Source organism: Zophobas morio, unplaced genomic scaffold, assembly GCF_036711695.1.
Source record: "Zophobas morio isolate AGI-343-1 ecotype UQ-CSIRO unplaced genomic scaffold, CSIRO_AGI_Zmor_V1 ptg000005l, whole genome shotgun sequence".
Lineage (NCBI taxonomy): Eukaryota > Metazoa > Arthropoda > Insecta > Coleoptera > Tenebrionidae > Zophobas > Zophobas morio.
Window position 1 is genome coordinate 13,473,866 of NW_026972110.1, and position 238,596 is coordinate 13,712,461.

At 34.2% G+C, this 238,596-nt stretch overlaps 12 protein-coding genes and 3 long non-coding RNA genes across 24 annotated transcripts; 7 read left to right on the forward strand and 8 right to left on the reverse strand.

Annotated features, from left to right (window-relative positions):
- Positions 1–809: 809 nt before the first annotated feature.
- LOC135145678 (uncharacterized) lies at positions 810–2,168 on the reverse strand. Its single transcript, XM_064077800.1, has 4 exons — positions 2,023–2,168; positions 1,571–1,975; positions 921–1,501; positions 810–874 (listed from the first exon to the last, which is right to left on the reverse strand). Exons 1-4 carry the CDS (start codon positions 2,166–2,168, stop codon positions 810–812), a joined length of 1,197 nt encoding a protein of 398 aa, XP_063933870.1.
- Positions 2,169–3,441: 1,273 nt separating this feature from the next.
- Positions 3,442–3,963, reverse strand: LOC135119751 (uncharacterized). The gene is made up of 2 exons (XR_010278359.1): positions 3,882–3,963; positions 3,442–3,822 (listed from the first exon to the last, which is right to left on the reverse strand). It is a non-coding gene; the product is annotated as an uncharacterized LOC135119751 (long non-coding RNA).
- Positions 3,964–7,385: 3,422 nt separating this feature from the next.
- On the reverse strand, positions 7,386–9,093 carry LOC135145680 (uncharacterized). Its single transcript, XM_064077813.1, has 2 exons — positions 7,541–9,093; positions 7,386–7,461 (listed from the first exon to the last, which is right to left on the reverse strand). The coding sequence occupies exons 1-2, from the start codon at positions 9,091–9,093 to the stop codon at positions 7,386–7,388; spliced, it is 1,629 nt and encodes a 542-aa protein (XP_063933883.1).
- Positions 9,094–17,746: 8,653 nt separating this feature from the next.
- Positions 17,747–19,316, reverse strand: LOC135119759 (uncharacterized). Its single transcript, XR_010278360.1, has 4 exons — positions 19,246–19,316; positions 18,874–19,160; positions 18,614–18,822; positions 17,747–18,548 (listed from the first exon to the last, which is right to left on the reverse strand). It is a non-coding gene; the product is annotated as an uncharacterized LOC135119759 (long non-coding RNA).
- A 25,799-nt stretch (positions 19,317–45,115) lies between these two features.
- Positions 45,116–46,540, forward strand: LOC135119767 (uncharacterized). Its single transcript, XM_064044148.1, has 2 exons — positions 45,116–45,530; positions 45,589–46,540. Exons 1-2 carry the CDS (start codon positions 45,207–45,209, stop codon positions 45,775–45,777), a joined length of 513 nt encoding a protein of 170 aa, XP_063900218.1. The 5' UTR covers positions 45,116–45,206; the 3' UTR covers positions 45,778–46,540.
- Positions 46,541–47,653: 1,113 nt separating this feature from the next.
- On the forward strand, positions 47,654–49,740 carry LOC135145707 (uncharacterized). The gene is made up of 4 exons (XM_064077844.1): positions 47,654–47,758; positions 48,193–48,316; positions 48,408–48,644; positions 48,719–49,740. The coding sequence occupies exons 1-4, from the start codon at positions 47,654–47,656 to the stop codon at positions 49,738–49,740; spliced, it is 1,488 nt and encodes a 495-aa protein (XP_063933914.1).
- A 191-nt stretch (positions 49,741–49,931) lies between these two features.
- LOC135145715 (uncharacterized protein K02A2.6-like) lies at positions 49,932–52,098 on the forward strand. The gene is made up of 2 exons (XM_064077854.1): positions 49,932–51,641; positions 51,739–52,098. Exons 1-2 carry the CDS (start codon positions 49,932–49,934, stop codon positions 52,096–52,098), a joined length of 2,070 nt encoding a protein of 689 aa, XP_063933924.1.
- Positions 52,099–57,901: 5,803 nt separating this feature from the next.
- On the reverse strand, positions 57,902–61,906 carry LOC135119777 (sodium-coupled monocarboxylate transporter 1-like). Of its 2 annotated transcripts, none has more exons than XM_064044168.1 (14): positions 61,611–61,906; positions 61,332–61,532; positions 61,113–61,272; positions 60,990–61,055; positions 60,348–60,399; positions 59,680–59,747; positions 59,470–59,624; positions 59,280–59,420; positions 59,127–59,235; positions 58,965–59,074; positions 58,731–58,914; positions 58,585–58,671; positions 58,336–58,532; positions 57,902–58,282 (listed from the first exon to the last, which is right to left on the reverse strand). In XM_064044168.1, the coding sequence occupies exons 2-14, from the start codon at positions 61,520–61,522 to the stop codon at positions 58,072–58,074; spliced, it is 1,731 nt and encodes a 576-aa protein (XP_063900238.1). In that variant the 5' UTR covers positions 61,523–61,532; positions 61,611–61,906; the 3' UTR covers positions 57,902–58,071. The 2 variants fall into 2 exon arrangements, with proteins under 2 accessions (XP_063900238.1, XP_063900228.1); XM_064044158.1 differs by having other exon boundaries at positions 57,902–58,288; positions 61,611–61,905.
- Positions 61,907–67,615: 5,709 nt separating this feature from the next.
- On the forward strand, positions 67,616–69,644 carry LOC135119787 (cytochrome P450 4V2-like). Its single transcript, XM_064044178.1, has 6 exons — positions 67,616–67,907; positions 68,040–68,426; positions 68,481–68,842; positions 68,892–68,960; positions 69,008–69,353; positions 69,403–69,644. Exons 1-6 carry the CDS (start codon positions 67,748–67,750, stop codon positions 69,561–69,563), a joined length of 1,485 nt encoding a protein of 494 aa, XP_063900248.1. The 5' UTR covers positions 67,616–67,747; the 3' UTR covers positions 69,564–69,644.
- Positions 69,645–95,638: 25,994 nt separating this feature from the next.
- Positions 95,639–117,974, forward strand: LOC135119797 (probable tubulin polyglutamylase TTLL2). Of its 3 annotated transcripts, none has more exons than XM_064044188.1 (11): positions 95,639–95,843; positions 96,016–96,140; positions 111,662–111,778; positions 111,880–111,983; positions 112,030–112,207; positions 112,259–112,535; positions 116,119–116,321; positions 116,927–117,084; positions 117,136–117,308; positions 117,359–117,429; positions 117,484–117,974. In XM_064044188.1, the coding sequence occupies exons 2-11, from the start codon at positions 96,060–96,062 to the stop codon at positions 117,775–117,777; spliced, it is 1,656 nt and encodes a 551-aa protein (XP_063900258.1). In that variant the 5' UTR covers positions 95,639–95,843; positions 96,016–96,059; the 3' UTR covers positions 117,778–117,974. The 3 variants fall into 3 exon arrangements, with proteins under 3 accessions (XP_063900258.1, XP_063900265.1, XP_063900273.1); XM_064044195.1 differs by having other exon boundaries at positions 96,040–96,140; XM_064044203.1 differs by lacking the exon at positions 95,639–95,843 and adding an exon at positions 95,862–95,987 and having other exon boundaries at positions 96,040–96,140.
- Positions 117,975–118,030: 56 nt separating this feature from the next.
- On the reverse strand, positions 118,031–159,252 carry LOC135122822 (PDZ and LIM domain protein Zasp-like). 5 transcript variants are annotated; one of them, XM_064047265.1, is made up of 16 exons: positions 159,012–159,249; positions 127,614–127,765; positions 127,374–127,530; positions 127,177–127,310; positions 126,751–126,851; positions 124,728–124,902; positions 124,402–124,488; positions 124,252–124,353; positions 124,081–124,198; positions 123,863–124,003; positions 123,615–123,777; positions 119,624–122,903; positions 118,832–119,018; positions 118,654–118,774; positions 118,482–118,597; positions 118,031–118,433 (listed from the first exon to the last, which is right to left on the reverse strand). In XM_064047265.1, the coding sequence occupies exons 1-16, from the start codon at positions 159,114–159,116 to the stop codon at positions 118,356–118,358; spliced, it is 5,217 nt and encodes a 1,738-aa protein (XP_063903335.1). In that variant the 5' UTR covers positions 159,117–159,249; the 3' UTR covers positions 118,031–118,355. The 5 variants fall into 5 exon arrangements, with proteins under 5 accessions (XP_063903335.1, XP_063903334.1, XP_063903336.1 ...); XM_064047264.1 differs by having other exon boundaries at positions 119,624–122,906; XM_064047266.1 differs by lacking the exon at positions 124,728–124,902 and adding an exon at positions 125,021–125,156 and having other exon boundaries at positions 119,624–122,906; positions 159,012–159,248.
- LOC135122823 (ctenidin-1-like) lies at positions 157,761–233,452 on the forward strand. 2 transcript variants are annotated; one of them, XM_064047269.1, is made up of 3 exons: positions 157,761–157,895; positions 233,003–233,237; positions 233,293–233,452. In XM_064047269.1, the coding sequence occupies exons 1-3, from the start codon at positions 157,875–157,877 to the stop codon at positions 233,325–233,327; spliced, it is 291 nt and encodes a 96-aa protein (XP_063903339.1). In that variant the 5' UTR covers positions 157,761–157,874; the 3' UTR covers positions 233,328–233,452. The 2 variants fall into 2 exon arrangements, with proteins under 2 accessions (XP_063903339.1, XP_063903340.1); XM_064047270.1 differs by lacking the exon at positions 157,761–157,895 and adding an exon at positions 232,796–232,811.
- On the reverse strand, positions 159,786–178,666 carry LOC135122821 (uncharacterized MFS-type transporter C09D4.1). 2 transcript variants are annotated; one of them, XM_064047262.1, is made up of 8 exons: positions 178,402–178,666; positions 173,118–173,396; positions 164,914–165,138; positions 164,393–164,531; positions 164,141–164,346; positions 163,781–163,884; positions 163,622–163,729; positions 159,786–163,534 (listed from the first exon to the last, which is right to left on the reverse strand). In XM_064047262.1, the coding sequence occupies exons 2-8, from the start codon at positions 173,379–173,381 to the stop codon at positions 163,267–163,269; spliced, it is 1,314 nt and encodes a 437-aa protein (XP_063903332.1). In that variant the 5' UTR covers positions 173,382–173,396; positions 178,402–178,666; the 3' UTR covers positions 159,786–163,266. The 2 variants fall into 2 exon arrangements, with proteins under 2 accessions (XP_063903332.1, XP_063903333.1); XM_064047263.1 differs by lacking the exon at positions 173,118–173,396.
- Positions 190,542–192,737, reverse strand: LOC135119818 (uncharacterized). Its single transcript, XR_010278380.1, has 2 exons — positions 192,572–192,737; positions 190,542–192,443 (listed from the first exon to the last, which is right to left on the reverse strand). It is a non-coding gene; the product is annotated as an uncharacterized LOC135119818 (long non-coding RNA).
- Positions 200,659–201,480, forward strand: LOC135119826 (uncharacterized). Its single transcript, XM_064044215.1, has 3 exons — positions 200,659–200,897; positions 200,949–201,028; positions 201,130–201,480. The coding sequence occupies exons 1-3, from the start codon at positions 200,750–200,752 to the stop codon at positions 201,352–201,354; spliced, it is 453 nt and encodes a 150-aa protein (XP_063900285.1). The 5' UTR covers positions 200,659–200,749; the 3' UTR covers positions 201,355–201,480.
- Positions 233,453–238,596: the final 5,144 nt, after the last annotated feature.

Here is a 238,596-nt window from a genome sequence, read left to right on the forward strand (position 1 = left end):
AAAAAAACTTTAAAGAGACAACGTTTAATATACACTTGACATAAAAATGATTGTCAGTGTCAAAATGGTTGCTAGGGTACCTTGCTTCATTGTTGTAGCGTTGTTATTATTTAAGGTGAACATAGACGGCTCGTGAATATATGGGTGGGAAAATTCGAAATTCGACTTGAGTTTTCGAAAAAATGCTAGATAAAAAAGTTGTTCCGTTTCACGAGTTCTGTTACTGGTTAAAATTAATTTACTTATTTCTGAGACACCCTGTATATAGCTGGCTTACCGAATAGATGGAGACATCACGTGTTTACACAGCGAGCGGTCAACTAGCCCATAAATGGACTATAACTAAAATCCTCCTCCGGGTTTATCGATCAAATGTTTCAATTTACTCCATTTTTGTGTTGTTGTAGTTTGGGTAAAAAAATAAAACCGAAATTGCTTTATATAAAACAAAAATACAACATAAAGCTGCCCAAAATTCCACCAAGAATTCTGGGATATAACCCTCGATAAGCTGAATCAAAAACATGGCGCTGATGGTCGCAGATCAAGATTTAAGAAATATTTGCTTTGAAACTGAACTTTTGAAAAATCACAAAAATTGACATTGTTACCCGACGATTACTTTTTCGCCACGGCCAAGAAAAACTGTTCCTTCTACGAAAACTTTATTCACAAAACTGATAATAAATGTATAAAACTTTAAAATAATATGAACGCAATGTAAAACACGGCCGTCCACGTCCGCGACTCAATGAAGAAGAAAGTACGAGGGTGGTTCCGCCAGTGGGGTGATACTCTGGGAGCGCCATCTAGCGGCCTCGCGTTACACTCCCCCTTTGGATTCCGCTCACTGCCCCCAGGAGGAATCCAAAACCTATAATAAAGTTAGCAGCAGCACGGCGCCGAGCAAGGCTTCCTACCCCGACGGCGGCGGTGCGTTCCAGGCTGGGAAGGCGTAGGCTCTATCGGATTCTGTGGCGACTCCGGGGACAGGACCTCCTCAGGTTCTTCCTCAGTGCTCTTCCTTGGACGTCCACGTCTTCTGAGGGGCACCAGCGGCGTAACTGACTCACGGGCACCTTCTTCGAAGGGGCGCAGGGCTGAAGTGGGATACTTCCCCAGGGGTTCGTCCAGTTTGTTGGGTGAGGCCACGACGTAGATGACCGGGGATACCTCCTCGATGATCACGTACGGACCATCACGTCTCGGGGCGAATTTGCTGCTATAGCGGCTGTCGGGCTTGCTCAGGGCATGTGCATCGACGAGCACACGGTCGCCCTTCTTGTAAGTGGGACCGGGCCGGCGTTTTGGGTCCGCGTAAAGTTTGGCGCGGTCCTGGTTCCTTTCGGAGGTTTCGCGCGCGCACTTTAGTGTTTCGGAAATTGTCTGCAAATACGGAGTTATTTCCGCGACAAAGTTCTCACTCGCCACCACCGCACGCAGGTCATCGTACACCTCCAGGGGTGTCCTTAATTCGCGACCAAAGCACAAGTACGCGGGGCTTTGACCGACACCTAAATGGAGAGCACTGTTCATCGCGAAGCGCACTGCGGGCAAAGCAGTACTTCACTTTGTATGCTCTTTTTCCACGATTATCGCCAGCTGTGTCTTCAAATCGCGGTTTCTTCTTTCCTCCGGGTTGGACGACGGGTGATACACAGGGGTCAGGTTCTGCTTGAACCCGAGGCAGTACGACATCTTTTGCAAGATGTCGCTCACAAACTGCGGACCATTGTGGCTCCGCGGCGTGCCATATCGCAAGATTACCTCATCCACCAAGCATTTCGCACATGCTTCGGCAGTTGCTTTCTTCAGCGCGAAAAGTTCGATCCACCTGGTGGCGGTGTCTTCGATTGCGAACACCCATCTCTCCCCCTGGTCGGTGGGTGGCAGCGGTCCGAAGAATTCCATCGCCAGAACCTCGAAGCACTGGCCCATGACCGGCGTTTTCAGCAAACCTGTAGGTTTCAGGTTGCTGCATTTGAAGCGCTGACACTCCAGGCATTGCTGAACCAGTAATACCTCGGCGACATCTTCGCGAGCGTCGTCTCTACACCTGGGTGGCCCGCCATGGGCGAGTCATGAAACTCTCTCAATATCTCGGCAACTCTTGACTGCGGCACCACCTCCTCATCCGGGGAGTAGCGGTAGAGCACTCCATCATTCATGGTGTACCCCCTGTCGGTCCATCGTGACAGATCGCCGTCGACACTTTCGAAGGCAGAAATGACGTTTGCCACGTCTGGGTCCTCCAGCTGCTCGTCACGGATACCTCGTTGAGAAGCGGTGGGTAAGTCGATGCTAACGAGACAGGCTTGTAGGGCTTCGTCGACACCTGGTGGTCGTCATAACGTATCGGCGACCACATTGCTCCTGCCTGGAATATAATCAATCGTCAAATCATAGCTTTGCAGCCAAGGAAGTGGCCGGTGACCCGCACTTTCGCGCCCTCCAAGTAGCCGCGGAACTTTTGTACCGCGTAGACAATGGCTAGAGCTTCCCTCTCAGTCGTGCTGTAGTTACGTTCTGCCTGTGTCAGGAGACGGCTCGCATATTCTACGGGCCTCTCATCCGCGCCCTCACCCTGCAACAGGCATGCACCCAACGCGTATGAACTTGCGTCGGTCTTCAACATGTAGGAAAGTGCAGGGTCGGGTTGACGTAATATGGGGGCCGTCGTGAGTTTTTATTTTAGGTCGGTGAAGGCCACTTCTTGCTCTGTGCCCCATATCCACGTAGCCTTCTTCTTTGTTAGATCTGAAAGAGGTCGCGCAACTATCGAAAACTCCGGGACGAAACGGCGAAACCAACTACATGTCTGCAGAAACGACATGACTTCTTTGGCATTTCTTGGTGTTGACATGCCGGCAATGGCGGCGACTTTTTCAGGATCCGCTGAAATGCCCTCTTTCGTGATTATGTGGCCTAGGAACTTAACCCGCTTGCATACGAACACGCACTTTTCCACATTCGCACTAAGTTTGAATTTGCGCAACCGCTGAAACACATTTTTTAGATCGCTTAAGTGTTTTTCAAAAGTACGAGGGTGGTTCCGCCAGTGGGGGTGATACTCTGGTAGCGCCATTTAGCGGCCTCCGTTACAACATTTATTTTGGCTGTTCTGGGGACGAGTTGGAATGTTTGAAGAAATGAAACCAAAAACAAATTTTCGAGATCGAAATCAGCACTAGCAGCGGATCAAGATTGTGGAAATATTTGTATAAACTAAAAGTTGTAAAGATTCCAAAAAGTGCCATATTTTACTTTGGTGATACTGGAAAAAGTAGTGGTAGTAGGACTTTTTAGCGTTGAACTTAACTCGAATTCCAGCTCCTCGACATTTTTATGAATGGTCGACTTCGGATGCATGCTTTTGTCTAAATAATTTTGAAGATTTTCGTCATTCAGTGGAAAAATTAAGGAAAATGACACTGTTTAAAATTTTAAATTAAATAATTTAATTTATAATGTTGTAATAATATGTAATTTATAAAACAAAATAACAAAATTTATGTACAAACAAAATGGATAAATCAAATATCTAGTCTAAAACAAATATATAATAATCCAATAGGTTACTCCTGTGGTAGATGTCTCCTTACTGGTGTCCGTCTGAGCCTCAAATTTCCAGAAATAATTCCTGGGAGATGCCTGGATCCGACTCCTCTGACTGTCATTATTTTCGTCAAATCTTCGGGCTTTTCGAAATTTTTGACGAAATTTCTGTATTCCCTGCAGGTGGAATCGAGTTCCTCTTCTGGGAAAGTCTCCACAGTGCGGGTTGGCGATGAACATCTCTGTAGAGCCATGGTTTGGAAATATCTGAAAAAAGAAACAAGAATTAGAAACAATTTATATAAATAAATGAAGGGTATACTTACAGTCTTGTGGTGATGAAAGTGTCTGCTATGTTAGCGCTGTAACGTCAACATTAAGACTGAAGATCGTGGGTTTGATTCGGCCTTATATACATGCTGCAGCACCCCTACCCTATTCCCCCCCCCCCTCCAACAGGTTGCCGAATAAGATCGAGGTGCTACACTTTCCACAGTTTGGGTGAAGCGTTTTAAGAAATCTTTCTTTTGGCATTGTCGTTTAAATGACAATCAAGTTTTAAAAAAATCGATTCAAATTTTTTGACAATTGAATTTTAATTTTTTAAAAATTTTGATGAACAGCGAATCTCAGATTTCTTGGCGAAGTAGAAGTAAATTTCGACGAGCTGAATCAAAAAACATTGCGTGTTCATGGTCGCGAAGCAAGATGTTTAAAATATTCGCTTTCAAATTGAAATTTGTATAAATGACCATATTTGCTTTTAGAGAATGTGTAAACAGGCCAAATTTTCTAACTAAATTCTTTTAACCCTTCCAAAATATGATGACATCATCTCAAAAATTATTAAGAGGGAGTTGCTTATAATTTTGATGGGATGGTTTTTATTTTTTTACAGTGGTTTAAAAAAATTTTATAGATAAAGGGTGTGGTAATACATTGTTGTGCTGAGCCGATTTTACGATAACACAGGTAAAATTGGAAATACCGCTGGATGTTTATGGGGTGATTACACCATACAGTAATAACATTTTTATTGTCCAGAATTGACAAATAATGTATCTATTACAGTCAAAACAACAGTCACAAACAATATAAATATAAATCAAATTTATATGTTTACTGAGAATATTTTCTAACTTTTCGCTTCTGAATTGATATTTTTAACACACGTCAAAAAGTAACATATTTTATTTTGGCGATTCTAGAAATAAGATGAATTTATGAAGAAATGAAACAAAAAACAAGTTTGGAAGTCAAAATAATAATAGTATATCTTTTGGAAACTTTGAAAAGTCAAAAATTTCATACAGCGAGTTGGAAAAACTGAAATTTGGGCAAAGCTGCCAAAAAATCCACCAAAAATTGTAGGATATTACTATCGATAAGTTGAATAAAAAATCATGGCGTTGATGGTCGCAGATTAAGATTTACGAAATATTTGCTTTCAAATTCAAGTTTTAAAAAATCACAAAATTGACATTTATTTTGGCTGTTCTGGGGACGAGTTGGAATGTTTGAAGAAATGAAACGAAAAACAAATTATCGAGATCGAAATCAGCACTAGCCGCGGATCAAGATTGTGGAAATATTCGGTATAAACTAAAAGTTGTAAAGATTCCAAAAAGTGCCATATCTTACTTTGGTGATTCTGGAAAAAGTAGTGGTAGTAGGACTTTTTAGCGTTGAACTTAAGCTCTGCTCGTTCAAACTCGAATTCCAGCTCCTCAACATTTTTTTGCATGGTCGACTTCAGATGCACGCTTTTGTCTAAAAAATTTTGAAGATTTTCGTCATTCAGTGGGAAAATTAAGGAAAATAACACAGTTTAAAATTTTAAATTAAATAATTTAATTTATTCAATTTTGACATGTAAACAAACGTTTATTTTGCTGTCAGTAGGCCACTAAAGCTTTGGTTTATCCGGTAGCACCATAAAATTTTTAAACCGCTAGCGAAATAAAATTTTTATTTTCCTGTTTTAAAACCATGGTTACCATTTCTGTAATTTCTCCAGTGTCTTGCTGCTCTTTCCATCTAAAGAACTTTTGATACACTTTCTGATCTGGTCTTTTCTGGGAGCAAGTTTTGTCGTTAGAATCTTGCATGATTTTGAAATTTTTCACATACTACACACACACACCTGATATTGTACACAAAATTCTACGCATATAAAACTTTTATTTGGTCGCTGTCAATTCTGACGTTTCTCGAGTCTGAACTTTGAATCACCAATTTTTTCACAATTTGGGACTTGGGGTTGTCAAAATTGAATAAAATTTTGTATTACACTCGCGGTTAAAATCAATGTGTAACTCGCGGTCTTAAGGCGCTCATTAAACATTCACTTTAACCGCTTGTATAATAAATAACTATTATAATGTTATAATAATATGTAATTTATAAAACAAAATAACAAGATTTATGTACAAACAAAATGGATACATGAAATATCTAGTCTAAAACGAATATATAATCCAATAGGTTACTCCTGTGGTCGATGTCTCCTTATTAGTGTCCGTTTGAGCCCCAAATTCCCAGAAATAATTCCTGGGAGATGCCTGGATCCGACTCCTCTGACTGTCATTATTTTCGTCAAATCTTCGGGCTTTTCGAAATTTTTGACGAAATTTCTGTATTCCCTGCAGGTGGAATCGAGTTCCTCTTCTGGGAAAGTCTCCTCAGTGCGGGTTGGCGATGAACATCTCTGTAGAGCCATGGTTTGGAAATATCTGAAAAAGAAAACAAGAATTAGAAACAATTTATATAAATAAATGAAGGGTATATTTACAGTCTTGTGGTGATGAAAGTGTCTGGTATGTAAGCGCTGTAACGTCAACATTAAGACTGAAGATCGTGGGTTTGTTTCGCCCTTGTATACATGCTGCAGCACCCCTACCGTATTCCCCCCCACCCCTCCAGGCTGGCGAACAAGATGTGGGTGCTACACTTTCCACAGTTTGGGTGAAGCGTTTTAGGAAATCTTTCTTTTTGTATTGTCGTTTAAATGACAATCAAGTTTTAAAAAAATTAGTTTCATATTTTTGAAAATGGAATTTTAATTTTTTCAAAAATGACGAACAGTGAATGTCAATTTTCTTGGCGAAGTAGAGGTAGCTGTCGATGAGCTGAACCAAAAAACACAGCATATTTATGGTCACGCAGCAAGATTTTGAGAATATGTATTCGTTTTCAAATTGAAATTATTAAAATGACCATATTTGCTTTTAGTGGATGTGTAAGGAGGCAAAATTTTCTAACTAAATACTTTTATACTTTCCAAAACATGATGACATCATCTCAAAAATTATTAAGTGAGAGTTGTGTTGAGTGTTGTAACTCATTGGAAAGGGCGGTCAATGGACGCGAATTCAAAATAGCCTCTAACCTCACCAACAACGTATACATTTCCTCAAAAGTCATATGATTTTCTCCAATCACTCGTTTTATATGCCCTTTTACGGATTTTATACCTGCCTCAGCGAGCCCAGCAAAGTGAGGAGCGCGGGCGGATTAAATTTCCACAATATATAATTTTGTCTAATTTTACGATGCAGATCGGGATCCATTAAAAATTTGGCTAATTCGCGTTGCACACCAACAAAGTTCATTGCGTTATCACTTATAATGCAGTTGACATTGCCTCTACGTGAAATCATACGTTTAAGCGAGGTCAGAAATGAGTCTGTGGTAAGATCGCCAACCAGTTCGATATGTATCGCCTTGGTACACAATCATACGAAGAGACCGATGTACGCTTTAACAGTTTTCTTTCCTTTCCCTCTCCCTGCTTTGAAAAATATGGGACCCCCGAAATCAATTGCTAAGTTTTAAAACGGACGCGCCGCTTTTACGCGTTCCTCTGGTAAATTACCCATTGTCTGGGTGAAGGGTTTAGGATTTATTCTAAAACAGAGCATCTAATTATATGGATCACTTTTCATACTTGACTGCGACCTGATATGGGCCAGTATTTTTGTCTGACATGAGTGAGAGGCCCGAATGACCTGCATGTAATTGACTAAGATGGGCTTCTTTGACAATGAGTTCTGCGACAAAGTGTTTAGGTAACAGAATGGAAATTTTTTTATCTTCTGATACTTGGGCGTTTCTCAATCTATCCCCCAGCCTGATTATATTGTTTTTGTCTACAAACGGGCTTATATAACTAATGGAACTGCTTGTTACGGGTTTTTTAGCCGTAAGTTGTTTAATTCCTTGCTCCTTGTCAACGATCAAACAATTTTTTGATGAAATATATCCTTCGTGTTCTAAACCTGCCGAATTATTAGACGACCATTTACTTAAAACAAAACAGCCTTTTGACAATACTGTTTTTAATTCTTCTTTAGTATCGATTAAATTTCGAACGGAATCTGACCCAAATAAAACGTCATCGAGATAAAAAGTATTCATAAAGACTGGATAAGCTAATGGAAATTTTGTTGTTTCTTCTATGCCTAATTGTTGTACACATTTTATAGCTTGATATGATGACGGAGTCAAGCCGTAAGTGACAGTTTTTAAGTTGTATGCCTGGACTGGGGCATCGGTAGTTTCGCGCCATAAAATCTTTTGATAATTTTGATCATCTGGGTGGATTAAAATGCAACGATACATTTTTGAAATATCGGCTGTCAAAACGTACTGGTGTTTCCGAAATTGAATAAGAATTATAAAAAGATCAGGTTGGAGAACCGGACCTGCTAGCAAGTTATCATTCAAGCTAAGATTATTTGAACTTTTACATGAGCCATCGAATACAACGCGGTGTCTGGTTGTTGTACTGTTGAGATTTACTAGGCAGCTGTGTGGTAAATAAAAACAGTTTTCAGGAGTGTCATCCGCTATTAGTTCCATATGACCCAAATTGTGGTATTCTCTCATGAAATTTACGTATGCCTCGTTCAAATGATTATCGCGAGCACGTTTTCTCTCAACGGACAACAAACGGCTTAAAGCAGCCTCTTTGGATTTACCCAAAATGGGCGGATGTTCTTTAAACGGTAGCCTGACCATAAAACGACCATCGGGTAACCTAGTGGTCGTATCATAAAAATGTTGTTGAGAAGGATTATTAGGGGTTACAATTGGTACCTGCTCTTCATTTACAAGACCCGAATTTTCGAGTTCCCAAAACCGGGCTATTGTTTGTTCAAGATTTACTTTATAACAGGAAGCTTCCCTTCCTGTTGATTTTCCTAATGACCCGCCAAGAATGTATCCAAAAACCGTATTTTGCAAAACGTGCTGGTTTTTTTCTAGAATAATTTTATCTGCTAACAGTAAACTCAAGAACAATTCGGCACCTATCATTAAATCTACCGGTGCAGAACAATGTAAGAATGGATCAGCCAGTTTCACACTAGAAGGAATTTGTAAATCCTTGATGTTAAAACTATTACTGGGAATTGGTTCCGTTATTTTTGGAATTACTAAACACTGAATCTTAGTGACAATTGACGTAATTTTGCTTCTGATTTCGATTTCGGTTACTTTGTTTACAGTACATCTACCGTTTATCCCTATAATTGACATGTTAATTTCTTTTAACTTTAAACCAAGTAAATCTCATAAATGTTGTGTCACAAAATGAGACTGCTACCAATATCTAAGAAAGCGCGACAATCTTGTGTTTTACCATCTGGCCCTAGGACCTGTATTAATGCTGTTGATAAAATAATGTTTGAACTAATGGCTAGGTTACATTGAGATTTATTAATTTCTAACAAGCTAGTTTCGGGGTTATCTAGTGGTTCGGCATGCAATAAAGTGTGATGTTGTTGATTGCAAATTATGCGGCGGCATCTGGCTCTCGTATATCATAAGAGAAGACATGTAGTACCGCTTTCTGGTACTGCTGGTACTAAGTTTAAAGAGTGGAGAAACTCTGGCAGACTCCCCTCTCCCTCCACAATCGGTGCGGTATGGGTTCATTCGTTTTCTAGTGCTCGAGCTTGGCACGTCGCACGTCCGCTCGTCGTCTGGGACTGAACAATGGGTCATCACAAATCCCGCAAACGTCGTCATCGCTCTTCTTCCAGCTCAGAGGACGACCGCCGAGAACTTTGGAAACGATTGCGAAGTCTCGAAGCTGAACGACATCGAAGTCCCCTGCATTCCCCAAGTTCGGGTCGCGTGCTGCGTGGCGCGGACGAACCTTCAACAAGTTCGGGTCACGAGCTGCGTGCCGTGAACGAACATCCCCACGACGACGTTGGCCGTCGCCTGCGTGGCACGGCAACGCCTGGTTCGGCTACACTCGATGCTGCAGGTGAAATAGGTTGTCATTCTAACCAATCCGTGCAGTCTGAACCTACGCACTTAAGCGATCGAGAAGCTAACCTTGACGCTGCACAGCCGGTATTCCAGGAACACGATGACGTGGCGCTCGATCCGCACGTACTGGAAATGCCCGGTGAGACCGGCCCATCAGCAGCTGCCCCGTATCAGTTTCACTCGACCTTGTCAGCCAGCTGGAAAAGAATTTGCTGTCAGGGCTTAGATCCGGCCAAAAAATCGACCCTTTTGAAAGACGTTGTCATCCCGTCTAATGACGAATTCTTAATCCCACCAAAACTGAATCCGATCGTCAGAACTATTTTGTCGGGCCCAAATCAAACCCGTGACGACTCTCGGTGCGCCGCTCAAGCGCAGTTGGGCCAGGGGCTTAGCTTCCTGGGGAAAAGCATTAATGAAATTATTACAAATCACAACACCTCCGCAAGTCAAACCAAAAAGGACCGAAAACTCCCTCGTACACCCAGCAACGGAAAAGGCACCACCATTAACACAGGTACCACACATAGCAGGTCGCCTGCGGAATTTTCATTCAGTATGGCGGTCAATTTCTACTAGCCGAACGTTGCTGGACCATATAGCGGGGTATAAAATTCCTTTTTCTCGGGAAGTTCAGCAACGCTTTATTCCCAGGCGCCAAAATTTTTCTGTCTCCGAAAAGGGAAAAATCACCCGCGCCGTCCAGCACCTGTTAGCTCAGGGCGCAGTCCGCAAATGCCTGCCGCGCAACGATCAGTTCATTTCCCCAATTTTTCTAGTCAAAAAACCGAATGGGAAATATCGTTTCATCTTAAATCTTAAGCAACTAAATACATTTGTGGCCACTTCTCATTTTCAAATGGAAGATCATCGAACAGCCGCCCGGCTAATGCAAAAGGGCTGCTACATGTCTACGATTGACCTGCAGGATGCCTATTTTCTGATAAACGTAGACACTGACCATCGAAAATATCTTCGGTTCGAACATAATGGCCAATTATATGAATTCACTTGTATGCCATTTGGTTTGGCATCAGCGCCTTAGGTTTTTACAAAACTCACACGCCCTATTGCATCCCGTTTATGCTCTCGTGGCATTTGTTGCGTGATCTACCTGGACGATTTTCTCATCTTTGGGAACTCGGGGGATGCTTGCTCTCGAAATGTCTCTGTGGTTGTCCAGGTGTTAACTTCATTGGGGTTTTTAATCAATTGGGATAAATCCCAAACTATTCCATCGCAGAGATCCAAAATCCTTGGGTTTCATCTTGGACAGCCACATCATGACAATTTCCCTTCCTCTAGAAAAGCGCAAGAAGACTCTTAATATGATTCGCGATTTTAAAAGCCGAAGCCGCTGTTCAATTAGGGCTTTTGCCCAGTTTATAGGGACACTTGTATCGGCCTGTCCGGTGATAAAGTACGGACTAATGACACTAAAGCATTCGAGCGGGATAAGTTCAAAGCGTTAAGAGATCACCATATGAATTATGACACCTACATGTCCCTTTCTTCAACCTTGCAGAATGATTTCTTATGGTGGGAATCAGCAATTCAAACCTCTCACAATGACATACGTTTTGACAATTACGACTTTGTAATTTATACTGACGCGTCTCTTACTGGCTGGGGAGCCTGTTGCGACGACGAAAAGACACATGGTTGGTGGACTGCTACTGAATCACAACATCACATAAATTATCTAGAACTTTTGGCAATTGCTTACGCATTAAAATCCTTTGCAAAGTATAAAAAGTCTTGCAGCATTTTAATCAGAACGGACAATACGACTGCCTTATCATACATAAACCGCATGGGCACTATACAATACCCAGCGCTGTCTAACCTAGCAAGAGATATTTGGGAATTTTGCGAAGAAAGAAATTTATGGCTTTTTGCTTCATATATTAACTCGGGGAAAAATACAGTAGCAGATTCGGAATCACGCAGGCTTCCCGAGGAAACCGAATATGAGTTGTCGGATGGAGCCTTCAACCAAATCACGTTACGATTTGGTGCTCCACAAATTAATTTCTTCAACACGTATTGGACACTACAGGTTGCAGATATGGAACATTTAACAGTCACCGCTCGGCGCTCGCCTTAACTCTGAATTACGACATCGGGGCTGACCCTCTCGTTAAACGATTCATGAAGGGTATTTCCCAGCTAAGACCATCTGAAAGGAAATATCGTTTCACTTGGGACCCCCAAATCGTTCTGGACTATTTGGGAAATTTCTTCACTGATAACTTGACCTTGAAACAGTTGTCCCAAAAACTTGCCACACTGTTATTATTGACAACCGGACATCGCACCCAGTCGATTCATTTAATTCGCCTCTCGAACATCAAACGGTCCTCTGATGGTATCCAAATTTTTATAACGGAGACAATCAAAACTTCGTCCTGGACTGGAACGCAACCCTGTCTTCAGCTACCCTTCTTTCAGGAAAACCCTTCTATATGTGCCGCAACCACATTACTCAATTATCTCAACGAAACTGAGGACATACGGCATTCTAGCCCAGATTACTTGTTTATTCAGACCAGAAAACCGCATAATCGAGCGTCTCGCGATACGATCAGTCGATGGATTAAAGAAATCCTCTTTGAAGCCGGCGTCGATACAGACCTGTTTACCACGCATTCCACACGCTGCTACTTCTTCTGCTTTTAGAAGGGGCGTATCTTTACAAACCATCCACCAAACGGCGGGTTGGAGTCATCGCTCCACAGTGTTTGCGCGGTTCTATAATTGTCCCTTGCATGATAATTTCGCTTTTGCTCGTTCGATTCTAGAACCAGGGACCTAATACTCCATATCAGAGGAACGCTCTCCTCTCAAATTTCTCCTTATTTAAAAAAAAAAAAAAAAAACTGAGTTAAATTTTTCTCCAGCAGTATTCCTGTCAGCTAACTTTAGCCCCGTTATGGCATAAAGACCCATTGTTCTGTTTACGTTTAGCAGTACCCAGTTTTGTAACAATATACTCTTTAAACAAATACATGTCTTCTCTTATGATATACGAGAGCCAGATGCCGCCGCATAATTAAATGATCAAAGCAACTTACCTTAAGTGAAGTTCGATCATAATTATGCAAGGCATCTGGCTCGAAGATATCATAACCCACCCCAAGACCCTAAATGTGATGGTCGTACTTATCAACATTTACCTGCTAGTTATGATTGTTACAAATTCCTTCAAAGTAATGAACCCATACCGCACCGATTGTGGAGGGAGAGGGGAGTCTGCCAGAGTTTCTCCACTCTTTAAACCTAGTGCCAGCAGTACCAGAAAGCGATACTACATGTCTTCTCTTATGATATCTTCGAGCCAGATGCCTTGCATAATTATGATCGAATTTCACTTAAGGTAAGTTCCTTTGATCATTTAATTTTACAATTCGAACTTCTACAATCTTTTGTTTCATGATTCAGCCTGAAACAATTTGTGCTTTTTTTTAAGTTTTTGATTTGCTGTTCGCGGGCTAGTGGTTCTAAATTTAAGAAATCTGCACAACTGAATATATTATGTGATTTCTTGCAAAAGAAACATGCAATAATGTGATATTTTTTAGTATTTCGGGTTACATGCACCACCCGTTTATGAGTCGGTGTATAGTTTGAGCTTTTTCCAAATGTAACTTGCTTAATATCTTTGTGAAAATGATTTTTATGAATATGGATTGAGTCCAGAGTTTGACACCGCTTTTCTAAAAATTTTAATAAATCCTCGTGGGATGGTATTTCTCCAATTTGGAGAGATTCCTCCCAAATTGAAGTTGATATGTGGTCTAGTTTAGACAATATGATATAAACAATTAAATCGCTCCACTGCTCAGTAGGACGACCGAGCGATTTTAATGTATTGATATTTATATTTATTTGATCTAACAAAATCCGCAGTGTTTTGGAGTCGTTTTTATGAACTGAAGGAATATCAAAAATGTTCTTTATACTGTTGTTAATAATTAAACGTTTATTTTCATATCGTTTTAACAATTCTACCGCGATTTTATAATTGTTGTTATCTGTTTTCAATGATTCTAACGTTCTTTTCGATTCATCTTCCAGGCATGCTTTGAGATAATGAAGTTTTTGCATATCAGTTAAACCGTCATTGGCGTGAATTAAACTTTGAAATGTGTCAAAAAAGGATGCCCATTCCCCATAATTACCGTTGAATTTAGGCAACTCAATGGTAGGAAGCTTAACGAATTGCGCATTATTGGAGGAATTGGGAAGATTAGTCGAATTGTTTAAGCTTTTGCCTATTGCATCATCGTATTTAGCAAGAGTTTCGATGATCTGTACCTGAATGTCTTGAAAACGATACTGGCATTCTTCGGACCGATCGTCGTTCGCTAGCTCGATTGATTGAGAGCCAAATTCTTCAACAAAATCTTTGAATTTTACTTTTAGTTCCTCTAACATTTGTAGGCGACACTTTAAAATGCTTAATTTTGAATGGTTCGCGAACTCGTCTATAAAGTTCTCAAGCTCCTCTAGATCACCGAGAAGCCTTAAAAAAGTTACCGCTTTATCAGGCATATTGACAACGATTGAGGAAAATGTACGAGTATCAGAAAGAATAAAGATTAACCTTATTTGTCCACGTTGTTGCCTCGACGTTTCCCGTCCTTCGAAATGTTGTAGGACGGCTAATGATGGATGATGATTGCACTCACCACACTTTCAGTGGTTAATGATTAAATGCGCCGTAATATGTTGTTTGATGAAGGCGCTGATCCGGCTCGAAGGTCCATATGTTGAGTGTTGTAGCTCAGGATGTGTTTGATTGTGTTTTTGAGTAACGGACTGTATTTTTGTATTTTGTGTTTATTGGGTGAATGTTTACACGTTACTGTCACTTGTGTTAATGACCGTTTCAGCGCGGTTGGTGATAAGAATGCTACCTGCGGTAAATGGGGAAACAACCCCGATTCTTAGTACTCAACAAGTTGCTTATAATTTTGATGGGATGGTTTTTATTTTTTTACAGTGGTTTAAAAAAATTTTATAAATAAAGGGTGTGGTAATACATTGTTCTGCTAAGCCGATTTTACGATAACGCAGGTAAAATTGGAAATCCCGCTGCATGTTTATGGTGTGATTACACTATACAGTAATAACATCTTTATTGTCCAGAATTGATAAATATATCTCTATTACAATCAAAACAATAGTCGCAAACAATATAAATATAAATCAAATTTATATGTTTACTGAGAAAATTTTCTAACTGTTCGCTTCTGACATTTTTAAAACACGTCAAAAAGTAACATATTTTATTTTGGCGATTCTAGAAATAAGACGAATTTTTGAAGAAATGAAACAAAAAACAAGTATGGAAGTCGAAATAATAATAGCATATCTTTTGGAAAATTTGAAAAGTTAAAAATTTCATACAGCGAGTTGGAAAAACTGAAATTTGGGCAAAGCTGCCAAAAAATCCACCAAAAATTGTAGGATGTTACTATCGATAAGATGAATAAAAAATCATGGCGCTGATGGTCGCAGATTAAGATTTACGAAATATTTGCTTTCTAATTCAAGGTTTGAAAAATCGCAAAAATTGACATTTATTTTGACTGTTCTGGGGATGAGTTGGAATGTTAGAAGAAATTAAACCAAAAATAAATTATCGAGATCGAAATCAACACTAGCAGCGGATCAAGATTGTGGAAATACTCGGTATAAACTAAAAGTTGTAAAAATTCCAAAAAGTGGCATATTTTACTTTGGTGATTCTGGAAAAAGTAGTGGCAGTAAGACTTTTTAGCGTTCTGCTTGTTCAAACTCGAATTCCAGCTCCTCAATATTTTTTTGAATGGTCGACTTCAGATGCGCGCTTTTGTCTAAATAATTTTGAAGATTTTCGTCATTCAGTGGGAAAATTAAGGAAAATGACACAGTTTAAAATTTTAAGTTAAATAATTTAATTTATAATGTTATAATAATATGTAATTTACAAAACAAAATAACAAAATTTATGTACAAACAAAATGGATACATGAAATATCTAGTCTAAAACGAATATATAGTCCAATAGGTTACTCCTGTGGTCGATGTCTCCTTATTAGTGTCCGTCTGAGCCTCAAATTCCCAGAAATAATTCCTGGGAGGTGCCTGGATCCGACTCCTCTTACTGTCATTATTTTCATCAAATCTTCGGGCTTTTCGAAATTTTTGACGAAATTTCTGTATTCCTTGCAGGTGGAATCGAGATCCTCTTCTGGGAAAGTCTCCTCAGTGCGGGTTGGCGATGAACATCTCTGTAGAGCCATGGTTTGGAAATATCTGAAAAAGGAAACAAGAATTAGAAACAATTTATATAAATAAATGAAGGAAATACTTACAGCCTTTTGGTGATGAAAGTGTCTGGTATGTTAGCGCTGTGACGTCAACATTAAGACTGAAGATCGTGGGTTTGTTTCGCCCTTATATATATGCTGCAACACCCCTACCCTTCCCCCCCCCCTCCTGGCTGGCGAACAAGATGGGGGTGCTACACTTTCCATAGTTTGTGGTAAAGGGTGATAGAATATCTTCCTTTTTGTATTGTTGTTTAAATGACAATCAAGTTTTAAAAATATCGGTTTGATTTTTTGGCAATGGAATTTTAATTTTTTCAAAAATGGTGAACAGCGAATGTCAAATTTCTTGGCGAATTAGAGGTAGATCTCGATGAGCTGAACCAAAAAACACAGCATATTTATGGTCACGAAGCAAGATTTTGAAAATATTCGCTTTCAAATTGAAATTTTTAAAATGACCATATTTGCTTCTAGTGAATGTGGAAAGAGGCAAAATTTTCTAACTAAATTCTTTTATCCCTTCCAAAACATGATGACATCATCTCAAAAATTATTAAGTGAGAGTTGCTTATGGTTTTGATGGAATGGTTTTTATTTTTTTACAGTGGTTTAAAATTTTTTTTTTTTCACTAGCAGCCATAATGCATGCAAATGTCGACTTATTTAGAGGTAGCAAATTCAACTTTTGCGACCACGGGTTCAAAAAGAAAAACTGAGGTTATGTACGCAATGTTTGATGTGATTATTTCTTAAAAAATGAACAAATGTGTGCTACTAACATTACTTGAGTATACGCATGGTAGTTGGTAAACGGTAGAAGATAAAATAATTTAGCGACAAGTATAAACGGTTTTCTTTGTGTTGAAGATTTAGATTAAGTTTAATTTGAAATCAAAACAAAATCATGTTGCGTCAAAAAATTGAACGTTTATTTTTTCAATTTATTGTCTTATGGTTTCTACTAGTGAAAAAAATAGTATATTAACCACGGTTGCAAAGCCACTTCTAGACCTCGCGCTTCAGAGCCCTCGACGCTGCGCGTCTCGAGTTCTAATTTGCGCTCGGTCTAGATTGCTTGGCTTTGCAACCTGGGCTAATAATATACTATAATGATAAAGTGTGTGATAGTACGAGTACATTGTTGTGCTAAGCCGATTTTACGATAACGTAGGTAAAATTGGAAATCCCGCTGGATGTTTATGGGGTGATTACTAGGGCCCTGATTTTAGGTCACAAAAAATGAGAAAAAAGACGCCTAAAATAGGCTTTAAAAAACCTCAAATTAGGTTATAAAAATGTTGAAATAGGTTCAAATAGGTTGAAACGAATCTGAAATATCCAAAATTTCAAGGCAACTAAAACAATGGGTTTTTTTAGTTTTTTATTGTTTAAGAGCTGTTCACAATATTAATTAACATAATACATATATTTAAAATTATTTAAAGATTTAAATATTTGAATATGACTGTAATAAATTTAATAATTTATTTAAGCGAAGCATTCGCATGACAAACTATATATCGCTCTAGATTTTCACATATCATTGATGTGCGATTATCTGCTAAAATATTTTTTAAGCTTGAAAACGATCTTTCTACATCAACTGATATAATTGGAGCAAATTTAAAATGTGTCCAGTCGCAATAAATGGGTTCGGGGCTCATGTCCACATCCTCGCCAGACAATAAATTATTAATTTTTTTGATAAATTTAAAGCCGAGATTCTTTTCCAAACAACTTAGTAATTTATTGAACGCGATTTTGGAAACCTCCCCTGAACCATTTTATAATGAATTGTATGTTTGCGTTGCGATTTCTACAGCCTCAGTTAGTGGCAGACCAAACGCTTCCAATTTTGTTATGTTGTCCGATAATATCTTAAAATTGGCCTTAATGTAAAGTAAGTCGTTCTTCACTTGTGGTTTATTAACATATATTTGTACCAACTCAATGCATCGTGCGCCTCCTGTGGTAAAAGTCGTGATTACCTGAAATATTTATTTAATTGACAGACATGAAACAATTTAATTCAAATCTTGTGTATGTCATCAAAATGATCTGCGTAAAATAATGCGGCCCTTATCCATGTCCCCCATCTCTTTAATACAGGCTGCGGTGGCAGTGGAATATCGGGCAAGGTCTATTTATAAAATTCAACTCGAGTTGGAGCTTTTAAAAATACTTTTTTAACATTTGAAATTAACCCGCCCACAGTTTCGTACTGGTTACGTACTGATTCACACACAAGGTGCAAACAGGGCGCCAAACATGTCACATGTTGCAGATTTTCGTAAAAAATTTTTAAATTCGTTCCGGCCTTCAGCATATACGGTGCACCATCTGTCATTAAAAGCTTGACTTTATCGTATTTGATGCCCACGGGCCACAGTACACCTAAAATATTATAATAAAATGATGTAAAATTTAAGTAGATATTATTTAAATAGGTTTAAATTTACCCAAACTTTGATTTACAAATCGTGAAATGGTAAGATTATTGTTTTTTTCTAATTTTTTTTGAACTAAGCAAAATTGGGACACTAGCCGCTTCAGAATCTAATTTTCCAATTATCATATTTGCCATATATCTGCCTACTGAATCTGTTGTTTCATCGACAGAAATCCAAATATCGTTGTCCCCAATGTAAATTTTAACTCTTTCAACGGTCTGAAAAAAAAATTAGTCCAATAATTTAAAATATACAATTTCTTCAATTACGTCTTGAAAACACTGCCCTAGGTAATTTTTTCGAAGCGTAGACTCATCCGGAATGTGTTTTCCAGTGTATTTTTGTAGGAACTCTTTTAGTTGGGGATAAGACAACTTGTTCCATGGAATGTTAGCAGCAATTAACGCGTTGCACATTTCCAAATTAAATTCCCGGTTTGCTGTCCCAGAAGTGGATTGTTGGTATAACAAACTTTGACGCAATGGTTTTTTACGTTCTTATTGTGAATGTCTCCTCGTTCATGCTGTTCCAAATGAGACTTCTTTTCACACTCAAACTTAAATATTCAACATTAAAATTAAATTATATAGTATGTTACTTAAACAATAACAAATTGATGAAAATCGTATTTACATACTTACCACTTTGCCACATGGTTTACAGAATAATCCTCTGGCATCGTTGGCAATTTGATATATATTGCATATTGTCGTCATCCACGGATTTGAGCCAGTGGTTAATTTTAACTGTGTTAGAGGTTTTTTCTTTAGGCATCACGACGTTCAAAAATGTTGCACAACAGAACACCAAACTTACACCACGACACAATTTTAACTGAATGTCAGAAATTTGGCAAATGGCACTAGCGGAAGTGCATTTACAAAAGAACTAATAAAAATGTGTTACAAACTTGTTTGTAAGATAAAATATTACAATCGCAAGGAAAGGCGTAAGACGTCTTTCAAAGGGCTACCGCACTTATTGGTGTAGTTTCCTGGAAGGGTCTGCTTTCGGCTCACCCATTGTCTGGATTTTGTGAAATTACCGCAAAGCAGCAGGTTTAGGAAGTTTTAGGTCACAAAAAGCAGTTTTAGGTCACATACTCTCATTTTAGGCAATTAGGCAATTATAAAGTAGGCTCAAATAACATTATTTTTTGCGAAACACATTTATATCTAAGATTTATGTAAATGCCTTAAAAAGGATCAAAAAGTTTGGGTCCTAGTGATTACACCATACAGTAATAACATATTTATTGTCCAGAATTGACAAATATGTATTTATTACAGTCAAAACAATAGTCACAAACAATATAATTATAAATCAAATTTATATGTTTGGTCAGAAAATTTTCTAACTGGTAGCTTCTGAATTGACATTTTTAAAACACGTCAAAAAGTAACATATTTTATTTTGGCGATTCTAGAAAAAGACGAATTTTTGAAGAAATGAAACAAAAAACAAGTTTGGAAGTCGAAATAATAATAGCATATCTTTTGGAAACTTTGAAAAGTCAAAAATTTCATACAGCGAGTTGGAAAAATTGAAATTTGGGCAAGGCTGCCAAAAAATCCACCAAAAATTGTGGGATATTACTATCGATAAGTTGAATAAAAAATTATGGCGTTGATGGTCGCATATTAAGATTTACGAAATATTTGCTTTCAAATTCAAGTTTTGAAAAATCACAAAAATTTACATTTATTTTGGTTGTTCTGAGGATGAGTTGAAATGTTAGAAGAAATTAAACCAGAAACAAATTATCGAGATCGAAATCAACACTAGCAGCGGATCAAGATTGTGAAAATATTCGGTATAAACTAAAAGTTGTAAAAATTCCAAAAAGTGCCATATTTTACTTTGGTGATTCTGGAAAAAGTAGTGGTAGTAGTACTTTTTAGCGTTGAAATTAAGCTCTGCTCATTCAAACTCGAATTCCAGCTCCTCAACATTTTTTTGAATGGTCGACTTCAGATGCATGCTTTTGTCTAAATAATTTTGAAGATTTTCGTCATTCAGTGGGAAAATTAAGGAAAATGACACAGTTTAAAATTTTAAATTATATAATTTAATTTATAATGTTATAATAATATGTAATTTATAAAACAAAATAACAAAATTTATGTACAAACAAAATGGATACATGAAATATCTAGTCTAAAACGGATATATAATCCAATAGGTTACTCCTGTGGTCGATGTCTCCTTATTAGTGTCCGTCTGAGCCTCAAATTCCCAGAAATAATTCCTGGGAGGTGCCTGGATCCGACTTCTCTGACTGTCATTATTTTCGTCAAATCTTCGTGCTTTTCGAAATTTTTGACGAAATTTCTGTATTCCCTGCAGGTGGAATCGAGTTCCTCTTCTGGGAAAGTCTCCTCAGTGCGGGTTGGCGATGAACATCTCTGTAGAGCCATGGTTTGGAAATATCTGAAAAAGGAAACAAGAATTAGAAACAATTTATATAAATAAATGAAGGGTATACTTACAGTCTTGTGGTGATGAAAGTGTCCGGTATGTTAGCGCTGTAACGTCAACATTAAGACTGAAGATGGTGGGTTCGTTTCGCCCTTATATACAGGCTGCAGCACCCCTACCCTATCCTTCCCTCCCCAAGGTTGCCGAATAAGTTCGGGGTGCTACACTTTCCACAGTTTGGGTGAAGCGTTTTAGAAAATCTTTCTTTTTGTATTGTCGTTTAAATGACAATCAAGTTTAAAAAAAATTGGTTTCATATTTTTGAAAATGGAATTTTAATTTTTTCAAAAATGACGAACAGCGAATGTCAAATTTCTTGGCGAAGTAGAGGTAGATCTGGATGAGCTGAACCAAAAAACACAGCATATTTATGGTCACGCAGCAAGATTTTGAGAATATGTAATCGTTTTCAAATTAAAATTATTAAAATCACCATATTTGCTTTTAGTGGATGTGTAAGGAGGCAAAATTTTCTAACTAAATTCTTTTATCCCTTCCAAAACATGATGACATCATCGCAAAAATTATTAAGTGAGAGTTGCTTATAATTTTGTTGGGATGGTTTTTATTTTTTTACAGTGGTTTAAAAAAATTTTATAGATAAAGGGTGTAGTAATACATTGTTGTGCTAAGCCGATTTAACGATAACGCAGGTAAAATTGGAAATCCCACTGGATGTTTATGGGGTGATTACACCATACAGTAATAACATCTTTATTGTCCAGAATTGATAAATATATATCTATTACAGTCAAAACAATAGTCACAAACAATATAAATATAAATCAAATTTATATGTTAACTGAGAAAATTTTCTAACTGTTCGCTTCTGAATTTACTTTTTTAAAACACGTCAAAATGTAACATGTTTTATTTTGGCGATTCTAGAAATAAGACGAATTTTCGAAGAAATGAAACAAAAAACAAGTTTGGAGGTCGAAGTAATAATAGCATATCTTTTGGAAACTTTGAAAAGTCAAAAATTTCATGCAGAGATTTGGAAAAACTGAAATTTGGGCAAAGCTGCCAAAAAATCCACCAAAAATTGTAGAATGTTACTATCGATAAGATGAATAAAAAATCATGGCGTTGATGGTGGCAGATTAAGATTTACGAAATATTTGCTTTCAAATTCAAGTTTTGAAAAATCGCAAAAATTGACATTTATTTTGGCTGTTCTGGGGATGATTTGGAATGTTAGAAGAATTTAAACCAAAAACAAATTATCGAGATCGAAATCAACACTAGCAGCGGATCAAGATTGTGGAAATATTCGGTATAAACTAAAAGTTGTAAAAATTCCAAAAAGTGGCATACTTTACTTTGGTGATTCTGGAAAAAGTAGTGGCAGTAAGACTTTTTAGCGTTGAACTTAAGTTCTGCTTGTCCAAACTCGAATTCCAGCTCCTCAATATTTTTTTGAATAGTCGACTTCAGATGCGCGCTTTTGTCTAAATAATTTTGAAGATTTTCGTCATTCAGTGAGAAAATTAAGGAAAATGACACAGTTTAAAATTTTAAGTTAAATAATTTAATTTATAATGTTATAATAATATGTAATTTACAAAACAAAATAACAAAATTTATGTACAAACAAAATGGATACATGAAATATCTAGTCTAAAACGAATATATAATCCAATAGGTTACTCCTGTGGTCGATATCTCCTTATTAGTGTCCGTCTGAGCCTCAAATTCCCAGAAATAATTCCTGGGAGGTGCCTGGATCCGACTCCTCTTACTGTCATTATTTTCGTCAAATCATCGGGCTTCTCGAAATTTTTGACGAAATTTCTGTATTCCCTGCAGGTGGAATCGAGTTCCTCTTCTGGGAAAGTCTCCACAGTGCGGGTTGGCGATGAACATCTCTGTAGAGCCATGGTTTGGAAATATCTGAAAAAAGAAACAAGAATTAGAAACAATTTATAAAAATAAATGAAGGGTATACTTACCGCCTTGTGGTGATGAAAGTGTCTGGTATGTTAGCGCTGTGACGTCAACATTAAGACTGAAAATCGTGGGTTTGTTTTGCCCTTACATATATATGCTGCAACACCCCTACCCTTCCCCCCCCCTCCTGGCTGGCGAACAAGATGGGGGTGCTACACTTTCCATAGTTTGTGGTAAAGGGTTATAGAATATCTTCCTTTTTGTATTGTTGTTTAAATGACAATCAAGTTTTAAAAATATCGGTTTGATTTTTTGGCAATGGAATTTTAATTTTTTCAAAAATGATGAACAGGGAATGTCAAATTTCTTTGTGAAGTAGAGGTAGATCTCGATGAGCTTAACCAAAAAACACAGCATATTTATGGTCACGAAACAAGATTTTGAAAATATTCGCTTTCAAATTGAAATTTTTAAAATGACCATATTTGCTTCTAGTGATGTGGAAAGAGGCAAAATTTTCTAACTAAATTCTTTTATCTCTTCCAAAACATGATGACATCATCTCAAAAATTATTAAGTGAGAGTTGCTTATAATTTTATTATAATTTTGATGGGATGGTTTTTATTTTTTTACAGTGGTTTAAAATAGTATATTAAAGAACGAGTTTCATAAGGCAAATATTGAGGCACGAATCCAAGTTTATAGAACGAGCGGCGAAGCCGCGAGTTATATAAAGGATGAGTGCCTCAATGGCCTTATGAACGAGTTATTTATACTATTTTTTCTACCGCACACGTTTTTTCCCAAAATTTAATTGAAATTTGCATTTTTTTTAATCTGGGGACTTTTGTCGTAGTTGGTGATGGGTCGGTCTGACACTAACCACGAAATATTTGAGGTTGGAATTTTCACAACAACAAATGTAATTCGAATCAATTCGAGTTTTTGTAATTTAAAATTGATTAAAATGTCTTGCGAAGAAGTTACGCGTCCGGAAACATGGGAAATTTTAAGTTTACATTTGCTATTAACATTCACCTGACATTTCTCGTCGTGGCTACCAATCTTACCGATCTAAATTACACCAGATCTATTAAAGAACGCCTTTCCGGTATTAACGAACTGTTGTGACGTCATTTGCGTGCGTTAATAGCTCTATTAGAGAACCAAAAAACGTGGGCGGTAGAAAAAAATTTTAATGATAAAGTGTGTGATAGTACATTGTTGTGCTCAGCCGATTTTAAGATAACTCAGGTAAAATTGGAAATCTCGCTGGATGTTTATGGGCTGATTACTAGGGCCCTGATTTTAGCTCACAAAAAATGAGAAAAAAGACGCCTAATATAGGCTTTAAAAAACTTCAAATTAGGTTATAATAATGTTGAAATAGGTTCAAGTATGTTGAAACGAATCTGAAATATCCAAAATTTCAAAGCAACTAAAACAATGTATTTTTTTAGTTTTTTATTGTTTAAGAGTTGTTCACAATATTAATTAACAAAATACATATTGTGGTATTCTCCCTTCTTCGAGGCCCCACGTTAAGGCGACAGATTTGTGGTAGCTCAGCGGTTTATTGATAATAAAAATAATACAAATCAAAGTAGAATGGGTATGGGTTCTCGAAGTGGCGGCAATTCTCGTCGGGGATGGTGGCGGCTGCTAGGACTCGAAGCGTCGTAGGGGATGACGGCGGCGATGTATGTAGCACAGGGCACCTGGACGGTGCGACCCTGGAAATGACGACGTCGGCGATGCGGCACAGGGGACCTGGACAGTGCCATCCTGGAGATGACGACGTCGGTGGGCGGCACAGGAGACCTAGACAGTGCGACCCTGGAGATGACGACGTCGGCGGTGCGGCACAGAGGACCGTAAAACAGTGCAGCCCTAGAGATGACGTTGTTGAAGCGGCGCAGGAGACCATAAAACAGTGCAGCCCTGGAGATGATGTCGTTGAAGCGGCGCAGGGGACCGTAAAACAGTGCAGCCCTGGAAATGACGTCGAACCAGCGCAGGGGACGGTAACACAGTGCAGCGCTGGTGATAATCTCGAAACGGCGCAGGGGACCGTAACACAGTGCAGCCCTGGTGATTATCTCGAAGCAGGGGACCGTAAAACAGTGCAGCCCTGGTGACAACCAGAAGGGGACTTAGACAGTGCAGCCCTTAAGGTAGAGATGGTGGAGTTCCATCTGCCTGAAAATTTTTTTTTTTTTTGGTGGAGGGGAAATGTCTACGCAGACCACCGTAATGGTTCTTGTCCTCTTCTGCGGCCTACGGTGGTACTGGGGGAATGGTTACCGTCCTAAAACCCCTCCTTCTTCTGCTCGGGTACCAGGACATTGTCCCTTACACCCATGACGCGCATCTCGGTAGACACAGCGGGGGGTGCGCTAGTGATCGCGTTGTCCCTTTTGTAGGCAGGGTTGAGATGCGTGGGAGTACCTGCATAATGACGCAGCTTCAGGTGGGGTGCGTTCCAGTGGGGGTGAGCTTGGTGGGGTTGATACCGGTGCTGCCGAGGAGAGCGCCCTCGAGAGGGTACTAGCGGAGCGCTTTGAAACCTCCGCTACAATATATTTATAATTATTTTTTGTACGACCATTGCTTTTTCGATCATTTACCGTATAGGTTTCCATAGCAGTAAGTTCAGTTTACGGGTTGCTACGACTAACAACCAAGAGGCGAACTAGTCCAGTCATTTTAGGATAAAAAAGGGATCAATCTCGGAATGAGAGATAATAAGCTGAATTTTTGTATATACCTTAATTTTGGCGTTTTAAAAGTTGTGTCAGAAGTCTCATAAAATCTCATGTCTGCGTCGTAAGTTATTCAAGGTCAAAGGTGAAGAAAAACAGTTTTTTGCGATTATCTCGGTTTCTATTGCTCCAGTGATGTTAACATCTATTATCATAATTGTAGAGTACAAAATTTGGGAAAAATTTTATTTGAAACATTTTTTCATGCGCTCAATCGTTTTTGAGATAGAGGGCAGTGAGCGCGCAGCGCTCATCCATACGTACTGTAATGCAATCAACCGTGAATATCCGTGAATACTACCTTGAATTTTGAAAAATTTGTATTATTTATCAATTAATACATTGTATTTAAACATTTTACATATTTTCAACATATTCATTGAATAATACTTACCTACTTTGTGTAATTAAAAACGCATTTAATGAAATATTTATTGTATATCTCATTTTATTTATATCTTTAAAATGTGTAAGGTTTTAAATACTTATTTTTCTATCATGATTATAACTGGAAGGTCTGGAAACAACGATTCAGGGCACCGAAGATGATGACCATGAAACAGAAATTCCCGAACGTCCAGAAGATGACGGTGAAGAAGAAGAAAATTAATACTTTTGTTTTTAAATTATTAAAGATTTCTAGATTTTCACTGCAATTCAATTTCAATCGTAAGAAATGTACAGGTACTGAACAAAGATAAAATTAAAATACATTAACTCGTTTTACTTCCTTAAAATTTACTTTGAAAAAATTAATATAACTTTTAGATATATAATAATATAACAAGTATAACATATTATATAATATATAAAAACTTACACATTTGAAAGATAAAGTACTTAATTATTTTTCTACTTAAAATCTACTTTCAATAAATTAAGATATACCTACAATAAGTATTTCATTTAAAGAGTTTTTAATTCCACAAAGTAGGTAGGAAGTATCATTATCATTAAATGAATGTATTGAAAATATGTAAAATGTTATTAAATGCAATGTATTAACTGATAAATAATACAAATTATTCAAAATTAAAGGTAGGATTCACAAATATTCACGGTTGATTGCATTACAGTAGGTATGGACGAGCGCTGCGCGCTCACTGCGCTCTACCTCAAAAACGATTGAGCGCATGAAAAAATGTTTCAAATAAAATTTGTCCCAAATTTTCTGCTCTACAATTACGATAATAAATGTTAACATCATTGGAGCAATAGAAACCGAGATAATCGCAAAAAACTGTTTTTCTTGATCTTTGACCTTGAATAACTTACGACGCAGACACGAGATTTTATGAGACTTTTGAGACAACTTTTAGAACGCTAAAATGAACGTATATACGAAAATTCAGCTTATTATCTCTCATTCCGAGGTTGATCGCTAATTTGACTGGACTAAACGGTAAGTAAATTACTTACTGTTCAGCTGAACGGTAAGTAATCATGCATTCAAGATTTTTTTTTATTTTAAATTCCATGCGTGTTCGACTTCGACATTTCCGCTTTCAGAATCACTCATGATTGATATTTTAAGCAAATAAATCACTCACTAATCGTCGCGGAAAGAAAATTAACTCGAAATCAAGCCAGATCAAATCTAAATCGACAGCGGTCAAAATGGAAACTGATTTTTAAAATTGTTGTTCATATTAATCGAAACCATAGTAACAAATTTTAAATTAAAAAACGACCTTGTTGATGTTTGATATAAATTCTTCCAGTTTATGAATTTGATAAAAAGACGCAAATCTTTTGATGGTCGTACAAAAAATAGTATAAGCATCACGAACGTTAAGGGGGTTTACTGGTCTCAGACAAATTGGAGACGTCGCTTCGCTCCGTCTCCAAACTTTTGTCTTCGACCAGTAAACACCCTTTACCGTTCTTAATACAATATACTATAAAGATTTAAATATTTGAATATGACTGTAATAAATTTAATAATTTATTTAAGCGAAGGATTCGCATGATAAAATATATATCGCTCTAGATTTTCACATATTATTGATGTGCGATTATCTGCTAAAATATTTTTTAAGCTTGAAAACGATCTTTCTACATCAACTGATGTAATTGGAGCAAATTTAAAATGTGTCCAGTCGCAATAAATGGGTTCGGGACTCATGTCCTCATCCTCGTCAGACAATAAATTATTATTTTTTTTGATAAATTTAAAGCTGAGATTCTTTTCCAAACAACTTTTTAATTTATTGAACGCGATTTTGGAAACCTCCCCTGAACCATTTTTTAATGAATTGTATGTTTGGGTTACGATATCTACAGCCTCAGTTAGTGGCAGACCAATCGCTTCCAATTTTGTTATGTTGTCCGATAATATCTTAAAATTGGCCTTAATGTAAAGTAAGTCGTTCTTCACTTGTGGTTTAAAATATATTTGTGCCAACTCAATGCATCGTGCGTCTCCTGTGGTAAAAGTCGTGATTACCTGAAATATTTATTTAATTGACAGAAATGAAACAATTTAATTCAAACCTTGTGTATGTCATCAAAATGATCTGCGTAAAATAATGCGGCACTTACCCATGTTCCCCATCCCGTTAATAGGTCGTTTAAATGACAATCAAGTTTTAAAAAATCGGTTCAATTTTTTGAAAATAGAATTTTAATTTTTTCAAAAATGACGAACAGCGAATGTCAAATTTCTTGGCGAAGTAGAGGTGGATCTCGATGAGCTGAACCAAAAAACACAGCATATTTATGTTCATGAAGCAAGATTTTGAGAATATGTATTCGTTTTCAAAATGAAATTTTTAAAATGACTATATTTGCTTTTAGTGGATGTGTAAAGAGGCAAAATTTTCTAACTAAATTCTTTTATCCCTTCCAAAACATGATGACATTATCTCAAAAATTATTAAGTGAGAGTTGCTTATAATTTTGATGGGATGATTTTTATTTTTTTACAGGGATTTAAAAAAATTTTATAGATAGAGGGTGTGGTAATACATTGTTGTACTAAGCCGATTTTACGATAACGCAATTAAAATTGGAAATCGCTGGATGTTTATGGGGTGATTACACCATACACTAACAACATCTTTATTGTCCAGAATTGACAAATATGTATCTATTACAGTCAAAACCATAGTCAGAAACAATATAATTATAATAGTTATTTATATTACATGTGGGATAGAGGCATCATTATAATTACGAGTGCAATGAGTTACCAGACGAGGGCGTTAGCCCGAGTCAAGTAAGAGCACGAGTATTATAAGGCCACTATCCCACGTGTAATATACAAGGTTTTATCTACGACTTCTTAAAAGCAGGTTTTTTTTTTGTTTCTTAATTCAAATTTAAAACATTTCCAGAAATTGCCAAATAAAAATCATAATAGTAGGTATTCACTGCCACGGTAACCAAACAATTTAGTTGTAAACAATGTGTCTTTTTTTGCAATTTTTGTCCAGTTTTATGATCCAGTGTTGAAATTATCCAAAAGATAATGAGTGATTCTGATACTCTTCCCGCAGACATAGAGGAGGCGGCGACAAGTGCAGTTTCGTCACTTATACCGGCGAAATCAAAAATGTTAGACGATCAAGCTTTTGAACGTTTTCACAAATGGTGCCTTGAGAAACACATTTCAAATGAAGCTGATGAGAAGGTATGTTGGCTTACTTTGAGTATTTGTCGAAGCGGTATAAATGTTCAAGCCTTTGGGCCTATTATTCTATGATAAGAGCGATGATATCTATGAAAAGAAATGTCGATATTAGCAAGTATGTCCAACTTGTTGCGTTTCTCAAGAGGGAGTCGGAAGGGTATAAACCCAAAAATCGAATATTTTCTCTAAAAAGGACGTGACCACGTTTCTGCAAGAAGCGGAAGATGAAAAATGGTTACTAACCAAGGTATTAAAATTTTTCTTGATATATATTCATATACTTGGAAATTAATTTTCAGGTGGTTTTGATTATGGGACTTGCGGGCGCTTGTAGGAAGGAGCAATTAACGAATTTGCTCTTTGAAAACGTGAAAGACGAAACACATGTTTTCTACGTTAGAATACCGAACACAAAAACGAAAATTTCTCCTGATTTTTTCATAACTTCGGGGAACATTAAAGGGCTTAATTTGGTGGAAGTTGTTCGAAAATACGTACACCTCCGTCCTATTCATGCCAAACACGGTAGATTTTTCCTAAGATATAGAAAAGGTAAATGCATAACACAACCTGTTGGTATAAATCCGATTGGTTGTATGCCGAAGAAGATCGCTTCTTTTTTAAACTTGCCAAATGTAGAAGGATTCACAGGACATATATTTAGACGATCATCGGCTTCACTTCTTGCGGACTCAGGAGCTGACCTTTTAACAGTGAAGCGACACGGAGGCTGGAGATCTAATACTGTAGCCGAGGGGTACATTGAAACTTCTAGTGAAAACAAAAAACGAATAGCATCAAAAAGTTTGGGAAACGAAAATGTGCAAGTAGAGCCTTCAGTTAACAGCTACAATAAGAGTATCGAAATTATTACTGCAAATACACGAGAGTTATCTTCGTCAGCCATAAACGTTTTGAATTGTAAAAATGTTGTTGTTAATATTTATAAATAATTAAATACTATTAATAAATTAAGTTTTCATAGTTGACTGTTATTATAATACTAGTTATATAATGAAACATCATTATAAAACTAGTTACATAATGAACATCATCATCATTATGTAACTGATAATGAGTTATATAAGAGTAACTTTATTAACAAGTCGTAGATAAATCAAATTTATGTTTACTGAGAAAATTTTCTAACTGTTCACTTCTGAATTGACATTTTTAAAACACGTCAAAAAGTAACATATTTTATTTCGGCGATTCTAGAAATAAGACGAATTTTTGAAAAAATGAAATAAAAAACAAGTTTGGAAGTCGAAATAATAATAGCTGCATATCTTTTGGAAACTTTGAAACCAAAAACTTCATACAGCGATTTGGAAAAACTGAAATTTGTGCAAAGCTGCCAAAAAATCCACCAAAAATTGTGGGATATTACTATCGATAAGTTGAATCAAAAAACATCGCGTTCGGTATAAACTAAAAGTTGTAAAAATTCCAAAAAGTGCCATATTTTACTTTGGTGATTCTGGAAAAAGTAGTGGTAGTAGGACTTTTTAGCGTTGAACTTAGGCTCTGCTCGTTCAAACTCGAATTCCAGCTCATCAACATTTTTTTGAATGGTCGACTTCAGATGCACGCTTTTGACTAAATAATTTTGAAGAGTTTCGTCATTCAGTGGGAAAATTAATCAAAATGATACAGTTTAAAGTTTTAAATTAAATAATTTAATTTATAAAGTATATGTAATTTATAAAACAAAATAACAAAATTTATGTACAAACAAAATGGACATATGAAATATCTAGTCTAAAACGAATATATAATCCAATAGGTTACTCCTGTGGTAGATGTCTCCTTATTGGTGTCCGTCTGAAACTCAAATTTCCAGAAATAATTCCTGGGAGGTGCCTGGATCCGACTCCTCTGACTGTCATTATTTTCGTCAAATCCTCGGGCTTTTCGAAATTTTTGACGAAATTTCTGTATTCCCTGCAGGTGGAATCGAGTTCCTCTTCAGGGAAAGTCTCCTCAGTCCGGGTTGGCGATGAACTTCTCTGTAGAGCCATGGTTTGGAAATATCTGAAAAAAGAAAGAAGAATTAGAAACAATTTCTATAAATAAATGAAGGGTATACTTACAGTCTTGTGGTGATGAAAGTGTCTTCAATGTTAGAGCTGTAACGTCAACATTAAGACTGAAGATCGTGGGTTTGATTCGCCCTTATGTACATGCTGCAGCACCCCTACCCTATTCCCCCCCCCCCACCAGGTTGCCGAATAAGATAGGGGTGCTATACTTTCCACAGTTTGGGTGAAGCGTTTCAGGAAATCTTTCTTTTTGTATTGTCGTTTAAATGACAATCAAATTTTTAAAAAATCGGTTCAATTTTTTGGCAATTGAATTTTAATTTTTTTAAAAATGATGAACAGCGAATGTCAGATTTCTTGGCGAAGTAGAGGTGAATCTCAACGGCTATCTACGTAAGGGAAGAGATTAAACACTCTTCTTCTTACGTCCCCGATCTCCGACAACTGGAAGCGACGGCGGTAACCGTTGTGACTGCGAGAGGGCCTCTGCGCCTAATTGCTTGTTATAACAACTCCAACACGCTTCAGGTTGAAGACATCGCTGACTTCGTCGCAGGCGACGGGGCCACCATCGCAGTTGGTGACTTCAACGCCAAGCACTCGGACTAGCACAGCCGCCAGAACAACGTGAACGGAAGGCGACTCCTAACCTTCGTCAAAAACACCGCGGAACTAGACGTCATCTCAACTGAAGGACCGACGTTCTACCACCGAGCCCGTGGTGCACCAGGTGATGTCCTGGACATTGCCCTCGTCAAGAACTTCCGACACGAAGTGGACGTCAACGTCGTCGACGTGCTCCACTCTGACCACCTCCCGGTGATTATGCGCATCGGGAACGAACCCAACGATCCGGTGGCTCGTTGATAAATAATCACGACCACGGACTGGACGAAATTCGCCGAACACATCAAGGGCAACTTTGGTGAATTCGTAACGAATTTCCAAGACAGCGAGCAAGTCGAAAGAGCAACTCTGGACTACGAGAATCGTATCCGTGCCTCCATCGACGCGACCTCAGTTCGACGCCCTGTGCGGCCTTTCAAACGGCCCGCGATACCACAGCGTATTGCGAAACTCATCAGGGAAAAGAACAGAGCCAGACCAACTGCACGACAAACCGGGGAACAAGCCGACCGGAGTGCAGCGAACCACCTCCAATGGGAAGTCCGGCAAGCACTGCTCAATCTTAGGAACGAGCACTGGGAACAAAGACTAGTATCCCTCAACACCGTGGACGGATCGATCTGGAAAATAGCCAAAGCGCTGAGAAGCGACAAGAGACCACTAACACCGATCCACAGCGCGAACAACGGTATCGTCTTCACAGATGAGGACAAAGCCACCGCCTTCGCTCACAGTCTGGAGAACCAATGCCAGACGAACATCGACCCTGATGCAGACGACGAGCATCTGGACCTCGTCGAAGAAACCGTCGAAGAGATTCGATGGACAGAACCCGACGAAGACGAGCTGATCCGTGAAACCCATCCCGACGAAATCCGAGAAATCATCCGACTCCTCAAGCCCAGGAAAGCCCCAGGCCCAGATGGCATCCCGAACAAAGCGTTGAAGAACCTCCTCGACGAAGTCATCGTCGCACTAGCAAGTATAATTAATGCAATGTTCAAATCCCGATTCTTTAAAGCTAGATGGAAAGAAGCCCATGTCATCTTCATCCCGAAACCCGGTAAAAATCACATTTTTCCGGAAAACCACCTCCCCATCAACCTCCTCTCGTCCGTGGGGAAAATCGTTGAGCGAGTGATTCGGAAACGACTAGCCGAAATCGTCAACGATCTTGGCGTCATCCCCGATGAACAGTTCGGCTTTCGCCCCCAACACTCCACCTCAGATCAACTCTTTCGAGTAGTAGAATTCGCCGCAAAATCAAATGAATGGAAATAATTGATTGGCGCGGTCTTTCTCGACGTTGCCAAAGCCTTCGATACCGTCTGGTATGATGGACTTGTTTACAAGCTTCATCTGGCAGGCGTGCCGCTGGCGATGCTGCAGCTCATTCAATCCTTTTTGGATGACCGCACGTTTAAAGCACGCATTGGTCACGCTTTATCTGCGGGACATCCAATTAGCGCCGGAGTCCCCCAGGGCTCGGCGCTCTCCCCGCTCCTGTACGCGGTTTTTACCGCGGACATACGCAAACCCCTTCGAACTAGCTTCGCCATCTACGCAGACGACACGGCTATCCTTGCACGCTCCAAATCGCCGCATCTCGTCACCTCCTACTTACAGGGGCCGTCGAAGCGCTGGAGGAGTGGTGCAAACGTTGGCTCATTACAGCCAATCCAGAAAAGAGCACGGCGCTTCTTATCTCGAAAAGACGTATTGGGCCAGCAGGAAATGTCACGATGTTTAACCGTGTCAATCCTTGGCGGAGCCAAGCAAAATACCTAGGTGTCATCATTGACAAAAACCTGTCTTTTATTCCTCATATTGACCACATCGTAGCCAATACGAACAGGACAAAGGGTTCGTTGTCTGCGCTAATCGGCAGGCGCAGTAAATTGTCAATCAGGAACAAGTTGTTACTGTATCGCCCAATCATTCGCCCCACCATGTCCTATGCTTCAGTGGCCTGGAGCTACCAACCGTCCAAATCACAGTTCCACCGTCTGGAAGTCATCCAGACAAAAACCCTCCGACAGGCTTTCCAAGCCCCCTGGTTCATCAGAAACGCCCAACTGCTCCGAAAGGCAAGCCTCCGGCCGCTGAAGGAGTTCCTGCACGAAATCGCCCTCCGATCCTTCAGAAAAACTGAAGAACACCCCAATCCTTAGGTGCGAGAAGCAGTCGACTAGGAGTTGGACGAAGAACCCCCCCCCTCCAGTCTCAAGCGGCCCCGTAGGGCGCTGCTTGATGACCAAATCGACAAGTAACACCACCTGCCGTCTCCACCGACCGGCCTTCCCCAGCCTGCCCCACTCCCCGACCGTATCGCCTCCAAGGTGTTGCACAACTAACTCCAGCGCATAGCGTATATTTTCTATTTCAGATCTCCACCGGCCACAGGAACCGCGAGGAAAAGCCGATGATGGGGGCCAACTCCTAGGCAATCAATAGCTCAACCGAGCTCGGTAGCGCAGCTCACGCTGTGTCTACCGAGATGCGCGTCATGGGTGTAAGGGACAATGTCCTGGTACCCGAGCAGAAGGAGGAGGGGTTTTAGGGCGGTAACCATTCCCCCAGTACCACCGTTGGTCGCAGAAGAGGCCAAGAACCATTACGGTGGTCTGCGTAGCCATTTCCCCTCCACAAAAAAAAAAATCGGTTTGATGTTTTGACAATGGAATTTTAATTTTTGCAAAAATGATGAACATGCTCGTTCAAACTCGAATTCCAGCTCCTCAACATTTTTTTGAATTTGTCGACTTCAGATGCACGCTTTTGTCTAAATAATTTTGACGATTTTCGTCATTCAGTGGGATAATTAAGGAAAATTACACAGTTTAGAATTTTATATTAAATAATTTAATTTATAATGTTATAATAATATGTAATTTATAAAACAAAATAACAAAATTTATGTACAAACAAAATGGATACATGAAATATCTAGTCTAAAACGAATAATATATAATCCAATAGGTTACTCCTGTGGTAGATGTCTCCTTACTGGTGTCCGCCTGAGCCTCAAATTCCCAGAAATAATTCCTGGGAGGTGCCTGGATCCGACTCCTCTGACTGTCATTATTTTCGTCAAATCTTCGGGCTTTTCGAAATTTTTGACGAAATTTCTGTATTCCCTGCAGGTGGAATCGGGTTCCTCTTCTGGGAAAGTCTCCTCAGCGCGGGTTGGCGATGAACATCTCTGTAGAGCCATGGTTTGGAAATATCTGAAAAAGGAAACAAGAATTAGAAACAATTTATATAAATAAATGAAGGGTATACTTACAGTCTTATGGTGATGAAAGTATCTACTATGTTAGCGCTGTAACGTCAACATTAAGACTGAAGATCGTGGGTTTGTTTCGCGCTTATATGCAGGCTGCAGCACCCCTATCCCTAACCAAAATTTGTCTAATCATCCCCACCACTAATGCGATGACGTCATTTCAAAATTGTACATAGTAAATGGGTTTTCAATTGTATAAAATAACATAGTCCTACACATGTAGTTTACAACTCCGAATCGACTTTTCACCCGAAACGTCCAGATTTTTGGAAAAAAAAAATCAAAATTATAAAACAACATTTTGAAATTTAATTTTTAATGTGCTAACCAGAATGCTTTGAAATGTTGCAGATGTTTTAAGGCTATAAAGAGCATCATAAATCTTTAGTCAAAAAATATTTACTTATCCCCTCCAAAAACTTGATTACGTCACCTCAAAAGTTTGTGGAATAAATCATATCTAAAATGTACAAAATATGATGAGTCTGTACTTGTGATCTATCACTCCATTCATATTTTTTGGATTTGCATATACAGGGTGATTCAAAAAAATAAATGAAAGCGTAAATTTATTTTACTGATTTACTCAGGAACTACAAAACCGAATGCTTCGAAATCTTGAAGATATTTTAAAATTATCATAAGCATGGTAAATTTTTGATCAAAATGTATTTGGTCGTCCCCCCAAAAAAATTTATGACGTCACCATAAAATTTTGCTGAATAAATCCTATCTAAAATGTACAAAATATGGTGAGTTTCTTCTTGTGATTTATCATTCCATTCAAATTTTTTCGATTTGCATATACAGGGTGACTCAAAAAAATTAATGAATGCGTAAATTTATTTTATTGATTTAATCAGGAACTACAAAACGGAATGCTCTGACATCTTGCAGATGTTTTAGGGTTATAAGGAGCATAATAAATGTTTAGTCAAAATATATTTGCTTATCCCCTCCAAAAACTTGATGACGTCAGCTCGAAAATTTGCCGAATAAATCATATCTAAAATGTACAAAATATGATCAGTCTGTACTTGTGATCTATCACTCCATTCATATTTTTTGGATTTGGATATACAGGGTGATTCAAAAAAATAAATGAAAGCGTAAATTTATTTTACTGATTTACTCAGGAACTACAAAACCGAATGCTTCGAAATCTTGAAGATATTTTAAAATTATCATAAGCATGGTAAATTTTTGATCAAAATGTTTTTGGTCGTCCCCCCAAAAAAATTTATGACGTCACCATAAAATTTTGCTGAATAAATCCTATCTAAAATGTACAAAATATGGTGAGTTTCTTCTTGTGATTTATCATTCCATTCAAATTTTTTCGATTTGCATATACAGGGTGACTGAAAAAAATTAATGAATGCGTCAATTTATTTTATTGATTTAATCAGGAACTACAAAACCGAATGCTTTGAAATCTTGCAAATGTTTTAAGGTTATAAAGAGCATAATAAATTTTTAGTCAAAATATATTTGGTTATCTTCTACAAAAAACTGATTACGTCAGCTCAAAAGTTTGCCGAATAAATCGTATCTAAAATGTACAAAATATGATGAGTCTGTACTTGTGATTTATTATTCCATTCATATTTTTGGATTTGCATATGCAGGGTGACTCAAAAAAATTAATGAATGCGTGAATTTATTTTATCGATTTAATCAGGAATTACAAAACCGAATGCTTTGAAATCTTGGGAATATTTTAAAGTTATTATAAGCATGGTAAACTTTTGTTCAAAATGTATTTGTTCATCCCTCCTAAAAAAATTGATGACGTCACCCTTAAATTTTGCTGAATAAATCCTATCTAAAATGCAAAAAATATGATGAGTTTGTACTTGTGATTTATCATTCCATTCATATTTTTTAGATTTTCTTAAGAGGTGGTTCAAAAAAATTAATGAAGTCAATTTATTTTATTGATTAAATTAAAGGCAACACTTATTATTAGTATTACACCCCAACCAACCCAATTTGGTAGACACAAAATTTGTTAAAGGAAAAACTCGGTTGAAACATAAGGGTAGCACGCTTATTTACATCCACTTTAACATTACAGACCTGCATTTGTTTTATGCGCTCACTTGCTACCGCGAATGTGGAATAGACATGTTTATAATCAACCAATTGTGAATTTCACCGTCAAGAATTAAAATAAAACCCAATGTTTTATATAATAAGCGGAAGTCGAAGCAATAAAACCGATGGTCGTTTTGTTTACAGTTTCTCTGTTTGACTCTCACGTATGCTGTTACTCTTGTCATCTTAAATTAAGAATGTTTATACATAAACGATTTTCAGTTGCCCCTCATATTACTAGACAGCGGATTTCTGTCGGGCTACGTCACGATTATAGGGGGGGATGTGCTGAATCGCCGGGTGATAGATAATCACCGAATTTAATCGGTACTAATTCCATAAATATAATTAACGATTTATTAATCAAACGGCTAAGTAAATGAGAACGGGAATTAACAGCAGAGTGCAACGAAACAGCGTTATTCTAATCTCAAATAAACGAAGTGCAGTCCGCAACCGCAATGAATTCGCATCCCGTACGAGCCGTACCGAGTTTGGCCTTGCCTAGCCCGACAGAAATCCGCTCTCTAGATATTACACACCGGCGCCGTATACGTGAGTAAATTGTTTCGTTATTTTATTGATTATAAGAAATCAATATTCAAAACGACCCAATTCATTTTCCCGAAAATTTGGGAATACAATAATTTTATTCTTAGTATTACACTACATCTATCCCAACTGATATACGTGTCCTTGCAAAAATGTTGATGACGTCATCACATTTTTTTTTTAATTCCCACTACAAAAATGTAATGAGAAAAAAAAACACAATAGGCATGCAGTCGTCAAGTTTCCGACAGGGAGGGAATTACTGTCTAAACTCTTTAGACCAATTTTTTTACAATGGTTTAAAAAAAAATTATAGATAAAGGGTGTGGTAATACATTGTTGTGCTAAGCCGATTTTACGAATAACTCAGGTAAAATTGGAAATCCCGCTGGATGTTTATGGGGTGATTACATCATACTGTCATATCAATATGTATCTATTACAGTCAAAACAATAGTCACAAACAATATAAATATAAATCAAATTGATATGTTTACTGGGAAAATTTTCTAACTGTTCGTTTCTGAATTGATATTTTTAAAACACGTCAAAAAGTAACATATTTTATTTTAGCGATTCTAGAAATAAGACGAATTTATGAAGAAATGAAACAAAAAAACAAGTTTGGAAGTCGAAATAATAATAGTATATGTTTTGGAAACTTTGAAAAGTCAAAAATTTCATACAGCGAGTTGGAAAAACTGAAATTTGGGCAAAGCTGCCAAAAAATCTGTTAGTTATATGAGGCACGTGGAACGAAAACACGAACAACAGTTAACACATTTATTATACAAACACAAGTAAATATACATTACAGTGAACTTACACAAGCGCGCGGACAACCGACCAGCCATTAGTTGTGACGTTCGTCTTCGTCATGGCTACGTCATCGCTGGCGCAGTCGCGCAGACTACCGCCGAACACGCACTCATTCTATGTTTCCTAACACTTTCCCTCGTGTTCAAGGGTCGCGAGTAACCGTACTTTAGTCCTCTAGCCTAGAACACTCAAAGCGCTAGCCCGCACGCACTCGACATGTTTCGCTCTCGACAGTCCTTTGGTCAGGAAATCCGTCACTTCTTCTTCAGTACACACGTGGTCCAATTTCAACACGTTGTCTCTTAGGGCCCCGCGCACAAAGTTATGACGGATGTCAATATGTTTACCACGCGCGTGGAAAACAGTGTTTTCTGTTAGTTTCAACGCACTTTTATTGTTACAACGAACAGTAACGTTAGAAAGAGTCCCGAACCCTAGCTCTTGCAAAAGTCGCTTTAGGTGCATTGCCTCTTTCACGCACTCGGATAGAGCCATGTATTCGGCCTCCGTCGAAGAGAGAGCCACAGTCCTCTTCTTCTTGACATCCCACGAGACCGGGCTACTATTCAGAAGAAACTCATATCCAGTGAAAGATTTTCTATCGTTGGGACAGTTACCCCAATCTGCATCCACGAATCCTGTTAACGGACTCAGTTTCGATCCGAAAGTCAGTCCCAATTTGGAGGTCCCCTTCAGGTAGTGGAGAACTCTTTTCGCAACTTTCCAATGTTCCTCCCCAAAACAGTTATTGAACTGACCCCCAATCGGCTTACCGCAAAAGCAATGTCCGGTCTGGTTGTTGTTGATAAATAGGTCAGCGCACCCACCAATTCTCGGTATGGAAGCTTGAGATCTTCTTCGCTTTGATTGGCTGTCTTAAAAAGCTTTGAGCCTATGTCGACGGGTGTGGCAATAGGTTTACCATCGGATATGCCAAACCTGTTCAGGATGTTGTCAATGTGATCTTTCTGAGTCATTACCACCCAACCCCCTTTCTGCTCGAATTCGACTCCCAGACAATATTTGGCGTCACCTAAATCCACGATGTCGAACTCTTTTGTGAGAGCCCTATGTATGTCGCCAATCGTGCGTTGGTGTTTTGATGCGATTAAGATGTCGTCCACGTACAACCCAATTACGACTAAATCTTCCCCTTTAACGATATGATACAAACAGGGATCTGAATCTGTCGGTCGTGCGTCCAAATTTCGCAACACCTCGTCCAATCTGCGGTTCCAACTTCTTCCTGCTTGACGTAATCCGTATAAAGCCTTCTTCAGGAGTCAGACCTTGTTCCCCTTACGGGATGTCTTTAGCATCTTGTCGGCCTTTTCTTTAACCGCACTATCGCAATCGGACTCCAGGATGTCAGCTAAAATGTCTTCGAAATTCTTGGGCAGCTCCATGTTCACCGCCTCCTCAAGTTCGCCGTTTTGGTACGCAGTAGCAACGTCGAATTGCCTGATACGCATTCCATATCGAGCCGCTAAGGAGGCTATGAACCTGATTGATGAGAAACGGGCAACCGGGGCAAATGTTTGGGTAAAGTGGACACGAGGGCGTTGGCTAAAGCCCTGTGCTACCAGGGGAGCTTTTCTTCTCGCGAGTGTCCCGTCTGATTTCAACTTATTTCGTAGGACGACTCGACTGCCGATGGTTTCTTGTCCTCGGGGACGATCGACGAGCACCCAGGTATCATTTTTCAGAACGGATGTCATTTCAGACACGACGGCGTCCCGTAATTCATCCGCGTCTGCACCGTTCAAAGCTTCCTTCATCGAAATTGCAGAAAATAACCCGACTTCGCTCCATTCGATGACATTCGATTCGGGCCTCGGCACTTGATTGAATTCCCTCCTGGGTCGTCCCCTCTCTCCAGTTCTGACGATCTTAGGGCGACCGGGTCCTCGTTGTGTCTGAGGCTGCACCTGGGGTGGTTCGTCGCCGTCGTCGTCGATCGGGATCGGTTCGTCTCGCGTCACTTCCTCGATTTCCGCATTAATCTGAGGTAGGTTTTCTAGTATTGGATCTGCGCCTAAATTCTCGTCGACTTCTTCAGGAATCTCTCGCTCCTTGCGAACAGGAAATCTGATGTCGACAAATTTCTTCGTGTCGTTCACTTCCTCGCTACATCTATCGACTTCAATTTCGCGGAGTTCGTTTGAAGAATCTTCTAAAAACTTCACGTCTCTGCTGATGATGACTTTGTGTTTCTGAAGAGACCAAATGCGATACCCTTGTGAGAGTCGTCGTATCCGAGAAAAATCCCCTCTTCTCCTCGGGGAGAAAATTTTCCGTTATCCGGTTCGCGATTCAGGTAATAGACTTTTGATCCAAATACCCCAAAGTTCGAGATGCTCATCACCTTACCGGTCCACACTTCAAATGGGGTTTTGTCATCTAGACTTTTCGTCGGCAGCCTGTTTCTAACATAGTTCGCGGTGTTAACCGCCTCTGCCCAGAATGAGTCAGGCAACCTGGCATCCAAGAGAAGACATCTTGCCGTTTCCAACAGTGTCCGGTTCTTCCTCTCCGCGACTCCATTCAGTTCCGGGTTTTAAGGAACGGTCAACCTTCTGGTGATGCCTTTGGACTGAAGGTAAGCATCGAATTCGCCGCCCGTATATTCGCCTCCGTTATCGGACTCAAGGCACTTAACTGTCCTGCCCTTTTGATTTTCCATCAGCGTGATGAAATCCTTGGTCGCATGAAGTGCACCGCTTTTGTATCTTGGGAAGCGAACTTCTGTCCATCTCGACGTGTCATCGATGAACTCGATAAAGTACCTCGCCTTGCCTAGAGATTCGGTTCGCATGGGCCCGCAAATATCAGTGTGTACCATATCCAACACCTCTGTGTTCCGATTCGACTTTTTGGGAAATGGGGTCCTTATCATCTTCCCCTGAAGGCATGTCACACATTCGAAGTTGCCACTGTTAGGTTCTAAGCGAACTCCGCGTACGACATTTTGCGAAACGGCACTCAACAAATCCTTCGCGTTCGCGTGTCCCGATCGCTTATGCAACAGCTCAAGCGATATGACGTCATTGCTGTCGATCGGTTTCGAGAATCCTACGCGAGCGTTGTGCTCGTCCTCGCTTAAAAAGTATAAATCTCCGACCCTTTTGGCAACAAGGTGTATTTTACCTTTTGAGTCCGCAGTTGTTGTCTCGTCAAGTGTCACCACAGTCTCTTTGCCGCGCACATTTGATTTGAACCGCACTAGTCCTTCGCCAGAAATGTCCGTTGTAGAGTTGTTAGCGAGATTTAAAGTTCCGCGATTACGTTCGTTAAGTTTTTCGAAACTTCGCGCGTCACAACACAAGTGCGCCGTCGCGCCACTGTCCAGGCACGATCTAGCGTCGGCGGGAAAGGTTAACTTGTCCTTCGAAGCATTTAGACAGATATTTGCGAATTTCGCCCTGTCATTTTTATTGTGGCTCCAACATTCCGCCGCTTTATGACCCTTCTTCTTACACTTAAAGCAGCGAATCTTCTTCCAGTCTCCCTGTTTTGAACCATTCGTGCCCCCCCCATCAACTCTGTCCTTGTTTCGCCGCCACTGGTTTTTTGCCATCATTACGTCAGAGGGGTTCTGTCGACCATTGCTGCCGCGCATGCTCTTCTTGCGCGCGTCACTCTCTTCTATAATTTTAATACGCAGAATCTCGGGGGTGGGGAGTTCATCCCGCGATTCAATCGCGCATCGGAACATTTCGAAATTCGCGGGCAAGCTGTATAACAACAGAATTGCTAAAAGATCGGGATTTATTGCTGTCGCCAAGCTTGTTCACTGTATCAAAAAATTCGCGCAAATGCTCGCGCACGTCGCCGTTTTCAGGCATCTTACACAAAATTAAATTTTTCAAGAGAGTGGCTTTCCTGGCTGGTCCCTTGGATTGATATATGTCTTCCAGTCTTAGCCATATCTCCCTAGACGTACCGCAGTTTTTCATCTGCTTTAACTCCGGCGGACTAATAGATAAAATAATGTCTGACCTTGCCTTAACATTGTTCTTCTCCCAGTCTGTGACGGCTGCAACATTCGAACTATCCGCCAATAACTTCGCCTTCGGCGTCTGCCCATTGACGTAATTCCAGGCGTCCCTTTTAATCAGTACCGCTTCCATCTGCAACTTCCACGTGTCGGAGTTGTCCTTCCCCAAAGCTTCGATTCTGACCGCACCTGATGCCATTTTGTTTATTAACCGCACAGATAATTTCGAGAATAGAGAAAAGAACCCGCAAGTACTCGCGCCACGTTAACACGGCACATGAAATTCGAGTGTTCGACTTAACACCACGTGTTAGTCCTCAATGGCCGACGCGCACAGCTTCCGGTTCAACGTTTCGTGGACCGACATTTCCGCACGTGTTTTGTAATTCGCTCACGTGGTTTCTCTGGGCCCATAACCTGTTAGTTATATGAGGCACGTGGAACGAAAACACGACCAGCAGTTAATGCATTTATTATACAAACACAAGTAAATATACATTACAGTGAACTTAGACACACGCGCGCGGACAACCGACCAGCCATTAGTTGTGACGTTCGTCTTCGTCATGGCTACGTCATCGCTGGCGCAGTCGCGCAGACTACCGCCGAACACGCACTCCATCAATGTTTCCTAACAAAATCCACCAAAAATTGTAGGATATTACTATCGGTAAGTTGAATAAAAAATCATGGCGTTGATGGTCGCAGATTAAGATTTACGAAATATTTGCTTTCAAATTCAAGTTTTGAAAAATCACAAAAATTGACATTTATTTTGGCTGTTCTGGGCACGAGTTCGAATGTTTGAAGAAATTAAACCAAAAACAAATTATCGAGATCGAAATTAGCACTAGCAGCGGATCAAGATTGTGGTAATATTCGGTATAAACTAAAAGTTGTAAAGATTCCAAAAAGTGCCATATTTTACTTTGGTGATTCTGGAGAAAGTAGTGGTAGTAGGACTTTTTAGCGTTGAACTTAGGCTCTGCTTGTTTAAACTCGAATTCCAGCTCCTCAACATTTTTTTGAATGGTCGACTTCAAATGCACGCTTTTGTCCAAATAATTTTGAAGATTATCGTCATTCACTGGGAAAATGAAGGAAAATGATACTGTTTACAGTTTTAAATTAAATAATTTATTTTATAATGTTATAATAATATGTAGTTTATAAAATAAAATAACAAAATTTATGTACAAACAAAATGGATACATGAAATATCTAGTCTAAAACGAATATATAATCCAATAATTTACTCCTGTGGTAGATGTCTCCTTATTAGTGTCCGTCTGAGCCTCAAATTTCCAGAAATAATTCCTGTGAGGTGTCTGGATCCCACTCCTCTGACTGTCATTATTTTCGTCACGTCTTCGGGCTTTTCGAAATTTTTGACGAAATTTCTGTATTCCCTGCAGGTGGAATCGAGTTCCTCTTCTGGGAATGTCTCCATAGTGCGGGTTGGCGATGAACATCTCTGTAGAGCCATGGCTTGGAAATATCTGAAAAAGGAAACAAGAATTAGAAACAATTTACATAAATAAAAGAAGGGTATACTTACAGTCTTGTGGTGATGAAAGTGTCTGCTATGTTAGCGCTGTAACGTCAACATTAAGACTGAAGATCGCGGGTTTGTTTCGCCCTTATACAGGGTGTCCCAGAATTCGCGCCATTCCCGTGAATGACATGTTCCCTGTCCCGAACTGTGCCGTAATTCGCAAAAAGAATTGTCCAGGCTTTAACCGTGTGAGAACTGGAAGGCGATTAAGTTGACCAATAGAGAGGCTGCTTTTATATCCGAACGTTTCTATATTCAAAGTTACCTATGCCAAGAACAAAAAATCGGGTAATACTAAAGTTGAATGAATTTTTTCCGAATCCCCCTCCGTCAACAAAAGGAAACAGAAGTGTGGTTATAAATTTAATCATTTTGACAATTGTTTGTCATAAACTGTCACGAAGTTTATCACTGACCTGAAGAGACGCTTCTGCGCCAAAGATGACTGATTAATGTACACAGAGACATCAAGGTTTACTTTAAGGCAAGTAGCATGGGACAGAAGTTATTTTTGCTGCCATTCTAGTTAAATTGTGTTTAACTGGGCTGTACATGGCATAAGAGAAGCTGTTTCATTTCATCGTAGGCAAATAATACATTTATTACTATTCTACATAGAGTAGCTACCGAAGAGCAGGTATTAGAAGTCATTTTCTTATAGCCCCGTGAATAATCGTCGGCACCTAGACCAACATGTGTTTCACCGATTGTTACATCGAGCAAGAGAAGATGGATCTTTTCAATCTAGTCGGCAATGCCGTGCTGGGGCTCCACGGAATGTACGTGTAGGTGCTGAAGAGCAAGTGTTAGAAAACATGGAAGCGGATCCTAGGAGAAGTGTCCTCTACGTAGCGCAAATGAGTGGATGCTCAAGACCGACCACTCATCGTATCCTTCAAGAGAGAAGACTGCATCCTTACCATTTTACACGAGAGTGCAGCATCTGCGACCAACCGACTACCCGCGACGAGTACATTTTGCTCAATGGTTACTGCGACAAAATGAACTAAATCCTGATTTTACACGGCGCATTCTTTTCACCGACGAATGTTCATTTTCCCGAGAAGGAATGTTTAATGCACACAATTGGCATTTCTGGGCACACGAAAATCCACATCTCACTAGGGTGAGAGCATATCAGGAGCGATTTACTATTAATCTATGGGCTGGAATCATTGGTACTACTGTGGTAAAAATTTTAATGCATCTGATAAAATTATCACTAAACTCCGTTCCTGTTTTTTTAGGTGGGGCCGTTTGTGTTACCTGATCGCCTTAATGGGGATGTATATGCTAATTTTCTACGACTAGAGCTTCCGGCATTGTTGGAAGACGTTCCTTTGAATGTACGGCGGAATATGTGGTTTCAGCACGACGGCGCTCCTCCAGATAATTCGATACTTGTACGACGAACATTGAAAAGAGTATCGTCATAGGTGGATTGGGCGTGGCAGTACTAACATCTGGCCTCCTAGATCTCCAGACCTTTCTCCTTTGGACTTTTTTTTTGGAATCAAATTAAAAATTACGTATATAGAGAACCCCTAGATATGTTAGAAGAACTGGAAGAGAGACTGCACGAAGCCTACGCTACAGTTACTCCTGAGATGTTAAATAATACACAACACAACATAATTCGACGAGCTAGAACTTGCATTGAAGTTAATGGTGGTCATTTTGAGCACATTGTTTAATAACGTTACAGTACAACGATTCCAGCCCATAGATTAATAGTATTGCTCTTGATATGCTCTCACGTTAGCGAAATGTGGATTTTCGTTTGCCCAGAAGTGCCAATTGTGCGCATTAAATATTCCTTTTCGGGAAAATCAACATTCGTCGGCGAAAAGAATGTGCCGTGAAAAATCAGGATTTAGTTCATTTTGTCGCAGTAACCATTTAGCAACATGCACTCGTCGCGCAGTCGGCTCGTCGCAGATGCTGCACTTTCGTCAATAGTAAGGATGCAGATTTTTCTTTGTAAGGATACGATGCATGATCGATCTTGAGCATCCAATCATTTGTGCCACTTGTTCTTCACCGTCTATGCGTATAATCCGTGGAGCCCCAGCACGGCTTTCCGAATAGGCTGAAAAGATCCATCTTCTTTTGCTGGATGCAACAAACGACGAAACACATGCTGGTCAAGGAGCCGATGATTGGCGAAAAGACCTGTATATTCGCGCACAGCAGTGGCTGCATAGCGTTTACATTCTCCATAAATTAACATCATTTCCAAATATTCTTTATACTAGTATGAACATCAATAACTTAGTGGTATTGGTACTGATTTGTTTATAGTTTGTATTGTTCTTAAAAAAAAATTGCAACTAAACGATTTTTGTTATAATTTTTATTCGTATCTTTTCAATCTCTAGAAAGTACTCACAACTTTAAAGAAACTGTTTTAAATCATCATGTGCAACATCAATATTATTCTTGTATAAGTCTCAGTTTTCAGTATCTCCCCCACATGATTGACACCACAGCAGATACCTATGATCTTAATACACCAGAGAAGTGGAGTCTCGTCTCTTTTTTCGTTGCTTAGATTAGGTATCAACAACAAAGCTGTTCAGTAAAAATTGATACTGTTTATTGAAAATCATAAGCACCGATTAATCAAAAGCGATATTTATGTTTTAGTACACTTAATAACGTTCTTTGAATGGACATGTGGTACTCTTTTTTAGAAATAACGATAAACTTAATATCAGGCATATGATGCATTCTGAAAATGTACTCATTTTCGTTAAAAAGAACAACACATTATTCACGGGGCTCTAAGAAAATCACTTCTAATACCTGCTCTTCGGTATCTACACTATGTAGAATAGTAATAAATGTATTATTTGCCTACGATGAAATGAAACAGCTTCTCTTATGCCATGTACAGCCCAGTTAAACACAATTTAACTAGAATGGCAGCAGAAATAACTTCTGTCCCATGCTACTTGCCTTAAAGTAAACCTTGACGTCTCTGTGTACATTAATCAGTCATCTTTGGCGCAAAAGCATCTCTTTAGGTCAGTGATGAACTTCGTGACAGTTTATGACAAACAATTGTCAAAATGATTAAATTTATAACCACACTTCTGTTTCCTTTTGTTGACGGAGGGGGATTCGGAAAAAATTCATTCAACTTTAGTATTACCCGATTTTTTGTTCTTGGCATAGGTAACTTTGAATATAGAAACGTTCGGATATAAAAGCAGCCTCTCTATTGGTCAACTTAATCGCCTTCCAGTTCTCACACGGTTAAAGCCTGGACAATTCTTTTTGCGAATTACGGCACAGTTCGGGACAGGGAACATGTCATTCACGGGAATGGCGCGAATTCTGGGACACCCTGTATACATGCTGCAGCACCCCTACCCTATTCCCCCCCACCCCACCAGGTTGCCGAATAAGATCGGGGTGCTACACTTTCCACAGTTTGGGTGAAGCGTTTTAGGAAATATTTCTTTTTGTATCGTCGTTTAAATGACAATCAAGTTTTAAAAAAATCGGTTCAATTTTTTGACAATGGAATTTTAATTTTTTCAAAAATAGTGAACAGCGAATGTCAAATTTCTTGGCGAAGTAGAGGTAGATCTCGATGAGCTGAATCAAAAAACACAGCATATTTATGGTCACGAAGCAAGATTTTGAGAATATGTATTCGTTTTCAAATTGAAATTTTTAAAATGACTGCAGTGTCCTAATGTACCGACATGTACGGCCGGGAATGCAGATTGGCATTGACAAGTGACAGGTGCAAAAATGTAGAAACACACTTGTAATAGTACGTTAATAAATACACGTTTTTCTCCGATTCAATTCGCATTTATTAACACAACATTGGTGACGAGGAAAAGGGTAAAGAAGATGAATGCCGACAAGACGGGTATCAAAACGTTCGACCCGACGGGGGAGGAATCGGAAACAGCACAGAAATGGGACCGATGGCTACGATCGTTCTAACTATTTCTGGAGGCAAGTGCGATTCAAAATGAAAAAAGAAAACGGGCGTTATTACTCCACCATGCCGGGGAAGGTGTATAAGAGGTCTGGTATACGCTTCCAGAATCGAAAACGGAGGATGAGCCGCAAGCACCACTGTATGATATCTGCAAAACAGCACTAACCGCAATTTTTCAGCCAAAAAAGAACTATACGTACGAAAGGCACGTGTTTCGGTCATTAAGCCAGAAAGAAGGCGAAACCATTATCCAGTTCGTCACCCGCTTAAAGGCGCAGAGTGCTAACTGCAACTTCAGAAACAACGCAGACGACATGATCATCGACCAACTAATCGAGAAATGCACTTCAAATGACCTGCGAAGGCAACTGCTTTAGCAGTTGTCTTCCTTTAGGAAGGCGACAGTTTAACCGTAGATCGAGCCAAGGAGCTGGGAAGAATCTTCGAAGGCTCCGAGAAACAAGCCGGGCGAATGGAAGCCGGAAGTCAAGACATCCGAAGAGTAGAAAAGAAAGTGAACACGAAGCGTCCACCCAAAGCGTTCAAATGTTACAGATGCGACGGGGAAGGTCACAGAGCGAGTGATGAGAAGTGTCCTGCAAGGAATAAAACATGCAACAAATGTGGGCTGATAGGACATCTGGGGAAATGCTGCAGAACAAAGAAGAAAACGACTGAACAAGGGAAAAGAATCCGAAACGTCGAAACTGGAGATCCAGAAGACATCGAGTATGCTTTCCAACTACAAGACGAAGACAGCGACCTAGACAGTATTCAAGTTTTAGTCGGAGGGGTCAAGGCAAGATTTTTTATCGATTCAGGTGCAACATGCAACGTAATAGACAAGAAGAGTTGGGAAAACCTGAAAGCAAGTAAGATAAAAGGCACCTGTGGGGAGCCAGACACGAAGAAATTATACTCGTATGGGAGACAATCACCATTGAAGACATTGGGTACGTTCCACACCACCGTAGAACTAGAAAATGGAAGTCAGCTAGACTCGATCAAGTTCTACGTCGTTGATGTCAAGGCTACACCAATAATCGGAAAGAGCACTGCTAGGACGTTGGGCATCCTGCGGACAGGACACCCGCTACGAAACGTCAGCAGCATAGAGGTCCCTTCCATCGAATCGCTATGCAAAAAATTTCCTAACGCTATGGGCGAAGGAATCGGGAAACTCCATGATTACTCCTTGAAAATTGCTAGTGATGAAAAAATTCAACCGTTGGCACAGACTGGCAGAAGAATACCGTTCCAGCTACGACCTTTGGTAAAGGGAAAACTGAGGGAGCTAATAGAAAGCGATATAATTGAGAAGGTCAACGAACCGGCGCGATGGGTATCACCAGTAGTTTGTACAACAAAGAAAAACGAAGAACTACGCATGTGTGTCGACATGAGGGCAGCAAACGAAGTCATAATCCAATTCCAATGATCAACGATTTGATTCTGAGCTTAAATGGAAGCAAATGGTTTTCAGAAATTGACTTAAAATCAGCTTTTCATCAAATCGAATTAGAAGAGAGTAGCAGAGAAATCACAACATTGGCTACTTGCGATGGGCTTTACCGATTCTAGAGACTATTTTTTGGCATAAACTGTGCACCCGAGATATTCCAACGCATCATGGAACAACTTGCTGAAGACCTACATGGTGTACAAATATATGTAGATGACTTCTTGGTCCATGGGAAAACCCTAGAAGATCATAATAGAAATTTACTCGAACTACTCAAACGACTTGAGAACTCTGGCATAACAGTGAACAAGGACAAGTGCAAGATAGCACAGAAGAAATTAGAATTTATGGGCCATGAGATCGGCGAAGAAGGTGTACGACCGCTAAGAAGCCGAATCGAAACAATCAAAAGCTTTCGGGCTCCGAAAATAAAAACCGAGCTAAGCAGTTTCTTGAGCTTGGTAGGATTTTGCAGTAAGTTTATACCCGAATACTCAGCGTTCACTGCTCCGCTTAGAAAACTGATTAGAAAAGACGTACAGTTCCAATGGAGAAGAGAACAAAGCAAGGCGTTTGAACGACTGAAAGGGGAACTAATGAAGAGTAAAACCCTGGGATTCTTCAATCTACGTTGTAAATCAACGATCATAGCTGATGCAAGTCCGTATGGCTTAGGTGCAGTTCTCGTCCAAATGCAGAATGGAGGGGAGAAGATCATTGAATACGCAAGTCGAGCCTTAACAGACGCAGAAAAGAAGTACAGCCAAACTGAAAAAGAGGCCCTAAGTCTAGTATGGTCATGCGAAAGATTTCGCCTGTACGTATACGGCCCTGAATTTGATATAATTACAGACCACAAGCCGTTAGAATTCATATTCTCACCCAGATCAAAGCCTTGTGCACGAGTAGAAAGATGGGTCATGAGGCTTATGGGATATAACTTCAACGTTATATACCAACCAGGCAAGAAAAATATTGCAGACCCATTGTCCAGGCTAACTGACACGAATACAAAATCAAACATCGCCGATGATGATGAACATCACGTCCGATGGGTCGCGAAGGAAGCAGTTCCATATTCAATGAGCATTGAAGAGATCCGAGAAAAATCCACGGAGATGCAAGACCTTAGAGATGCGATCCGAGAAGATAAATATCCAGTGAGACTGTGGAAATACGAACTGATCAAAACACAACTATGTATCATTGACGACGTTGTTCTTAGAGGCACAAGAATATTAATTCCGCCTTCATTACGGCAAAGAGTCTTAAAATTAGCCCATGAAGGTCATCAGGGAATCGTCAAAATGAAGCAACGACTGAGAACTAAAGTTTGGTGGTTTGGCATGGAAAAAGACGTCGAGACATTCTGCAAGCATTGCCACGGATGCCAGCTAGTGAGCGCTGCGCAACCACCAGAACCACTGACCATGACGAGACTCCCGGGAGGCCCCTGGAAAATGGTTGCAATGGACTTCCTAGAACCACTTCAAGGAGATACAAACATTTTTCTCGTTATAGACTATTATAGCCGCTTCTACGAAGCAAGAGTCATGAAATCCATCACTGCACAGAAGACCATTGAAGAATTGGAGGAAATATTTTCAAGATTTGGCCTCCCAGAGCACATCACTGCAGATAATGGAACTCAATTTACAAGCACTGAATTCCGGGACTACTGTTTGCAAAACGGCATCACGCTGAGAATAAACACCCCGAAATGGCCTCAAGCAAACGGAGAAGTCGAGAGACAAAATAAATCCTTGCTGAAAAGACTTCGAATAGCGCAAGCTTCAGGAGAAATCATCAGAGCCTTAAGACAATACTTGTTTGCGTACCACAATACACCACATTGCGTAACGGGGAGCATATCTCATGTTCGGGAGGGAGCTCCGAGATAAACTACCTAGTTACCAGAACAATTTCTTCAAGCCAATTACCGACACCGAGGTGTGAGATCAAGACTTGGAGAAGAAAGAAGCGAGCAAATCATATGCTGACGCGCACAGACGGAGCAGGCCGTCTGAAGTTCAAATCGGAGATGAAGTACTACTGAGAAGAGACGTTATTTCCGACAAACTAGAGACACCGTATCTCCCGCAACCTGGTAGAGTGACGAATAAACTGGGCAACTCCGTGACTATCGAAACACCAGATGGGCGTAAAGTACACAGAAACACACCCCGTGTGAAGCCCTACAACAAGGAACGAGAAGGAGAAAACCCAATCCAACCTTCAGTGGAAGATATCCAACAAGAACGACAAGAACCAACGGAGAGGCGTTCCGCGAGACAAAGGCAACCGCCTCCGTGGACCAAAGATTTTGTTTGCTAATTATAATTTTGTGCCTTTTCATTTTGTTAAAAAAAGGGGGGAATGATGTAGTGTCCTAATGTACCGACATGTACGGCCGGGAATGCTGATTGGCATTGACAAGTGACAGGTGCAAAAATGTAGAAACACACTTGTAATAGTACGTTAATAAATACACGTTATTCTCCGATTCAATTCGCATTTATTAACACAACAATGACCATATTTGCTTTTAGTGAATGCGTAAAGAGGCAAAGTTTTCTAAATAGATTCTTTTATCCCTTCCAAAACATGATGACATCATCTCAAAAATTATTAGGAGAGAGTTGCTTATAATTTTGATGGGGCAACGTTTTTTGACTGTCAGGGATCTCGTAAGGTTAACGTTTTCTTTACTGAGATAATAAAAGATGGCATCCTAGCAACAAACAAGTCATATTTTATCTTAGGAGCTAAAGTGTATAACTTTTACTAAAAATGTTTGAAAATTTTCCATGACTACATCGAAATAGGCTACTTTATTTTCCAACGAATTTTTGGTTAATTTTAATTGTTCAAAAGCAAAAACGAAATAGTTGCGTGATTGCGGTTGGAGAAAAAATAGTATATATTATTCGGTTCTAAAGTGTCTTTTTTTGCCTCGCAATGATTGCTTTCGCTCGGCTACGCTTCGCTCCGCCTCGCAAATGAAATCATTGCTCGTCAAAAAAAGATACACTTTAGAATCTAATAATGTAATATACTATTATCCCTTCCAAAACATGATGACATCAACTCAAAATAATTAAGTGAGAGTTGCTTATATTTTGTTGGGATGGTTTTTATTTTTTTACAGTGGTTTAAAAAAATTGTATAGATAAAGGGTGTGATAATATATTGTTGTGCTAAGCCGATTTTACGATAACGCAGGTAAAATTGGAAATCCCGCTGGATGTTTATGGGGTGATTACACCATACAGTAATAACATCTTTATTGTCCAGAATTGATAAATATGTATCTATTACAGTCAAAACAATAGCCACAAACAATATAAATATAAATCAAATTTATATGTTTACTGAGAAAATATTCTAACTGTTCGCTTCTGAATTGACTTTTTTGAAACACGTCAAAAAGTAACATGTTTTATTTTGGCGATTCTAGAAATAAGACGAATTTTTGAAGAAATGAAACAAAAAACAAATTTGGAAGTCGAAATAATAATAGCATATCTTTTGGAAACTTTGAAAAGTCAAAAATTTCATACAGCGAGTTGGAAAAATTGAAATTTGGGCAAAGCTGCCAAAAAATTCACCAAAAATTGTAGGATGTTACTATCGATAAGATGAATAAAAAATAATGGCGTTGATGGTCGCAGATTAAGATTTACGAAATATTTGCTTTCAAATTCAAGTTTTGAAAAATCGCAAAAATTTACATTTATTTTGACTGTTCGGGGGATGAGTTGGAATGTTAGAAGAAATTAAACCAAAAACAAATTATCGAGATCGAAATCAACACTAGCAGCGGATCAAGATTGTGGAAATATTCGGTATAAGCTAAAAGTTGTAAAAATTCCAAAAAGTGCCATATTTTACTTTGGTGATTCTGGAAAAAGTAGTGGCAGTAGGACTTTTTAACGTTGAACTTAAGCTCTGCTCGTTTAAACTCGAATTCCAGATCCTCAACATTTTTTGAATGGTTGACTTCAGATGCACGCTTTTGTCTAAATAATTTTGAAGGTTTTCGTCATTCAGTGGGAAAATTAAGGAAAATGACACAGTTTAAAATTTTAAATTAAATAATTTAATTTATAATGTTATAATAATATGTAATTTATGTAACAAAATAACAAAATTTATATACAAACAAAATGGATACATGAAATATCTAGTCTAAAACGAATATATAATCCAATAGGTCACTCCTGTGGTCGATGTCTCCTTATTAGTGTCCGTCTGAGCCTCAAATTCCCAGAAATAATTCCTGGGAGGTGCCTGGATCCGATTCCTCTGACTGTCATTATTTTCGTCAAATCTTCGGGCTTTTCGAAATTTTTGACGAAATTTCTGTATTCCCTGCAGGTGGAATCGGGTTCCTCTTCTGGGAAAGTCTCCTCAGCGCGGGTTGGCGATGAACATCTCTGTAGAGCCATGGTTTGGAAATATCTGAAAAAGGAAACAAGAATTAGAAACAATTTATATAAATAAATGAAGGGTATACTTACAGTCTTATGGTGATGAAAGTATCTACTATGTTAGCGCTGTAACGTCAACATTAAGACTGAAGATAGTGGGTTTGTTTCGCCCTTATATACAGGCTGCAGCACCCCTACCCTCCCCCCCCCCCCCCGCCCCACCAGGTTGCCGAATAAGATCGGGGTGCTACACTTTCCACAGTTTGGGTGATGCGTTTTAGGAAATATTTCTTTTTGTATTGTCGTTTAAATGACAAGTTTTAAAAAAATCGGTTCAATTTTTTGAAAATGGAATTTTAATTTTTTCAAAAATGACGAACAGCGAATGTCAGATTTCTTGGCGAAGTAGAGGTAAATCTCGACGAGCTGAATCAGAAAACATTGCGTGTTCATGGTCGCGAAAGCAAGATGTTTAAAATTTTCGCATTCAAATTGAAATTTGTAAAAATCACCATATTTGCTTTTGGTGATTAGAGAAAGAGGCAGGAATTTTTGACGAAATGAACCAAATACAAATTCTGGAAGTCGAAATCAACAATAGTTTCCTTCTTAATTTTTGAAAATTTTCGGAAAATGTAAAATACTTATAATTTAACTTTCGACGAAGTTGCATACAGATTCTCAAGAAATTCTGGTAATTGGGTCTTGGCTTGGCTGAACCGATGACGGTGGCGGATGAACATTTTCTAAATATTCGCTTGCATATTGACATATTAAAGAAATGTCAAAAATGACCATTTTTTATTTTATCAATTCTAGGAAAAAGATAGGATAGCGCAGATTGGTGGCGGCACATCGATCCGATGGGGCTCGAGAGCGGAGTAAACAATGAAAAAGAAATGTTAAAACTAACTAAGGTCAAAGTGACCCTGCCAAATTTATGGATTAAGCATTTGATCTTAAATTCAGATAGTATCAAGTGGTACGAGGTATCAGTATTTTGGGTTCCGGAAGAAATTGTTTCAGAAGTAATTAACTAATAACAGTTTTATTTACAAATACATACAACAAATTAAATTTACACAAGATATACCTATACATCTATAACACACTTTCAACCATATCCCCCGACACCCGCAACGTTTTGTTCTTCCTCCAAAACTTCCGTCGCAGCTTCGCCAAGAAGTCCTTCATGCTCAGGAATTTCCGCGAGCACTTGAAGAGTACATGTCCAGCCACGATGTCGCAGCAGGCCGTCTCTTCAACCCCTTTGACTCGGTACACCTTACGCAAATTTTTGGGCTCCCGGTGGTTTTCCATGAATCTCCTGTATTCCCTGCAACATGCGCAATTCGGGCCACATCGCACCGAAATCCTGACCATGCATCGGCAGGGCATGGGCGTGGAGGTCCTTGGAAGGTCCATGGCAGACGGCTATCTAGAAAGAATGAAAAAGTTTGATTATAACACAAACACAAATAAATTATATAAGTATACCTACAGTTTTATGGTGATGAAAGAGTCTGATATGTTAGCCTTCTGACGTCAACATTAAAACTAAAGATCGTGGGTTTGTTTCGCCCTTATGTACATCCTGCAGCACCCCTACCCTATTCACCCCACCTCGTCAAGCTTTTTTCTCCACACCATTTTCCGGGAGGCGCGATGCCACAGTTTCCATAGTTTGGGTAAGTTCTGGAGGTTGAAATAAATAATAGTTTCTCTTTTGATAATTTTTGAAAATTCTAGGAAAAGGTAAACAGTTTCATTGATTTGAAAAATTTTACTTTCGGTGAAGTTGCATACAAATTCTCAAAAGACTCTGGGATTTGGGTCTCGACGCTTTCGGTTTGAAAGGTTTTAATAAGTTGTACCGGGACACGTTTTTACGGGTTTTTAATTGGGAGAGCTTAATTTATAGGATGGTGTTGAGGGATTTTCAGTTTTAAAGATTCATTAAGTTTTTGTGGCGGTTGTAATCGTGGAGGAAAAGTCTGTGGACAACTGAATGGAGGAATACTGTTAGATCTGGGGTTCAGAAGGATTTATTTTAGAAATTCACGATGTACTGTTCCAAAAAAAAACAAAAAGTTGGCTTTTTTTTATATATAGCTGGATTACTGAACAGATAAAGTGATTAAGTACCAAAAGTTCTGATATATAACATAAAAACATGGCGTTGAGAGTCGCAGATCAAGATTTACGAAATATTTGCTTTCAAACTAAACTTTTGAAAAATCACAGAAATTGACATTTATTTTGGCTGTTCTGGGGATAAGTAGGAATTTTTGGAAGAAATTAAACCAAAAACAAATTATCGAGATCGAAATCAACACTAGTAGCGGATCAAGATTGTGAAAATATTCGGTATAAATAACTAAAAGTTGTAAAAATTCCAAAAAGTGCCATATTTTACTTTGGTGATTCTGGAAAAAGTAGCGGTAGTACGACTTTTTAGCTTTGAACTTAAGCTCTGCTCGTTCAAACTCGAATTCCAGCTCCTCAACATTTTTTTGCATGGTCGACTTCAGATGCACGCTATTGTACTAAATAATTTTGAAGATTTTCTTCATTCAGTGGGAAAATTAAGGAAAATGACACAGTTTAAAGTTTTAAATTAAATAATTTAATTTATAAAGTTATAATAATTTGTATTTTATAAAACAAAATAACAAAATATATGTACAAACAAAATGGATACATCAAATATCTAGTTTAAAACGGGTATATAATCCGATAGGTTACTCCTGTGATAGAGGTCTCCTTATTAGTGTCCGTCTGAGCCTCAAATTTCCAGAAATAATTCCTGGGAGGTGCCTGGATCCGACTCCTCTGACTGTCATTATTTTCGTCAAATCTTCGGGCTTTTCGAAATTTTTGACGAAATTTCTGTATTCCCTGGAGGTGGAATCGAGTTCCTCTTCTGGGAAAGACTCCAAAGTGCGGGTTGGCGATGAACATCTCTGTAGAGCCATGGTTTGGAAATATCTGAAAAAGGAAACAAGAATTAGAAACAATTTACATAAATAAATGAAGGGTATACTTACAGTCTTGTGGTGATGAAAGTGTCTGGTATGTTAGCGCTGTAACGTCAACATTAAGACTGAAAATCGTGGGTTTGTTTCGCCCTTATATACAGGCTGCAGCACCCCTACCCTATTCCCCCCCACCCCACCAGGTTGCCGAATAAGATCGGGGTGCTACACTTTCCACAGTTTGGATGAAGCGTTTTAGGAAATATTTATTTTTGTATTGTCGTTTAAATGACAATCAAGTTTTAAAAAAAACGGTTCAATTTTTTGACAATGGAATTTTAATTTTTTTAAAAATAATGAACAGCGAATGTCAGATTTCTTGGCGAAGTAGAGGTAAATCTCGACGAGCTGAATCAAAAAACATTGCGTGTTCATTGTCGCGAAGTAAGATGTTTAAAATATTCGCTATTCAAATTGAAATTTGTAAAAATGAAATTATCGCAGAAGTAATAAAGCGTTTACCATCTATTCATCCATTTGAAAATATAAATGAACGTTGTGAAGGGAACTTCCTTTAAAATGTGCTTGCGGAGCATATTTTAAAGGCAAAGGAACTTTTGTGGAAATGGTAAAATGGTGCAGGTTATAAAAAAAATTGTTTCAGACAGTCTTGTTTCAGTAATTTTTTTAATCCATTGGATACAATTTGAAATAAATAATAAAATTGTGGTGATACTTGGTGGTTTTTACATTTTAATTATGCTTTTATTTGTGGAAAACAGAATTAAATCACAATTAAAGTGTAAAGATCATTGAGTTCATCAGGAGAGTCCATAACTTTTTGGTGTCACCAGTGGAATGCAAGAATAAGCTTAAAACTAATGCAGTGCATATCAAGTAAGTTAAATTTTCGACGAAGATGTTAAGCTATTCTCTTCAGCTGAAGTAAGACTATACGTTTTTTCTGCCTTGTTTCTATTTAACGGTATCAGCAACTTTGGATCAACTTTTTTCGAGTCCTTGATTATCATGCTGATTATAAGACCACCTACAATTACAACCGTTGTTCCAATTAAAGTATACCAAAGGTACGAGACGTGATAAAAATTAAAACTTTTTCTGAAAAATGAAATTCAATAATTCATAACAACATTTTGGGGATATACCCAGAATGGTCTAATGTTGACGCGTTCAACAGTAAATGGTCCGCTTCGAGTCGGACATGTGTTAAATTAGGTGGACATGTCTCAGTTGTTAGAGGTTTTTGAATATACAACAGTTCTCCAGAACTTATTGCAGCTTGAGCTTTGAAACATAACCATGCCATAAATACTAGAGACGATATTCCACCCATTAGGGCTCCCTAGTTGTGACGACAATTATTGTTTCGTATTGATAAAGAATCATTCTTGTACCTTGTTATTTATTGATGGAAAAATAATGCCAGCTGTAAATAAGCCAAGTGACGCTCCATTTGTGATGGCTCCTACGCTCATGTAAACCTACATGCAAGGATGCAAAGAACGTAATTGCTTAAATAGAGACAAGTGGGTATAATTGCCTGTAATATGGTACCTAACTGTTGTATTAGGTACACTAAGCATACACACATGGTTCCAGAAAAGATTATAGTAAGTTGCATTATTCGGGCTGCCTTTGTTTCTGTCATAGTTTGTTTGAAGTAAAAATTGTGACAGTCTTGTACAACTACAGCTGCCATCGAGTTGAGCCCAGTTGATAAGGAACTAAAGGAAAAGTATATCCTTGTGTTACACTTTCTCCAATGCTATCTTACCTTAGACAGGCACTCAGTGTTCCTGCTATAAAAATACCAGGTAAACCAGGACACGTAGACAAAACTTTCATAACGAGAAGGAGTAGCAGCTGGTCTTTTTTTACCGGAAGCTATTGAAAAGAAGAACCGATATTTTGATTTTTAAGATTCGTGAGTCCTTACTTGTGTTTTCAGAGGATCGCATTTGTAAAATGTTGCATATAGTAAAAGACCGCTGTAACAACATAATGCGACGAAGATACCGTATCCGATGACAAAAAGGTACATTGCGCTAAAAATGTACTCTTATCATTATGGATGTGTGAAAGCTCTTACCTTTTTGCTTTTTTCAATGAAGGTAGTGCTAAATATCTTTGTAGCATAGTTTGATCAGTGCAGGTTGTTACCAGAAAGTAGACTGCAGCTCCTATAGATAGTGACCAAAGGGTGTATCTGGACGTAGGATTTAGATCTAAACTATTATTTAACTAGAAAAGAGAAGATTTTAAATGGTCGCTATATCTACCTAGGGCCTTCAATGCGTCCACTCTTCAGGTTTCTTTCTAAGACTACATGTAGTCCACCAACGTCAAATGTGCCCTTTATTACAAGCAATAACAACGAACAAAGCATTATTATGGACTGCACTGCGTCTGTCCAGACAACAGCTTTTAAACCTCCCTTAAAAAATAAAGTCGTTTGGTGTTACTATCTAGAAGTTTTTTTATTTGTATACCAGTAATGTGTACAATATGCAGACTATGCAGACCGTAGGGGTGATTAAATGTATGCTAAGTCCTGTAACTAATACAACAAAATTTTGTACAAATGCCAAGTATTGTGAAAGAAAGTTCCAATTTGTAGACCACAATCAAAATTGTAAAAACAAGTTTACAAAATTATCAGGCAAAATTATTTGCAATAGTGCAGTTTATTAACGATTTCCTTATTCTAAATGTTGTCAAATTTTGACGATCCCGGCATTTCACAGTTAAACTATTCTTGAACGTTAATCCATTTTTGAGAGGAAGAACTTTGAAATTTGTCATCAGTTAAATTATTATAATCGTGCAGTCGAAATGGGACGGGAATTTTATGTTTATTTTGTATCATATTAATAAAGTGTTATTTTTTTACAGCCTGAATTTCAACATTTATTCGCGAATTATTATTTTGTTTTTAAATGTTCCTGTTGTGCTTATCTAATATGTTTTGTGTTTTATGACCCCAAATTTGGAAAAGTGTCCTTAAATCAGAATGTGAAATAGGTAGGCCATATAGGGTCCAGTTACCTTATAATGCACAAATGTGAAAATTTCGACATAGATAACATTTTTTCATTACTAAGTTTTGTTTGAGAATTTAGAATAAATAAATTTATTATTCATAAAATTACTAACTTACCTTTATTTAAAGTAAGAGCGGATACATACATAACTAGTGCAATCCATGTTATCTAAAACATAGACAGATTTTAAGTATTATTTATTAAGGAATTTGTTTCTGGTTGAAGGGTATAAGTTGAGTTTGACTTTTCATTTTATTGTTCAAGTTTAAGGGTCAGTTACACTATAACATTCTGATAATTTTCTAACATGATTTGAACAAAAATATAAGTATGTTGTTGAAAAATTAAGTACGAGAATTTCAGTTTTGTTATCATTATTTATAACTACCAGTTCGAAAAATAAACCTTGTATTTAAAAAAAAAAATCTATAGTTGGACAATAATTTAATTGCAAAACAAATTCGGTCTAGACGGACTGAACTAGCTGCTACACTTTTACTTTGTATGTCTGATGCATAACATTTATCAATGGTTTTCAATAGAAAATATTTGTATCTACTTCTGGTGTAGCACAGGGTTCTGCTGTAGACTCCCGTACTTATTCATATTATTCATTAATGACGTTTTGAATTTCCTCCTTAAAATGTGTTTTCCAGTAAAAGGCTTTTCTGTTGAACTTTAACATTGAATTATTCATTATGCATAAATTTAATTTTAAATTCGAAAGATAAAAGGTGTATTTACACGCAAATACGTACCGTGTTAATTCCAAACAAAACAGATCCGAATATTCTGACTTTTTTGTCAAATCTTTTTTCATAGTACTACAATTTCAATTAACACAATTAAAATACATTAAAATTTCTATCAAGTAAACTTACTTCGTAGCATGAAGTTAATTTTAAATTATAAAAAACAGGCAAGTAGATGTAGTTCATTATTACTGAGGTAATTACGAGTCCAATCAGAGAGAATATATAATGAATTCCATAAAGGTAAACATCTGTGGGGATCCCCAAAATAGAAATTCCACTAACATAGCTGCAAATGCAATAGTTTCATTGTTGTTTGACAACGACGGTGATGAAGTTGAAACTCACCTTGCTATCAGCGACATTGTAATTGGAAAAAGTTGCATTTTTCTATTACCCATTAAATAATCTTCTGTACTTTTGAAACCCTTAACAGCTCCAAAATAGAACCCAATACTCAAACTTATTAATAGTATCAATATTAACATAAGATAGTCGGGCCAGTAAAACGTTTTCAATATTTTGTCAAAGTCATCCATTTGGAAATTTCTAAATAAGAAGAAAGATAGGTGTTGAAACACTTAGTAGCGAAGTACACCACCATGAAAAGTTTGTTATTAATATTACCTTTAATAAAAAACTGACAACCTTCACGGTAAGTTACTTATTTTGTATCTTGATAACAATAGAACTCGTTTAAAAAACAACTAAAATGCATGCACTTTTGTGCCAATATTATCTACGAAGTTCCAGAGGTTACAATTAGTGAATGTCTACTTTACCAGTACACTGCTTATCACTTAGCCACGAACTTAGGCTATTCCATTTATTTTCCCCCACTCCTTGTGTTAAAAAAGTAGGTTTGTTGGACTTTCCCATAACAATTATTCAAAGACCTACTAGAATTGAACTTATCAAATTCTGCTAGGAGTTCTATAAAGTGTGTTAAAAATAATAGGTTCTTCTGCATTTCTAAATATTTTTTATTAGTCAAGATGAGCTTTTGTTCGACAGTTATGATATGACCATTTTGTTCTGTTTTGCTTTTCTTTAACAAACCCTCGAAGAGTAGATTTAGCAACATTGCCAGAGTCCGTGCGATGATTTTGTCATATTTTGTGTAAAAACCTCAAGTTGGTGCCTTCACAATGAGGAGCAGCAAAGACAGCTAGAAAGCCAGCGGCAACTAGAGGAGGATTTTTGGTGGTCGCAATGGTAGTTAATTTTTCTTGGTTTTATTACTTCTTTGACAAACCTTCAAGGGATCAGTAAAGGGAATTTTGATCACCGTTGATGTATGTGTGTGTAATGAAGTGTACCTTTTTCTGGCTGAAGTCGTGTTTGCCCAAAATTAGGGAAATTCAGAAAAGGAAACGAAATTGTCACAGCTGATAAAATGAAACTGTTAGATATTTTTTATGGAGGTTAAACAGGAAATTTAAATAATAGTAATGGTCAACAAAATGGAACCTGATGTTGAGCGTTTTTGTGTTGTTTGGCAGAATGCTTTCAAATGTAAAGTGGTAAACCCCAAGGTTGGAAAACTAATCGTAAATCAAAATGCAAAATATGGAGGCCAAATCCTCCTTTCTGAGGGTGAAATCAGTTGCAAAAAGCCACCCCAGCTTTAAAAAATTGATCGAAAATTCTTTCGACAGAACTTCCCTCGCTCTTGAAGTACAAAATACAAAATAAAAGTAATCACAGCATTAAGTTTAACATCGAACCCACAATCGCATTACTCCAGAATAGCCGTGGATACAAACCGTGTTAAGAATAAAACGTTATTATACCTTGCAATTGTTTTTGTGATAACCCAAAATTCCCGCCTTCAATTGACCTTGAAAAAGTTTGAAAGGCCCGCGAAAAATTCAAAAATTCAAAATTTGGCCTTGACTTCTAACAAATCTAACAAAATGGAAACCTACTTTGTGTTTTTTATCATACAAGTGAGCATACACTGCGTGTGAGTCGAGAGCGTAAGAAATAATAGACAAAATTTTTGGAAGGGGGCTAAAATTCGCACCCCCTCTCAAGGAGGAAAAGAGCTGCGAGCATTCAAACACCCTATCGTATATTCACAGACATATTACATTTCAAATGAAACACCTTAAAAATATGAAAGAAGAGACACTCGCAAATTGACAGACATACACATATGAAAGCCGAACAAACACAAAATCCTATACATATGTTTGGAATCAATGCAAATATTTGAATATCACAAATTTAATAAAAACAAAGCAAAATCTGAATGAAAGTAACTGGATGCAAATACACAAGTTATTACGTTCGTGTGGCGTCCAATTTTAAAGTTACGGCAGTTAATAGCAGCACAACAAAAATACCCCTGGGGCGTTCTAGCATAAGCGAAGTTTGGGGCTACCGGTCGGGGCTCTTTTCCCCCCTCGACGGTGATTCTATCTATCGCAAAGCCTACCCACACAGCACATCTCCATGACGAACATGCCGTCCAAAACTACGCCGTTACGATCGCAGACCCGCAGTTGGATCTCGGCTAAGGACAGAAGCCAAGAGCGTTACAACATCGGCGACCGCCCCTGAATTTGTCCAAACCTGTACCCTTTGTGCAGGTGACGCGATAACTCTCGCCAGCTCGACTAGGAACCGCACTTCGCTTCTGCCACATTTTCTGTGTTATTTAACCTCAATTCCATTTTAAATGTTCAATTTCTTTTAACTCTGGTATTAACAACTACTGAACAAGTGTTAAAGTTTCGAAAGAGCAATAAACAACATTTAAATTCGCCATACAATCTTGTGAAATTTTAAACAACAAATAATTCTTATGTGGGATTAAAATTGGACATCAAATAATTTATACGATGGACACATTCATCAAAAAATATTTACAAAACAAAACTAGTAAAGATTTATGAAAAACAAAAGATCTGGTGTGAAATAAACTTGCGCAAATAAAAATATTATGTGAGGTTAGAACTGCAGAGCATGAAATTTACATCCAGTGAAAATTATACAACAAAGGAAAATTACTGAGGTTAAAACTATGAGATTAGAGAAATATTGGATGAGGTGAAAAATTGCGCAAAGTTTACAAAATTTACATGAGATTAATCATTGCCACACTTTATCAACGATTCAAACAAAAAGTTTACATTATTGTTAAATTATGTCATAATCCAAGTGATTGGTTACTTAAAAACAATTTACTTTGAGAGTTTAAAATACCGCGGACTGGTTACCCCAACAAAACACATAATAAATAAACACAAAAATATCCAGTCATCGTTGCGAGGAAAAAGCGTCTCGGTGATGTAAATTTTATCGTTGCGAGGAAATACCTCGATGATGTATATTTTAGCGTTGCGAGGAATAAACCTCGGTGGTGTAATCACTCATCAACCTTTAACGTTGCGAGGACATGCCTCAGTGATGAAATCATGATAACGATGATAATAATCATGATAACTGCCTAAGGGAAGAAATTATTTTAACCCCCCCGCCAGTTCGCAGTATAATGAATTTTGTTAAGTTAGCTGCCGTAAATGAACTATTAGCAATCTTGTGTACAGAATTTAGAAGTGTTATAATGTAACACTTACGCATATGCATCCAGAAACTTATTTATAATTTGTTAAACAAAGGATTATCCTGACTAAATGAATTTCATGAAATTTCCTAGAAAGTGGTTTATTTAAATACTCCTGATTGTTAAATTGTGTTAGCACTAGCTGACGATTAACTCCTAACCTAAACTGTGAATTTACAACAATAAAACAAATTTACGCCATGTAGTTCGCGTTGAACGAAAATCCACATTTTTTCCGATTAAAAGGCCGCAAGAATAAGCCGCACGGATTGGGGAAACTGGGCGCCGTCGGTTAGGTACGATTGATTGTCGTTAAACAAAGGTTTCCTCCCTTTTATTAACTCCCAAACCAGCTAATTTAAACCTAGTTACTTACAGCGTCCTTTCACTACACCGAAGCGAAACATAATGACTCACGCTTTTAACATGCCGCTCTCTCCTACCAAGCTGCCTTCTAACTAAACATGCAGGAGTAACCCCTAAGCGTTACGTGCATATTTGGTTGCTTATGTTTAACGATTTTTTTGATGATTTTTTTTTCTTTCTCAAATTCAAATTATTCAAATGTGATTTCGCACCGCTGTTAATTAATTTCAACGCGAAAATTTGATTCAAATTCGGTCACCACAAACTGAATGCGGACTCGTACACTACAAGTAGATGAGTATATTTCTGTGTAACATTCAATTCATTTTAAAATACTATTCATGACGTCATCAAACTGTTAGTGGGTATGATCAGCCAAATTTTGGTTAGCATTTAACCATCTGCGTGATATTTCTAATATACATACAAAATTTGCCAACAGTCGGCCCAACAGTTTCGGAGAATACGTGTCTAACAAAAATGGATACAGACAGGCAGACAGACAGACAGACGGAAACGGGAGACTACTTTTTTCGTATTATAGGCGTCATGAAACGTCGAGAAAACATAAAAGTGGCAATTCGTCCGATGGACTCGATTACTATACTTTTCCTTAATTTATGCTCGGGAAGAAAAAATGCAGTCAAATGTTACAACTAAATACAAATATTTGAACATCACACACCTAAACACTTAATAAAAAAGACAAATCTTAAATAAAGTACCTGGATGATAAACTGATAATACACAAGCTATGACGATTGATTGAATATGAACAAAGTCAAAATATGTATCCGAAGTCCAAAGCACACATCACAGTTACGGAATTGATAGCTGTCATCAAGGAGATCGAGCTCTTCTGGGTTTTCAGAATTTCGTTATGTTACAAGATTCACGAGCTACAACAAATATATTCCTTTGACTGATGAACTTCAACTCGTTAAAAAAGGCCTGACATGTGTTAAAGTAAGAAAAAGTCAGAAAACTGTCCGCCTAGACATTTCTTTATACAGGTGACAGCATTAAATTGTAATTTGTACTCCCGAAGTTGTGATGAATTTTTGTTACGCTACACTGTATTAAGATCTTTAAACAACAAAGAATATATTAAATTATGTGTTAATTCACGTTATTGATTAAAACACAATGAGTTCATCAAGATTACATCGTGGACCCACGAACCACCATATTACATAAAACAATGTATTTATGAAATAAACAGAGCGGGCAATATTCACTGCAATCAAAATCAAAATACTCATTTGAGAATAAATGTCCAAATTCAAGTTGTGCAAAAATAATGAGGCTTGTAAGAAAATAACACATAAAGTTAAGACAATATAAACACAAAATACCCCTGCCATTTTGATATCAATTTAATGGATGATAATTTTCGAGGTCCTTTCTTTCAAAATGGATCAACATTTAAGATTTAGTTTAAATTCCATAAATAAATTATAAATTTCGAGTGAGAAGGTACGAAGTATGAATAGAAAGAACATCCAGCCTTCGTTTAAAAACTTTGTTAAGCTTGAATATGTGAATTTTCGCCATGTATAATATATTAACATCTACATTTATTGTTGTTAGATTGTGTTAGAACGTGAAAATGACAGATAAATGAGAGACAGACAGGTATTTTACATATTTTTAAATATCAGTAGGTAATTCGGTGCTATACTACGTGCCTCCGTTCCGCTACGTGTGGATTTTTAGACCTGATTACGACTGAATCATTACTTAGAATTCAGAAATAAATAAAGACAGTAATTTATAGTCTCCTTGAGCACTGCGAGAAAAACTGGTAATTAACTGTAAAATACGTGATAGGCCCTCATGTTGAAATAACTTTATATACTTACAAATACAAATGGATTAAATATTTAAACTCGTTATTGTTGTCGTACTTTCTCGTGCAACCAGTTTCGATTGCCTATAATAATATTTCAGACCTAAATATTCATTACCGACTACTGAATGTTTGTACACGCAGTGCGGATGAATGACACCGAACGTGAATGCATAACCTTTAGATTAAGTATGTTATTACATTACCGGTTAAAGTATTTACAGATTACTTTATCTTATGCACAGCTACACTTTCATAAAGATATCAGATTTACAAAACATCGACACGTGTAGATTATTTTTATACAATTTATTTGCACATTTTCAAATAATTTATATTATATTGTCATCAACTTTAACTTGGACAGCCACCTCAAATTTTCAAAATGATCTTAAACAGATAAACAGCGATATGAAACTAGTTCACAAAAATCACGAAAGGAAAACTATTGTGTCACTTTTTTAACAAAGCTCGCTTCTAACGTCTTCCTCTTGACTTGTTTTCCAAAGTGCCACACTTGTCCCAGATGCATATTTTTTTGTTTTCGAAAGCGAGTGCTACTTTTTCATGGAATTACAAATATTACACAATAATATTCTTGTGTGCTTGATAACCCACTGACAATCACCGTAAGAATGATCCTTCTGGCTCGCGTCATCTCGACTGGCCGCTTTCCACTGTACCATAAATTTATTTATGCAAGTGTTAATTTAAAATTGGCTACACGTGGAGACATACAGTGCAAATATTTAGTTGGCTTGACCTTCAATATCAGATTTAAACTTTACCATGACCTTGTTCGAAATTCTGTACAGCCGTACCAAGAAAAAATGCATCTTGCAAATCTTATTGCAAATTTGCGATAATCGTTATCTCTTTCGTTCCACTTTTAATCTCGTTTATAAAAAACGGCTGCAGTGAGTAATTGTGTAAAGCGTTCAGTTTAAAGTGCACGGTGAAACACATCGTAATAAAAGAATGATATTATTGTTTTTAGCACTTGTGTGTGTGTTGTATTTTCTCGTGTATATTTATTACAAACATGTTTACATTTTCGAAAAACATCTTAAATGTTTTCCCTCGCCGCCAGATATTCCCATTTTGGGTCACGCTTTAGATTTTGCATTTACCGATAAAGGTACGTATTTTGGTTTGATAGATTAAACTACAATAATATTTACATCCTAACAAATCATTAATTTTTTGACTGTTTTGTCATTTAAAATTAAAAAAAGTGCCAATTAAAAAATTTCAATCAAAATCTTTTTAGGATTTTTGGATGTTTTAATGCATTACACAAGAAATTATGGAGACATAGTTCGCGTCAAAACGGGCCCTCATCGACAACTACTTCTCATTTCCAATTACAACTTTTTTCAATTTGTTCTTACTAATATGAAAATTTTAAAAAAGTCTGTGGAGTACAGATATTTTCATAATTGGTTGGGAACAGGGCTCATAACTTCAAGTGGCGCCAAATGGAAAAGACATCGCCAAATTATTACGCCGACGTTCCATTACAAAATTTTGGAGGATTTTGTTGACATTTTTGAATCAAATGCAAAAATATTGGTTAAAAAGTTCGAGTCTTGTTCAGATAGTACATCTGTGGATATTTTTGATTTAGTTAACTTATGTACTTTGGATATCATATGTGGTAAGATTAATGAAATCAAGACTAGTTAAAATATTATTGATCCTTTGTGTCCAGAAAGTGCAATGGGAACGTCAGTAAACGCACAATTAAATTCTGACTCAGAATATGTTCAGAGTGTTAAAAATATGCTGGATATTGTAATAGCACGGGTTTTCTCACCAATTAAAATGACCGACTGGACTTACTTTTTCACTGAAGACTACAGAAAGGAGAAGAAGGCCCTCAAAGTCATCCATTCATACACGTGGAATGTTATTAAACGTCGCCAAGAGTTTTTGAAATCGGAAAAAAATGAAAATCATGCAGGGTATCAAAAACGGAAGGCTTTTCTCGATCTTCTTTTAGAAGCTAATAGTAATGGCGAACAATTAACTCTTGAAGAAATTCGTGAAGAAGTCGACACGTTTATGTTTGCGGTAACTTTAAACAATTGTCAGTTAAACATAGCCAAAAATGAATTTCTAGGGTCACGACACGACGGGTACTGGAATAGCTTTTATTTTGTTTTGTCTAGCAAATAATGCTGAAGAACAGGTAAATTCAATTTCACTGTTATCACTTATCATTTGTCCCACTCATAGGCTAAAGTATTCATGGAACAAAAGCAGCTCTTTGGGGATAATTTTGAACGTCCTCCAACTTTTCAAGACTTAAAAAATATGAAATACCTCGAGATGGCAATAAAAGAATCTTTAAGACTTTATCCTCCTGCTCCCTTCTACTCCAGAGAACTGGACCATGACGTACTGTATGAAGGAACGGTTTTACCTAAAGGCCTCACTCTCACTCTATTTTCCTACGCCCTTCACAGAAACCCGAATTATTTCCCAGAACCAGAGAGATTTTTGCCGAGTCGATTTCAAAACTACGATGGTAAAATGCCTTTTGCATTTTTACCTTTTAGTGCCGGCGCCAGGAATTGTATAGGTGGGAGCAAGATTTTGTTATAAATTTGTGCTAATTTGAAAATTTTCAGGGCAAAGGTTTGCAATGGCGGAAATGAAAAGCGTTGTGTCCAGAATTTTGAGGAGTTTTGAACTTTTGCCATCGATTCCATCACATGAGTTGAAGTTGGCGTCTCAAACGATTCTCATTTCTTCTAACGGGGTTCGGATACGATTCAGAAAACGGCTATAAGTGCTTGGAAAATGTCGTGTTGTATAATTTTTTTATTATAATATTTGTACTTATAAATTAAATAAAAAATGGTAAGGCATAGTCTATTTTTCACTTTTGGTAACATACAAGGTGATTCACGGATTTGGCCACAAAGAACAACACAGTTAAACGATGTTTGTGTTTCTGTTCATTACAAAACTTCTAGTAAAGAATAAAACAAAATTCGTTTTACTGTGTCATGGTTCTGCGTCCAAAACCGTGGATTACTCTGTACACATCTTTAGTTACATAAGCTTTGTAAATATTAAGTCTACATTAAATAGTTATGGTGGAAGAGCTGCTTTACCATCCATTTTTACCAAGGAATCTAAAACTTGTATGCTTTCTTTAATCTCTGGAGGTGTTGTAGGTGTCTTTATTAAATATGCAAACAAAATTTTCATAAATTCTCCTCGAGTTTTCGCTTGATCCCATGAGTCAAAGTTGGTCATGGTTTCTCCTTTGAGTTGAGAGATGTATTTGAAGAATGTCTTAAATGCGTGTTTTTGTTCAAACGTTAACGATTTCAAATCTAAAGTATCGGTCAAGATTTCAGTAAGTTTGAAGTTCTTCCTGATTTCTTTCCTTGTTACAAACTCGAGTGACTCTAGTCTTTCAGTCAAATCGATGTAGTATTCGAAAGCGTCCTTTATATTGGCTTCCACGGCACTGTCAACAACTGCTTTCATTACAAATTCTAGAAGAAGTTTATTATTGGGGAAAATAGTAAAATCGATATGATGTAGAAGTTCGTATGATTTTTCACTTAGTAAGAAGCTTTGAACAATTGTATAGACATTCTTTTCGGCCTCGGTTTTCGGCAATGGAATTAAACTAATAACACTGTTTATATTTTGATGGAATATGTAAGCTTGGAAATTCTGGTAAAGGGTGGTAACAGTTTGTACAACAGTTGGATTGGTAGAATTTACTTTAATCGCTTCGAGAATATGTAATAGTTTATCTCTATCTGATAAATTTGCTATCTGCAGTTTTGACACAATTGTTTCAAATTCCGGAGTTGTAAAGTAGTTTCTCAGAATTTCAATAAATGTGGCATTTTCCTGAGCAGGCAATAATTGTAAAAGTGCAAAATAGGAGAAACCATATTTTTTAGTTACCAGTAAGTCTCTGTACACGTTGGCGGCACTTGATAACGGTGGATTTTGGGGCTGGGTGATTAAATAATTCAATACCGTCGTTAATTGTTGGTCCGGAGAGAGGTTTTTAAGATCAACGTTTTGCAGTAGAACGTAGATGTTATTACTGGACAAAATGTCCTTTAATATGTTGTACGAATTTACTTCCTCTTCACTTGTAGGTGTCGGCAGTGAAGAAATCATGTCAACAAACTGAATATCTGCTGTTTTTCCTCTGACTATAGGCAAATAATAAGTAACAGCATGTTGCACTTCTGGATAGAGTGAGCCTCCTGGCTGAGCTAACGTCTCGAAAAGTATTATTAATTTAGCACTCAAACTGGGAGCTGTTTTAAAACTGTCGCTTTGTGGAATTTGATAGACACTCTTACCCATTAAAAATGTTTTTAGTATGTCATAGAGCCCCTGTTCTTTGGGGTTTTGTGGGTGTGGCAATGCATCCATTAATACGGCATAGTTAAAATGTGACTGTTCTGCTTCTTTATAATGTGAATAAAATTCAAATACTTCTGTTATTGTCTCGGTATGGACAGTTTTTAAAATCGTCGTTATTATTATATCAAATACTTCTTGATCCGTCTGTTTATCAGTGATATTGATATTTTTTGCGAGTTCTTGGACTTGTGGACTTCTTAGCAGTTCTTTTAGTTCGTCATACATTTGCTTCTCCTTTGGATATGTAGGTGCTGGTACTAAATTTATCAGATTCTGTATACGGTTTATTCTGGCTTTTTCTGTTTCTTGTGGATTGGTTACTACACCAGGTTGAATTGGTACTGCTGCTTTTGGCCCAGGTAACAGATTGTTAATTCCAGGGCCTTCTGGTTGTCTCACTGTATGTAGCTGAGGTTGTTTAAAATTTGGTACATTTTGCCCTTGATAGGGAAGCATAGAGAGTGGTTTGTTATAATTTCCAATAATTGTTGCAGGTTGCAATGGTCTTTGTCCTTCAAGTGGCAGCCCTTGAAAAGGTTTTCCAAATGCTGGCGTTTTAGAAAATCCTATTGGACTTTTTGGAAAATTGTAGGGGCCCTCTGGCTGAGGTTGTGATGGCAGAGGTTTCAAATTCGGTACATAACCTCTGGGTACGCCAAAGGCAGGTTGTATTACACGTGTTGGTAAATTGTGAAGTCCCCCCGGTTGAGGTCGTGGTGTTACAACTAAATTTGGTCTATAACCGACCAGTCCTTGAGGAGATTGTCCAAACGGTATTGGGCTTGTAGCGGATTTTATATAATTAGGCAATAGAGAGGTATATTTTTTCACACTGCATACAGGACTTGATTTAGGGTTATAAGTACTTGGCGACCCATTGTAGCGTAAAGATTTAGGAGCAATTGGAACCCCATTTCCTGGTATCATTCTTGGTACCCCAATTCCTGGTATCACTCTTGGTACGGGTCTTTGTTGAATTCCTCCGGTATTTAACCCTTGCGTGGAGAATTTACGTTGAATTTCTAAATCGATCACTCTTTTGAACAACGCATCAATCATCTTCATTTCACAGCGTGCTCTTTGGCTAGGGATTGCAACAGAGTTCGGAGTGGCGTATTTCGTGCTTGGTCGAAGCTTAGGGTAGAAACCACCATTACCATTTGGCCACGAACTGAACGGTACTAAATTTGTTTTCGGTTGTGGAAAACCTTTCCTGTACCAGTTATTGGGTGCCGTTGAAAAACGTCTGTATTCACAAAATCCATTCCTTGCCGATCCAAAATGACTTCGTCCTAAATATCGCTTCCTGAGAAAGTAAAAAAGTGCATCGCTAATGTCAGCTTTCAGAGAATTTTCCGCACCAGGCGTTTCGTTAATTATCATTAACGTCGATATCAACACATCGTTTCGATTCAGAAGATTAGCATTCTTCAGATTTGCCAAAATATTTCCGACGTCCAGAGCTCCATTTGCCACCAGTACAATTAACTTGTGACGAATGGACTTGGCTTCTATTGGACAGCTGTTGCAACCTAATGGTGAGATTAGTTGTTGGAAGGCCTCCTGTGGTGGAAGTGAGTAAAGCGTACTGAGAAACCCAGACACATCTTCACAACGCTCAAATTCTAAGTTTGACGATCGGTGTGAGATGTTTTGTTCACTGGTTTGAGAAATCTAGAAAGAAAAAATAAATAAATAAATAAATCTTTCGTAATAGCGGTGTCGTATAACGGGTCAGTGTTTGTTTTGATTAAACGAGATTTGTTTAAAAAATGTCAGTGACAAATGACTTAGCATAAATTAACACTATATGCAGATTATACTGTTTTTAATATTATTTACACAACAGTGTCATAAATTTACTAATTATATTCATGAAATACTTGAGCTATTTGTTGTTATTTTGTTCCCTTTTGACGTTCTAACAATATGGTGGAAAACTAAAGACAAATAAGAGTAGAAACTTATAATAAAAATTGTTATGAAGTTGGTATAATGCTATAATAAAATTATTAAATATTTTTCATCCTTTCATAACACATTAAAATGTTGTTCTAAGTCTTACTTTAAATGTAAAGCGTGATATACTCTTCTACTTATGTGGGCATTCAATTTAAGACCCTAACAAAATTTATAGCTTCACTTACAGGCACCATACTAAACAATTATTGCTTCCTAACAATCTGATAACAGGGTTTTTTTTGGAGAGAAAGGAGTTTTTTTATCAAGGGTGGTTCAGTTTTGGCAAGTCACTATATGTGTAACACAGAAATTAGAAATTTCTAATTTTAGCAAATCAGCGGTTTTCATAGTTTTACTTTCCAAGCTTTCAGCGTTCAGTTTTATTATCTCTAGAATTTAACGTATATACGCTCATATAAGTTATGACTATGAAGTTTATCGTTAAAATTTTTCATAGCTATCAAAATGATAAGATTTAATACCGAGATGTATTTTAAAGAGTAATAAAGCAGAAATCCGCAAAGTTCATCAATGAAATATGATTTTTTTCAGTAAAGGATGATAATTATCTGCGTAACATTTTCAAATCCGAAGTGGTTCTTGATGACTGTAACAAATTACTTATCGCTATACGATTTGACGTGGAACCACTAATTTTCACCAGTGCTAATGTACTGGTATTTATTATAGCTTTAAAAGTGATGCCAACTTTAAAGTCTCTTTAAACTGATGACAGATGTCAAATACTTAATATATGCTATTATAGACATCTAAATACAATCTTTTTTGTACTATATAATAATGGTCGTATAACTGATAGTATTAGTATACTGTTACCATTTTACCCAAACAAATTATTTTTCAGAAAAATTTTTTGTGAACTGTCATTTTATTCTGTATATTTATGAGTATATTTGTGGTTTTGTTTTGATTTTGGAAAATTCAGTTACTTGTTTCACCGCCATTCCTCGATATTTTCAAATTATTTGTAAAGTTTGTCCAGAATTATAAGAATTTTATGGACTCCCAACGTTAATTGGTTTTACATCCCTGTCGTTAATTCTATTGTACAGGTAAAGAGCCTGTCAGGAGAAAGCCGATGTTTTCTGTACCTGAGTTTGTCACGCTCTTCAGCTGTACAATAAAATTGACAACAGGGCTGTAAAACGAATTAACTTTGGGAGTCCATCAAATTCTTATAATTCTAGACAAACTTTAAGTAGAATTTCAGTTTAGAAAACTTCAGAGGGTGGACACTCTCATAAAATTTTATTGTCGGATTATTTATGAGGGGTTTAAAAGGACGGGCTCTATCGGTTACCTGTTATAGTATAGATTTGAGTGGACCGAAAAATGGCCAAAGTTTGTTTGGCCACAAATTTTAAATATTCTGCCCCTGTTAACTCAATTATTTATTAAGATATTTTATTTCTGTGCAATGGATTTTTTAATCCAATTTCTACTAATGTACCTTTTCGAAAATTTAAAATTGATCTATAAATAGCGAAAACCAGATAATCTCATACTCGTCACAGTTTTAAAGCGTTGTAGTTTTTTTTTTTTTGACAAGAAAATTTAAAAAACGGAAAAACAGTCTAAGTAGGGTTTTTTACGCCCATTTCAATGGTGTGAAGTTTATTATAATCGGAGGTATACTTTCGGAAAAAACTAGGGCAGAAGTTTATATGTATTTCCCTATGTTGGAATATGCTTTATCTCACCCTTAAAATGATGAAGAGCTTATGTATATTATGGTTAGCTGGTGTCTTAACAAATTCTGTGCTAAACTCGTTTTAGATTTTAATTCCCCATTGGGTTAATCTTGTCTTTGTGGGGACGAACCAGGTCAAGTAAACGATTCGTAGAGACAAACAAAACAATATTTTTGAGTATTTGGGTTAAAAGTAATTGGAAAAAGTAATTATAAAGTGACTGAATTACTCAAAAATGTAATGCATTACAATTACTAATTACTTGGAAAGGAATTGAATTACAGTGATGAATTACTTATAACTGAATTAGCTCCAACCACTGGGTGGTAACTCGTAGAGTTGTAGATTGCAATCGGTTGCAGCTGGTAGACCGTCATTGTCAATTTAGACAATTTGTCATCTCGCCACGAATCGTTTTACACTGTAACTGATTCATTGAAAAGATTTAGATTTGGCTTATCGGGCTTTGAGAAATGGGCCGACTGATGTATGAATATGTATCGTAATTTCATAACGAAGCGAAAGAATAATCTTATTCTTTCGGGCTGAAAGTCATGAAACAGTTCGTTCCAGCAACTTCTCGCTAAGATTGGAATCATTTGGAGCGCGAACAAGAAGGACAAGTAATCAGATTTAATATCTGCCAGGAGTAAAATATACACAGAGAACTGATCAGGAACATGTTCAGTTAGGCATTAAATGTATTATCACCATAGAGACCTTGAAATGTCAAAAGTATAACATTTGTAAATTGTATTTATCTAATTCTACACGTCATATTAAAGTTTAACAACAATTCATTGATGTGTAAAAAAGACACTAAATAGTTGTTTACGTTTTAGCAAAATCTGCAAACTAATTAGACGACCTTACTAGCTTTAAAATGGGTTTCTTGAATACTTTCAATTAAACTAAAGCACTAAAAAGAACTAAAGAGGTCCAAAGAGTTCACATCAAACATTTTTTAAGATAACATATTTTTTTTGGTTGTTCCTTTTTTGTATCAATGATTTTTTTAAATCCATCCACCATGCCATTTAAATTGTTTTACTTATATGTCACAGTTTTGGCATTTCAAGATCACAGCATATCACTATGGTGACTCATTTTTATAAATTTTAAATTTCAATGCTGTACCTCCAACGATTCCAAAGTTACGAGGAGGCGGGAGAGACTGGCGTTGCGGGGGTCTACTCTATATGTATTTGTGAGTGGAAGCTAAAACCCACCTCTGATACAGTGTTGTAAAATCTAACGACAATTTTTTGGCTCCAAAAAAGATGAAAAACCATCACGCGTAGGTAATATGAGAATAAAGGTTTTAATGAAAGTACCTTCAAGCATCAAAGCGAATGATGAATAGGTACTAAAGGGTTTGGATGATTAGACTTTATGACCTAGATAGTAAACAATGTAAAGTATCCGTACCGTTTGCGTTAAAAAACATAAATAATTAAAAGCAATGCGAGAAAATATCCTCCTATATAGAAAAATATATTGCTTTTCTTGTATCATTTTCGGAATGTGTTTTTAAATTCGTTATATTTCCAAAGGCGGTGTGTGGGATGCAGTTATCAGATTATTTGAATGAAAGTATTCGTTTGTACTGCTTCGAGTCACGTTAGATTAAAACCTTGTTGTTCATTGCAATTCGTGAAATTAATTAGTGGAAATTAACGACTGGTTGTGTCTGAATTGACACTCTTTCATTATGTTGATGTGACTACTAACTGATGATGACAAATGACAAGTAATAACTTATGATGATGAGTGATGAATTAATGAGTCAGTGAACCACAGAAACATTACATTCGTCTGTATTGTTATGGTAAAAGGGTGTTATAGTTACACTGCAAAATTACTGTGGAATAAAATTCAACGAATTTAAAACACGACTGTATTTCTTCAAACACAATTTCTCATTTTGATTAAGGTGACTAATTTGATTTTCACGTTACTGTACAAAATCGTATAAAAATCAACTGCTGTTATTAATTTTTTTCACTTGAGAAATTATATTGAAATAAATAGATAGACATAGATGTTCTTTTGAAAGACGTAACCTTCGTCCTGAAAAATATAATCAATTGTGAGAATCTAATGAATAAAGTCACTTGACAGACTAGCACAGAAATACAACTACTGAAAGACACAAATTGAACAGAAGAGATATAATTGAGTTTACTAATCGCCGATTTTGTGATCTTTACTATAAACCTTTGAAAAACAGTATTTTATGTTTGCCAAAGGCGTATTTTTTAAGATTATAACATGTTTAAACTGCACTTGATGTAGTCATATCTCTACTTTTAAAAACAATAAACAGCTTTGTAAAAGTTAAATAGACCGTTACAAATATACGTGAATTCATCCAGTTTATAGTCAATAAATTTAAAAGAAGAAAAACAAATTGACGTTATCTACACTGACCTAACAATTCATTTGTTACTATTTACTATAGAATATAACTTTGTAGACTTGAACTTGTTTGGATCACACTGTTAGAAGATCACTATGTCGAATATTTAGGTCATAGATCTAGAAAGTATTTAGTGCGTAGTGGCGTCATTCAGGGGTCAGATCTCGGTCCAGTTTTGTTTATCTTTTTTTTAACGATATGTTTAGTATTTTTCACTTCGACGATTAGTTTTACAAGGAAAAAGTATAATGTACCAACTTTTCAATTATGGGTTAGATAGGCAGTTACTTGTGAAAGCACAAATCTTCTGAAAGTAGATTGAAGAAGTAGACAGTTTGTTAGAATAATGTAATTGATCTCTAGAATATGCCAACATCATATGGAACCCTTATTCTGTTTTTTTACCTAAATTAAGTTCCAATACATGTATTCAACACTTAAGCGACTCAAAGATTTTAATACAAAGAAATTAAGTCTTCATAGAAAAACTAATACATAACATTATGTAATTTGTTTTTATTTAAATTAATTCACAGTACCTAATCTAAATTGCAGTAGTTTGTTAAACTTAATTAATATGTATGCGCTTAGGGTAGGGAACCGCAACTGTCTTATTTTTGTGTTACCACATACCACACAACTCAATATTTTTCGTCATTTAGAATTAATAAAGACACGATTCATAAGCGTTTGCATACGTGCAGTCGATTTAAATATCATTTAAATTATCTTTCGGTTCCATACCACTCTAAATATAATAATCATTGATGTAAAGCAGTGTATTATACAACAATCATTTAATGATAGTCATTACTATGCGAATATGAGAATTGCGACACGAGCCATGGTCATTAAATGAGAGTTACATTAATTTTCTACAATCTACCAATCACAATAATGAAAGTCACTACTTTATTTCCAGAATGTATTAATTACAAGTTACAACTATAGATACTAAAGAAACTCGATCATAACATTAACATATTATACAAAGATATAAAGAGAAATGTCAAAAAATCTAAATTTAACTGAAAATACGAAATATTAGCCCTTTTGATAGGTAACACCAATCACATTCTGGATGATACAGTTCTACAGTTATTAAAATATAACTGAGTTGTAAATTTTTAAACACCTTCAGTTGGTGTCTTTGTTGATTTTGATGTTTGTTGAGTTTTAAGTTAGGAAGTATTTAATCAAATTCAAAATTTGATTTCCTACATTCTATTCTGTTGTGGCTTTCCATCCAATGTGATGCTTTAATGTTGTTGTGTTAATTAATACTGCACAGAACTGCGATGAAAGCAGCGTCCGGTATATAAATCGGGATTCAGAAAATAAAAAAAAATAGCAATCCCTTTTTGGAGTTTTCCAATGTACACGACACCATTTGATATATGACGCAGAACTTGTATCAATGAACCTCATTAAAGTACAGGTAGTAAATATGAAATATATCAATTAAAGTATGGGAGTAAAAATTTGTAATTCCACAAATTGATTACGTTATTATTTATAATACACCGTAACTAACCAAATTTTTACAACCGCATTATACGTTTTTTACGGTAATAAATAGTAAATTACAAATAGATTATTATTTAATCAAGCGTACAATCTGTATTGCAAAAAACCAAAAAATTTGCTAGCTTTACCGTTGTCCATCTATTCAACATTACTGGTCTCAACTTCTTTAGAATATGAAAATTGGGGAAAACTTAATAACGCTGTCTCAAAATTTTGCCAGGTAAATGCAATTTAAAATGTCCAAAATATTGACTATGTTGTGACTTCGTCCTTGAATTACAAAATCTACTGCTCTGAAATTTTGTAAACGTTTCAAGGTTAAACATCTCGTCATCTCAAAATCTGGCTACATAAATTCTAAAGTAAAATGTGTACACACCCATATTTTTTAGAACTGCTCTATTCTATAGTCTCGTCAAAAAAAGCAAAGCAATTTATTTTATTATTATTCTTTTCCCGAAATTCTGTTAATCCCTTGTTGTTTGATATACTTATTTGTTGTTCCTACTAAAACGTGAATCTTTAGCGGCATTAGTTAAAGATGCTCTTTGTTTACAAACGAGGTGGTTGGAAAAGTCAAAACCATAACACTACTGTTTTCGTTGGCATGCTATACTTTTTTAATGCATTTAATGGTTACTTGATTGAGTGCGAATAATTCGTAATTGACTGTTGAATAAAATTTACGTTAAACATATTAGAAACAGCTACAGTTCATATAAATACATACAGGGTGCCGCATCCAAGTCTGGATATAGGGAATTAACATGGGAATTGGTTTTTATTTTATAATATCTCCCAGATCACTTTAAAGCTATTATTGAGTGATGCCTTTGTGGAGGTCGAAGAGGGCTATCGGCCAGTATTTTTTTCAAATCGTTGCATCGCGCTCATTCACTGTAAAAAGGTTTTAAAAATCGTATTTTGAAATTCGCGCCCGATCCGATTTGTCGCGAAGTGCTCCGTCCCACTGTCGAAGTTCGGCGATCGCGTGTTTGAATTAATCATGCAAAATCCAAACGTCAAAGTGAAATTAGAAATTATTCTCAGAAATCAACGAACTCAAGCTGAATTATTTTATCCAGTGTGATGATTATTGTAAGTCAATTTAAACGGAATAAATGCACAAACTGAACAAAATATTTTATTAGGTTATGCTATTGCGATTAGATGAAAAAGCGAGGGCCTGCTTGTTCTTCAACGGTTAATTTAATTAGTAGGTAATTTGGGTAAATTTCACAAATTTTTTTTTCGAATCACTAAAGATTGGAAGTCAATTGATTTTACATTCGTTAAGCAGGGATGGAGTTTTGCCACCTGGAAGCATGTTCGTTACAAGAAATTTTTGAGAGAGAAATGTAGAACAATTATTCATCAACATTTTAAAGTATTTTTCTCTATTACGAATGTGTTTTGGGATTCAGAAACTTTTGTATTACTGTTTTATTTGTTTATTTTGTTAACAATAACAAAAATAAAAATAATATTTCACAAAACAAAGTTACATTTATTTTCAAAGGTGATAAAAAGTAAATAAAATCAGGTGGGCACAACGTTTTCTAGGGATCTTAGAGAGATGGGATAGAAGTTTCAAAAAGCATCATGACAAAAAATTGAAGCCTGAGGACTACTTCTCACGTATGGAGTTTTACGAAGAAACGCTTGAGAGAATCTAGGCTGATGGAGAATTTTTCAGGAACATTTGTTTTACTGACGAATGTTCATTAGGTCTTAAGGGAAGTTATAATCGTCAGAACGATCAAATTTAAGCATTACACAATTCTCACGTGGTCCATGAGTATCGTTATCAATGGCGTACAACTGTCAGTGTATGACTGGGGCTTCTAGGACATCATGTCATTGCACTTTTTTTCATCGAATCCGGAATGAATGCTCAGAAGTAGGACAATATGCTAGCTCAGCAAATACTTCCTGAGACTCGAAGGGTGCGGCATCTGCAGCAGGTCTTTTACATCCAGGACCAAATCTCCAGCCATAGAGCTCTCATAAATGTTGTCTATTTGAACCAGTATTTTCCCCCAATGTTGGAATGAAAAATTTGCACCGCCCCATTGGTCTGTGCATTCGCCGGATCTAAATTTTTTCTTTGGAGATTTCTTCACGACCATCTGTATTCAAACAATACCAGCTATACAAACAGAGAACGCTGAAACAAGCAGTCCAGCAATATTGTCTGCAGATTGCAACTCAAATGCTGATCGACACGCGTAGGAGTTTTGAAGATCGGCTTACTTACTGTACAGCTGCTGAGAGCAGTCTTTTTGAGCAATTCTTGAAAATAGTGCAATACTTCTCCAGATTCGTACAATATTTCATTACTTCATTCATCAACAATTGTTAAGTTTTGTTCTTTGTAGTTATCTAAATGCTTTATTAAAAGGTTCTCTTCAAAAGCGCCAGCTGTTTTGATGGTAAATCTTATCATCACACAATAAGAAAAGCGGGCCCTCGCATTTTCATCTAATCGCAGTAGAACATGGCATTTTAATGAGATTTTAGTAATAAAGACTCGGCCAGCACCAGCAGCATAACCTAATAAAATATTTTGTGCAGTTTGTGCATCTATTCCGTTTAAATGGACCTACAATAATCGTCATATTGGATAAAATAATTCAATTTGAGTCGTTCAGTGATTAACTGAGTGAGGCAGCGCGAGTACATTCCTAGCTTGAGGGCTCCCGGTACATGTCAAAATGCTGCCGATGGGGTTTTGAGGAAGACCAGCTGCTCGAAGTCTTCATCTCGGGCTTTTTGGATACGGTCTGAGTCTGAGTGTAGTTCCGAGATGGCTCGTTTAACGGGGTCGCGCACTATGACGAATGAATGGATCAATTTGTGCATTTATTCCGTTTAATTTGTCCTACAATAATCATCACACTGGATAAAATAATCCAGTTTGAGTTGTTCGTTGATTTCTGAGAAAAATTTCTAATTTCATTTTGACATTTGGATTTTGTATGGCTATTCCAAATACGCGATCGCCGAACTTCGACAGTGCGACGGAACATTTCGCGACAAATCGGATTGGGCGCGAATTTCAAAATACGATTTTTAAAACCTTTTTACAGTGAATGACCGCGATGCAACGATTTGAAAAAAATACTGGCCGATAGCCCTCTTCGACCTCCACAAAGGCATCACTCAATAATAGCTTTAAAGTGATCTGGGGAGATATCATAAAATAAAAACCAATTCCCATGTTAATTCCCTATATCCAGACTTGGATGCGGCACCCTGTATATGTGGGTATGGTTGTTACATCTCTATTATATGTTCTAGTTCAAATGGGAATGGTAATGTTTTAAAATGAATTAGTTCTTTAAAATCTGTTTAATTAATTAATTAATAACGATTTGAATTCGCTTCGAAAATGTCGTTACAAGGAAAATTATGTGGGCAATAATCGCAATCGCAAAAAAAAACGTAAATTAACGAATTTTATGATTCAGTGTTAATTTTTTATTGCTTACACTTAAGAGAATAAGTATGCAACAGGGTCATTTTGACAAATGTTTAATTTTATGTTTTCTGGTCTGTTTATCGTTTGCCAGTCCATTTGTGGACAATTTTATTAGAAAGATTTGAGTCGGTAAATAAATTTTTCATAATTTTTATCTTTCTGCATTTATGATTCGTTTAATTACTGTTAAAAACTAGGATTAAATCTTTTGACAGATTCTTAGGTGGTAAATTGAAAAAAATGGGACAAGTCAATTTACCACAAAATTGTAATAAAATAAAAAGCGATCACTAGATGCAGAATGGCCAATTTTATGACAAATTGTATAGTTATTCAAAAATCTTCTTCAAAAAATTTAAGCATTTTAACAACTCACAACACACCACGAATTCTCTGGGTAATATCAACGCGCATTAATTGCTTGAAATCATTATATAGGTATTTTATGAGTCATTAAAGATTCTCCTAATCAGAAAACCATTGTTAATTAAGCAGTTTATAGTCACCTAGTACGCAATTACCATCAGTGCAATGACATGTTGAAGTAACTGAATTCGAAATCATAAAAGTATTTTTTTACATTGAGATTTAGATTTAGTCACATCAATATCTAGTTTTTTATTAGATATTTATGGTTTTCTAATATTAATTAAAATACTGTCACCTTTTCTTATCTTTACTAAATAAATTGACGGTAACATTGTCAGAGCTGTATGAATCAAAATATTTTGTATATGTATAATGCATGTTAGAGCGTATTCTTCAATAAAGATTTATTTATCAAATTTTTGTCGAAACACTTCAATAATCATTATTTTTGTAAGAAGTTCTTTTCTTCTACTTCTTCTTCTTGTTCTTCTTATAACTTGTATGTAGGGTTGCTCCATTTATGTATTAACGGTTTGAAACAACCTGTGTAAATAATTCTGGACAAAACTTTTAGCAAGCATTTATTAAAAAAATTTTTGAAACGAATCCATCAATTTTCTAGATAAAACAAAAAAATTGATGTTCGGTAATTATTAAATTGTTAACTTAGTATTACTGTTAAATCGTGAAATAAATCTTATGACCCGTAATCAGTTTGTCTTTTAGTTTATTCCAGTCTGTGCCTGCAGACAATATACTTGTTCACACCATAACAATAATGATGATTGACAACACTTGAGGACTTATTATGTTTAACATACTTAATACAATTTACAGCAGATTTATAACAATATATTACCAAATTTGGAACATTTTAAACAACGTGTTTTTCTAAATATGCTAAAATTCATAAAATTTATTAACGCAAAAGTTTTTTGGTTATAAAATTACAACTGTATCTGATTTTTTCGGCAATATTTATGCATTGCTAGATTTTACCATCTTAAAATACACAAAATTTCATAATTCTTACAATTATTCGTCAAGTTCACTCTCTCCTACCTATGAGACTCATCAGCATCACTATTTTTTAATGAGATTTTAATTTTCGCAGACTATACTAAAAAAAAGATAAAAAAATAAAGATTCAACAAAAAACAAAAATAAAAATAATGAGCTGTTTTGTCCATTGTTGAAAGATGATTCCTACAATGTATATCAAACACTGTTTAAATTCAATTAGTACGTGTACACAATTATGAGGTTTACGACAAATCAAAAGTCGTTGATAAAATTAGCATTGTTTCGAAATGTTGTTTTAGATAGGCTTTGTCTGAAGGTGTCGGAAAGTACACTCAAGTTTACTATGTCAGCACAGGAATGTAAATGTTGTGTGAAATGTAGATATCCCATTCCCAAAATATAAAGATCTGAATTTATAAAGATATTAGAATAAAAATGTATGATTTTCATAAACCACATTTAACAATATACTCCTATGAATCTTTTTCAAAATTGCCGCTATAAATTTGGAACTACATATTTTAAAAACTTGAAACTAAAATGTAGCTTTAACATATATGTGTAACGTAAATCATTTGTGACTCTTATCTAATTAAAACATAAACAAGGAAAGGAAACAGTAATATATATACAACTATTTTTCAAAAGATTTGTTTATCATTTATTTAAATGACGTCCTAGAGTTTCAGGAAAATTATTTTAGATAAAATATAAAGGTATCTTTTGAGAGAAGCAGGTAGATAATTTTTAAAGCGGCGAATTTGTTGCTGGATATGAATACATTGCTCTTAATATGTACCATGTAATTAATCATTTCCCCAATTTCAAGCAAATCTGACAAGCTAGCGTTTATACAATCATAAAACTGTATCGAACTATAGATTAATTATTTCGTTTTTAGTTGCCCACCTGAATATCCAATAAGTTTGTTATTTATTTTCTAAAATAACATTTTATGGACTATAGTTTTGAGGAGAGTCTTTTAGGCATATGGGAATGTGATTAGAACTCGAAATTACTCATATTTGACACTTCGATAATTATTAATTGTGATATTCATAAAACACAGGAAAAGTGCAATTTATTATTAAACTGTAGCCGTTTTATTTCTATTTTTACTCATATTTGTGAGTAGTGATATTTCTTATATCTATTTAAATGTTTGCAATTATTAATCAGATAGAGTGTTACGTGGGATCTTGTGATTATATTCAAAAAGTTTTTCACTTTTCGTTACTTCATTTCAATTAAAAATTAACCTCAGTATTAATTCCAATTCCTTATCTGGAAAGTTAATCATATACCAATACAGACCACTGTATATTATACCAAAACAAGTTAGACGTCATTAGAGTCAGTAGTGAAACTAACCTAACAATGATCGCCCACCACCCGATAAGCGTAATTTTAGTGAAATTTTACTTCAAAAAAATTTTTTTTTTCTCAGAAGAAGCTAAATATAGACATTTACCAACAATCCAGTGTTCAAAAAGTATTTTATATACCTTTTTCTGCTACAATATGAAGTTTTTGTTTGATTGAGGGCACATTACACAGGAAAAATGGCTATTAAAAATTGGGTGTTTCACAGTTTGCAGTGGTACATAGTAATAATTAACAAAATTTTAAGTCTTTTAGGAACAAATTAGCTGTTAGTGTACTCACAGGTATAGCTTGATTTATTCTTTGATCATAGATCAGTGAATCTCATAATCATAAATAACTTACGTATATTTGAAAAACATTTCACCTAAAAAAAGTGGTAACTTACAGAATTAAATAAACACAGCACGATTAGTATTCTCACACAAAAAACTTTATGAAACATTGTGTCCAGCACCAAGTTAACTCATAACTGAAACAATATGCAATTATGATTTTCAATTTTAAGCGATTGATCGCCCACACTTCACAACGTAATTACTTATGACACCTAATTATAAGAACAACTACCAAAACTGTAACATTCGTTGAAAAATAAACAAAAAAGATTTGTTCCTGTTAGCACTAGAACTAATTTTAAAATATGTCACATCATTTGTACAGGATATCCTTGTAACAACAGTCGTACAATACCCTATATAAGGCCAGGGAGTATTTTTAAAAGGAGACGAAGCCTTAAAATTATTTTGTATATATACAGGGTGTTCCAAGGGTCCTGCGATATTTCTTTAAAAAAATACAAATGTGTCGATAACTGTTGACCACTGTGTCTCACATCATACCATAAAACATAAGATTAGTGTGTAATTCTAATCTAAATTATACCTGTCTTTTACTCTTGCGCCATTTCAGAACTAAATGAATATGATGAAGAAGTAACAGTTGTTTTGAAAAAATATTTTTGAATTTTTACAACTTTATTATAAAATCATAAGAGAAGAACTATCGTCATTTATGTAAATTTACTTGCAAAAGTCCAATGTGTCAAAAAAATTGTTCCTATTGATGCACTTATTTCAATAAAAAACTCTTAGACTGAGAAAGAACTTTTGGCATTAAAAAGATATAGGACCAAAAAAATATTCATTTTTTTTATTTGTTAACGTTTAAAGGGTCATTGTCTGCTTTTCAAGCTAAAACAACTTTGAAAGTACATGAATACAAAAACAATTTCAAATAATACATAATTATATATTAATAGAAGTGGGGTTAATTGCAATTTTTTGCCCTAAGACTACATTAGGACTTTAAATCATAGATCACGGTTACGGGGTCGATGTCTCTGATAAAGGCGATCGAGCTCTTCAAGTTTTCAACGTTATGTTATGTTACAGATTCACGGCCTGCAACACACAGCATCCTCGCGCGGGAAGGTATGTTATATTTTGACTGAAATTTCTATTTATAGAGCAAACAAATCTTCGTTGCACGGTAACATTATTTTTAAATAACAAAGAATTTACATAATGTTAACTCAAACTATTGATTAACTGAAAATGTGTTCATCAAGCTTACATTGTGGATTGAATCTCTCATAAAACAACATATGAAATAAACACAACACACATATAATAAACACAATAAGGTGGCTTTGGCAACGCTTCGCGCTGGAGAGGCATATTTTGAGAATAAATGTTCAAAACCAGATTGTTAGACAAATTACATATAAATGTACAACAAAATCAATTTAAAGTATCCCTTCCGTTTCGAGCCCACGATGATTTTAACTTAAAAGATAATAATCTTCAGAGTTCTATCTCTTCACAATGGCGCAGTGTTTGAGATTAGGAAAGGAAACAATATTTTAAATAAATTATTATTTAATGCTAATTCTTAGAGATGCGACTGTAAGTTTTGGTAGTAACTTTTTTCGCAGTTGTTTGTTTTATACTTTTTCAAATTTATCACTGACTGCATATAGAACAGGTTTTTTATTTAACAGGACACCATTCTAATTCAGTTATAATTTAGTAGTAATCATTTCATGCATTCGTACCGTAATAAATCAGCTTAAATTGGTCGAAATTTTGTTGTCAACAGTGAACTCATAACAACATCTATTATTTTGACACATACTTAGATAAATCATTTTTAGAACAAGAGATGTTTTAGTTTCAGCTGTAACTCTTATGAACACGGAACTAGTTCAATTTCTTTTGTTTTGTTTGCAGTAGTTGCAAAATATTAAATCAAATCGTGCTTGACTTAAAGGAGTCATCAAAATTTTGTAATTACTGCAGAAATCGGTTCACATTTCAAAAGAGAACCTGATTATCGACGTAAGAATGAATTAAATCCTAATCAGAAAATTTATGTCTGGTGTCAAACATTTAAAAATCAAAAGTCAAAATCAGTTGCTCTTCTTTGTTGCTTTTGTTGCATTTATAAAAATTGTAAAGGAAGAATTTTGGTGTTTGTTATTTTCACATTTTCCTATTTTTATTTTTACAATTTACTAATAATAATAAGCTACCGTACTTAATTGTTTTATGTATTCGGAGCTATCATGAATTAGCCTAAAGTGATCGAGGCTTTTGTTGGCAACAGCGAATCCATAACAATAAGTATAGTATTAATTTTGACACGTAGATAAATCATTCCTAAAATAAAACATAGTAGGTTCCGCTGTAGCAATGTTGTTATTGATTATACTTTTTTTTTTGCTTTGTTTCTATTACGGTAAGATTTGTGAAATTTAAATTATTGTGGTCCTGTTTATCGAAGTTGAAGTGTAAACTTGTAAGTTCAGTGTACTCCACCTTCATCGCAATTTTGTGAACTGAACACCTGTGATTTTTTTACTATATATTTTATTTTTTAATTTTATTACTTAAAAAAATATGTTTTGTGTGGGTGCAACCCATTCGAATAATTTCGTGTTGTGGGCGTTTGGGCCCCAACGTACTGACGTGATCGCCAACTCTGGATAGGACGAACGACTTTACGGTGCTTTTACGTTTTTGGCTGCTCCTGTTTTAATATCGGCCATAAATCGTTTTTATACAATATTCTAGAACAATTCGTCAGTTTCCGGTTCCTTTCAAACTTTTATTGAAATAAATCGGAAATTTCACATAATTTTATGCTGTCAGGCAATCTATTTTTAAAATAGATCACGGATTTATTTTTATCGTGACAATAGATTACTTTATAAGTCAATAGAAATCTCGTTAGTTTGATTCTGGGTTAAATAAATTAAGACATAAAATTGAAAATAATCCATTTCCGATTTCACGCATACAAAATTAACACAATGTGAAAGAAAGCTTTCATTGCCAACTAGTTATAGTCGGTTATAGCGGAAGACACTTCAATTTTGTGGACGCTACAAGCTGTGAAGAATTAAAATTTTGAAAAATTCAAATATTGATTAAGATTTTAAACTCATCAAGAAATAAACGGCTCCTTTCACAAGTTTTTCATGGGTAATTATTAGTTAGGACATAATTGTGTTGTCAGATTTAATAATAATTGAAAATGGATAAATTTTTCCGATACATTTTTCAATAATGAGTAAACACTAATCACATATGTTTTTATGAGTATGAGTTTTTTATTTCCCAAACGTACAACGTTTTCTTGTGTGGTCGTTTTGAATAATGTCTAAAAATTTTGTTTTCTTGACACTTCACAGTTTGTAGAATACGAAATGTTGGACGTTAACTCTGGTGAAATTAGACTCATTCGATATAGCTAAAGCAATTTCGAAAATTAACGAAGGATGATAAACATCTTCTCGACAGCATTACGTTACATTTCAAGTCACTTGAAGATTGAAGAAAGGATTAAGTCTAAAAGTCTGATTAGTTAATAATAATAATTAACTAGTTGATAAAATCTCGCAGTGGAGTATTTGAACGTATTGAAAGTTAAAGATTTCTAATAAGCATCGTCTGATTAATGTTGAGGTCGCCTACAATTCAGGTTTTTCTGATTAAGTGACACTCATTTTTCAAGTACTTACCTACTCAAATATTTTTTCGTACTCTTTGACCACGCTCGACACGTACAACAAGTGTTTTACTCTCTTTCCCTATAAAAAGAAGAATTTTATATTGTAATAATGGTTGAAACAAGGCCTAAGACGGCGACTAGTAAAGGAAGACAAGACACTAGTGACAGTGAAAATGTTAAAACAAATAGTAGAAGGAGGTGTAAAACAACAAACGCAACACTTGGTGAGTTAAATAGAAAAAAAATCAATCTCGGTGTTAATGTATCTTATTGTTGAAGCAGAAATCTTTGAGAAAAAAAAGATGAACAATTAAACGACATGGATAGTTCTCAGACTATCGCCAATATCAATGACACGATCGAAACTATTATCTTTGATCCAAAGACTAACGTAAAAGAAAAAGTGGAGTTAAGTACGCGTAAAATAAAAAGACATCAAAGAGATACAGTTTTGCAGCTTCTGAAAAAAGAATATGGCTGCCTGTTGGACGATGAAGGTCCACCATAACTGTAGAACTAATTAGTGGCCTAGAAAAATTTTGGACTTTCTAAATTAGAAAGCCAAGGAATAAATAGTTCGTTTCAGATATCAATATTGTATGATGCTGGACTACTAGAAACACTTACGACTTCTCATATTGGCTGTCAGGAATTATTCTAAGAAGATCCACGTATTTTCGAAGACAAACGACAAAATCCTTCCAATCCAGAAATTAAATCTTGTGTGTCTTTAATGTCTGAAATTTTAGAAAAGATATTATGTAACCAGATAAGCCATTCGTTTGAAAATCGTAAATTACTTGTAGGTTCTCGATTTGGATTTAGAAAAGGCTACTCAACAAAAAAGGCAATTGAGCATCTAGTAAATTTGATCACGACAAGCTTGGAAGAGGGATGAATAGCTTCGGTTTCATTTCTAGACTTATTTAAAGTCTTTGATTATGTAGCACATCCACCACTGTTACGGAAATTATGTGCATATAACTTGGGCGAAACAGGCATAAATCTCACATCATATTTAAATAATAGAATACAGTTAATAAAATTCAATAATCAAAAATCCAGTCCTCCACTTATAAAGCGAGGTGTTAGACAGGAATCAATTTTAGGTCCTCTTTAGTTCATACTCTTTGTAAATGACCTTCCCTGTATTATTCAAGCAGACACTATATTATATGTAGACAACACGACCCTTTTTAACAAAGCAACTGCTTCACAGTCAGTAGTCGTTACAACTGATCATTCACATCATTCATTGATGTTATATATACGGATTTTCTGAAGGCCTTCGATCAAATTGATCACTATGTCTTGCTTAAGAAACTTGGAACCTTTGATTTCTCTAACTCTCTTCTTGCGCTTCTGAAATCTTATCTTCTCAATAGTAGTCAACAATCTATAGTTTTTGTCTCAACATCAGGTGTCCCCCAAGGATCCAACCTTGGACCCCTTTTATTCCTAATGTTCATCAATGATATTACTGACGCGCTGGAACCCTGTAATAAATTGCTCTTCGCTGACGATTTAAAGATCTTCATGGAAATCGTGTCAATTGCTGACTGCCTCACGTTACAAAATTGTCTCAATGTTCTATCCAAGTGGTGTAGTTCTAATTGTCTTCGCCTAAATTTATCTAAATGCAGTATTGTATCCTTTACAAAAAACTCAACTTCAATATACAGGGTTAGTCACGAGAGAATTACTTCTGAAAATTATTTTTACGCAACCCAAAATACTAATACCCTGTACCACTTGATATTATCTAAATTTAAAATGAAATGCCTAATCCATGATTGCGTTGACTTTGGCAGTGTCACTTTGACGTTAATTAATTTTTAACATTTTGTTTCATCGTTGACTCGCCTCTAGAGCCCCATTGGATCGACGACATACAGTCAGATCAATCTGGGCTATACTGAAGCCGTAAGTGCTCTACCAATGTTGTTCGCCGCTAATGTACCTGTGTTAATTCGCCATCTCTGCGTCACAGAGAGCCTCTTCGAAGTGCAAATCTACAACCTCTGGACTTCTTCGGCCATCCATTTACAAAAAAGCCGTAGCATCCCGCCAAAATGCCCAACATTTTCAACAGATTAGTAGTTAAATTATTTACTTACTTGTTTGAGTTTGTGTTGTAACCTTTGAATAAAATGCCGTAAAAGGAATTTTTAGAAATAATTTTCTCGTGATTAATCGGTTGCAAAAGATCAAGAGGCACACTGACAAATTTATTAGCGGCGCCGGAGGAGATTTCCGACTGGCTGCGGTACCACCATGGACACTCGCGTAACCTCCTTTTCCACAATTGTCAAAATGAGATTGTCAAACTCAAAGCAATCATGGATTAAGCATTTCATTTTAAAATCAGTTAGTATCAAATGGTACATGGTATTCGTATTTTGGGTTGCGTAAAAATAATTTTCAGAGGTAATTCTCTCGTGACTAACCCTGTATATAGATCTATATTCAATTGAAGGAACAGTATTTCTCCGCAACTTCTATTTCAAAGATATCCTGTTTCATTCAAAATCTACGGTTTCATATATACGAGTAGAAACTATAGGAGTTTTACCGATTTGACCATTTTGAAGACCTTGTTTTGCTCATTGGTGCAACCTCACCTTGAATATGGTGCGTTGATCTGGTCCCCATCTATAGAACATATAATATGTCCATTGAAAAAGTGCATCGACGTTTTTTAAAATTTCTCACCTTCAGAATGGACGGTGCTTATCCTGTATGTGGCATCGATTACAATATTCTCTTGTATAGATTTCAATTTTCTTCTCTAGAAACTCGAAGAATGTTAATAGTCTTCCGTTTCCTATATAATTTAGCTCATGGTAAAATTGATTGCCCTTTTATCTTGGGTTTCCTTCAGTTTCATGTTCCTCGTCCTGGACTGCGTTATGCTCCGTTGTTTAGGCTCTCTTACAGACGTACCAATGTAGCAGTCAAAGCTCCAGTAGCAATTTTGATGTCCACATACAACGTTCTTTGTCAATATTGTGATTTACACCATGACTCAATAAATTCTATTTTAAGTCATGCTCATGCCGTTTTAGGTGTTATGGAAACGTGAAACGTTCTGTTGTCTCTATTATGTATACCCTGTCATTTTATTGTATTATTGTATTTTATATTGCACACATTGGTGATCAATAACGATTAAAGATTAAAGATTCACGATGGAAGGCTTTGGACTGGTTCTACAAAAATCAATTTGTATTACATTTGAAAAAATCTCTAGGGGTTGATCTAGATTCTAAATTATGTTGGAATGTCCACCTAGAAATAGTTGCATTTAAAAAAAGAATGAACAGCTTGTTTTGCTCTCTGTGAGTTACATCTCACTTCTGCACTATTAATTTGGGGGCATGCCAGCATCAAACATAGATTATTCCAATTACAACGAAGAGTGATCAGTCGGATTAACCTACAGAGAGGACTACAAAATTGCATAATATGTTGATCTTAAAATATTTATTACACTTCCATCTCTACATTAAAAAAAAACCTCGGTCACTGCTCTTGCCATAAGGAGCTCCATAATCACAACACAAAAATTAAGTCGGATTTGTGTCTTAAAAATTACGATTGAAACAAGTACAAAACGGAGTGAACTATTTTAGTATCAAATTTTATAATAAACTGCCAGCTTCGGTAAAAAATTTGGATAATATTGCTTACAAACGAATTGTTACGAAAGAAACCCATACGCCGTCCCGGTACGACGCCTATGGGTTGTAGTATGTACGGCGATGATGACTCGTCGTCGCTAAAGAAAAGCCTGGAAGCGGAACTCACGATGGGTATTCCCGAAAGATCCCGGTCGCCGAACGTCTAGAAGAAAGTATGGGTTTAAATAGAGGCCACCTTCGGGATCGATTATTATTCAGTCGAGTCGAGTCCAGCGAGTGTCGAGAAAATCCAGTTGCGGTGAAATTATTTTGTACATAATCGCTCTGTAATTCGTCGTGTAAATTCGAGTTACTAAGAAATAAACCGTTGAATTTAACCCACGCCAATTTTAAATACCCGTTCAACGTACATAACAAAATCATAAAACAGTATTTGATATCCGATTTTTTCCTGAAGCAACAGTCGGTGTTAAGAAGAGACTTCTGTGCTGATATGTTTCCTCATTTTTCCGTAGTTTGCGGTATAATCTAAATAAGAATAATCAAAATCATCTATAAAACAGTAAGCTCTCAAATTGGTTTGTAAATCCTCACGGGACATTTTTCAGGGTTTAGAAAATTTTTAGGCATTTTGGTCTCGAAGAATTTTTCCCCAAACATTTTAAAGCCATGTTTCGCCGCTTTTACAATGTTTTGAAAAAAATGTTGGTTTGTTACCACATGTAAAATAAACACAAGTACACAGGATTTTAACAAGCACGTGTCTCGTACATAATAATAATTCTTCGTCCCAAAAACCAAAATAACATTTTAAAGTTTCTTCGGAAAGTAATCTGACAAAATATTTATAAAAAAAAATGGTTGGCAATCTGAGATAGTCTCGAAATATTACGTAGGAGTACTATTGATTCTTCATCAGACATTTTCTTATTTGAATCAGGATTGACGACATCACTTTCACTCTTGTTTCATTCAGCCTGTTCATCTTTTATTTTAATACATTTATTTCCCTCGGAGCAAAAAGTGGGGTGTTATAACTTTGAAGCCTTTGTCTGGCGATATGTCTAGGTCAAAAAAAATGTGCAGGTGATCCTAATCCCACAGGCCAGTTGTGCGCTGCGGTCAGAAAGATGTGCACATAATTTTAGGGATTAATACCATAAACAGTTATTGCATGTTCTTCTAGTTTACGTAATTGTCTGTCATTAAAAAAACAGACACAGTTGTACACGTATGTATTAATAATTCAATTCATAATAATTAGTATGATATAATAATTCAAGAAACATCGGTAGAGGCTCACATTAGATATGTAATCAACAGATCTGTTCGAACTGGCAGTGTCAACGAAGAGAAATCTCGTGGAAGACCTTCAGTACATGAGGAAGTTGTTGACGACTTGAGCAGAATCCGCAAACATCTTTGACAAAAGTTTCTCAGCAGTCAGGAGTTCCTGTTGCAGCATAAAATTGAACAGTGGGCATTGACAAAAGGATTACAGAACATTTTTTAAATTAAAAAGAGAGTGAACATGTGCCTTCAACAAAATGGTGAACATTTTCAACATTTACTGTGATGTTTAACCGCAATAAATTTGTTTCTTTTTATTGTAATGAATTAGTTTTATTTTATAACAATAACAATAATAAGTTTATTGCCCAACAGTGAAGCGAACCAATTACAGAGCAATGAATGAATAACCTAATATTATCGTAGATAGTGACAAAAAAACAGGAAACCGAAACTATAAACCACATTTTCCATGAACGTTAAATAAAAGTATGTGTACTTATACATAAATGAATAACAAAACAAAAGAAATAACAAACCAACTTAAAATAATAATAATAAGAACAGTATTTGACACAAATTCAGTTTAATAGAAACAACAACTAATAGGTGTAATAATTTAATTAACTATTATTTTTAAAAAGATATGAAGCATTTAGGCAACCAGTTATACAGATGCGTGTGGTCTTTGTCATGCGTCCTTGGGCATTTAGTACAGTTCAAGTCTGAGAGGCGGCACGTTTACATGACCTACTTACTGGAACCCTATAATCATTTATAGAAACCCTGTATGTTCAAATTTCTGTAGCACTGACGTTCCCACGGTACCTGAAACATTTTTTAGAAAATTATGAACGGCTGCAATTATTTGCATTGAACCATTAAGGGAAAAACTTAGTGTTTCTAATTTAATACTACTTTCTATTATGATTTTAAAATAGCACACTATACACATTAAAGTAGCTTTTATTTCTTTTTTCCCCATCACTAATTTACCTTTTAGGATCGCTTGCGACGAACTTTCATCAGATGACATAATATACTATTAAAAATGTTTAAATTAATTATAGGCAAGATATGAGTTTAATAATAACAGTTTACTCACTTCCTTGGTAGAACTGCCAGAATTGCCAGGCGTTAAACAGGTTACAGCGGTAAATTTTGTAACTTCTTTATAAATTTCCACTCTTAATGAGTTTGAGAAAAAAAATTACCACCAGGTAATTATTATTATTATTATTATTAAAAAACACCTCCACTTTAATTTTAATGTTGCTATAGTTTCTTCAATAATTGAATAAAATAATGTTTAGTAGGAATGTTTTTTTTTTAAGAAATTAAAAAAACACAACACTTCTTTATGTAATATATTCTTTATTGCCTCAGTTTCACCAAATCATCTTCACGTAAAGTTATTGTTTAAGGTAAAAGTTGCTTCGTACCTGTGGATAAAAATCATATTTCTGCGTCACGAAAGTTAAAAAATCAGCGAAAGATTGATTATCCTTCCGCTTTGCATATTTCCATTGATGTTATTTTAGGCGGGAAACTTCCGTTAACTTCCGCTACCGTCCCTGCGCTCCCCTACGACCGTTCATGCGTCTATATAAGAGTTTCCTGCTTCCTGGTAGCAGCATGAATGAGGCGAATGTCTCCGCTGACAACGACTGCGTCTGGTTTGGCGTCACGACGCTAAGAGCTGAATTTCGTAGTCAGTGAACTCGCTCACGAGACACCGCGTGCTTCAGCCGAATTTTAATTTTCTTTATGGATTTCTTTATATTTAGGTTAAAAGTGTCTGATCGACTGTGATTTGTGCTCGACGGGGGAAAGATTAAAAAAGGTACACCATGGCATCTACTCGATTATTTCCATCCACGAAAGCCCATTCCATTCCATTCATCCACCAGTTCGCTGCACTTCACTCCATATTCACGCAAAACTTCGGTTTTGAACTAACGTCTCAGGCGCCACCACAGAAACAAATGTAGAAGGGTAGTTGTTGTTTGTTGTAGATGCAAATTTTGAGTAAATTGTAGGATCAGTTTGAGGCGGGATAATGTTTGAGGAATGCTTCGGAGATGGACCGTTCGTATTTAGGATAAACGAGAGCGGTGCAGGACCACAACTCCTAGCACAGGTAAGTTGTAAAAATTTATATGTTGACATTTCACGTAAGTGCATACACACGAACGCTAAACGGTCTAGCGTTTCGCTCCGGAATGACATTTTCCGGACATAATTTACCTGACTTGACAGAATATTATGATAACGGAACTTCCTGGTGCCACACAAATTTGTTATTTACACTCGATATAGCGACAATTCATGCTAAAACGTGATTCGCCCATAAAAGCACAAAAATACTACGAAAATAAAATTGTTTTACTACCAACAGTTACCAAAATTTCCATAGCCGGATTGGTGACACACTGGAGTAAGAACATAGCCAATGTTCAGCGTTTGTGCCATTTGTCATTATCGATTTTAGCCAACTTTTCCAACGAGATAAAAACGAAATTATCTGTGCTGAGAAATTTTAAAAGGGCGTGCCGTTTAGACTGCAGTTTCTGAATGAAATATGCTACGGTTTTAAGCATTTTCTCCAAATCTGGAGAAGGTAATAAAGCGAAATAATTATCGTTAAAAACTGGAGTTTGCTTGGGTCGTAGTTCAAAATTAGTTACGTTTAAACTGATGGTTTCACGTCAAATAAATACGTAGATGATAAATTACAATCGTTGTTAGTAACGGAAATACAAAATTCCGACCCGATGAACACTTACGCTTGGCTTCAAAAAAAAGGGGAAATGAAATTTGACCTAAAGTGAATTGAAAATTTAATTTGTCAGTTTATGTCAATTCTTATATGTTAAAAAGTATCATTTTTGACATATAAGTGGAACTTTTTTAACTTAAATTCTAAAAAGCTGTTTCAAACTATGAAAAATTAATAAAATCTGACAGAGCTGCTTATTTCAATTCTCGTTTTTTTAAGCCAACCCTAAGTGTTCATCGGGTAGGAATTTTATTTCCCTTATTGAAAGCAAGTGCAATTTATTATGAAATAGTTGGAACCTTCAAAAAATGTTAGATTTTTTTGACAAACACAATCAAAATGGTCTACGTATTTATTTGAGGTGATAACGATAATTTCCCTTTATTACCTTCTCCACATTTGGAGAAAATGCTTAAAACCGAGCTCGTATTCTGTACTCTGAACATTTTACAATTTATTTAATTTTAGTAAACGTTCTCCGTTAAGAGTATCACCAATTCTTGTCGTTATAAAACTTATATAGAATGAAATATACTGACACGCAAAAAAACCGGCCACCCTGAAATATTTCGCAAAATCGCTTTAAATATTTATTTGACACAGAATATACAATTTAGCTAAAAAAAGAGACAAATAAATACAATCACTAGTTAAAATATAAATTGTAAAGTGATTTTGCGAAATATTTCAGGGTAGCCGGTTTTTTTGCCGGTCAGTGTAATATATCTAAATAAGTTTCATCAACTGGAAAATCTGTTTTGTGGTGTTTTTAGATATATCCATCTGACGTATTTATTTTTAACTGTAGAAATACTAAGATTTTGAGATATTAAGTGTTAGAACTTAATTCACACAGACTTAGTTTTTTGTCAACAATTCGAAGAGATATTTTTGCTTCCCGAGAGGAAGATCTTTCATGGCCCCTAGAGTACGAAACAATAGGTTTTCCGTTTCCGTCTGTCTGTTTGCATCGACTTTTTTGACAGATTATCTCCGAAACTACTGGATCATTTTATTAAATTTTATGTGTAGCTTGCGAATGTCGTGCAACCGGAACCAGAATTTGACTAATTTTCGTCACCAACACCGTGATGACGTCACCTCAAAGTGTTGCATAGTAAATGTGATTTAAATTTTATAAAATAACATACTCCGACACTATTTTTTAACTTAAACATCCAGACTTTAAAAAAAAACTCAAAATTATATAACACTTTTACAATTTAACACTGGAACTGCAAAATCGAGTGTTGTAAAATCTTGCAAACGTTTTAGGCATATCGTAATCCTAATAAATCGTTCATCAAAATTTATCCTTTTATTCCTCTCAAAAAACTGACATATTCTCAAAATTTTACCGAATAAATTTTGTCTAAAATGTGTTATTTGGAAATACTTATTTATACAGTGTCATTCAAAAGAAGATTATCACAAAATTTTGTAATGGACGAAGCCGCAAAATCAAATTTTATAATTTTTTGAAAAACCGGAACATGTACTTTATTTCAGGAGCAAGGGAAATTGTGCCTAAGTAGCCGGAAGTAAACGTCGAACTGCATAAAATGAGTTCGCTATTTTTGAAAAAAAGTAACCGAAATTTAGTGATTTTTATTTTTTTAAATCAATGAAATATAATTAATTTTATAATTTATTAATGTTTATTGAAATGAGTTTAGTAGTTTTTTTTTTATGTAAATTAAATGTTAACCAATTCGTTATTATATTGTACAGGGTGAATTACTAAGCGCACACAACTTAGTTTTTTAAATAGAGCCTTATATTAGACTTTCATATTTTATAGGAGTATATTATTATTGGCTTTTTCTTAGGCTTTGCAATAATATTATTTTTTAGGTTCTCTGTTGCAATATTTTAATTGTGGTATAAAATTACAAATTAAATAATACTTTAATATATAGAATGTTTATTATTAAAAGAAAATTAAACTTTACAATTTTCAAATGTCAATATTTCTGTCTTCTCAAATAAAACACCCTATATTTTATACCCCGTGTTTTTCTGTTTTTTATTCTCTGAAATATCGTTATTTGACAATTTGTGTGATTTAATTAAAACCCAATCTTTTATGTCATAATAAAAGCTCACATATTTGTATGTCTCTCTACATAATATTGTTAGCAAGATTTTAAAATGACCTTATTGAGATTTTTTTGTTAATCCATCCATTGCTGAAAAATTTCAAAGAAATTGGAATAACCTGGCAACGTAGCATCGAAATTTCGATGGTAAATCAAAATATGTTAAAATATATAAGGTATTCAGTTTGAAAAAAACTAAGTTATGTGTTACGTTTTAAAAACAGGATACTCTGTATAATTGGAAATAATTTTGCTTTGCTCTTAATTTTTTTTCAATTTCTAATAATTAATGAAATATCGAGGAGCGTGAACCTAAGTAATAATAATACACGTTTTGTGTTTATGATAATTATATTTAAAATAATAAAAATCCGCGACGCCGGACGGACAGACGGGCAGGCAGACAGACAGACGGAAACGGGAGACCTATTTCTTCGTACTCTAGGGGTCATGAAAGGTCGAGAAAACGCAAAAGTAGAAAGTCGGTCGACGGACTCGATTGCAATACTTCCTTGGCCTATGTTCAGGAAGTAAAAAGGGAGTAACTAGCTAAGTATAAACATACCATACGACTGAAAAAAAATCCTCAAGAAATCCATGAAATTTATTTTTAAAATTATGATTTTGGCATTGCAGTTATTTGACAGGAGCGATTTGGTGTTGTCAATATCCTTATTTTAAAAATAAATTTTATGGACTTGTTTTCCATACCCTAGTACCATATTTATAATAACACGTTCTATTGAAAAAAACCTAAAAAAAACGAATTTATAGTGTTGTTAACATTTGGTCATCAGGTGGAGATTTAAATAGAATTTTTTTTACGTAAGCACATAATAGCAGTCAATTATTGAAAAGCCATTCCAATTCGATATGGACGGAAATCAAAATCGTCGCTAAACGGTCTAAGATTTATATATAAATTTTATTCCTAACTTTACAAATAAGTAGTTCTCGGTGAGTGCTATCCAAAACGAAAAATTAAAGCCCGTTGTTGGGAGTCGCCCACTCCGTTTGTCACATATGATAGTGATATCAGATAATAAATGTATTCCAGTAATCTGTCAAGGTGTTCAACAACTTCCAAAATTTGGACAGTTTGACAGCTTGGAATCGATTTTCCAAAAAAAAATGACAATATTTTTTAAAAATTTCAAAAGATAATGTCGAAGTAATTAACGGTGAAGCAAGTACAAAAAAAACATGAGTTCGACGTAGCAATCCAATCATGTATAATTTCGAGTTCCTTCAACCACATTTAATTAAACAAAGGATTGACTTGTTTGTAAAAGTTTTATGTAACGTGTAATGGACCATTATACATACGTTATTATGATCGATGTCTGTATCTTATCATTAATAAAAAATTTGGCGACTTTATGGCTGTTTAGAACATTGTTCAACATCTTCATCATCCTATTTTTATTTTATTACCCATCTTGTAAAACAATGAAGATAAAAAAAGTATGTACTTAAATTATCCCTGTTTTTGTACTTCTGTTTTGTCTCTGCACTATGATGTGCATTATCAAATAAAAGCGCATTTTTCCAAATTTGATAGGTATTTGCAGGTGCAGAAAATTTAATCTGCACTTCGCATGTAAACTATTTTTTCATTACACACGTAGTTTCACTTGAACAATTGTGATAAAAAACTAAATTTTCCCACCTATTTCACAATTTCATTATCATTATAAGTACATTCGCGTACATGTTACCCAAATTCTCGTATGTTTAAAAGTGTGAGGCGCCTTCTTACGTCACCCTTTGTTGTGCTATTAATTATTACTTTCCTGTGATAGTCGCAGTAATGCAACGTGGAACAACAATACTGAATTTAATAATAAAATAGCATTTACTAATTTTGGAACTTTTATAGGTAGAACATAAAAGATCGAGGTAATCAAAAGTGCATGTACATGCCTTTGTCCAATGCATTTTGATTATGAACCTTCTCTTTTGTTTTTATATTTAAAGCAGTCGCCGGACTGTTTTATTTTTATCATTTCAGAAGGCGTCATTAGGATGTGTATCTATAGAACATTGAATCAGCTTAATGCGTTTAAATTTGAAATGTAAGATTTGTCATAGCACCACCTGTCAGTAGGAAAAAAAATGTCGTTATTTATGAAGGTTTTGCATCGGGCGGTGTCTCGGGCCAAAACTGGAAAGTTCAAAAAAATATTTTTCTAATTTTACTTTTCAATTTGTTGTATTTAAAACATACATTTCGAATTTAAATTCGTGTTTTGGTTACAAATATAAACAAAAGTTTCGAAAAAATTGTAAACATAACATCACTAGCAGCATACTTTGTTCGTGTATCAAAAAAATATCCAAAATTAAAATTAATAATTAGTTACATATGGAGTCTGTAATTTGTGTTGCTGATTTGGAATGGAGCGTGGTAATGTTATCAATTTTAATTTTTTTCTTAAACGAACCAATCAGGCGCAAAATTAACTACATTGTATATTACATTTTGCGGTTTCTGCATGTTCGGACAAACATAATCCATTAAACACAAGAAACTGATAAAAGAAATCAATTTTTGGAAAAAACTATAAATCATGAACGATTGATTTATTGTCTACGTGCAAACAGCCCGAGGACTGTAACCGACCCCTTTATTGTTTTAGTCAAATTTAATGTGTATGTGGGTGATAATTAATTTCACATGCAATTTATAAATTCGCCACGCTAAAATTTTCGCACTTTCATAGCTATTTTATAAAAATTAATTTTGCGTAGCATAAAATTTAAACACTTAAAAATATTGCGTAAAAACAAATTGAATTCATAAAACTGAAATCAGTACTGTGGGGACAAAAAAAATTAGTGGGTAACTAAAGATTTACAAAAATTACAATCAATACAATGGCTTGAATTCTAACAATCTGTCAAATTGCGGAACCAAATAACCAAACTTAACGTTTTAACACCTCAGTTTCCTCGTCTCCGTAGCACAATAATTTTTGATACCAGACCTCGCTAGAGATTTATTTAATAACTCTTGGATACGTTTTTCGGGTATTAAAATTGGCATGGGTGAAAGTCAACAATTTATTTCTCGGTAATACAAATTTATACGATTAACAACACAGCGATTATGTACAGAATAATTCCGACTCAACTTAGAATGTAATTCTTTCATGGATTAGACTCGACACCTCCCGACGGCGATCTCTATTTAAAAAACCGTACGCTTCTTCTGGAAAGATTGCGAGCGTCGCTTTCGATATTGTTCTGGAGTCCACCACCAAGATAATTCCTGCGACTTCCGACGAGCCGCTTGCAAAGTGATGATAAACATTATTTTTGACACAGAACTTAGTTCTATACCTAACAACGCAACTTGGTTCAAAATTTTGGGAAAACAATATGAGCCTTTTCTGTGACTATCGCTGTGACTACGCTAATTTCTTTAGATGTCCTGTGCAATTTTTTGAATTTATGGACATCAAATTTTGACAATGATTAATCTAAAGTAATCATTGTTGTGTTCAAACATTATTTTCGCTCTACTTGTTGCATACAATTTTCTTCAAAATTGAAACACGTTTTACTCATGAACTCTACATTTTCATAAAAATTTTTTACGTTTGCGGGGCCAATTGCTTTTTGACGATACAGTGCAACAGGTGTTGCTCTTTAAATTTATGATTAATGCTAATTAAAATTCGAAAGCGTAAATCATGTACTGCATAATTGTACATGTATGGCGTCTAAATCTTTTCTACTGATTATATGGGTGTAGTGGGAGTACTTGCATCACAATGGATACATACCGTCTAAATGTGTAATACATATTTTCACTTAAGTTACATGTGTACACTTTTTTGTTACAAATTTTACATTGTTGTACCTCGTGCTTGCAATATTTGCCTCTATTCTTCTTGTTTTGTGTCTTGGTTTCCCATATTATTTTTGAAAGTCTTCTATCATCAACCTCGAAAGATGTCCAAACCATTTCAACTTTTGTACATCCAATTCTTCTTCTTGTTTATCGTTTTCCGAGATCCTTATTTTTGATTGTCAGTTCTTTCTACAATATATTTTTGTTCTATTAATATTTCGCTTTGTTCATTTGTAATTGGTTCAGTGTTATTTGTTTTCTTTTCATTTCTTTGCTATATATCAATGTCCTTTTTTTTCCATCCGATCCTTTTAATAGATTTTCCATTTACGTTTCTTGTTTTTTACATTCCTTTTTATTTTTGGTGTTGTTTGTTGCAGACTTTTATTTTGCTTAATTCTTCTTTCTGTTGCAGCACAAAGAAGTATTTTTTTGAAATTATTGCACTTTTCTTCTAGGCGTATCTTCTTCTTGGGTTGATAGTTTTCAGTGTAGGTCTTAATTAGTTTTCTATATGTATTGTTTATTTCTCCCTCATTAAGTTTATAGTTGTACACATTATTCATAGTCGATTCGTTATACAAAATTAAACTATTTACCCACTTCCTTGTATATCTTGTATCGTTAGTTGGGGCCTTCAAATAAATTAAGGCCCATTTTTCTTTATATAGTTTATGATATCGTCACCTACTTAAACTGTGATAACATGAACATTTTAGAAATAATTGTCGATTAAATTTGTGATAAAAAGGAATATGTATATTGTCTGCCATTTTTACTGAAACACCACCTGTCGATTTTGCTTAAAATTTAGCAATTGGTAACAGCTTTCGGTTGATTGACAACGGTTTTTAGTTAGAAAATTGTCTGAATATGAACGTTGCCAAATTTATGATTAACAAGTGGTGATTCAATAGAAATGGCAAGGACTATAGATATTTAGGCGAGTTATCCTTAAAAAAAAAAATTATTCTGCAACTAAGCGACGCTACAAACTTGAATCATTTAAACCAGATTAGAACTCTATGATTAGTGTTTGTAATTAATAATTTATTAATTATGAATTCATATTGCCAAGAATGCTACAGTTTGGAAATTAACTTGATTATTTTTAATTATCTTATCAAAGTTATAAACGTAGGTTTTTTGTTCCTGTTTCTTTATCAGTAGTCCGCTGGAAATTTATTGCACCGATAATCTCAAACTGTACCAGATGGATAATCGAATAATGAATAATGGCGTAAAAAAAAAGAAAAAAAAGTCGATTTATTACAGAGATTATATGTAATACATATACTCATATATGTCCAAAGTGCATTCGTTGTTCTTCAGAGACGAGGGACATTCTGTCTAAATAACAGGTGCGGCTGGTGCCGGGGGGCACAAGGGCACGTGCCCCCCCAAAATTACAACGTCTACAAATACACTGGACATAGCAAAATAGTCATTTTCAATATTTAAAAAATTATCCGGAAATTTGTGTCATAATTATCTCGCTCCACTTGTATAAAATGTAAAACTTACATCCACTTACATATAAAGATGTGTCTTGGATATATATGTTATTGCTGGTAACAGCCGCGCACACAGACGGGAATCATGGCTGATTTAAACGTTTTGTTTACATCGTTGCCATAGAAACCCCACGTCCTAGCCATTTCAGTCAATGGACTGCGGACCCGTTCCGACAGTGCTCGGCAGGATTAACTCAATCGCGGGTTTTAATTTTCATGCTGAGCGAGATAGACGTAAAATAGGTATGATAAATATTCTTGGATAGCCTTCTCGGTAATACGGACATTCGAAAACAACTAAACACCGCCTATATTAATAATATTCGGGCACATAACGCAAGGGTCGACAAAAATCGCCATATATTACGCCATTGATAATGTGCATAAAATTTTGTGGAGTGTTTGAACTTGCTTTATGTGGACATGACGAAAGTAGGGAACCACAAAATCCAGGTATATTTCGAGGTCTGATTGATTTTATGGCTGAAGCAACGGTTTTTAAAGGAATCTAAAACTGTATACAAAGAAACTTTAAGACGTAAAATTTTGACCAAAGGCAAAAAGGTATATGGACAAATCCTTTTTTACTTTTATTGAATATACTTTTGTATTTATTTCCGTCACACAATTTCGTTCCACACCTGTTTTATATCTTCATATTTAACTCACGAATCAAATTGTGTCCCCCGATTTCAAAAGGTCACGAGCCGCCACTGCTGAATAACTTTAAATTATGTACTTATTTAAACTGATGCTCTGCAATCAGTAGTTTTAAAGATGAAAGCATTCTTTGGCACCCACATGGATTCTCTATGGTTCTGTGTAATGAAATGAGAGAGAACAGATGAGCTTATACATTTTAAAATTATCATTCTATTAGTGCCATCGTATTGTAACAATCATATTTTGTGCAATTTCATTGTTTAAGTCAAATCGTTAATGAGCAACGGGCGGAATTGTGTTTCATACGCTAGATCCAGTGCTGTCGCGGCGATACTTTGATTACAAATATATTTTTATTTTGGACTATATCAACATAATATAACATTTCAAGATCACAAATCTGTGGTCCTGTGTTTGAAAAATTAAAAGGGGCATCAAGTATTATTTTTTTAAGTAATATAGTAATATAGAAGTAGTTTTTTAACAAGCTGTAAACACTCCTAGCGACGCACTGGCTACGACCTTGTGGACCAGATCAAAGCGTCCCCGCTACTCGCCGTAAAACACACCTTGCTTCAACTGGGGAATTGCATCCGTAAGATAAATTTCCGCTTACTGTTAATGAGACATTCTATCAAATTAATGTGTCCATAAAAATTTTATATGTCTGACTGTGTTTTGCCCACAAAGATGGTATAGTCGGGTATCAAACAGTAAACAGTTACACATGTAGGGTGTAGATGATAATCGTAAATACCAGAAACGACAAGAGAGATCGGACTTAGTGACCTTCTTTCCTTTGAAAAATCTAAAAAGTACATGTGACGTCTAGTGTGGCGCCCTGGCGCCGGCACTAGGCGTATTATCTTCGCATTTCGGTGTCCCTGGAGTCAATCATTACGATATCGAATATTCTACTTTGAAAATAGCGGTGGGCGATAAAGAGTATTCTTAGCGTCATTTCTGATTAAATTTAAACTGCAGTAGAACGTGTTTTACAAAATTTTATGTACAATCAATAAACTAATAATAATTTTGTCTACAATGGAACACACAACGAAATATATGTGCAAAATACTGGTTAAAATATATAAATGAATGAGTACAATGAAATTTCAACAATATAGCGCGCAGAGTTCGAAAATTGTTGAAATGTCAACATCATTACGAAAAATGTTATTATGCAGTCTAAAACAACTTATCATGGAATTGTGTGATTATCATAATAATTGTGATGTTTTTTTTTATTCATCGTGATTCGGAAGGCGAATTTTAATTGCAAAATCCTTTTTTTTTCTACAAGATATTACCATGTGAAACATGTTCTTAACTAATTGTGTTGTTGAAAGAAAACTATAACATGTATTGAATAAAAAATGAAGCCAAAGATCAAGTCCTACTTATGCTCACCCAAATCTCAATTGTGATGAAGTTTCATTCGTTGTCAGACCGAGGGGCGGAACGTAAGTGCAAAATCCACACTTCCCACAAAAATTTATCATTTTGAACATGTTTTAACTTCTTGTCGTAAAAGAAGACTACGTATATTAAGAAAAAAAAGGAAAAGATAAGCCTCACCCACCCACCCTGTCTCAATTGTGATTATTTTTTTTATTCGTCGTAAGCCTGAGGGCGGTGCTTAACTGCAAAATCTTTATACAAAAAATTACCATGTGAAATAGGTTCTTAAGTAATCGTCTATATGTATTGAGTAAAAAAGGAAACCGAAGATTAAGCCCTTCCTAAACCCGTCCCAATCCCAATTGTTACAAATTTTTCATTCGTTGTCAAACCGAGGGGCGGAGTGTAACTGCAAATTCCAAGTTTCTCGTGAAAAGAAGACTACGTATTTAAAAAAAAATAACGGCAAAATATAGCTGCAACTTGGTTTCTAATAGATGTACACAAATCAAGAAACATAAATGTATGTTTGCCTTTTTAAATTATCACTAATATCATTAAAATAGAATATAGAAAGAAGTGGACCCAGATTTGAGCTCTGGGCAATACCAAGATCACTGACAATGCCTTACTTAAGTCTAGATAAACTATGTCAATTTGAGATCTACTATCCAAAGCTTTGGAAACATTTTGTGTAAGCCATAATTAGTGAATTATTATTATTATTATTATTAATAACCACCCCCACAGTGAAACCAATTTTCAATAGTAATTTACGCAACTAGTTCGGGATAGCCTGCTTCCCGCATGAACGCTTGTTTGAGGCACGACCGAAGGGAGTGCCGCATTTGCGTGAATGCGGGAAGCAGGCTCACGAACGTGTTGTGTACAATATTTTTTGCGACGAATAAACCTTTAAACTGAAGAGATTAACTGTGAGTTATTTATAAACAACGCCATTGACAGCGCCGTCAACACGTCACAATGTTGACACTACCCGAGTATTTTAAGGTTACCATGGTAACGGGAAGTTAAATGCACGTGTGCGGGAAGTTCGACCTCCCGCACTCTGGTGAATGCGCGAAAGCTATCAAAAAAGGTCATGAGTGCAAAAAAGTTTTTGCAACCTCTAATAACAAACCCTAGGGCTTTTATTGTTGATGATGTAATGAAATCATAGTGGGCAGTGAAAGAGATTTTCTTGTCAAATGTAATTTCCGAGTATTTCACGAAAGAGAGCCGGTTCAGACTGGTGTCGCCAATTTTATAATCATACAAGTTGTTATAGAGCTTCAATGAAAATGTCATGACATTAAATTTGGAAATGTTCAAGTACAATTCATTTTGGGTACACCTGGTCTCAATTCTGGCTAAATCTTCTTGAAGCATTACATGGTCAGAGAATGTTAATATTTTTCTAAAAATTTTTAAATCGTCAGCATATAAAAGACATTCTGAATTCAGGTCCTTACCGATGTCATTAACAAACATAATACAAAAGAGAGGCCCAAGAATGGACCACTGTGGTACACAGGAGGTGACTTGAATTTCAAAATATTGAAAACCGCTTGAAGTTACAACTTGTGTTCTGGCAATCAAGTACGAACTAAACAATTTAACAAGTTTAGTGCATCTGATAAATCAAAACTATCAAGCTTTTTCAGTAACAACAGTGACTTTTAGCAAGACCATATTATTCTCTTATTTAGAGAAGATCTATTTGTTATGGATTTTGTTTTTTTATTTTTAGAGAAATTTTTATCCAACATTCTATTCCTTTTATTTCCCGAGGGTAACCTAGGCTGTAAACGAGTCTATCGAATGACTGACTACTTTCATGTTTTCTCGACGTTTCATGATCCCTAGAGTGCGAAAACATTGACCCCCGTTTCCGTCTGTCTATCTGTCTGTTTGCCGGCTGTCGTAACTCTTCAGTGTCAATTTTTATCAGGCAGATAATTTCCGAAACTACCGGACCTATTTTGTCAAATTTTGTCAATATAGTGTAGATAGTAAAACACTAACCAACATTTGGCTATCATCCGCACCAACAATGAGATGACTTAGTAAAACAGAGTTTTGGAAAAAAAATCAAAACTTTGTAACAACATTTTGTAATGCAACTTTGAAACTTCAAAACCGAGTGCTCTAAAATCTTCCAAACGTTTTAAGGTTATCATAGGCATGGTAAATCGTTTATCAAAATTGTTTCATTTATGCCTCTCCATAAAATGATGACGTCATTTTAGAAATTTGCCGAATAACATTTTACAGAATAACATACTCCTGTATGTGTGATTTATGAAACCGTGTAGAGTTTTTATCCTAGGCATCCAGATTTTTGTGAAAAATCGTCAATCAAAATTTGTCTGTTTATACCCCGCCGTCTAAAATGATAAAGTCATCTTACAATTTTGTCGAATAAATGTTTTTCTAATTTATGAGTGTTTACTAATGTAAAATCTGGGTACCTAGTGCCAACCAATTTTTTGGAAAAAACCGGGTGTGTTTAATTCCTCTGCATTGAGGAGACAAATTTCATTCATAAATGCCGGCGCTGATGTTTGTAATCTGACTTGCTTAAAGTCGACTTCTTTCGAAGTATAAACAATCGAAGTTAAGCATGTACTGAAAAATTGAGAATACATTTTTTCCCGTTGGTTCTACTGACAGTATAAATTTAATATTGTCTGCACTTGTGCAGACCGCGTCCCCTAGGAATTTACACCCCTGCACCACAAGGGCTACCTTTTTTCCTGTACAAAAGTTATCACAAATAAAAAGATTGCAAAATTAAATTTTATCATTTTTCAAAGAAACAGGATTTATTGGACTGTATTTCAAGGGCGTCGGAAGTTCTTTCGAAATAACTTCCGACCAATTTTTTATACTTGTTAATAGCATTCCATTAATTATTTTTAAAATATTCTTCAAAAAGTCAACACAGGCCGAAGAAAACTGGAAATCTGCATTTTCATCTTTCACACCAAGAAAATCGGAAATTAGAGATTCGTCGTGTTAGATATTTTTTATGACTGAGTTTTAATATTTATGAATAAAAAAGTTGAACAAAAATCGCATATTTCTTTTGACATACAAGTGCTATACATATATACACATAGATAGACCGGAAACTATGAGAAAAAATTGTATACATATTTTTGAATAAATATTATTGTACATTTTTATTTTTTTGGAAATCAACAAGCAAGATTCTATTAACATTCTATAACTTACTTTTTTATCAAAAATTTTAATTAAGTCCGGTTTCAGTGTACATTACATTCTTAAAGATTTTGCAATAATCAGGTTAGTAGTTTTAGCGACCACGACTCTATTGAAATCATCCACGGATAGTCCACAAACAGACGATAGAAGACGACGGACCGACGGAAATGAGAGACCGACATGCAAACGGAAATATGAAATTCGTCCAAATAAGCCTTATTCTTATTACTGACGTTCAAAACTTTTTGTTTTCAAGAATAATAATTCTCTCATGCCTGCTATGAAAACGTAATTACTTATATTATAACAAAGAACGCAATAAAATATTACACGATAACCACATTTCTACAAAAAATGGATTTATACATGGAATAAAGTTGCGAAAGTTGGAGGACTTTTGAAAACATATTAATGGAAAAATGCACTAAAAGTACATCCTTGAATGCAAATACTTGCATGAAATGTACTATTTTTAGTTCTTTAATAACACTGTTTTAAAGTAATCTGACCCTGCTCCAACTGCAACGCTGTTATCATTCGTGCACATGCAAAAAGTTTTCTTTAAACTCAACTATATCATTTTTCGTAAATAACGATAAATGATTGCTTTATTTACTTCATTATTCCAATTTTAATGGAAAAATATTTTCAATGGCCAATAAAGCAACAAGAATATTACTCTTTTTTTTGAAATTTATAAATTTTACGACAACCAATTACAAAGCAGTGAGACCTTGATCATTAAAAATGCACTGTTTATTACTTAATTGTTAAATATCTACTAAAATTTGGCATAATGTAACAGTACTAAATGAATTATATCTTTAATTGAAATTAGGATAATTAAAATACTTTCATTATTTTACTACCATAAATTGTTCAAAGGCATGAGTGTGACGCTAATATTAATTTGACGGTGAGCATTAATCGGTTTTATTACCCCAAAATAAATTGGCGTACAAAATCAAATACTGACGAAAACACAATTTACTTGGGTTTAAATCATATTTTTGAAAATATTTTTATTATTTAGAAATTCGAAATTTAGCTGACAAAAGGTTAACTTTTGAAAGAGAAAACATTGTTTTAGGGCTGATTTGTAACAAAATACGGTATATTGATTTATCTGCTATTGTATGATCTATAATCTATACTACTCTAATCTACCTTACTTGGAGCGCAACCTCCTTGATTAAAACAGTGCTTTCAAATTGTTATTAATTCATCAACATTTTTTGAATAGCTTTCAGTACGACCATTTTTGTCAAATTTTATTCTTAAATCTTTTTATCACATTTGTTACAAAATTTACAAATACCGTCGTGGAGTACAAAAGTCTTTGTTTTTAATTTAAATTATTTCGTGTTGCCACATATGAGGCCCACAGAGACCAAATCTACGTTGAGTTTCACAATGTTTGTGTTTTAATTAAAAACAATGTGTGAAGAGTTTACCGCAATGAACTTTACAGGTCAGGGTTAGATAGAATCTGAATCTAACTCGCGTGCAAATATCGAATTCATTAAATACTACAAGTTATATTTATTAGGTTGTGAGTAACTGTGGGGTTTGCGTGATTTCTGTTAGCCTTTATGATGCGCAACCTCTTTAAGAATGAATAGATAACATTATACCGCAGATCCTAATTCCGTCAGACCTTAATACTACCAATCAACGAACATAATTATGGATATGTAAACTTAAACGTTATCTTTGTTACCAAATTAAATTTAGATATAACCCACCTAATGGAATTTTGATTTATTCCTCGGCAAATTAGAATCTTAAAATAAACTGATAACGGAAATCCATTACCTACGGAATGTTTCGGAAGTCAGAATAAGGTATTATTGACTAAACAACGCAGCTTGTCAAGATGCCTTTTGGTTTTTCAGTGTAGATGGACCACGCATTGTAATTCAACAACATTTAATACTCAGTAACTCATTTGTAGCAATCTTCCATCGCATCGTCAACGAATCAACAATGTTATCTTAAAAGAAATTGTCTATTAGAAAAATTTTGTAATCGAACTGTTGCACGTTGTTGATGTTAAATGGTGGGCAACCAATAAATAACTTATTGCCAGTGTTATCAAAACAATATATGTTCTTCTTGCAGGTCTGTTTGGAACGAGGTTGGAGGGAGTTTAATCCAGAAAGTGGGGAGCAATGGAATCTTTGGTGGAGAACTTCGGGCTTCCCAGTTAGCCATCACAGGAATTTATATGCGTGGCAGGTAACCACTCCAACAACAATTATGAATACTGGTTGAAAATCCACTAATCATTATTCATAATTCCAGTAGTATGTTTTAAAATAATTTCATTTGATCGTTAGTATATTAACCACATACCGAAAGGATCAGCAATATGCAGAAAGGACAACTTGGTCCGCTATCTGAGGTGCATGCGAAAAGTTTATGGCTCAATTTACGACTTTAGGTAACGAAATTTTATTACTAATGCACTAATAATAACCAGTTTCTAGTCCTCACGGTTACAATCTTCCCCTCGAATACACAAAATTGGCAGCAGAATGCAGTAGAGGCGGTCGATTACTTTCGGGAAAAAATGACGTCAGTAACGACAGAGTCATGGAGGACAAACCAATCTGGATTTGCAAACCTGTTGCTCAGAGTCAAGGGCGGGGGATTTTTCTATTTAGGGTAACAACTAAGAATAATCAATAACGATTTTCTCCAAAAATGTATTTTTAGAAACTGAGTGAATTAAGCTATGATTCGAACACGATTGTTCAGAGGTACATAGAGAAGCCGCTTTTGATAGGAGGTTACAAATTTGATCTGAGGCTCTATGTCTGCATACCGTCTTATCATCCTGTGACAATATACATGTACAGGGAAGGTCTGGCCCGTTTTGGTACAGATAAGTTCAGCTTAAATGACTTGAGAAATCCATTTCGTCATCTGACTAATTCGTCGATTAATAAACTTGGACCGGGATATACGGAGATGAAGGACAGGATTGGATCAGGTATAACTGAAACTGGGCTAACTATATATAAATGATACAATTAAGTTTATTTTAAAAACAAAAACTATTACGGGGTTTTCTGTCATTTTGGACTTACTCTACAAGAACAAAATCATATTTTCGAAATGGAGATTCAACAAATCGTCACTTGTTGACTTCAATTCTCTAATTTTTTTATTTGTTATTGATCTTGAAAATAATATTTTATAAAACTTTCTTATGAAGATGCAAATGAAGACTTTAAGACCAGAAAACGATGCTTGACGATACAGTTTAAAATAAAAGACAAGGAAAAAGACAATTTGACTAACTCATTGATTTCATGAAAGAAAAACTTTAGAAAAACGAAAATAAAATCCTGAAGACCAAAAAACTTACATATACCTATATCGTCTAACCCCGGATAGAATCAGTGACCAAACTAAAATTCAGAATCAATTTCTGAAAAGTTTAGATCGAAAATTTATAAAATTTGAGAAACAATTTTGAATTCTGCACTTTGTTCAGAACAGTTAGGTCTTTCATATAAAAAACTATGACGTATCAAAACAAATAGTCATAAGTAATCCTTCGTGCTGATTTTAATTATAAATTTAAAAGCAAAGATGAGCAGTGCCATGTTCTCCATCGCACTATAGTTTTCCGCTAAATATTTGCATAATTTATTCATTTTTTTGTGTTGAATAGGATTTTTACATTGCTATTTCTGTTCACACTGCATTCTCTGATCAAGGAGATAACAGTTAAAAAACACCGGTTGTAATTTTAACAAATCTAGATCCATAACGCTATCTGGCAAATTCCAGGTATAGTGAACCAAGACCTATAAGGTTATATGGCCATCATAAAAGTAGTTGACCGCAAATAAATACCCCCTTTGTGTGGTTCGCACTAAGCTTACCGGTTGGCAATAAATCATCTTCTAAACATTTCTTGCTCATATTTAACAGGGCCGGCTTTCAAAGCGAGTGGTTATTTCGGAACCCTCAGCGGCTGCAGGTAGTAAAGAAATAGTGGAGTGGTGGATTTTCATATTTAGTGAAAGCCGCCCCTGAACGAAACCGCAAGAGCCGGTCGAGCTGCAGTGGACACGTTATTTACGACCCTAAAACCTTTTCTATTGTAAACAACTTAACTTCGACACAATGGGATGATTTTATGATGGCCATATAACCTTATAACTCTTGGTTCACTATATTTCATGATACTGAAAACACAGGCTATTTTTTTTTTATTGACAGGGATGATATTAATATTAATGAAAATTTAATATGTTAAATTATACAATTCATGTCTGATAAATCTGGGCTTTTCAAGGAAAAAACCAAATTATAAATATTTAATAATCGAACCTGTAATAAATATGTAATTTCATGACTAAATGAAAAACATGCAGTTACTGTGCGATTGTTCAAAGTATTGGCATAACTAAAATTAATAATAGCGACTGGTTTAGGAAAGCTGGAAATGTCGTTGCAAAATCGGAGGCAAAAAGTGTGTTACAAAAAGTTATAACGTATAGTATTTCATACTCAGACTGATTTAGCGTACAAAGCTTAGTACATAATTTATTTAACAATTTTTAGTAGCCTAATTTGCCACTACTAGAAAAACTTTTAGGTATACGTGTAAAGTAGTACTAGAAGAATCAGTCTAGAGATTTTGGTGTAAATATTTCTTGAAAGCTCACGAATGGTAAACTAGACTTGAAAAACTGGAGACTACACTCTTTCAAATTAGCCACCAATATTTTTTCAGTTGGTACTACTTCCTTCCATTTCTTGAAGCTTTCATACACTTTTTCATACCTTCCCTTCGATTTTCTTAGAAATATAGACTTACAACACGTTTCATATATACTCTATATTTCTAGATCTACGTCGGAATCGTCTTTATCAACCATTAGATAACACTTGATAATGTATAGAACCTTTGGATATTTCTGTCAGGGTTAGAAATTTTATCTCATGCAATTTTACGATGAAATTGATAATCACAAAATTATTAAAAATTGAATTTATTCATTCGGTGTCTAAAACGTTTCGAGTAAAATAATTCCACGGTATTCTAAATAACTGAAACCATGGCGTATTTTGAAAATGTTCTTGTCAAAATTGTCCAGTTAATTTAATCTGAATTTTTTATGATTTGATTTCTGTAAATGCGATTGTATGAAAAATGTTGTTAAGTTCGTAGCAAAATCTCAAAATTGAAAAAACTTTTCTCGATTTGGTTTTAATATGCTTACCAACGTCATAGTGTAATATTATTTCCAACGCAGTCGCATTATTGTTCGCACTGTTTTTAGCACCAAAAAGAAAATTCCAATTTTTTTAAATTTAAACACGAATTGAAATATATACCATGTGACATATACATATTTATAAAATTTTACTGAGATTTTTAATATTCTGTTTGACGTTAGAGCGCCATCTTTGTAAAATGTTTAATATGGCATTTTACTTAACTTTCGATGAATCTCTTTCCTGCCGACGATCAATTCATTATTGGCTCTTTAATAAACTCTCAGTCCCACCATACAGCTAGTGGGACTGACAAGACACAATACATTTTTTTCTGTCAATATTATATTTGCTGTTATTAAGTAAACAATAGATCTTTATTGCATATTAAATGCTGCCATAAATGTAAATCTACTGTTAAATCGAAAACAAAATGTACAAATCGTTAAATGAAGCATAATACATATTAATAGTGAATGTTATAGTCTAAATTAAAACAACAGTATTCAATGCAATAAATACAAATTTCAAATCGAATTCTGAAGATCAATACAGGAAACAGCAGTTAGCTAACAAATCACATTCGTAATTTTTCCTATTATACATTTTATTTGCATTTTCTGTGTCTGTCTTTAACATATATTTTTTATCTGATTCTACTATAGATTATGTTACTGACTAAATCTTCATATTCTAAAAATCGCCTCGCATATATGGAAAGTTTTCGTTGCAATAGTTATATCATACGTGATTTTTAAATATATATAATAAGAAACAAAAATGTCTGCCTCCTAAACATAATTCAATATTAGCAAAGTATTACTAACTACTAACTATATGTGATTTAAAATCGGCTTAAATTAATCGATAAATTACACTTCGCGTTAGTGTTGTAATTAAAAATCTCTGTACTGGTTCTACTTTATTATCTTAAAGAGTTTAGAAAGATAATAATGAATTTCACACTGTTTACTCACGGTAATGTCTAAAGTAACTTACATACCTTTGTTAAACCGAATGTAAAAGTTAATAATCAATGCTGACATTTCAAATGATTTGAAAGGAATGCAACACTCGAACGGTTTTGTGATTTCATGAACCATTTATTTTTCTGAAAGTTATGAATTTGTAATAAGAAGCATTCAATTATGAGAGTGTCAAGATAAATTTATTACAGTTCAGGACAATAAATTTATTACCACTTTAACTACTTCTATTGTCTACCACAACCGAAAAATAATTCACGTTCTAGGTAGTTCTCATTTATAAAGTTTTAGATCACGGAACTCCAAGTTGTTCTACCCTAATTCAATTACTTTCATTCTGCACTCTTTTTATAGGTTGCAAATGGACGCTAAGACAATTAAGAAGATACTTCCAACAAGCAGGAATTTCCGACTGGCTGTTATGGCAACGAATTTCGTCTTTAGTTATTTTGACTGTACTAAGTCATGTTAATCAAATACCGCCAACAGTAAACTGTTTTGAATTTTTTGGATTCGATGTCTTGATTGACAGTTCTTTAAGACCGTGGTTGCTGGAGGTTCGTGTACTTCATAAGTAATTTTTCTTTTTTAAACTAAGGTGTCAGTTAGCTTCACGTTTTGATTGGTGAATGTAACATTAGCACGAAAACAATCATTAACAGACTCATAGTAGCCACCATTTAACACGGCATGGGTTTGCGGTCTACGACCAACTCTTAACGTAAAGCTAATTAAACCTCTCTTTACGGTTTTGCATTTTTTTTTTCCAATGGTCGTAAAACTAGCAGAGAAATTATTGCTTCAGTGTTTGAGTCAAGTAAGCGTGACGTATAAATAAACAATAATTAATCGGTTTTCATTATGCATATCGATCAAACTAGAGTAGACAATTCTTTCTCAGTATTCCAATCACGAACACATATAATTTCCAATTTATTTCCGTCTCTTCTCGTAGCTTTTATTGGAATGTTAATGAGATCAGAAGATAATAAAACTTTAATTTCTATCAAGTTTACGATCGTAGCTTCAGTTCAAACTTACTTCTTTCTCTCATTTGTGACATCGGAAAAACACGTGCACGTAATTTCGCCATTATCAAAATTATTTTTAACTTCCACATTTTATTATTTAATCGATGCACGAAAGTCGAAAAATGTTTCAGGTTAACTTGAGTCCGGCCCTTAGCAACGACTGCGATGCTGATAGATCAGTGAAAAAACCTATGCTACATGATATGTTCGATCTGTTAGGACTACCTCTGTACAACACGGGACTTGCGGTTTTTGATATTTGGTTAGATGACTCCAGCGAGAATAACAAGTACCGACTATCACATTCTTTTGATTGATACTCAAATCGTTTTGTTTTAAGCGAGGAAGATAAAGACAGAACCAAAAGTGCCGCCTTTAAGAACACATTGTCAGTTTTGAACGCAGCAGGAAGATGGCGCAGGAAACACCGAAAAATGTCAGCCAAACAAATCAGCTCAAGGTCCAACTCTGCTGTTCGCGCCAAAGTACGAACAGTTTCAGCTAACACTCCAAGTACCGAAATTACAGATGATTAATCTATTCACTAACTTTCCACTTTCCAGAAATTGTCAACTTGCCAAAAGTAAACTTACACATGCCAAAAGCCAAGCCAAACTACGATGTAAACAAAAACGCAAGTTTCGTCAAGATGAAATATCTTTCGATTTTTTATTCTTTTGTGTTACAGTTTGACGACGACGTTAAGAAAATAAACTCTAGGAAATGGGGAAACGGTCGCGACTGGAACTTTGCACCAAGTAGTGAAGGTGGTTGGATTCGCCTTTGGCCCGTGTCTGTAGAACCACTAAACAGAAACTCGAACGGTCTCAGTGTGAAACAGATGGTGTCAAAAATCATCAAGTTTACCAAGAGTGCGAAAGATTTAGCTAAAAATCATCCCACTGCCTCCGAGTGTCAACTAAACGAATTTTTGCAACAGGAAATGGATATGTCGGGGGAGATTTGGATACCTCCGGTTTAAGATTTTTCTTGCAAATGTTTTTGCTACTGCTGCTGGAACTGAGTTGTAGCAATGCCAAAAAAAGTGATTATTAGTTGCGTTGACTTTGCTCGATTGTCTTCATCGATTTCTCTTCGTCTATAATTCGTTATGGCATTTTGATCGTCTCTGTAGTTTCGTCACTGCCTTGAAAAATTTCTCGATATTTAAAATAAACGTTCAGTACGATTTTGTTTTTTTTTTGTAAGGGGGACAAGTAACAATGAAAAATAAATTAATACATACATCTAGATTTATTCATAAAGAATTTGCCAAGAACAGTCCATCTATTTATTACATCTTATAATGGCACTTAAATATGATAAAATTAATTATAATACATTATATAACATTATCTACACTTCACTTTATAAACAAATACAATTGCGTAACACTTTAAGACTAGCACTATTAACAATACCAATATACAAGGTATATCAGTTTATCTTTTGGTAAGTAAGTCGTGTCATGTTTAATGGGGTCAACAGTTTAATAGGTGCCTATACATTTATTTCAAAGAAAAGCACTAAATAAATACGGTAACATGAACGGCATGCTTCTTAGCGAGCATGGTTCTTGCAGAATGGACGTCCTCCTTTAGCAAAGAAGCTTTGTCCTTCCAAATTCTTCTTGCACATCTACAACCACAGATCAATCTTTTCCAAAATCGATTTTTTTGTACTTACCGTGCAATTGAAGCACTGGCTGTGGTAGTTGTTGTTCAAAGCTTCTACCCAACGATCGCCAGCTTCGACCGGAAAACCGCAAGCAAAGCACTTGGTAGTGAAGAGTTCATTCCAATCTAGAAGAAAATTTTTGTTGATTATGAAATGCAACGATTATTATAATATAACTTACCCGTTTCACAGTAAGGATTTCCGTCTTCCAAGAAGAACGGATTGTTTCCAAAGAGTTTTCCGCAGTAGAAGCATGCAAAGCACTCAGGATGGAAGTTCTTTCCAATAGCTTTGAGGCAATCCTGCAACAGGTCATTAACATTATAGATTGTTAGAATAGTTTCGTCTTAATAACACACCCCTTTAACTTTGGCGCTGCATTTAGCACAAGTGGGAGCCAAGTATTGTTCAAAGCAGTATTCGCAATACAATTGGCCTTGCTCTTCTACAAAGCCAAGATCTTGAAGAGGGCGTCTGCAGGAAGGTGTTGCACAAATGAAATGTTCCGGACACCAGATCTTGCCAAGAGCGGTGATGAACGGACCCCTATAGACCAACAGTTTTTGTTTAACACATTTCTGACACTTATCGCTACCATGCATTACCTGACAATTTCACTATTACAGCAACAACACACTGGGATTTTGTCTTTTGCTTTGGATGCATCTTCAACGGTTATTAGTGCACCGTGATGGGGTTTATTAGTGAATGTTAAATTATCTGGCAAATCTAATTCGACTTCAGATTGATGGCTAACAAACTCTTTAGTAGTTTGAGGTTTGGAAACTTCGGAATACATAGCAGAGGAACGAGGGTAGGGAGCACCACTACGCATCTCCGACAAAAATTTTTCTCTAACGGTATCATTATTTTGGGCATTTTTGGAACTAGATGACGATTGAGACGAATAATCCGATCTAGGTGAGGATCCTTTGGAATCTAACTGGGGAGAGGTGGATAGAGGAATTGTGATATTAACTTGGCCGTAAGTCGGAGTGCTATTACTTTCTCCAATTTGCAAATACATCGAACTACGTTTGATATCCTTGTTAGCTATGGGGTTAACGTAGTCTAAAATAAAGCAAAAAAGTCACACACACGGCAAAATTAAATTAGTCGCCACAGAAACCACAACATCAAACAACTTCTACCTGATCTGCGAGTGACACGACGCGCAAAGTGCTATTCTTGTTCCGGCCAGTGCTGCAGCGTTGAGAACACCACGACCACGTTTTGGTGCTACACCAACAGCTCCGGCTTGACGACCACCACCTGAACCTGAACCTGAACCTGCACCTGTATTGGGAACGGGAATATTGGATCTGTTTACACTTTGGTCAGGTTTCTTCGCAGAACCCGAAGGGGCAGTAACATGTCTGATAGGAGACGTTAACGATGGAGCTGGGATATGTTTAATGGGACATGGTTTCGGAGGCTGTTGCTGCTGTTTCTGTTGTTGAGGAGGTTGCTGAACTTGCAGTAATGGTTTAGGTGCTGATTCTGACTGCGAAGCATTAGCTTTTAAAAAAGGAGATATAATTGGCTGGGGATTAGTCACGTGCATTCCTACAATTCCAGGCTGTTCAACAATTGGGTTTTTTACCTCCCTAAAAGGATACTGTTTCGTGTTAGTAACATTTTTCTCGATTTGCACAAATTTTGCTTTTTGGGTATGTTCGAATTCTTCCGTTACAGTTTTCTTTCTCTGAACTTGAACGGTACCGTCACTTGAACTTTCTAAGCTCTGAGACTCGGACTTCTTCATTTGTTCTAAGTGATCTAAATGAGACTTTTCGAGTATGGCAGTCGACATAGTGGCCTGTCCACTTTGTTGTGATATGATTTGAGCCCTTGCAGCATCTTCAACTGTTCTGTCTTCTTTCATCATACATTTCTTTGCAGCATCAATCTGTATGCATTTTTGACTACTCAAGGCAGTTTGTTGTAGTTGTTGCCCGCCAACACTTTGCGTTTTTACAAAAGCATTATAAACCTGAGGGACCGTCGATTCTGTTTTCACAACACCACCGATTCTGTCCTTGTACTGAGGAATATAAGTGGATAAATTTTGTCTTGCTGCTTCTACTCTAGAATCTCTGGGTGTAGGTAACGGCTTATCAGATTTTAAAGGATTAGGTGGTGGGCCAGCTGCAGGAGATTTGGGTCTAATAGCAGCAGAAGGCCTTGATGAAAAAGGAGACACACTTCTTCTTTCAGGACAAGGACTTGGTGATCGCGAAATAGCAGGACTCGCAGGGTTTAATAAATTGACTTCTGCTGCTTTGTATTGTTGAGCTACTAAACTAGCCTGGTAATAAGGTATAACCGGTGGTGGTTTGTTAATCATGCTAGGTGTAACTGCTCGTGGACGAGGCGAAAATGTTGAACTTGGTGGTCTTTCTTCACAAACTGGTTTAAACGACTGGTCAGGATGCAAGTTATTTTCTCCCGGCTGTACTCTGATAATTGGTTTCATCTGGAATTCTCTTGGTGGTTTCGGTGGAGGAGGAATGCTAGATTGTTGTTGTTGCTGCCTCTGTTGCTGCTGGATTTGTTGTCTCTGCTGCAACAGTTGTTGTTGCTGTCTCTCTTGCTGCAATTGTTGTTGTTGCAGTTGTTGTCTCTGCTGCAGCAATTGTTGTTGTTGTCTTTGTTGTTCTAATTGTTGCTGTTGTTGTCTTTGTTGTTCTAATTGTTGCTGTTGTTGTCTTTGTTGTTCTAATTGTTGCTGTTGTTGTCTCTGTTGTTGTAGCTGTTGCTCCTGTTGTCGTGCCTTAGCAGCCTCAACTTTTTGCATAATCAGCAAGTCTGCTTCAGCATTTTCGGATAAGTTTACTTGATACTGAGGCAATCTGTCAGGTTTGTGTAAGGCTGAAACCAAGGGCACAGGCTTTTTTAAAACAACTTGTTCACTTTGTTTTGCTATTTGTTTAGATTCTTCGCGAGACTTTTCGTGGATTTTGGATTCTTCCTTTATGGTTTCTGTAACGCTTTCAGTGCTAGCACCCGTTCGAGAAATTTTCACACTAGGAGTCTGAGACCTGTCTGAATGAATGATAGGAGGAGACGTCGAAATTTCTATTTTAAACTGTGAGTGCTCTGATTTGTTTTCAAAAGAACAACTGAACCCTTTGAACAATGGATACATTCCTTGTGGTTTCTCGTCATCGATGTTCTCAATGGACTCTTCGACAGTACTTTCCGTCTTATGTTTTTCAATAACTTTAGATGATGATGTTTGCACATCTTTCTCTTTTTCTTCTTTCTTTTCGTGTATTGTAACTGGAAAAGGTTTAGGCGCTTGTGGCTTCTCTTCTCTTAAAGGTCTTTGGAAAGATGAGGGCAGCGCAGTAGGTTTTAAAGGTTTTTGTAAATTGTTGTTTACTTCTTTTCTTTCTGAAGCCGCTTCTTTTACAGATATTTGCTCAACTGTAACACTTTCTGGAAAAAGTGGAGAATACGGTCTGTCAGAAGCTGTCGTTAACGCATCTCGCATTGAGAGTCTGCACTGAGGTTTTGGCAAATCTTTAAAAAATTCATCAGTTGGATCTTTCTTTTTCTTTACAGGTGCTCCACCGACAGGGGTAAAGGGTCGTTCTGGTGCTGTTTGTAACGCTTTCACAAATTGGGTTGGAGGTTTCTCCGGTTTTGGTTCTTTTGGTTCGATAACAAAAGTGTGTTCTGGTGGAAAATAAGGAACGGTTTCTTCTGGAAGCGGTATTGGTTCTACTGTAGTTATCACTGGTTGGGCTGTAAAGGGTTCTGATGGAGCAATAACCAACGCTGATGCCAAAGCGCTAGAAGAGAATTTTTTCGGTATTTGAGTGAAAGGATCCTTTTCTTTAGATGCATCCGGTATCGTACGTAAAGCTTGTACCATGGGAGACTCCCATTTTTGTGGAACCACGTTTTCTATTTGACTCACTAATTTACATTCTACTGTGTTCGGTTTAAAGTCGGTCAATCTTTTAAGTTCGCAAGATTGCACACTTTCACAAGACGCGATACTAGATTCTTTTAACGAGCATTCTGTGGTACAAACCTTTTCAGTTTTGATAATCTCTGGAATAACAATATCTACGTTAAGTGGAGGCGGGGATTTGGGTCGGTTTTTCAGAACGTTTTCAATCAGTTTTTGAGTCTCTAGAGTCTCAGATATCGTTTCAATGCATTCAACGGCACTTCTTCTACCAGTTATCTCGCAAACTTCTTCAGAAGCCAAGGATAATTTTGGTTGCTGATACATGTTGAAGTTATAAACTTCGAAATCTTCAGTTTCTGATATTGTGTCAGACTTATCAACGTCTTCTTGTTTAATAGTTTTTGGATTTACGTTAAGGTGAGTAGCAGGTGGGACATATAATGGACAAGCTGTAGGAACTTCGGGTTCTTCTGGAGGAGGCGGCCACACAAAATTTTGTACACTACGATCTTCTAGTTAATGAACAACAGTAGCAAAGGTTAAACAAGTAGCGGTAAAACAAACACAAAACCAAAGGGTGCAACAAAAAAAAAGAAAAATTAAAGAAAAATTAATGTAAGTGTCAAGCGAGAATTGTTACATCTTATCTTCCGGTGAATATAACGTAATATAACAAAAATATATCAAGAAAACTCCACTGTGGATGGGACCAAACATAAACGTACATCTTACAATGTGAGTAAGTAGTAATCTATTCTGAAAATATAGGAACTTAAATGACATTCATTACTTATCTAATTCTACTAAGCTAGAGATGTAAAGCTAGCGGTAGCAAGTTAATTATCTAATACAAGGGAAAATGGGCGAGGTTTGGGATTAAAAGATTTATAATCTGTAAAGACGAAAAGAATAAATAAATAACGTAACAACAAACAGAAGATAACAACAAATCATAACACAAGGGGGGGAATTAGGGAGCTTTCTTGATACTATAATTCTACATTTTGCCATTCGTTCTACCAATTACTTATTATCACCCAAGATTAGCACCCAAAGACTAAATAAGCGATCTTCACACTGCAACTATAGTACCTTTAAACACGGAACCAGCTGGTTTAGCAGCAGGAAGACGTCCTAATTAGAAATAATTGTGTTCAATATATTTTCTTATTTGGCTTCAGGGCGACTATTTCATTATTTGAAAAAGTACGCATACGTACCAGCTGGTGATGCTGGACTGAAAGATGGAGCAGGTGCTGGAACCACAGGAGATAATGGTGCAGCTGGAGGAGGTGCCGCTCTAGGTAAAGTGTTGTAATTTGGAGCTGACACCGGTGCACTCACGCTCGAGAATGGTTTAGGAGTTGTCGAGTAGTTACCAGCCTACAAGAAAAAACAAATTAGTTGAATAATATCTCTGACTTACCTATTTCTTATCTAATGATTGAAGTTATGGATTAAACCTTACCTTGTTCATGAATTTGTTGAAGGAAAGTGGTGTACTGTTATTTAAAACATTATTATTTATTTTATTACTGCTATTAGACTCTGTTGTTATATTTAGACTTTGCAAAGGCATCGTAATTGTTTCCTTATCGTCTTGTGAAGGCTAAAATGATGCAAGGCATGCATAGACAACACAGAACTCGACTGACATCGATTTAGGTTTGATGAAAGAAAATTTACCTGGAACGGTTGGGCGAAATTTGTTTTTGGAAGTGTTGGAAGTGGTGCAGGTGCAGGTGCAGGTAATGGATGAGAAGCTATAGCCGAAGAAATAGCAGTAACAGGAGATTTACCACCACTGTAATAATAATATTGATAACATAGAATCATGAAATACGATATAAGACTTACGGAGGTACTGTTACCGGTACCAAATTTGGAGCTGGAGGATTAGTTCTTGCAGCTAGTTTCGCATGGACATCGCAATACAACTTGTTGTTGATGTTGTAATATCTGAAAACGTGGATTACCAATTCGAAAAACTTCTTTCGTCGTGCTTACCCAACGTTCTTCAAAGATGTTCCGCAAGTGGAGCACTTGAAGCATTCAACGTGCAAGTTCTTGTCCTTAATGCGCACAAACACTCCACTGCAACAAAACCAAAAATTTGAAACAATTCTTCAGTATCGTAGTAGGTTTCTACGACTACGCACACCACACCAGAATTAATCCAGCAGAAGTAGGTAGTTCTAAAGAGGAGATACTAAGTTTAAGGTCATGCAAGAGGTAACCATAGACAGTGTGCATAATATACTTTCGAAGTGATCTACAATGGAAGGGCCACTATCGAGGAAAACAACATCGATCCAACATCAAGTCGGACTTACACGATGACCCTTTCGCATTCGGTACACTTAGTGACTCCCTCCTGATTAGGGTTATAGGTATTTGGATAATCCCCCAATCGACTGCTTAGCCGACTGTGGTCGTCTAGCGGGGTATTAGATCTCGGCGATGTCACTTGGCGACCGCCAACAGCGTATAAATCGGGGCGGGGGCTTACTGTTAAGCACAGAAAAAACAGAAAACCGTCAAAAAATGGCCGACTACAGAAATAAGCAACCTTTTCACGTTACGACGCCGCCACCCTCAATCTCGAACACTGTAAAAGCTTACTTACACTATCAAACGCTCGCAGTCCGCACAAATATTTTGACCGGGAGGAAGTTGCGGCTTTTCTGAGGCAGGACGGGTCTCGGGAGCAGTGACGTGCCGCAAACCAGTAATTGCTGATGGTGCTACTGTTGTTTCTGGCTCTGGTTGAGCGTAACATTAATATGGACATTACGTACGAAAATATCTTGGAATTAATTTATAATTTTAAGAAAGATTCACCAAAAGTTGGTATCAGCGGTTTCGGGTCTGAGAATCAAAATTTTAAATGGTATTTTTGCATCTAATAAACAGTTTTTTCATTACATTATAGCGATGTATTTTCTTTAACTGTACTATAGTTAAATTACATTAATAAAACCTGAGTTTGCTGCGTTTTGAAGAATTAGCCCTGTTTTTGGGGTATGTTTTCAAAACAAAAGAACTTGAAAAAAAATTATCCCCGTCTAGAAGAATTATTATACTCCTATCAGTTTTGGCTTCTTGTTTTTCAACCTCTTTCGAAAATGACTAGAATTTTAAATATATCTAACAATTACGACCTCTTTGAAATTAGGGTCCTGCTCTATGGACTTAGATCCAACATGACTAAATTCCCTTTTACTTTCCAATAGGAATCTCCGAAACTACCGGAGCGATTGTTAACAAATTTTATAGGTATACGAGTATATTCTACACATTTAAGGAATATTGTGTAGATGCTAAAACGCTAACCAAAATTTGTCTGATTATCCTCACGAACAATCTGATGACGTCATCTCAAAATTTTGCTACGATTTCAGCGGTTAAGCTGGTACATTCGGTTGTTCAAATGGTAATTTTTTTCAGTAATTATAAAAAAATCAATTAGGGCTATAGAAAACTGTAGAACTGGGACACATCAATGGCCTACGAGTTTTACCAATACCATTATTTTAAAAATAAATTTCGTGGCCTACTAAAAGACTATTTGTTTTCGATCATTTGGTTCAAATAATAAAAAAAAAGTGTGTGAACGTAATTAGGTGAATACCTGTACAGTGTAGTTCGTACATTTTATAGAATGGATTTAAACTGAACTGAAATTAGGAAAATCAGAAAATAGATCTAAAATATATAACAAGTAAAATGCGCGGGAAATAAAAACCATTTTATCTTCTGCTCTCACTCTACACTGTATTGTTGGTTGCCTATATAAACATGGTAGTAGCAATATCTAGCAACATTTTAAAATAACGAACAATAAAACATACACAAAAATTTTGACTTCAGCATTTATATTCGATTACGAATTTTCCTGTTGACGTAACTGACCTTGTAGTCTTCTTTCTTTTCCATTCTATCAAAAATGTACCTTACGTGCTGACTCTTAATTGTAGAGATTCTTTTAAAAATTCAGTTGATTTTTAAAAGAGGCTGAAAAACAAGTGCCCAAAACTGGTATATACATGTCTACTAGCTGATGATAAGACTTGTCTCTTAAATTTCTCTTCCTTTGAAACTATACTTTTAAAACTTTTAACGTTTGTACCAAAATGGAGCTTTATTAGTTAAACTGATCAAATATAACCACACAATGCATAATTTGCAACCCCTGGATACCTGATAGTTGTCACAACGCAGAATAGTCACTTACATATTTATATCTAAGGCGCGTTAACAGCTTTTGGTGCATCCGAAATTGCTTCGCCAATTGTTAAATTAGCTCCAAGATTACTAAATGACTACGTCATTAAGTCCATAGTGTTAGAACAATACCTGCTTCAGGTGTCTTTGGCTCACTCTCAGCTTCCTGAAGCATACGATAAACAGCGCTGTTGGTGGCGTCATAGGTCCTTTCGTTTTTCTTAAAATTAACTCTGAAACATCACGTAGACATTTGTAACGATTGTAGCAATCGGAAATCATTTAGAACAAATTATGTAACATCTGGCATCTAACCAAACGGTTTTTTAATTTATATTTTTATAAACAATATTATTTCTGGTGAAAAGAGGGCATTAAGTAAAGTATGTTAAGGGGAAAATGCAAGTTTAGTTGACATATCATCTTATCGGTTTATTTTTAGCCACACTGATACTCGACATGGCTTTAAATTTAGTAATTTGGCAAACACTTAGTTCTGGAAGGAAATGGATACATGTTGTTGTTGTTTTATCGCGCGGAATTCCAAAGTCTGCTTACCCTAGGGCTCCTGTTGACAAAACTTCGGTCTGCGCGGATAAGGTTTCAGCTATGCTCTCTTCAGAGTACAGTTTCAACGGAGAGTTGTATTGATTATTGACTAGCTTTGGTCCACCATTCACAGCACCATTCAACTATTAAAAAAAAAACAGGATATAAAACTCCCGAAACAAAATTTTTTTAATTTTTACAAATACCTGTGGACTGAACGGCTTAGCTGAGAGATTGTGCGCAGTACCAATGCTTCCACTTGTATCTTTCTTGGTAGCAGCCAAGGAGGTCTTAGTGACAGTGGTTGCTGCTGAATGTACGGGTCCCGTGGGAGTGACTGCAGGTTTCCAAACTGATCCTCCTCTATAACAAACGAATCACGATTTGGGCAATTGGTCAAAATGCAAGTCCAAGTTAAATTAAGCAATCCCTTTTCTATTTTTTACCTTTGAACAGTAACTTCGAAAGCAGGTCCTGCTCTGATTATTACGTCTTGCGCATCTTTGTGTCTCAGGTTGAAAACATCTGTGGTGTTTACTTTGATCACGGAATCACCAGCTATTAATCCAGCTCGCTCTGCCGGAGAACCACCATTCACCTGAAAACAACGAAAAATAACTGTCAATGATTGTGAAAACGTCAACGTTCAACATGGATGTGCATTCGTATACCAAGTTATGCAAATTATTCGACGAATATTATCGGTGCAAAGATATGACCGGGGACGAGTTTATACAAATGAAATTAGTGTGTGCCGACGGAGTGCCTCTATCCGAAGGTGAAATCGAAAAATTTGTCCTGATCGTCATACACAAGAACTTCCTCAGTGCCGTCAAAAACAACATTGTCTCTCACTACAACCTCAGGAATCACAGCGACGTAAAAATAATAATGGTCCTTTACGTCGTACTTTTTGCTTCCAACCAAGCGGACACCCAAAAATTGTTTGAAGTGTTCCAGGAAATGAAATGCGCTTACAAGAATAAAATATTACAATATTTTTGGGACGAAAACAACTTGATTCAGACGGCACTCACCGGATGCAAATTCTTCGAAGATGAATACATTTTGAGTCAAATCATTAATCCTCTTTTAAACAACACCGAACATCTTAGAAAATTGGATGAATTTCTTTACCTCGAAAAGATCAAAAAAAGAACCCCGAAACCTACAACCGTTCCAGATAATTTGACCGTTCTACGCCGAGGGAAAAGACCACCTACGGCTCCACTGAACACTCCTGTGGAGTATAATATGTTCCAAGCAACCGAAATTCCGAATACACTCTACATGCCAGACAATGTAGAAAAGAGGCTAATGGGAGAATTTGAAAAAAATAAAATAAGAGCGCAAAAACTACTGGCGCAAGCTAAAGCTCTCCAGAAGAATTATTGCCAACCTAAAAAACCGGTGGTTTTAGAAAAAGTCCCTCAGCCTCAATTTAAGGCGAAGAAAGCCCCTCGCAAGCAGCACCAAGTCGAGATTAAAGGAAACGTTGCAAGTGTATTGCGGGAAGCCAGTCGTTGCGTGAAAGAGCAAGAACAAGAAATTAAACACATCGAAAACATTGTTCAAGGAGGTGCAACGTTAGATGGGTACAGAGAACTGGAACGAAGCGTACGCGAAGCTGAACACCGAAATAAGATTGAATACATAGAACGAAAACACTTGGAAGGGCTGTTAACATTCGAAGAAGCAATTCTGGCGAAACGTAAACTCATAGAATGTAACAAGGAACGCTTCAAAGAGTTCATGGAAGAACGCGAACAGTTCTTAGAACAGATGGAAGAATGGAGGGAGCGTGAGCAAGAAAAAATGAAAGAGCAGGTTAGAAAGTGTCAGGAAATTGAACGCAACGCCAAAGAATCGGAAAAGAGACTGAAGGAAGAGAGACGGAATCAAGCTGACTTGTTCAAAGATGAAACGAGGAAACTTTTGCAGGAAGCTTACGAAAAGCAACAGCAAGAATTAGCAAAGAAGATAAAGCTTATTGAAGAGATAAAAACGCTGCATCAGTTGAAATCGTTGCATCCGGTGAAAGAGTTCGACCCTACGGACTGTCCGAACCTGGGTTTGCTTTGTCAGATGTCCATAGCTGAGTTACAGGAGAAGCTTGCTGAAGTGAAAATTCGAATGGAGAAGCAGTTGGGGCAGAAACGACTGTGTATTCAGAAGTATAAAGAGAGACAGAGAAAGATGATTGACGATGTGAAGAATTTCATTACGCAAACACGGATGTCAAAACCGAAACGGTCACTTGTGCCAATTCGTACAAACAAATTAGCACGTAATCCTGAACTAGATAAACTGAGAACTCAGTTGGACTACGCTAGGGAACAAAGAAGGAACAATCTACAACTTGACAATATTCCTTGTCCTCAAAGATGTCAAATTAATATGTGATGTATTATCTAAAATTTTAGAATACATTTCCGTAATGTCTTAATTGCTTTCACAAATATGTGGATGTCATAAATGAATCATTTAAATTAACACTTCGTTTTAGGAAAGTTTGAATCGCCGAAGAGATTATTCACATTTTTGTGTGATTAAACGGAACGATGATAAAGGTGCTGATGAGTAAAAAAGAAAGTTTGTTTTGACCACACGCGTGCTTTAGTGCATTTCCTGAAAGAGATTATTAAGAGGTTTTTGACGCGTAAGTAGGTCTTCGAATGATGCGTGAAGTTTGACGGTCATATATGGGAATAAAGAATAAAGAGCTTTATATTCAAATGAATCGTTACCCATGTATGTATGTATGTATAAATTGTGTTTACCTTGAAAAAGTTATGGTTGAACAAGAATTTTAGATATGTTATCACAATGCTCATACCCGTGCTATTAAAAAGAAAATAAACTAAAGTAAATAAACTACAGGCATTGTCGAAGTTCACTGAATTATTTAAAAATGACTCAACCAAATACTGGCTTTAAAGTAAAATGGAAATGAACTTAAGGAGGCGTATATACAACAAAATGATAATGTAGGGGGCAGGTGTAACCTATGAATAAATTCAAATACCACTTAAAAAAATAAAACACTCTTGGCAAGCCACGAAGCCGTAACATTGTAACATATCAAACGCATCCCAAACACTTTATTTAAATAAATCTAAATAAGCATTTACAATAAAGTGTGAGTTTTTGGAGTGAAAAAAAAACAGTCATAAATATTTAGTTCCTAAACAAGTACACAGTTTTAAACATGCGTGCCCCTGACAGTAGATAACGAAAATTAATAATTAATGGTTGACGATAAAAATGAGACATTCGAATAATTAGTATCGCAATGTAACTGCCAGTGCTTTTATGGTCAATGGTCTGCGTATTTATCAACATTTTTAGGATTTTATTGGTTATTAAATTTCCATTACTTTTTTGACAAACACATAAATACTTTTCATTGAAGGAATTTAAGCAACGTTTCAGGCAATGAGTTGTGGCTTATAAAAATGTCGGTTGCTACTTTCATAAAAGCTTCTTTGAATATCACGTTACATAAGAGAAATAATAATTCATGTATAAGCTAAAGAGAAAATTGATTCCAGACGTTCAAAAGGATTAATCACGGAACGATTAGATTGGAAATGAAGTCAGACAGATGAAATTTGTCTGATCTTTAATTTAAGTAATGTATCATGTTAACCCACAAAACTCTGAAAACCACAGCGAACTTGCAAAACATTTGCAGAATGAATCAGACTGCTAAATATAGACAATTTGACCGATGCAAAACACAAAAAAATCTTTACGATTGATGACACGTTTTAATTGCACGGTTTACATTACTTATCATGTTTTTACATAAAATTGATGGGCACGCCGGGTTTCACGTTATTTGATTTGTGAAGTCAGTGTTCGCTTTGGCGGTCGATGAATTGGGCCATTTTTAAGACGTCCTACCTCTTTTCCTGTTCTAAGAAGGAAAAATTGCGCACAAAGTAAACAAAATGAGTCCGGCGTTGTTTATGACTTGTTGCATTGTTTGCATTTTTGTAGTCTTGCTCGTCTGCACTTTTTGTTTTATAAAACCTTGTCTGGACGGAAACCCATTTACCTTCGAAATATTTACGATAAGTGCAACAAAAAGCCGAGAAACCTGCAACATTCCTGTTAACAATAACGGACATTATTGCTGAGCGCCTTGCGATGCCATCAATAAAACCGCAATTAATATTTGCGGCAAGTTGCACTATTTCATACGCCTAATTACCCACAGAGAGAACAAGAGGAACACTATGTTTGCAATTACTTCACAAATGAACATTAATTTATAATTATAGATCGCTGCTTTGTTCTTCCAAAAGTCTAAAGTTTTATTGTCGCGTAAAATTTAATTTCCTTCCACACTAAATAGGTACTTAGTAAGGTACTCAGCTTTTCCCCACTCCTGTGAACGATGATGCGTCTCATTTTTTCCTCAGTACTTATGCTAAGTGGCAGAGGCCGCAGACCATGAACGGAAATCCGGCAGACAGTCTTTCTCAGAAGGAAAAAATTGCAATTTCCCGGAGCGACTGGGATAAGCAACGAAATTAATTGCATAATGATACTGGGCGTTTGTTTTTCATGATGAATATTATTATGAAAGTTGACTAACCACAGACGACAGAATGTCCGGTTTCCGGAGGCGTTATCTCCGAAGCTTTATTTCTGAACTTGTGGAAGCACGATGTCGATTGAGGTTGAATTTCATTTCTGACGTCACGGTTTTGGCGTCATCAACCTTTTTTGGCGCCGGAAGTGTTGGAACTGCAGTAATAAGCAAATAATTGTCTGATATTTTATTTAATGATACTGTAGTAAAAACAGTTAGTCAGTGTTTTAAATTTAACTTGCTTCATGAAAACCGTGCGATTTATTTTTGCACCAGCCTACGTGCTTCGGGTTTAAACTATTGTCGATATTTTCCCGATTTTACCTGTAGGAAATTATTCAGCCGGATAAACTTGGTAATTTTATCGATTCTTTACGTAATCTATATTTGCGTTATAATCGATTAAATATTTGCGATTGAAAATATCATCAAGTGTCAATATGTGTTTAATATTTTCTGGTTATCATTTTTTGGAATTAGTGTTTACTAATGTTATTTAGTAAATATAAATTGAGTAATGAGCAATATTGACTGTTCCATGGAAAATTCTACCTATGTATCCGGTAGTCGACGTTTCTGACCCTGAAAATTTATTTCGCAAAATTCACAGTTAATTTCCAAGAACTCAAAACTGACCTACCACGAGTTTCATTTCATTAGTTCTGAATTGAATAAAACCAGGAGCTTAGTTACAGATCAGCTAATTACAGTCTTGGATGTTACAAGATCGCTTCAGTGATGCTAATAAAGTCTCAATTGAAACAAGAAATAAAGTAATCGTTGATTCCAAACGAGTTTTCATCAGTAATCGTAACTCTCACTGACATCTGAGATTGGTTTCCACAAATCTCCGGATTTCAATCGAAAATTGACCTATGAAAAAAATTACTCCGCAGTTACAGCGCACTTTAAAAAATATTTAATCACAACCTAACGAGGTTCTCTAGACATTTTGATTCGATATTCAGGGACGCAGAAAAAATTAAAATTAATACCACCGTGATTGTTAGATCTACCCAGAATCGTGAGTCACTATGTTCATAAAAGTCGTTACATTAATGAGATGAATGAGAAGATGCAAAGTTGAATCGCTCGGTCTTCAGTCATTTTCAAAGATAAGCGAATTCAAAGTTAAACGAACTGTGTTTACTTACATGGAGCGAACAAGGGTTCTGTGGAAAGTTGTTGAAAATAATATGATTCGCATTTTAATTTTTTTATGTATGTAAATACGTGAAAGTTAAAGGTACATAGGTGCTGCAAGTTGAAAAATATTGGCACAAAGGTTGAAGAGCGCTGCTACATAACGTAATTTGTGCAAGAATTGTGTTTGTTTTGTCACATTGGAGGTAATATAGATAAACTTGGCTGTGTTATTTGCTGTAAACGTATTGTACAACAGCCATAAAATGTGCAAGTTTGACATTTACAGTCATTTAAAATGAAAACTGTCCAATGTTGTTTTGTATATTAAATGATTCCATTGCTGCTCTCCGACCTGACTTTTGGATGTAACAGCAACAATGTTTGAAGATTGAGTAGTTAGTATCATTTAGTGATGGTATTACAACTAAATACTAGTATTATGTTAGGTAAACGGTAATTAGTCGAAAATGAAACCTCTGTTCTTTTTGTAATTTGTTAACAAAGAATGTAACGGCGCTTGTGTATTTGATTTTGATGGATTATTTACGTTATGTCGAACACCCACAGGACGTCAAAATTATAAATTAATTCACTTGTTTCAATAACTTTTAGTCAAAAAGTCTTGAATGAAAGTTGTTCCATTCGTTATTGATTGCACTTCTTATAAAATATTGCGACAAACTAACTTAGATTAATCAATTTCAATATTCATGCAGTTACAAATAAATAAAACATGAACTGCTCTCAAGATAAAATTAGCAACAAAAATATTACATGGGAAAAGTTTCCTACTCTGTAGTGCTAACATACATATTTACTATCCATATATAGCCGAGATCATATAAGTAAATTTGTCGAATTTTATTAATAACTACTGAGTGATTGAATAATTCAATAGTAATTTAAAATTAGCAATAAATAATCCTGATAAAAGCCGGTGGAAATGACAATGCATATTCATAATTAAAAAGATATTTCATATAGGTATCTCATAACATTGACCTCTAGTAATGGTTTTATTACATAACGACGCAGACGTTTGTAGAATTAAATTAATAAAAAGGAAAACAGTAAACTTATGTACAAAATATCAACGTCAAACATACCAAAGAGACATTGAAATTATGTACATAAAAGTACTGCAAATTTTCAAAATTGAAAATATTTACAAAAATTGGCTTTAATTGTATCAACACGACTTTCACAAATTAGTATTTTGTAATTACCCGTAAACATAAAACTCTTGCCTGCTTATTGAACACATTAATAAAAAAATTACGAGAACCCTCAAAAGGAATTTATCTGTAAGCTATAATTTAAAAATAACATAAACACGGTGGTTTTAAAACACCAATGACGTGATGAAAATCACATTTTTCAAACCAAAAACATAATGGAAATTTGAATATTTTATCGTTATTTTAAAAATAACATCTGACCGGCAAGAAATAAACATAGAACATCTTAATTTAAAAAAAACGACTGTAAATGTTTCATAAAATCTGATTTATTGTATTTGACACAAGAGATTCACCTGTGCGGCCTACGATTTTTATCTCTTAAATTAGCGGAGGAGTTAATAACCCGCATAGCTATTATGTTGGTATTAAATCCTACATAGACTATAACACAATGACTGATCTTTTTTACACTTTGCATTAATTATCGTCTCATAATTTTTAGTACAAAAACTGAAATGGAATGTTATCAATGTTTTCATTATTTGACATTGACACGATTGTCGCATCCTACTTAGATATTACTGTCAATAAGTCAGACATTGTTGCACTTCTGCTCCCTTAAGGTTAAAAATCATTGTAATAAAACAAAATTTTAAAAAGTCTATTTCTAGTTTCATTATACAGTATCGCAGTTGTTCTATTACCACCAACAAATTTTAAGATATCCCAATATAATTATTAATAATCAGTTGTTATTGACCGTCTAACAATAAAACACGAACTAAATCGAAATACTTCCTTATTAATTTCACCGTTTCTGCGAACAATGGTGTACAGGCAGAAATGTATTTTAGTTTTTGATTTCATATTTCTTTCCCTGAATGGCCACTTTAAATACGTACAGATGTCAAAATATATGATTTCTAGCTCGCTATAAATGTAACACGGAACCAAAAAATTAATAAAGTCACTATTTCAAACTGCGATTTGATGCCGCATATTAAAAATAGGTTGCCTGTTTATATTCGGAACTTTTTATACGTGCAGCAGAAAAGCAAATAAATTTTTAGTTCGTGAACTAGAGATCATGTTTATGATGGGAGTAAGATGTAAGGCGGGCTATTTATAAAATGAAATAAAAAAAGTTTATTTGCTGCTATTGTCAAAAGTATGTGCGAGTAGGTTGATAATGGCCTGAAAAAAATTGATGACTTTTAATCACATAACCCGAAATTAATCAAATTAATTGTTTTTTTTTAATTATATAAAATTTTTGAAACCGCAATATTTGAGTTTCCAGAAAAAGCCGGTGGATCCAGGCTGACAAAAAACGAGACGCAAACACGCCTTTTCCTGCCAGCGCGAATCCCCGGAATTTTTCAGCCGACATGTGTTTATACTGGTGAGACAAAGAAGTGTATTTGACCCGGAAATATTATTAATTTCATACTTTTACACTGCAAAAATTTTCTGGCAAGCAGATTTTAAAGAAAGTGTCACGAATCAAACTTTCCGCCCGTGGATAAAATCTATTTTAATTCACTCGTGTCATAACCAGATATTACCTGATTTAGAAATCAAGCATTTTTGAGGCTTGATGCATCAGTTTATAGAAAGCGAAATTAAAGTTAATTCCCGATTAACTTTTAATTGAGGTCCGTTGCCAGGCAACGTGCATGTTTTAACCAATCACGGGCTCATATTCCACATTTTAATCCTTTGTTAAATTAATCGAGGATTAAATATTTAACTCACTTTGCTAATAAACCAGCCCTATTTTCTATTTTATAAAATCAAAATTAAGCCTAAATAAATCTTTAGTGAAAAAATTTTGGAAATTTCCTCTGCCCACATTTCGACCACTAATTTCGCTAAAAATCTTGTCGGCCACGACCTCGTTCCATTACCACCTTTCCGAGCCAATGAGTCAGTCCAAATACCCCCGACGGAATTTCCTGGAAGAATGACAGCCAAACAAGCTCATGCTTTTAAAGCCCATCATCGTCTACTTTAGTCCCGGATGCATCGATTAAAAATTTTTTCGTAGCGCGCACTTCAAACCCGATTATCTGCCGAGTGTTGTCAGTCTCATTTGCGAGGCGTTAACATGCAAAAAGCCACCGTCTCATCCCGGGCGTCTCCTCCACCGTCTGCGATTCGCTATTTATAAATCCACCAGTGTTTCAAAATCAAACAGCGGCGGCGGCGGCTGACAGTGCCGTGTGCAAGCGCCCAAGAGCTGAATAGCCGCTGGCCATCGGTACACTGCTGCTCGCAAAGCAGAGTCGGACTGAGCCGCCGGGATACCGAGAAATTTTCCGGGGGCAACGACGAGGATCGATATAAAAAAAAATCAAGTATAGTACACCAACGAGAACAGTGGTTTTGCGATTTTGACTTCTCCATCAGCCTTGTCAACACCTAATATGTTATCTTTGTTGTACTTGGCTGGTAGACGTTTCCTAAACAGGGCCGGCTTATCTTTAGTAGCATATTGGGTTGAGATGCTTTTTGTGCACAACCTGGGGGGATGTAAAGGTTAAAACCAAAATAAATGCTATTTTCGTTGTTACACTATGCTTTATTTCTCATTATTCACGAACATCATATCCCAATGCAAATGATTGTCAGAACTCAGTACGTAGTAATAAGTAAAAGCTAGCATAAATGGTGGCATAAATTTCTCCTTTCGAGGAGATATATTGACGTCAGAAGAAGCACTGATAGATAGTCATCAACATAAAAACTTAAAAATGGTTACGGTCTGATATCTGGTGTAATTAAGTTGGTAAAAATATTGTAACAACAATTAACAAAATTAATTAAACAGTGTATTAAGGAATCTACTTTTTACTTCCCGAGCGTTAGCTAAGGAAGTATAATAATCGAGTCCATCGGCTTCCTTCACATTTTGCAGATGTTTCATCATCCATATAGATCACGAAAAAATCTGTCTGTCAGTCTGTCTGTGTCGATTTTTAGTAGGGAGATTATCTCCGAAATTAATTGATCGATTGTTGTGAAATTGTAAATGTATTTTAGGAATATCGTGTAGATAATAAGTTCAATCTTATTTAACTTTTATAAAATAAGATACTCCTGCATTTGTGATTTACGAATCCGTATCAAATTCTTACGCTAGACATCCAGATTTTTGAAAAAAAATCAAAATTGTACGTCAACATTTTACAACTTAACTTTGACACTGCAAAACCGAATGTTGTGAAATCTTGCAAACGTTTTACGGTCATTGTAAGCATTGTAAAACCTTAATTAAAATTTATCCGTTTATCCCATCACAAAACATTAATTACGTCATCCCAAAATTTTACTGAATAAATCCTGTCTAAAATATGCAAAATATTATGAATTTGTACTTTTTAGAGTTTATCAGTGCATTCATATTTTTTAGAATTATTTATACAGGGTGACTAAAAAAAATTACTGAATGGGGGTATCTGTTTTATTGAACAAATCAAGAACGGCTCACCCCATTTTCCCGAAAATGTTAGTATACAGTCCTGTTATTACACTGCATCTATTTTTGTTATGGAAAAACTCACTTGTAACATATTCATAGCATGCCTTTTCATCTGTACTTTAACAGTCCACACATATCATTATTTTAATTTATAGGGGTTATCATAAAAATAAAATTTACAAAGTTTAATTTTATAATGTTTCGAGGAATCTGTATTTGTTAGCCTGTACTTCTAAATAACTTCAGACCAATTTTTCCTAGTAACGTAACAGTTTCAATAATAGTTTTTGTTTGTTTGTCCATAAAATGACATATGGGAAATTTGATAGAATAGGTCTAAATATACCCTTCAAACGAACCTTCAATTGTTGTCAAATATATCAAATACTGTTCTTTATTAAAAAATGACGATACTAGAAAGTAAATAATGCATTGAAATATTATAATATATAGTTTTATTAACACTTATAAAAAATAAGATTAATATCGTCATCACTCCACACAGTATCAATAACTGATCTAGAAAAATGCCTTCAGTGGTAAATGTTACTCACTTAACACAAAGCAATTATTATGGTAACTACTCATTGTGCATGGACAAAATCCTTGTTGACTAGTGTAATTATCGACCCGTTAGTGGCTCTGCTGCCAATGTTTTTCAGTTTATTTTAACTCAATTATTTAATTTTCACCAATTATCATTAAACTATTTATTTAAATAAAAATAATTTATTAGCCAGAAAATGGTTTAAAAAAATTCTTAACTTGTAGTAACACTATTTGAAAATAAAGAATGTTATTTGAATACTTCCTAGACTTCAGCAAAGCATTTGATGGTGGTGTACTGCGCTTTTACTTACTGATAGTGCCCTCGTTGGCCTATATAGACTGATAAATAGCTCACGATTTAAAAAATGAGCTATGAGCCCTCCATATACTAAGTATTAGAAAAGTTGAAATTTGATAACTATAGCATATGCCGCATTTATTTGTTAAAATATTGTTCACACAACGGTAATTTTAAACGGATGGAGTATCACAAGGATCCATTTTAGGACCTTTGGTATTCTTGCTTTATTTATATCAATGAACGTAATTTTTATGCTAATCTGAAAAACAGGAAACCTTAGCTTTTAAATTTAAGTTTAAAAAATATCTAATTGTTATTAAAACATTTTGTTCTGCTGAAAAATATACCGAGAGGCCAATAAAAAAGACGATCAAGGACAGGCAGGACTTTTAAGAGTTGTCTTTGATATAATCTTCGTTTTGTCAGATTACCGGCACTAAGTTTGAGCTGACAATACAGCGATCAAAGACAAACTTCCAAAAAGCTATGGCTGTCTTTGATCGTCTTTTTATTGCTCTCTCAGTATTAGGCACAAATTTAAAAATTATAGATAGGTGATAGATTTATAAATATATCATAATACATAATACAGTACATAAATGTATATATGTGCCCTAAATATGATGTTTTTGATTTTTATTATTAATTTCCAAAATTGTAAAGGTGAGCACGATACTTCGTGAACGCAGGAGGTTGTGGGAACAAAATTTTGACTCTGCTTGATCCATACGATTGTGTAAAAAGTCTAAAAAGTCAGTGAGTTATCAAAATCTCGACGTTTAAATTCAATTTTTTGACAGTCAGAGAAAAAAATAATAACAATTGGTTAACTTCCCATAACATATTACCTCGTAACTCACAAACAAACAAAAATTAATTAACATCTCATTGCAAATATTAATTCAGTTCAAAATTTTTACGTGTTAATGCGGAGCGCAAAAATAATAATAAAAGTTTCAATAAAACTGGGTGTTTTATTTTGTTTTCTAGGTATTTATTTTTGAAATACTTAAGTACCATAAGTAATTCTGTAACAGGACCATTTAGGGAAATCTCTAATTTTCTGTTTTCTTGGCGTTTCAGAGCCCGCAGAATACAAAAACACAAACTCCCTATTTTCATCTGGCTCTAATTTTTGAGTAAGCTATTTCTGAAACTACCATGTCGATGATTCTGAACTTCCATTTCAAGAAATTAACTTTATTAATGTCAAAATTTTGTCAACACTCTCCCTTAGGGTATGTTCATTTCAAAGTTTAAAAATTGCATTGTATAATTTTGACAGTGTCACTAATAGTAATTGCAGCACATTAACAAATACCTGGAAGATGTTTGAACCGTGTCAGTTTTAAAAAGGGTTTCTACGTTTCAAAAATTTAAGAGAAAACTCTAGGGAGAAAAAAACGTTACTTCCTCTTGTCCTTAAATGCCTGAAGATGCTCCTTACAAAAGTGGATGAAACATCCAGTCTTTCTTATTTTAATTCCTTGGATTCTGTTTAACATTGAAACATTAACCAAAATTTATACACTTCCTTTATGATGCTAAAGACGTAATTTCAAATAATTATTAACTAAATATAGTATTGTTTGTAATTTAGTAATTTAACTATTTTATTTTTTACAAGTGTTTAGATAAATGATCGAAAACAACTCATGGATTAGCTCATTTCTTGAATGGATTATCTCAAAAATGAGTCATTCACTGATCTCAGTCTTTCGAAGAATTTAAGTATGTAAACAATTCCTAGGATAATAGACGTTACCCATTAATTTTTGAAATATCTTTTCCAAATAGTTCTAACGCATCTCAGGATGTATTTTATATTTCTTCTTTTTCCAGAAGAAACAAATAATGAAATTCTAAAAACTCTAAACTGTATAGATTTTAAAATAAATTCAATAAAAATATATATATTCATGTAGAGTAATCTTTTATTTTTGAAGAAATGTTTGTCGGTTTGATATCTATTTGAGAACCTAAAAGCAGACTGAAAAAGTGCCAATTTCAGTTCAACTTCACCTGTGCATTTTACCAAATAATTTTTCAAAAAATCTTTTGCATTCTTTATTTCACCATGTCAACACCATCCGACAAAAAAATACTAATTTAAAATTTTGACACTTGTTGGTACAAAAATTGCCATCGACGTCGCATTTCCAACAAAAACATAAAAAAGACAGAACTGACCGGAAAAGACTATTTTGCAAATCACAATCAACACCACGTCTCCAGCTCACTTTGACCGTCTCTTAGAGCCTCAAAGCTGCCAGTCCGGCTCTGCACCAGAGAAGAGCACAGCGCCAGCAGACCCACTCTAATTTTGAATTTTTGGCAAGCGACTCCAACAACACGCGACTCCCACGACATGGTAACACGACACCGAACTAGATCCAATGAGTACTGGGTCACCGCTAATGCTACGTTTACGTGTTGAACTGCATTCAGAAGGACTTCGGGTGCGACTCATGCAGGAATTATTTATTTAAGGCGATATTTTTTCGAAACGACACTGCTTATTAAGACTGCTGCCTGCTAATGGAAAAGGATACGATGTGGGTGTCATTTGGCTTCACAAAGAAGTGGATAATCTGTTTTCTGTCTGAGGTGTCTGCCTTTTGTTAAAGTTTCTTTTTTAAACTTCAACTTGGAACTTTGGCAAAAGACAGTAAATAGCTGATCGTTGGCCCATTATCAATTTCCGGAAGATGTTTATATCATAGGTTTGATTTTATTGTTCAAACGTGATAGGGATAGCATCTGAAATAAGGTGGTTTCTTAAAAGATAATGTTTTTATCTGTCTGTAATGTCAAGTATCTTTATTTATAGCCTTCGGAGTTATTTGTGCTTTATTAATAAGTTCAAACATCATATTGGAAGGTAGTTGTTAAAAAAACACTGTTTTGGCGTGGCATTAAAATCAAGGGCAAGCAGAACATACACTTCACCTGCCCAAAACAAAATCGTTTTTGAAACTTTTCTAAATTAAAATATCTACTTCATCACTATATCTAAAAATTGAATATTCGTACAAAGTTCTCTACACAAACGTAACAGATTTTATATATTGTTTATCCTGTTTTGTATTTTCACCTGAAACTATGCTGTGTGTTGGTTGGCGAATTAGGTGAAGGTAAAGTGGTAAATTAGGAACAGCTGCCAAATCTGTTGCATTTTTTCCTCAGCATTTGCAAATTGAGATATAAATGAACTGGACTGAAACTTGTTGATCAGTGGTTTACCAATTCGTTGCCTTCAAAGTTCGCTAAAATAGTTTGGCGAATTATTTTCATCAAAGTAATTAATGAGTTTTGGAAATGACTGACTTAATTCAGTACCGTTAGGAACCACAACATTATGTTTTTCTGCAATTCCACTGTTTTTATCAAAATACATTAAAATTCAAATGTTGAAAGCTGGCGACCCGGGTCAGTTTTCATATTGTTTGACTAAGTGCATAATCTCAGAAAATGTTAATTTCAGAATTTTTAACACGTTTGTTATTATTATGGTTACTTTATTGTTGCGAAAATGACACGAAAACTTTCAAAATAAAATTATAAATCAGTTTTTTCGTGAAATTTCTAGCAAGTTTTGAATCTCAAATAAAACGATTCCTCCAGATGTCACTGGAAAAACTAGCTGCAACTTATTTGCAATTAAAATTTCGCCATTATGATAATATGATGATAATGAAATAACACTGATACTTAAGCACACAGCTTTTTTCGTTATTCAGGCAGCGTTTTTAAACCTTCAAATACATAACTTTCACCATATTAGCTGCAAGTGTACAATGAACCGAAAAAACACGAATAATCCAAAATACATTTTTGGATTTTAACTTTAAGAAACGTTCTTCTTCACTCTTAATGCACGTCATACGGCTAAGACGTGAATTTTTTTTTAATATAAACAGAGGTTTCATTAAATCGTGGCATGTTAATTGATTGTAAACAAATGCTGCACTTCTGATCTACTTGTTTACTCTTTTAGCTTCTTGGTAGCGGCACAATATTAGTTCTTATGAATATTCATACTGCTTTTATATAACATCGAATTTAAAATTTACAAAAAGTAGCTTATTTAAATAAATGAGACCAATGTAAAAAATGTTACGCATAACTAGATGACAATCTACGGAAACAGACGTTATCAAGTCAAAATGTTGTTTTGAAGTCTTGCCTATTTTCGAACCTCAAATTTAGTTTTTTTTTATTTAGGTACATTTTTAAATCTATTCTTTTACGAATAATCTATTTGTTGAGTTGTTTATTCTTTTTTATTTTAATTATATTTCCCTTATTTTCGGTAATATATACTATAACTTTTTGTGGTTGAAGTTGCAGAATTTTCTTTTTAGACCATCATGTCGTAAAAGCTACATTTAATTGCATAGTGCAAGATCTACAACAGTGGTGTTTTATTTCATTGTTGGTGTGAAAACTGTCGCTCCAAATTATTAACAATGCCGTGTTACTATTTTTATTATGTTGACATTTTTCACAATGTATACGATAGTATTATAATTTAATAGTATATTAAGTATACGAACTATTTGTTACTTTTGATAAATGCGCTAAAAAATTTGTATTAAGTTGTTCAATTGCAACTACACTGCTTTAATACGTTACGAAAGAAACCTATACGCCGCCTATGGGTTCTAGTATCTACGGCGCTAAAGAAAAACGTGGAAACCGAAGTCGCGATGGGCAATCCAGAAAGACCTCGACTGCGGAGCTTCTAGAAGGGAAGTGTGGCTTTAAATGGAGGCCACCTTCGGGAACGATTATTATTCAGTCAGTTCAGTCCACGAGAGTACAGTCAAGTCGCCCCGGAATTATTTTGTACATAATAACCGCTGTGTAATCAGTCGTGTAAATCTGAGTTATTAAGAAATTAATTGTTAACTTTTACTCACGTCGATTTTTAATCACCGATTATCGTAAGAAGTTTATTTCTTTCCGAGTGGGTAAATTCAGATACCTACAGAAATTTTGACAAAATCGACGATGACATAAATAACACACATATCTTTTAATTTTTGTGAACTTGTTATATAAATCTTGGTCTACTTGTCAAGGAATCCGCATGAGAATTTAGATTTGCATTCTAGCTGATTACCAGACCTACAATATTTCATGAATTCATGCGTGAAACAAATTTAATATTAGACTCTTACCGCATTCTCAACTAATAACACCCCACGGTATTGCACCAGACCAACAAATTTATTTTTGATTTTTTATTATGAAGTATTATATTTCCTGCTTCACTCACTGGTTTTGGAACGAAGGATTTTTTTCAATACTTTATTTATTTAATATTTTCTGAACGAACGTCAGATAAACAATCAGTTTTCGTGTATACAATATAATATTAAAATAACGTGCTTGTGTTCTTTGAATTCTAAAGCAACTGGATGAGATAATCGATAAAATAAGTCAGACAGTTCTGAAAAACACATTACTGAGGTAAACCCATTACATATCACACCTTTGGAGGTATTTTTCCACACAAACTTATTTAATAAATTTTGCAGTGACGTCATCAACTTTGTAGAGGGGAAGAATATACAAGTTTTAGTCAATTTTGTCCAACTGTGATTTTTTTTCAAAACTTTAAAATCAGAAATAATGAAAAAGGTAACAACAATCCTACACTACACATTACAAGCTTGATTTCCACCAGTCGGATTGCTCCACTAGACTGTGACCCTATGAGATCATCAAAGAATTTTTAAATGGCCACATGTATAATTATTTCTTCCAAACTTAATAACAGTAATAAAAACTTACTCAAAAATTTCGTTAAAATTTAATACATACAATAAAACAATACTATGCATACATAGCACAATCAAATACAAAAAATATGGATATGTATGCAAGATACGTAGGTTCTCAAAGCTGTTTCAAACCTCTGACATTTACTTACTGAAAAAATCTTTGGCAATGTAACAATTTATTTGCAACAGAAATCGCTTTACTTTTGCAATGTACCTACAAATATGTTTGGAATTATATTGATAATCTCTGGAAATATCTAGAATATGTTACCTAAATTTAAAATGCTCCAGATTTTTATCACATGTGATACATATACAAACTTCGAAGCGTCATAATTTCACGATTTCTAAACGTTGGTCTGCATTTATGTCTAGACTGACGCATATTTCATAATATTCTATTTTGAAAACATCCAAATTAGCACTTTTAACAATGCTCCAAATTACACTGTTTAGCAATATAGTGCTAACCTAGCCCATGAAGGAGTGTGCAGGTAACTTGTAAATCTCATTTGAACATCAGTTTTTTATTATTTATTAATATATTTATCATTAATCACCTAAAGACTACATAAATAGTAGTTACGATTTTATTAACTTATCCCGGTAGCATTACATCAATTATTTAACTGTTGTTACACCTGAACAAAACGCAACTGCGCACCACTAACTAGTTGACTATGTCTGAAAAAAGTGTTATTAATTATGCAACATTTGAGTTTTTACTTCAGACGAAGTCAAAAGATACCGCAATCAAAAGATGATCAGGACTCAGTAGCTAATTATGGAAAAATGTTTAGATATATGATCATGTTTTGTGAAAATAAACATATGAGAACATTGTATTAATCCTACATTCAAGGAAATGGAGATATGAAGCTAAAGCAATTTTCGCTGTTAATTAAGGCGAGCGAAATTACTATCATTAACTGTTATGGCAACCAAAGTCAAGGTTTTTAATATGAGTTAGAAGTTATCATTGGATCGACAGATATTCAAGCACCTAAGGTTTTGAAATCAAAATATTTATAACCTATAAACGCCTCAAAATCACAAACTTGTCTAATTTCATCTAATTCATACGTCTTTGTATACGTACATTTTTTTCTCCTAGCTCCGTTCACGATTCTATTGTGAAAAGAAGATAAGTGTGCTAATAATAAATACAATAACAAATACTTCACTGGAAGTATCAAATAAATAACTAATTCTAATCACCGATACAATCTTTAATTATAAAGGTTTAATTGTTTGTTAAATTTAATCACTTTAATCGTCGCGTTGTCTATTTGCTTCCCAACAGATCAGTTTAGTCGTAATTCTTAAATATAGGTCGAACTCCAGTTCTAAATCTAAAAACACGAAACAACTCTGTCTGCAACACTTTTTGTCTTTCCATTGTGAATACCTGAAAAAAGCACTGAACAAAGCTCCAGCACGTAAGATGCTCTCGCTATGAAGCGATTTACTCAGAAAAACACTATACCAACAACCTGTTGATAATTGAAAGAACGTCCGTCCATTCTTCGACAAAGTCGTCGACATGAGATGACTACAACAAAAAATGGCAACTAATTGTTTCAACGATATTTATGGGTTAGATAGCATGTTGAGGGGCATAATATCTACACGGTTGAATCTCGCAGGTATCTTGGGTATTTAAACAGCTGCAGGTGGTTGAACAACCGGAATACTGGACTATTTATGTGGTTATTAACAATTCCAGCAACATCTGCCAAGGATATTCCTTCTCTTAGCGCATCGAACGTGGATCGCGCGTCTACGGGAACAATAACCCATTGGGCACTTCTCAATGAAATTTAGCCACATTTGGAGGACGCACAGGTAGTGGTCAAAGGTAAAAATACAGACAAAAGGAAACCAAATTAGCGAGATGTAGGTACGTGCAAACACGGTGGCCTCGCCCAGAACGTGTTGGGTCATTGCAAAAATTCGAACGTACAAATTCGCCAGAATATTTTATTTATAGGGATCAGCGTGGCTAAAATTTAGCGGAACATTCTTGGAATAGCTCTTTCCCATACCGCGATAAATTACATTCAGGTACTAAAAATGTTCTCCTCTTATACGTACGTTCTAACAATACTAGTGTTGTTGTTTGCTCTATTGGCGAATAATTCACATCGGTGGAGTTTATTTCGATTTAACAAATAGTGTACGAAACAATTATGGAAACAACGTACTGGAGCTAATTAAAACGGAATTGGAAAACGTGTACAGAAAATAAGTCGAAGGAATTTAGGCCTAGACGCTGAAAAAAAATTAAAAGTATCATAACATAATGTAATGGCTTCATGAAGGGTATTTCTTAAAAGATTGTTAACTTAATTGTTGTACTTGTCAAAATAAAGTTTTACACAATTTTTTGTATAGTAAGTATATCATAGAAACATAGCAAAATTGGCAAATTATAGCATTAAAAACGAAAAAGATTATCAATATATCCAACAGCAAATAACTGCACAGCAGTTATTTATTACTGTTATCATGTCAAAATTGTAAAAATGGTCGTATCTTGAATAATTTGCAAAAATATTTCTCGTTTACTGTATGCATTAAACATTGTGCAGTAATAAACAACTCGAATAAGCGCCTAACACACTTTTCCAATGTGTTACATACAAAATTTTTTCCTACGAAAGCAAATTACAAAAAGTTGAAAGTTACAAAGCAAAACTGTCTCGAACATAATGACAAACACTACGACATACAAAAACAATTTGAATGTTAAACGAAAAAACTGAAAGCGGATTCGTATACTACACTAAAAAAAAAATACTGTTCGTAGAGATGACGGCATCAAGTTGTTGGTAGGGATGATTAGCCAAATTTTGGTTAGTATTTAACCATGTACATATTTCTAATATACAGACAAAATTTGACAAGAATCGGTCCAGCAGTTTCGGAGACTTCGCGTCTAATAAAAATGGATACAGACAGACAGACAGACAGACAGACAGACAGACAGACAGACAGACAGACAGTTCGTTACGCTCGGAAAGTAAAAAAGCAATAAAATAGGAAACAACCCTCTTGACTAGGGTTGTAATTAGACACCCGCTATAATTATTAATTACAATGGTATCACTGTTTTTACTTCCCCGGGAAAGCACTAAAATAATCCTACTCGGAGAAAGACTAATTTCATGTTTTCTCGACGTTTCATATTCCCTAGAATATGAAAAAGTCGGTATTCGTATCCGTCTGTCTGTTGTCTGTCGTCTGTTGACAATTTTAATCTCCGAAACTAATTTGAGAATTTAAAAGTATGGTGCGAATGTTAAAATGTTATCAAAAATTTCCCCGATCTGTTTCACTATCAATTTGATGACATCATCTCAAAAATTTACTCAGTAAGTCAGTACAATTACTTACACTTGCTTACAATTCCAACGGGTACTTAATCAAAATGTTTTCAGATTAGAGTTGTTCATGGAAACATTTGTCATGTCTTTGACCAAACTGCAAATGTCGTGCATACCCTCATTTGTAATTCAGAAATTTGATTTTTTGACATTTACAGTTTAATCAAAGACATGAGAAAAATTTCCATGGCCAACTCTAATCTGGAAATTTTTCATCCGTTAATAAAATTCATAAAATAATATGCTTCTATACTTCTACATACAATATTTAGATGTTTGAAAAAAATTTTATTCACCGTTTGTTATCTCTGCGTCGATGTTTATTAGTCACATTATTTCCGAAACTACTCTACCGATTGTTGTCAAATTTTAGATGTAAGTACACGGCAAAAAAATCGAATCATTAGTATTTTTGTAGAAATCTTCAATAAATTCTGGTGTGCGTCACATTTATAAGACAAATTAGTTTATCTAGGACAAAGGAGATGAGAAGGTAACGGGACCTTCGCTGAAGTTGCAACAATTACGAGTTTATTAAAAAATACCAGAAAATCCATTACATTAGACCAACAAAAGACTACTTAACATATCATTAATAACGACTGTTGCCGCTTCTAGCTTGCATTAGGGTTGCCATACGTCTTGCCATGCCTTCTATGAGGTGTCTAATCTCAGCCTGGGCTAATTGGTCAAATTCTTCAACTAGAGCATTTGCAAGATCTCTTATGTGTTGTATGGCCGGCACACGTGCTCTGATACGTCTACCTAACATGTCCCACACATGCTCAATTGGATTCAGGTTGGGACTGCGTGCTGGTCATTCCATACGTGAAATCCCGAATTCGTCGAGGTAGGTTTGTACAACTCTAGCGATATGTGGTCTAGCATTATCATGCATTAGAATAAAATTATCGCCAATAAAAGGAGCAAAAGGTACGACATGCTCTTGAAGAATATTTGCTACATATCGATCAGCATTCATTGTGCCTCTATCCACCACTACAAGTTCCGTGCGAGCCTCGGGAGAAATTCCTGCCCAGACCATCACTGAACCTCCATGAAAACTTTGTCTGGAAACAATATTGCACTGAGCCTACCTTTCGCCTCTTCTTCGCCATACTCTTTGACGGCCGTCAGGAGAACGTAGACAAAAACGCGACTCATCTGTAAAGAGTACTTGGCCCCATTGGGCAAGATCCGAGTTAACGTGTTCTCGAGCAAATGCAAGTCGGGCTACTCTGTGTCGTGGGAGAAGTTCTGGACCACTTGCAGATCTACGGGCCCTCAATTCAGCTGCAGTGAACCTTTTTCTTACAGTTCTTTCACTTACACTAACTCCTCGTGTTTCTTCAAGTTGATTTCTGGCCTCAACTGCGGTCGTATCCCTATTACGGAACACGGCCAGCGTTAAAAAACGGTCATCCCGAGCCGATGTTTTCTTTGGACGACCCGAATCAGGTCTTCGGCTGTTTGATCCAGTCTCATTAAACCGTCGTACAGTTCTGTGAATGCTCACTGGTGATACCCCTAACGTATTGGCAACGTACCGTTAACTTCGACCATCCTGAATAAGAGCAATTGCTCGTGCTGCATTAATGGCCACAATACTCATGTTAATTGACAAAAACACAGTTTTCATCAAATCACAATGACAAACCGTCTGTTAATGCCCTCTAAACGTCACAACTGCAAATCTCATTGTTGGAAAAAACTTATCATCTTCAGATTTGAGGTTCATATCATGTACAAAAAAGAACCAAAAACCTAGTGTTAGTATATTTTGTGTGATTTTTTCAAAACTGATATTGACTGTAGCCAAACGTGTAAAAAAGGAACCATTTTCAATACAAACTTTGGGTGATTCGCTTTTTTTGCCGGTGAGTGTATGTTAAAAATATGAAGATGATTTACATGTCTTATCACACACCAATTATGTACAAAATAATTCCGGCGCAACTCCAGTGGGTTTTCCCGACCCTCGTTGGACTCGACTTGTTAACTGAATTCAGCTCTCGTTGTCTGGACTACATTAACTGCTCCGGACGGTGGTTTCCATTTAAACAACCGCGCGACATCCGCTTCCAGGCTCTTCTCCGGCCGCCGTCACGGACAATGAGTCATCGTCGCCGTATATACTAGAACCCATATGCGTCGTGCCGGGACAGAGAATCTCGAAAATTACCGGACCGATTGATATCAAATTTTATTTGTATGTTATGAATATCGTGGATATAGTAAAATAGTAACCACGATTTGTCTAATCATCCCCACCAACAATTTGATGACGTCTCCTCATTAATCTGCGTAGTTAAGGTTATCTAAATTTTGAGAAATAAGATATATTCCTGTACTCGTGATTTATGAATTCGCCTTGATTGTTATCACATTTTTTGTGCAATATTTTCTGCTTCAAATAAAAATACTTCGTACTCGAGTGAGATTGATTATGAATTCTCGGACTTGTATTCTGCCCCGTGTGACTTTGAATCCCGTCTTTACCGAACTTTTTTTTTTCACTGTGACTTGCATTATTTATATTTTTTATTTAGAGAGTTATCATAAAATAAATAAAATTTTGCAAAATCAAACTTTTTTAATGTTTCGAAAAATAATGGATTTGTTCGATTGTATCGAAGGGATGAAGGAAATTCTGCCTAATAACATGACACAATTATCATATCGTTTACAAATAGGCCAAGATATTTTAGAATTGCTTATTCCTCTGTACATACACGATTAATTTTTAGAAATGTTTACACAGGCTGTCAAAAAATTTGGTCATTGTCCCTGAAGTATAGCACAACCAATCCTAGTTTTTTAAAAATTATAAAATTTGATTTCGGGAAATTTTACTTCTTTTGTAACAATCTTTATGAAGTAAAAAGAATAGTTACAATACTTGTCACAATGTAAGAAAAAATAAAAGCTCATGTTGGGATTGAACCCGCGACCGGTTCGAGTTGCAAGTCTCCCTCCTTGCTCGGTGTTCCTTGTAAAAGGTTATTATCCACTGTAAATATTTTTGCGAAATTTTGAATGCCCGGGGGAAACACTTAAGGCGGTTTCATGAACCACAAGTTTAGGAATATATTATTGTATAAGATTTAAATACTGTTAATGTACAAACTTTTGAGATGACATCATCAAATTTTTCAATTTGTGTCTATCGATCCAGTAGTTTCGGAGATTATTTATCTAATAAAAATCTGGACCGATGACAGACAGCATGCAGACAGACAGCCAGCCAAATAGACGAAAACGGGAGACCTATTGTTTCGTACTCTAGAGGTCATAATACGTCCAAGAAACATGAAACCGTCGACTATATAATTAGCTAAGGTTCCGTGAATTTAATTTGGGTCTATAGGTTTCAAACTAAAACAGCATTGCAATTTCTGATTCATTGTCATTCGACAAATGAAATTTCGTATAAATAAACTCTAAGTATCTAAAAGGTAAAGTCCAGACTAAACAGGAAAGTTCCATGTGATTGACGAGGTACTTAAAATTTTTAAACAGTAATATAATGTTTTGAGTGGATTATCTACAAAGTAATGTGAAATCTAGATAGAATGAAAAAAAAAACACTATTTTATTAACCTTGAAACGTCCCCTATTTCTAATAATTTAAATCAATCTTATCTCACCCTGAAAATACATGTTACCTATTATTTGTGTTACTTAAAAATTTAGAACCGAGATATCTTATGGCATAAGAGACACCCCCAATTTTTTTTTAAATTGTACTGTTATGTTCAAAATTTTAGAAAAGGACAAATTTTTGAGAAACACTGAACTTTCTCAGAAATAATACATGATCGTTTTCCGGGTTGGAACCGTGTAAATTGAGTTTTTGGGCTCAACGTTTCGCACACTTTCATAAGTGGCATCTTCAGGAGCATGATATGGTTGACACACTGAGTTACCGTGCATTCTTAACCCTGCTCCTGAAGATGCCACCTACGAAACGTTGGGCCCAAAACCTGAATTTACACGGTTCCAACCCGGAACACGATCATGTATTGATTTCGACCGTGAAAGCCTCCGAAATTATTTTCTCAGAAATCTTTCAAAAGCTAATTTTTTTATTGCTATAACAATAACTGACAACGAAAAATACAAACATTTAATGTCATATCAAATACCTACTCGTAACTATTGCTGTCACGACTACCGGAATCGAGAACAATCCGAAATTTCTTAATTGATTGAAATAAAATCTTCAACGTTGGAAAGTGTTTACACATACCCAACGAAAAACTATAGTAAACAATTGCGTTCTAGTTTCTTATCAAAAATAGCTTAACGTTTCTTATGAAAAAGCATAAACTATGTGTACGTGTTGTAATATGGTAGTTAAAACTGTTTAAATTCATGTTAGCAACAAGAACACAGATATTCAATTTCTTTCACATCAACACCGCGCTATTAAAATAACATTCACCGCAAAAATAAATAAATTTAAGAGCCAAATTTTAGTAGACCTTTTAAATACGCCGGCTTCTCAGACGCAACTCAAACAATCGCTGAGCGCACTTAACTCTCTTTCAACTACCATTTATGATGCAAAATTTTATAGACTCTACAATAATAGAGTCTCGGTGGTCATTGTTTTTTCCGGCAAATTTACAAATTAAAAACAACATGCTCTTAAAATTGAGCACTCCGCTACTGGCAACCTCTGCGGTTGGATTCGATTACACTTTGCCTTTGATCTTTGTTTTTCTACCCATCACAGGACACGTCGTTCCAGAAGCAATTAAACCATTTAATGTTGGCGTTGACCTAATATGCACTAATTTCCATTGAATCTTATTGGATTTGTTATTGCATCAGAAACAATTAATAATAATTTTACAATTACGAAACGACGGGACGCTTGTCACAGCTCAATCAACAATCCGTTTGAAGACATCAAAGTACTGATACTTTATGGGTACAAATCGACACTGATGTCTTGCACATCAATATTTTGCTCCAGTTGAAAAAACATGTTTCTACTATTTTTGAAGCAAGGTTTATGTGTGCGAAACCTTGAAGGAGGGACCAACAATGTAAACGGAGATTGTTGGGGTTATTTTTAATTAGTTTGCTTATATCGTGATGAAAGAAAGTGAAAAATACCATCTTATAAACACGCAATTATTTTTGCATAGTTGTCCCTATTGTTACGCAAATATTTAGGCCGCAGAAAGGGATATTAATAATAATAATAGATGACTTAGCACTTGGCGCCATTTAGCTGATTTTTAAAAAGTGGTGTTCTTTGCCGTTATTATAGTCGAGGCTATTATTCGTCAGAAACATAGTTATTGTAACAAAGCGATTTTTCCGTAATCACTGATCCAGCATGATATGAATTTTCGTACAAATGCGACAATATGTTAGTGTTATTTTAGGACGTTTCGCAATTTAGATAGTGAAATTTGTCGGCCGTAAGCTCTCAATCATTGATAACTTTGTTTCGAGTATTCGTCTCATCAATAAAATTAATTTTATACTGCGTTGAAATTTACGTGCTAATCTCCGAGTGACTAAGCATGAGAGCATACTGCAATCGTTGTTAAATTAAAATTCGTAAAAGTCATCTATGACATCATGATTTCTCATGAAACGAAAAATCTGGCAAATTTGTTTCCTTGGAGTGTGTATCGATATTTGTAACATACCTGTATGTCTACGTAGGCGTACAGTAATTATTTATTTTTTTAAATAGGTGTACAGCTGGTGGTTTTGGTTTATTTCTCCATTAAAATGACCACTGGTCGCTAAAAGTGTTTTAGTTTTTTGGCAAAAATACATGGGTCTTAAAAATGTCAGATGTTTGTCAGAACAATGATAAATGTGCGTTTAAAAAATTATTTTGAGGATTAATAGACTATTAATAATGCGTGTCAGTGAAATTCATATGCATAAATGTTTAGCTCTTAACTAATTTACCAGCGAAGGATTAGATATACAGGTGACGACTTTTTTATTGCTCACTATTGTGATTTTGGAAATGATTAGACATAAATCCGTTGGTCTAATAAAAACGTTACTTGCAGTTTCACAGTTTATATAGTTTGTAAAATGTTGTAGATTTATAGAGTTGATTTTTTATCTAGATACCGACTGCCAAAAATCAAGACGGATTCATATACTACACGTGTAGGACTTATTTTATAAACTTTATAGATATAAGATTTACCGCGTACAATTTTGAGGTATAAAAATACAAAATTTGACAACAATCGGTCCATTAGTTTCCGAGATTATCTGTCTAATTAAAATTGACACGGACGGCGAACAGAGATACAGACAGACAGACGGAATACATGAATGTAGCTTTTCGTCCGGTGGACCCTATTTCAATATTTTCTTAGCTTACGTTTGAGAAGCAAAAAAGGAGTTTTTTGAGTAAAATATGAACTTCTCCTATATCTGCAATAGAAAATAAAAGACAAAATGATGAAAAATATGGCTAATTTTGCCTCTAGTTCTGAGTTAATTTCATCAAATTTTAAATGATAATAAAAAAACGAGGTTTTTTGGATTAAAAAAATATCAGTTTATCCGGTAAATTTATAATACCTTAGAAACATACTTCTTATCTCATTTCTAATTTTAATAATACTCTCAGGTGAGAAAATGTTTCCACTCCGGGATTTTTATGTATACTTAATTCACTTTCTCCTAAATAGGATTACCTAAGTACTTTAACTATAAATCGATCAAAATGAAATGAATGCCATAAAAATGACTTAAATGATAAACAATGTGTCAATAAATGTCGTAACTTATAACACAAAAAAGCAAGTACGACACACTATATGTATATATGTTACAGCTAATATCCGAAATCCGTTATTATGCATAATAACTAGACATTTTAGGAATTATGCGTAATAACTAAACTTGTCAGTTATTATGCGTAATAACTGAAATTTTCAGTTATTATGCGTAATAACTGAAATTTTCAGTTATTATGCATAATAACGGAAACGTTTAGGTAATATTGATAATAACTAACAGAGGAACAGAAATTATGCATAATAGCTGATTTCACAAAAAACGGGACAAGATGAGCAATTCAGGTTCTCATAGATCAATGAAAAGCAATGGGAATATGAAGTTTCTGTTACTGTAATTTGTCCCGTTTTTTTTAAATCAACTGTACATGTGATATGTAGGGGAAAGGGAGGCAGAGTGGGTAGCTTTTTTGAAAATATTGTGCATAATTCCTGTTCCTCTGTTAGTTATTATCAATATTACCCAAACGTTTCCGTTATTATGCATAATAACTGAAAATTTCAGTTATTACGCATAATAACTGACAAGTTTAGTTATTACGCATAATTCCTAAAATGTCTAGTTATTATGCATAATAACGGATTTCGGATATTAGCTGTAACATATACATAACAACATAACAACATCATAAGCACCCTGTGGTGAAGTTTATTACATCTTTTCCTGATCTGAACTAATTTTTCAAGTGTAACAATGCAGTCACACATCCCACGTCCTATGTGTAACAAAGCTATAATTTAGCTGTTAAGACCAATAGACCACGAACAGAATGTTTTCGCGAAGTTCACATACATCTAAAAACAACACAATTAAGTTGTACGCAAATATTAAAAAAAATATATTTAAAAATCCATCGGAAAAGCGTATCTTGCGTCCATGGCCATGATCTACACGTCAGTATTCTCAGTCCAATTAAAATTTAAAATTATGAAACAATAACAGATTATACTATTATGTTACTTTAAGTCAAATTACGTGTTACATATTCAAATATTATTATTGGTGTGTACATACAAATTTATAAAAAAAATACAAAATTCAGTTCTATAGTTTTCAGTACATCGCGAATGTTTCTAGTAATTGTATACAAAAACTCCAATTTTTCCCGGAATACAATTATTTATCCTTTTAAAACACCATTTATAAAGGTGCCCATTATTATATCTGTAATAAAGGTTCATATTTTATTGGTCGTGAAATTGGATATATAACTTTAACAGGTAAGCTCGGTTTGATTTTATTACAAACATTGTTTACAAACAATTTATGAATATAATTCATTTTGTTGCAATGTGAACAAATCCTAGGATCAAATTATCTTAGACTCGGAATTAAAATCTTTAACTTTGGAATAAAACAAAATGACAGTCCTTAATCGCCTCGGATTTTTTCTAACATGTCATATTTCGCTTATTAGTGAAGGTGATATTGATATACAATAAAAACCAAGTTTAATGGAATGTTTAAAAATATGACTAAAGTCCCAAAAGTGCTACAGAAGTTACAATCCCTATCTTACATCTTCTTCCTTTTTTAATGTTTTGTATTTTGATCAAGAATTCATTAGAAATGATATTTTCAACATTTTCCATTGTATTAACAAAAGACCAAATAAGCTCTTGACGCCAGTGTTAAGTTTTTATTCCCCTTAACAATTTGATAATAATTAATAACAGATTACTTAATGGGGGTGTTAGATTTAGATAGTTCAATGTTACAAGAAACAAACAATAGGAAGTTGATAACCAGCGGCTTGACAGTCTTTTACTTCAGGAGCATCAACACATTTGGGACAGGTGATATTATGATTACATTTAGAAAGTAGTTAAAACTTTACACTTATTGCAGCGGATAATATCACAGCATCAAGAATTTTTCAAATATCAAGTCCCATTAGATAATAACCAGAGATAAGAGAGTTCTTATATATTGTAGTCGACTTCCAAGTGACTTCGATTTTTATGGACGAGTATTTGAAAAGTTTAGTTTTAAAAGATTCATTGAAAATATGTTTACTCCGTTTAATGAAAAACGAAACAATTTGTGGTTGACCACAACTTTCGAAATACCCGAGATAAATAGTCGTGGTTTTAGTGTTTAAATCGCTTATCTCATATTTGTTAGTTGTTACCAAATTATTTAACAGACAATTTTTTGGTTCCATTTCTATCGACTTAACTTTGGCGATACCAGGGTGTTTTTCAGGATTGATCTTAGAGATCGTGGCAACGATGCGATGAAATAACGAAGGTTATAATCTACTGAATAAACACCTAAATATTGTGAAAGACCTCAAAATATCATCGAAAAAACACTATTAAAATTGGATACCGTAACGAAGTGGATGCATAAAACAATATGCAGCAGACTTTTTTGCCTAAAAAATTTATACATTTAAAAATTATTCAAGAAAGTTGAGGTTAAAAAGAACTAAATACAACCCAAACTGCAAAAGAAATAGTGGACAAATCTACCAAAAGTTAATAAACATTTTATACAATACGGTGCCGCGAGAGTTAAGAGGGCAATGACAACTGTGAAACTAAAAACTTATACTTTCTGTATACTTTGCTATGTTTGTACAAAACGGGAAAATATTACTCATGATAAATTTGGTCATCTCTTTTCGTGTGTACCTAAACTCATGGTGATAAACGCTGCTAATGACAATTTCCTGACTAATTCTGAATAAACACCAAAAAATGGCAATTCAAGTTGTTTGCCACGACGGGGGTCGGCGTTAAATTCCTGTATTTCAACTTGTACTTACAGCACTGTAACCGACTTCCTGGCAGATACAAAACAATGTTCTGATGCCCTTGAGTGGGTTAAAATCAAAGTATCATATTATTTGTGGAAAACTTTAGTAAGATTAATTCAATGATTGGATGATTTTTTTTTCAAAGAAGTTTTTTAGTGTGCTTATCTATAGGAATTCCTTGAAAGTACTCGCAAGTGTAAATATCTACGTTTTTGGATTTTCATGATGATTACTGATTACGACAAAATTTATTTGCTCTTGTGATAAAAAGCAAACACTGTTACCTCTGGAGTCGTTAGATTTTGAAGTATTTGTAAGTGGGTATACTTATCATGTTTGCGCTGTCTTAATGTAAATAATATACCACACAGATTATCTCAACATCATAAAAGTACAATCAATAACTAGTAGTAATTAGTTTTCCCTTCCAGTAATTTTTTTTTATTTAATTCTGTCCAAGATTCCTTTAAATTCAGTTGTTTACACTGCAATAGGCTTAATTATCAACCTTGAATTTTCCTTATCATTAATTGTGCAATATGTGCATAGACGTAAAACAATAACAATAATAAACTGTTAAATGTACACTGTATAAACGCAAAAAAATCGCTCAAACTGTACAATTTAGTTATTTTTCACGTAACTAAAACAAAACGTCTGATTTATCTAAACACCTCGGTTTACCACCCCTCGATGACTAAGTGAAAATTTATGCACCTGCATGGAGCTAACGGTCGTAAAGGTAAGAGTCCTAATGCGACATTCCTCAAGAAACTTTTAAATTCCTCATAAACGTGCTTTAATTAACCCCAGAATTGCATTATGCAGAGACTTATGATTGTTAGTGTTCATGGAATTTTAAAAATAGTTCCAAACATTTGTATCCAGCAGTTAAACCAGACCAGTTTGTGTAAAATGGCGAATGAAACATTGAGCAGAGTCACGTTCAATTAGCACTTTTCAGCCAAAATCAATTAAAACAAATTGGTCTAATTAATCGAGCACCAGGTGCAAACGGAAATGAATTCGTAGTTCGTGCAAAAAGCCAACACCGGGTTTTGCAATTTGATGTTCTGCCAATTTTAATGGTGTCATTTTTCTTTCAACAATTGCGAAAATTCCAAGCTTCTCTGTCGTTTAATTGTGCGGTTTGCTAAAAGATTTATTCTGATGAGCGATGATCGGGAAAAGCGCCACCTCATTTTTTGACAAAATGATTATAGGTTCACGTTTTTCTGTCCATCATGGTGATTTATTATAATTGCGGTGGCCGAACAATAAATGTCGTAGCAGCACAAGGCAGTAGAATGTCGTACCCAGTAAATTACATGTTGTTGTTATTACACATTCAGTGTCGCAGACGAAATTTGGAGAAAGTGTCGGTGCAGTCGCACCGGTTGGGCATTAAAAAGAAAAATTAGGAGAAATTCCATCATTTGTTGGATTAGACGTGTAATAATGGTATCGTCTCGGTCTCCGACAAGAGTATGCATTTGGGTCACTGGAGTATGTTGGGAGATAATGCAGGCCCATTGATACCACCGAGAAAAACAACACACGGAAATAACCAAACATCCATCACCGAGTCCCATTGTTCTCAAAATCTCATCATTAATCAAACATTTTAATTAGAACACCTAGTGCGAAAAACGCGAAAATGCGCACGGAGATCGCATTACATCCCAAATTAAATAATTAGAAAATGCACGGTAAATAGGCCATTAATACCCTGACGCTGATCTAAAAATCTAAAAATACTAAAATCTAAATTTACATGCGCGTTTATGTAAGGGGAACGAATTTGCGAACGCCGCGCCAGAAAAACTTAAATTAAGGGTTAGTCATCAGAAAGGGTTACCTTTTGAATGACCAGTGGCGTGCCGAAATCTTTTCCTCCCTGTAACCTGAAACCCAGATTGGGGGAAGATCCCTTATCGAGACGCACAGTGATCAAAGAAGCCATGTTGCACTACTTATTCCCAATTTTTTTCTTTCAAAATTTTCACGTATTCGGCCACTATCACTAAGAGTTATTTACTTTTCGACCTCGCAGGAGTTTAAATGAAGTTTGTTGTAGAATTTGAAATAAGTGTAAGACGCTTCGTGGATCGTCGCTGCATTTCGCGGTCAATAGTGGGGAGAATTCTTATTAATAGTTGATAGAATATCCTACAATGTTTATGTATTTTGTTCAATAAAGGCTCAATTTGCGAGTTTCTCCTGAATTAAACGCGAGAGGAAACGTCAAGATTTTTTAAATTTTAAATTAAATTATTTCACGTGCGTTACGTAACGCACGTGATTATTACCGCCGAGCGTGTTATTATTTTTTTAAAGCATTGTATAACATTTATCTGCATATGTATAAATTTTTATGCCACAAGCAATTGCATAGCAGGAAGTCGGAAAATGGAACAAGTAAGATAAGTATTTTTTAAGCCACCGGAATGACTCCGTTGAAAGCAAAACAGGGAAATGAATGCGCTCTGAAATTGTTTATACGGCAAAATATTTCTGTTAGCGAAGGTCGTTAAATAATTCAATTTTGTTTGGATGTTCGTACAAAGAGAGTATTAATGACAGTGTTTCCATTACGAGAATGATGTCATTAAATTTTAATAAACAACACAAATTTGTTTTCCAAAAGCGTTTATTTCAAACATACATTACCATGAAAGTCGTACATTTTATTGTCCCAGATGATTCAGTTTGAGCTAAAGTGTTACAAAATACGTTCATGCAATGTTATTTTTAACGCATTCGGTTGTTATACAATAAAAATTCATACAGAATAAAATTTCACCGACTTTCGATTTCTGTTTTTATTATGTTGAATCCTACATACTACGTAACATCAACCATCTGATAAAATATTATCACATTCAAAGCGTTTTTGTTATAAAAAAATATTTTTAGCTGGATTCAATCCAAATGAGTAACCAACCATTTGCCTGTTTGCGAAATCACTAGTATTTTTAGAAAATGTTATGTATAAATTGTATGCAACCAATAAATCTCTGATGTGTGAAATATTAACAAGTGCGTTCCGATCTGTCGGTTTTAATGTCTAAATATCGTTCAAAAAATATTATCAAAACTACATTTGCTTTTACGACAAATATTACAGTTCATATTAACTTCTAGAATCACAAGGCTACTACTAATCTAATGACTAAAAACTGGAGTCACTACATATCACTAGTGAATCATGCAGCACCACTAAATTTAAATCATTGAGCACACACCTGAAGTGAATAACAAAACATGCGGACCACTGGTCAGTAATACTCATAATACTAAAAATAAATAAACTATCAACAGTTACATTTACAACTACATTTCTATTACATAAATAAATCTCTTGAAAGGAAGCCTAAAAATAATAACACTTCCTGTTTAACTTCTAGCTAAAAACTAGTCCTTTTATTTACAAAAATGTGAAAATACCATATGAAAGAAAAAAGTCGTCGAGCGGCCTTTGAAATTTAATGTTAAAAAATTATGTTGGTAACACCAACGCGTCGTTACTTTCTAGACGACTTTCTTCGATTGTATGGCACTAATATTGTCTATTTTTGCTGTACACAACTGCTACGTATAGAAGATAATTCGGAATAAATGCATTATGGTTCCTACAATGAAATATCTACATAACAGTTGTCAAATTAGTTATAAAAATTTATACTTTTAAATAACAAATAATATTTCAGGAGTCTCTATGCGTTTTTGGACGTTGTTAAATTATTACAAAATAAAAATTTAAATAACTTCTGGAATATTACAGCATGTGAGTATAGTATTTCATAACAGAAAACCTTTTTAAACTAGATTCAAAACTTAATAACTAATATATGTATAACAACAATAATAATAATAATAATCAAATGAGGTTCTATTTGAAAATACAAAGTATCCATAAATGATTGTCGCATCAGAGTGGGAAGTTTTAACGAACACGATTATAACTGACAAACTGCCAAGTTTCAGTTGTAACTTGATGACCAATCATTTACAGACATCTTGTTAAATTTAAACTCACTTATTATAAGCGTAACGTTGCTCTATTTTATCTACATCAGAAAACAGTAATGTAATATGTCCATTATGGTACGCAAATCATTGTGCCTCCATCCACAAAAATAAGATTTTCCAGAAAAAATTTGTTACTACGGAGATATGTTATGTCATATAATATTCTGGTAGCTCTAGGGCTAGGGTATGTACCAATTTTATTAGAAATTGATTGTTTTTCTTGGTAAAATGATAGTAATTTACACTGTATTGGACATATACTGTTTAAATCTATAGTAAAATATTATTAACGAAGATTTTTTTTATTTATATATGTATATTGTATATTATAATACTGTGAAGCTGATAAAAAAAACCTGTTACATACTTAGGTGAAACAAACCTACTAGGAAATAATAAATACTACACCGACGTTTATGTTTTTTTTATAGCAAATGTATTACTTACTCATTATTATAAGTAATATAGCATATTGGGCTAATGCTACGAAAGTGTCTTTTGGTAAAATAACCAAAAAGACAATATATTGTTAGAAAAAGCACATTTCGCTGTGTTTTATTATTTTTTAAAGTCAAGGGGTAATTTTGTTGGTCTAGCAATGTATATGAACAAGTGAATATAATATACTGAGATTCTTTTAAAAATTTTAATCTCTCAAACCAGAGTTTAAAGAATGCCAGAAAAACCACTTGAACATTCTAACACTGTGTACATCTCAAAACAAATTTTAATAAAATAAATAAAAACAGATATGCGTCTACTACACCTTAACGTAATAATTATATCAGAGTATGGTTAACTTTCAAAAAAGGTACGGTGATCTTTCGTACTTCTAAGCCATGAAAACTGTGATTCTTTATGTTATTTATTTGTTAAAAGAATGAATTTCAAAAGGTGACATAGCTGTATATGTAATCACAGGAAAATTGCTTATAAATATTGTTGCTTCGTTGTAGATTATACTAAACAATTTTTTCCGAAGATAATTATTTCAAAACATTCGCACATTTCAGTTACGTGTCACAAGAATTTTCATGTCTTGCACACCTTCCAAGAATTTGCCCTTATTGTCAATACGCTTTCGCTGTCTACGCCTATGTAACACCTTGGCACTCCGCTTCGGCATTTGCGAATCGAGCCGAAGTGTAGAGCTATCCAAGCGACCAGCTCCCGAGTGAGAAAAGACATCAACATATCCTTGCAAAACTAACCAGAACTGTTGTAAAAGGCTTCAGATAAATTCAACGATAGTCGAAGAACAAAACTGTGTCATTTGTGCACAGGCTGAATCGTTAAATTTTGGGGCATTTCTTGGGTATAAGCTTCAGTTAATACTGAAATAAATAATCGCGACACCACTGTTTGTCAAGTATGATACATTATCAAAAATATTGAAAGAATCGGTTTTCTTGTTACTACACTACATACTGTAAATTGTGTAAAAGGAGTAAGATTTATGTTAACACTACACTTCGGTAAAAAGTTTGGCAGTGTCATGTTAACTAATAGTTGATTGTAAAGTGCAGTTTTATCAAGTAAGAAACCACCACACACTGCAGTGTTGGTATTACTGAAACTGTTGGCACCACAAACGTCATATACTCGGAATATGAACCCTGATATGAACTTAAGTGACTTTGACGTGTTGGTGGTTTTTTAATTTATGAAGATGGCGTAACGCGCCAAGAACATGTGTCTTTGGAAAATGAAGATTTTGGTACAGATGGTGCTAACACACATCTCAAACTACAGTTAGATTCTAAAATTAGCCAATTTTAGACTTTAAATTCTGGCGGTCGTTACATGAAAATATGTATTGTCAACTCCAGATATAAACATTTTCATATAAAAATACCAACATGTAATAGTCATTCTGAATTAGGTTTAAATTAGTACCTTTTTATAGACTGGAAGATTAGAAGTATGTATACACAGGCTGACTATTATTGTCCGACGTTTCGTTCTTAATAAATAAATTAAATAATTTTTCAAATATCTACCTAAAATATACAAATCATAACTTACAGTTATCACATTTTTCATGTACAAATTATGAGACATAGCGTCGACTTTTTTAACTCTTACTTATTAGCCTGAGCAGCTTGTCGTCGAAGATCAGATTTAATTAATCCTGTCATGATAGTGCCTACTAGTAACATTATAGACATTATCGAATTGGCCCAAATGTCGTTAAGGTTGTTGAAAATAACGGAATAGATGTTTGTAAACGCGATTCCAAAAACTTGAGCCGATGCGTTTAAAAGTCCTGCTGAGGTACCTTCTGGTTCTGGATAAGTGAGTTCTGCACCGAACTCGAATCCCACTGGCAGTAAACCGGTCATGAAAAATCTAAAAAGTCGAACAGGTGACTTACAGAGTGTAAACACTTCCGAAAAACAAAATTTTCTGAAGTTTATTGGCATTTTTTTCTCTTACCCTAATAAAGCAGCTGTAAAGTAAACCACACCAATGCCTTCATTCAGTGTAAAAGTAAAGATAACCATTCCCACGAGAGACAACGCGTATACTGAAAGAGTTGTTTCTCTACAACAAAAATTTTCAATGCGCTATATTAACAAAAAAGGGTGAATGTACTTAAACTTGTGCCATTTATCTAAAATAATTCCACAAACAACGGAACCAACCATTCCTGCCACAACAATAACCAAACCAATTCTTCCGGCATCTTCTTCAGCGTCCTAGAACCCAAAAAGTAACGTTTTTGAAGTTTATCTGCTTTCAAAAATTGTTTTCAGGCGTTGTGTGTTAAATTTTGGGTGGTACCACTGCCCACAATTTAACATAAACCATAATGTCAACATCAGAATAATGTGATATGTCAGTTGTGCAGTAGTACCATCCACGGCTTGACAGATACCGCCAACTCTAATTCCTTTTTTTTACGATCGCCTGGTAGATGGTAATATTATTCACTTTTTTTAAAGAGATACAAACCTTATAATAAAGCAATATTATCTGATTGAGCAAGGTGGAAATCGCATAAAAAATTCCCGTGTTTATGCCATATGAAAGCAAGAGAAGCATATACGACGGATTTAATACCAATCTCTTTAAGGATTGCAGAAAATTTCCAGCATCTGCATTGTCAGTTGGTTGAGATTGTGCATAAGACGGAGGTGTTGGTGGTTCATTCTTGAAAACTATCGCTCTGTTAAAATCAGTTCATTTTTTGTTCTTGTTACTTACAGATAATTATAAGGACTAGTAAAACTGAAGTGTATACTCCGACGGCTATAAAAAGGATATACAAGTCCTCTGTGATTTCGTCTTCAGTACCGTTTCCAACGATCATCGGCGGAATAAGGAATCCGAGGGCTACTCCTAACTGAAAAAAATAACTAGTCAACCAGATCTAAAATAACCAATGCAATTAATCTGGTGCAAAGTGCAAGATTGTGCCTTGATTGATAATAATAAAATAATGGTGTCTGAGTCGGCTAGCCCTTGCGGATGTCCTCATCTAACTCTGACATAATACTTTAATGACGACATCAGAAGGCTGTATTAGTCATATGTAAATAGAGATCATTATGTAATGTATACAAATAATTGTGACGTTTGGAACACTTCCATTATGCAAGATGCAGGTGTATGGTCACATTATAGCCGCTTCGTCAATAATTATATGATAATTTTAACTGTATTGCAAATTAACTTGAATTTTTCTAAGTTTTAATCATTGATGTGGTGTATCAATTTAGTGTTACCTGATTTCCAAAAACTCCAATGCTGCATGCGGAAGATACTTGTGAAGGACCAAACCAAACAGCGGCTAGTCGAGCAGGTACTGATAAAACAAAAACTTGAGACAGGGCAACTACGGCTTGACCTAAAAATCCCACCCAAAATCGGTCAGGTGAAACAGATCCCACTTTTATCCAAGCACCAGCACAGGTGCCCACCATTCCAATGAGTACGGAGATTCTTAAACCCTGAAAATAGCAACAGAATAACAAAAAAAAAAATAAGACAAAATGTTTTTATTGAACCGTAAAAAAATAGCGCCATTGTATTTAATGTAAATTTAGAAAAATATATTATTTTTTAAAGAAGAGACCTACATGCATACAAGATTCTAGAACGATTTTTAAAGTAAAAATGCTGACAATAAGTAGAGATAGAGGAAGTATAAGTGTCTTGACACATTAAACAACGGAAAGTTTTATGAGTCGGAAGATTTTTACTAAAATAAATTAAAGATAACCTTTTTAAAATTTTACAAAAGTTGACAAATTGTTGATATATTTTACTAACATGTTATCCCCCTACTTCTACTTCTAAAAATATTATTGTTGATTATCTCGTAATTTTTTTAGAGTTGTACAACTAGACATACAACAGCAATATATTAATTTATTACGTTATCACGATTATATATTAATTAATTATGTATCCAAATTTTCTAATCAATAAATTCTGGAGTACTTTAATAAATTAACGTCACATAGTTAATGACCGTTTATATCGGGAACGTTTCACATAAATATGGAAGTAACCGGCACTGAATTAGTAGGTAGATATAACTGGCACTTGGTAAATAATTTTTAAAACAGCTCTATCAAAACTGAACAACATCTACACATTCTTCTGAAAAGCTTAGATAAGTTTTCAAACAAAACTTGATCGTCGATTTCTTTAAAATCAGTTTTAATGAAAAAATTCACTTCATCGCCTACTACTGGGTTCGAACATACAAATAAAGACTCTTAAAAATCTCCAACACAAAAAGAATGAAGCCTTAAAAAGTCTGAAATTGGTTAAGATTCGCTGGATCGGTGACGCGCTATTGCTAACTTCAAATGAACCAAGTTGAGTCTAACACAAGCTGTGTTATGAGCTCACGAATTTGAAATGACTGAAGTAATTGTTATCAAACATAGTTAAGAAACATCCCGAGTAAACCGGCTGTCAGATAAAACCACCACACTGAAATCTGTTCATCCGTTTGGGAACTACGACGCAACAAACAGACACACAGACGAAAAATTGGTCTAAAGAGTTTAGACAGTACTTCCCTCGCTGTCGGAAACTTGACGACTGCATGCCTATTATGTTTTTTTTTCTCATTACATTTTTGTAGTGGGAATTTAAAAAAAAATTGTGATGACGTCATCAACATTTTTGCAAGGACACGTATATCAGTTGGGATAGATGTAGTGTAATACTAAGAATAAAATTATTGTGTTCCCAAATTTTCGGGAAAATGAATTGGGTCGTTTTGAATATTGATTTCTTATAATCAATAAAATAACGAAACAATTTACTCACGTATACGGCGCCGGTGTGTAATATCTAGAGAGCGGATTTCTGTCGGGCTAGGCAAGGCCAAACTCGGTACGGCTCGCACGGGATGCGAATTCATTGCCGTTGCGGACTGCACTTCGTTTATTTGAGATTAGAATAACGTTGTTTCGTTGCACTCTGCTGTTAATTCCCGTTCTCATTTACTTAGCCGTTTGATTAATAAATCGTTAATTATATTTATGGAATCCAGCACGTCCCCCCCTATAATCGTGACGTAGCCCGACAGAAATCCGCTGTCTAGTAATATGAGGGGCAACTAAAAATCGTTTATGTATAAACATTCTTAATTTAAGATGACAAGCGTAACAGCATACGTGAGAGTCAAACAGAGAAACTGTAAACAAAACGACCATCGGTTTTATTGCTTCGACTTCCGCTTATTATATAAAACATTGCGTTTTATTTTAATTCTTGACGGTGAAATTCACAATTGGTTGATTATAAACATGTCTATTTCGCATTCGCGGAACCAAGTGACCGCATAAAACAAATGCAGGTCTGTAATGTTAAAGTCGATGTAAATAAGCGTGCTACCCTTATGATTCAACCGAGTTTTTCCTTTAACAAATTTTGTGTCTACCAAATTGGGTTGGTTGGGGTGTAATACTAATAATAAATGTTGCCTTTAATTTAATCAATAAAATAAATTGACTTCATTAATTTTTTTGAACCACCTCTTAAGAAAATCTAAAAAATATGAATGGAATGATAAATCACAAGTACAAACTCATCATATTTTTTGCATTTTAGATAGGATTTATTCAGCAAAATTTAAGGGTGACGTCATCAATTTTTTTAGGAGGGATGAACAAATACATTTTGAACAAAAGTTTACCATGCTTATAATAACTTTAAAATATTCCCAAGATTTCAAAGCATTCGGTTTTGTAATTCCTGATTAAATCGATAAAATAAATTCACGCCTTCATTAATTTTTTTGAGTCACCCTGCATATGCAAATCCAAAAATATGAATGGAATGATAAATCACAAGTACAGACTCATCATATTTTGTACATTTTAGATACGATTTATTCGGCAAACTTTTGAGCTGACGTCATCAGTTTTTTGTAGAAGATAACCAAATATATTTTGACTAAAAATTTATTATGCTCTTTATAACCTTACAACATCTGCAAGATTTCAAAGCATTCGGTTTTGTAGTTCCTGATTAAATCAATAAAATAAATTTACGCATTCATTAATTTTTTTGAGTCACCCTGTATATGCAAATCGAAAAAATTTGAATGGAATGATAAATCACAAGAAGAGACTCACCATATTTTGTACATTTTAGATAGGATTTATTCAGCAAAATTTTGTGGTGACATCATAAATTTTTTAGGGAGGACGACCAAATACGTTTTGATCAAAAATTTACCATGCCTATGATAATTTTAAAATATCTTCAAGATTTCGAAGCATTCGGTTTTGTAGTTCCTGAGTAAATCAGTAAAATAAATTTACGCTTTCATTTATTTTCTTGAATCACCCTGTATATGCAAATCCAAAAAATATGAATGGAGTGATAGATCACAAGTACAGACTGATCATATTTTGTACATTTTAGATATGATTTATTCGGCAAATTTTCGAGCTAACGTCATCAAGTTTTTGGAGGGGATAAGCAAATATATTTTGACTAAACATTTATTATGCTCTTTATAACCTTAAAGCATCTGCAAGATGTCAGAGCATTCCGTTTTGTAGTTCCTGATTAAATCAATAAAATATATTTACGCATTCATTAATTTTTTTGAGTCACTCTGTATATGCAAATCCAAAAAATATGAATGGAGTGATAAATGACAAGTACAGGCTCATCATATTTTGTACATTTTAGATATGATTTATTCGGCAAACTTTCGAGCTGACGTCATCAAGTTTTTGGAGGGGATAAGCAAATATATTTTGACTAAACATTTATTATCCTCTTTATGACCTTAAAACATCTGCAAGATTTCAGAGCATTCGGTTTTGTAGTTCCTGATTAAATCAATAAAATATATTTACACATTCATTAATTTTTTTGAGTCACCCTGCATATGCAAATCCAAAAAATATGAATGGAGTGATAGATCACAAGTACAGACTCATCATATTTTGTACATTTTAGATATGATTTATTCCACAAACTTTTGAGCTGACGTCATCAAGTTTTTGGAGGGGATAAGCAAATATTTTTTGACTAAAGATTTATGATGCTCTTTATAGCCTTAAAACATCTTCAAGATTTCAGAGCATTCGGCTTTGTAGTTCCTGATTAAATCAATAAAATATATTTACGCATTCATTAATTTTTTTGAGTCACCCTGTATATGCAAATCCAAAAAATATGAATGGAGTGATAGATCACAAGTACAGACTCATCATATTTTGTACATTTTAGATATGATTTATTCCACAAACTTTTGAGCTGACGTCATCAAATTTTTGGAGGGGATAAGCAAATATTTTTTGACTAAAGATTTATTATGCTCTTTATAGCCTTAAAACATCTGCAACATTTCAAAGCATTCTGGTTAGCAGATTAAAAATTAAATTTCAAAATATTGTTTTATAATTTTGATTTTTTTTCCAAAAATCTGGACGTTTCGGGTGAAAAGTCGATTCAGAGTTGTAAACTACATGTGTAGGACTATGCTATTTTATACAATTGAAAACCCATTTACTATGTACAATTTTGAAGTGGCGTCATCGCATTAGTGGTGGGGATGATTAGACAAATTTTGGTTAGCGTTTTACCATCTACATGATATTCTTAATATAAGTACAAAATTTCACAACAATCGGTCGAGTACTTTCGGAGATTATCTGTCTAATAAAAATCCGGGACGGCAGACGGACAGACGGACAGACGGACGGACAGACGGACGGACAGACGGACAGACGGACAGACGGACAGACGGACAGACAGACGGAAATGGGAGACCTATTTCTTCGTCTTCTAGGGGTCATGAAAGATCGAGAAAACGTAAAAGTAGAGAGTCGGCCGACGGACTCGATTACAATACTTCCTTTGCTTACGCTCGGGAAGTAAAAAGGATTAAAAGATAAAGAGCGACGAACATTATAATTTAAATCATTAGGTACATTATGTAATCGGTATGATAATACTTTTACACTTTGTATCTTTCATGTGTCATACTTTATCACCATTTCGTCTATATGTAATTAAAGTTATCATTATCAAACAAAAACTATAACAAAGAACCGCTTTAACAATTTTAACTTAGATAATTATGAAGCTGAAGGGTAGGTACTCCTTCAACATCTGCAGGTGTTAAGGAATTCTGTGTGAATGATTAGATGTACATTTTTTACTTATCAAGATTTTCAAGATTGCATAAGTATTAGTTATATATAGATAACAAATTTTATTGAAAAATATAAAACTATTTTTATAGGACAAATTAACCAGTTCAGTCCAGTATTTAGGTGCATTGTCAATGACGCTCCAGTACTGTAAGTGACCACTGATTTCGTAAGTTCCTTTACTGATATTAATGTCAGTAGACAGTTATCTCACTTTACACAGACATAAAGTTTGTGTGGACTGACTTTTGGTCACTTTAATACCCATCGTTGCACATTTTATTGTGGATATAAAGAATTTCTCATCCTTGTCTTGCATTCATGCTAAAATTTTCGCCTGTGTTACCTTTTATATAGCTTTTTTTATTAGTTGTGATTCATTTATATGTATTACCAGGATGAGCTAATGCGTTGGGAAATTTTATTGTTCCAAGCATACATATCTGTTTTTTATATCAAAATTCGTACAATGTGAGTCTAGGATTATTTTTTGTGTCGTATCTAATTGAATTGATGCGACACCTTTCTTATGTTTGGAACTCAAAATATCTTCATTTTTAATAGGTATCATAAATATTTGTAAGAAATGAAGTTTTACATTAGGAGTATATTCAAACTGAAAAATTATCCATCAGAGAAATTTCTTGGTGTAATATTGTGGTGTAAAAGATTTGTACAAGTGTCCACACAAAAAGGCTTTGAAATTTTCATCACATGTCTGCAAAAATTAGAACTTTCTTTTAATGCGATTCGAGTTCCATTGGTTTGAAAATAATGATTATAAAATGAATATCGCCATTAGAACAAAAAATGAAAGGAAAAAAAATTGGTAGCGAAAGGAAGTTTACTAAAAAAAAACATATTTATCTAGAAACTGTAACCCCAACTAGTCATTTTATTTTTGTTCTGAAATAGTTATTTGCACAACTAGTTTTGAAAGTGATACTTTTTTGCATGAATTTGTAATTTGATTAACGAGAGCGAAACTTGAGCAAATGAGTGAAAAAAAGAGACTTTCAAAACGAGTTGTACACGTATTTTTTCTTTGCATGCTGATCCTTGTAAGCCGAAAGTAAAAAAAATCTGTCATTGACATTTCGCGATTTTGCTGTCACTCAAAAACTGTTACTATAAAAAAATAATAATAATAAAAAAAACTAGTAGGCAATAAGCATTAGAATTAAAAAATTGAACCACTTTCGACACCGCAACGAAATCTTGCAAATCTTAAAAATTTTTGACGTCAAACATTAACAGTTTAGTAACATAGTTGTTTGCACATCTGTTTCGATTACAATATGTGGCAATTCGATATGATTATCTCTGCATTTAGATAATTTGCATTTTTTTGCAGTTAAAACAAATACATCAATAAGTATTTTACATCATTGTAAACGTAATTGAATGGTGTATGAAAATCTGTTAACAAATGTATACATTGCAATTTAAAAAAACATAGGTTTGCGTCGCAACACCGACGCCATATATGCGTTATGTTTGCGGTATACTAGATTAAACTTCCCTCTTCAAGCTACAAACAACGGCGTTTGTAGAGTTTCAATACCTCTATTCGTTCTCAAGATAATATGATTTAACTTATCTGATGATTAAATAAGTTTCCTAATGCCAAGAAAAATGAAGAAAATATTATTTATTTGGAATTATTTATTAGGTTGGAAACAATTATTTCCAAAACATTGTTCTCTTTAAGGTCACTTAGTATTGCTAAACTATAATCAAGTTTACAATAGCGATAATTAAAATATTAATAGGTTCGGTAAAATTCTGATACTACGTCCAAAGATCTGTAAACTTGGTTTTCGCCCCAAAAATAAAATTTTGATAAAAAAAATTATATGAAAAGTGACAGTGTCTAGTTGTAAACGAAAGTTAAGTTTAACAGAGTATACATATTTTTTTTACGAATATTTGATTTATTATTGATTGTTAACTCTATTGGCAATCAGTCCAAAATAATAAAACAAACTTTCCGAACTAGGTACATCTGTCGTCAATAAAAAATATTAATTTAATTTATCTTTAATTTAAGATCTTAAACTAAATCGTATCTACAAGACTTAAATTATCAACGACATTACGTAGTAATTAATCTAACAGTGTGATAATAATCAAACAAAAGCGTTTTCGTAGTTTAATCTTCTGACTAACGATAGGAATGAAAACATTTAGATCTAAATGGTGATTATGTCTAACACGCATTTTTGGCTAATAATAATTAGATTAATTGATTTACAGGTGTCTGAAAGATGAAGGTCACAGATAAAAACCAGCTAAAATCAATGACAGGGACAAGTACCTACACTAATTCAATTTAATGAGAAACATACCTGAATAATATAAAACTAATTGTATTTCACAAAACATCTTTCACAAGAAAAATTTTTAAAAATGATATTGTTATTTAAACCATCAAACCCTCTCAAAATTTCAAATTCTTAAAAACCTTTTCACCGAAAATTACAACTAACAATAAATGTAATAATAAAAAAAGTTACCACACAGAAATCATAATGTGGAATTTATAACATTTTCAAGGTATTTTTAAATGCGCTGTTATCTTGGTATCGTAAAAATTTTAAATAGATGCAGATTGTAGTGTTTAAATAGATGCAAATAAATCACATATTTTTAACTACGTTTGTGTTGTACATAACATGCAATTTTCTTCGCTTGTTTTTTCCTTACAACCTGAAATTTGGAGGTCAACATAAATCAATAAAAACACAATTACAGTCGAGTAGTAGAAAATGATGTTGAGATAGTTCGTAGAAGCAGTGTTTTACGATTTTTTATTAACAAATAAGTGAAATTAATATTAATACTAAATAGCACAGCCTCGAAGTGGTAAAGCAGCTATTTTTCAAAAACAAGTTATTGGAACACAGACAGTTACATTTTTTAAACAATTTTGTGACATTTTGTTTCTAAGAAAAGAATAGTGGAAAAAGTACAAAATTAAGAAATCTTTACGACCAGTTTATCAGGTATACATACAACAAAGCCTTTGAATAATAAACTCAACACATATACACGTCTGCTAAACGCTTATGCAAATACTTGAAATCGCGAAATAATCGCCAGGATTACGTAGGTCCTTAAAAACGTACATTTGTTGTCATTCTGTTATTGTGGCAATGCCCAGAATAATTAACTTACCAAACACAAACAAAAAAACCTGTAAATTGATTTAAAATCAAACCATAATAAATACAACACAAACTGTTAACTGGTCAAGGTTGCCAACTTGTTCAGACTATCATCATCGTACTTACCAATTTATCCAAGAGGTAGCTTCCTGGGAAAATAAATGGGATATAGAGAATCATATAAAGCATCGACGTCCAGTCCACCCATGTGGTTGAAACACCATAATATTTCGTTATCACATTAGCTATAATGGAGTATTCGATCCATTGCATTGCGTTCGATGTGGAATACAGAACGAATAATGCCAGAATGAACCATCGAATTTCGTAAACTTTAAGTTTTTCGATCTCAGGTAGAGTTCCATGTTTCTCGACATCGTTATTTTGCATCGCAGGTGAGCCTTACTGGAATTAGGTTAATTTAATAAGTTTTTTAAAGAACTGAACTGACTTCGACCAACAAAATCACCCTGAGAGGATCGAGGTTTCTCTTTGTTAAGGTCACGTAACACTGGCTTTTTGCAATTCAAATGTGTTACACGGCAAGAGGTGCAAGAACGTCACCTTCGCGGAATTTCTATCTGAAACCTCTTCAAGATTTTAATTTCGTAATCAGATGAAATGTATCTAAGATTAGTTTGGTGAATGAGATACTTATGTGGTGTTATAATGAGAATGAAACTTATCAATTAGAGACTTGAGGAAAACAAAGATTTAGATAAGATCACAAAAATTCCATATTAATCAAAAACAATTTGTTGACGGAAGAAAAATCACGTCTTATGAACATGACAATGTAGTATGTACTGGTAATACCTGCAATGAATCAAGACTTTGTTCATAGTTTATTTAACTGCAGACAATTAAATTAAATACTGTTGTAGTCTTTATATTTTTATTGCAGCTATTGTCTTTGTGATTCAAAGGTCCGCCTAGCTAACTACAAAGACAATAGCAACTGTTGAGAGTCTTCTCACAGACCATAGCGCAATTACGAGATCAGGCATATTAAACTAAGGTAAAGCTACACACTTTGTGTAAACTGAATATATTTTGGAAACAGTGTAGTACTCGTATAATACAATATTTTTTGCTTGACAGTCACGATATAGTCACGGTCAGAGATAACAGTATAAATTAAATGGAATGTGTATACATATATTATTACACTGCAGGTATAAAACAAACGTTGGTTAGACTTCAACATTCATTGTTGGAAAAAATATTGAAAAGATAAGGTCGTTTTGACATCATATTAAATTTAAAACTAAATTCCGAATGCTTGAATGATTTTATTTTATCGAATATTTAAATCGGTGAAGTAGGTTCTACCATAGTTAAGGTTACTGAATGCAGGTTAAGGCTAGCTGGACAATCTTGAATGTTGAAGATTGTGAATTTTCCTCGACAGTCAAAATATCGTTGCACGGTTGCAGCGATTCATTAGAGTATGTGATCCAAAATAGATTAAAGTACAACCATATCATAGGAAAAAAATCTACTGGTAGGCCATGAAATTTATTTTAAAAATAATTATGTTGGTATTACAGTCATTTGACATCTTTTAAAAAATAAATTCCATGGTCTAGTAGACGACTTTTTTTCGATCATATATGATATTAGTCAAGTGAGTTCATTGTGAATCAAGTATTAAAAACAATTTATGTATGTGTAGTATATATGCATATAACGAAGATTATACTGCACGTTCATATACCACAGTCTTAAAGGTACAAAAAAGGTACAATTTATTAAAAAAGTGATGCTCTCAAGGTAATAGATAAGCAAGTATAACATTGCGAAATAGTGGTGCCAAATGAAGCTTTTATGTATTTTTATTTTTTTTTTTAAGGTCTCTTTGACATTTTCCAATTTTTCCTGTGTTATTTTATGCCTGTTTTATACATAAAAGTCATTCTGTAAGTTAAGGTTTTTATTGAACTATTTAAAATAGGTATATATAGATAGGTATATTAACATGTAAAAGATAAAAAACAATTATTTTAATTTCATACTTACTAAAATTATCGCAGGAATGTTTACGTCATTAAGGAGGAAGTTTACCAACATTTTATAAATTGTGAGTTGAAGACAATTAAACAAATTGTGATACATGTTTACTTGTGTTGGTAAAATTAAGATTATATATATTTTTATAAAATATATCATTAATTTAAAACCAGTCAAAAATTAATGAGTTTAGAAAAAAGTATTTACGTTTGCGCAAAAAAAAAAAACAAATTTACAGCTTTGAATCTTTTAAACACTCAAAAATGCCCAATTACACAAATCATAAATTATAAATACATAAAGAGATATTTCCAGGATTCTATCGGTGTTGTCAAACTCTTTTTCTAATCCCCTGTTTAATAAAAATAATACTCCTAACAAGTTTGTTGTTGTTGTTGTTGTATATGCTATAGATAAAATAGCGATATTCGTCATTCCTTAAAATGATATATATATTTTTTATGTGATGAAGTACATTATATTTTTGTCTAACTTTGGAATTGGAATATGTGATATAAAATAAAGTACAACTATATTATCGAAAAAAAATCCACCATTAGGCCATGAAATTTATTTTAAAAATAATAATGTTGGCATTACAGCTACTTGATCCTTTATTTGACAATTATTGACCGTAACTGTCTAACTAAACAAGGAACGCGTTGGTGTTACCAACAACTATTAAAAAATAAATTTCATGGTCTACTAGACGACTTTTTTTCGATCATATGGTATTAGTAAGGTGAGTTAATTGTAAATCAAGTATCAAAAACAATGTACATATCTATGTCTAGTCTATACGATAATGATGGTTATACTGTACGTTCATATACCATAGTTTTAAAGATCTAAAAAAATACGGTTTATTAAAAAATGATCCAACACAGTAAGCAAGTATAACATTGCGGAATAGTGGTGTCAAATGAAGCTTTCATTTATGTATTTTCTTGGAAAGGTCTTTTTGACATTTTTCATTTTCCCCTGTGTTATTTTATGCCTGCTTTATACGTCATTCTGTAAGTTAAGTTTTATAAAACTATTTAAAATATCAAGTAAGGTATATGAAAAATGTAAAAGATAAGAAAAAATTATTTTGATATGATATTTACTGAAATTATCGCAGCAATGTTTACGTCATTAACGAGGAAGTTTACCAACATTTTATAAAAAAAATAGACAAATTATGACACCTACTTGCATGTGATGGTAAAATTAAAGTTTACTCACTTTCATCTCTTTCTGGTTATTTATGGAGGAAATTGAGTAAAAAAATTGCTCGAAGGTTATTTCGTCAGAACTTTTCCCGTCTTTGAAGTATAATCCGCCAAATCTCGCTTTTTTTAATAATTATAACTCTTGATTTTGCGATTTTCGTTTTGCTAATAACCTCCATAAAGTAAGCGCCACGAATAACCACCCCCAAGCCGCTGCGCCAAGAATTTGTGCTCCCATGTACGGACAATATAAAATATACATATTTAAAGCAGATAAACAACGGAAAAAAATGTCCTCTCAGCACTAATAACAAGCTTAAGTTCAAGTGTTTATGTTTACACACCGAAAGAATATCACGTAGAAAATAGCTTGTTTTGAACGAGTGTCTCCTCAAAACAGGGTACTAAAATTATTAATTAAGCCACAATTGAACAAAATGTTCTGAATATTATAATACTTCTTTTGTCATTATTACACAAATATGTATGTGGGTATTCCCACATTTAAAAAAAGGGGGTGATTCGTTACTAATTTAATAAAAAAATTTGATGACGTCATTAAAGTACATAGATAATACTAGTAAAATATGTTTTTGTGAAAATTTTGTATATCACAAGTATAGGAATAACATTTAAAACATTTTAAGCCAAATTTTGGTTAGCGTTTAACCATCTACATGATATTCCTAAGATATGTACATGCAAAATTTAACAAAATCGGTCAAGCAGTATCGGAGATTACGTGTCTAATAAAAATCGACACGGACGCCAGACAGACAGACAGACGGAAACGGGAGATCACTTTTTGCGTACTCTAGGAGCCATAAGACGTCGAGAAAACATGAAATTGGAAAGTCGCCCGATAAACTTGAATACTATACTTCCTTAGCTTACGCTCGGAAAGTCAAAAAGCAATGAAGTTGCTCTATTTTCTTGGTTATTTTTTAGAAAAAAAATTATCATATGTAGGTATATTTAGAAAATTTGAGAAATCTGTCGGCCATGTTATATTGGTAATATCTACCTACTGGTACTGATTCTTACTGAAATATATTAGTTTTTATTTCAATTTATGACCTGGAGTCTTTCTTCACGTTTACAAAATATCTAATACGTCTAATTTTAATTAGTTCGTTTGAACAAATTTCATGTAAGCTATTTTTTATTTTATTTTATTTTATGATCAATAACAAAGTACTGCATTTTTTAACACGAGTTAATAAAATAGGAACTAATACTCCTAAAAATGAATATAAGTTTAAAAACAAAAATATGTACTATACATTTCCATACAAGTTTTCCTGTCACCCACATTTATAAGTATCTCTTAAACCAATACGTGCTTCTCTTTTTTCGATTATTGTTTCTGTAAGAAATTCTTTTTTAGATAAAAATACTCATACGTACTTTTTTAACAACACAAGAGGTGGAATTTTTGCCGCGTTTATAAGCCTCTTTTATCTTTTGCGAATTTATTTATTTTAAACTGTTCAAAATTTTTTTATTATTCGTTTTATTGTATTTATTTACATTTCTAATAATATTTTAATAAATAATAAACTAAAAATTAATTTGGGTCCAACACTTTCAACGAAATATTAGGTAACTGGAAACGTACCAGCGAATTTTTTGCCAACAAACCACGAACGCTTAACACTGAGAGAAGAATATTACATAATATATAATAATGTAGTCTTTAAAATTCAGCGACAACTTTATAATTACTTAACACGTATCTTCCACGGTCCGATTAATTTTTAATTATTTACTTTGCACGACAAGCGTAGTTGACTAAATTGTTTTGACACAAAAATTCACATTATTTGGCTCTAATACTGGGTTTACAAATGTAGTAAAATTCCACATTAATTACTCTTCTAATGGTAGTATAACGTAAGACAAACACCTTGTTTATTACCTTCACTCTCTAGCATAGAATATTGAATACGCAATAACAATTTCCAGTAACCACAAAAAAATAAACAAACCGCAAAGCATGAATTAAAATAATTGAAAACAAAATATAAATATTTATTCAACCAACATTATTATTTATTTCTACCATCAACAAAAACTAGGTTGATCAGTGACGTTTCCACGAAAGTATCAAAACTGCACAAAACAAGTGTTACGTTATAAACCTGCTCTCCCCTCAACTACGTGCGAATTCATCCCCAAAAACTCACCGTTGTGACGTCGCAAGATCGATTCTAATCCAGAAACAAACGTGTTTTCCTCAGCAACAAATCCGGGGCAACGCTTTTGGCGGTATTGTGTTTTCTGGCAACTGACACTATATAGCGGACAACATAAGTTTATAAAAGTGTAGTAAATATCCGATAATGTTATCACTGTTTCGTGGTACTACACTAGCTCTCGACAGGAATTTTAAAATGATTCAACTGCACAGTCGGTTCTCCATACACGCGCTCATTCCATCCGTATGTGCGCGCAAGCCCGGAAAGGACACAAAGCAGATCCATGAATGAATGTTCGGCATCATCCTTGGGATGATTTGGGGTGGAAATTGAATAAGGGTGTACTGTTTTGGGTTTGTCGAGGTTGTTTATGCAAACATGGGAGGACGATGAACTTTCATCTTGGAGAAGAGGGGATTAATATCACTAGAAATAGCACAATTTCACAAGTTAGTGAAAAATGATTGTGTGGAGGGTCATTTTTAGAACGTTTTTGGGTTGGATGGTGAAAGTGAAGCAGGACGCGGGGATCTGAAGGAAAAAACCTAGCTGTGAACAAATTTTGGAGACGTCATCAAATTTTTGGTACAGATAGGTAACTTATTTTAATAAATTGAATCAAAACGGTTTAGCTCGTTTTCACGAAAGTCTGGACACACAGAATTGTTGTTATTAGCGTTACAGTCGAGCATCAAAACTGATGTATTTTTGCTATTAAAAAGTTGATTATGTCATCATAAAATTTATTAAGAAATCGTGTTTAGAATATACCACAGATATAATTTGTCAAAGAAGCTGCGTTTGTTTAATGGATTGTCTTTCAAAGACGAGGGAAGATCTGTATATAAGTTCTATATTGTAACTTTAGATCAAATATTTGAAACAACAGATAGAACAGAATTTTCCTCATTTAGATTTCATAACACCACTTAGAAAAACTTCAAACTTCATAAAGTGTGAGTGTGAGTGTACTGGCGGACGGTTGTGCAGTGAACTGTGTTCCTGGTTGATTACCAATAATTATTGTTGTAAACAAAACTTCTCACACGTGAGTTATGGTATGGTTGCAGTACTTGTAATCTAGTTTTGTTTGCATCTAGCATTTTTTACCAGTTGCCTAATCTAGACGCTCGGTATTTCTTCTATACCGTAGCGGCTACTTATCTATCTATCTGTTGATAAGTTTTTGCAAAATGCCGGCGTGCACGATATGTGATATTAACATTAAGGGCTTCGAGAAGGCTCAAAAGTGCTTTGCCTGTGGTATTAAAGATCACACAAAATGTTTGAAAATTGAAGAGAGTGACCTTAAAATCTTGTGCAAATACAGAAATTTTCCTCTAAAATTGATGTCCTAAAAGAATCTGTTGTAAAGTGTTTAAATCATATCGAAAATAAAATTAAACATAATAATCAAATTCTAAATCAAGTTAAGGAAACTCTACCTTCTGAAAGTTCAACAAAAAATGATTTTTTTTCAAACGTTGTTAGTAAATCTAAATCCACTGTTATTTTGCAACTAAAATATACTAAACAGTCGATTTCTACTACAAAAAAAGATTTATTGAGTCAAGTTGATCCCGTTAAATTGAACCTTGATGTTGCTTGTATTAAACCTGATCGTAATGGAAGCATCATCATAAGTTGTAATGGTACTGCCGACTCTAATAAAATTAAGAATTTAGTTGGTGAAAAATTAACGGACTACAACTTGAAAAATTTGCCAAGTTTAAAGCCCCGGATGTGAATTTCCGGAATAAACAAACACATTCCAGAGGAAGAAGTGGTAGACTACATTCTGGGTGAGAATAGGTCTTTATTTAGTACTGAATATATCTTAGATCTAAGTTCCTACAGTTTCCAATGCTGGGAAATTATTCGTCGGATATGACTACTGTAAAATTTGGGACGCATGCTTCAAATGCTCAGGTTTTAATCATATGTCAGGTCAATGTACAGCAAAATCTCCTATTTGTCCAAGGTCTGCCGGGGCTCATGTGCTAAAAGACTGTCAGTCAGAATCTCTGAAATGTACTCACTGTAGTTCTCACAAAGACAAAAATCCGGATATTTCCGATAACCATGCGGCCTGGGATATTGACAAGTGCTCAGTGTACCAAAATCAACTTCAAAAGCTTAAGACTTTAATACTTGATACTAAGTAGCAATCACAGAATTCGCAGATGATTAATAGTTCTGCCACCAAACTATCCCTTATGAATAATTCTTTACCCAGTTGTTCAACCAATTCGTCATTTTTGTGTTGTTGTTATCAGAATGTTAGAGGTTTATACACTAAAATAAGGAATTATATTTATTCTTAATTTCTGAAACCCATTTAAAATTAATTGCACTATCTGAAACTTCATTTTTACGGTACTTACCTATTCGATAAATTTTAATATTTTAACGATGGCTTGTTAAATGAAAGTAACTACAACATGACCTTCTCATTCCAGAAAAAATGAACTACTTTCATAACTTGGGTGTCATCAACTAGAAATTTGAAAGTTGTTATAGATTATAGGCAGCGGAAAACTTAGGACCGTTTTGACTGAAACCTGGAAAATATGTTTTTATTTAGTTAAATAATTCTTTAAAACACATTTATCCTTGAACACTAATTTGTATACCTAATATTTATCCCAATAATTTCGTAATCGGCATGAGATTTCACTACTAGTAAGGCCCCTTCAGAACACTTTGTTTTTTTAATCATTTTGCCCTGTTTTCCAAAGAAAGTCAAAATTTTAAAGAATCTGTCATGTTTTTCCAAAGGTGAATTGGATTTGGTTCAACCAAATTCACCTGTGAAAACGTTTAAAATTTAACCATTCTACAGTTATAAAGATTTTACTCTGTTTTTCTGTTGCGCCACTTCAGCACAAAAATGAATACGGTTTCAGACAAACAAATTCACTTTGAAAACACTTAAAATACAGTTTGTATTGTATTGTGTGGGTTATATATACAAACGCAAGATGTTATTTTTAATACTATAAACTATAATGCTACTTTAAACTCACATCTATTTTATTTAACAAATAATTTTTTTCTTGTGGTTTGTTAAACAACTTTATAACTGTCTTTACGAAATGTTTTTACGAAATTAAATAGTAGAGAAATTTTTCTTACTTAACAATTCTGCAAAATGCCTCCATTCCTTCTGGAGACCCAAACTTTAGGTTCACAAGTTTCCCTCTTAGTTGAACGCGTAATTGGTTTCCATCTGTGCAGCTAATCACAATTATTTCATTTTTATAATAAAATCCATCGTAAATCGCATTTAACGAGTTAAACAAAACGGCCATTTTTAGAATCGCCATCCGTCTCTGGAAAACCATCGAACCTGATCGTGAGTTTTTTGAACACACTCATCTCGGGCACTCGTTGTTTTAGTCTGACCATCTATTCGAAAGAAAACAGATTTTACTAAAAACATTAACAAGAAAGGAACGTACCTGGAAAAAATGGGGGCAAACATGGAAGAAATGAACCAGAAAATGGATGCAAGAATGGAAAAGATGGATGAAAAAATAGACAAGCAAAAAGATGACATAATCACCAGCCTAAGTGAAAAATTCCAAAAGGAAGTGGAACCAAACAAGAATGAAATAGAAGAAATCAGAGAAGAAATGAAGGACGTAAAAACAAATCTGGAAAACATGGAAAATATTGTCGGACAAAATATGATGTCAATGGAAAACAACATGGAAGATCGAATGAAAATTATAGAAGATCGAATGAAGAACAAAATGAAGAAATATGAAGTGTTAATGAAAAATACAGCGACGACTGGTTCAGGTTATGTGACCTCGGCCTCCAGAACGATTCAACCACCCACTTATGATGGTCAGACACCTTGGTCATCGTACAAAAAGCAGTTTGAGGCAGCAGCGACATCGAATCTGTGGGAAGAAGAACAGAAAGCTACAGACTTGGTAATAGCGTTGCGAGGTGCAGAGCTAGAGATACTCCAAACTGTGTCTGAAGAAGATAGAAACACAATGGGAATTCGGGTGCTCATTATGGAATTAACAAGACGCCGCCGGCAAGACGTCGAGAGCTGTTGCAAGGAGTGTAGGACCTGTGCGGCGGTTAAAAGACCTAAAACTAAGACGTGAGGGCCGATGCAACTACCGAACGTCGGCTCGCCTTTTGGAAGAACTGCAGGAGAAGTAACGGGTCCCCTCCCAGTGCCCGAAGAAAGGAACAAGGACACGAAGAAGGTCAAAGGTCACGACGATGGCTTACAGGAGAAGCTGCCGAGAGTTTACGAAATGCTGCACCACCACAATAGAGTGGCGACTGGTAGAATGAAGACACGGTACGACCTCTGGGACAACTCAGTGGGGTTCCAGGCGGGAGATTTGGTATGGCTTTATAGCCCCCAAAGAAGGAATGGTCGTTGCCCGAAGTTGTCATCAGACTGGGAAGGTCCCTATACTATCGTGACGAGGATCAACGATGTCGTCTACAGAATTCGACGAGGGCCGAAGAGGAAAATGAAGATTGTTCACTTAGGCCGGCTCATGAAGTACAACAGTGACACCGTTGATGTTTCTGATCGGTACGATGATGATTATCCTCAATGCGACTGAGCGAGCCGAAAAAACTCTCGATGCGGCGTTCTGGATCTATCGAGAGGCACGCATAGGTTTAAATAGAGGCCACCGTCGGGAACAGGGATTATTATTAAGTTACGCCGAAGTTATTTTGTACATAATTGCTGTAGTAGTTATTCGTGTATATTCGAGTTATTAAGAAATAAATCGTTGAGTTTTACCCACGCCAACAATTTTATCGCCCGCAAACCATAACAATATGTATATTTTTTTTTATAAGAAATATGTTTGCTTAGTCAATTTAAAAGACATGACTTATGAAAAAGAACCAAAATTAATTACAGATTATTTATATTTTTTGCCAGGTGATTTTAAAGAAATTTCACATATTTATCAAAGACCTTCAAGTGATGTTTTAATAGTTGTTAAAAATTTATAGGAGTATAATTTAATTGATTTTCCAAGTTTTTAATGTTAAAAGTGGATATAATGGTCAATCTATTAAAAATTTAGGAATACCAAAAGGAAAAAGAATTTATGCAATATTTAGAACTTATTCTGGAAAAACATGTACATATATTTTATGATAAAGTCTTGTACATTGAATTTGATGAGTGTTTGTTTAGATCAAAGAAAAATGGCCTTATTTCTGAATTATTTGCTGGAATACATCCAAATATAAGCAGAGCATTCAGATATAGAAATTTATATTTCTTTAAAGATAAAATGTATTATGAATTTGATGATATTTCGAATGCATTAGTTTAATTAGATAAATTTGACTTGACAGTTTTCGGATTTAAATGTGGTCTTATCGATCAAATAATAAAACTAATTAATCGTCTGTGATTCACCTAAGCTATGCTACACATTTTCGTACAGTATTTATGGACGGGGTTGGGAACATTTATTAATTGAATATTATGTACATATATTTTTTAAAAGACCTTAAAAACTATGTCATTTTCTGGAGTGTATACCGTTCGGGTCTACACCAAATTTTTCAACTCACATAATTCTTTTAAATAAATTTCATCTTCATCTATTTTTGACATAGTTCTATAATTATGCTAATCCTCTATTGTTGTTATAACAGGGTAAAATATTTGAAAAATGGTAATTTTAAAATATACCTTTAGTATAGGGCTGTACAAACTTCAAAATAGGGTAAAATCTTTGAAAAATGTTAGTTTTAAAAAGGCCGTTAAAAAACTAGGGTAAAATGCTTAAAAACAAACGTGTTCTGGAGGGGCCTCACTAGTAGTGATTTCTAACAGTGATTCCGTAAATTTGGAAATCGCCCTTTTCCACGCTGATGCAAAACCCTGATTCTTTAACGGTTTTCCCCGTTTTTGTAAAAGTATTTTTCACTAATGAAGTAATGACCAATAATCTTTAGTTATTTTGTCTGAAAATTCTGTTGTATGAGTTTTCAACACGGACCCGGAGGTAGGTACACATGTTTTGAGTCGTTCATTGACGTAAACTTCTCTAGTGAATTTCTAATAATCACAAGTGGTGCACTTGAAAGTCGACATTAAAAAATTCCATGCCAAACAAGATACTTTGACCTGAACGTCCCTACACCAATTCGAGTTTCTGATTCAGGAAGAAATTCTGCAGCAAACAATCTTCGAGCTCTGGTTTCAGTTTCTTTAGATGTATTTCGAATTTCTTCTCTTTTTAAATCCTTCCCATGCGAATGATTTTCAACGCTACCTCTTATTCTTATTACTCGTTCTATATTTTTTGATATATCTGTGACTGCCAATTTAATTCTTAGATTTTTCGCCAATTTATTCCAGATTTATAGACACACTGTATACTGTTACCACCGAGTACATATCTGTATATACTTGAAATGCACCAAAAGTTAAGTACCTACTTCAGTGGCATAGATAAAATTTGTATGAACATGACCGACTTTTCGGTTTTTGCCTTAATATTTTTGTGAGTCAATATGAAAGGTCTTCATAATCATGTAGTAACAGATCTGTCACTTGCATTAGGACAAAAAAAAATGTTTTTGAATTTCTGGCCACTATCTAAGTAGAAATCTCAATGTTGACGTTGTTAAGATGTACCTATAGACGAGTGAAAATAATCTGTTATTGATCACAAAGACGCAAAAGAGAAGAAATACATAAACGGAAACAACAGTTTGTAAATGTTGGTTAAGCATAAGTGACCTGAACATTTCCTTCATAATACGTAATCTTAAAAAAAACTCTTAACATCATCTTCCTAAATTAAGATCCCATTAATCTATAATTTTCTGTGCCATTGTTTCTTCTTCTTCATTATACATATTTTTCTTTGCATGAGCTAAATGTTTCTCTGAAATTTTCTGAAGAATAATCTGTGCTTTTAAACTATGCTAACCAACATAATTTAAAATTCTTAAAAACTTTACAAACAATTTTGCGACATACGGTCCATTTAATAACATTATTCTGAATTTATCACAAATTTATCTTGGAAAAACAAACTACATATATACATATACAGAGTGTTCTACTCCAAGCGAGCGAGCAAATACATGTTATGATAAAATACAATTTACCCTATGGAGCAGCGTAAACTGATCAATGATCATAGTATCCTCAGTTCTTCAAAAATTAAAACGGCTTAACAAAGACAACAATTATAGCAACACTAATATTATTTGATGCACAAAAAACAATACGAAGAAATATCCATCTAAATCAATCACTTCATAAAAAAGTCACACTTTTTACTGCCATGCTGTGGAAAACATCATGAGTTTTATAGTAGTAAATTAATAAATTAATTTTTTACGTCCAATCCTACTAACGAAGAATTGTAATAGGGGTCCATTAATTTCATGTTTTCTGGACGTTTCATGATTCCTAGAACATAAAAAATAGACCTCTCGTTTTCCTCTGTCAATCGTCTATTGACAATTTTATTACATAGATACAGATAATCTACGAAAGTATTTACTACACAGATTGTTGTGAAATTTTAGTAGAATTTTAAAAATATCGTATAGACGATGAAACGCACCAAAAATATGATGTCATGTCATAATTTCATTGAGTAAATGCTATCTAAAATGTGCAATAAAATATGTTTCTATGTGTGATTCAAACTAGTAGGTACAATCAAATTGTGTAATTTAAATCAAAAATAAGTAGGACACCGATTACTCCAAAATTTTGCATATCTACACTTTGGTTACCATATGGTGAATTGCTAATCAGAATGTGTATCCTTTTCAAAGCTTGTTAACAGCACATTAAAATTTTGTTAAATAAAGGTTATTTGAAATATGCGTATATAGCATACTTTCATACTTGTAGGTATGTCTTTTCTAAATTCACTCTTATTTTTAAAAATGTAACGGTAAATATAAAAAAATAACAAATGAAACAGTTAATTTTATTCTTTGATCAAAAACATATACCTTGTCGCATTTTCGTGAAATTTTCGGAACACAGTACCTACTGTTGTTATTAGCACTACACTGTACTTATTCAAATTGTTGTATTTGTTTCTATTAGCATGGCCGACTAGTATAAAGATTATGGCCTGTCCAAGAGGTACGATACGTGTTGCCATCTATTAATAATTACACTTAATAATTTAGCAAAATTTTAATTTGACTTGACATTATGGGACTTCAAAACGTGTAATGGTGGTTTGTTTGGGTATGAATGCCTTTGTGCCTTTCAAAAGGTGTTAATAATTCTTTTGTCGATTTTGAATTATTAATAGATGGCAGCACGTATGGTACCTTTGGCATTCCTTTGGACAGGCCATAATCTTTATACTAGTCGGTCATGCTATTAGAAAATTGATAACGTCATAATAAACTTTTTATAAAAAAATGTCGCTTGAAATACATATATGTATAACAAGATTCTTTACCTACCTAATCTAATTGTCAAATGTTATACTTTATTTGCGTTGACTTAACTGAATTCATTTAATTAATTATAATAATCTATGAGAAAAACTATAAAACTAAAAGCCTAAGTTGTTTTAAATGTGACCAGCATACGGTTTTAATTTCGGCAAAGTGTTGTAAAACGGTATGTTTCTGCTTCTGTCTTCGTCCGACACACTGCAGGTTTCGTTTCCGCCCCTGAAATGCCAAAAAGTTTATCTGCGTAAATACAGTGTGTCGAAGACAAAAATCACTACATACCAGATGTTGAAATTGATACAGTTTTACAACATCTTGCCAAAATTAAAAAAATTGTACTGTGTGTGTTTCATTTTTTAAGTAGTTTGAAAGAATTTGGAAAACCCTTGGATTTTGTTTCTGAAGTAGTTCGAAAGAATTTCGAGGTTTCCTTGTCTTGTTTTTGGAATAATTAGAAAGAATCTCGGAATTCCATCCAGGGACAGCTGTACCTACATAAAATGATATTTTAAGTTATATTTCAGATGTTATATATTTGTTTGCGTCGTTTTATTCCTATTCCTTGTGTAATCGTTAACGTTATTAATTTATTTGAGGGAAGTGATTGATAAAGAGGGAATAGTATAGTATATTAAGTAATTAATTAAAATAGTAATTCATTAATTAATAAATTATTGAGTGATCAAAGTCTACACAATCCCTGGCCTAAACATAACAGAGTCACTTAAAAAAAGATGCATGCCAACATTAATGTTGAGACAACTGATTGAGCTACGTACAAAAAATTCATTCTTGGATAACATAAAATTAATAATATCAAAACTCCGTACGCAAAACATTTCTTTTAAACGGGCCTAAAATTGTATGAAAAATTTTAATCGGAAAAAATAAAAATTGATGCTTGCTTGTTGTCGTGAGCTTTAAGGCTATCTGGATTAAGTTTAGTGTGTCATTTCATAAAAGAGCCTTCGTTTAAACGAAAATTAATCCTAACGACGGCGACGGCACAGATTTTTTTTTACTGAAGTATTATATTGTAACATTTATAACACACTTCTTAACTTCTCATTCGAGATCGCTGGTAATGCATTTATGGCATTTAACTGATCTAACGTTGATCCATTTTGAGAGAGAAGACCTTGTAAATTTGCGGATAAATTCATACTCTCATGGATTCAAAAACTGGAAGAAAGTAGCTGTCCAGGAGGGAACGACCGTGCCGGACGTTTTATTGGTTTTGCTTATTTTGTTGCACCGACTTGTAGTTTTATTTAAGAATTAGCCGTAAGATTATTATTTTAGTCGTGTAGCTGGTGCCATGAAATAAACCCGATTTATTGTAAAATATTTCTTTCCGTTTTATTTATTTTCTTGTTTTCGCGGGCGCTCACCACCTGGAAATCCGTGTCTTCGGCTTGAGAGCAACCCCGGTGCTCCCTCCTCCGGAAAAAAAGCTGGCGTCCGAGCGACCGCTGCTCCTGACCGAAGGCGCCACCCCCGGTGGTGTGAAACTGTCTTCATAAACCTAGGTCCGCCAGATGTGTTTCTATTTCAGCGGCACTAGTCGGCCCAAGGCTTGCCACCGAGGCACGCCGCCCCCACGCGTTACCGGCGAAAACCCGGATCGTCACCGTCGCAAAATTTTCTTACAGGTATAATAGTTTGTTTCAAGTCTAATTATTTTCTTGCAGGTTTAATCATTTTCTTGCAGCTTATATTTGAACGTTTATCCTCAAAGTACACCAAGAGTTTTCGAGACCAACTGATTGTGATTTTGATCGTGTTGAATACGTGTCTTTTTGTATGTGATGTGAGGTTTTCGGCCCAGAGGTAATCCGTGCATGCGATTTGATGTAATTAATATATAACTTGAAATAATACCTAATTTAACCTTAGTGTAAACTATCTGTTGATTCAAACTGTTGATAAAGTGTGTAACCAAAGGGAGGAGATGAAGTTGCTCGGTCAACGTTAGAAGGGTAAATTTTAGCTCGAGTTTGGCTCCCAAAAAATGTTTTTTGGTTCGCATGGAATACCTATTTCTTTGTGGGATACCTTCCAATCTGATAACTGCTAAGAAGTGGATGATGCGGCCAATTATGTAACAGTCTTGCACTGCGAGGGTGAGTGTATGTTGTAGCCCGAAAATATTATTACACAACCTAAACCTGAAATCTGAAGAGTTCTTTCACCTAGAAAAGAGCCATCGATCCTGTAGCATTGATACATGATTTGGACTCCCGACATAGACTTTGGTTTTGTTCATATTTAAATTTGCCGCCACATATAACTTGTATATTTGCATCCATTAATTGCTTTCATTCAGATTTCTCGTTGTCTTGATTCGTAACATTTAATTTAATTTTTGAAGGTTGTATAGGATTCTTCATTTGGGGAATATATCCTCCACTTAAAATTAGACTTATTTTTGAATTGTTTTTACTTCTCCGCAGTGGAGGAATAAACAGTTTTTGCCCTCCATCTTTTGTATTTGATTTAGGGGCGCTTTTCCAGCCTTGGGGCGGGTTCACCATTTTGTATTTGGACGCATTCCGCCATAAAAAAAAACACAACGCAGGGTTCCACGTTTGTGTAGGATCATAGTTCAATGTTAAATTTTGAATTTTTCGCGGGTTTTAAAATTTTTCACATGTGAAATTGTGGCGGGATGTTTGGGTTATGACAAATTATTTGATAAATAATATTAATCCAAAAGTTTTTGTCTTTCGTCCACATTTTTTCGCAATTTTCGGCATTCATTTTTCAATAACCGAAATAACAACAAATAAGTGCAAGTAAGAAACAAAGCATACAAAATTACAAACACCAAACACCTTGTCCTTTTTGCCACCTCTTTACCCAACGCACGTGGCCACCTGAATGCTAGACATGCGTAAGATGTATTTGTGTCGAAATTAATTGCATCTTTCGAAGGAATGGAAAAAAAATAGAAAAGAATTTATTCCATTTTAAAAACTTATTTATTATATCATCAACTGTTACGAAATAATCTACTCGGATTTCACACGCTGGAACTTATGCCAACTCTGTATGTTTGGTTGCCTAAAATTGTGTTAGTAAAATTTGTACAGAAAATAATTTTCGAGTGAAAAGCTGGGTGGCAGACTCTTTTGCAAAAGTCAATAATTGTAATTCCATCAAATTAGTTCAAATCAAAACCATCAGCAATAACTTTAGTAAAGTATTAGAGTTCGTTCCTTCTTTTTGATTTTTACAAGTCTTGTTTATGCGACTGATTTCTTTATGTACAACACAAAGAGCATATCCCAAAATCGTTCAAACAAAGCTCAGAAGTTCATCAAGGGTATGTTTTGGGACCTTCATTCTTTATCATTTAAATTAACGATTACTTTTCTATAAATAACGATACGTGTTTCAGTGTTCTGTAGATGTTATAAATGTAAAACATTATCACTCTTTTCTAGGCCTCGCTGTCATCTTTGACAACACAGACATATAGAAAATATAACATTTGGGCTTACAAAACACTTGGATCTACACTAGGTCAAGCTAGGTCTTTAAATCACGCTCCAATACTTCCTCTTTTGTATCAGACTTCCGTGAATGGTGAGGTCAAAACTCGAATACGTCAACATTTCTTTTTTGTTGGTTCATCAATAAGTTTACCTGTTGATCAACTGACATAGTAATAATTGTTATTATAAAAAATACCTTTTATTTCGAACAACTTTTTATGACAGCAAATTAAACAAGGAAATGTTTTCAACATTCTCTATCTCACTTAAAAGTACGGAACTAGTTTCCACAAACAGATCTTATTTTTTCCAATGCAAAATGATAAAATCTGATAAAACGCAAAACTAACGGCGCAAATAATTAGTGAAAACAACGTAGTGATACATAGGTGTTTACAAAACCTACGGCAACAATTCAGGAGGTTATTCCTAGGGTTATTTTAAAATTTTTTTGTATTTTAGTGATTTTCTAAAAGACGTTTTGTTTCAAAGATACGGGGGAAAAAAGTAAAGTAAAACTGCTCGTTATCCAGACTTAGCTCCTTTGGATTTTTATTTATGTGGCCATTTGAAACATTACTGTATAGAAATAATTCTGATATTATCGAAAAAGTTTTGCAGTTAATGAGGCGAAGATTGTAGCTGGTGGGAATCATTTTCAGCATTTTTTATAATTATTATTATTTACAAGTAATATGAATTAATAATTTTATTTTCGAAAAGCTTAAATCATCTAAAGGCAAAAAAATCTTGTGATGATCCAAGAAATAACTCCCTGATTTTTTGTCGCATGGTTAGTAAACAGCCTGTATAAAAATATTATATTATCACAAAGCCTTCCAATACTATTTTCATGTGTTTCAGTTGCGGATAATTAAACAGAATGTGACTAATTTTATGTAAAATTTTATTAATTTTAACAGAACAAAGGTAATCTAAAAATATATAATATCGAACATGAGTGACCAAAGACACTTTAAATATAAAAACACATTAGATTATCAGAAATACACGTCATGGTGACACTATGGCAAACGCATAAGACTTTTTTAAGATAATCCATTGATTTTTTTTTAAACTATTAACACATAGGTTCTAACAAAATTAGTTTGTGTCACACATTCTGGTAATAAAATCTGCTTTTTCTCCAACTAATGTGGAAACAATACCCAATCACACATTTTATAAAAATGAATATTTCAAGAAAAACAATAATTATTCTCTATTTATTAAACAAACAAAAATAATTAAAAGCAGTCATAACTAAAACACTTTTCAAAGTTAAGAATAATAATTGTCCAGCGTCGTTTTTAAGCGCTACATATTACAAAAATGTACCTCTAAAATACGAAGTCTATACTTACAGGTGAAAGAGTTTTTAATACAAAACAAATTACAGGACTGTAAAGCGTTCATGCAATGAAATTCCAGTCGTGTTAGGAGTGACAGGAAAAGGAAAAATAACCTGTTTATCTTTTCGTTTTTGTTGAATAACTTTTATCGCAGCCTGAGTTTTTGGGTCCAACAACATTTTAAAACGAACAGGACTCAATTCTTCCTTGGGCTGAGCAGCGTGATTTATCACTTCTACAGTAATGTCTGGTGCATCAAACTCTTGTGAATCATTAATATTACTGACGTCAGGCTGATCATATGAATTTTCTGTCTCTACCTTTGGAATCAAATTCAAATACTGATTGCTGCTCCTAATGCGATTCAAACGATTTTGCGCTGAATTGTTGTGCTGATTATTATTATTTGAATTATTATAAAATTTATTTCTGTTCCATTTTCGCATAGGACCTGGCGTCCCATCTGGATTTTTCCTCTTCCTGTTGAAATTTCTATCATTATTTGACATGGCATTGTCCATATTATTATTTGCATAAGAATTTCTGTTCCCTAGTCTATTATGAATTGCACCATTGAAGTGTGAGTTTGGTTTGTTGTTCGTCTTGGAAGAAAAATTTTTATTAAAGTTGTTTGGTTTGTTGTTTTGGAGTAAAGGGCTTTGATACTGGTTACCTCGCGGTTGGAGATTCGTACTTCTACTAGGCAATGACACATCTTTCGTAAAATCTACAACAATTTGAAAATTGAAAATCTAACTATAACAAAATAAATTCGCGATGCAGTAAACATTGTGCATGAGAAAGTTGAGGTTATAATTATCAAATTTAGAGAAACGCTACGTAAATGATATTCACCTGCGGGTTCAAAATTCATATTAAAAGTGAAACAAAAAAATGTTACCAAACGAAATAACACTGTCTCTAAAGGTTTTGAACAGAATGTTTTTCAGTTTTCACCAATGGCTGACAAACATGCATTATGCGCATAACTGACAGAAAAGAAATCTACATTACAACGTGCAGCGGCGTCACGTATGGCGCTATCTATGAAATAAATATGATGCTGCCCAGTTCTCTAAGAAACGGTTTCTGTCAAATAGAACTGATATTCTAATTGATTTGATTGCAATTTGAAAATTTTACCCATCAAATATTTTTACACTGTAAAATTTTCCATGATTTTACATACCTCTTATTGTCAAATTAGCGATAAAGGTATGCTGTATTAGTGCCACACTAAGAACACAAATGTTCCTGCCGTCATTCTTACTTTGGCCGGCACATTTGTTATATATTTACGTAGCTTTCTTTCATAGGAAATGTAAAAATTTGCGTTATCTTATGAACGGAATAAAGTCTCTAGTAAATTTGCTATATTAACTTAAGTAGGTCTGACATACGGGCGATGGCGGCCGCAAAATAGAAAACAGTGTAGGAACTCCAGCTTAAATTGGCCTTTTTAAAAGTACTAAGTACACATCGTATTAGGCGGTATCAAGCTGAGATCTCTAGCGCCACCTATCGGATACCACGGTGAAATTGTTTTTGAAAAAAACAAATGACATTTGCCTGAAAACGTCTCTGAATACAAATTGTGCAGCAATATTGAAAACGTCAAGCTTAGTTAATGCATAGAACATCTTCAGGCTTATACCTTTACCTAATTCATTTGTTTGGATAGAAAACATTATACAGTATATATTTTGTTTGAATTAGTTTGATTTTGCTTTTAACCAAAGAGTGACCTTTATTATCAAATTATTAAAACCAAAGAACTAAGTATGTATAATTAAAAATATTGTAATAGAAAATAAAAGAAAATATGCAATGTTGGTTGCGTTTTGAAAGAAAGTGTGCAATATTGGTTGCGTTTTGAATTTTTAGGCGCGAAACCTCTCGTGAATAACTGTAAAGCACTGAACGTTTTCCAGGTTTGGACGGTGTTAAATTTGAAGAAGGTTTCGACGTTTCACCCAGTTTCCTAAGGAGCATTTTCAGGAAATGACAAGAGAAACGAGATATCCAGAAGTGAAGAGAGTAACGTCGATGATGATTTTGAAGATTTAGATGATGTCATTCAAAATTCTGAAATATTCAACTTATCACTGAAAATACTTATATCAGACGAAACAAAAAGGACGAAAAAGAGCAATAGATAATAGTTAATGTATGATTTTTTTAACTGATAAATAAATTTATTATTAATATAATTATTGTATTATGTTGTTCATGTTATTAATTCAGAAATTCTAATCATTAATAATTTTAATTGCATACAATAGCACAAATTTAGTGTTGTTAAATAGCCGCTTACTTTCAAAAATAGCTTTAATAGATGGATATTTATTGGGATATTCAAGCGGATATTTTGCGGCTATCTATTCACTAACAATGCTAAGCACAATACGTAAGTATTAAAATTATTAAAATAAATTTTAAATTGATGTTCGATAACTTAGAAGTATAGGTACATACATATACCTAATATAATAATTTCTTCATTAAATTACAAAAATCTGTACAATTTACAACTTTTTTACCAAATTTTGGTTGTTTTATAATAACCCTTATGAGTTAAAAAAATATGTAATATGAGCTAGAGTACAAAAAAAAGGTTGCCTTATAAAATTTGAATAGCATTTTCTGTGCAAAATATTGAGATGATATCATCAAATTATTGGTGGGGATGATTAGGGAAATTTTGGTTAGGGTTTTCCCATCTGTTCGATATCCTAACATACATAAAATTTAACAATAATTTTGAAAATTCTCTGAAAACGGGTGACCGATTTCTTTGTACTTTGGAGATCATGACACGTCGAAACAACATGAAAGTAACCCTTCACCGGACGGGTCCTATTACAATACTTCCTTAGCTTATTATCGGGAAGGAAAAATGTTAAAATTAGTTAAGAAAATGTAATAATCATTAACAGGTTGACTGCCATATAAAATTTTCAAAAATTGTTTCTGGTGCCAAGTTGAAAATAATATGTGTTTTTACGCTCAAAATAATATTTCTCAACTTTTTTGCTACTTTTTACAATAAGCAAAATTTTTGCAAAATTCATGTAGCGGTCGTATTGCCCTCTCGGGCGGGGGCGGCATTTTTATTCCGCAATTGCCAAAGCGGTCGTAGTGGTCGTACTAGCGGTCGTTGCACTTTACTTAGAAAGGAAGGAAAATTTGATAAAGTACGAAAATATTGCAAAGGTTGTTATGGCAAGAAATTGCGTGGCAAACTTACGAAGAATCAAGAAAAAAAATTTGTGACATATAGGGTGAACCTCATATGTGTCTGAACTGTTTTAACACTCCCAATAAACAATGAAATTATATTTTATTTTATTTTATTTTATAAGAAATGTTTTTTCGTTTAAAATTGTATACCCAATTATAAATTGTACCTTAATTTACATTAAAATTTTGTAAAATTTTATTTGACGTTTTGTTTAACGAAATATTAAATAAATATTTAATAAATTCGTCTGCAAGGCCGGTATGCCTCAGCGGTCGAAAGATGTATTAAAAGCAGTCGTAGCTACGACCGCTGGCCAGAGACTTTAAATACATAGACTGGCTGTTAGTAACATTTCTAATGCATTTTGGTGAAGCCACGGCGCATGGTAGTATGGACGCCATTGCTATAACTTTTATGTCAAATCAAGCGAGGTTGTGGTGGTTAGCAGCAGTAGTTTCTAGCACAGAACGTTTCTACACCTCGAAATAAAAGTGGTTGTGTGTCGGGACTTACGAGATTGTTTGTAAATATGGCCATTAAAAATGATTTGGTAACTAAAATGTTTGCCTTAACTTTGCAAAGTAGAACCATACATTTTTTTTCTACATAATGAACATTTGTTTAGTATGGATTAGTTGGACGTAAATAATTCTCATTTTAATTTATTGCTTAAATTAATTTTGAGAAATCATTTGACTCTCGGAATAGGTTATGAGTGCCGCTTAAGTACTGAGCGTGAAAAAGCTATCTCTAAGACAAAACTTCACGAAATTAATTTTGTTTCAAGGACATTAATATTTTTAAATAAATTTACATATACATATAGATATTATGTTAAATAAATAATTACAATTTGTTGTCTTTTTTATTTAACATTTTAAATTGCATTTTGTAACCTGAAAATTCAAATTTCGCGCACTTACGGTTATAAGCAATATGGCGGTCGAAAAACTTCACGTTTTTCCTGACACAGCCAGTCTATGTATTAAAAGTCTCTGCCGCTGGCATATTAGAAACGTGTATGCATCGGGAGAAATTGGCGGTCGTATACGACCGCTGGGCAGAGTTGGAAACATTATCAGCGGTCGTATAAGACCGACATGGCACTCAACCTGTTAACTCTCGTTAAGGACAATTATTTATTGAAAAACAAATAGTACCGTGATAATCATGGAAAAAATTTTGGTTTTTGTAAAATAGACGAGTAGGTAGGTGGTAAACATTTTAATATGACAAAATAAAATATAAATGATATTGATTCTTTGGCCAAGCCTTCTGTCTAACCATTTATACATTTTAGAACATTACTGTTGCGTATTGCATAACACAATATTATTTTCAATTAATAAGTTTCGATAAGGTTTTGATAATTTGTATTATTAAATTGATGGAAGGTTGACTTTATAAACTTTTTAGTGCGCTAAATTTTAAATTAGATAGACACAATGTAGTATCCATAACAACGTTTTCGATTTAATCCATAAAATAAATTGCTTCATTCATACATTTTTTGAGACATCCTGTAGAAACGATTTTAAAAAATATGGTTGCAATGATAAACCAGAAGTGAAGACACGTAATATTTTTACATTTTAAATGGGATTTATCTAGTAAAATTTTGAGATTAGAACAGGTTTTTGGAAAGACACACAGATGTATCTTGACTAACGATTTACCATGCCCACTACAACGTTAAATCATTTACAAGACTCCTGGAAATCGGTTTTATGATTTTGAAGTAAAACTGTAAAATGTCGCTGGACAAATTTTAACTCACTTCCAAAAATCTAGGTCTTAAGGAAAAAATTCGGCAGTTTAATAAATAATAAACCACAAGTCTAATAGAAGGATATTATTTTATAACACGTAAATAGGAACCACTTTTTAGTGTTTTACCATTTACTAAAATTTCTAACAAAATCGCCAACAGACGACAGACGGTAGACAGACGGAAACGGGGACCTATATTTTCATACTGTGGGAGATGATATGAAACGTCAAGTAAACATGCTGTTGGCTGTTAAATAAATACACTCCTTCAGACAATTAAAAAATCAAATCCAGAGTGTATATGTACTACTAACGTTGGATATTGTAACATCATTTTTGCTTTAAGTCTACAAGATTTCAAAGTATTCAGTTTTACAATTCTTGATTTATTCAATAAAATAAATTGAGTGATTCATTCATTTTTTTGAGTGACCCTGTATAAGCAAATTTAAAAAATGACGTTCTTAATTTAATCAATAAAAAATTGGTCTAAAGAGTTTAGACGGTACTTCCCTCGCTGCCGGAAACGTAACGACTGCATGTCTATTATGTTTTTTTTTCGCAGTAGATTTTAAAGTATTCGGTTTTGTAGTTCCTGAGTAAACCAATAAAATAAATTTACGCATTAATTTTTTTTTGAGTCACCCTGTATATGCAAATCCAAAAAATATGAATGGAATGATAAACCACAAGAAGCGACTCATCATATTTTGTACATTCTAGACAGGATTTATTCAGCAAAATTTTGTGCTGACGTCATACATTTTTTAGGGAGGATAAGCAAATACATTTTGAACAAAAACTTACCATGCTTATGATAACTTTAAAACGTCTTCAAGATTTCAAAGCATTCGGTTTTGTAGTTCCTGAGTAAATCAGTAAAATACATTTACGCATTCATTAATTTTTTTGAGTCACCTTGTATATGCAAATCCAAAAAATATAAATGGAGTGATAAATCACAAGTACAGACTCATTATATTCTGTACAGTTTAGATAGGATTTATTCAGCAAACTTTCGAGCTGACGTCATCAATTTTTTGGAGGGGATAAGCAAATATATTGTGATTAAACATTTATTATGCTCTTTATAACCTTAAAACATCTGCAAAATTTCAAAGCATTCGGTTTTATGGTTCCTGATTAACTCAATAAAATAAATTCACGCATTCATTAATTTTTTTGAGTCACCCTGTATATGCAAATCCAAAAAATATGAACGGAGAGATATATCACAAGTACAGACTCATCATATTTTGTACATTTTAGATAGGATTTATTCGGCAAACTTTTGAGCTGACGTCATCAAGTTTTTGGAGGGAATAACCAAATATAATTTGACTAGAGATTTATGATGCTCTTTATAGCCTTAAAATATCTGCAACATTTCAAAACATTCGGGTCAGCAAATTCAAAATTAAATTGCAAAATGTTGTTTTATAATTTTGATTTTTTTTCCAAAAATCTGGACGTTTCGGGTAAAAACTCAATTCGGAGTCGTAAACTACATGTGGAGGACTATGTTATTTTATACAATTTAAAACCCATTTACTATGTACAATTTTGAAGTGACGTCATCGCATTAGTGGTGGGGATGGTTAGACAAATTTTGGTTAGCGTTTTACCATCTACATGATATTCGTAATATAAGTACAAAATTTCACAACAATCGGTCCAGTACTTTCGGAGATTACGTGTCTAACAAAAATAGATACAGACACCAGACAGACAGATGGACAGACGGAAACGGGAGACTGCTTTTTACTTCCCGAGCGTAAGCAAAGGAAGTATTGTAATAGAGTCCGTCGGCCGACTCTCTACTTTTACGTTTTCTCGATCTTTCATGACGCCTAGAAGACGAAGAAATAGGTCTCCCATTTCCGTCTGTCTGTCCGTCTGTCCGTCTGTCCGTCTGTCCGTCTGTCTGCCGTCCCGGATTTTTCTTAGAAAGATAATCTGCGAAAGTACTAGGCCGATTGTAAAACGCTAACCAAAATTTGTCTAATCATCCCCACCACCAATGCGATGACGTCACTTCAAAATTGTACATAGTAAATGGGTTTTAAATTGTATAAAATAACATAGTCCTACACATGTAGTTTACGACTCCGAATTGAGTTTTTACCCGAAACGTCCAGATTTTTGGAAAAAAAATCAAAATTATAAAACAACATTTTGCAATTTAATTTTGAATCTGCTAACCCGAATGCTTTGAAATGTTGCAGATGTTTTAAGGCTATAAAGAGCATCATAAATCTTTAGTCAAAATATATTTGGTTATCCCCTCCAAAAACTTGATGACGTCAGCTCAAAAGTTTGCCGAATAAATCCTATCTAAAATGTACAAAATATGATGAGTCTGTACTTGTGATCTGTCACTCCATTCATATTTTTTGAATTTGCATATACAGGGTGACTCAAAAAAATTAATGAATACGTAAATTTATTTTACTGATTTACTCAGGAACTACAAAACCGAATGCTTTGAAATCTTGAAGATGTTTTAAAATTATGATAAGCATGCTAAATTTTTGATCAAAATGCATTTGGTCGTCCCCCCTAAAAAATGTATGACGTCACCACAAAATTTTGCTTAATAAATCCTATCTAAAATGTACAAAATATGGTAAATCTCTTCTTATGATTTATCATTCCATTCAAATTTTTTTGATTTGCATATACAGGTGACTCAAAAAAAATAATGAATGCGTGAATTTATTTTATTGAGTTAATCAGGAACTACAAAACCGAATGTTTTGAAATCTTGCAGATGTTTTAAGGTTATAAAAAGCATAATAAATGTTTAGTAAAAATATATTTGCTTATCCCCTCCAAAAAATTGATGACGTCAGCTCGAAAGTTTGCCGAATAAATCCTATCTAAACTGTACAAAATCTGATGAGTCTGTACTTATGATTTATCACTCCATTCATATTTTTTGGATTTGCAGATACAGGGTGACTGAAAAAAATTAATGAATGCGTAAATTTATTTTATTGATTTACTCAGGAACTACAAAACCGAATGCTTTGAAATCTTGAAGATGTTTTAAAGTTATCATAAGCTTGGTAAGTTTTTGATCAAAATGTATTTGCTCATCCCCCCTAAAAAATTGATGACGTCACCCCAAAATTTTGCTGAATAAATCCTATCTAAAATGTACAAAATATCATGAGTCTCTTCTTGTGATTTATCATTCCATTCATATTTTTTGGATTTGCATATATAGGGTGACCCAAAAAAATTAATGAATGCGTAAATGTATTTTATTGATTTAATCAGGAACTACAGAACCGAATGTTTTGAAATCTTGCAGATGTTTTAAGGTTATAAAGAGCATAATAAATTTTTAGTAAAAATATATTTGGTTATCTTCTCCAAAAAACTGATGACGTCAGTTCAAAAGTTTGCCGAATAAATCCTATCTAGAATGTACAAAATATGATGAGTCTGTACTTGTAATTTATCATTCCATTCATATTATTTGAATTTGCAACAAATTTATACCGGGTGACTCAAAAAAAATAATGAATGCGTAAATTTATTTTATTGATTTACTCAGGGACTATAAAACCGAATGCTTTGAAATCTACTGCGAAAAAAAATCACAATAGGCATGCAGTCGTCACGTTTCCGAAAGCGAGGGAAGTACTGTCTAAACTGTTTAGACCAATTTTTTCGTATTGTAGGGGTCATGAAACGTCGAGAAAACATAAAAGTGGCCATTCGTCGGATGGACTCAATTACAATACCTTGTTCGCTTACGTTCGGGACATAAAAATATTCATTAACAGTCAATAAATAAAAATAAAAATATCAAATACAATTTATTTAAAGATATGCTCATAAATCCGGCAGTCTGTTGAAACGTTGTTAGTATATAGGTATTAGTTAGCTATGAACAAATATCTGTAACAGTGACTGATAAAATTTTCGTAAAACTTGTTTGTCATTGTCACTTTTGTTAAATTGTTGTCTAAATTTATGTGGTTATTTAAATAAAATGTAAGATAAATTGTATAATGTCCGCTGAAAATAAAGAAGAAGGAGTGGTTAGTCCAGTTAATGAAGAACCTCCCGGTTCAAAAACTCAAGGAACTCTTATTCCTGTAACTCAGAAACAATTATCAGCTGTTGAGGATCCATTGTTTGAACACGTTCGAGGAAAGGGTAATTATATAATAACACTCATGTACCATTCTGTAAAATATACTTATCTAGCCAAAACCTGGTTACAAACTCCGGCAGTGCGTACTGGAAAGGAAATGGACAGCGTTTACTTTAATGAAGATAGATTTGAGGTAGGTAAGTTTAACATATTACGTAAACACGATAACATCGATATCTCAGTGGATAAAAAATTAGAAAACGTGTTTTATAATTTAATCTGTTACTGTTTCAGTTAATGATTGATACCCGTGGATATAATCCAGAAGATCTCAAATGCACTGTTGGACCTAACAGTGTGGAGGTAACCGCTCAACGACAAGAAATTTCTACCACTGCACAGCGCTGTATGGCAACAAGTCGAAGTTACCAACTTCCGCAAAATGTTCTTCCTCAACAAGCCGTCTGCTGCTTGTCTACCGAAGGCATTCTTTTAGTCGCCGTGCCTTGGCAAAAATAAACCAACAAGTATTTTCGTTTTTCGATCGGAACCTCTCACATGCTCAATAAAAAGTTCAGCAACTCAGCCAATAAAGAATAGCTTCCTGTTGTGTTCTTTGTAGAAAGTAAACTTACAATTAGACTGCGTTATTTTTACTAAATTGGACTACAATAAGTCGAAAATGATCGTGAGAATAGTATTCCTTTCATTGAATGTAGAGTCTGTTGCATAAGAGCCGAAATTAACGCCGTGTTCATTGAACCGTGGAGGACCAGATAGGCTGCATTTATACATTGAATGGGCAAGAAAAGTCCGTTGTTTGTACTGGTCGGTTAAAGATTTAATTGACCAGTGGTCGTATTTGGGTTACTTCGTTACCCATCGTTACCGCACTTTCGTTTTTGCAAATGCCGCCTGATCCGGATCGCCCATTATGGGGCCAATTATGTAAGTGAGTATAGTAAAATACGTGGATAATTAAAGTTGAATAATCTCTACAAAACTGACTTCACGGAGATACGGTTTAATATCTTGAGAAACTTATTCAAATCTTCGGAAACAAATGCTTGGGATGACTCATACGTTCACAGACAAGGTTTTGGGATTTACCATAAACGCTTTCTTCTTTATTTTTGAATATTATTACAGCAGGAAACAAAATAATTGCTAGAGTCTACACATAGGCGGCGACTTGCAAGGTTTTCCAGTGGCTTAGTAAAATTTTCTTAAATGCTTCAACAAAATTTATGTAGGAAGGTGGTCTCGATCTGCTTTGACAAAACATATTTAAATATTGAGAAAAAAATTGGTCGAAAGCTATTTCGACAGAACTTCCCTCGCTTCTGAAGTGCAGTCCAACAAATACTGCTTCTCTGAAAAATTATAAAATTTGATTTTGCGGAATTTTAATTTTTCGTGATAACCTCTATGGAGTAAAAACAATATAAAAGGTGTTAGTCACAATGTAATTAAAAAAGAAGGTTTCATTTTCTTAAAAATGACAGTTTGGAGCCTCGAGAAGATCTAATATTCTCGAGAAGGTTTCGCCTTCATTAAAAGAGAATAGTTTCACATTCTTAAAAAAAAAAACGGTTGGGAGCCCCGAGAAGGTTTCAGATTCTTAAAAAGACATTTGGCGCTCCCGAGAAGGTTTCACATTTTTAAAAAAGACATTTCGGACCCCCGAGAAGATTTTACATTTTTAAAAAAAGACAGTTGTGATCCCTGAAAAGGTTTCACATTCTTAAAAAAAGACGTTTGGCTCCCCAGAAAAGGTTTTACATTTTGAAATAAAGAGGGGTGTATTCTCAACTTTTCGAGAAAGTGGGGTAATTTCATCAATAAAAAATTTGTTATGACGTCATAAACATAAATAATACACAATACGAGAGAAAAATAGAAAAAAAAAATCGGAAGGCCAAGTTTGGAATCGAACGCTTGACGTCCGGTTGGTATTCCTGACGCGTAACCACTAGATCACGACCGGGATGCCTTATGCTAATGGTAAACTGTTAATATACCGTGAATTATGTTTTTGCAAAAATTTGCACGGTTAGGGAAAAACTTAAAACAGATTCATACACCAGACTTATAGGTCTACATTGTTGTATAACAGTTAAATCAAGTAAGCATAAAATTCTTTGAAAGCACGTAATCAAATTGTTGGTGGAGATGATTAACAAAATTTTGGTTAATATTTAACCATCTATTTACATGATATTCTAATATACATACAAAATTTGACAACAATCGGTCCAGCAGTTTCGGAGATTACGTGTCTAATAAAAATGGATACATACACCAGACAGACGGACAAACGAAAACAGGAAACTACATTTTTCATACTCTAGGGTTTATGAAAGGTCGAGAAAATATAAAAATGGCCATTCGTCCGACGGTCTCGAATACTATACATCCTTAGCTCACGCTCGGGCAGTAAAAATTGATGGTCATACTGCAAAAATTATTTTCTTACTGTGTATGTGTTTCCTTTACAAGTTATGAAACTTAAATGTATAAATGAAACTTAATTAACACATGTACATATGTTAAGAAAAGGATTATCTACAAAATTTACATATACATACAACTTAACTCACTGATAATATTTTTCAGGGTTTTTGTTTTTTTTTATTTTATTCTATGAAGCTCATAAAAATCGATTTTATATTGAATACTTTTAATAAAGGGCGCTTTGCAGTCGATAGAATAAGCATGAGAAAACACTTTTCAGTCCTTTCTTAAAACATTTTTTCAAATTACATATTCAAATGGAATGGAACATAAAGTCTTCGGTATAAATAATAAAAAAATATTAGGCTGAGGTTATTTAGACAGAACTTCCCTAGTCCCTGAAATACTATACAGCGTATTCAGCTTTTTCTAAATATTATAAAATTTGATTTTGCATTTTTTATATTTTTTATCGATAACATCTATGTTAAAATAAAGGTATGTTTGCAGAGTTAAAGTATAAGTAAAGAAGCATGTTATACGGATGTTTAAAGTGAGTTTTTCCATTACAAAATTTTATACTGACGGCGTCAACATTTGAACAGGGACACATAATATTAGTCTGAATAGGGGCAAAAACTTTTTGGGAAAATGGTTTAAGTTATTCTTGATTTAATCAAAAAAATTAATTGCCCCACTCATTCAATTTTTTAAGTCACCCTTTACACGTAATTCTAAAAAATATAAAAAATATAAATGTATTGATATGTATATTCACGTCATTACTTATAGATTACTTATATATGAAAAGTACATTATGATTAACACGTTTTTCAAAAATTCAAAAATTTCTAAGAAATTATCAAAATTTAGTAATTATACGGGATTTCATGAAACTAATTAATTTTTCAAATCTGAATCTTTAAGGAATAATTTTAAAATTCCTAAGACCAATTTGTATGCCAAATTTCTTAGTCTTTTGATAAGAGGCCTATAGGAAGAGAGTTGGGTTTTGAAAAACAGTAACTAATTTATTTAGTTACTTATTCTCTTAAAAAAAAATATCTTTTTATTTCTTAAAAACGCGTACACTGGATTTCAAAAGCAGTTTGTTTGAAATTTCAAAAGGATATTAGATAAGCGATGTAGAGCACTAAACATCTAAGATATCTTGAGAGACATAAAACTACTTGAAACCCAAAATTTCGCGATGATAAGTTGTAATTTCAAAGTAATAATTCGAAAATTGTGTCGAAATTTCAAGATAAATACAACTACTGAGTCAAAATTTCAAAAAAATTTAAGTTAGTAAGCTGGAAATTTTGACACAAAATGTCAAACTAATTAGGGACATTTTCTAGTGTATTAAGTCGAATTTTCAAGAAAACTAGTAGATTATCCAAGTTAATGAAATAAAAAAAAAATTTAATACAGAATTTTTTAATTATATCAAGTTGAAATTTGGAGATAATTCAAATTCATTAAGCTTGCCAAAGAAAAAATTCAAACTATTAATTCAAAAATATATCAAAATCTAGTTAGTTAGTGCTTTGGAGTTGATTAAGTCAAAATTTTATCGGAAGAAAGGCAAATTTTGACTAATAGATCCTTTTTTTTTGTACTGGTTAAGTGATTATCCAGATTATCAGTAAAACGTCCAAGTTAATTTAGTATTCCAAGTAGGTATTTCGATATATAGTATTTGCCAAAATTGAAAAAACACTAATCTTGAAAATATAACTGACAGGACCGTAGTATTAAACCTAAAGTTTAACATGGGGGAAAACAAAAATAGGTTATAACTATACTCAACTGCAGATTTTGAAAGGGTTTTAAAGAGAAATAAAGTTAAATTCTGCAAACGTTAATATAATTGACTTAATTTGTTTATGCTTCTGTGTTTCGTGATAACAACTTTGACGTTTCTTGAAGTTTCAGCGGTATAATATGAAAATCACCATTGGAGTTTTTTTTTTGATAGCAAATGAAATCAACAAATGGTGGTTTTTTAATTTTGGCAATGATCGAAAATTTTAAAGTAAAGTTGAAATTAGAGAAACATTTCAATTTTGGATACATTAATAATTACAAAATTTGACACAAAATGTCAAACTGATTAGGGACATTTTTTTGTGTATTAAGTCAAATTGCCAAAATAACGGGAAAAATATCCCAGTTAATGAAATAAAAAATTTAGAAATACTGAATTTTTAATTAATTTTTAATTAGCAAGTGGAAATTTGGAGATAATTTAAATTCATTAAGCTTGCCAAAGAAAAAATTCAAAAGATTAATTCAAAATTATGTCGAAATGTTATAATATTTGGAGTTTTGGAGTTAGTTAAGTCAAAATTTTGTAGTAAGAAACGCAAATTTTGAACTAATACATCGGCTTTTTTGTACTAGCTAAGTGGTTATTGACATTATTAGTTGTGTCAAGTTAAAATAATATTGCAAGTACTAATAATAATAATTCAAAATTTCGAACCAATTGATCGAATATTTTACAGCAAAGTTGAAATTAGAGGAACATTTAAAAATTTGGATATATTAGTCCAAAATTTCTACTTTATGAAATTCATATAATTTTCGAATTTATATATCAATAATTAATTATTTTTGAGTAGAATAAATCAGCTCCCTTAATTACATTGTGACGAACTTTGATCTACTTCACGTCTATTTTGAATTTCAGCTGTATTAGACAGTAAAATATGTAGATTCTCTAAAATTCTGCAATACTACTACTACTTTTAATAATATAATAGTAAAAATGATCATAAAATAATATAATAAGAAAAACTTCATTTTTTCTATTTTGGTAAGCAAAAAATTTAGACTTAAACGATCGACGTCATCTTTCAAATATTTATGATAAGTTTTTCGAAAGTGTTATTAATTCTGTTATACTGTTTTTGTTTCAGATGTGAGGGAATTTCGACATAAATAAGTTTATCTGTTTTCTTAATTGTCTAATCATTTTAAGCATGATTACAAATTGGTTGCATTTCTTTAAAGTCGTAAATATAAAATGTAGTAATTTTTTTAGATAAAAACAAAAAAGCTTTTAATTGGCATTTTTGAAAGTCGCAAAACCTACGGTTAACTTTACTTTTACTCTTTTAACATGGACAAATAAAATAAAAAGCTCTATACGTGTTTATAAACATTTATTTAGTAATTATTTGAAGCCTTTGTTGATTCTGAAATTTTATATTACTAACTTTTTCTAATTGTCTCTGTAAAATGTACTAGAAATATACTTAAGTGCCAACAATACAAAATATATCGATGACCTGACAAATTTTATTGATGGCCACTTTAATTTTAATATTGCTAAAAGATCTGGGACCACGCATAATTAGACCCCAGCACTAATTATTTTGTGGAAATTTCTGGCCTCAAGTCACGAACAGAATCGACGCCTATGGCCAATCATGAATAATTCAATCCATCGTTGCATTATCTCAATCTGGGCATCGCACCCAAGGACTTCTCGGAGTCATCAAACGTAAGAAACCTTAAATTGCATTCATCATAATAGTTTCCGTTTTTAATGTTTTACACGAACAAATTGAATCTGAAAGTACTAAACAAGGTCCATGTGTGAATCTTCGTGATTTATCGCGAGGTCGACACTCAAGATGACCACTAAAACTAATTTCAGCCAATAGCGACCTTTTTTTAAATTAATCATGTGGTAATAGCCCGATTTCTCATCCACTTACTATCGTGTCATCGTAGAAAAATAAAAAAAATACCTTTTTTGTAAGAGGTATTTGAAGGCGATGAAGATTTCATCGGGTATGTGAACAAACACGGCGTACTAAACAAAAGTAAAATTCTTGCGAAATCTTGTATCTCGGCCAAGAAGATGAAATGAGTGTGGTCGATGATTCGTTGCGTAATTTGGCTAGCATTATACTAAATTCAATGGGAATCGGTGCAATATTTTGTGTGCCAGTTCCAAGCTGCCGTTACAGTTTGCTTAAAAAATAAATTAGGTGGATAGCATCTAAACAACTTAATATTTTTCGGGATTATATCTGCTGTAAAAGTCATATTTAATTATACGAGATGGAAATTTCTTTGTAGCCTTTTGGTTATTATTATACTTGATAAAAATCTTCCATTGGCTGCGTAATAATAAAGCGGGTGTTTCGACATACACTAGAAAAGATAAATAGGATGTATATACCGCAAATGTGGTAACTTATTGGTGTGGCCAATTGCGTCTAATTCACCGTAAGGCAGAATCTTGGAAAATAATAACATTGGCACTGTCGTAATAAATTATTATCCGTTTATCGGGATTAGAAATCTTTGATAATTTATTATTTTTGTATTATCTAATGTGTCATGTTTGATATGATAATTGAATAAACTGATATTTATGTGCGTCTAATCGTTTTGTTTTAATCTTTAATTAGTTTCAGATTGTGAAGATTTACTTAAACCATTCAAGGTGAAAGTCAAAGTAATCATTTCTTACACTGAATATGTATGTATTAGGATTTCTCTGCCGATAAACAGTATTATTTTACAATTTTTTTATTCATTGTTAGCACACGTAAATTTAAATTCGCACTTCTTTGTTTAAGCTCGTAATCAGTTGTATTAGAAAATGAAAGTCAAAGTCATTCAACGTGTTTAAACGGATTTTAAACATTTATGAATGTCGCCATCGACATATTTCTTGTGGTGGATTTTAAGTGATCTTACAATATTTTCTAAAATGAAACATGTGGTTCAAACAATGTTATAGAAAGTACAATTATGCAGAAGGAAATAGAATTACGGTCTGCATTAATTTGTTAAATAAAACTAAAATTATTAGCTGGAGGAATTCGAAGCGTTTATGGCGATTACTTTGATCAACTTAAATATATTATGATTTCCCGAACCATATCAAGAATATTTGTGAAAGTTACAATAATTATTTGCTAAAATTCTAAATTAAAAGAAGGATTTGTCTGTGTTTAGTGAATAACATAAACATATATTTTTTACAAATATAAACTTTTGGGATTAAATAAGGTATTGTACAACACTGCTACACGTGTTTCGGTACACAGTACCTTCTTAAAAAAGTGAATCATGATATTCGAACAAGTATCCGTCAGATCAACATAAATAAAAGAAATGGTGGTCATGTTATTAGACCGAATTTATAATATCATTTATCACGCAAAATTTTGAGGTGACGTGATCAAATTACTGTTTTGGTGGGGGTGATTGAACAAATTTTGGTTAACGTTTTACCATCTACACAATACCCTTAAAATTTGACAAGAACTGGTCCAATAGTTTCTGAGATTAGTAGTATAACAAATATCGACACGTGATAGACGGCACACAGACCGAAACTGACCTATTTCGTCATACTCTAAGAGTTATGAAAGGTCGGAGAAAATGAAAGTAGCCGGAAAATGTAATTTTTCGTTTTCTGTTTCGTTTAAGGAAAAGCTCTTGTGATTGGAAAGATTTGTTTTCAGTTCAAAATAAGGGTGTGTGTGCTTACAAAACGGTGATCTACTGTTTGTGTCTGTAACTAAATAGAATACGATTCATCTCAGTATTTATAATTTCTTTGTTATTGCGCGACGGGAAGCTGGGGAAGCATTGCAACAAGCCTATTTGGTAAATGGTTAATTTCATATTTTCTAGACGTTTCATGGCTTCTAGAATATGAAAAAGTAGTTCTCCCGTTTCCCTTTGTCTTTACTCTTCTGGCAACTCTTTTTATACGGATAATGTCCAAAACTATTCACCTGATTATTATGAAATTTTGCATATAAGAATATCATGTATAGTTGGTAATAAGGTTAAAGTTTGTTTGATTGTTTTTTAACAAAAAATATATCAAAATTTTGTTAACTAACTTTTTCTAGAGATTGTTATAAAAAAATTAAAATTGGCAAAAGCAAAAACGAATTTTTTGAAAATTTTGACTACACTGATTTAAAGATTATTATTGAACAACGATTAAATTTTCTTATTTCATATCCCCTAGAAAGTTAATGATGTCATCGTAAAAAAATTATTAAATACATTTTTCTTAAAAAATTTTCGCTTGAGTACAATATTTTAATTTTTGGAATTGTTTATACTCGATGTTGATTTTTTTAATTAAATAAAAATGGTTTATTCAATGATCTTAAAAATAAAACCGTTTTGCACAATACTTAACATGTTTTTAAACTCATTTATTACAGATAATATCTCACTGGTTCTCGAAATATTGCATAATAAGCAAAATCTGAGACTCTTTTGTACCTAATATCAAGTTTTGTAATTTATAGATGTTCAAAAAAGAAAATTTAGTTATTCTGGTACACAGTCGTCAAACTATAATATTTATTACGATTACGGTCAATAAAGAAAAATTCAGTTGATTAATGAGAACAAGTGATTTGCCAAGGTTAATTGGAATTAGGAGGGACCTGCAATTTAAAGGTGATTGATATATAATTAGTGATTAATTAATGCATAGTCAAATATTTTCATAAAAGAAATTAATGGAATTCGAACATGCTCAATATTATTACATCATGTATTTGTATGGATGAATAAGCAGCGTGACTGAAGTAGGTACACTTTTAAAAATAAATTAATTTTATTGGATAGTAAAATTACGTTACCTACAAAAGGAACTTGTTAATTTAGTTAAAAAAAATACATAGACGGTTTGCTCGATTTCAAGTTAATATATTTTTACAAACGGAAAAATTAGAATGGAACTGAATTAACATATTTACAATAAGGAGAGCAACAGAATTTTTGCTATAAGTATTTAAATTTATCACACAAACTTAGTTAAATTTATGAAATAACAAAATGAAATAAACTGGAAAATATTATTATGGAAATGAAATCTCTAACACGGTTATTGTGTTTTTTATTTAAGTAAAATAAAAAGACACATACAAGGAAATGAGATTTAGATAAGAAAATACTGTAGAATATGAATATGATAAAACAAAGACCAACAAAGAATATTACTAACAAAAATAAGTGCTTTCATTTACATATTATTGTCAACTTACGAGTCGTAAAATCTCTGACCTTAATTCAAATGTTCCAGCCTTCAAAAAATTATATTATCCATAAATTTTCGGAGCATCTACTTTAATTTCTTTCCTGGCGTGTGTTAAACCTTTTGCATACTTGTGTATGGAGAAAAGTAAACTATCTATATTCATGTTGAAGCAGAAAAAAGGGAAAGTCGACAGAAGAAACACGGAAAGCATAAAGAAAACGAAAAATGTGAGAAAAAATACGATAAAATATGCGAATATTATGCAGTACTGAAATCATAGTTTACGTTTTAGTAAGAATGAAGAATATAAATTGCATTAGCATATAATTAGGTAATAATGTTATAAGTTCAAAGTCTAAACAGGTTAATACTGAGGCAGTTTGTTTTAAATTTTCAAGGTAAATTTACTGCTATGAGAATGCACTTTAAATAACTCTCGAAAGTTTTGAAAAATTTAAACGTATGATGAAAGTAAATTTTAAATAAATTCTACCGTATTTATTTTGTTGTTGTTGTAACTTTCTCAGAAGTCTATTTTCATGTTTTGATAACGCTTTACAGCTTGTATAATCTGAAAATATTGGTTTCCTGCTTCCGTCTGTCGTCTTCTCGTGTTGGCTCCAAATTAAGGAAATACTGTTTACATCGAAATTTATTAGAGGTAATTTTAGATAAAACACAAACAAAAATGTTTCTCCCTGTACGTGTCAACAAATTAATGACATCTCAAAGTGTTGTTAAAAAAAATACAGTAACGAGTTCTGGTAAGAAACTGCTGGAAGAAAATTTTACACTTTGTTTTAGAAGTTACATAATGAAATTTTTGAATTCTAGTAAGAGACCTGATGATTAGTAGTGAATATCATCTGAAATGATTTAATCATTTCCTCCACAAGTTTGATAAGGCCACTTCAGAAAATTAAGGATTTTATTAAAAAACGTGCTGTTCCGAAAAAATATTTTTATTTTTTAGAACTGCTTATACGTAATAAGTATTTCAAAAAAATGGCCCAAAGTTATTTAGACTCTCCTTTTGAGAGCTTATTTCATTCTATAGATGATACCAAAGTTTTAAAAAAGTCGTCAATGCAAAAAAACATACAAACATATTTATCGAATACTTATAAAATAATAATAATAATACATTTGTTGTCTTAATAAATGGTCGATGGAGAACCTAACAGAAGTAAAACCTGTTCTTTGTTTGATTTCCATAAAAACTGTTTGAGAAACTCATTTTGAATATAATGTTGTCTACTAAAAGTTACCCGATAAAATTTTGAGAACACGTCATCAAATTCTTGGAGGGGATGAACAGATGATTGGAGATTTCCACCACAACTTTAACGAATACGCAAAATTTGTAAAATTTTGTTGTATTGTTTTTAATTTTTTCCAAAAATCTACGTGCATAAAATTAAAAATAGGGTTGGATTAATAAATTGTAAGCATCGAAGTATCTGACATACTAAAATATATACTTAAAATTTCACAAACAGACAGAAAGAGAAGACCTAATTTTCATAACACTGAAACATCGAGGAAAGGTGAGAGAGATTGTGAGATTATTATTATATACTTTTGCTCCAGTCAAATGGACACAATTTGAAAAAAGTTAGGAAAACGTCGAACGTTGTTAATTGTTTGAGCATTTACTACATTAGCAACAAATATATTTTTGTAATTATTTAAAAAATGTCCAGTTTTGTTATTTTTAGAAATTTTTTACACGTTTGTGTGATGTTTATACACAATATTCTTTGATTAGATAAATTCTGTATTTCAAAAACTATTGAAAAAATTGACATACAGATGCAGGATTTGTTAAAAAGGACAAATATATATAACAAAAATTTGGCCGAAAGTTATTACAACAGAACTTCCCTCGCCCCAAAAAATTATAAAATTCGATTTTGCTACATTTTACTTTTTTATGATAAATCTCTGCAAATCAAAAACAATATAGAAGAATAAAGAAAGAATGACTCATGATGGAATCGAATGCGCATTTCTTTGCAAAAATTTGGCTGCCTAAGGGAAAAACTCAAGGCAGATTCATAAACCACAAGTGTAGGGATATATTCCTGTATACCGTTTAAATAATATTAATATACATATTTTAGGATTACGTCATCAAAGTGATCAAATTGTTGGTAGGGGCTGTGGTAACCCAAACATCCCGCCAAAATTAGACCTGTAAAACATTTCTTAAAACTTTTAAAAACAATAAAAATGGAACAATACGTTGTGTGCTTTTTTTGTCGGAATATGTCCAAATGCAAAAAACAAGGTTTGGAAAAAATGCCCTTAACGTTATGGGGACTTGAGAGCCCACTTACGCTTGCAAAGATGACTTCAAATCAAATGTTCCGACTCAATGCAAATATTTCAAAATTACAAAATTAAAAAAAAATGCACACACAAGAAAAAGAGAAATTTGAAATAAAGTAACTGGATACAAATACTCAAGTTATTACAATAGTGTGGCAGCAAATTTAAAAATGAACAAAAACAAAGTCTGTCCAAATCGTAGATCAAGACGGTTACAGGATTGATGGCTTTGGCAACAATTATCAAGCTCTCCTCAGTTTTCAGTATTACGTTTTGTTTATTTATTACGTTTTATTTACAATTAAAAAAACATTAATAATAACTAATTGCGCCCGTTGGGGGAAGACTGTGGCGTCGAATGCGATTTATTTTCAATTTAACTTACCAATTTATAAACATAATTTCACTAGCAACACAAAAAAAGTAACCAAGAGATCCTTCTTAAAAACTACCTGCATTCCATTCCCCTCTACCTCAATCGAGGATTCTTCGTCTACCTCCCTAGGCGCTCGAAGACTTCAGTAATTGCTTATGTTATGTTCCTGACTGACATTCTTTTTTTTTATTCAAATACTGTTTCGTGCTGTTGTATTTTTTCAGGGCCAAATTTTGATACAAATCAGGATACCAATTAGGCTAATTTTGATTAGATGATATTCATAATAAACATCACATACATACATCTAAAATTTGACAACAATTGGCCAGTGGTTTTGGAGATTATCTGCAGTCTGAACAGATTGCAGACGGCAAACGGACCAACAGACAGACAGATGGAAAAGGTAGACCTATTTTTTCGTATAATAGGGGACATGAAACGTCGAGGAAACATAAAACTTGCCAGTCGTCCGATTGTCCCTATTGCAATACTTCCTCACCTCACACTCGGGAAGTAAAAACGAGTCATAGCTCAAAAATGAAGAAACTAACAAGAGGGTAATTGAAATAAAAATTTGTTCAACGGTTTCGACAAATATCATGTTTTGTAATTATTGAAGTAGTTTCCACATGGCATTTTACTAACCAAATAATACATATCTTTGCCCCACCAACAAATTGATTACGTCACTATAAAACTTTATTGAGTGTAGCATATGCAAGATTAAGATTTATTGTGAGAAATAAGTTGTAAAATCTAATTATATTATATCTTATACATACCAGATTTTTTTTTAACATTAATGATAAAACATTATCATTTATTTAGTAATTACAGATCGGTAACAAAACTGTCAAATCAAAAAAATTGGTAATAATATGCTCTTAGTTTTTAAAAATATGTATTTATTGAACGATTTACGTTCTTAGTTTTCTCCTAAAGGGTTTCTCAAAAATTTTGGTAGACCAAAGATTATTTTTAATAATTAATGATAACGAAAATGTAAATCACAGTCATGTGATTCACATGAACTACTAAACAAATGAAAATGTGTTAATTATGTAAAATACATATATAGTGAACCAAGAGTTATAAGGTTATATGGCCATCATAAAATCATCCCATTGTGTCGAAGTTAAGTCGTTTACAATAGAAAAGGTTTTAGGGTCGTAAATAACGTGTCCACTGCAGCTCGACCGGCTCTTGTGGTTTCGTTCAGGGGTGGCTTTCACTAAATATGAAAATCCACCACTCCCCTATTTCTTTACTACCTGCAGCCGCTGAGGGTTCCGAAATAACCACTCGCTTTGAAAGCCGGCCCTGTTAAATATGAGCAAGAAATGTTTAGAAGATGATTTATTACCAACCGGTAAGCTTAGTGCGAACCACACAAAGGGGGTGTTTATTTGCGGTCAACTACTTTTATGATGGCCATATAACCTTATAGCTCTTGGTTCACTATACATTGTAATAAGATAACTAGTTTATTGTAATGTTAGTTCTCATAGTAAACAATAATGGCTATATAAATATTAAATCCAGTGTCACACTAAATGTAACTTTTACTATAGAACGAATCTACTGGGTATTTTTTTGAATATTTAAAAATATATAAAAACCAAAGGATTTTTAACTTAGTACACAATTCTACAAAATCTCCACCAATGTCATACGAAGATTACAACCGGATGGAATATTTGTCAGTTGCTGCTAGATACGGAAAAATTCATATTTATGTATGGAAATACCGGGAAAAACTCCCATGAAATATATTCTAATCATTGCCATTGCAATAATTGTCTTACCAGGAGCTTAAAAATGTGAGTGTATAATCTACGTTTATTATTATTATTCTGAGGTTATAAAAACTGTTGTGTTAGACGCACAAACAAGAATATTTATTTGTTTTTTAACACCATTATTACATGACATAAATATTTTTGAACATATCTTACATACACTTCATCAAAGACCCTGATTAAACCTTTACTTGTTAATTTTATCTCATAGTTAACATCTTGATTTGCAGAAAACGGAAATGTCAAGTCTTAAACTCCATAGGAAAGAAACTCAAGGCTCATAAAATTCCAAATTATACCTATCCAAGAAATTATATGACATTATCGAATCTGGTATATTCAAAAAGTAGATAAATAAAATCATGACAGGAAGTGTTTCTTCAGTGCAGATGCATTTTAAATGTATGCCAAGATGCGACGAAAGTGCCATCAGGTGACACTAATACACAGCCTTTGCGCTATCCACACTTTTCTTTTCTTTGATTACCGAGAAAATATCTCCAAAGTAAAAGAGCGAAATCTGCTTTGGAAAGCGCTTCAAGCTTTGACAGCTGAACAAAGCACTTGATTGCTTTTCCTCAACAACTAAAAAAGCTGTAAAATTCTTTTTAAATTACATAATTTGAATGCAACACATCATTGTGTGACACACAGACCGTACGATGTTTAATTTCAGTTAGAAACGTGAAAAGAACACCAACAATTACGATCAAGCCGCACTGATTAATATTATGAAACTCCTCTGCGACCTCTTCTCAAAAATTACGACACGTGAAATTATTCTTTGTTCAGACCGTCAGAAGGAAAATGCATAACTCTCATTACTTGGTTTAATGATACATCTTGGCATGTGGCTAATTAAATACAAAGAGATTTGATAATGGCTAAGTAAAATACTGTCGTGTTTGTTGTGGTTATTTTAAGTACCTACGATTCGGAAACACCGTAAACACCTTACAGTGAAAGTGTCTTAACCTTGTCAGCTCCGGCAATGACCCGAGTTGATCTTCCATCAACGGGGAATCTTTAATGTAGTGGTCAGAGCTGTATATAGCTTTAGGCACGATTGCCCCATAGGTATTATTATAATGGCCAAAGAATGCAAGAAAAATAGATAAAATTTATGATGCAGTTTTGAGGCGGGGATGTCTAGTTTACATTAAATTAATAATTATGATGACACTCTCACGGGTTCTTGAAGACCACTATAACCTTTATAACGCAATTATGGATATCCGCTTGCGTTAATTTGAGCAATTACGCAAAACTGTGGTAAATTTTTAAATCAGCTGGTACTTAGTTCACACTATAGGTCAAATTCACCAAATGTCACTGAAATTAGACTGAATAATTTTACCCAATTTAGAGAAAATTAAGGCTTATTTTGATTTTGCATCACTACAACAACGTCTTTTCCCAACCTTGTACTACCTAAACTTATTCATCACCCAAACCGCTAAATTTATGGTCCGTTATTATTTATCACTGTAGTACACAGAAGGTGAGCGGCTCTCCGTATTAATGGTAGTAATCGAGCAAAGCTCAGTTTTGCACATAATGAATTGCGGCTTTTCAGTGAAAGGACAGTGCAACATCTTACGTTTGTGAGATTAAACACGATTAAACAAGTTACATAATACATTTTTCATGCATATTCTTTGTCTCTTGTCAGGAAGAACTTTTTTCGTCAGTTGCGTACCAATTGTGTGCTTAATTTTGTCTGGTTGTCATTCTGAAAATCTAGCGGACTAGAAATTTTTATGTAGTTTCGAAATGGGTTATGCGTCACCACATTCAAAATTCAAGAGATAAGAAAAATTAAAGTGACTGTAAACTACTGCAAAACATATCACGTAAACACTACTGTGGAAACGTGTATATCGATGATGCACGTGAAAGTTTTGACAATAAACTAATAATTAAAGATTTTTTGACCGCCCCAGGGTTTGTTTTTGCTGAACTTTCTAGACTCCCAATTTTGTTAGATTATGCATTTCCTAATTATTTTTGCAAAAAGTAAAACACCAAGAATGCTGAGAAGTTTTCCGACATACCGAAGAAAATATGTAGATAAAAACAATAACAAAAGGCGATGGAACTTCTCTCTAAATAATAATATGTAATTGCAAAATGTTATAACACGTATTAAAAGGAAAGTTGCTGCTAACTACTATAATTAAATTTTTGTATTATTCTCCTTACTTTGTATATTTCATGTTTGGTTTTTTTTTGCTGCTATTATATAATATCAATCGAATTGTTCATTTTAAATGCATTTTTCTGTTTTTAAAGTAAATTTTTTAATTTTTGTGCTATGTACAAACACAAAGTTTTAGCTTCATAAGAATAAATCACCACATTTTAATCAGACGTTGTTATACTTTATTGTGCACATATTACATTAATATATTTATAACTTGATAGTGTCGTTCCATTTTTGGTGGTCTCTTTTCTTCTCTTTCCAATTCTGAACACACTTTTCCATAAGGTCCTTTAGGATTTTATCGTATCATCTCTTCCTCTGTTTGCCTTTCCAAATAATCTAAGTGTTCCAACCAACTTATTCTTACCGCTTTGATTTCCTTATATTCTTCCCTATTTTCCGTAGTAAATCTTTCAATATAAATAACATTGGCTACCCTTCCAAATTTCACTTTTTTCTTTTCTCCCCATTCTATTTCTAACTCCTCTACATTCTCTCTTATTTTTTCACGTGCACTCTTTACCATATAGTGCGACTTTTCTCATATACCTTTAAATTTACTATTTCTACCGCTTCTGTCAATCTCTGAAGTGTTTCCTTTAGATCTCTTATTTAGTCCTTGTCAGCATATATGTGCAACTGGTGCTTATTAGTTCTTCGTTTTCTCTTCCTGTTCAATTCACTTTTCTTAATTATTCATTTCAACAGTAAATTGAACAGGATGATTGACAATGGGTTTTCCTTGCCTAACCTCGACTTCTGTTTTCAACTTTCTGATACTTTACTTTCGTCTTAGTATTAGTAATTGTCAGTTTTACCAACTTTACCAACTTTTTGTGCAGCTCCAGTTCCTTCATTGATCATACAACTTTGATCTACTTATTTTGAGTTGAGTTAGAAACGCATTCTTTGTGTCTGTTTCAATATAAAGATTTGATATATGACCGATCTTCGAAATCCTCTTTGATATTCCCCTATATTATTATTTGCGTTATTTTTTAAATTTGTTTCGGATTTTTCAGCGATCTTATAATATGGCTTTGCCTTTATAGTTTTGACAGCAGTTATTTTTTGAAAATCGGAGCTAGTAATCTCTATCTTTTCTCAAGCTTTCTCTTCTTCATTCCAAATATATCTTATTTGGAATGAAGAAGAGATGCCAGTGAATAAATTATCTCTTGCACCTCCTCGTTGCAATACCTTAATAGTTCTGGTCTGAGTCCAGTAACGCTGCCACGAAATTCCGATGACGGTCGGTGACGATCCCGAATTTCGCCGATAACGCGTGGGGGTGGCGTACCTCGGTGCCAAGCCTTGGGCCGACTACTGCCGCTGAGAAAGTAACACGTCTGACCGACCTAGAATTATGCGGTCATCTTCTCGCCACCGAGGGTGGTGTCGTCGGCCGGGAGCGTCGGTGCTCGGGCGCCAGCTTCCTCTCCGGGGGAGATAGCACTGGTGTTGCTCTAAAGCTGAAGACACGACTAAAATAATCTTACGGCTAATTCTTAAATAATAAATTTACAAGTCGGTATAACAATATGAACAACAAGGATTAAACGTCCGGCACGGTCGTTCCCTCCTGAACGGCGACTTTCTTCGGGACGGGCTCTTCCAAGGACTGGGAACGGCGACCCTGGAATAGGAAATCGCGTGGGAACGGTACGACGACCCGGGAGGGGAGCACGGTGACGGAACACAACGTATGCTCAACGAAATCCAGCCTGCAAAAATTCGCTTCGTTACAACCCCTTCATCTTTCCTATTTTTTAATTAATGAACTACAGATACTACTTCTTCCTTTGTTGGTGGCACTATTTCTTCTCATTTATTTCTAGCATAATTTCGTTATTTTCTTATGGGTTTCCTTCTCTTTCAAGCTCTCTTCGAATTAGTTCTTCCACCTATTGATTGCGTGTTCTTCATCCAAGATTATTCTTCCTCCTTTACCACTAATAAAAATTAGTCTGAAAATAGTTACTATTCTTTTAATTTCTTTATAAAAATTGTTTGATTTTTTTCGGTTAATTTCTTCTCCACTTCTCTGATTTTATTTTCGATATATTGTCTCTTTTTTATCCACATGTTCTTTTGACTTCCTGTTATCTTCTTCGAATTTTCTTTTGTTTTCTTTTTTGCCTGTTTGAAGCCTTTTATTTTGCATGTTCTCTTCTCAACTTACTTACTTTTTGCCTTTTTCATCAAACCAATTAATCTTTTTGTTTTCTTTCCTTTCTTGGCAAGTTAGCAGCTGCTCCTAACATGCTTTCTCTTTGTGATCATCTCTGTTTCTGGTTTGTTTCCTCTAGTTGTCTGCATCCTCTTTTCTGGATCTCTTCTTCGTTTCTTGGTTAGTTTTTCTCTGCATGTTCCTTTTCCAAATCAGTTTCTGGTATTATTAAGTAACGGTTACTACTTATTTCAGCCCCCTATAGCTTTTCCATCTTAATACAGAGCTTTAGTATCCGTCACTTTTATTTTTTTCTCAATTTGTTCTTTATAAGTACATCTATTTTATTGTTGAAAAAATTAATGCCAAGAAATCTAGATATTAATTACAATGATGCACAAAAAAAAATCAGTTCAAATTTTAAAATACTTAGGTACACATTTTTCTGAAAAGTCATGCTACATAACCAGCTTTTATACGAAAACATTTAAAAATTATGTAAATGTGTGTGTAGTATCAAAGAAGCAGGCAATGAGGTCATTAACATTTTAGCGGGAAAACCTACAACGATTTAAATATGCAGTGTAATGCATAATAATAGTACTGTAAAAAAATGAGCTGTACTTGATTTGATTAATAAAATAAACTGCCTCCATCACTAATTTTTTGAATTACCGTGTATAAGCAACTCTTAAAATATGATGGAAATGATAAACGACAAGTTTGTATTCATACCATTTTGGATATTTTAGACAGGATAAGCATTTGGAATGCTATTGCTATAAAATTTTTATTTTTTCCCAAAAACCTGGATGTCTAGGGTAAAAAATCAAGACGTATTCATAAACCACAAGTGTAGGAGTATGTTAGTATGTATATTTAGAAACTTTAAATAACATATAGCATACAAAATTTTAATGTGACGTCATCATATTGTCCGTGGGAATGATTAGATAAATTTTGGTTAGCGTTTACCATCTACACGATATTCCTAAAATTTATATAAAATTTAACAACAATCAGTTTGGTAGTACCGGAGATTATTTGTCTAATAAATATCGACATAGAGGAGGTCATTAAAACAAAGCATTAATCGTTGAAAAGTTTTGATTCTGTACATGTTTCAAGGATTAAGGCCATTTTTAACCGCAAATATCGACAATAAACAAATATATCAACTTTATATAAGAACTCACCTGAAAAAAATGTATAAAAGTTGTTTAACATTATAGGTCTTCAGACGCTTAGGAAAATCGAAGATTGGGGAAAGGTTTTTAATTATAAATGACAGTAAGAACACTATATTTATATACTAATAAAATTTTACAACCTAAAGTTAAAAAGTCTAACCCATAATAATAAAACATTACAGATCTTCGGTCGAAGCTTGGCGGACGACGAACTGTGAACAGGGACGGATTTTATGTGAGGGTCGCATGTAGTAACAAAGTATTAACTTCTTTTTTGTATTTGTCTCAATCTTAAATCCAACCCTGAAATTTACGCCGTTTTCAAAGCAGCAGGGATTGGACGGCACAATAGCAAGGTTAGTGACGATTGTAAAATGATTCGGGCTGCTGAAATATGGGAATTAACAGAATTGATGTCCACGTCAAAAAATTATTCATCTACAAATTAGACAAAAAACATCACACCCGTTTATTTTTTATATGTAAATTGGTTTTACAACATTTTTTTGGGCGAAATAAGTGTTTCAGGTGTTTGCTGGCACATTGAAATGTTAAAAGTACGTCCCTGACACGGGATTCTAACTGCTACTGGTGCAACCTCAATTATTATTACAGTCTTCAACTTAACAGGGCAATAAAATTTTAGTGTATATAAAAATAACGTTCCAAGTATAAGAAGGAAAAGGAATAGTATTATGGCTACTTGTCGATGCAACTAATTGTTGACATCGGATTTCCATTGAGCGTAATAACCAAAGCATATACAGAGAATAGTAGTCCAAATCGCCACCATTTTTTTCACAAAGTGCTGTATAAAAAATTGACGTTTGGAGGCTGTGATTTCCCCATTTTAAAGAAATTACCTTATTTTACAGTACTTAATAGTGTAAATAAAGAGGATACGTTTTATAATACAAATTACAATTAATTTATTACCTTAAACTTAAATATATATTCTATTCTATACTAAAACTTTACTAAGCTAAACGTCGAAAATTATCATGATCAACATTTTATTGTGCTTTTACATGATATTTTACATCAGAATTAGGTTACTATAGATTCAACTAACAGTTAATCAAGATTTTTTTTACGTTTTTTTCGTCGACGAGTGTAGTTCTCCTTTAAACATTTTCAAATTAATTTAATTTATTTTTTAGTAACTCATTATTTATACGATTTATCTGCATTTACCTTCACTAATCACTGATCATTTTATTGGTCTCGGTTATTATGGCTAATGCAATTAAATTAACTATAATCTTTATTTGCTCAAATACGCTTTACTGTATATTTGTGTAATTATCTCATTACTTCTTCAATACACAAAAATAGTCACTAATAAATTTAGAAGATAAAATCAACTGTTAAACAACAAAATGTATTAAATAGCCATAAATCATTAAATAAATGCATATTACTCGTTTGCTCAGTATTGTATGTATATTTCAACAACTACGCTTTTGAATACAATTATTGTGAAGAGATTATGTAAAGAGATAATGTACTTACAGCATGATAGATAGCACTTTTACTAATTGAATTGAAAGAAACCACCACGCTTACGTACAACAATGAGACAACGTTGATAACCAACTTAATTTTTTTTTTGAAAAATAATAGATCTAATTAGCGAATGTAAATATATCCTTTATCTTCTATGTTAATTAATAGCTTGCTACAACAAAAATTAGAATTATTGTGTCATTAAGACACTACTTCACATCATTATCTTTCCATCTGTGTCACAATGAAATATTTTGACAGTCAAAATTTCACAATGCTGTGTACATTACAAGCATGCGGTTCACGACCGAATTCAAATCGCTGTTTTTATTAAATAATTGCATAATTTAATTATTTATTACCATACGAAACAAAATAAATCCAGCTTACTTATTGATACCTACCGTAATTGCTGTCCGTGCAAACTGTTGCAATACCCACATTTCATAAATAGAACAAAATGCGCTCTTAAAACCCACGAGATAATCACATCCTATTGTATCACCGTTCACTTCGGAAAGTGTTTCTTCCTGAGCGGTTGATTATTGCTTGTAATTAAGAAAAAAAGTAGAGTAATCGTAGCATATTGCATTCTACCCTATGAATATATTTGCTACAGTGTAATTTACTTATTTCTAACACATTACAGAAACTGAATAAGAACTATAATTTATTATCTTCCTGAGAAATTTTACGCTATCAAGTTTCACCGCACCCGATGATTTATTTTATTTTATTTAGTGCCTTCACATATCTAAAATTGTGAATTTAAATGACTCACTTGCATAAAAGGTTGCTGTTTCATTTCCTTGTGTTATATGCAGAGCAAACAGTTTGTCTGACTTTATTAATACTAGATGTCTATTCTTGAAAAGAAAATAGCTTATAAAATATACACGTTAACGTATTTTATTATCTTCGACATTTATTCACGCTATAATTTTCTTGTACTTAAATGCTCATTATGAAGACTTGCCTTCAAAAGTGAAACGAAGTTTTTTTAATTACTTTCCTGTATCGTTCATTTAATTAACAGTGAATAACAATAATCTCATCTACATAAATATCGTAGTTGCAACAAAAGATTAGAAAAAATTACTTAACTGAGTGTGGTGTGTTGAATGCACTTTTATTACCACACTCTAGTGTAAAAACTACTGATGCTAAAGCAGGAATCTGTGTCATGGAGCCTAGGAAAATGCGTACTGTTTAAAATTATGCAAATGTCAGTCGTACTTTTCCATAAATATTTGATCTATGTAAATTGGTACAACATTTTAACATCTATTAATAAATGCTGTTTTCGTGAAAAATAACATCTTATTTATTAACTAATTAAGCTATAACTTACGGTTGTTTAAAAGGTGATTCAAACACACTTTTTTTTGCTTTAGTTTCGATACTATTTTGTAAAATTGTTGACGTTTGTTAGTACTTTGTGGTGATTAATTGTTATTATAAATCAAAAATATGTGTCAGGTTCCAAATTTTAAATGTATTTTTCTACCGCCCACGTTTTTTGGTTTTCTAATAGAGCTATTAACGCACGCAAATGACGTCACAGCAGTTCGTTAATAGCGGAAAGGCGTTCTTTAATAGATCTGGTGTAGTTTAGATCGGTAAGATTGGTAGCAATGACGAGAAATGTCAGGTGAATGTCAGTGGCAAATCTAAACTTAAAATTTCCCACCTTTCTGGACGCGTAACTTCTTCGCAAGACATTTTAACCAATTTTAAATTACAAAAACTCAAATTGATTCGAATTACAATTGTTGTTGTGAAAATTCGAACCTCAAATATTTCGAGGTTAGTGTCAGACCAACCCATCACCAACCACGACAAAAGTCCCCAGATTAAAAAAAATACAAATTTCAATTAAATTTTGAGAAAAAACGTGTGCGGTAGAAAAAATAGTATAAATAACTCGTTCATAAGGCCATTGAGGCACTCATCCTTTATATAACTCGCGGCTTCGCCGCTCGTTCTATAAACTTGGATTCGTGCCTCAATATTTGCCTTATGAAACTCGTTCTTTAATATACTATTTTTAAAGCCACCAGATTTATGTTAAATGAATGTAAATTTCATAGCCATAAGCATTCATTTTCGTATTAATTAAAATTTCGTTTTATGTTATACTAAAAGTTATTAAACACTTTTTAAACAATTAATCCTTGTTGAGTTTTATTGTTATTATGATTTTGTGTTAAAATACAAAGTAAATTAGAAACATAGTACCTAGCGACTATTAATGTTTGCGACTTTCTTTTTGTCAGGTTGGCAACATGTTTAAAATTTTGTGAGGACATACCCGATGGACTAATTCAGTATGTGCCATCTTCTCATAAGTTTTTAGCTGCGTCAATAAAATGTTCAGCTGCATTAACAATAAAAACCTCAAAAAAACTAAAAATTATTTCATATTTATGAGAAGACACTCACGAGCCTTAAGATTCTTTCAAACTATTTAAAAAAAGACCGTAATGGTTACTATTTCAAATTGTTTTAAAAACACAATACCAGGAACACCCAGATGTTTTCAACTTATTTCAAAAATAAAACAGAAATCTTCAAAATCTTTTCGAACTGTTTAAAAAGGGCCCTAACATTCTTTTAAACTGTCAAAAACAAAATAGCAGGACCCCCCAGATTTTCACAACTTGTTTCAAAAACGAAATTCAAAAAGTTCCCAAGATTCCTTCATCCTCTTTAAAAAATGACATCAATGACCCAAAAGATTATTTTATATACCTGCTTATAAAAAAGGACTCAAATTCTTTTATAGACAAAATACCAGGAGCTCCAAGGAATTTTCTTCCTGGTATAAGTCATAATAAACGATTTTAATATGTTAAGTGATAACACTGATAACCTCTTTTTCTCATACTACCTATGCAAAATTTTGATGTTTTCTTGAATTCGATAGCAATCTTCAATACATTTTATTTCTAGCAAGATTTTGAGATAACCTGCAAATGCTTGTTGTAGGTTATGATATTGCATATGTCATTAATAAATAATAGAAAAAGCAGTGGACCCAAGATAGAACTGGAGGTGGAAAAGAAGGATTTAGGTATTAAATATGTAAAGCAGTTTTAGCAGTGGATTTGAAAAACCTGTTAGGCGAAATTTCTACAGTAGGAGAAAATTGATGTATAAAATATCTGTTTCGCTATTGTTATCTAAAACTTCCGAAATTTCTTGAATAATACAAATAACACTGGGAGACATTAATTGGTGGTAATGAAGGCTTAACCAACGTAAGACTATTGTTAACAACATTTTTTCCTGCTCAACTGTTCCTGGGTTATGTTCTGTGGCTGTTCTGGGGTGTTAAACGCAACAATGTTCGATTCTCTTATTTGCTGTTTAGTTACTTCCTGAATGATATCTTCAAGTTGATATTGAATTCCTTATTTACAGTAATTTGATTTTTCGATCCATTACAGTTTGAACAGGTATTTATTTACCCCTATTAGAAAGTTAATGGCGTCATCTTGAAATTTTAATAAATAAGTGTTTGTTAAAAAATGTGATTAGATATGATTAAATCTAATGGTATATTATTATATGGAAAATTATGAATATTGAGCTATCCATCATTCACGAAGATGACGCCTGCGAAACGAGCCGTAGGCGAGTCAAGGAAATTATCTGACTGAATAATGACGATAATTGCAAATATAACACTATACTTTTCTACTCTCAAATAGAGAAACAATCACGTAAAACTTTAAAATGGAAACCTAAAAACAAAGCACAAAATTAGAATAAGTAAGCAAATGCCACGGCAATTTGAAATAAAAAGCAGATCGTTTTTATAGTAATACCAAAGTTTTTTTCTTATTCGCTCAACGTACGTCTTCAAAATTCTAAAAACAGTGCTGTTTTAAAATTTTTAGAATAAAGTTTTATAATCTATTTATTTAACTTGTTTAACAGTGCTTCAGGGGGGCAAAGATCTGTACAAATATCTATACTTTTTTTCCAATAAGGCGGTAAAATTAAAAAAGAAGTAACAAAGCAATATATCAAAAAAATTGATCAGCTTCGGTTCCGCGTTGGAGATATCCCAGCGCATCCACCAAAATCACATTTTTAAGTTAGTGAAATACATATTGTAATGAATCATCAAAATTTCTCTACACACAAATTTAACATAATCAGAACAAAATTTTTATAGGTGAGTTACTTAATCGGCTTAATAACTTTCCCAGAATGTGGAGGATTTTGATTTATGAGTATATGAAGCAACAGTTCTTATTAATTATGCCCATAAAATAAGAATTAATATTTTCCTAACGTATTTAGAGAAAGTACGGCCAAAATGGGGAAAACAATCCCTCGACAAATACAGAAAATCTGTGAATTTGGGACTAATTTCTTTCTAATATAAACTAAAATGGTCAACACTAGACTATAATGGGGCACAACGAGCGGCGTGATCATGAAAAGTCCAACTCGATTTTCTGATTATTTGTTATTAATCTTGACATCAAGAATAATCGTGTTTACGTGAGAAATGCAGACGTTTTTTAAGGTAGGGTATAAAGGAATTAAACTTGATGTGGATCCTTGTGATGATCTAGGGAACATTTTGCCTCAGTATTTAATGCATTGAAGCTATTTTTCTTCTCCTCGAAAGAAATATTTGTTTTCGGAAATGAGAAGAAAAATAACTTAACATAAAAATGTCGAAAAGGAACTTATTAATTATTTACTGAACATGGAATTACGCTTCTTTGAACTGACTAAGCAAGATGACGTTTCAATAGGATGTACAAGTTAGGATTTATGACTTTCGTAAACCTTAAATAAGATAAATTTATGTTCTTATTTTAAGGTTGAAAATATTTTCCTTGAAACATATTCCCTCGAGGTAAGGATCGTGTTTACCTATAGTAGGCTTAATATATATAGTTATTTCATAAAGTATACCCCCACAATGACAGCTTGTCGCAATGTAATACATACTTAAGTGAAACTTAAGTATGTTTTAATTTTATATTCCTTGCAGCTTAACCACTGACTTAAGCTTCAGTAAGCACTTTCAGTTCAGGCGCTATTATTTATTTTAATGTTATCAGTGTTGGAAATGATTGGAAATATTATAATGGAAACTTGTTTCGATAATTAAGAGGGCATCATCAAGGGTAATGTTTTATTTTCGAAAAATTTGGTGGGCAAACACACTGATATTTAAATAAAAGTTTAGTAGTGAAGAATTTGAATTAATAAATAAAGTAGAAATGTTGTGAGGGGAGTATGTGGGGTAATCAGTCTGTCACTTTGGGTTTGACCGTCATGTGAATTTTGACTTTATTTTTTAAGGCACAATACGAAATTTTAAACCGATTTTTTTTTAAATTTACTCATCTCTTAATGATATTTTCAAATCACTTTTTACTTTTAATATAAAATTAAACTGAACTAATAGCTGACCAACAACAGACAGGTGGAAATAGGAGACCTATTTTTTCATACTCTAGGGGTCATGGAACGTCGAGAAAACATGAGCTTAATCTTTCACCCGATGGACTCTATTACAATAGTTCCCTAGCTTACATTCAGGAAGTAAAAATTAATAATATAAAAAATATACAGGGTGAGTCATTAAATTGTTTTCACCTATATAGAGTGTTGTGTTTTTAAGGCATAACTTAGTTTTTTCAAATGGAACCTTTATGTTTTTACATACTCTATTTGACCTCTTTTTCGTTTTTATAACAAAATCATTTTTGACATTATATTGCGACGTTGCCATATTATTCCAGTTTTCTTGAAATTTGGAAAGGTCCACAAAAAAAATCGCAGTAGGATTATTTTTTAAATCTGTGGCCCAATAGTTTGTGGAGAAATAAATAAATATAAGCGCTTCGTGGTGGTATAAATAAAATTGTGTCTTTTATCATACAAAGTGTTTAAGAAAATAAATGGTTGCAATTTTCAAATCTCGATATCTCACTTTTTTTCAAATAGAAGACGCGTATTAACTACAGCACATGGTATGAATGTGCTTGATGTATTTTATTTTGATCCAAGTTATAAACTAATAAGGTTATACTTCTAATTGCGACTGATCATTTATAAATACTGTCTGTTTGGTATAAAAATTCTAATAATCTGAATCTGTCGAAGAATGACAATGACATTTACTTATAAGAAACATACAATTCATTTAGTTTAACCAGTTAAAGAAAAAGAAATCAATAGGGAAAGCTCCTCGTCATTGCTGGGACTGACTGGTTGCCAGTTTTAGATGCTGCTGATCCTACTCTGGCCTGTGAGAAATTCAATGAAATCATTTTTACCAACATCTCCCAATATGTACCAATTTCAAAGTCCTTTGGTCAGCGGGAAAATTACCCTGTTTGGTATACTAGATCTGTTATCAACAAAATCAAAACAAAGAATAGACATTGGGATATTTATAGAAAAACCAAGTCAGTATATCATCTTGATAAAGTGAAGAAGTTACGCTGTGAAATCAGAAAAGACATTAGGTACACATATTATGAGTTTATAAGAAAATCTGAAACTTCTCTACAAAGCCATCCGAAAAAATTTTGGTCGTTTGTTAATGAAAAAAAGAAAGCCACGAATGTTCCTGGTCTCATGACCTTTGAGAATCATACCTTGACATCTCAACAAGATATAGTCAACACATTTGCTAGTCACTTTAAAAGTATGTACAACTGCGATAACGAGAACCATGTCTGCGATGTAATATGCCGTGATAATTGTGAAAATATCTGTGATAACTGTTTTAAATATTGTTGTCCATCTTTTGATGTTAGAGTAGACTGTGTAAAAAATGTTATTTTAAATAGGTTCTCTATAAGTGACAACGACATTCTTAAGGCTGTAAAGGGTATAAAAGCGAATAATGTCTGTGGTGCTGATAACATACCGGCATTTTTGATTGTGGATTGCATAAGTTGTTTTCTATCTCCACTTTGTCATATATTTAATAGGATATTAATATCTTCACAGTATCCAACAGTATGGAAAACGTCAAATGTTGTGCCAATTTTTAAGTCGGGTGACAAGTCGAACATTAAGAACTATAGGCCCATATCTCTCATCCCAAATTTTGCTAAATTGTTTGAGTGCATATTAACAGATGCTATCTATGCCCATGTGAAATCTGATATTATAACTGAACAACATGGTTTTGTCAAGGGCCGCTCCACTACAACTAACTTATGCGAATTCACGCAGTTTGTCTCAAATGCTTTAGATAAAAGATCACAAGTTGATGCTATATATACCGACTTATCTAAAGCATTTGACAAAGTTAATCACTGTATTTTATTAAAAAAGTTGGAAAGTTTTGGCTTATGCGATAATTTAATATCTGTTCTTAAATCTTGGTTAACTGATAGGCAACAACGAGTTTTGTGTAAAGGATTTAGATCGTCGATATATAAAGTTAACAGTGGAGTTGGTCAAGGATCAAATTTAGGTCCTCTTCTTTTTATTATATTTTACAACGACGTCGTAAAAGACTTGGGATGTAGGGCATTTGTATACGCCGATGACTTAAAACTGGCAAAAGTTGTCAATAGGGCTGAGGACTGTTATGAGCTACAAACCAGTTTAGAAAAGTTACTGCATTGGTGTAATAGTAATAAGTTTGAAATTAACAAAAGTAAATGTAAAAAGATTACCTTCTTTCGTACACGTGAACCTATTACCTATTATTACAATTTAGATGGTTATGTACTTGAGAATTGTCAACAGATATCTGATTTAGGTGTTGTTATGGACTGTAGTTTGTCATTTGCCCCACACATCCTGCATGTCACCAAGACTGCTATGCAACAGCTAGGATTTATTCGTCGTAACACCATGGATTTTGTTAACATACAATGTATCAAAATACTTTTTTATGCTTTAGTAAGGTCAAGAATGGAATATTGTTGCATTGTATGGAAGCCGTATTACCAAAAATATATTGACTTGTTAGAGAATGTCTTGCGCAAATTTGCAAAGTATTTATTTTTAAAAATGTATAATAGGTATCCAAGCAGACATTGTGATCAATCTAGCTTATTGTCTATTGTCAATGAACAATCTTTAATAAGAAGAAGAAATGCAGCTAGTTTAATTTTTCTACAAAAACTCACTTTAGGTCAGATATGTTGTCAGGAGCTTCTCCATGAAATCCAATTCAACATCCCAAGACAAATTAGCCGATGTCCAAAGTTATTTTATTTTGCTATACCCAATACTTTTCATCATTATAACTGTCCATTGATATATGCTTTTCGCTTATATAATTCTGTTTGTGATGGTCGTCTAGATATATTTTTTCATAATTTTAGTAAAGCTAATGTAAGGAAACAATTGTTGGAATTGAATCATGTGTAAGTGTACCAATGTTGTGAGCATTATGTGTTTATTGTAAATTTAATATTGTTTATGTGTTTATTGTAAATTTAATATTGTTCCTGTGGTTGTATCCACTATGGACTATATATTAGTCTGCTGGATAAATAAATATATTATTATTATTATTATTATTATTGCTGTACTTGAAACAGTTCCATTCGGAATCTAAGATATTATTTACAAACTGCTGAATATACTTTTTAACACTTCTAACAGTTAAACTACATGATGAAATGGTTTCGTAACTAGAACCGATATTTTATGGATCGAAAGTAACATAATAATTAATTATGTTTTTTTGTTTACCGTGATTTGTTAACAATTGCCTCTGAAACTACAGACGGTATAGTTTACTACAATTTTATTAGGTGCAAACTAGTTATTTCACGGTTATATTAAATTCTGCATATTAAATAACGACAGAGGAATTTATTAATCAAGTGAAAAAGATCAATGAATTTTACATTCTTAATTTAGCATTCGCGATACATACCATTAAATAACTAAAAAGTGACTAAAATTAATCCCATAATTTTATGTAATATTTTCTTTTTTACCGTTAGCAGTACTTCGAAAGTTTGCCCGATGAATTTAAGAATACAATTTATGTCAAATTTAATACCAGCAACCGTCAGTCATTATAAACATCGTAATAAAATATTAAGAATACATATTTTACCTATTTTTCAATGACACATCAAAATGCTATTAAATTTTAATTAATACACTTGTGTAAAAATTACACAATTGGTCATAGCTTTTATGCAATTCACATTGAGAAAATTCAGACTGTATGTTCTATTCAAATTTAAATTATAGAATATAATATATCTTATATATGACATCAACAGATTTGTAGAGCAGTTGGCTCATAGATTTAAATATGTACATAAATACATACATATGAGAGATTTTAGTTATATATGTTAATTAGGTGAAAATTACAAAAGCAGAACGATCTCATATTCCATGAAATTTTTTTACAACAATATGTGGTTTATGGTGGAATGTGTAGCTTAAAATGCGCTTAATGTTTACTTAGTCTACAGTCAGGTGGAGATGAAAGATAAATTTAAAATTAAAATCAGTAAACGTATTATTTTTTCAGATCATTATGTTTATTCCGTGGCTAGATTCAAAGATTAAAAAATGTGAAGGCGAGATTACGTTTTGTTAAAAATATGTCTGTTCTATAAAACTCAATATTTTATATCTTTAGGATATCAAAAACGTGTATAAATCCGTCAAGATTTTTATGTCTATTATGCATAAAAAATCCCGATTTTTGTTTTGTATTTATTATAACCCAATTTTTATTGAAATTCACTTTGGTGTAGGTATTCTATTACTCTCCTCTTTAAAAAAAAAAAGTATAAATGGTTTTTCCCACTACTTCAGAAACAACTCATCGTCTCAACAATTTTATTATGCAAAATGACTCAAAAAAAAGCGAAAAGGGAAGTAACATTAAAAACAAATATCGCATATTTTATAAAAATAATTATAGTCAAATCTATTTAGGATTTTTAAGCTAAGATCAGTTGTACTTCTGTAGGCAGTAAGTTGTGAATTTTTTATTTGTCATTATTACGATTTCGTAGTTGGCAGACATGAAATAATTCCTCACTGTAGTTTCGAAGCTGCCACCAAATTGAAAAACACAATAAATCTGTTCTGTGATTTATCTTTGTGTAATTTGTAAATTTCGAAACACAAATAAATAAATATTGATGCTGTCAGATAAATTCAGTCGAAACGCATGCTTGTAAATGTGGGTCACTTTTATATACACGTATATATTAAACGTAATTTAAGAATTATTTGTTGCAATAAGTGTTATATTGTAAACCAGGGTTCAGATAATAATTTTAAAAAAATATTACTTTTTTCACATATCTACATATTTCTACGATGTGCAATAAGTGAGAGTTTACTTAAACATTTGCGTAATAAAAAAAATTCCAAATTGATAATTGTTTTTTAATAAAATTGCAGCAGCAAGCCTTGCACATTCATTGTTATTTGTTGTAGGTATGTGAAATAATAAATTTTGTTAAAAGTTAAGGATGTAACCTCGTTTGTGAATATTCCAGCAAGCTGTGGGCGATAGTACAACTACAATTAAAAAAAAAAAAAACAAAAAATTATATTCTGACGTACAAAATAGTCGCTTCGTGCCATAAATTACAAAAAAAAACTACACGTGTTGAAAATGAAATGCAACGCAATTTTCTCATCACATTTGTATAATTTAGCTAATTAATTCGAAAATTATTCAAATAATCTTGTACAAAAGAATGCACTCTTGCACAGCTGAGAGTTCAGACAATATAAATTAAGAAAAGCCGGTAAATATACACAACCTGTAATTACCACAGATCGATCTTTTCTAATAGAGGGGATGATGGGCCCCAACAATCTCAGACGGGAGTTTCAAGGTTTTATTTTACTATATATAAGTTGATCTAGCAGGGTTAGTATCCAGTTTCCGATTTTAATCCAAATATGAAGGTAAATAAATAACATAAGTGCCCCACAATCCAAGTGTAGTGAATTCGTGCTATTTAAAATTTTTCCTCTTTGATCATCTCAAAATACCTTTTCAAGAAAATGTCAGCTCATTATTTACAAACATTATTTGACCTAATACAGCTTCGCAGCTGCAGTTTCTTGCCCAACCTTACGGATGGCATTTCTTTCAGGTGTTCGCCTTTTTATTAATCTTTGCCGTCGTCGCGAGCTTGGCTCAAGCTGGCTACATCAGCAGCTACGGGGGAGGCGGCTGGAGATCTGGTCTTGGCGGATGGAGATCTGGAGGCGGCGGATGGAGATCTGGAGGCGGTGGATGGAGATCTGGAGGCGGCGGCTGGAATGGCGGTTATGGAGGATACGGAGGCGGTTATGGGGGTGGCTATGGAGGAGGATGGAAAAGTGGAGGTAGAAATCGGTTTTTAATTTTTTCATTTTTTATGTGATCGAGGTTGTTTTTTAGGAGGAGGTTGGAGATCTGGTGGAGGATGGTGGTGAAAAAACCTTTTCATGAATCATCGTGTTTTTCTGTGAAATTATTTTAAAACTTGTGATTTAGACACTACTTTACTTTGTACCTATATACATATTGGTTTGCAAGAATACATTTATTTTTATATCAATTTTTAGTTTTTTGTTTCCAAGAAAAAATCCATTTTGATCCAGTAATGTTTGCACTTTTTCAATTATGTGTGGGGTGTCTATAGCTTTAATGGGAAAGCCTAATTTAGTATGTTGCAAATATGACGCACATTTGCGTCGGCGTCGCGATGTAAAACTATATTTTTTTTATGTCAAATAATAAAACATTTAAGATATTAAATAACACAAAACAAATTATGACGATTAAAACAATAGATACGCATAATTTTAAATAGAGTTTTTTATTTTTCTGTTGATTACGTAAATACTAAAACAATACATTTTTCCTTTGTGTGTGACGTATGCTTTGCGTTTTAAAAACTGTGTAAATCTTTGATGGATCTCACCGACAGATACTTTATGACTTGTACGTTATCTGAAAGAAAAGGACTTCATCTTTTATAGTCACATTAATCGTCAATAAACCACAGTTATTAAAGACAAAAGAGGATTTTACTATTTTTCAACGTAAGGAAATTTACCTCACAGTAGCTATTATTTCTTGTTAATTTATATTCAGCTATAAAATTCACAAAAACATAGTAATAAAATAAATTTTACAAAACAAAACTCTAAACGAACATCATTTTAATCATGACCGATTTATATTACTGTGTTTTAGCCAGATTATTTTACGTTAGTGCATTCCGTTTAAAAAAAATCTCTGACAAACCTGCTCCACTCTCTTCTATGATTGATATTAAGTATTAGTATTAATTGTTTAAGATAAAAAAAAAAAAACAGAAAAGGAGAGTAGTTAATTAAAAAAAATCTGTGTCTATGAATCTGTACAATCGATTGTTCTATTGCCGGTGAATAGAATTAAGTGATTCACTCCCACGTTAACTAATTTTTACTGCACTTGGAAATATTAAAAAGCTATGTAGTGGAAAACAACATTTGAAAAAAAACTTGTGTGGAAGAAGATGTCATTCATTTGACTCGAATTTCCCAATACATATTCTGTAACAAAGATTGATCAGAAAGTGTGTCTGTTTTTTATTTATTTAGACTATTTTTTTTACTTCCCGAGCGTAAGCGAAAGAAGTATTGTAATCGAGTCCGTTGGCCGACTCTCTATTTCTACGTTTTCTCGACCTTTCATGACCCCTAGAGTACGAAGAAATAGATCTTCCGTTTCCGTTTGCCTGTCTATCCGTCCGTCTGTCCAGATTTTTTTTTCCTTCAAATCAAAACCAGCACATCCCATTTTCACAATGTGAGAATACAATAATAGAATGGATAACTGTTATTATTACACTGTAGTTATCCATATGCTTTACAACGCATTCATAATTTTCCATTAAAGTATGATTCATTAATGAATGCATAAAACAGTCTGTTTGTTGTTTGTTTATCCAGTTGTTATCATACGTTGACGACCAAGTCATTCCAGAACTGCCGACCAAATATAAACAAGTGTATTTTCGTAACATCATATGTTGGAATGCTAGACAGTGGACAGTAGCGGGGTATGGGTGATTAAAGTATGATACATTAATGAATTCAAAAAAAAGCTCCACAAGATCTCTAAAAAAAATACTGTTATTAAAAAATAAATAACATGTGGTAGAGAAACACAAAAAAAAATATAGGATATCAAATTTCTTAGGCGGTTACTGGTATTACTTATTACTTATGGTACTGCACTTCGGGGGCGAGGAAAGTCCTGTCGAAATAATTTTCGACGAATTTTTTTTTATACATATCACAAACCACTTAGTTACGTTAAAAATGCTCTGATTAAATATTATAAAAAAAAATATCATATTTCTTTTTGGAAAATGTCAGTATATTTTTGTAAATTACATTTAAGTTGTTAAATAATAGTTATGTAAATGTCACAGCCATCAAACAAAATGTAGCTATTATAATTGATTTTACTAGGTCACACACACATAATCCTGAATAATTTTTGAATCAGTAGATTTCTAATGTTATATAAATGTCATAAACGCATCAAACAAGTTGTGTCGATAAAGATACTTCTGTAAAGACTAAGAAACCATTCTTCATGTAAACTTCTGCACCCAAAAATATCAATTTACACAAAATTTCTAAAAACATTCTACACTCAAGAATTCAAAATTTTGTACGGCATTTAAAACTAATAAATACCAAATATGATCAAAAAAAAGTCGTCTCGCAACCATTGAAACTTGTGTTAAAAAACTATGTTTTTGTTTGCAGCACAACGTGTGCCTTGTTCGGTTTGACAAATTTCATGGTCTCCTAGATAACTATTTTTCCATCATATGGTATATAGCAATTATTTAATAATTACGGTTATAGTTTATACCATTTGCACAATAACTAAAATGTCAAGAAAATTTAAAATATCTTGCTTAATTTTCCGAAGTTCGATTTCGAAATTTCGAATAAATTGTAACAGGTTCACCAAAATAGATGCAGACATACCCTTTTTAATGATACCTGGCATTCGTATACACTCTACTGGAAAATATTCAATATTTCTCTGTCCCTGTTAAAAACTTGTCAAGTATAACTATGTACGTAAATATCCAAGTTATATTTTTTATATTATTATTAATCCACATGCATAAATAAAGAGCAATTTATTAAAAAAAATTGGTCTAATTTTATTTATACACAACTTTAACGTATCCAGTTTTTTATAAAAATTATAAAATTTGATTTTGCAAATTTTATTTTTTTATGATAACCTTGCTAAGTTAAAATAAAGGTATGTGTGCAGTGTTAAATTGGAGGGAAAGAAGCATGCCATGTGTCTGTTTCAAATCAGTTTTTCAATCATAAAATTTTGTCATGACATCTTCAATATTTTAACAAACGTATATGAATTTGGATAGGTGCAATGTTATAGTCATAATAATAGTACTGCATTCCAAAATTTTCTGGGAAATGGGGTGAGAAATCCTTGATTTGATCAATAAAATAAATTCGCTCATTTTTTTGGTCACCCTGTATAAGCAATTTTCAAAAATATTAATTAATGCTTTGATAAACCACAAGAATACCTTAGATTCATAATATTTTGCAGATTTTAAAAACAGGGTGATAAACGGATAAATTTTAACTTTTTCAGAGCATTTGGATTTATAGTTTCAAAATTGAATTTTATACAATTTTGACTTTGTTTCAAAAATCTGGATGTCTAGGATAAAACATTAAGATGGATTCCTAAACCACAAGTGTAGGAGCAGGTTATTTTATAAAATTTAAATAACATTTATTACTCAAAAGTTTGAGGTGATGTCTTCATATTGTTGGTAGGAATTATTAAACAAATAATTTTGGTAAGCGTGTTACCATGCACACAATATACGGCGATATTTTTAAAATACGTATAAGATTTGACAAAAATCGAGCCAATATATAGACACAAAGAAACAGAAAACTTGCATTTTCGAATCCTATGAACCGTGAAACCTCAAGACATAAAATTAAGTTCTTCAGAATGATTCTGTTTTTATATATTTCCCTCAGCTACCATCCGAGAAGTACAGTGGGGCCAAAAAATCTTAGTCGCCAGTGTCATCAAAATTACAGAAAAATGTTGGTTACCTGACACTAAATAAAGAAGTAAAATTGGCAGAAACCAATAATTACAAAAGGAGAAAGGTATTCAGTCGCCAAAATAATTTTAAAATCTTGCTAGATTAATTTTCATTATAATAAATTTGCGTTTGCATTGTTTCAGAATCCAAGACAATAATGTTTAACATAATTCTTAATCAATGAGTATGCAATAATCAACCCGTATATCCATTTATAGGTGCACTAAATATAACAAATTAATCATAATAGTATTCACTATTTCAACACGTCTGAAAGGCATTTATTACAGCATCATGTCAATGCAGGTAGAAATCCGTTTGACCAATCAAATCTACTTATTAGTAAATAATTTTTGTGTAACAGGAAAAGGGTTCGTCAGTCTCTAATGGTGTACATCCGCTGTCATCACTAAACTATAAGAAAAATTTACTTAACCGATAATTCATTAATGATTTTGTCCAAATTAAATAACTAAGTATGTCAAAATCGCTACTCAAGCTGACTTTTAACCTAAACAATGTTGACAGCTTGATGTAAAAAGCAAAATTAATAATGCCAATTATTAATTTATTATTATTAAACCGTATTTAGTACAAAAAATTGTTTTTTTAGAACAAAAAATGGACAAATATAACGTCACAACTTAAATAAAGTCAAAAAAGAAACGTGAAAATGTGGTTAAACAGTATCTTTTATTTATAATTTATTGGTTTTACAAAAATATTGCAATATATTTGTATTCTAACAATATAACATGTCTTCCTTTATCACCTCATCCATAAATTACAAAATAAATTAGCTGCACCTATATATTTACGTAATCTTTGGCAAATTCCTCCTACAGACATAAATAATAAATGAAATTTGGTATCATCTGTTTTTGTTTTTATTGATAATCACTGCAATAATTTCCATGTTAACATGAAAAAAATGTCTCATTAAATTAAAACTTATCAACTTTACTTACAGCGTAGGTACAAAAAAAGCAAAAATGGTGGTTTTACTAAAAGTACTGTCATATTTTGACGCAGAGAAACCACCATTGCCGTTGTTACACTAAATTTATTTCAAAATCTGACTCTTTCAAAAATTTATTACTTTATTTGATTAATAAACCTGTTCAAACAGTTCACCAATGAAATATTGTAATGTTTCTAGATCGTTAATTAACAGAAATATTTTAAACTTTTGAAGTAATAGGCTTTCCAAATATAGCACCGCCACTATAAAAAATAGTTGTGACACACGTGCTTAAGTAACTTAGAACGAATACTTCTTCTAAGCTTAAATGGTCATTTTTTCACTATTGCAAAAACATAGATACACATTAAATAATACAAGTGTCATCTATTAATGATGTGTTCGTGTCTCAACTTTATGTACTTTGTGCGAAATTTAAAAAAAATGTCTGAAGCGACAAAAATAAATCAAAAGGAGACAAGTCATTCGCGTTTAATTTTTAATAGTTCCAGTAATAAAAGAATCGCATAAAAATATTTCAAGTCAGGTTGAGACAATGCGGATGTACATAAAAGTTTATTCATAATAATAACATTTCGAACTAAAAAAAATATTTTACTTAATG

Coding starts and splice junctions, on each gene's coding strand:
- LOC135145678 (XM_064077800.1), bottom strand. CDS start 2,168: ATGAATGATGGAGTGCTCTACCGCTACTCCCCGGATGAGGAGGTGGTG. Junction 1,976..2,022: donor CTCGCGAAGATGTCGCCGAG/GTATTACTGGTT, acceptor CTTCAAATGCAG/CAACCTGAAACCTACAGGTT. Junction 1,502..1,570: donor GTGGAAAAAGAGCATACAAA/GTGAAGTACTGC, acceptor TGTCGGTCAAAG/CCCCGCGTACTTGTGCTTTG.
- LOC135145680 (XM_064077813.1), bottom strand. CDS start 9,093: ATGTCAATTATAGGGATAAACGGTAGATGTACTGTAAACAAAGTAACC. Junction 7,462..7,540: donor CATTCGGGCCTCTCACTCAT/GTCAGACAAAAA, acceptor GCTCTGTTTTAG/AATAAATCCTAAACCCTTCA.
- LOC135119767 (XM_064044148.1), top strand. CDS start 45,207: ATGCTCAAGACCGACCACTCATCGTATCCTTCAAGAGAGAAGACTGCA. Junction 45,531..45,588: donor GAATCATTGGTACTACTGTG/GTAAAAATTTTA, acceptor CTGTTTTTTTAG/GTGGGGCCGTTTGTGTTACC.
- LOC135145707 (XM_064077844.1), top strand. CDS start 47,654: ATGTCATTCACGGGAATGGCGCGAATTCTGGGACACCCTGTATACATG. Junction 47,759..48,192: donor GGTTGCCGAATAAGATCGGG/GTGCTACACTTT, acceptor ATTGGTGACGAG/GAAAAGGGTAAAGAAGATGA. Junction 48,317..48,407: donor CGTTCTAACTATTTCTGGAG/GCAAGTGCGATT, acceptor ATACGCTTCCAG/AATCGAAAACGGAGGATGAG.
- LOC135145715 (XM_064077854.1), top strand. CDS start 49,932: ATGGAACAACTTGCTGAAGACCTACATGGTGTACAAATATATGTAGAT. Junction 51,642..51,738: donor TAACGGGGAGCATATCTCAT/GTTCGGGAGGGA, acceptor GACTTGGAGAAG/AAAGAAGCGAGCAAATCATA.
- LOC135119777 (XM_064044158.1), bottom strand. CDS start 61,522: ATGGATGACTTTGACAAAATATTGAAAACGTTTTACTGGCCCGACTAT. Junction 59,625..59,679: donor GCATATTGTACACATTACTG/GTATACAAATAA, acceptor TTATTTTTTAAG/GGAGGTTTAAAAGCTGTTGT. Junction 58,915..58,964: donor ACACTGAGTGCCTGTCTAAG/GTAAGATAGCAT, acceptor CTTTTCCTTTAG/TTCCTTATCAACTGGGCTCA.
- LOC135119787 (XM_064044178.1), top strand. CDS start 67,748: ATGATATTATTGTTTTTAGCACTTGTGTGTGTGTTGTATTTTCTCGTG. Junction 67,908..68,039: donor TTTTGCATTTACCGATAAAG/GTACGTATTTTG, acceptor AAATCTTTTTAG/GATTTTTGGATGTTTTAATG. Junction 68,961..69,007: donor CAAATAATGCTGAAGAACAG/GTAAATTCAATT, acceptor TCCCACTCATAG/GCTAAAGTATTCATGGAACA.
- LOC135119797 (XM_064044188.1), top strand. CDS start 96,060: ATGTTTGAGGAATGCTTCGGAGATGGACCGTTCGTATTTAGGATAAAC. Junction 111,984..112,029: donor GGCTCAATTTACGACTTTAG/GTAACGAAATTT, acceptor ACCAGTTTCTAG/TCCTCACGGTTACAATCTTC. Junction 112,208..112,258: donor GGGGGATTTTTCTATTTAGG/GTAACAACTAAG, acceptor ATGTATTTTTAG/AAACTGAGTGAATTAAGCTA.
- LOC135122823 (XM_064047269.1), top strand. CDS start 157,875: ATGGAGCTAACGGTCGTAAAG. Junction 157,896..233,002: donor TGGAGCTAACGGTCGTAAAG/GTAAGAGTCCTA, acceptor CATTTCTTTCAG/GTGTTCGCCTTTTTATTAAT. Junction 233,238..233,292: donor AGGAGGATGGAAAAGTGGAG/GTAGAAATCGGT, acceptor GTTGTTTTTTAG/GAGGAGGTTGGAGATCTGGT.
- LOC135122822 (XM_064047264.1), bottom strand. CDS start 159,116: ATGGCTTCTTTGATCACTGTGCGTCTCGATAAGGGATCTTCCCCCAAT. Junction 127,766..159,011: donor CGCCACTGGTCATTCAAAAG/GTAACCCTTTCT, acceptor CGTTGTTTTCAG/GTGAATGGTGGTTCTCCGGC. Junction 122,907..123,614: donor CAGTCCAGCATCACCAGCTG/GTACGTATGCGT, acceptor TTCATTAACTAG/AAGATCGTAGTGTACAAAAT.
- LOC135122821 (XM_064047262.1), bottom strand. CDS start 173,381: ATGCAAAATAACGATGTCGAGAAACATGGAACTCTACCTGAGATCGAA. Junction 164,347..164,392: donor ACTAGTCCTTATAATTATCT/GTAAGTAACAAG, acceptor ACAGAGCGATAG/TTTTCAAGAATGAACCACCA. Junction 163,535..163,621: donor TTTACAGCTGCTTTATTAGG/GTAAGAGAAAAA, acceptor TCGACTTTTTAG/ATTTTTCATGACCGGTTTAC.
- LOC135119826 (XM_064044215.1), top strand. CDS start 200,750: ATGTCCGCTGAAAATAAAGAAGAAGGAGTGGTTAGTCCAGTTAATGAA. Junction 200,898..200,948: donor TGAACACGTTCGAGGAAAGG/GTAATTATATAA, acceptor ATACTTATCTAG/CCAAAACCTGGTTACAAACT. Junction 201,029..201,129: donor TTAATGAAGATAGATTTGAG/GTAGGTAAGTTT, acceptor TTACTGTTTCAG/TTAATGATTGATACCCGTGG.